The following is a 252,996-nucleotide window of genomic DNA, read 5'->3' on the forward strand; positions in this document are numbered from 1 at the left end:
GGTGCCGAGTGCAGAGCCGGGTGCCGAGTGCAGAGCCCGGTGCCGAGTGCAGAGCCCGGTGCCGGGCGCAGAGTTGTGACGCAGGTTTCGGGCGCGGAGATGCGTGGGTGTGTCCGAGCCCCTAGCGAGGCAACCGGCCTTACAATGAGCACCTATTTGTACATTCATCATGATAATTAACAAAAGCTCCGCATTGATACATAAAGGTAGGTGAAATGCTTGTAGTAACAGTCCCTGAATTGTGACTTTCAATATACTAACTCGCCATCCCTAGAGTATTTTTTGAGATTGGGCGGCCATCCAGCCTAGTAATGTGCATTAAAGCCGTCATACACACACACATATATATCAAATGCGTGTGCTATACTATGTAAGGATAAGTTATAGACTACAATTCAATAACTGAGGTCCTGTGTGGGTAACTCGCATTTCAGTTTTCCAGAGCACTCAGAAGCCCTTCACCTTAGAGGGTGGAACACTGGATACCTAGAAGGTTAATAGTGATGATATTTAGGTGAAATCCTCCCAGTTCCTCAACCTTCACAGTTGAACGTGGTTGGAACTGAAGGCAATCAGATGAAAATCGCTTCCAAAACCAAGAAAGAAGTATATCATCTTCCATTCTTCCTGGTCAGGGGACAGACCCTGCATTTGGGACAGAGCTTGATTTGTTGGAATGCTTTTTCACTATAGCTCCCTTAGGGATTACACTGAGTCATGCTTTCTCAAGACATGCCTCTGTTGTTGGCACAGTGGTACAGGAAAAAGCAGTTAATATGGCCATACCTTGTGGTTTTGTTTTATGAGACAGGTTTTGTGTTCATATACAGCTATTGTGTTAGGAAATTAAATCATTCACATACCAGCATTGTAGTAGGAAATTAAATTACTTATGTTATATATTTTCACTAATTGATATTAAATGTGGTTTCCTAAAATGCTAATACTAAGTTACAACTTAAATATTGAGCATTCAAAATGTTATAAGGCAACAATATAGAAGTGATTAAGTAAATTACAGTTGGGGCTAATCATAGTGACAGGTCATTTAGACTACGTACGATGCATGATATAATGTTACAATGAAAAGAATCATGAAAAAACTACAATTTTTACTTTGTTTTAAAAAGATTTTAAGTCTCGTGTATGTATATCTTGGGGCTTAGAAAATGATACCCTCAAAAGTAAGATATCAGAAGCAGTCTCAGAAACAAAGTTTCTCTCTGACCTTCTGCCTTCCTATCTCTCAGCCTCATTCTCTTCCAAGGCAAATCATAGAAACCAGAATCTCGTTTCCCCGAAGTCAGTTCTGAAGCTTAAAATGTTACTCTAACTCTCCCCACCCACTTCCTTCCATGTAGGAAATAGCTGTAAAGAAGGTATCTCATCTACCTTGTTTGATTGTAAGTCATAGCACTCCCCTTCCAGAATCCTGCCCTATGCCAGGAAGAAATGAATTTATTCCAATCAGTCTATTACTATTAGATCATATGTTTTTTGCCCAATAACATTTCTACTCAGCTGCCCCTGTTTTATTGGACCTACGTATAAAATAAGATAGTTTTCTCTGTATATTAGTAAGGATTCTTCAGAGGAACAGAACTAATAGCATTTATGTATGTATGAAAGGGAGTTTATTAACGAGAATTGACTCACACCATCACAAGGTGAAATCCCACGATAGGTCATCTGCAAGCTGAGGAGCAAGAAAGCCAGTAGTGGCTTAGTCCAAGACCCAAAGCCTAAACATAGGGAGCTTGACAAGACAGTGCAAACCTTCAGTCTGCAGCCGAAGATCCAAGAGCCCCTGGCAAACCACTGGTGTAAGTCTAAAGGCCAAAGAACCTGGAGACTGATGTTCAAGGATAGGAAGCATCCAGCACAGGACAAAGATGAAAGCTAGAAGACTCAGCAAGCCAGCTCATTCCACTTTCTTCTACTGCTTTTTCTAGCCACACTGGTGGCCAGTTGGATGGTGCCCACCTACATCAAGGACGGATCTTCCTCTCCTTGTCCATTGACTCCAATGTCAGTCTCCTCTGGCCATACCCTTACAGACACACCCAGAAACAATACTTTGCATCCTTCATCCAGTCAAGTTGACACTTAATATTAACCATCATACCCTATATCATTGGGTCGTTTAATCTGAAGTCTCCTGTGTCATATAAAACTTTGATTAAATAAATGTGTAATGCTTTTCTCTTGTTAACCTGTCTTTTGTAATAGGAGTGTTGGCCATCACTTTTATCATCCTCAGGAAATGCATCACACCTCTCTGTTCCTACACATCTGTGCCTCTTATTTTATTTCTGTATTTCTGTGTGCTAGATTGCTTCCATTTCTCATTTTCCACCATCATGAATAATGCTACGATTAATATTTCCATATAAGTTTGCTATGTTTTGTTATTTCCTTAAGATATGGTATAAGAGGTTATGAGTATTTTTATGGTTCTTATGGCCTCTGGCCAAATTATTTCTCAAAAGCACTGTATCCGTTTTGATTCCCACCAATACGTAAGACATGTATTTCACAGAACATTCACTAGCTTTACATATTAGCATTTTTAAATTTTAACATTCAACAATTATGCCTCACTAATGTTATTACTTGCATCTCTTTTATTCATAGAAGCTTGAGTTTTTTCACATATTTGTTTAGAAGTTATATTTTTGTGCTGGGAATTATCTGTAATGTCCTGTAGGAGAGAACAGATAGTATCTTATTGTCACACATTGCAAGATTGTTGGCTAAGAGTCCTATAAAAACAACAACAAAAAAAAACGATTAACAAGAGAAAAGCATAACATTTTTATTTAATGTAAGTTTTACATGATGCACGAGCCTTCACAAATGAAGACCTAAAGGCCCAAAGAAATCTATGTTGTTTTGTGGAAAGCTGTGCAGAAGTGTGACTGGAGGAAAAGGGGCGTGATCGAATGGTAATAAGCTGGGGTGAAGTCAGCAAGATCTGTTTGTTTAGAGTCTTACTGGCCTTCGGGTATAGGGCAGGGCCCCTCTGGAATAAAGGTCTCATGTCCTACTTTCAAGGGAGGTAGGGCAGGGAATCCTTTTATGGCCTCCTTCAGAGGAGATGGGCTAAAGAAGACCAGCGAGGACCTTCCTGTTTCTGTGAAGTTTTTTGTCAGTTTACTTCAGCTTAAAATACTCATTATGCCAAGGTGACATATTTTGAGGTATTGTGTTCTGAGCCCTGACAGTCCTTTACATATTTGTCTATAACACCTAAGTGATTTTATGAATTATAATATTTGCCAGAAGCCATTTTCCAGTGTATAGGGGATTTATTTTACCCATCACTAGCTTCACTGCTAACATTTCTGTAACAAAAGATAGATTGAAAAGAAAAGAGAAGGCAAATGTATTCACTTGTAAATTTTTTGTGACATGGGAGTCTTCAGAAAGGAGGACCGGAGGAAACAGGGAAAGCATGTATTTTCATGCTTGGGTTTAATGAAGAGTGGGCAGTTGTGCAAAAGTATGACTGCACACAGAAGACATATTGTTATGGTAATAAACTAGGGGGAACTTAGCAAGCCCTATTTGTTCAGATTCTTTTCTCTCCCTGTGTCTTCACAGATAAGGATGTTCCTTCCTCTGGGCATAGGAAGGTTACCTCTCTGATGGTCTTCTGTCCCACTTCAGGGGAGAAAGGTGAGCAAAACATGAGAACGGCCTTCCTGGTTCTGCTGTTTTCTCAAATGTCAAGGTGACGTATTTTGAGAGTAGTGTGTATTAAACCCCACCACCAGACTTTCATTTGCCTTTTAATTTTCTTAATGTGTACTGAAAAATATTCATGAAGTGTATTCGCTCACTCTATTTCCTTATGAATTCTTCTGTTACATTCATATTTAGAAGTGTCTGTCCAAAGATCCAGTAAATGTTCACCTCTATTTTCTTTAAGATTTTCTATGGCATGATTTTAAAGCAATTAACTACTTACTCCCTCCAGAATGTATTCAGGTGTATAGTGTGGGGTTAATGGAAGCTTATTTATGTTTTCTAACTGCTAAACAGATGCCCCCAACATCATTTAATGTGGAATAAGAATGAGAAATTTTCATTTATTGTCGATTTGTGTTTCCTCCTGAAGGATGCAGTACATTTGCCCTTGCAATGCAAACATCTTTGGACCATTTTGCTCCATAATTCAGATTTCAGTACAAGGCTGCCATAGATAACATTATTTCTAATTAATGTTTGTGTATTTTAATTCCAGAACAACAACAAAAGAATATTATGGCTGTTAATGGTTTTGTGTTTGTTTTCTTATGCTTTTTTTATCTCATCATATTTTATTAGAATAAAAATTAAAAAGTCAGCACATACTCAGGCCTATAAGATGTATTCAGAGTTAATAAAGGTATTTTGTCATGTTTGTTTCAGAAGGTAGCCTTTCATTTGAAAAGCAACATAACATTACAAACACATCAACATCTGAGTAACTGTTTTTACTTCCTAGTCTGTCTCTATTAATCCTCCAAGTGCCCAGTTCTCTTACGGCTTAAATGTGGATCTTTCCTATTCATAGATGTATCTAAAATCTAAAGTATTATTTTCTATACATGTTCTGTTTAATTTATGTAAATGGTTTTCTGTAGATATTGCTCTACAACTTTTTTAAAATTTAAGATCACACTTTTGAGAGCCATCTATGTTGATGAATATAATCTAATTTATTCATTTTAATTGCCATATAGTGTCATCACATGAATATAACAAAATTCTTTATTTGCCTTACTCAGAGACATTGGGTTATTTCCAATGCTTTTTATAATTACAAAGTACTGAATAGACAGCCTTGATCTATTTTATTAGAAGAGAAAATATCAAGGTTAATTAACAAAAACAAAATAATTTAGATTATAAAATTCACTGAAAAGATTGAACATACTTAGTGAAGAAACAGATGAAACAGTATAAAGAGTAGAAGACAGTGTATTTGTAACCTCAAAATGGAGGATAAATCTGTCAGTTTAAGCTCTAAAAAATATATCTAGAATCTGTATGCTGAAACCTGTAATAAATTAATGAAAAAAGATAAACATGAATGAAATGCTAAACTCCAATCATGAATTGGAAGACTCAATATTAAGAAACCAATTCTCCCCAGATATATCTATAGATTTAATGTCATGCAATCAAAATACTAGCAAGAATATTCTAAAATTTATGTAGAGATGCAAAGGAAATAGACTAGCCCAAACAATTCTGAAAAAGGACTAAGTTGGAGGGCTCATACTATCTGATTTTTTAAAAATACCCATAAAGTTACAGTCGTCAGAATAAGGAGCCCAGAATAGTAACTGATTTCTAATAACTTTCAGAAAAATCTAAATAATAGAAAAAGAATCTCTTCTGAATACATAAAATCTCTCCCTTCACAAAGGTAGAAGAGAGGCTGGATGTGGCGGTTCGTGCCTGTAATTCCTGCACTTTGGGAGCCCAAGGCGGGCAGATCACTTGAGGCCAGGAGTTTGAGACCAGCTTGGCCAACATAGCAAAATCCCATCTCTACTAAAAATACAAAAATTAACTGGGCTTGGTGGTGCATGCCTGTAATCCCAGCTACTCGGGAAGCTAAGGTACGATAATCACTTGAACCCAGAAGGCGAAGGTTGCAGTAAGCCAAGACTGTGACACTGCACTCCAGCCTGGGCAACAGAGTGAATGAGACTCCATGTCAAACAATACAAAACAAAAAACAAAGGTAGGAAAAAAAGAAAGCAACTTTATTATTCCATAAACATTCAACTACAATGTAAGGAGCATCACAGGTGATTGCCTAAGGGGATTGTGAAAAAGGAAAGAAATCACTGCATTTTGTATAGCAAAGCAGATGCAATCCATTACATATATGTGAATTGTCTTTATCAAAAAGAATAATAAATCTTCTTATATTTTTGTGAAAAGCAGGAAGTTACAATAGGAGCCAAGCACCTAGGCTAAAACTCCCACAGAAACAGGAAGACAGAGCTCATCTTCCTTGATGTTGGCATTTCAAAAAGATGGCCCAAACATTCCCCGCGAACAAAAAAAAAATCTCTGAAATCGAAAACTAGCAAGAGACTCATTTAGTTTTTAAAGAGATTTAAATACATCTCAACATGACAGATAAAACATTTGCAATCTGTTTACTAAAGGAAGTGCTAAGCAGAAAGAAAGGGGGATAATGTTTTCTCTCTCTTTTGACATGAGGAAAAATTACATTTTCAGTGTTTATGTTTATACTGTATACAATATACAGAGAGAGCTTAATGGATAAAGAATAGTCCTTTCAATAAATATTAGAAAAATTGGGTGTCATATACAAAGTAAATGAATCTCAACACATGCCTCATATCTTATACAAAAATGAATTCAAATGGGTTATAAACATAAAATGTGTGAAATTAGAAAACTTATAGAAGAAAATACAGGAGGAAATCCATGTGATTTTGGGTTTGGAAATGTTTTTTTTTTTTTTAAGATATGACACTAAAATTAAAAAATTAATACATTTTAGTTGATTAAATTTAAACTTTTGTTTTATGAAAGACACTAATAAGAAAACCAAAAGGTAAACCACAGGTTGGGAGAAAATATTTCTAAATCATGTATCAATAGAAGACTTTTATCCAGAATATATAAAGAACAATTTAAAGCTTAATACAAAGAAAACAAATAAATCACATTAAAAAAAAATGGGCAAAAAACTGAACAAGAACTTTATCAAATAAAAATACAATGGCAAACAAGTATGTTAAAAGTGTCTCAACATTATCAGTCATTACAGAAATGCAAATTAAAACTACAAGAAAGTAAAGGATTCTGCAAAGATGGTGGAGTATGAAGCGTCAAAATCTGATTCCTCAAAGACAGCAATTGTACTGGCAGAATTTGCCTGATATAACTATTTTGGAACTCTGAAGTCTATTGAAGGCTTGCAACTTCTGGGGGAAAGCTTGGATAGCAAATTGCAGTTATTTTAGTCCATTTCAGCTCTTAAAATAGTAGTAGCTACTACTACTAGTGGCTCTACACCAGGGGTCCCCAACTCCTAGGCCACAGACCTGTACCAGTCTAGGGCCTGTTAGGAACTGGGCAGCACAGCAGGAGGTGAGTGGCAGGTGAGCAAACATTACCACCTCAGCTCCGCTCCTGACCTCTGCCTCCTCTCAGATCAGTGGTGGCATCAGGTTCTCATAAAAGCATGAATCCTATTGTGAACTGTGCATGTGAGTGATCTTGATATCATGCTCCTTATGAGAATCAAACTCATGCCTGGTGATCTGAGGTGGAAGACTTTCATCCTGAAACTATCCCCCATACCAGGTCCGTGGAAAAACTGTCTTTCACAAAACTGGTCCCTAGTGTCAAAATGGTTGGTGACTGCTGCTCTACACCTCAGCCACTTGGCACGCTATTGTGCACATGTTCCTGGAGCAACTTGCACCCAGCTTGTAGGAGCCACCGTGGACAAAATTAATTCTACTCTAAATAGTGGAGATCCACACTTTATTGCTGATTGCTGCTTCTGATCACGGGTGCAGACACAGGTGATGGCATTGTTGTTGTACCTTCCCTAATTGTGCAAGACTCTTTTCCAGCTGAAGTGACGTCCAGGAGACGTATAAAGCTGGTGCTCCCTCTTCTTCATTTTTCTCTTTTTCCTTTTTTGGGAGCCAGAAATTAAAGGTTGTGGCATTCAAAAGCAAACACATGTATGAAAGAAATTAGAAAATCACTATGTGTGTCCAAGGAAAGACAGAGGCTTAGAAAAGATCTGAGAAGACTTGAAGTTCATATCTGAGGTTGATTCATGGCAAAGATATAGTCTACAGCAACAATAATAATCAAAAACAAAAAACCATAATAACAATAACAAAAAGTACTTAAATCCCAGGGAAGGCAGAAAATCTGATTTCCAGAGTTAGCATGTTATTATTTACAAATGTCTAGTTTTCAACAATAACAAAAATTACAAGACAAATAAAGAAACAGGAAAGAATGGCTCAAAGAAAAAAAAAAAAGATAAAAACCATGCCTGAAAACGGATCTACCAGACAAAGCCTTTAAGACAATTGTCTTAAAGATATTCAAAGAACTAAAGGAAGATGTGGAGAAAATCAACAAAATGATGTATGAACAAATTGGAAATAACAATAAAGACATGTAAAACCTAAAAAAAAAAAAAAAACCCAAAGCAACAAAAACCAAAATTTTGGAGCCAAAAGTTTCAATAACTGAAATGAGAAATTCACTACAGATACGCAAAGATTCAAATAGGCAGAAGAAAGAGTCAGTGAACATGAAGGTAAGACAATGAAAATTGTTAAGAAGTAGAAAGAAAAAAGATTAAAGAAAGGTGAACACAGCTTTTGGGACACCATCAAGTGAATCAACATACACATTGTGAAAGTCCCAGAAGGAGATAAAAATGGAGAGACCATTTGAAGAAATATGACTGAAAACTTTCTAAATTTGATCAATGATATAAACATTCAAGAAGCTCAATAAACTCCAGATATGGTGAATTCAATGACACTCAAACCAAGATATGTTATAATAAATCCTTTAAAAGCCAAACGCAGAGAGAATCTGGAAAGTAGGGAGAATTGACTCATTACATATAAAAGATCATAAATGAGATTATTAGGAAATTTCTCATCAGAAACTTTGGAGACCAGAAGACAATGGGCTGATATATCCAAAAGGCTAAAAGAGGGGAAAAAAAAGCTGCCAACCAAGAATCTTACATCCATCAAAACTGTCTTTCAAAAGTGTGGGAGAAATGAAAACAGTCCCTGATAAACAAAGCTGCATTAGTTATTACCATTAGGCCTGCCCTGCAGCCAATACTAACAGGAGTTCTGCAGGTTGAAATGAAACGGCAGTAGACAGTAACTTAAATTTGTATGAGAAAACAAAGATTTCAATAAACACATGAGAAATTAAAAAATTAGTATTATTGTAACTTTGGTTGGTTACTCCACTTTTCGTTTTCTAAATGCTTAGGAGAATCACACATTTTTTTCAAATTATGAATTTAAAAGCTAATATTATAATATTTATTTGTAATTTTACATTTTGTTTTCTACGTATTTTGAGAGACTAATTCATTAAAAGGAATTTTTAGTTTATGTTTTTGGACATGCAATGTAAAAAAATGTAATTTTGTTATGTTAAAAATTGGAAGAGATGGCTACGGAGTAGAAAGGAGCAGAATTTTTGTATGTTATTGAAGTTAAGCTAATATAAATTCAAATTAGAGTGTTATAAAATTAGGATGGTAAATGAAATTTTCATGGGAACTACACAGAGAAAATAGCTATGGAATATACACAAAAGGAAATGAGAAAAGAATTTAAATATTTCACTACAAGAAAATCAAATAAACACAAAACAATAATGAAGGAAATAGAGGACAAAAGGCTATAAGGCATGTGCAAATAAGTCTCTTATTTTCAGGAATTACTTTACATCTAAGTAGGTCAAACTCTCCAGTCAAAAAACAGAGATTGACAGAGTAGTTATAAAAATATGATCCAATTATATGGTGTTTATAAGATACTCAAATTAACCCCAAAGATACAAATAGCTTGAAAGTGAAAGAATACAAAGAGATATTCTATGCAATATTAACCAAAGAACACAGGTGGCTCTACTAATATAAGGCAAAATTGACTTGAAATAAAATAATAGTTACAAGAGACAAAGAAGAATGTTACGCAAAGTAAAATAAACCAGTCATAAAAAGACAAATATTATATGACTACACTTATATAAAGTACTTAGAGTCATCAGTCATAGAGACAGAAAGAATAGTAGTTTCCAGGGACTGGGGTGAAGAAAGAATGAAGACCTATTGTTTTTTGGGGGGATCTGGAGTTTGTTTTCCAAGAATAAAAGAGCTCTGGAGAAAGATGGTAATGATGGTTGTACAACAATATGAATGTACTTAATACCACTGAAGTTTACACTAAAAAATGGTTTAGATGATAAATGTTATGTTATGTGTATTTTACCACAATAGAAATGGGGAAAAAAAACAAGGGAAGATACCGGTACAGTATTAGAGTGGCTAATACGCATGGCATTACTATGTGCTAGTGAGAATATGGAGCAAGAGAAATAGAATATATTGCTGGTAGAGATGCAAAATGGTACAGCCTCTTTTGAAAAGAATTTGGCAGTTTCTAATAAATACGTACTTATCATATGACCCAGGAACCCCCTCCTGAGTTTATTGAAAACATATTTACATGAAAACCTATAAACAAATATTATATTATTCATGATTACACAAAACTAGAAAGAACTCTTTCAACAGATAAGTGGATAAAAAACTGTGGTATATGCATACAATGGAATATTACTCTGTGATAAGGGGAGTGAAATATTGGTTAAAACAACAACATGAGTAAATTTAAATATATTTTGCTAAATGAAAGCTGCCAGACCCCAAAGGCTATCTTTATATGATTCCATTTATATGACATAAAAAAGGCAATTACATGAGGATAGAAAGCAAATCATTAGTTGCGAGGGGTTGAAGGTGAGAAGAGAGTTGACCACAACGAGGTCACAAAAGAAAATTGTTAGAGTAATGGAACTTTTCTCTGTTGCAGTAGTGGATACCTGACTGTAATATTTTTCAAAATCCATGGAAGTATACACGTCAATGAATGAATGAATACTATATCCAAATGTTAAAACATCAACTGGGATATCAGGGTAATATTAAAGAAAAAAATTATTCCGGCATTTGGTAAAATGGTAAGGAAGACTTTATTCAGGACTATTAAATAAATCAAGGTCCACCTGATCTCTCACCTCTATTGCAATAGGAATATTTAGAGATAACAGGCTCGGCTCCAAATACAACAAAGACAGTTGGGGATTTGCATCCAACAAACATATTGAGTGGGGTCAGTGTATAGGAAACTATTAACAGGAGGCCAGGTGTGGTGGCTCACACCTGCAATCTCACCACTTTGGGGGGCCAAGGCAGTCAGATCACTTGAGGTCAGGAGTTTGAGATCATCCTGGTCAACATGGTGAAACCTCACCTCTACTAAAAATCAAAAAAAAAAAAAAAAAAAATTAGCCAGGTGTGATTGCACATACCTCCGGTCCCTGCTACTTGAGAGGCTGAGGCAGGGCAGGAGCCTTGTTTGAACCTGGGACGCAGAGGTTGCAGTGAGCTGAGATAGCGCCACCACACTCCAGCCTGGGCAAGAGAGTGAGTCTCTGTCTCAAACAACGACACAAAATTATTCAGAGGAGACTTCAAGGGTAGGGGGATTTTTGCCTAGCTAACATGACAGGGTTCTTGCTATAATAAACAGGCCAAGGTCTTGGACATCAACGGTAGGGGATGAAGCGCTTGATCAGCTATCAAGAAAGGAAGATTCTCCCTAAACTGATTTAGCAGAATTCTGGCTAAACCTGGACTGCACAGGATGTATGAAAGCCCAAGATGAAAGCCTAGTTGAGAAAAGTGCTCAGAGGAGCCTTTAAAGTTTGGTGAAGGAGAGAGTCTATCCGTAACTAGAATGAAATGTAGATTGCAACAAATAAATCTAGCAGTAAAAAAATGCATGAAGGGGATAGGGAGAAAAACTTCACTGAAGGGGATAGAGACAAGAAGCTGACCTAAGTAACTTTGGAAAACAATATTTTTGTGTGGGTACTGTAAAGCCAGAGAGCAAAAGAACTGTTCATAGATACCATGCTCTAACTGGTAAGTTTTTTCACCCAAAAGCACAGGTTAGCAATTCTAGAACTAATCTATATGTGTAATACTCTATGTGTATAATACATTTGAACCAATAAGTAAATATATTGTAGATAAGACAGCCAGATTTCTTATTGCCAGAGAAAGGAGTTACAAATAATCAAAGGATGGAGGAGAGGGGGAATGTGAATATGAACCCTGTGATGCTGCTTTAAAATCAGATAGATCAGTATAAACTCGTGTGTGTGTATACATACACACACACACACACGAGTTTATACTGATCTATTTTGTGTGTGTGTGTATATATGTGTATATATACACATATGTATATATACACATATATACACATGTATATATACACATATATACACATATGTATATATACACATATATACACACATACATAAACATGCAGATGTGTGTATATATATATATATATATATGTTTGTAATATATATAAATTATGTGTTTGTGAATATGTATGTACTTGGATTAGGAGATACACATGTATTTCCTAGCTTTGTCTTAGATGAACTAAATGCAGTGACATGCAGGGATAATGTGCATACTTAGGGTCCAGATAGTTGTTTCTACCATTCTCCAATAAAAGAAACCAGGACTTCTTGGAGAAATGGCTGAATTTAGAGTTAGGACAATGAAAAAATGAGCCTGGAGCATCCTATAGTACCAAAAGGTATGAAAGTGCTTTTTTTTTTTAAAGAAAAGATAAGGGCATGTCAAAAGGACACAGAAGTCAATCTGTGAAAGCTCCCACTGATGAAACCTGGAATGACCTGAGCATAAAATGAATATCCTTGAGTCCATGCTGATATAAGTACAAAATTAAATACATAAATAACTGTGGGGAAATGCGTGTTTTACAAAATAATTCCAATTAATAAATGTAAAAGGCATGACAGAAGTAGAAAGTAAGCATTAGAACACCACAGGAATAATCGCAGCTGGCAGCATCCACTGACGACTGCAAAAATTAGTGGGCAAAACTTTAAGGAGAAATAGGATACTTGCGTAGCCTTAAAAATCTCCCCTAAAATATGCACTAATTACTGTTAGTGGTTTTACTGTATGTCTACAGATTGTTTCATACTCCTCACTCAAAAATGGAGCTTAATTCTCCTCCATAAGTACTCACCTGTAAATATAGTGCATGAAAAGGGGAAAACGGTAACTTCACAATGGAGAAACCTGTCAGATACTACCTTAACCAAGTGATCAAGGTTAACATCATCAATAATAACACTAGACACAACCCAGACATCTTAATCTAAGGCTAATTTTGTCCTACTACTGAGGCAAGGCCTTTTTAAGTATTCTACCCAATGTTTTTCTAACTATTCTACCCAATGTCTTATAAATCATGAGATTGATCAGCCTGGCTAGTAGAAGGAGGCAATATTACAGGCCCTGCATGAGCACTGGACATGGTTTCCTTAAGCCTTCTAAGGGGAATTCTTTCTTCAGCCTCAGGTATTTTTCTCACATGCCTGTTCTGATCAATACTCTGTTGAAAACTCAAGAGAAACTCTCTGCAGATTGGAATTTTCTCTCAATGTAGCTCTTTTCTCTTCAGTAATCTGTCCCATATCCTCTAGCTACCTGGTCTCCCCACTTTTTCAAATCTGTCTCTTTAACTCAAAGAGTCTGCTGAGATGCACCTGGGTTTCTCTTACTGTGCCACACTTAAAAAAAAAAAGAAACCAACCAACAAACAAAATAACTCATTCATTAAGCTGGAGCAATCATTGGGCTCTTTAACTTCTTATTTCTCAGGGATCACTGTCCTTCATTACTTGATGTCCACTGTCTTAAAAGTTGTTTAATGTATTTCGTCTGTTTTGCTGTTTCATGGGAAAGAATCTGGTTCCTGCTATGCCATCCTGTAGAAGTGAAAGACTTTCTTTAAATTCTTTACTTCTAGCTTTTACATTATTTTATCAGCCAATCTTTTTAGTTGTATGTTCATTTATTTTACTTATGACAGTTTTCTCAAGCTAATCCTGTGCTTAATTCATCTAGGACATGAAAGTCTTTTATATTTATTCATTTTTATCTAAAAATCCAATGATCATTGCTAATATCTGCTGTTTCTAGTGCAGAGGTGAATTATGGAAGCACAAAAAGTATAGGCAGAATACATCAGTTATTGAATTAATAGAATAATACTTCCTTTTCAGGATTATTTAAAAAATTAAATATGAGTAAACATCAACCACTATAATATGTTTAAAAAATAACTATATCTTCTACCCACAGTTAAATCTTACCCCCCCTTAATCTCCCTCTCCTTTTCTGATTCTGTGAAGTCAATTTATTACTCCTTTTTCTCCCAGTATGCTATGATGTTTTCCATTTCTTTCCCAGCGATTTAGTTCTGTCCTTTAAGCTTGTGAGAAACCCATAGCTGCTTAAACTGGCTGAGCTTGATGCTCTGCCTCACCACTGTAGCTCACTCAGGCCAACTCTCTACCAGGAAGGAAACTGGCATCTAATCTTCGTGAGACCTAAAATATGCTTGACTCTTGTAATCCAGAATAACTGTTGCTGAATATCTTTTTCCACGTTTTCAGGATTTAATGGCTATTTTGGTGAAAAAGAGAGAAAAGGGATTTCATGGGCAATTACTCTTCAAATTAAGAAAAATCATCTGTAAGCAATCAAACTCACAATGGGGTCCAGTGTCACCCAAACATGCAGTTACTGCTCTTAATTCAGCAAACTTTTTGATGAATATTCATTGGATTTTTTATTTTTTATTTTGAAGATAAGAACCAAAGGCAATCCATTTAGATAGTATCAGGCCTAAGACTTTAAGACGTTTAGTTATCATTACAGCAGGCAGCATCACACAACATTCAGCAAGCACGGGATTTGAGAGCAGCAGCAGCATAAATGCCAATCATTGACTTCTAGTTACCAAGCACTGCTTAGAAGACAGCAGTTGGCACAGTGGCTGGTGATCCAGTTCTTCAGTTTTCAAATGCAGTAGTAAGTTATGATTGTTGATGTGTTTCAGTTTTCTGAATTGTATTACATCTGTTTTTGGAAGTTATTTGCTCACCCAAATTCATTCACCCACTTGCCTACTTAACTAGCTTACTTCCAAATTTCCAAAAAATGACAATCATTTTTTCCAATTACTCATAATCAGAGACCCACATCAATCTTCTACAAATGCCTTTACTCATAATAGTGCGCCCTTACTATCGGTCCTTTAGAATAGTGTGATCCACATACATCTCATATATTAAACTGCTGAGACTTGTGAAGGTGAAGCTTAAACATTAGCTAGCGTTTGGGTCAATGGCCTTCGTACTGATTTGATCTCTTTTAGAAATTAAGTAACTCTGCCTTACTTGCCATCTTTGGAAACTGGATTTTATTGTTTAGGCTTGGCCTATGCAGCATTCAACCTACTCTTTTCCCAAGGTGTAAAGTACAGTGGTATTCACTGTATTTCAGTTAAAAATCTTGTACTTCCTTTTTATCTTCAGAGAACCCAGACCTGCTGCCAACACTTGGCCAACATCCTAGCCAAGTCAGCCCCAGCCCTCAAACTACCATACCTTCAACCTAGAATCCAGTCCCCAGCCTGTAACTACATATATATACCACAGGCCAGGAGTAGAGCTGTTGTGTTGAATCTGTATCTATTAAGATATTTCCATGATCTTAAAACTCAGACCAACAGAGATTGGAGACACTATGCTAGAGCATAAATATCCAGGATCCGTCACATGAGTGTTACTTTACTGGTTTAGCTAGCTATAGCAGGGGTGCAACAGGCCTAGGTGCCATACAATTACTTTATTCATAATCTCTAGGAAGGATCTGTTCTTCGCCATTGTTTGGTCACATTAAAAGAAGAGATGCGGAAATTCTCACCTAGACCTTATTATGCAGCTACAACTCCATATGGACATCCTGAGCTTGCAGAGAGTAAAGGTTTTTAAAAACACAATTTTCAAGCCAGATTAGGAAGATACGTGTGCTCTTAACTTGCAAAGCAGCAAGTCACTATAACATGAATGTGAAAGCTCCCTAGCAGCCATTCAGGTTGGATTGTATAGCTCTGCCCTCAAAGATGTGAGAAATACCAAAATTTATTCACAGGTTCCAGACGGCAGACAATAAAACACTGGGTTGGGGATATTTGTGCCAGAATGAGAAAATTTTCTCCTATAGATCCAAATTAGAGGCCTTAGAGGGGTTTTTGAACACTTGACCTAGTCATTCAACTAAAAATTCAACCCACATGTTGACTTAGATATGAGATAAAAGACATATTTTTATATGTAGCACTCATTCTTAAATGTGTCCCAAGAGACGGGGGTTGAGGAGGTAATGACATTTGCTCAAGCATCCATTGCTCATGCCCTTTTGTACCCAGCCCATCAGCAGAAAGGGACCACGCCTGCAGAGAGAACAGCTGTGTTTCCATTACGTTTTAACAATTTTCTCATCCCTTGATTTCCGGCAGATCATGACTTACCTGGAGAAACCTCAAAGCTTTCAAATAATGGAATAAAAATTGCTTAGGACTCACCATCCACATGAACCATGGTTTGAACTATTTGTATACTACATTGTTACCGGCTTTCAGTTAGAATTTCAAATTCAAGAATATTTCCAATGTGAGTCTGGTGTCCACGAAGTGTTAACTGACCCATTCATTACTTGTAAAGTCTTAAGATGGATGCGCTCTTCCCATACTCTATTGTGAGGAAATATTTAAAAATCAAAATCATGCTTAAGAAGAAAATCGTTCCGAGATAAGTCAATTCTAATTTTATTTTTAAGAAGAAAATTTTCTGTTTCACTGTAGGCGCACATTTACGAACCAGAACATATTATATCTCAATTTGTAGCATGTGTTTTAAAATTAGAGGTGACTTAAGAGCTTTCTCTAAGGCAATCAGTTAGTTGTTTTGCATTTATGATATGTCCCTCAATTAAAAAGTCATCTCTAAATACAAAAGCTCCCATCTGCCAATCTTCCTTATTTCCATAATTATATATTGAGCAATTAATTACTATGTGTCAAGCCCTCTATAAATATTATAGTCTAATTTTTTTAAATGCGCAGAGATATGTAATTACACATACTCGAACGTATATTTTAGAGAAAGTACTGCAGCTTATATTGGTGCAGATGCCATTTGGGTGGGTAGAGGGTAGGTAGAGAAGCCATCCTTGAGGAACTGAGAATCAAGCTGAGATCTGAACTGTAAGGACATATTTAGTTAGGTATAGAGAAAGAAGAAGGAAATCACATTTGAGGAAAAGGGAGTACGTGCAACGTCTAAAGGTTTTGACATTAAGAGAAAGGAGGGGATAGCTGAAAGAAGACTGAATTTTCTGGACCCCAGCATGAGAAAGGCAGCAAAACATAAAGCTGAAACTTCATGGAACCTGGAGGCGTGCAGAGCTTTGGAAGCCACTTGCAGAATTTGATCCTTATCATGAGAATTCAAATGACTGGCTTCCATATAGCTTAACTATTAGGACTGAGAATGAAGACCACTTACACCATCAAGATTTAACTGTTTATTCTTATTGCTCAGAAAGTTAAGGTTGTAAATCAATGAATCACTTTATTGTCTACTTAGGAAATTCCTGCCAACCAATTTATCCAAACAAATACTTGACTCATCTCTCCCATCAAGACAAAGGGATGCTCACCTACAGAAAGAACTTGCTTATCAAACAGCGGTTTATTTATCAAGACTTTCACTTTGCTGTGTTCATCAGTCCTAAACAATTACACGGTAAATTGTATTCCAGTCAGTTTGTTTTCTAAGCCACTTGTGACCAGACCCAAAGCCTATAAATATCCTCTTCCTTCCCCTTTCTGGGACACCACTAAAACCCATTCAAGGCCGTAGGATAAATGGACTTGGCTTTTCTTCACTAACAGGTTTTCTGGTAGTCTTTGGCAGACTTGGCAGTTGCCAATCCTGGGAGCAAAAAGTTATTGAAGATTTTTAAGAAAGTGAAAGATATGACCAGTGTTTTAATTTGGTTGCAGTTTGGTGAGTAGATTGGACAAAGCACAGAATCAATGTGTGGAGGAGGTGGTAAGGCCATTGCTGTAATCCAGGGGAAAGGTACAGAAGCTTGGAATTTGAACATGACAATCGAGGTAGGATAAATGGATGGATTGGAGATGTGTTTTGAAGGTAGATCCAATAAGGTGTACTAACAGTGGAGGAGAGGGGAAGTTAGTGGTGTTAAGCATTAATTTATGAAGTTTTGGTTTGCCAAACTAGATAGAAAGCATTGTCCTTCACTGAGATGGAAAACACAGAAGAGGAATCGGTTTGGAGAGGAAGGTGAGGTTGGGGTTAGGAAATCATGAGTCAGTTTTGGACATGCTGAGTTTGAGGTGTCTTTGAGACCCTCAAGTGGCATTGTCAAATAAGCCTTTGGACATATGCTCATGGAGCTTGGGAAAGGTCTGAGAAACAAAGCAATGGCAAAATACTCAGAAAATAATTATTCTCATTTCCACTGTGGCTCCTGTTTAAATTCCTTGGTATAAGCACTCAAAGAGCCCTTTCTACTGCTATCCTCCAACGTTAGTGGCAAAAAGCAGAAAGGAAAATTCTTGTATTCTGGCTTAAGAAAGATGTCAGGGCAATGTGATATAATTATTGCCTTCTAAGACCAAATGGGTTCTTAAAGGCCTTGACTTTCCATATAGCTATACCAACGTGACGAAGTTAAGAGCCTCGGCTCTGGGGTGAGGTGGATTTAGATTTGACTCTTGAATCTATAACTTTTGAGCTTGATAAATTTAAGAAATTTTCCTAAACTGAGCCTCAGCTTCCTCATTTATAAGTTGAGTGTAATAATAACTGCTAATAACTATCACCTCATAGGGTATTATGAAAAGGAAGTAAGCCCATGTAGTGTAGCTGGCCTGGTACTTGATGTGTTGTATGGACTCGATAAATATTAGCTGTTGCTATAATCATCCTTGGATTCCTGCAGTAGAGGATTCTCAAGCTTGTAGAATTTTGGCCATAAGAAATGCCATGCCTGCAAAATTAGAGAGTTAAGAAAACAGGAAACCTATATTATTTTTCTACTGTACTTCACCCCCACACCCAAACTCACCCCCAACCCCACGGAACTATACTTGAAGAATCTGAGTATCCAACGCTTCATTTGACTAATCTAATGCCCATAGAGAAGTGGGAAACAGAATGAAGACTGAGAGCTCACACTTTTTCTCCCCTTGTGACTTAAATTTAACCTGGGTTTGTTTTTGCATCATTAGGTGAGTTTTCCCTTAAAAGCTAGTCAAGAGTGCCTTTATTGAACTGTTGCTACTGAACTGTGGTCCCTAAAGCTAAGAGATTCATGAAAAGGGAACTTCTTTCTGAATCCAGTTGGATTAAGCAATTTAATCCATTGTTTCTTGAGTTAAATTATATAAAATAAATCCTATAAACAGTTGAACAAATCAAACAAGTTCAACTTGGTTAAAATAAATTTCCACATGATCAAAGTAGCTCACAAAGAATGTGCTCAAAACAGAGAGACATAAAAATTACTTCAAACTGCAATTAGGCCAGTTAAACTTAGATTAGGCTACTTCAGACTAGTTTAAATTAAAAGGAATCAAACTGGTCCTGAAGAGCTTAATTTGAGTCTATTTTTTTTCCTGTTCAAAACTGGCTCTAATTGAGTCAAGGAGATTGAGACATTTCAAGTTCTATCAATCCATTTCCAGTTGTATTAGGTAAGCATGAACCAGGCAAGCTGGCTCTGATCAGCTAGGATGAGACAAATTCTAAACAGTTTAATTGGAATCAAGCTTTATCAGTCTAGGTTAATTTCTGTACTGTCTGGAAAAACAAAACATTGCTTTAAGAACTGGTGTCCCTCCATGCTTGTGTCATGGTGGCAAAGACAGTGAGCTGACTGCCAGTGTCCATTCTCATAGTTTTCTTGATTACTAACGGAACTACTTATGTGGTTGTGGACATCAATGTATCTAGCTAAAACAAAGCAAAAAACAAACAAAAAACTACATTTTCTAGTCTCCCCTGAAAAGAAATGTGGCAAATGGAGCAGGCACTGAAAAATAAGTTTCTTTCTATTTCTTGTGCCTGAATGGTGGAAGAAATGGCTGGAACCACGGAGTTGCAACCATGAGTAAAACATGGTGACTTAATTCATCTCCAAGGATAGCAGAATAAAAATATATAAGGATCCTGGGTCCCTGATAACATAGTGAAGGTACCATCCACTGTTTCCAAACCTGTCAGTTCTCCTTCCAAATCTCCCAGGCACTCACCAGTCCTACTGAAGACTTCAGCTTCAAGCATCTGTACTCTCTGTTCAAAGGATTCCTGCCACGGGACCATGGTGGGGACTGTCAGAGAGCTACTGCCCCTGGGATCAGTTATCAGCCAATTTATCAACCAATGGATTAACACCTGTTCTTCCCAGCCCTCAGATGGGACATTCCAAGGTATATTCTATACCCTTTCCCAGATGTAGTGGGTAGGATTAAGCTTCAGTTGCTCAGAGCACGAATCTGCTCACTAAAAATCACTTCTGATTCTCTTCCCTTTCTTGTCTCACCTTACCACTCTCAAAACAGTGTTTCCTGTCACCACCAAACGAATAGGCTACTTGCTCTCAAATCTTTGTCTTATGCCTGCCTATGAGGTTACCAAATGTAAGACCATCTCTGAGTCGTCTATCTTGGAACTTCTTCTGAATTAAGAAACATAAACCCCTTTAATTAAATCAGAATTATTTGAGCATTCCCTTATTTACTGCTAACCTCATCATATCTGATTCAATTAGCAGTGTAATAATTTCTTAAGCTTAAATCTCTTTGTTATTACTAGATTTTTTTCCAGTGAAGAGCAACTACTAAAAACCAAAAACCAGAAGAGGAATTTTAAAGCCTTTGGATTTAATAAGGACTGATGAGTACTAAAATAAATACTGAAAATTGTATTCTAAATGTTTACTTTTAGCAAATACAATTTCAACAAGTAAATGGCTTCTACATTGCTGACTAGTAAGTTTCAGTTCTTACTTGACTCATCCACAGCTTTTGATAGAGTCGGTCACTTCCTCCTTTCTGAAAAATGTTTCTTTAATTGGCCCATGGGCAACCACTTTCTCTTGGCTTTCCTTCTGCCTCATTGGCTGCTCCCTTCCAGTCTCCTTTGCTGGTTTCCCGTCATCTCGAGTTGGTAGTCCCAGACTCAATCCTTGGCCTGTCTCTCCTTTTTATCAAAGCATGATCTACATGGTATCATTCGATCTCATAATTTGAAATAGCACCCCTAGGTTGATGGATCTCAAATTTACATCTTCAACCCCAACTTCTCCCCTGAAGTTGAGACTCATATAATTATGTATATACCATCTGTGGTTGGCTGGCATTTAGACAGCTCAAATTTCACATGGCTGAAACCAGGCAAAACCACTCTTCTTGAAAACTTCAACTCAGTAAATGGCAACTCCTTTATAATGGTTGCCCAGGCCAAAAGCATATGAAACTAGCCACAATTCCTCATTTCTCTTTCAATGATCCACTCCAGTAGCCAACCCTATCAACTCTACCTTTAAATGCTTCCAGAATCTGACCCCTTTTCACCGTAAGTTCACTAAAATGTTAGCATGAACTAACATAATTTCTTGCTTGAACTCCTTTAACTGCTTCCTATTTTAGTTCTCTGAGTCTTCTCTTTCCCCATGAACACCCAATTCTCTAGGCAGTAATCAGTGTGATCTTGATTCAGATATAAGTTGAATTACATCAATACCTTGTTCAAATTTTCCACTGTATATCCATCTAACTCTAACCCTTTACCTATAGAAAAGTCTTCACCTACAGACCCCAGAGTAACCAACTCCCAAACACTGTTTATATCCATCTAACTCTAATCCTTTACCTATAGAAACCTGACTCCTAGACACTTTTTTACTTCATCATTTACCACTCACTCTGTCATTCACTTGGCTTCAGCCAGACTCACCTCCATGTTGATCCTTGGACACATATCATGAATGCAACTCCTCCGGCCTCTGACTTCCACACCCTCTATCTGGAAGATCTTACCAGCCACCCATCATGCCTCCCTCCCTTCCTGGAAGTCTCAACTCAAATGTTACCTAAACAGAGTCCACAACTAACCAACTTTTCTACCATAGCACAGCCCACCACACTCTCCCTTCCACACTCTATCCCTTTACTCTGTTTTTCTTTGGAATATTTATCACCGCCTGACTTGTTATAGATTTATGTGTCGTCTGTCTCCATTAGGATGAAAACGTTAGAAGAGACAGGACTTTGTCTATTGTATTCACTAGACAATTACCTAGAATATAACAGGCACTCTATAAATGTTTTAATGAAAGAACAAATGCATTATAGTCATAAATTTATCAAAAAATTATTTTTGACTTTGTCAAATACCTGATTGAATGTGGTATATTTGAATATTTCAAAAAAAATTATGGAATTTTCAAATTTTCTGGTAGCAGTTTTATTTTCATTGATACGGAGCTGCCCTCTCTCAAAAAAAGGCACAGCAGGAGTTAAGCTGTGGCTGAGATCCCCATGGCTTACCTAGTCATTAAGAAAGACTAAACAAGAGAGTCTACTCTTTGCTATAATTGCTTTTTCCATTTTATTCAAGATGTTAACTAAAATACAGACAGCTCTCAGCCTACTTTTTCCGTCAGTAAGCTAAAATGGTAACCAAGTCCAGTTCACTTCTAAAATGTATTGGTACAATCCAGTAAAAAGGAGATGACAAGAAAAGAAAAGGCAACAGCACTAAATATAATAATGTTCCTTTTTGTTTCATGAAATCCAAATTGTTACCAACATTAATTGTAGATATATTTTATGGAGACATTAAAACAAAAAGGCAACAAGAAATGTAAAATAAACACACACACACAAATAGGTTGCACCTGCGAATTTGAAATAATCCAGAGAAAGATGTAATATTCTTTGACCAGTAGAGATACCGAGAAACCATGCACACTAAAATGAAAATGAGCAATAAAAGAAAATAGTACTCAAAATGTAAATGACATGAGTTAACAATGGAGTATGAAAAGGTTATTGAACATGCTAAGTCTAATACTTTAACACTCTTCAGTCATTCATCTTTTAATGCACAGCTTTAATTATATTCATAACCTTATCTTGTGAACTCTACACCCACACCTATGAATTCTGTCAATTTCTCAGTGAAATAAAACTGTCCTAGAAATCGAGGACCAGGGTCAGAGATAGAATTAGAATCACCCACTCACAGGAGAAATGGAGGAAGTGTTTCCACTGAAAGGCTGCTGATTCCCAGATTCTCTAATCTAAACCACTTAATAAGCTATATTGACATTTTGAAGCCTAGGAAAGGGAATGCTGTACAACCCTGGACTTCATTCTGTTTATTCCCTATGAGGCACGGAGCAAGATAAGAAACAAGCCTCTCAAGTTAAAAGGAACACAGAAACAAATATATATATATATATATACACACACACACACACACACACACTATACACACACATATGTGTGTATATATACATATATATGTATATATATCACAGAAACATATATATATTTCCCAAATTTGTTCCCAATTTTTTTTTAACTGAAAAGCACCCCAGTTCAGGTATCTTGAATAAAGAAAATTTGTCACAGATGAAAACAAAAAAGAAAACTTTCCAGTGTCTACCAAGAAAAAACTAATATGGATATTATGTGCAGTTTTACTTTGAAGACTAACAGTTTATTAATTTATTAGTAGAACCTGTATTTTTCTTTCAATTGTTGTGCCTTGAATTACATATAGATATATAAAATGTCCATCCTTGGCTAATGACACAAATGACTTCGGGAAGTGAATTAGGACTATTGCTCATTGAAAGGGCCATACTATGAATTGTTTGCCTTTTATTCTAATCTCTAACTGAGAAAAAAATAGAATAATTTTAACTTTTGAGATAAACTTTCAGCCTGCATAAAACATACATCTTTATGAAGTAAACATCTTATACAGTTTCTCTCTTTAAAAATAGCTTTGACATGCTTCTGATGTCCTTAAATATTTGTGCTACAGATGCCATAGTTATATTTTTCAAAGAGTGGCTCAGGGGCTTCTGAAATATTAGATATCCCTTTGCTGCCAAAACATCAGTGAGTATTAGATCATTACAAGGTTTTTCTTTTTTTTTTTTTTTTTTGGCTCTTTTCAGTTTATTGCATAAGATTTTTCTTAAACCACTGTTTCTCAGATTTTACTGTGCATCAGAATTCCCTGAAGGGCTTGTTAAAACACAAAATACTAGGCTTCTCCCCCAGAGCTTCTGATCCAGTTGGTCTGCAGAAAGCCTGAGAATCTGCATTTTTAACAAGTTCCCAGGTGGTGCTTTGATGCTGATATTCCAGGGACCACACTTTGAGAACCAGTGCTTTAAACTGTTAGTTTATAAGTTCTTTAAAGAGCAATGTAAGCTTAGAATCCAGAACCCACATGGCATGGCGCTTCTTAAACTCTCTTCAGAGCTGTGTTCCGGGGACATTCCTTGAGAAAATCATTTTTTTAAAAAATGTTCCTTTAGCAACAGTAATGCCAAGGCAGCTAGAGAGTCTTTAATATTCTTTGCTTAGCTGTTTGGTTTTGCTGGGCCTGGACTGGTAAAATTCCTATTTCTCATCAGAAGAGCTGCAATCTACTATATATCTCCAAGATGTTTTGGATCTAAACTCTCCCAGGACAGGATCTATGCCTCTGGGGGACCAAAGCCACAGCTACATGTCTCTACCCAATAAGTCTATCTCATCCAGGAGGAAGTCCATGTCCTCCCGGCTCACTTGCGGGCTGATCACCACCTGGCGGAAGAAGTTGACCTTTCCCCTGTGCGGCTGGTAGCCCAGCATCAAGCTTCCCTTCTTCATCATCCTCTCTTTAATGGCTGGGGCCACCTGTGTGGGGAGAAAAGGGGAGGGGGGTGAAAGACCAGAACACCAAGGCATTTCAACAGCATCTTCACTAGCCATTTGACATTTACTGGGAATCCACTGGTGTGGATCCCATTCTCATCCCGTACACTAAGTTGACACTAATAATAATTATGGAGGACTTATGACATATGAGGACTGATTCAAGTGCTTTAGACATATTAATTAATCTTCAGAATAACCTTGAAGAAGATACTACTACTATGTCCATTTATGGTCGAGAAAACAGGCACATGAAGATTAAATAAATATCTCAAGGTCCCAGACATTTTCTCCCTAAGCCCATACTCTTAATCATAAATCATTATTCAATGCTGCCTCGTTAAAAACAAATCAGGTGTCCACAAGGATTACAGTCTCATTCCAAAATTTGTCTTAACTAAAAAACACACCAGTTCAGGTATCTTGAATAAAGAAAGTTAGTCATAGATAGGAAAAAAAACAAACAAAAAAAACCTTCCTGTTGTCTACCAAGAAAAAATGTGGATATTATGTGCATTTCTATTTTTGAAGACTAATAGTTTACTACTTAATTAATAGAACTTGTATTTTTCATCAATTATTGTGCTTTGAAAATGTATGGCTAAAGTTCGTAGAAAAAAATGAAAGTTAGATATTATTCTCACATATGAAATATAAACACTGTCTCTAATTAAGAGATGTAAATGTGGTAATAAACAAGTAGAAAGCCCATATTTTTAAAGATCTGTAGCTGACATGAGACAACAGGCCCTGATAATCCAGATGCACAGATTTTTCTAAAAGTCTAATGTTTGAAGAAACTAGTCTAATTTAAGAACCACATGGGAAAATCAGTCCATTTTCCAATCAGTAGTATGACCCCTCAAGAGCTAAGTTATAAACTTTCAAAATAATGAAGTTCATTTTTTATATACTAAGTTAAAATATTAAGAATGCACGTTTACTATCTTGGAAATACAAGCAAAGTTTTTCCACCTGAAATTTATTTTAACTCTGAAAACTTTTTGAGTGTGTCCTATGCAAATATGTGGAGAGAGAACATAATGAGTTTCGATGCTTGCCTTCTAAGGAAGATGAGACTTATTTCTCCAGGCAGGAGGAATGCATATAGAAAGAACACCAGGCAGAGTGTGCTTTTAAACTCCTTGGGTGAGGGTCATGAATCTTGGTTCTCATGAGCTCTCATGAGCTCTCTCTCTCACAGTGTGACAATCCCAACCCGCTCCAGTTTTTGAACATATCCACATTTTGTCAGCAAGTCAAACTACTTCATCTGCCACTCACCACAGTCTTAATCTGCTCCAAAACTGATGGAATAATTGAGTGTGTTAGACCTCTGAAGATATTATGTGTTGGGCTTAACCACAGACCCTTCTCAAGGGATGTTCAAGGGTGATTTTAACTCAATACATTTTTTTTTTCCATATGTGCTCATTTTAGAACATAAGCCTCGCAAAACATGGACTACACAGTGCCTATGATAACAAAACAAACACCCTATTCAGCAAAACCACATTACCATTGTAGCAAAGGATTGGAAGTTTCTTACGGTATAACAATATACGGAAAGAAAATATATGGGTGTAAAGAAAAAGTGTAGAAAAAGATGATGTTGGAGGTCAAGCTAGTGAAAAAAGCATGGGCCGTCAGGTTCTATACATTTCTGGATGTGTGACACATTTTATTCTGAGCTTTCTAGAGTTTAGAAAAAGGTAATTAAACAACAGCCTCCCTTCACTTAAAACGAGTGACAAATGTCCAGTTGATACTGAAAGCTGGAAGCTAGGCGGTTAACTCTCTACTATATTTATGCATAGTTGCTTGAAATCCATGAAATTGTATGCATTGGTTGAGTTTTCTTCCAAATCCATTTATGCAAGTAGTATTTGTCATTAGAATTGTAAAATAACATGTAAGACAAAGATAGATGAATGCCAAAAAAGTGATTTGTACAAAAACTAAGTTGAGTTTTTTGGAAAGACCAGATGAAGGGGGATGGCAAAGCATCATTGTGGTCACATTAGGTGGGGTAAGAGAACTGTAAAAGCTTTTGAGAATCCAGACTGATGCTGTGCTGAGATCACTACACAGGTGTTTGAGTACTGACTCCACTTGAAGAAAGCTGAGCTGCCGAAGATGGGTGATTCTCAAAGAACGGAGTTTATGCAAGAACAGTGGAGGGTCCTCTAGTCATCAGACCTCTCCTTAAGAAAAGCTTCACTTGCTTTTGAAAAGTATTTGGAAATCCTCGCTAGATGGAAAAAACCTTTCCATCAAAAGATGGTAACATAAATGTACACTGATATACAAATAAAACGCTAAAAATTTAAATACAGATATACAAATATTAAATGGGAAAATATTCCACATCATGTATGTATTACATTATTTTCTAAGAGTATTTGCTTTAACTGACTAATCCTCCTCACCTTAGGTAGGAGGGCTTCTCATGCGTATGTAGATATAAATGGGGCTTCATGCATAAGCATGGGGGTGTGTGGGCATGTGTGTATACACATGTTAATGTGCAAACTCACATATAATTTAAACCTCTAACCCCCCATACTGTACTGCCCTTAAAATCTCTCTGGCCACAGAGCAAGGGAAAACCATGCTTTGACTTAGGTTCTTGATGAAAGTACATTTGTTTTTAATTCAAAGAACAAGTAGCCTTCGGAATGTAAACTGTGAGAAAAAGACAATAATACTACCCGTGCTAAATCAAGATTAGGAAGATCTGGTCTACATGGACCAAATGTCTGGCCAGAAGGGCCGCAAACGATCATCTTTGGAGCTTACAGCTTGCGGTTCTGTGGTTCTTGTTTTTGAAATCAAAATTCTCTTCATATTCATCTCCATCATCCTCCAGGTACCCAGGGTGTAACTGGCTCTGGCTTATAGCCAATTTTAAATTCAAAACAGGCAAGTTCTTGGCTCAGGCCTAATTTGCATAGTCTATTCCTGTTTTTAATACTTCTATTTTTTCTTCTAAAATGGTATTTTATTCCTTATCTTTGGAGAGCATTAGAATTTTGATTCTAGCACATAATGTATCTGAGGCTCACATGAGGCAGTTATTAAAATGAATCTGTCGCGTTTGTATTTCTTCTGAGGAAGCCAGAAATATTTTCTAATGTGAACAAGAAAGGTAAAGGAAGAGGGCACCTCGGATGTTTTAATATAAAGATACTTTGGATGTTTAAATTCTTGCTCTTGTGTAAAGCACATGCATGAATTTCCCTGGGCAAAACACAGGGAATGAAAACTAAAAAACTAGAAAACTTCTAGGACAAATTTTGTTACTGACTTTCTGAGATTATAAAGACATAACTAAATATATGACTCAGAGAACTAGCTAAGCAAAGGTTTGACAGCACAACGCACTTTTATTTATGAGTCTATAAGATTAATTCCTAGAGGTATTTGCCACCAGGCAAAAAAGGAAGGTCTCCCTTGTCTATGAATACTTCATGGGAAAGAAAGTAATAAGCAACACTAAAGCTGATATTCATCAAATCTCCATCACGAACTATTCTGCTGGTAATCGTTCTTGTTTTTAACGAATATTTTACCAGTTCTTTGCAATTTACAATGTTCTTTCACATGTCTGAGTCCCATAAACTCAAATTAAGGCTTATTTGGAAGGAATCCACATTTTGGCAATTTAGGGACCCAGCACATTCTCACTAAGCGTCAGCTTATCACCTTTGCACTTAAAAAAAAAAAAATCAACCATTTTCTATTTATGAAGCTTCGGGCATCACCCAGTGCTAGGTAATTTGGATATTCCTTTTCGCCGATCACAGCAGAGAAACAGTCCCAATCTGACGGGATGGCATGGTCACAGGAGGAAAATATGCATGAACTAAATGTAGGTATCTAAATATCACTCCTAAATAGGGCACACGTAGAGGAAAGCAATTTGGCCGGAGTGAGATTGCTTTCCGGCTCTCAATTATTTTACCGCTGTGTTTCCTTCAAATTGTAAATCAAATTCTTTCCTTGTGCCTCAGTGCACTGGTGTCTGCATCTTAAATGGAGGAAGATCCTGACATTTCTATTTGGATAAACAGTGACTTAATCTACACATTTCTGTAGAATTTCTGTCTCCCCACCCCCCACGTTGTGTTCCATCAACGATTTAGTCATTTAAATAGAGTTTTGTTGTCACATCGCTGTAGCACAAAATAGGATTTGATATGTAAAAGTTGCTTAAACCCAAGGAAAAAATAAAATAAAATGACTTTCTTTCTGACCGAGTACAGCAATTTGATAAAAAGCTTCTGACCATGCATCATTGTTGCCTTTGATTAAAATAAAATTATAATTTCTATAAAATGACATTTCTTCTTAAGAGCATATTCAGTGTTTAACAAGAACAGTTTTTAAAAAAATACGAAGTGTTTTTCAGGGCCGGGCTCGGTGGCTTACACCTGTAATCCCAGCCATTTGGGAGGCCAACGCAGGCGGATCAGTTGAGGCCAGGAGTTTGAGACCAGCATGAGCAACATGGTGAAACCCCATCTCTACTAAAAATACAAAAATGAGCTAGGCGTGGTGCTGCATGTTTGTAATCCCGGCTTTTCAGGAGGCTGAGGCATGGGAATTGTCTGAATCTGGGAGGCAGAGATTGCAGTGAGCCAGTATCACGCCACTGCACTCCAGCCTGTGTGATGCAGTGAGACTCTGTCTCAAAAAAATATAATAAAATGCAAAGAGTTTTTCAAATTCTCTCTTGGGAAGGATCAGTTTTGTTTTTTTTTTTCCCAATGCATTATAAACTAATACTTTTGTAAAATACAATAAAAATCAATTACTAGCAAAATGAAATAAAAATACAAGCCCAATTTTGTTTATTCTTAAGTTTAGTAGTAAAGTTAATCTGTTAAGCTTGCTATAAAAGTTTCTAGATGGAAACTGAGGATTTCCATAAATTTCTTATCGCAGACTGGTAACACAGATGGGTTGGGATTGCTGCTGGGGCTTTCTTCCAGTATAGTTTTTCTGGAACAATCACAAAAACTAATTTGCTTTCTACTTTCCTCCCACATAATCCGGGTTCCCAATATGTCCCACTTTCTGTGTCAACTTGAGGAGGGTTTTGCTGAGCGGGATATTGAAATCTCGTTCATGGAAAAAGCTGGCATGCAATGTTCATGCTTGTACCTGGCACCCAAAACTATCACTGTGGACTTATTTACCTCCTTCCCTCATAAAATCATTTTTCTCTTTCTTTTCTTTCTTTTTCTCTTGCTTGCTTGCTTTTTCTTTTCCTACCTCCCTTCTGCCCTTCCCCCTCACCCTTTCCCTCCTTCCCTCCTTCCGTCCTTCCCTCCTTCCTTCCCTTTCTCTTTCTCTCTCTTTCTCTTTCTTTTCTTTCTTTCCCTTTTTTTTTTCTTTCTTTTCTTTCTTTCCCTTCCTTCCTTCCTTCCCTCCTTTCTTTCTCTCTTTCTTTCTCTCCCTTTCTCTCTCTTTCTTTTTTTGTAGTTTAGGGTCATCTTAGATTTTCTGAGGCCAAGTAGAGATACACCATGTATCAAGGCAGGGGCCAGAATTCAAGGCATGAACAACATCAAGGGGAGAACTGAAGTGGGAGGATTTCAGTCCAGAAGAATTATTAGCATATCAAGACAATTCAGACTTTGATGGGCTTTCCATGTGCCTCCCCCTTCTGAGAGGGTGCACCAATGCAGTAGCAATCTAGAAGGCAGAGTTTTCCCTGCCTCAGTCTACTCAGGAGAAAGTAGCCGCAGTCCTCAAAGGCTGAAGCTGATTAACTACTGTATCTGAGAAAAGCCAACCTAGAGAGCCTTGAATGCCAACTTCTGCAGATGTGAAAAATTAGACATGTGAGAAGGCATGAAATTCCTTTATTTGCTTATTAATTTTTCTGGTATTTATCTTCATAACTAAAGCATTATGGTTGGCAGGGAATTTAAGTTCATCAAAACCATGTTAGATCAGAAAGTCTCATATAGATTTACATCTCTGTTTTCCTTTTAGTTTCAATTTTTGTTTAAGTATATTCTTCAGTGGAAAAGTGGATTTCATGTGTTTCTGTTGATAAAAGAGCTCAACAATATGTCTCATACAAGTACTTCTTAAAATCTAATGAACATTCTTATCTCTGAACTTCCTATCTGATCATAAATATGAACTGAATTATTCTACCTGTAAGTATGAACTGAATTTTCCTTTACATGTGCAGCTCACAACATGTAGAGATGGATTTTTGATTTGGCTAAATATATATCCTCCAGTGTGTAACCTCCATGTTAGCCGGGAAGGTTGTTATTAAATGAACAGCTGTTGACAGAAAGCATTTCCTTATGGTCTAAACATATGATAGTGTGAAAAAGAAAGGGATTGTTTTAGTCTTATAGAAAAAAGGTTTTTGTGGTAATGGTTAGCTTTACATCTTTAACACGTACTAAGTGGAATGTCTCACCAAATTTAAAAAAAAAAAAAAAATGCTAGCCCACAATATAGAAGCTTTCTTATTTGTATTTCCAAATATGTCTGCGTAATTTGTCCCTTGTCCCAAATGAGACATCCTACGTACCAGACATTTGCCCTTCCAACACAGCTTGCTTTTGTCCATAGCCATAAACTGCAGAAATTTTGATTATCCTTTGTCATGTAGTCAATTTCCATCCCCATTAAGGAAGAAACTACTACTTGCCAAAACAAGTACTTTAGCACCTTCATATTTCTTAGAACGCCTGACAATTTAAAGAGGGGAAAATAATCACTTTCTTAGTTTATGTTTGGGTACCATCTAAATCTCTCCATTTTTTTTCTTCCTGATTTAGTCTTAGGTAAAATGATCTTATTTCTCGGTTTTTTCATCAAGTTACACATTTTCCTTTTGGAATAGAAAAACAGCAAGAGCACTGCCCTTTACTGAAAACTGGTTGATCCATGAAGCAAAGAAAACAAAATCTCCCATTGCATTGTGTAGAAAGAGTCACACTCCACAGTTTAACCTTCTGGGCAATTGTTTGGTAATGAAGAATTTAGAACATTTTTCTTAAAATTCCAAATCAAATGAAATTATTGAATATATTTTTTTCTCCTTTAAATTGGTGTTTTGGCTGTATAGTCTTAATGAAAAAAGAAAATGCGAACGTTGACAGCAACTTTATTCAAAGCAATACAGATGTGCTTCAAGTACAGAATGGATAAACAAACTGTGGTATACAATGGAATACTACTCAGCAATCAAGGGGTATAAACAACCAACACAACATGGATGAATCTCCAACAGATTATGCTAAATGAAAGAAGCCAGACTCAAAGGCTACCTTCTAAATATTTCCATTTATGAAGTATTCTGGAAAAGGCAGAATCAAATAGCTAGAGAAGAGATGAATAGTTGCCGGACTTGGGCTGCGGGGAAATGTGACTGCAGGTCCTAGGGAATTGTGTGCCTCAGTGCACTGGTGTCTGCATCTTAAATGGTGGAAGATCCTGACATTTCTATTTGGATAAACAGTGACTTAATCTACACATTTCTGTAGAATTTGTCTCCCCCCGCACCTTAAGTTATGTTCCATCAATGATTTAGTCATTTAAATAGAGTTTTGTTGACACATCGCTGTAGCACAAAATAGGATTTGATATGTAAAAGTTGCTTAAACCCAAGGAAAAATAAAATGACTTTCTTTCTGACCAAGTACAGCAATTTGATAAAAAGCTTCTGACCATGCATCATTGTTGCCTTTGATTAAAATAAAATTATAATTTCTATAAAATGACATTTCTTCTTAAGGGCATATTCAGTGTTTAACAAGAACACTTTTTAAAACAATACAAAGTGTTTTTCAGGGCTGGGCACGGTGGCTCACACCTGTAATCCCAGCCATTTGGGAGGCCAACGTGAGCAGATCACTTGAGGCCAGGAGTCTGAGACCAGCATGAGCAACATGGTGGAACCCCGTCTCTACTAAAAGTGCAAAAATGAGCTAGGCGTGGTGCTGCATGTTTGTAATCCCAGCTTTTCAGGAGGCTGAGTGGAATAATGGGAACTGCGTGGCTCAAGGATTTTGGGGGACTCTACCACACGTCAGATAGAACATATTTAAATGTACCCAACATACTTATTAAATATAATTCTTATGTAATTCTAGAAGATTTCAATTGAGTTGTGATTGACTAACTTAACATAATCTTTTGTCATGTTTCATTTTTTAGTTTTCCTTTTCCATTTTGGATCCATTTTTAAAACTAGCAAATATTTTTATGTGGCCCTACTGAATTCTATGCCCTCCATGCTTATTTTGCCTGATGATTAAATAAATGAGCTCTGTTCACACTAGTGTGATCAAATATCTACTTTGCTCAGGAGAGATCCATTTTATACCTCTTTTCCTGTAATTATCAATAATACCTCTTTTCACGGCCATAAGAGTCCCAGTTCAGATGATAAACTTTATGGATTAGATCGACCATACATAGACCAACAGGCTAGCTTAGACTGACTTGTGACCCAATTCCTAAAATTCTCTGTGACTTTGGGCCAATATTTAGTCCCTCTGGGAATAATGTTTCTCTTCCATTCAGAGCTGATAATCCTTTGCAGGGTCCTTATGTGGAATAAGTTAAATAATAAGAACTTAGTGTGTATAGCGCTTGGCATGTTAGGCACTCAGTAATAGGAACTAATATTATTCATTTCTTAAAATAAATTTGTTTTTAATCAATTTACACTCACCTGTGGACTTTAATTACATTATTTCATTATCTCTTGAGACATGAACATTTGCAAGTGCTACAGAAAAACCTGTCATAATTTATTTTCACCCCAAAGTGTCTCAACTCTATTTAAATATTTGTGAGCGAGGCTACAAGTTTGACGTTTCAGAAATTAAATATTGCACCTCATGTATGCCATTAATCTTCCATTTAAGTTCCAAGATTTTTTCAAACATTGATAAAGTAAACTTACATTTTTCCTTTAAAAAGTAACACAGTCATTGATCATCTTCCAGATTTTTTGCAGGGAAGTTTTTCATTAAAACGTATGGGCAGGGATGAGTTTTTGTTGTACTCTAGAAATTTCTATCTGTTGCATAAGTTGTTAGAATACAAAAACATTTTATAAGTAAAAAAAAAGTTACTTCTTCTTTGACCCATGAAAAGGCCATAGACTTAAAATTCATGAGCTTGTTTTAAGCATGGTGCATTCTCCTTGTGCTTTCTTGTCATTTATGTCTTTATCAAAGAAAGGTTGAAGAATACTATTTTGTATTTCCCAAACGTACATGAAAATACAAGTCGCCTAGATCCAGGCCCCAAATCAGAGCAGCTAAATTTGAATTTCAGTCAGATAAGCCTTGTGGTCTGTATATTTACCAGGCAACCCAAATGCTTTATTTCATAATGTAAGTTTGGGAAATACTCGTGAATGATGGCCTCTTACTTAGGACTTTGGGAGAGGCAGTGGTGAGGTTGGAGGTGAGAGATGGTGAGAGGAGTTTAGAAAAGGAAAAGCAATTTTGCCAGAAGAGGAGAGAGGAAATTGAGAATTTCCTTTTCTTGCATTGCTTCTGTCGATTTTGTAATAAAACAAACCAGGAACCTTCAAAGAAGTTGTTAGCCAACATTTTGTTAATCATAAAACCCAATAAAGTGTTTAAAACACTTAACCATGGCCCAGGAAACAATGAGCTTCTTAGTTTTGATTGCTCGAAGAATCACTTTTTCTCTCTTAATATATTTTCCGCCATTTTTTTTTTACCTAATTCTTCTCTTACTCCTTTATACAGCCCTTACTCATTTCCCCTGATACCTTCCCTAATCCATAATTTAGAGGTAAAACGCATTAGTATAAGTCTCTCAAGCTTAAATTATGTAAAATTGGTGGTCTATAGCCCATGAAATCATATGCATCTAAGATCATTTTAGCTTGGCAGAACATGAAGAAGTAAGCCATACTTTAATTGGACATACCATTTTCAAATATGAACTTTTACCCTTATTTTCCTCCTGGGTATATCTGAAAATCAGACATGCACAAAGTAAAAAAAAAAAATTGCCTCATTCATGTTCTTTCCAATACAGATGAGCAAAGCCACAGATACAAAGGGTTTAGAAACCCCAAAAGCCAGAAGAACACAGTGAGCTTCACATTTGGTGTTTACAACGTAGCGACGACGATGACAGCAATTCAGATAAACCTAATGTCAGTCGTATATTCAAGGCAGCTGAAATGAACAGTCATAAAAACAAACCAAACTGAACTGAAAGCTTTAGCTGACGAATGGACACGATAAACATTTTATACATTCTATAAAGCAAAAGCTTAATACTCAATTGTGTCTCAGCAGCCATCTGGGCTAATAGCTCCTGAGTAACTGTTGTGGGCCAACTCCCAAATTTCCTCCTATGTTGAGAGGTCCCTGTACTGCTCCCTAAATGCAGTTATTCAGTAGCTCTCTACCAGAGGTGGTACCAACTCCCCTGGAGCATTCAGAATCACGGCAAAGCATTTTGGATGGTTGCAGTGACTGTGGAGTGCTACTTGCAGTTAGTGTCCCATGGTTAAGGGTCCCAGACACCTCACTATGCTAAAAATAAATCTGCCCAAGGAAGAATCATGTTATCCAAAACGCCAGTAGTGCCTCTGTTGAGAAACCCTTTTAAACCCCCATAATCCCCCTCGACACCTCTACACTTTTCCTTGACGCCTTCCGAGACCTTTCAGCTTCTCTGAGGAGTCATGAACCTTGCTTTGGCCCAGAGCAAAGTAAATGGGATCTTGAGTGGCTTAAAGGTATGTTCATGTTGTTTTCCAAGGATTAGTAACATATTCAGTGAGGATCACTCCACCTGAGAGGAGAGAATGAGTACAATTCCAGGTTCCTCTTAGGTTTGATGGGCAGTGGTCCAATATTTCTGAATATTGTGTCTGGCCATTTTAGCAGAAACACAGTGCTTTAGTTCCAGCACTTCTGCCTATTACAATAAGTGGGTCATATTCATGAATTTTTAGCCACACAGATGCCATATTCACACGTTACCCACACACTTAGTGAGATGAGCACCTGAAATACACTCTATAGCACATGAAAATTATGATTCATTTTCTCATGGGTTTTCTCAGGGCAACTTTCTTTGAGAATCCTATTACTTTTCCATCTTTGGCATTGGGAAATTAGCAGCTAAAATTTTATCTTTTGATTTATTCCACTCTAACTAGCTGCTGACAGCCAACGAGGCTCTTCTGGGCATAAATGCAAAACCCCTACGTAGCGGCGCAAGCACAGATGTGGAAAGCAGCCCCCGTGTTGGCACGGCAATCATTTGACTTTGTAGAACCTGCACATTAGGCTTGGGAGGCTTAGCTTCCTGAATTACACAATTACTGGTTTTATAGTAGATTCAGAGGCCTGGTAAGGCAGGGGGTAAAAAAAGAAGTGAGCCCATGGTGTTATGCTGCTCTGACCGTAGAGACATCTTGTTCTGCACAGACTGCCCAGACATTCCAATTATGCCTTGGTGAGATTCCTGTATCCACCAGCCTGCACCCTCCTTCCTGTGCCTGTCCTCCTGGGTGACTTTTTACCTGCCCCCACCAGCCTGTGCCCACCCGCCTGCACCCATGCACCTGCATCCTTATCTTGTGTATAGGTTTTTTTCCACTGATTATTTGCTTCAGGAGTAAACTGAAGTCTAAATTATCTTTTTGACTTTTTTATTTGGTTGAATACAGGTGTTCATTACCCACACAAAGTTAGTTGCACGCACACACACAGGATGTGTTCTCAGCTCTCCCTATACCTTCTCTTTGCATCTCTATTTATAAGTCATTTTCATATGTTTTACTGCACTTCTTTACTGAGCTGCAGTGCCTCCTAAAACACCTTGGTATTCCGACCTCAGAGGCAAAACCTGAACTTTGAGTCATATGTTTCATGTACCTTACTTTACTTCTGTCTCTGTATCAAAAAAAAGCCACCATGAGGACATTTTAAAATAATTATTATTCCTGTATTACTCATAAAAATATTGAGAAAATCTTAAGTGTGTTTGTTCCTCCTTGAAATCTTTACAAATACTATTAAAAAGTCCTTAGCATTAATGTTGTAAATATTAAGCAACAGTTTTTAAAAGCGATTTAGACCATTTACTTAAGTAATGAAATGTTTTTGATTTGCACATTTTGGGAAAGTTAATGAAAGCAAGTTGCACATTGTTTTTTGTGGAGCTCGCTCAATACTCTGACCTGATGTTTAAAGTCGGAAATTCCTCTTCCCTCTAAGTCATGATGTTTCTATTGCGTCCAGGGGGCTACAGGCGACAAAGGGATAGAGGGGCTCCCACAAGAGGAAAGAAGAAAGCAAAGCAGGCAGGACCCACCTCTGCCTAAACTAAGCTCTGCTTTACCTGCTTCATATGTCAGAGTTCTACATAAGAGTTTGTTTGACAAAAAGGGCTCTGGCATTTAAAAGACAGAATTTGAATTCAATTGGTAATGTATTTTTGTTATCATTTAAGATCTTTATTTGGGAATACCTGCAAAATAGCCCTTAAGATGTCAGCTAAGGGAATTCCTACATGCCCCGTCTAAGGGGAGAAAGTTGCTCTTGGAGTCTGGCATTCTTTCCCAATTTGAGGAAGTTGTGAGAAAGGTCCTGGAGGGACATGTTGCTTTGCTAAAACCAAGCTTCTTTTGCTTAGGAGTTTAGGGTAAGTGACATGGTGTCAAGTTATGTTCAAGTCAAGTAATGATAATAATAAATTACTGTTCACATAATTGAACCTCTAAGTAGGTCCTAAAGGAGTTACATAACAAAGCACTATCATCTTCCCACCAAAGCGCTCTTTTTCTTCTTCCAGGTAATCACTATTAAACTTCGACTTTCTTACTCTCCCACATGTACCCCTAGGGTTTCAAATTATCTACTAGCCATTTGAATGTCTTCTTTTTGTGAAATTCCTATTCATGTTCTTTGCATATTTTTGTTTTGGGTGATTGTCTTTTTCTTACAAATTTAGAAAAACCCAGTTATTATTAAGAACATTAATTGAACTGATTTTACGTGTTGCGAGTTATCTGCTTTTAACTTTGTTTTTAGTTATTTCCTGAACAATTTTTATATTTATACAAACAAACATATATGAGATTTTCATATTTATACAAACGTATATATATCTCACATATGTTTGTATAAATATAAAAATTATACAAACATATATGTTTGTTATATTTATACAAACATCACATATATGTTTATATATGTGAGATATAATGTATATATGTGAGATATGTTTGTATAAATATAACAAACATATATATCTCACATATACATAAATCTCACATATATATGTGAGATAGGTTGTTTCTATAAATATATATAGGTGTTTGTATTTTATATATATTCTTATATATCTGAGATAGGTGGTTTGTATAAATATTATATTTGCATAAATATTATATATATGGTTATATATGTTTGTGTGTATTCCAACATTGGTGTTATACTTAAGTGCTCTCTGCCATACCAAGATTACAAGAATGTGTGTTATTTTCTGATTTGATTATGACACTTAAACTTTAATCTGTTTAAATATTCAATTTTTTTACCTTGCATAAATTAGAGATACACTCCTATATTCCCACATTGAACCAGTAGTCTCAACACTGCTGATGGAACAAGCCTGCCTTTCCCGAGGATGTACTACTGGAAACATGTTCGATTCCTATAAATACTTGGGCCTAAGCCTTCTATTATGTAAGACTGATCTGTCTAGTCTCAGAATAATGCAAGTTGTTTTATTTATATAATGTTATAATATGTTCAATTCCTAGAGAACTCCCCTCTCAAAATGTTCTTGCCTGTTATTACCAATCTAGTCTGAAGTGTTTTTGATGAGTTTAAGAAATCATTTAATTATTATGATTAGAATTCTATGAAGTGCATGTATAAATTAGAAAAAAATTAATCTTCTCACCTAAAATCATGGTGTTTTTCAGTTTCAAAATGAGGTAGATTTAAAAAATATGACTGCAAGTGTTTTGACACTTTTCTCAAAGAGATTTCTTGAATGAGAGAGGACTTGTGCACATGAATCACCAGCAGGCTGCAGTGGAAGCCATCCTGTGTGACCTCCAAGGCAAGGTCAGGAGAGCTGGACTATCATCCAACTTGTTCTCAGGTAAATTGCCTCTTCCAAGCTCAGCTCTCCTGAGCCACCATGAGGAATCTCAGCCACATGGAGAGGCTTCCTTGTAGGTGCTCTGATTGACAGTTCCAAATAAGACCTCAGCTAAGGGCCAGCATTAACCACCAAACTTGTGTGTGAAGACGCTTCCAGAATATTTCAGCCCAGACAGTAAATCACCCTCAGCTATTTTAGTCTTTCCAGATGAGACTCCAGACATCATATTCCCTCTGTGCTTTGTCAGAATTCCTGACCCACAAAATCCACGAGCATAATAAAATATAGCCCAATGCTGCTACATTTGGAGTGATTTGTAAAACAGAAATTGTTACTGGAACATTAAGAGTTTTTTTTTCTTTTTTGGCCTTAAACTCTTATAGTTTTCTTCCATAGATACTATATATTTAAGTCAACGCTTAATTATTTAATATACTTTTGTTATTATGGTGATAAAATTATGCTGACTAAAAAGCTACCTTCTGATGTAATTTTTCATTTTCTAGCTCCTAGTTTCTTACCTTTTAAGTAGTTATTCAACTTTGTACATCTACTAAAGTTCTAAAAGTATTTTATTCGATGTCCTTAGGTTTTATAGATACACAATCACACAATTTAAAATGAACCTATTTGGGTCTTCTCCATTCAAATATTTTAAAATCCATGTCTTTTCTGGTCATTATATTGGCTACTACTCCCAGAACCTCATCAACTCACGGTGGTGAAGCCAGACGTTGCTAATTTGTTACTGAGTTTAATGGGAAGGCATTTCATGTTTAATATATATTGGTCTAAACGTAATACAAGAAAACAAAATAATATGACCATGAGATAACCTCTAAGCCTTACTATTAATCTAGAAGGTCATTCAACGTGTATATTTTAACACATTTCAAGTTATTTTTTTTTTTTTTGCACCATTTAGGCGGGGGAAGTCATTTTGGATTATGTTTTTGATTTACTTGTTCAGAGATAGAAAGAAAATGATGAAATTGCTTTTTAAAGCCTGCTTTTGCTTAGCTTTAGAAATAATAGAGTTCTGCTGAATGGAGCAATAAGAATGGACCCTGTGCGGGATCCTGTGTGCTACACTGGCTGACTAATCCATCTCCTCAGACGGTTTTTCTGAGTCCAAAAATGCGACATAAATTTTTTTTTGACCTGCGTGAGTAGATTATTGTGTGGCTTCCCGAAATAATCCTCTCATCTTTTAACACAGCTCTGACCCAGTTTGAGAGAGTATCTTTAATATCTTGTTCTACTTCACTGACCTCGAGGCAGAATAGTCAGAAATATATGCATTTAACAGGCAACTTTCATCTTCAGGCTCACAAAAGGGTCGGCTTTCTTTAAAAAGGAAATTGAAACTTGTATCACCAGGCAGCTTTTTAGACGATTTGACTTTCTGTTTTATAACTCCAGCAAATAGGAAGCAGAGACGTGGTGTGACCGAAGTGCCTCAGAATAGTGCATTCCAACTGATGGCAGCAAATCAGCAGCTGTCACAGGGTCTGCTTCTGCCTCACCATTGATTATTCATCGGGTCAAGGGCTCTCATCCCACAGAGAAAAACAGAAACCCATGTACAGTAGACAGGGAAAGTGGGTTGCTAGAACAAAACACAGAACAATAGCCCATCCAGCAGAGTGGGCTCGGGAGGCACTTCCAGAACACAATAACTCTGAGAATTTGTAACACACCCGGATTACACAAGTGGGTGCTTAGGAGCATGGGTGTTTTCTAGTTGGTAAATGGGAAACTGCTTTTTATGGGTATGGCCTGTGGTACTTTTTTTTTTTTTTTTTTTTTTTTTAGACAGAGTCTTGCTCTGTTGCCAGGCACCTGGCTGGAGTGCAGTGGCACGATCTCGGTTCACTGCAACCTCTGCCTCCTGGGTTCAAGCAATTCTCCTGCCTCAGCCTCCCAAGTAGCTGGGACTACAGGTGTGCGCCACTACGCCCAGCTAATGTTTGTATTTTTTAGTGGAGACCGGGTTTCACCATGTTGGCCAGAATGGTCTTGATCTCCTGACCTCATGATCTACCCGCTTCGGCCTCCCAAAGTGCTGGGATTACAGGCATGAGCCACCATGCCTGTCCGGCCTGTGGTAAATGTTATTATTATTCTTCATTATTGAAATGTCCTTCTTGGCTTTGCCTCATAATCCACACACAGGGCCTGGCGCAGGAGGAGTACATATCTCTGTTCCATTGCTAAGTGACCACTTCTGAGCTGAAAGTCATTGTGTGTTTCTGGCAGGCTTTCTTTCTCCTTTCCCTTTGCCACAAGATTAGCATTTCCGAAACAGGGGGTCTTTCTTCAGTCTGGATGCTGGGGAAAGACCAGGTAGCATAGCAGAGCTGTGACTGACCCCCAGGGCATGAAGCTTGATCAAGAAATACACCTTTGTATTATAAACAATTGAGTTTGGGCTGGGAAAGGTGGGTGGGGGGAGGGAGGCTTATGAAACCTCAATCATATGACTCAAACTGAGGCATATTTGGTTAGATCTAGGTGAGTTCTACTTTAGAGGAAATCCTGGTAACTCTTGTTTGTTTGGAAGTTATAGCTCTAATTAATTTTCTCTGCATTCAAAGCCCCCAAACCCTGCATTTAGATACCATGCATTTAGACTTCCTTAGGCAAAGTCCAGGCAACAAACTGATGATTCTAAGCTATTATTCAAGGAGTATCTGCCATCATAAAGGTAGTTTAGTCATATAGATAATCTCAATCTATAATACAAGGGTTGGCAAAAATAGCCAGATAGTAGCTGGGTATGGTGGCCCCTAATCTCAGCACTTTGGAGGCCAAGGGGAGAGGACGGCTGGAGGCCAGGAGTTTGAGACCAGACTTGGACAATATAATAAAACTCCATCTCTACAAAAAACTTTAGAAAAAGTAGCTGGGTGTGGTGGCTCATGCCTGTGGTCCCAGCTACTCAGGAGACTGAGGTGTGAGGATTTCCTGAGCCCTGGAGTTTGAGGCTGCAGTGAGCCATGATCACGCCACTGCACTCCAGCCTGGGCAACAGAGTGGGGCACTGTCTCCAAAAAGAAAGGAAAAAAGCTGGTAGTAAGTATTTTAGGCTTTGCAGACCATACAGTTTCTGTCGCAGCCACTCAGGTCATAGGTTAAAGTAGCCCTAAATAATAGAAAACAAATGATAGTGGCCGTTTATTTACTAAAAATCGGCAATGGGACGTGTTTTGCCCGTGGGCTGACCCTTGCTGTAGAATAAGAAACACCAACAGCAGTGAAAAAATTCTAAATAACAAGCCTAATGAAGAATGTTCTACAACTGTGTTTGTATGGTTTTAAAATTAAAAGCTACCCAGGAGCCACTGAAGTACATGGTTAAGTTCTTGGTTTTCCTATATGTAAAATAGAGATAGTAAAATCTATTTCATAAGATTTTTGTAGGAATTAATTAGGATGAAATATAAAGTGTGCATGAGTGAGTAAGTGCTCACTGAATTTCAGCTTCTTTCATCTTTGTGCTACTATTCAAGACTCAAAGTAGATTCTCAGTGAAGGCCTATTTAATTCATGCCAAGTTAATGAATGAGGTCAAACAGTAATAAGGTGAAGCAGAGAATCCTTTTAAGTCAACATTTGCTGAGCAATTTAAATTTACGGTAATGGAGAATAAATATTAATATATGTCATGATTTACATGTCTATTAATTAGATCCCTAATTATATTGATCTGACATGGAAATGCCTTATTTTTATTGCAGGGGTACATTTGGAATGGTAGAAGATAATTATCTGTGTTCCACACCCAAATCATGAAATTCTGTCCTGCATGGACAAGGGATAGAAAATAAAACCGTATTGCTATCTGCTATATTAAGAAGCTGCTCAATTAAACAGAAGTCAATTTTGTTATTCATTAAGCTCAGATTGGGACATCAAATTTTGTCTCAAAAAGCAATGAATCTCAATATGTTGCTCCATGTTCTATTAAATAGCTTTTATCATGAATAATTAGTGTCAAATGTGCTCAGGAGCTCATGGCCCATATTCATCATCTTTGGTGCCTGGGCCATAGTGAAAATTGTTGAGATACCCGAACGACCTCTTTCTTTTTGTAAATCTAAATGCCACTAGAGAAAAGTATATTTATTTTTCCAATATATTTTCTGTCTAATTTAACATTTAAAATCTATCTTCCTAGGCCTTCACTTGGAGTTCATCCTGTTCCAAAATATTAAAATTCTCTCCCCTTATTCTTTCCATTTCTTCTTCTTTTCATTTTTTGCATTCCCGCTCTACTGCCCAGGCTGGAGTGCAGTGGTGGGATGCTGGTTGACTGCAGTCTCCACTTCCAGGGTTCAAGTGATTCTCCTGCCTCAGCCTCCTAAGCAGCTTGGATTGCAGGTGTGTGGCACCATGCCCAGATAACTTTTGTAGTTTTAGTAGAGACAGGTTTTCACCATGTTTGCCAGGCTGGTCTCGAACTCCTGGCCTCAAGCTATCTGCTGGCCACGCCCTCCCAAAGTACTGGAATGACAGGCATGAGCCATTGCACCTGGCCTCCATTTCTTCTATTGCCTATATAATGACTAACATTTTTAACAATCTCAGGATGTCTGGTCTGTCCACATGATGGATAATATGACATACATCAAGACACACAATTACCTTTGAAGACATCAGGTAATGTGTGAATACCTCCCCTCCTGAACTGGTTGTAAAAAAATAAAGATAGAAATATTTTTTGTAAAACCTGGGCATATGCTTCAGGAGAGTTCCACCTTATTCACAGAGTAGAAGAGATGTTTAGGGTGAGTGAAATTTCTCTGAGGTGACAGCATTGTTGTGTACTTGAATCAACATGTGGGGAAAGGAGTACAGAACTGGGAAATGACTTAATAAGCCTTGATTCCAGATGGTAACGTAATTGACACATAGTGGCGGGGGAGATAGCAGCAGCTGTGCCAGGCCCCCATTCATCTTGCATAGTGTTTCCAGAATATGGAAAAGTTGCCTTGGCATCACCTGGACATGTTTCTTAAAATTACACGGGTACTACTCACTTCAGGCCTACTGAGCCTTCAGTGTCTAAGAAGTTGTTTCTAGAAATACAATCTTTACCAAATTTTCCCATAATTCTAATGTGAAGCCAAGTATGGGACCCTCCTTATTAAAGGAGCATGAAGAACGTGAGAGATGCCAATAGTCATCGCCACCAATATTTTCACAGGGGCATGAGAAAACAGCACCAGGGCACATCTCACGGGGTGATAAGGCGACAGGCGGATCAACATTTGTTACAAGGAATTTTCTTCTCTTTTTACTTTGTACCTTTCCTTCAGCTGGGAGCAGTACCTAATCCTGGGCCATCAGATTTCTTACACACAGAAATGCCAACACATAAAAAAGACATATGCTGGAGAGGCAAGAAAAAAATTGGTATTAAGATAATTGACAATAAAAATTTCCATTAAAATAATTGAAAAAAAGTGAACCGGATCTATCCTATGTACAAAACCACTGTCTATAAATTCAACATTGCATTTCGGTGTTCCTGAGGGCCAGCAATGCTGGGGAGTGAAAATGAGATATGTGAGTTTAAGCATTAAAAGGCAGAAGGATACTGAGAAATCCCTCAGTGAAAGAACACAATTTAGGCCAGGAATTTTCCACTCTTCATCCTCACAGGCCCTTTTCGGTGCCTTGTATAATTATAGCAGACATATAGGAATGTCTCTGGGACAACATGCCCGTCAGGTTCCTGCATTTTTCTTTTTACCCCTCGGATGATTTTTACTATCACAGGCCTGGAGTACGTGATTTGCATATGAAGCATATGAGCAGATCACTCAATTAGAATCAGGCTTTGTTCTGTTTATGTTGACAACCAGATGATTACAAGAATAACCAGGTCATTGTTCCCTCCCAGCGATTTAGCGTCCAGCACCTTGGGTTGTCTGAAAGTTCTTTCCAGGGAGCTGCCTCTAGACCTTAAACATACCATGAAAAATATGTCTCCTTGGCTACTGACAATAATGAATCAAGTGTATATATGTATCTATAAAAATCATGGTGTATTTGTTTATCTAAATACTAGAGAAGGAAGGGTAGGAGAGACTGAAAGAAAGGTGGAATTGAGTCTGACATTTCATAAACTTCTATTAAAGGGTAAATTCACATCTATCCATGCATTTCTTTGGACAAATGTGCAAAATCCTCAAATCCAATTCCTTTTCTTTCTTTTAAAAAAAGTTAATTTATAATTTCCTTTGACATGAAGACCCTAGACATGGCCATATCTAAGAGAACATGAACCAAAGATGTAAATAGAAACATGCTTGATCAATCTGCTTTCTTGGTTTATCCTAGTCTGTAAATATTTTCAATCTATTATCCATCTGTCCACCCTACTCTACTAAACTGATCCCAGTTCTCGTCAGGATTGTGGCCTGTGGTTTAACTGACTTCCTCTGTCAGGGAGTTAAAGTGAATCTGTTCCTGATTGACAGCACCAGCTAGATCATTAGGGCCACCAATGATGAGTTCAGCAAACCTCCCTGCCAAAAACACAAACCCATTCAATGGCTTAAAAATGCTTCCCGTCCAAACTATCCCTCAAGTATTTACAAGTATATCCTACAAAAAAATTCAACAGCATGCAAACCTAATTACTCCAGATAGTGATGAAAAGTCCAGTCCTTCTTGAAGCCAGAGAAGGGAAGTTAGGTGAGTTAGAAAGGGATGGCTTTGTGTTTTTCTCACCTTCCTCCTGGACCAAATCCATGGCACAGACATTATGGATTGATTTGGAACACCATCTAGTGAAGGATGTGAGGAAGTGCACGAACACAGAAAGAAAAATCCCACAGTCACTCCTGATTCAATTCGTTTAACATTTCCTTTCAGACTATTTTAAATGGTTCTGAAATGAATAATGATGTAACTTTTTTTAAAGTTATGAAAAAAGCAAAACAAAATGACCAGTGTGTACTCCAGTACCAACCAGATTCAGCTGAGTCCACCGGCCTTTCTTAGCACTTTCCCACTGAATACAGTAAGGCTGTCAGAAGCACTCCCATACAGTTGGTACAATCAATAGTCTCCTTCTGCCAGAATGGCAGTGTCTGGAATGGCACCAAGCGTTTTGAGAAGAATGATACCAGGGCACCAGATTTTCAAACAAGCATCTATCAGTCAAGGTGTTTTTCAGTTAAATGAATGTGTAAGAGGCTTTAGCTATCAAAAAATTTAAAAATTTTCTGGAACTCAATAGCTTTTATCACCAGAAAATCGGTACCAACAGCACCTATTTCGCCGTGTGCTGCACAGTAAAAGCATTCAATAAATATAATATTGTTCAATAGCTAGAGGTGGCAGCTACAACTTTTAACCTGGGAAGAAAGCTGAATATAATTCAACCATTACATTCTGAATTCTTCTATATAAAAGTGTGTCCTCAACTTACTTATTTATTTTTGAACTTCTCAACTCCACATTTCAATGTCAGACCCCTTGGAACGTTGATCCGTGTGCTGTTAGCATTGAATAAATATGATATGCCTTCCTCTAAACTTCCCACAGAGGTTAAAAAAAAGACAAAGCAAAACAAAATCACAACTCCCCACATTCAATATTGTGGATCTTTTACCATAATTAACTATCAATTCCCTAATCAATCTTGCCTTCATGTATCTTATTCTGACTTTCAGGAAACGGCAGTGCACCATTCATGATTGGAAGCTTGCTTTGTGTTTTCTAGCTGTTGCTCTGAAGTCACATGGTCAGCCTGCCATTTGAGGTATTATAGTCTCTGTGAGTAATTGATTCTAGCCAGTCTTAAATGGAAATAAATGCTGTGTTTATGTTGCTCAAGATGCTAAATTTTCCTTTCTAGGTGAAGCTAAAAAGGTTTCATAAGGTCTGAAAGCCTCAATGAGAGGCCACTAGGAAGATGATGACCTCCCATTACACCTTGGTCTTCTCTCTCTAATCGGAAGAAGACTGGCCAGAATGCTGGAGTGTCTCTCACTGTCTCCTTTCAATGCTTCTGTTGTCTGAAACAATGACTAATTAGCTGTCACCGTGTTTAATCCAGCGATGAACGAACTCATGCCTATTTTTAGAAATAGGTGACTCTTGGGGCATTTCTTCAAGAAGCCAACACTTTGGACCGGTGGGACCTACTTTGATCTTAGAGAACAGAACAGGTTTCAGACATTTCAACTGTGCTTCCCTGATTGTGTGTGTGTTCCTTGAAATAATAGGGAAGGAAGGTTTTGACCTGGCAACACATTTTCAATCTTTGCTAGGCAACACCTGAGAAGCACCTGAAGGCAGGCAGAAGGCCTCTACTGAGCGGCTTAGAACACCACAGTTCATTCGCCCCAGCTGCACCAGACACGAGCTCCCAAGGCCCTCTACTGAGGATGATTAGATGATTAGCATGTCTCTGCCCGGGGAGCGGCAATAAAACATGAAAACAACTATGATGTAAAATGAAAGGGTTAGCTGTCATAACTGAAAAACTGTGATGGAGATTTAAGACAGGGTATTCTACAGCCAATGATCAGGGCCAATGGAGAAGAATGCTTTGGGCAGGAGGTTTTGTACTTTAGACAAAGGTCAGGAGATCGTGCTGCCACTCAGCTGTGTGTTGTGTAGGCAACTTATGATCATTCAGGTTAAAGTACGTGAATTTGCAAGTAACTCCTCCTCCACGTGCTGCCTCTTCATCAAAGTAAATTAGGAAATACTGCAGATTATCCCCACATAATATTCCTCTCTTGCTCTGAAATGTTTTAATAAAAATGGGAGAGAAGGCATTAAAATTATAATCAGAAGAGCACCTAACTGGGGAAGCTGGTTTCCTAGAAAAGGACTTATTTCTCTACGTTGTTGTTCTGGTGTGAGTATTAAAAGAATCCTTTTTGCTTTCAAAAATGTCCTGAATTGGGCAGTTCATCCTCTGGTCACCAGACATGCTCTGACAGTCTATCTTATGAACTTTGTAGCACCACATGGAGTGGCACAACAGGGCATGATGCATCGTCCACATCCACTGACACCACTGTCACTGTTGGCTTCCCTCTGCTTAGGCTCCCAAAGCACCAGGCTACCGAGACACCCAAACATCACAAAGGCAAGGTTATGTGAAATGTCACGCTGCTTGTGGAAAGAGTACTGACTGATGTTTTCAGTGGGAACAAAGGACGGAGAAGCCCACTGGATAAAAATTTCCATCTATCCCTTCTCTCCCCTCATAGCCATTTTTTAAAACACATTTGCTACAACTAATTGTCAATATTAGCAGCATATACAATATACACATACATATGTATAAATTGTCCTGTGACTTCCTATGGATTTAAATTTTTATCTTCTCCCAACTAACTTATTTTCAGCTTGACTAAAATGTTGCTAATTCATCCACGTTAGAGGGCTCATTTTTTTTTTTTTCCCCCGAGGAACATTAGGCCCTGGGAGATCCTATAATAAATACAGCATTGTACATTTAAATATTTTTTGGAAGATATAGGACATTATCTGAGCCACACGGTCAATCTTTGTAATAAATATAAAAGAAGCGTGCTTTGAGAGAAAAAAGTAAAGAATTATTGAGACAGGAGAATAGGAATGAGAGTAACTGGGGTTAAGACAGAAACAAAAGAACAGCAGGTGCAGCCAGTTTTAGCAAGATTGGGCAGCCCACGGGCCATATCGTTACTCCCGTGGTAACGAGAGGAATTTCCAGTTCAGCCTCTGATTGACTGCGGGTCCAGCCTTCACTTCAGCCTCTGATTGGTCGCAGACCAATCCTTCATGGGGTATAGCCAATTGGAGCCCTCCAAAGGGCACGTAGGGGTGGTGCCAAGTTCTTTGGGCTTTATAAATCCCCGAGAAGAGCACAGTAATGAGCTTCTTGAGCCGCTTACCAGAGAAGCTCCTTCTGTTCTGTGAAGTGTTTTCAATCTGTGCTTTTTCTTACCTTGCTCCATTTTCTGTTGTCTTCGTTTTTTTCGTTATTTCGTGCCTTCAACTTCCAAGAGTCTGTGGACAACTGGATCTTTTTGACGTTTTATAGGCAAACTGACTATATCTGGCAGAATAGTGAAAAAGCTTTCTACAGTGGAGGTTTCTGTAGAAAAGCAGCTAATATGAAGCCTGAAAGAGAAACACTAAGATCTATGTACTGAAAAACAATTAGATTTCTGCTGCGCTGGTGCCCCCCGATGGTCTTACCATTTCACGGCTCATAACTTTTAGAGAAAAGCCCCCTGGAAAGTTTCGTGTTTAGCCAGGCACAGAAGTAGGATTAAGTGGTAGGGCTAAATCTATAGCTTTTTCTCCCTAACCCATTTTGTTCTTCTCTTCCTAATATCCCTTTGCATGGTGGAGGGTAACGAGGCCAAAGACGAAAAGAAAAGGCTGGCTTATGGCTGTCCGAATAAGATAGGACGAGATTCTGGAATTAAACCCAGCAGGCGGAATGCTTCCGAAGGCCGCCTAGGCCCATGTGCTGAAAACCTATTTCTTTAAAGCACTGTCGTGGTTTCTCATTTCACATACAAAGTGGCACCTGACTGTACTTCACGGAGAAGCTTGAGCAGAAGACACGGCACTGATGTAGTGCTGTTCATCAGATTGAGTTAATTTCAGGGTTATTATCAATAGGCTTTTCTTAAGGGAGGCCAGATTCACAACCCGAGCAATAGCACAGGCTGGCATGACACAAAGCTCAGTTTTCATTTCGGGCACTGGAGGGCCTCGCCGACAGTTACTGGTGTAGTTGAAGCACAAAATCCATTAAGTGGTGCACTTTGTATGGACGCGTAGAAATGTAAAAGGATAGGAGTCTGTGCCATAGCTAATCTCCACTTTTAAATGCCTTGCATCTAATACTTTAGTTACTATAAACCTGCGATAGCCCTGGGAACGAGGATGCTGTGGGACACTGCGTCTTTAAATCACAATAACCACTCATAAGCCCAGTTCCGAGGAGTTAGCGTCTTTCTGTTCTTTACCTGTTTCCCTTAACTGTTACAAGAAAACATCCACTGGGGCTTCATAGCATCGTCACAGTAGCGGAAGGGACAAAGTGACTGTTCTAAAGGAACTTCCCCCTAGCTCTTACAGTATACAGAAAGCGTTGAGGTCCAAGGATTTTTTTGTTGGCGTTTGAGCGACGTTAACCACAGGTTAAAACAATCTAGGACGTTGGAAGACAAGTGTTCTATTAGAACTAAGTTCTCAAACTGGATGGTAGTCAAACCAGTATAAAATGGCAAACTGGTACAGCTGAGTACATTTAGATCCCTAAAGGAGAACCGTAACGGGCATCTTAAATCGGCTTCTTTAAAAACAAAATGCTGTTACTGGCAACAAACAAATGCAATGGTTTTTCTTATCAGAAAAACTTCCTCTTTGTTCTAATCTCGCTGTGACTTCAATCTAACCTTGTGAAATACCACATTCCACAAGCCTCCACCCCTGACTGCAGGCAAGCTGAAATTCCCTTTAGATTGTGTGGAGACAGTTCTAGTTTACATACTCTACAAGTTTTGTCTGGCATTCCTTTGATTCAGAAATCCTTCCTCAAAACCATGTTCTAAATCCTAGTTTCAAATACATCTTTAAAAATATCCATGGCAGGTTTATGCACAAGATGTATTTTTCTTATCTTGGTTGAGGCTTTTTATTTTTAAACTTAATAGGAAAACATCTTCGGGTGTCTTTTTTTCCATCTTAAACCCAAATTGAGAATAGTTTCTTGTAGAAAAATGACTAATGAAATCCCTGCTTTGCCATTCACTATTGAAAGTTCTTCCAAGTAAGCATCCAAAGACCAACAGGCTCGGAATAACTTGTTCTGAGCAATACTGAAATCCACTTTTACTGTAGAATGTGGCTTAGAGAATCTCAACTGATTTTGATAATAGGAAACCAATGTGAATCCAGTGGCACAAGCATAACCATAAAAGGAAAACTTTTTAACGATTAAATCTACAAATACATGTGTTCCTTTGCAACACCCATAACTTGCAAGAAAACAGGCTAGCCTTGTATGCTTAAATCTAAGGCTCCTCAATAACTCTTGGTTCAGTGGACCCCCTGCAAACAAGGTAAACTAGATCATTGGTGAATCAGAAGAAGCAGTTGCCTAAAATGACGTCACTTTTTAGGAGCACCCTAAAAGCCACGGTCACCTACCGATTTTTCCCCAGGAGGACTGAGGCGAGGGCTACTTGCATTACCAAATATATTGGGTATTTTCCACCTTCAAATGATACTCAATTAGTAACAGGATTGTCTGAAAAGGAACTGATTGCTAACGAGGCCTCCAGATGAGTTAACACTTCTAAGAAAAATAGACGAGGTTGTGTCGGCTGGCTTTTGAAGTATTCCTTCATCTTTTGTTTTCCCCATGGGTTTACTACAAGTTCAAGGTAATGTGAGGGCCAGAAAGCCTGCCATTTGTGTAAAGTGCCATATGTAAGTCTTCTGGGAATCAAACTATAATTCAAACTGACGAAATAAAAGTTAATACTTCAGCCTCCAGGAAAGAATATGTTGGGACTACATTTTGAGAGGATATCCAACCATGATAAGCTTTAAAAGCATAAATTCTAAAGGGATATGGGGGGAAAAAACTCACGGGAATGCCAATGACAGACTCTTGAATTATCCTCGAGTTCTAGGAGCATCAAGAATAGTCCAAATTCTAACCTTGACAGATGACAAAAGTGTATTACCTCAATAGCTAAATATTTAAGCTTCATGGAGTGGAAGATATTTGACTGTAAATGAGCCAAGAATACAAAATTAAAAACTGCCTGTGAAATTATACTACAGACATAAAATCTCAACTGCCTAAGAGCTGCAGTTTTTAAAAGCCGTGGCTGACAGAGCAGATTAAAGCAGAGATGTTTAACAGATACTGGTAAATGTAGAAGATGTAATTACCCAGCATGTTTTTCTAAAAACAAATTTTAAATGTTCTATGAGGTGGCAAGAACTGCAGGGCACTGGCTTACTTAGGTCTCATGTGCTTGGAGAAATCATTTATTTTTCAGTAACTGATAAATGGTCAAATACTGAAACAGACTTGCATGGAGAAAGCAGGCCCAAAGGGAAGCACTTGAGCATTTCAGCATCTCTGAAAAGGATTTTGGTTGAATACTGTCTGACCTAGCAAGATACCCAGAGGATTATCCTACCCAGGGACAAAGCAGTGCTTCACACAAATTAGCCATTGAAAGCTGACTTTGGGACTCTGAATGTTGGCATACAGACGACCTCCCACGAGCTAACCTGTACCTTACTGTAAACTATATCCCAACTATATCTTGCATACGACAGGAGAGAATTAGTGACTCCAAAATACAAACGAAGATGTTTACATGGTGAAACCATCAGCTTGATTAAAGAACCTGGGCACTCTTAATAAATAGCAACAATGAGAGTTGCAAGCCAGCTCTTGGAAGAAGAAACTTTAGAATATCTGCATAGAAACTTTCAATAAGCTTAAAACTTCTGTAAGCCCACAATGGAATAAACGTGATGAGTATTCACACATCTAAAAATTTTAGTAACCTGAATAGGCGAAGATTTTTTCCGCACTCTGGGAATTTCTTGGGCCTGTCCTAGCAGGGACATCTCCTTTGCAATATGAAGATGGGTTACTGTCCATTTGACAGTTGTAGAGAATATATTAGCCTGATAGTGTCACTTAAATGTTTGAATCACCCGTCAGACTAAAAGCTTATGCAGATCTTGGAGTCCTAGAACACTTGACACACTGGAAATGCTCAAATCTCGTTAAATGAGTGAATGAAAAAAGGCAATGAGCGGTTGCGGCCACGTTGCCGACCTCGAGCAGCAGTTGGCTTGTCCACGTAGAACCTGGGAAGAGGAGACCTGGAATCAAATCTTCTCCCCCTTCTGCCCCCTCCTCTCCGTTTCCGGCTTTACGAGAAACCTTATCAAACACAATGGCCGGCAATCTTAAAGCCTAATCCTCCTCCATGAACTCATGTGTTCATCGAGAATCTAACACTTGTGGTCAAGAAATCTGACGTAGAGGCAATCTTGAAGTACGGCAAAACTGGGCAGCTCTGTTAAGGGCCTTGCTCTCGTTCACTGTTAATGAGAGACGCCTGGGCTCCTGTAGCAGGGAGGGGATGGCCAAATGATTGCTGGCCAGGTTTTGGATATTAACCCGGCTGCAAAGCCAAAAGTGAACTGAGCAAAAAGGCGTGAAACGATCTGTAGCAGAGAAACGCACGGGTAACGACGCCCTTCTCGGTCCCCTCTACTCGGCTTCTGACTTGGACTGTGACTTAGGATGTACAAAAATGCTTTGCATTTCTTAAACAAGTAAGTGTGCTAATTCTGAGCCAAAGCCGCAAGAGAATTGTTCTTGCAAATGTTTGCTCTTGGAACCTTACCACTGGCAGGAGAAGCCTGGATTAGACTGATTGTGAAGCAGAGATCATGTGGAGACAAGTTTAGTTGTCCTAGCTGTGAGGCCTGCCTTGTCCAGCCTGCAGAAACGGCCAAGCTTCCTACCTGACCCATAGCTGGTGGCAAGTGAGACGAGCCAAGACAGTAGATCCATCCAGATCTGTAGACTCATGAGGAATGATAAAGGCTGATTATGTTAAACCACTGAGTTTAGGGGTAGTTTGTATGTAGCAATAACTGATGCAGCATTGTAGCCGCCAATCGGAGCCCCTGGGGACGTGTTGGAAAGGAGTGGTAACGGATAGAAAACGTGTGGGTCTTGAATTAATGACGGCTGTTCCAGCATTACCTCTCAGCTGGCTTCAGCGTTTCCAGGGTGGTGGTAGTCACACGCTTACTTTGAGACTAAGATTGAACTTCTGATCTCAGCAGAACGACTACACTTAATTCAGAGTGCTATGCGAACAGCTATACTTCCTTCCAAAATGTTTTAAGAATAAGATATGGTCTCCTGGACCCTATCAAATCTCTATGCTGTCTCAAATACCCAGACAGGTCTTTTAAATATAGCCTCTGAAATCAACTTACCCAGGCTGACATTTAAAAATCGACTGATACAGAATGGCAGGAAGCAATTAGTTAGCGAAAGTAACTAGATCAGAGGCTAGGTCATCAGAAGCCTATAAGCATAAATGTTTGGGACAATTTGCATAGAAAGTGAAAAGGGAATGAATTAACATGAAAGAGTAAAGTCTTTTTTTTTAAGTATATCCTTGTTCACAGAACTCTGGTTGTATACAGCCAAAGCTAATGTAATGCTATCAGTAAATATTCTAATTACAGGCCTGTGGAGTTCTGTAAGGTTGCCTCTTCCCAGGGCATAACCCCTCCCACAGAATAAACAGACCTAAAATTTCCAATCCAGGCAGTTTTTTTTGTGATTACTAGATCAGATTCACAGTAAGAATTCAAAGGAGTTCAACTCCTACAAATACAGCCCCACCTGTTCAGTTTTTTGGTGTATCTTCTGGATCTCAAGTCTTCCTTTTCTCCTACCAGAATACACCAGTAGCAAAGCAGCCCAGATTATCAGCAGTTCAACAACTGAATATGTGAGCTTACGATGGAAGGGTCAGGTACCCAGTATTAATAAATGCAGGTAACAGCACGTTACTATGCTGAGTACCATGGTGTTCACTATCTAATTTTTCTCCATGAGTTAAGTATTAAACCAATTTTATGGATGAAACTTCAAGATGGAGAAACTCGCCCCAAAGGTTTCATAGCTTTCATAGTTACTTGCACAGCCAAGAGCAAAATCAAGTCTGGATGATGCCAAAGAACTACTCTCCAACCATCTGAATGTCTTGCCTTGGCTTTGCCCAACATTCTTAGTACTTGGCAGATAATGTGTTGTACAAAGGCAGTCACATAGTTGCATGAACCGGGTATTTACTCCTAGTGAACGGATTGCTTGGAGCTTGGTGGAGCACTCCACTTCCTGAAGGAGCCCCTCCTTAGCTAACGAGTTTTCTCTGGCCTGCTATTTGCAGCCTCCCTCCAGCTCTTTCAATTCCATTTCCTACATTTTGCTTTGTGTCGCCCTTGATGTGTGTTCCCCCTCTCCTCTGCAAGAACCCCAGTGATCGCGCTTGAGAACTTTAGGATCAGATTGGCTCTGCCAGTAACTAACATAATCTACTTCAAAGAGGGTGGGTGAGAGGACTGAGATTATGTAATGGGCTTAGCACAGTTAGCTCAAACATAAATGCAGCCTTCCATGAATATATCGACTTGGTGGAAGAGTAAACTTGTTGGCTTAATACTGAGATTGTAAAGGTTTTCATGGTGACCCCATTCAAAAGGACTCCATTGTATTTCCATAAGGCAAGTCTTTGTATTTATTGCTTCATAACTTTCATAAATGGAATCCTGAAATTTTCCGATCCAGGAAAATTTAGGCAGCACTTTGTAAAAGCCGGTACAAGTGTCATCCTTTTCATAGTCTTCCCTAAACTTCCAGTGAAAGATACAGGGGATTGATGCAAAATTTAATCTCCTGAAGTCCCTATGTTGCAGAGGCTTACACATTCCCAAAGTTCCCTTGCAGTAAGAGTCTGATGTAATTTAAAGTTAGCCAGAGGTACCGACACGTAAGCCATAATTTCAAACGAGTTAAGTGGGGAGGAGTCATGATAAAAATGCTTTTTCCCCTGCTCCCCCCCTCCCCGTGCAGATCATGATAGAGGCGGTTGGATTTAGTGGTGGCTGAGGCAAATTCACAATTCAAGCCTTTGCAGATTGGAGGAGAAGCAGCAGCTCCCTGGGCAGCCCCGTTCTAGTGTAGGACTTGGACATCTCTAGCTCTCACAATGATTATGTAAACCTTAAATTCTCTATAGATCTTCCAAAATTAGTAATATTCTCCCTGCACTTGATTTCTAAACAATAGCTAAGAGGAGCTCTTGTCCTTTCTGTACCTCCAGCACTTGTTCCTGCTCATAGAACGTCCAGTGTAACAATTACAGTAACTCTTAAACACGTATCCAAGTTGAAAGCTTGGAAGATACTATGTCATTTTCACCGTTATTTCCCATAGTGGTTGGCACAGTGTTTGCTGAATTGAACTGAAACCGGTTCCCACAGTAACACTCGTAGGCTCGAGCCTAATTTTGAATTGTCACTAGGTTTTATTCCACATTCTGTACACGGCTAAATTATGTCTAAACTGCTAGTATTAAGTGATCATCTTTGTGGTAGATCAGGTTCTTCGGAAATACTAGTATGTACTCTTCACTTCCTTGGAAGTAATAATTCCCTGCTCCACTGACATTGGATTTGTGCATATGGCTGGTTGTGGCTAACCCTGCAGTGGAGTAGAGTCTGCGATATTTTTCGACATTGGGCTCAGTGACGCGATTCACTTTGGCCAAGCCAATGTCGGCAGATACAATGTAACAGACTCGAAATGCTCTTAAGCAGCTGGGTTCTGGTACTCTGCCTCTGTTACTGTAAGAACATGCCTCAGTCCAGTTCAAGGAAGAGGATGAGAGATTCATGGAGCAGAGCCACCCCCCAGCCAAGTGCAACCTAAATTAGCTACCTAATATCTCCTCTTACCTGCAGATGCATGAGGGATAAATGCTTACTGTTTATCGCTAGTTTTGATTGCTTCACAGCATTGTGCCAATAAGTCATGTTTCTGGAGAAACAATTTTCTCAAAACGAGAAAAGGCACACCCTGGCATGGTTTCCTAGTTTCTCTAGGACACCTTCCTGCTCAACCGTCTTCCTCGAGGCTCATCTCCATTTCCACAGCAAAACACATTACTCCTGCCCCAGTTACTTGCTGACTTTACATCTTTGTGCCTTATCAAAAGATGGTACTCAAATTTCACTTCATTAAGCTTTCTTCTAAGTATCACTTTCGGGCACCTGTATCGCACTCTAGAAAACTCCTAAATTCTGTCCAGCCCTGAACTTAATTCATAGCTGCTGAGTTCTAGCTACCAACAGACTCTCTAGCTGGCATTCCTCCTAGCATCTTATATAAAACTCCAAGCCACATCCAGCAAGGTTTCCTTAAAACTTATTTCTTCATCTTCCGGGCCATCTATACATAATCTGTTATCTGCCCCTTGCCATACCAGACTACTTAATAATTAACACATATCGTTAAGTGCTCTAGCATTCCAAAGGAGTTATTAGTGGAGCTTGTAAGTTAAAGGAATACCATTCGAAATTTTCATGAAGCGAAGTGATTTTTTGGTTGTGATGTGGTCCTCAATTGGTTCTGATTTCAGGACTTTTACTCCATATGTTCAGGTGGGGGCAGGCAGGGTGGTGATGGGCAGAATGTGCATCCTCATACTGAAAGATTTCAGGTGGTCATTTGGTAGATGGGAGAGGACATAAGCCGGCTATTCCTGCTTCAGTTATTAAAGGCTGATGTCCTGTGCTGGTCAACTCAATAAACATTGACCCAGACTGGCAAAACAGATTAAAAGTTACCATGCAGAACACAACCCACATTTTTGCAACTAGATTGTTTTCATTCAAAAAGGATATAACTAGCAGGTTTCATATAGGCGTTTAATGAAGGATCTCTGGAGAGACCCTGGATGTAAATCTTTCATGCTTTATTAAAAATTCCAGCTTTCCCCTAAATTAGGCTATATGTCTATCCCATTATAAATAATTGAGCAATGTTCTATCGTGGATAGCAATGAGAATTGAGCCTCCATGAAGACGGAGCCTGTCGGAGCTCCTCACCAAGCTGTCAAAATTGACTCAATATTTGGTGAATTCTCTAGGCATGAGTGACAACTAAGTTAACCAAATACATGAGGTTTATTGACGAAAGTAGCCAAGTCTTCCAGGCAGTGTCAGTGGTACACACATTTTCACATTCAATTAACTGCAGAACCTGGGGGGGAGACGTTTTTCACTGCATGGCCTAGTTTAGCTCCTACAGTAGCCAAGTCTAGTGCAAATAGTTATTGGCTAAGCTTGTTCCCCGACTCTGAAGCTGACCTTTGTTCTTTGCCCAGAAAGTCTGAGTCTAAACAAAACTCTATCCAATTGAAACTCTCAATCCTCAACTGCCCATAGTGATTACAAATCTGGAATAAGATTTTTAGAAGTACCCATTTGTGAGGGAAGTGGACAGAAAGTAATGTTAGACCAGTAAGTAAATCCGGATCACTCTTTCTACACTGTAATCACTGAAATAGAGCGTCCTCTCCACCTTGTACCTCTACCAATTAGATTCAAACCTATGGTCAATATTTTTAACTGCAATCTTGAAACAAATGTATCCTGTGAAAGGTAGCATTTTTATAAGTTCATACGCATGTGTATTTGTATTATATGTATGTAATATCTGGGGCTGTGGGAGGTGTAAGTCCAATAAAGAGCGTCTGGAACTAAGGCACAAAAGAGCTGAGATCTTGAGCACAGATCTTTGCAATGTGACTTGGGTAGGTGAGAGGTTTGAATATGGGAGGAAAAGTCCACACTACTAAATGCTTAGACTGCCCTGCTTAAACTCGTGTTTTACAGAGAAGGCAGCAGGGAAAGTCTTCAGTGGAACCTACCAAGACCAGCTTGTCCGTAAAGACCCCCATGCAGGCATCGCTTGAAGGCATTAAACAGAACCCCAGATAGTCCCACTTTGTTGTTCTATCAAGGGGGGCCAGCAGCCTTCTGAGCTGAGAGCCTCGGGCTGATGGCATTCCAGGCTAAGGGCCTTGAACAGACTCTGACCCACGTATTCTCTGAACAGGTGATTATTAAACAGGTGTTCAGCGTTTTCTCATTGAACCAAGATAAACTAGGCAGCTGGTGCCCGCTTACCACTGATTCTGGAAAGTATTCTCCAAGAGAGCCATGGGGGCAGGGTCATACATCTACATGCTTAAATTTTTTTTTTAACCAGTGTGATCATAAACTGTTCTTCTACACTAGAATGCCCCAAGTATTCTTCCACTTGGGTTGGGGGTGGGGGGCTAGGTTTTCCTTGCCACTGCTCTTAGCAAACAATACATTTTATACACAGAATTTCTCAGCAATAATATACTTAGCATTTCTCAACAGGAATCAAAGGAGTCAAAGGCTGTTTAAAGGCCTCTAAAGAGAAGCCTGGGGTTATAGGCAATGCTAGGAGTAAGTGAATTATGTTGAGAAGGCTTGTGGCAGTAATCTAGATAAGAAGTGAGGACATTGGCTTTAAAAAGCTTCCTTTTCTACCTGGTAATTCAACATAAAGGCCTTTGGAAGGCTAAAGTTTTCATGTGATCATCTGAATTGTCACAGCAGGAAAAACAAAGTATTTCTGAACTCATACTTGAACCTGACCTTAAGTCAAATTATGAAACTTAACATTCTTACCTCTTAAAGTTTAACTTATGGGCACATAGGTGTATATAATGGGGTACATGAGATGTTTTGATTCAGGCATGCAATGTGAAATAAGTCTTTAGGACCATATCTTTAATCCATGTCTATATCCATATATATATATATATACACATATATGTGTGTGTGTGTGTGTGTGTGTATATATATATATATATACATATATATAGCTATACACAATCTTTAGTCAACTTTTGACCAGAAAACTCGAAACATGAAGTTTGAGAAAATCTTTAATTTGATTATATTTGGAAAATGACTTCACAAAATACTCCTGCTAATACAAAAATCGTTCTGTTGATTTGCTTTTTCTTAAGGAGGCTGAGGTGGCTGGATCATGGGGTTAGGAGTTCGAGACCAGCCTGGACAAGATGGTGAAACCCCATCTCTACTTTTTTTTTAAAAGCTGGCTGTGGTGGTGGGCACCTGTATTCCCAGCTACTCGGGAGGCTGAGGCAGAGAATTGCTATAACCTGGGAGGTGGACGTTGGAGTAAGCCACTGCACTCCAGCCTGGGCGACAGACTCCATCTCAAATTTACAGGATATTCCTAGTAAACGTCAAATCTCTAAATGAGGATACAGGATTTAAAATTTCATAACTTGGTCAGAATATAGAAAATTTGAACATGAGAATGCAATGTGTGTCAGATCTGTTATAAACATTTATCTTTACTGAAGTGATCTTATGTTTAAACTTCATACAAAACAGATTGCCTAAGATTTTCAAAATTTTCAAAATTTAGATTTAAGTGATGCAAAGAATCTTACGACTTTTAGATGCAAGGCATTTTCCCTACTCAAACTGTAAAAAAATACAGTAGAAACTAATTGCTAAGACATCTGAGATTCTGGTGCGTAGAATATAACTCTGCGAAGTTTTAGATTACACTTAGAACTTACAACTCAAAACTGCAGGACCCCAGTGCATTATAAATCGAAAATCAAATTGAGCTTTAATTACACTGAATGGCTCCACTTCCATTATTCAGTATCTATCATACTACCCAGTCCCTTGTTAATTTTTCTAAGCCCCTTGATGAGCATTTTATTAAGAGGGATATGTCCCAAGCATCAAGAGTGGCACACAATACTCAAATATTAGTGAACAGGCAAGTTCCCATGAGAATTGTTTGATCTTACACTGAATTCAGATACACACGATTTGTACCTAATAAACTGCCACAGTATTCAAGTCTACCTCAGTACATTTCAGTGTCGGCTCACCCCAGGTTGTACTGACAATCTCCATTCGGAATTGGACAGGTGGTATTACAGTTGACTAAAGCTCTGCTGTGGCATTGGCCAGCATTTGAATTGTCTATCCCTAAAGCAGTGAGGTACTACCATTTCTAGAACATCCTGCAAAAGATACTCATAAGAAATGGCATCCAAGGACAGATTGCAGGAAGTCTGACCATGGAGGTTTAGCCATCTGTAGTCACACCTGTAAACTTTATCCTGAACTGATTTGGTCAGCAGAACAAACCTAGATAGCAACTTACAACACTAACTCTTCTAGATTTACACAAGATGGAGGTCGTCGTTCAAAGGCAACACTAGGAGAGCCATCAAAATGTTCATCTCCCCTAAAATGCCTTCCTTATTAAGCTGTCATCCTGAGACTTCCTACACAGATCACCACTGACAAGTGGTAGCTCTCGGCTCTTCCTGCACATTAAAAGCCAGATACAAAGATGATCCTATGTTTTCACTGCAGACCAACTTGATCACATGATCAGGATGAGTAGATACTCGAACTACAGGTGAGATAATGGACAAAGAACCACCATGTCTCCAGGAAACCACGATAAGCATGTCACCCAAATTTCATGCTTTAATTTACTGATTTAGCAAAATAGTTATTACGCATCTACTATGTGGTAGCAGCACTGTGAAAACGTATCGGAACAGTCAACCCCCTCATTAAATACTCGGTACCAGGGCTTGTTTCGTGGGTGTGCAACCTGTGCAGCTGAACAAGGCCCTGCCCTCAGAAAGGCATGCTTGGTTTAATGCTCTGTTCGCATCTCGAAATTCTGGGTAATTGTGGCACAAGGAGCCCCATGTTTTGCATGAGTGTTTGCACTAGCCAGGCTTGGAAGGTTGATACCCAAATATGACTGAGCCTAGTATGACACATCGCCCTACCTTAATCTCTGCAACCTACTCTATCACAGGGGAATGGCAATGCATTACCCTGGGCTAAAATTCAGCTATTTTCTCCTGTGCATTGAATTTGTTTCTTGTCACCTCAATCTTTTCCAATCCCCTCTAATGTTACTTTACTATTGCAACTTGCTGAGACGGAGAAGTAAATGTCGGAGCATATGAAAAGGGTACTCAGCTCAGGTGCTGGGAAATAAGTCCTGGGAAAGCTGAGGGGCGAATCTAATTTTATGTTGGAGTCAGACATAAAAATTGCTTGGCTAAACAATATTGGTTAAAAGCTAATGGCTTACAAAAGATTGCATCATGCCCCATTTAGAGGAGAAAACACAAGGATATATCTAGGGCTTCCAGGAGGAAATTAAACATGAGGTTTTAAGAATGAAGAGGTGGTAGGGATATAGGAGCGAGACACCAGGGACGAAGAAAGCAAAGTTGAAGATACAAGGAGATAGGAATGCTAACTTCACTCTAACCCCGAGCTCCAGGGCTGGCCTCCAGATGGGCAACCTGCAGTGTCGCAAGGTCCGGAGCTGACAAGGGCGCCCCATGCTTGAGCTTGGTAATGCTCTACTGTTGCCATCTTAAAATTTTTGGTAATTCCTGGAAAAGGTACCCCACATTTTTGTTTGCATCGGGCTCTGCAAATCATGTAGCCTGTCCTACTTAGCACTACGTAAAGTGGGGGCTCTGCAAATCATGTAGCCTGTCCTACTTAGCACTACGTAAAGTGGTTTACATGTACTATCCTACAGTCTCTGAAAATCAATAACATCGTGATTTTTCTTTTTTGGATGAGGAAACGGGCATGAAGTGGTAATGGCCTTTGCCAAAAGGCACACTACAAAGAAGTGATGAAGCCGGAACTCGTATTCGGGTTCTGGGTTTTTCTGACTGCCAAGCCAGTATGTCTAATGACAGTGGTAGGCTGGCTTTCCAAGTAAAGACGGGACCAGGAAGCTCAGTTGGCTACACTGCAGGGGACATAAACAGGATTAGCAAAGGACAAGGAAAGGTTGAGTAGATCAGATCCCTGTAACTCCTGGATGGACTCGTTTCCCCTCATCCCATAGGAAAATGAATGACATGAGTTGGATTTGGGGGAGTCTTGTGATAGTGAAGGTATCTTGAGGGGCAAACCACGGCAAGACATCTGGGGTTCATATGGTCCTTCAAAGATGAAGTAACAGGTTTAATAATGAAAACTTTCATCGAGCATTTACTCTGCCGGGCACTATTCTAAGTACTTCACAGTATATAAGCATTATGCCATTCCATCCCCATCAAAATTCTGCAAGGTGTAGGTAGTTTCCAATATCCTCGTGTTATGGATGGCAAAATGAAAGCGAAGCAAGTTTTTTCAGTAACTTGCTCATGGTTATGGAGCCAGTGAACGCAGAGGCACTATTTACTTCAGAATCTGATTTACTCTTCAATAAGAATCTTCAAAAATTGTAATTTTTAACTTATTTTTTGTTTAGAACCTTTTATCAAAGAATGTTGTGTTACAAAGGAATCCAGAAGGATAGTTTTAGCAGATTTGGGAATCTTAAAGCAGTCATTTAAATCCTTTGGTTATTGGCACAAAAAACAGATCAATAGAGCAGACTGAAATTTTTAAAAATAAGTGCCTCAAGTGTTGAAGAATTTAAGAATTAAAGTAATTGGATAATACTGAGGAAATCGGGGTTAGATTCATACCTGGTGTGTACACTAAACTACGTGGATTTAGGAGTAACACAAAAAATTGACGGCAAAACCAGCAGGAGATGGAATAGAATATCAGATTTGTGAGAAAACCATAACTTCAGCTTTGAAGCAGGGGAATAAATCATGAAGGAAAAGGATTGATTTGAATACATAAACTTAAAACTTCAATGGCAAGACTAAAGGACATTATACTGAGGGCAATATTTGCATTCCATGTTACAAAGACAGCTTTAAAACCCAAAGCATGTTACCCTTATTCAAACGCATAAGGGAAACATCAGATCTCAAAATACACTTAACATATGAATAAATACGCTGCAACAATCGGTAAAGAGGAATTGTTCACCCTACCAACAGTTAACAAATACATGTGTAAAACCGATTTTTACCTTTCTAAACTGTACCCCCTACCCCTAGAACACCCAATGTTCACCCAATATCGTCAGATTGAACCTTGTGTACTCATTCCTTACTGCTGGCATTGTAAATGTATACAGACTTCTTAAAAATTAGTAATACAAAGCTAATCGGGCTCAAAGTCGCATGAATTTTTTCATAGTTGGCAATTACGTTTTGAGCACTTTATCTTCTGGAAAAATAGCAAAAGTAGATGTGAGCAAAAATGTTCAACTGTTTACAATGGCACAATCCTGGAAATCTGAATGCCCCACATCGGAATTTTATAAATGAGAAGCACTACTTACACAGGGCAAGACATTTGAAGATTATTTTCAGGAGTTCAAAGGGATGAGGAAAGACCGTGAAGCAGCTTGAGGGAGAAACTATTAAGGAAAAATGTCACTTTCATTGAAGCTTGGACAAGTTTATCAATTGAGGGGAACAAGGTAATAGAGGAAATAAATTTTGAGGGGGGGGGGAGAAAGTGTTGGGACTGCTGGTGGAATGACCTCCCAGGCAGAAGCCTCGAGGGGGGACATGGGAAAGTTTGCTTTGGAGACAGGACGTGACTTCCTCTGAGGTAAAGATGAAGAAACATTCGAAGTGAAGAGAAGGAATAAATTGATCCTGAAAATTTGACTCGGGTGAGTCTTCCTTGGTCTGGCAGAATCGGAGGCCCCTGCCACCTGTGATGCTGTAATTCTCTAACATTTTCACGGCATTTGTTCAGTCTGCATTTAATGTGTCATTTTCCAACTATGAAGGAAACGAGCAAAAGTGCCACCAGGGGGCAGGCTGGGCACTGGCAAAAGAACTTCAAAGACCCCATGGAAAGTCTTTCTTCCTTTTGGCCCAGGGTCCGTTCTTTGTTTCTGCAGCAATAAAGACTGCATCAAGCTCAGGGCAATTTCCTTAATGGTTGTGGTGTTGGTATGGATTTTGCTCCATAAACCCAAGTGTGCAAGAAATGTCACAATACTGGATTTTTTTTCTAACATTAAATGCAACTGCAAGCCACCATCCTACTAGGCCAGGTTGAAAGTCATTACAGCTCCCACAGCCCCAAAGGATTCTGAACAGCTGATGAGGATCTTATTTCAGTGCTTATGTTCAGGTTATTGGTTCATCCTTATTACTGGTGAAATATGACCTGAACCAACATGTCTTGGTATACTGACAGTGCTATATCCTTACCTGTTAGGATATGGGCAAAAGTCCCAATGTCTGGAACACACACACCTAGATACCTCCTTAGGTTATGCAAAGCAGGGAAGCTGAGGATGATTTCTATCTGCAGAAATTCCATCTCTGGCACCCTCCAGCTTGAGGGAAATTTCTCCTTCCCCCTGTGCCTGCCTCTTTGCCTCCTTTATGGTCTTATGGGCCAGCTTAGGCTTTCGGAACATCTAGAAAGATGGACATCTTAACACACAAACCTCAGAGGCATCATGCCTAAAGGCCCCGTCTAGTTCTTCGAATTGGGAAAGGGGAAAACATAAGAACAATACACCCACATCCGTGTGTCTAAATTATGTTGCCATATTTGCCACAAGGTTATAGACCTAAAAATAGCCACTGGACAGGTCTGACTGAGTTTTCTGGTAGATGACGGAGCTCAAGTATCCTTCAGTTGACAGTGGGCCAACCCCGGAATCGTTGCCATGGAGGAGCAAAGATGAAGGGACAAACTCAAAGAGCTAGTGGCACGCGCACACGTGGGTGCGTAATCAAGGACTGATGAATTTAAGAATTGCAAGCTAAAAGCCTGAAAGCCAGATCCACGTCACACATTTTTAAATCACTTGCCAATATTGAAAACGTTAAAAACAAAATTTAAGCATCTGTATATTTAACTTAAAGACCTGGCAACCTCGGCCTGCATGGCAGTCATTAGAAGCGGAGTAGAGATTGTCCCCTTTAGCCGGGGCCGATATCCTTGATCAGTCCCCAACAGTCCTTACTGTGCTGTACCCAGGCTCCTCTCACTAATGCTACCTGTCTAGCTTCAATACATATTTTTGGGTTTGCAACTCAGCCAAATAAAATCATACAGACATGGTGGTAAGTGGCCCATAAGCATTAAGCTTCTGCCTTTTCTCGATGTTCACCCTGATATATTTGGAAATGCAGAATGATTTCAGTTAGACCTTACATGAACAAGCCACTAAAGCAACAGACTTCAGTGATAGACTCGGCTCATGTGTGTTTTGGTTTTGGGGTTGTTTTTGGGGTGTTTTTTTTTTTTTCCTTCTTCGCTAAACTTTATTTCCTAGCTGCCATTCTGATAGCTCACAAAAATGTGGAAACCCACCCTGGCCCATATGGCAGCGAAAACCTGGAATCCCACCTTTAGTCTATGTGCTTAGCCCTGCTGGCCTCACATGTAGCTAGTGCCCGGACACAGGGAGGACCAGGCCACCAACATCCACTGCTTCCTTCTCGGTGACTCGGGAAGATGGTCCTGCTGGTGTGCTGGCTGACTTACGTGATTTCTTTTTTTCTCTCGGCATCTGGGCGTGCGCGGTTCAGCACCTTGAAGTCGGATGTTTTTGCCCGCATACGTGTGAATATAGGCCTTACAGCCCTTGATGTGGTGCAGGTAGTCCCCGCACTGGCCTTTACACAGAAGGCCAGGGGCACTCCGGTAGAGTTGACTATACTCATGCCTCGTGCATGTGTGCAGAATAGACTCAAGGTACAAAAACGTTCAGGAGATGCAGCTTTAACTGGGTTCCTTAGCCTCATTTGCAGTGACTGTCATCAAGGGTTCCCAATGGATCAGTTGGTCACAAGTGAACGAGCGTTTTACTGTTAGTTGTGGGTGTCCACTCCCATGGAAATTCCTCAGAACCAGTCTCATCCTGACCTCGGGTCCATGAGCTCAGCCTTAGCTTGCAGAAATGCCAGCTGCTTTTAATTTCCAGCAGATAGGCCAAACTGGGAACTTGAGCCCCAATAAACTTAAGCAGGCCAACAGAAGCGAGAGGGGAGACTGTTAAACTCGGGGAAAATTGAGGACATCTGTACTTGTCTGGTTTTTTGGAGAGTCAAGTTATCCATAAAACATCTATGAAGGTTTAAAGACTACAAAATAATTTAAATACGTGTTGAAAGATACTACTAAATGCAAAGGAACTCCCCATGAACTTCCCCTTGAATATGTGCATCCAACAAGAATTTTATTGGAACCTTTTGAAATTTTATAAATCCGGTGGAGTATAGTTAGACAACAATTAACTGGGAAAGATGAGCTTAAAAGCAAGAAAAGCACTGAGTATCCCCTGCCCTTCAGCTGAAGGAACATTCAGCTTCTTTAGCTGATGGCTGAAGCTGGCCATACTTACATCAGAAGTACCTAAGTGGCTTCTTGACCCTGAGTTGCAGAATGGCCTAAGAACAAAACTGGTTACCACTCGAATGCACGACAAACTGTCCATAATGTCTACCTGACAGAATACTCAAAATTTTAGGTTTTAATAGTTTGGGGAAGAGCATGTGATATCTACAAAATGTAGGAAATTTATTAGCTAAGCATTCTTGAAATCTATATCCCACTCACTATCCAAATAAGGGGAGCCTCTTAGTCACATTCAGAACTACCTTCTTTAAAAGGCACTTATATTAGACTCTCCTTATAAATTTTGAAGTACAGCTTGAAAGTGAGCGATACCTACTAGGAAATAGGATTCTTGAAGGATATACTAATCCTATAGCACAAGGTTTAAAAACCTCATCCTTGAACATTTTTTAAAACTGCTGGACCTTTAAAGACATAAGTGCTTTTCATTTACAACCGAAAAATGAGTGAATATACTGTTACAGATAATGACTAAAAACCAGAATGCTGAAATACACTGAAGCTTTCACTTGTTATGAACGTGCACATGTGTGCATGTGTGTATGCATATCCCTAGTCCTGAGATCAGACATACACAGAATTGCTGTTAGGGCATCTGGAAATGAGTCCAGATATTAGACATGCAAAAAGACATTCAGGAGATAAATGCAGCGAGGAGAGACACAAACCCTCCCTAAAATCCAAAGCAGCAGCCTGTGCGGATGTCTTTCCCGTGAGGCTTCCACGGAAGCACGTCACCCTACCCAGTTGATGCAGTCTCACTTTCAAGTGCCGTTAATCAGAAACCTACCAGGGAGAATACTAAATTCTTGCTAAAGATACTTGGAATACTAAGTTTTATCACCAAACAAAACAACCCATCAAGTAGATTTTAAAAGATTTCCCCTCTACCCTTAAAAGGAGCTTGTTACAAATGACTAACATTAGTCACAAATCTGCAGGTCAGCAAACGAAAAAGTCGAAATAACCATGCATGAATACAAAGACAGCTTGTTAATTTTGTAAATTTTGGCATAATGTAGAATTTATGAAATAGACAAAAGGGAATCTACATGAGAATACTGAGTATGGAGCAAAAGTGGAATTTTCAATTACATTCTTTAGGTCTAACATCTCCCATCTTTGCATTCTATCCTCAACATCGATATCTGGTCACTGAGGTAGCTTCACAAGGAACACACACACACTTAGGAAGTTGCTTTAGAAAGCAAGGTACAACTCGACCACAGTGCCGGAAGCTTTTGGAGAAATCTAGGAAGCCCGCTGAAGATCGCTATGAACCACCACTAGTGATGCCTCTCAACTTAACCAGTGCAGATACTGTGAGTATTTCAGCAAGCCGGGAGAGATGGGAAGGGATGGCATTAGACACGGTCCCTGGGAACGAACACATCGTGAGAGAAAATAGTTCACAAATTAATCGAACATTTGTAATCATGATCCTTAAAATGCTACAAGAAAATATTAAATTGGAAACTCATCCTGAAACTTCGTGTTAAATGTACATGCCATATTTCTAAGGTAATGCATGCAGATAGTTTTAAAATGGTGAAAATATACCACATTGGGATGGATGCTTGTCTCAGAACACAGGTTAAATCCCTTGGGTACACATGGTTGAAACCTGGACAATTTTGTCTAGATAAAGCACTCAAAACCTATAGCTTCATTAGATCAATTCTTCACTAAGGTATTTTAATACTTTATTTTCACAAGCAATACACTGAGTATAGAAAATATTCAAATTGCAGAGACATGTAAGAATCACCTACAACTTTATCTCTAGAAATATTTTGGCACCTCTTATGTACCCTTTAAGCACACACAGTATTTAATATGTACTTAAGTGTATATATATGTACTTAAGTGTGTATATATATATATATATGCACAAAATTTCAATATTATACTACAGTGGCTGTTAAACCCCTTCTTAATATAAATTACTTTGGAACACAATTTTGTGCACTAATTTGTTATGCACTAAAATTTAACCAGTTCTCTATAGTTGAACATTTCTAAAATATTTGCCATTTTAAAATGCCTATGAATGTCTTGGTAGCTTTTTCCTCATTTTTGTAACTTTTAGAAAAATTGGGAAAAAAAGTTGGTCTTCAGAAAAATGGTACAAAACTTATGTACCCATGAGCGGCTGATTGGCGTCTTCTGACACTCGCCACCAGTGGGCATAAATGTTAAACACTACAGTGATTTGTCAATTTGATCAGTGGAAGGTATCCCTTACCCGGTTTGTAATTTTTCCTAACTCAGGCCCAACTTGCTCAGTACCAGGGGTTTCGGTACAGAAAGTCACGATGGATTGAGTTAAAGTGCCTCAGGATCGGACAAGGGCTTTGGATGCCCAAGAGATAAGATTGGATTGGTGTAAGATATGGTAGGATTGGATTTTATGCTGTGGGACAGTGGTTCTTAAGGAAATGGTACTACATTCCTGGAGAATATCCTGGAAATGTGGGCAAATGCTTCTGATTTTCATGAGTTTGAGGGGGTTGCTACTGGTGTCTAGTAGCAGATGGAGACCAGAGGTGTCAGCTGTCCTGCACTGTGTAGAGCAATCTGACATTGAACTGACCCATGTTTTATGCAACTCTGAAATGTCCTAGCGGAAATGAAGTAAAGCCTGATTATAATCATCCAAGCCCAGAATCGGTCTTACATACCAGTGCCAAATACTGTGACCATTCTTAATAGTTTTCTATGTAAAGCAAGGGAAAAATGGTTTCCTCAGTTTATGAAGTGCATTTGACAAATGTATCATTAATACCACACTTGCTATTTTCATCATCACTTAAAATAGTCTGCGTTCGGAAATGGCTTACATTCACTGTTTCCAAGAGTATATGCAAGAGTCTCACTTCCTCATGTCTTCCAATACTGTCATGCTCAGGCATTTATATAATGAAATTTTAAACTAATTTCTTTGTATAGGTCTTACGTTGCCTGTTAAACTGTAGGGAGGTCATTTGTTCCATTGGTTTCATTTTAAAGAGTACATTATTCTCTTAAATCTGCTGTAAATAGTGGTCATTGACTCTGACAGGGTTGAGTACTGCTACTATATGGGACCAGGGAACAGGAAGCAAGTCAGACTTCCAGCAGAAGAGTGACATGATGAAGCAGAGACGGAGGTAAAGAAGGGCTGACAGTAAAGAGAAACTGGAAAAGGAGATGGCAGGAGGGAAAGAAATACAATATAGGTAGGGAAGTAACGAAGACCTGAGCCTAAGATATAATAGAAGCAAGCATTTTATGGAGGGCATCTTAAGTCATTAGAACTAGGATACAGTATCAGAGTTGTGATTGTATTGTTGGGCCATAGTGATTGTGTTCTCAAATAGTCCCTCATATGTGCACATACTTGTAAGCACACAATACACTTACACCCTCCAACTCCAGTTTCATTACCAAATAATCCCTCTCCCCTTCTGCCAAAGGGAAGATTTATCACACCAACGATTCTGAAATCTGACAGCTCAACCTGACAGTCGGAATCAGAGGGGCAAAGCCTTATTTGTGATTCTCGATCCAAGATAAAGCCCGAAATTTCAAGTGTGCTTTAAGTATGCTACAGGTTATAAATCATATACTTGCATTTTCATTCTTCGGTAAAGCAAAACCACATAACAGACGTTTCCCTTCCCCCTTGCCAAATTCGTGCACACACCCCAACTTGCACAAAGAGAAGCAAAGAAAATTAAACTCGGGATCAATGATTTGTCTGCAACATTTTTTCTATTCAGTAGCAACTATAACAAGTTGTGTGTTAGATTAGGCAAGGAGAAACCTTGGTGGTAAAGGGGGGGGGGAGCATTTCTAAAACTAAGGGATGGAGAGTCATGGATATTTGCTGTAAGATAATCCATGTTGGCAAATATTGCGAATAAGAGAATGTCCCAACTCATGTTTAATTCCCAATTAAGTGCATTATGGACAGGCATGGTGGCTCACACCTAAAATCCCAGCACTTTGGGAGGCCGAGGTGGGCTGATACCTGAGGTCAGGAGTTCAAGACCAGCCTGGCCAACATGTAAAACCCAAAAACCCTGTCTCTACAAAAATACAAGAAATTAGCCAGGCATGATGGTGGGTGCCTGTAATCTAGCTACTCAGGAGGCTGAGGTGGGAGAATGGCTTAAACCCGGGAGGCGGGGGTTGCAGTGAGCTGAGATCTTGCCATTGCACTCCAGCCTGGATGACGGAGCAAAACAGTATTCTGCGTTATCTGAGACTAGCTTATACATCCATTTTCTAAAGATAGAAAGTAAACGAGAGTAAAAAGTCCCCAAACAGTCTTTCTAATCCCTGTCAGTGCAACAGTACTGAGTAAAACACAAATACCACATTTTGTTTTTCTTAAAAACCAATTTCTAGCTTAGTGAGGAAAAATGGTGACCATATCTTGTGATTTCTCTCTACCCCATCAAGAAAGTGAGCCACATTCCATCAAATTGAAAAATGTTCCTCTAAACCTCGCCACTAACTTCTCATTGTCCAGTTCATTTCTTTTTATGGGTTACTTTAACATCTGGAATGCTTTAAGCACTTTTCTATTTTGGTCACATGCAATATAGTAGACGAATCCCAAGGTCTATGCTAACTGCCCGAAATGGATAAGGGTACAGATGATACCATCCCTCTCCCCCACCATCTTTGCTACCTGATAAGGTTTGATAAGAGGTAGTAGATGACCTACATAGAAGTATTCTATGTTACAGGTTAGGAGGTTTGAGCCATGAATAAACAGAAAATAGCCTGAAGCTAAAAGGACATGCTGCCAAGTGAGGCAATCGGTGACCATGACTTAAAGGCTATGCTGTGTCCTCTTCTAATGAGGCTCGGGCAAAAATCCCGAGCTCTTTGCTATGGAAGACAAGGCTCCCTTGGTCTCCCTCTGCCTATGCTCTTATCTTACCTCCCATCACTGCTTCTTTGCACCCCTCTGGTCTTTATATCACTTAACTCTTGAGCCTCTGAGTCTATGCTGTGATCGTTCCTGGAATCCACTTCTTTACAATTGTCCCTGACATCTACTTGCTGAAAGCTCAGCTCTAGTATCACACATTTGGGGTGGATAACCCTTTGTTTTCACCAGTTAATCTTTCAGGCACTTACTGGTTACCTTGTGATTCTCTTTACTCATTGTTTCTGGGAACACTGAGCCTTCTCAAGGGCAAAGATATGTCCTTGATGTTTGTTTTTCCAGGGCAACATAGTACAGTGGACCCTCAGCAAATGTTTGTGGCTTGCCCTGAATGGGGAGGTGTTTTTCTTTTAAACTGCATGTAGAAAGGCTATGGAACACAAATCGCTTAGTTTTCCCCCTGAGGGAAGGGGGAGGAGGAGGGGTTTGCAAGTCAGCTTTTACTAACCAGTCATAACCACTCAAGGGGTAGAGAATTAGCTGACTTTGATGGTGCCAACCCATGAGAACTTGCACTCCACATGGCACGGCCACAATCCCCAGCAGAACTCCCATGGATTCATTGTCGATATGCATTAGGTTCGTACAGCCGGAAAGTGGGATCAAGTACTGTTACTCATGAGACTCCATAGTTCTTGGATATCTCGGTTAGAGGCAAGATTATAACTGGCAGGGCCATGCTAGGTGAGGTGTAGATGAGACACAAGCAGTCCCTGGAGCCTGGGGACTCTCCTCACCCTGTATCAGTCCCAATAGCTGTGTGTGAAGACACTTTCAAGCACATCTTGTTGATCAGCTGCAAAACCCATTGCTAGTATTTTTCTTGTAATCTCCCTAGGTGTAAGACAATAGCCCTTTTGTAGTGAAGACAGAAGGTCTCACGCTCACAAACGGTATCGGATCTAGACTTCTAACATTTTCAAGTAAAGTGATATAACGGTCACAGATGCAGTAGCAGTTGAAATTAGTCGTTACACAACTTTAACTTTGATCAGATGGCAATTCCTGAAGTGCACTGTGAGCCAGAATTTGTAACAAATTACATAATCTTACAATTGTTCTGAGTGTATGTGTTAACCATGTTGATTCGTTAAACGTAAACAGTCTACAACTGTTTGGCCTGTCATTTTTAAAGAACTAGAAGATATTTCACCAGATAAGGCCTAGCAAGCCCAGAGTTATTACAGGATCAACAGCTGATGTGCACTGAATCAAATGCATCAAAAAGAAAACTGCATTTACTTACCAAATTAAGTTTTGCCCAGAACTCGGGTCCTTCTTTCATCTCTCTGAGGCTCGGTGGAATGTACCAAAAGCAAATGTTGGCATATTCAGGCTAGAATTAGACAAATTTTAATACTTGTGTTATCCTACGATTTATCTTGGAATGCAATTAAATACTTCTAAAACCCTTAGCTTGTTTCTTTGAGTTACCATGTGTAAAACTGACAAACCAGAATCTGGGAGTAACAATCCCTTCTGCCTTACTTCTGATAACATCCTATTAAACTTTTCTCCATAGTGCGCACCTAGAGGGTTCTTACATCTTGACAAAGTGCAAAGATCAGGAAAACAGTAAAGTCTGAAGCGGACTCAACCCAGCTCTGATCATCAGTGAGTGCCTGCTTATACATAGGCTCAGAGGCCCGGATCCTCTGTCCAGCACTGATCCTTAAGTTATTTGCTATGGCAATACAGGCTTCCAATAACTTGAGGCAGCCAAAATTGGTCCCTATACCTGATGATCGGAAAAGCCCTGATTACCTGTGACTTGATGGTAGGGTGACATGCTGGGTTTCACTACCCAGCACTACGACCCTAGCCAACACTGCTTCTGGAAGAGCATCACCTTGACTCTTGGCTCTCAAATATCAGTAAATTAGCTAGGAGACCTATTCAAAATGTAGATTGAGTTTGTGTTCAGAACATCCCGTGTCTAAGTCCATCCTAGAGAAAGTTAAAGAATTGGCATTTTATGAAGTATGTCAAGTGATTCTGAAGTGGGAAGTGTTGTATGAGAGAGACTCATCTACACTGAGACCATAACCCAGTCATCTTGCCTGCCAATCTGTTTTTCTATCGGACATCATTTGCTTAAACATGGGAAACATGGGATTGCATTCTAACAGGCTTTAGCCCAGCCTTTGTCACACAGACAAGTCTTTGTCCTCACTCGACAAAAACAGTGCTATGACCAAAAGGCTTGTACTGTGACTAGGAGATTTGAGACATTATGTTGGAAGTTCACAAATTAGACATAGAATTGTATTCAGGATAAACAGTCATACCCACCTTCCTCATTTGACACCTCACACTGACGGTATTTGAACCGATACTCATTTTCTGCTGTAAACAGTTTGTAATAACCCGATGTTATAACAGTTCTCAACTGTCAGAATTAGGCTCCAGTATATAGCTTCCAAGTATTTCATAGAGGAAAGACCTTCCTTCTCTTAAAATCAAAACTGGTGATAGTTGTGATTTTAGTGCTTTTTAAATCATAAGCGAATGCCCAGAAACATTTCCAGTTCAATAAGGTAAGTTCTTGATCTTATCCTTTCATCTCTGAAATTAACATTCTTATCGGAATTGACAAAAGAGCTACCAATCTTCGAGTAGTTAAAAATACTGTAATTCAACTCAATTTTTGCAAACATTTATCATAAGATGACGATCCTTCTTACAAATCTGCACAATTTATACTTGGGTTTGATTTATTGAAAGTAATGGCAAAAATGCAATTACTTTTGCACCAACCTAATTGATTTTCTCTAGGATAGACTGTACTGAACTTGCAAATTCTTCAGCCACTTAATGTGAACACTTTTTTCAAATGAAGTAACCTGACAAAGTAGAAGAAAAACACAGTAATTATCTGTCACTAGAATGTGGTATGTCGGTTATCAATTTATTGCCTCTCAGCTACAAATCTACCCTTCTTGGGTGTCCTAAAATAATGTAGGTGGACTCTGCCAATCGTTCTTTTGACATCTAGTCTGGTCTTAGACTTGGTCAGCAGAGGGTGTGGGAGGGATAGTGAAGGAGGGAATGTCTTTCTGGTGTGGTATGCCTACCTCATGGGTTTCCTACTATCTTGAGCACTGGTGAAACATAAGCAGACCCCCACCTGCCAACCCCAGCAGCTTCCCCCAGCGCACCCCTTTCAGGTGACATCACAGTTGATGGGCAGCAAGTGGAGGTCCCATAAATGGCTTTTCCTGGCATATTCCCCTCCGATAGTTTCATAGAAATGTTAGGCACCTTGCACTGGATGACTTCTGGCACTCCTGGCTAGCTTGCAGCGATTTCCAAGTTGCATGACCCTGCGGTTGGCTTCCCTCAGCTCAGCACTCCAGACTAGATTTCTAGTGAGTATCGCCAATGCAACACCTCGCTATACTTCTCTGCTATTCTTTGAGCCAAGGGTTATACCCTGAAGGGGTCTAGACCTCAGCCCTGGGAAGGCATGGCTTCTTGGGCGTTCTATTTCAATTCCAGGAGTGGTGGCTGCTCTATCTGCTGCTGCTGTGTATTAGGCTTTTCATTCTGAGGCAATCCTGCATTATTTCAATCCCTTGTTAATAATACTTGATATTACACTTCCCCACTTCAAATTACCATGCAGTCCTTGTCTTCTGAATGGACTCCTAACATCAAGTTTATTCCCTTTCATTTGCATAGGAACATTATAAGAGTAGACGCTGTTTTATCTGCTGTTTTAGGCTCTATTTTACAAGTTAGGACTTAGACCTACTTTTGCCCAAACACTTCAGAAAGGAATGGCTTCAGTGCTACAACATTTGAAAGCTTATGAAGCCCTTCTGACACTTCATTTCATTGGAAGAAATTTGATGCTTCATTTAGAATATCTTCACTTTGGTCACTGCCAAAATTAAGAGTTGAAAAAAGCATGTTTTTGAATTTTCACACACGTTTCCTGTCTCTTTGCCTCTATAGCTCCAATTTTACATATCAAGAGAATTCAAAGTACTAATGAGTATTTTCAGAGGAAACTTTATACATTAATTTTAATTGCCTACATATATGAAAGTCTGACTTGGATATCCTGAGAACATATTTAGTCTGTTGTCTAAAGTCCATAAAACAAGGAAGGCATTACAGGAGTCCAAGTGTCTAGTGAAGGGTAGAAAAACCCTGTAGCAGCAAGTGCATTGTCATAATCTTTAAAAATTCATGACAAAGGAGTAACGTGCCATTAAAGAGTTGAATAGATTCTATACTGGTTTTCAAACAGATAAAATTCTAAAGCTCTATTTCAGGAAGAATTAGAAAATTCTTAGGGACCACTAATTTCTTTCCCAAATAGTCTAAGAGGTAGCAGCTCACACTGTCTAAAACCTGAGTTACATCAAAAATTTCTTTTGCTTATGTCATTAGATCAGAGTAATAGTAACAAAACTAAGCTAGCGCTATGCATTTTAATAAAGTCCAACACAGTTAATCATGCAAATATAGACTGAAGGAAAAGCTGGCATGGAGAATTTTAATTGACTTCAAGCTTATAGGTGTTAAACATTAGATTATTGAAAAATTTCAAAGGCAACACTGGGTAGCAGAAAAAGCCCAAGTTTGGGAGTCACAAGGATGTGGCTTTGAATTTCAACTTCATCAGATCTTTGGGACGAGTATCAAACTGTTTGTTCCTAAACGCTAAGATGTAGAAGACATTGCCCCACAGGGTTGGTTTGACGATGAAAGATAAAATGTATTTTCAAAACTTAATGTGTTTAGCACACAGCAAGCACTGTAGTGGGTTAGTGACTATTTGGAGCTGTATGGGTAGCCAGAGATGTCTTTTAAAGTGGATGAGTAGCCCCATTAAAATGTATACTAGTGAGGTATATCACTTAATTTTTTGGTACTATATATGAAGGGAAACATTAAATGTCCAAAGGGGGGCGGTGGGCAACCAAACTGTTCAACTTAGTTTTCTGTGTTTATTGATATTGGACTAGGTATTGGGAGAAGAAAATGACTAACACTTCTGAACTTGGAACGAATAGAGGACAGGGTGTACTGAAGAGGTAAAGCTAGCAATGAAGATGGGAGTCATCTCATGAACTTGTCACATGCCAGGCTTGGAAATGTAGGCTTGATTCTAGAGGAACATGGAGTCACCGGAGTTTCACCATTCTAGATTTCATTTTCAAAAAGCTACTCTAGCAGCACTGCAGAGGATAGGCTGGAGGGACCTCAGACTTAGAAGTGTGACACAAGTTAGACTGTACCAATACAGTACCAACCTGAAGATGAGATCTTGAATTAAGGTAGCAGATTGGGAAGTAGAGAAGACTAAGCATTCAAGATATATTTAAGGGAGAGAAAAGGAAGAGATAGTAAAACAACATCAAGATATCTGCTTGGGTGGACCATAGCTCTAATGACCAAAAGAAGAATGCAGAAATTTGGTAAGGAAAAATGCTACACTACAGTTTTAGAAATGTTGAATTTGAGGTGTCTGGAGTCCAGGTTGGAAATCTTGGGATATATCTATATACAAAGGCCTAGAGATAAAAGTCAAGGATGAAGACACATAGAGGCGATTGATAACTCTCTGGATGATGTGAAGACTTTTCAGGGAGACTAAGTGGAAAAAATGTCAAAGACAAAGTATACAATAGTTAAAGGGGTGCCCTGGTGAAAAGACCCTTACATGGAAACTGAAAAGAACAAGTCACATGGAGAAACCCGGAAAGGAAATCAGACTGTCGAGGAATGGAGTGTGTGGATAACATACAGTGCTACAGAAATTCAGCAAGATGAAGATGAATGTTCATTGGATTTAGCAATTAGGAGGTAGTTGTGATCTAATAAAACAAGAATGTAAGAAAAATCACAATGTGCTTAATGAGTTTCACTATTAGAACAAGATTAGAGCCATCTGGAAAACTAGTGAATTCTCTGCAAATAGGAAGTAGTCAAGCAGAGGTTGACCACCTGTTAAGATGCTGTTAGGTTTCCTGCATTGGGCAGGAATTCATCTTATGTCCTTGAAGATTTCTATAACTTGGTTTATGAAATATTCCTAGTGTAGACCTTGAGGAAAAAAATGATTAGGACTCGCTTATCCACGTGTTTTCCTAGAGGTATATTCATTCTTAGAGAAAAACAATATTTAGATTCAACACAAAGATGATTTTTCAGGGGCATATGAATAATACAGAATTCATTTGAAATAACTTTCAATCTTCAAGAAACGTATTTTTGCTCTTCGGGAAAAAATGTTCAAGTACTGTGTATTATGTTCATTTACGATTTCCAGTGTTCTTTCTCCTTACTGTTAGACAACAGTGACACATATACTTTCTCAAATATACACATGTACATAGACATGCAGGTGTATATATTAGCAAAGAGACTATCGACTTAATACTTGTGAAATTCAAGGTCTAATTCAGCTTTATTTTTTGGCATAATGAGACAAATGCAGATCATACAAAAATCCTTATAGCAGGAATTCTGAAAGACCATTTAGGAAGCCACCTTCACCGCTTTTGGGTCAACTGGCTCCTACAGGAAGAATCCAGGGGCAGAAGGCTGACTAATTAAATCCCACCTTAGCTTTCACTGCAAGGATGTGAGTGTAATTTCCTAATAAGTGGTTTCTTTTCTAAGCCTTTAGGAAGAATGGTGTGTTTTTTTTTTTTTTTGTTTTGTTTTTGGTTTTTGGTTTTTTTTTTTTTACAACAAAACTTAATCGGCTCATCTTACCACTTTCTCAGCTCTATCAAAAGAAAAAGTGCAGTTCCAAGGCATACAGGACTTCTCATAAGCACTATAGCTCCCATCACCAGAGAGAAAACAACGCAAATTTGAGAAGAGGAAATTCAAACCCAAGAAAATGATCAAACTCGATTCAAGTCAAATATATAACTTGCTTAGGTATGCACCTCTAAGAACTTTAGAAATTTTCTTACTTAGTTATAATGCCATTATGCCTCAAATGACAATTCCTTGACACATCTAATAGCCAGTTCATATTCAAAATTCAACTGTTAGAAGAATTACTTTTTACAGTTGGCTTCTTCAAACTGGGATTCCAACAAGGTCTATGTTTTATTTGGTGGTCACGACTCTTCAGTCTCTTTGAACCTAAAGAGATCGCTTCTCCCTCTTTCTCATTCAGGCACTAGTCTGGAAGAAACAAAGTGGTTCTGTAGAACTGCTCAAGCTCTAAATTTGTCCTTTTTAGTACTACGAGAAAGTTGTTTAATTATGAATTATCTTGGTATGCATGCAAGATCTTCCGTATCTTTAGCGTTCTGGAACTTTCTGATCTGATGCCTCCTTTGTAGACAGTAGTGGGATCCATGCTCTAGATCCTCTAGAAAGTATTTCCCAGTCTTCCCTAAGGACTGTCATACTTCACCTTGGCTACTAAAATGTTTCCCAGTTAGTCTTGTTTTCATCTTTACCACCACTTTTGCCACATTCCTCTTACGACACCAAGAATAGCCTTTTCAAATGTCAGACCCCTGTCTTAAAACGCCTCCATCGACAACATTTGGAATAAAGGCTAAAGTCTTACCTTGACCTACCTGGCCACCACCTGATCTGGTCTCTGCCCAACTCTCCAATCCCATCCACTGCTGCTCATTCTCCTTTAATACAACCTTTTTCGGCTACTCAAACACACAGAACTCTTTTCAGATTTAAGCCTTGCAGTTGACTAATTCTCAAACATCTGCATGGCTTGCTGTTTATCTTTATTCAGGTCTCGGCTCAAAGATAACTTTAAAATCCCCTACCCAGATTACCCAAACCAAATAAGCAATCATCCCCATGTCAGCATTTTACCCTTTCTCCCCCAATAGGGTTATAGACATGGCAAGTACTCTATCTAGTTATTTGTATACTAGACTCTCATGAACATGTCTTAAGACTTCTCACGACCTGAGATGTTTTTTTTTAATTTGCTTATTTAGTGCCTTTCACTTTCCACTCCAATGTAAGCATCATGAAATAATCGGGGACCTTTCCTGTTTTCTATCTCCTGTGCCTAGAACCATGCCTGGCACATAGTAACTGTTTAATGCATCTTATAAATAGGAAAAATTAGATTTTTTTTACTCTTTTGAGACAGTGTTTCACTCTTGTTGCCCAGGCTGGAGTGCGATGGCACGATCTTGGCTCACTGCAACCTCTGCCTCCCAGGTTCAAGCAATTCTCCCGCCTTGCAATCCCAGATACTCAGGAGGCCAAGCATGTGCCACTATGCCTGGCTACTTCTTGTGTTTTTAGTAGAGACAGGGTTTCGCCATGTTGGTCAGGCTAGTCTTGAACTTTTGACCTCATGATTGCCCTTGGTGTATTCCTAAGTGCTAGGCGTGAACCACCATGCCCGGCCAGCTAGATTTCTTTTCTTTCCCTTTTTGTAAATGGAGTCTCGCCCTGTCCCTCAGGCTGGAGTGCAATGATGTGCTCTTGGCTCACTGTAACCTCTGCCTCCCGTCTCCTGAGTAGCTGGGATTACAAGCATGTGCCACCACACCCAGCTAATGTTTATATTTTTAGTAGAGAGGGTGTTTCACCATGTTGGTCAGGCTGGTTAGATTTCTTACATATAGTAAAAGGCTCCTAGATGTAATCTCTAGTTTATGTTCAGTTAAAAATTGCTATAATACATAAACCATAGCAAAATCTAAGATAACGTTGCAGTTCATTTCTTAAAAACCAGAATTGCACATCTTTATATTCTAAACATTTTAGAAAAAATATCTTCGTGACAACCTCATTTCTTACACATAATCCAACATCAATGAAACTTATTTTCTGTTGCTACAAAGCTAATATGCTCATTTTATAAAGAACTATATGCAGTACTGTACATTCACTTAATTGATTTTTTTTTTACATGCAGGCAGCCACTACATCACAGATGAATATTTGTAGTATAATCACTATGCAATTTATATCAAGATAGAGGTCATAATTTATTCAATATTATCCTTAGTAATTATTGAGCATTTTAATTTTCAATACTTAAAGGCAAGTATATTCTCTGAATCCAACAAAGGAAAAGTACTCAATAGAGTAACATAATGGACTCTATGAATTAAGCTAATGACTTATATTTCATTGGTTTTTGTATTGTAAACATAAATTAACACCATCACCGTTAACCGACAAAATCAAGCAGTTACGCAATCACTTACTTCCATCAGTAACTTGAATCCTTCTCTCTTCTTGATTTCATCTACTAGGTACCTAAAATTAAAAGTCACAATATTGGTAATCTACAGTGTAAAAATGTCATGAACATGACTGATGTATGACAAAACTGATTCAGACAGGGCTTGGATATAAGAAAGATACAGGTAATAGTCAAGGTATAGGCAGAGCTATGGATAAATATTCCAAACCTAATGTAATTTCCTTGGCCCGAGTAAAAAGATGCATCTTTTTGATGCAATATCTGTCACACGTTAGCACGTGACAGACTTTAACCCGATGTGAAAAGCCAAACAAAGCAGGCTGGATAGATCTGTGAACATGTAGGTCTTAGACTCATTTTCTAAATGGGGGATCTAACATAGATACTTCAAATAGCTGGTTCAGAGGAAAGTGTATTAAGATCAAGGAAGATCAATGTAATCTTAGGCCAGCATAGAGGAAGGGGGTGCTGATAGAGTACCATGGTAAAAAAAATAAGTGGGCTGATGATCCTCAGCAGACCCAGGACCAGAAAACCAAATGCTGCATGTTCTCACTTAAAAGTGGAAGCTGAACAATGACAACACGTAGACATGTACTTGAGCCTTTCGGGAGGATGAGGGAAGAGCATTGGAGAAAAGAGCTAATGCATGCAGGGCTTAATTACCTAGCTGATGGGTTGAGAGGTTCAGCAAACCACCATGGCCCATCTTTACCTGGATAAACTGCACATCCTGCATATGTACCCCAAAACTTACGATGAAAAATAGCTTGAATGAGGGGGAAAATAGTGAGCTGTAGCCACTGATAAAATATAAAGTCAATGTGAATGTTGGTAAGGAGAATTCACACCTAAGAATATAGATGTGGAATATGAGACAGAAGATTAAAATAACATTGAGAACATGGTGTTCTACACAATAACACTGAATCGTCTCTTCTAGGCTTGGCTTTTGTCTGTACGAAAGTCTGAATGGTTGGCCTTAAACTAGTGATTACAAGTCTTTATTGACAAGTTTACCCAGTATTTCAAATCTAGGAATCTAAGGAAATGAGACGCTGACAGAAATGTATTTGTCAGAGCATTTATTGTGATTCTTGTACGTAAAAACCAAAAACACACCGAACATAAGGACTGCCTTTGAAAACTATATTCTAGTAGTGGAATTATGATTGTCACTAAATCGTAGTCAACAAATATTTAAAGATGAAACCATGTTCCTTTTGGACCTCAAATCTCTTACCTGTAAAACTAATCTCTTCCCATTTGAAATGGTGTTTGTAAAAATTTACAAAATACCGACTATAAAAACTAAAAAATCATTACAGCATTTCAGGATGGCCATTCTATAATGTGAATATGGAATACACTAGTTTGTAAGATGTTTTTTCCACATTTAATATCGCTTTTAGGTTAAATATTGACATTTGTATATAATCTTTGAAATATTGACAATTTTATTATAAACTAGTAATAGGGGAATCTCTGAGCAATGTGAGCATACACTGGCACACATGCTCACAAAGTATTGAATGTTCTATATACGCCATTCTCTGAACACCTTTTCAGAAGATGTTATGCAGCTATACAATTCTTAAACCTTTTATCACACTGCCTAGTTTTCATAAACCATTCCATTGCTCAATACACACTAGAAAAGGTGTTCAAAATCGGTGACAATCGAAGTGCAAATTAAAACAATACGGGCATGCCTTGTATTATAGGTTCGGTTCCAGAACACTATAGTAAAGTGAATGTTGCAGGAAAGGGAGTCACACAACTTGGTTTCCTCAGTGTATATAAAGGTGGTACTTAGAGTATACTGCAGTCTATTGAGTGGGCAATGGCATATCTAAAACACGATGCCCATGCTGTGATTAAAACTCATTGCTAAAAAGTGCTAAGGATTATCTGAGATGTCGGTGAGTTGTAACGTTTTTGCTGCTGGAAGGTCTTGATGTTGATGGTTGCTGATTGATCAAAGTGCTGAAGGTTGAGGTGGCTGTGACAGTTGAAAAATACAACAGTGGACTTTGCCACACTGCTTGACTTTTCTTTCACAAGATTTCTCTGTAGCAGGCAATGCTATGTGAGAGCATCTTACCCACAACAGAACAACTTTCAGCATTGGAGTCGATCCTTTCAAACCCTGCTGCTGCTTTGCCAATGAAGTTTATGTAATACTCTATCATTTCTTTTCAACATTCACAATATCCTCAGATTTCTTGCGAAACCACTTTGCTCACCCATAGGAAGCAGCTCCTCATCCATTCGTTTGATCATGAGACTGCAGCAATTCACTCACATCTTGAAGCTTCACTTCTAATTCTAGTTCTCTTGCTGTTTTCACCATCTTCAGTGACATCCTTCCCTGAAGTCTTGTACCCCTCCAAGTCAACCATGAGTTGGAATTAACCTCTTCCATATTCCATTAATGTTGGTATTGTGACCACCTGCAAATCATCAGTTCTTCAATGGTGTGTTAAAGGGTAAACCCTTTCCAGAAAGTTTTCCATTTACTTTTCTCAGATCCATCACAGGAATCGCTTGTCACAGCTGTAGCCTTACAGAATGTATTTAAGATCTGAAAGTCAAAATGACTCCTTGATCCATGGGCTGTAAAACGCTGTATTGGCAAGCATGGAAACATTAATCTCCTTGTGCATCTCCATCAGAGCTCTTGGGTGACTATATGCATTGTCAATGAGCAGTAATATTTTGAAAAGAATCTTTCTGAGCACTCTTAAATCTCAACAGTGGGCTTCAAATATTCAGTGAACCATGCTATAAAGAGATGTGCCATCACAGGCTTTGTGCTTCCACTTAGAGCAAAGGCAGAGTAAGTTTTTAGCATAAATCTGAAGCATCTTAGAATTTTCAGAATGGTAGATAAGAATTGACTTCCACCTAAAGCACCAGAAGCATTAGTTGCTAACAACAGATTCAGCCTGTCTTTGAAGCTTTGAAGACAGGCATTGACTTCCCTCTGGCCGTTGAAAAACTCCTAGATGGCATGTCCTTCCAATATGACTGATTTGCCAATATTAAAAACCCATTGGATGTACCCATTCTTCAATGATCTTGGATCTTTTGGATAATTGGCTGCAGTTTCTCCAGCATTTGCTGAGTCACCTTGTACTTTGATGTTATGGAGACAACTTCTCAAAACTCATGAACCAACCTCTGCTAGCTTCCAACTTTATGCATCTTCCTCGCCTCTCAGCCTTCGTAGAATTGGAGAGAGTTAGGGCCTTGCTCTAGATTAGGCTTTGGCTTAAGGCAATGTCATGGCTAGTTGGATCTTCTAACCAGAACTCTAAAACCTTCATGTCAGCAATAAGGTTGGTTGGCTTTCTTCATGTGTTCACTGAAGTGGAACCTCTAATTTCCTTCGAGAACTTTTCCTTTGCATTTATAATTTGGCTGTTTGGCACAAGTGGCCTAACTTTGTTTATCTTGGTTTTTGGCATGCCATCCTCACTAAGCTTGACCATTTCTACTTTATTTGAAGCGACAGACATGACTCTTCCTTTCATTTGAACACTTAGAGGCCATTGTAGAGTTATTCATTGGGATAATTTTGATATTATGGTGTCTCTGAAAACTGAAAAGCCTGAAGAGATGAAGGGAACGGCCAGTTGGACAGCAGTAAGAACACACATTTAAGTTTGCTAGCTTGTGTGGGCGCATTTTGAGCCCCAGAGCAATTACAATGGTAACATCAAAGAACTGCTGACTCATTTTTATTAGAATTACCAAAATGTGACAGACATGAAGTGAGCACATGCTGTTGGGAAAGTGGCACTGATAGGCTTGCTCTAGGAAGGATTACCATAAGCTCTGAATTTGTAAGAACCCCCAAAACACAGTATCTGGAAAATATTAAGCACGTAAAATGAAGTATGCATGTATTAACCATGTTTCCCAATGATACCAGAAACAAATTTTAGAGTGACAACATCCAGTGCTGGTGAGAATATGGTAGAAAGCTGCTACAAACCTTTCAAAATGAATACTCATCTTCTTAAAACCAGTTTTGAAATACTGGTCTACCCAGAAAAATTGATACCAAGGATATAGTGTGTATATATAAACATACATACGCACATAGATGTTATATCTAAAGCTCTGTACTGTGAGTACGTAAGTGTATTCATACAAAATCACTAGATTATTCAGAAATTTATGGCAAAATGTACTATAGTAACACAATGTAATATGATGTAGCTGTTAAAACGAATCAATTATATCTACTTTAAAGCACAAGATGAGAGAAAAGTGAGGTGCTGAGAAATAGGGATAATCATTCAATTTTTAAACAATCTCCACATGTGTGTATATAAACACAAAGTGTGGAAGGATACTTGGGGTGGGGGGGTATCCATTCTTTTTATATCCCTTTTCAAAGTTTCAGGTGTGGTTACTTGTGCAATTTTTGAAAAAATTTAAATGTAAAACAAAACAGACGTACTTTCTACCTATTGGGAGAAAAGCTTTGTGAACCATCCTTTTTCTCACCTTTTCAGGCCCAAATGTACTGGCAATCTGGTAACTCAAAAGCTTGCGTTATTTTGGCCTGAACTGAGGCTATGAAGAAAGCTTTCTCCAGAAATTTTGGGAATGACTTTACAAGATTCTAACTGTACAGCTAAATAACTTTGTGAATCTAGGCCAATTCCTAAGTCTCCCCGAGCCTGCCTCCATTTCCTCATGCACGTAAAGATGTACAACAAAATTGGCATAAACCCTTCCCTAACAGATTATGTCTATACAAAACTTGCTTGTATTACCCATAGTATAATTTTAAAATGCTGCTGTCAAACTGGCTAAAGCTGCTCCTAGGGGAAAAGCATTCTAAAACAAAGCTGAGTTATTTACGTCTGCTCTTAGCTAACCACGTCGATCTGGGTTTTGTGTTGGGCTAATGTTCCTGCTACAGTAACTCTGTAAAGCTCACTGATACCATTTGGCTGTGTCCTCACTCAGATGGCATCTTGAATTGTAGCTCCCTTAATCCCTGTGGGTCATGGCAGGGACCCAGTAGGAGGTAATTGAATCATAGGGTTGGCTTTCTCATCCTGTTTGCCTGATAGTGAATAAGTCTCACAGGATCGGATGGTTTTACAGAGGGCAGTTCCCCTGCACATAGTCTCTTGCCTGCTGCCATGTAAGACATGCCTTTGCTCCTCCTTCACCTTCTGCCATGATTCCATGACATACGGAACTAAGTCCATTAAACCTCTTTTAGATTGTGGGGTATGTGTGCAGATCATGAAGGATTGTTGCATAGAGTACACACATGGCACTGTTTCCTGCCTCCAATCCCCCATCACCTACATAGCATTTCTCCCCATGTTATCCCTCCCTTGCCCCCACCAACAGATCCCATTTCGTGATACACTCCTCCCTGTCTCCCTGTGTTCTCATTGTTCAACATCCACCTACGAGTGAGAACATGCAGTTTGATTTTTCTGTTCTTGTCAGTTTGAGAATGGTTTCCAGATTCATGTCCCTACAAAGGAAGTGAACTCATTTTTTATGGCTGCATAGTATTCCATGGTGTATATGTGCCACATTTTCCTTGTCCAGTTTATCAATGGGCATTTGGGTTGGTTCCAGGTCTTTGCTATTGTAAACAGTGCTGCTATGAGCATACCGTGCATGTGTCTTTATAATAGATTTATAATCCTTTGGGTATATACCCAATAATGGGGTTGCTGAGTCAAATGGAATTTCTATTTCTAGGTCTTTGAGGAAGCACCACACTCTTTCACAATGGTTGAACTAGTTTACACTCCAACTGTGTAAAAGTGTTCCTATTTCTCCACATCCTCCAGCATCTGTTGTCTCCAGATTTGATGATCGCCATTCTAACAGGCGTGAGGTGGTATCTCAATGTGGTTTTGATTTGCATTTCTCTAATAATCAATGATGAGCATTTTTTAATGTTTGGCCTCCTATGTCTTAAAGTGTCTTCATATCCTTTGCCCACTTTTGGATGTTTTCTTTTTCCTTGTAAATTTGTTTTAGTTCTTTGTAGATTCTGGATATTAGCCCTTTGTCAGATGGGTAGATCGCAAAAATTTTTTCCCTGTTTGTTGCCGGTTCACTCTAATGATTTTCTTCTGCTGTACAGAAACTCTGGAGTTTAATTGGGTCCCATTTGTCTATTTTGGCTTCTGTTGCCAATGCTTTTGGTGTGAGTCATGAAGTCCTTGCATATGCCTATGTCCCGAATGGTTTTGCCTAGGTTTTCTTCTAGGGTTTTTATGGTGTTGGGTCTTATGAAGAAGTCTTTAATCCATTTGGAGTTAATTTTAGTGTAAAGTGTCAGGAAGGGGTCCAGTTTCTGCTTTCTGCACATGGCTAGCCAGTTTTTCCAATACCATTTATTAAACAGGGAATCCTTTCCCCATTGCTTGTTTTTTCTCAGGTTTGTCAAAGATCAGATGGTTGTTGATGTGTGGCGTTGCCTCCGAGGCCTCTGTTCTGTTCCATTGGTCTATATCTGTTTTGGTACCAGCACCATGCTGTTTTGATTACTGTAGTCTTTTTTACAAATTACCCAGCCTCGGGTATATCTTCATTAACAGAATAAGAACAGACTGCCACACCCAGTATAACACTCCAGCTGAGTTGAAAGTAGAGGTGATTGGAGGCAAGAGGGGATGCAGCTATCACTATAACAGGTCTTGCACCAGTGTGCGCACACTGTGCTCCATGACATACCGTCTTATTAGGTTTTCCACATAAAAGGTTCCACTATCAAATAAGTTTGAACACTGCTGGGCATGTCAAATTATTGTCTACACTTGGACGCTTGGCCAGGCATGGTGGCTCATGCCTATAATTCTAGCACTTTGGGAGGCCAAGGTGGGCAGATCACTGAAGTCCATGAGTTTGAAGACCAGCCTGGGCAACATGGTGAAACTCCATCTCTACAAAGAAAAAAATAGCTGGACGCATGGTGGTTTGTATCTGTGGTCCCAGCTACTCAGGAGACTGAGGTGGGAGGATCACTTGAGCCAGGGAGGTGGAGGTTGACACGAGCCATAATTTTACCACTGCACTCTAGTCTAGGTGACAGAACAAGACCTCAACTATACTTGGCTTAACTCAGAAGGCCAGTTGTCAAGCTGGTTGGATTGAGTAATATCAGGAACCAGTTACTTTAATTTCAGCTAGCCATGCTCAGTGTTAGGGGGGTTTCCTCTCCCGTTCACAAGACAGCTGCTACAGCATCATATGTCCCATTTTCACTAAGCACTGTCCCAAGAGTGGAGGGGGGCTATAGAAAAGCACTTTTAGTCCTCTAGGTAAGAGTATTTTCCCCAGAAGACTTCACAGTATCTTATGGACACAGTGAAGTCTTCACCAGATCTTGACTGAGCCACATACCATCCCCTAAACTAATTGTTGGGATAGGTGATTGGTTAAACCAAAATTCCCAGCTCGAACATTGCTATGTGAACAAAATCAAGGTTCTACAGGGAAGAGAATTGTCCTTGGTGAGCGATCAACAGTGTCTGCATATTGATTAAAGTTAAAAATGCTTCTATATTACAGGCCCTCTCAAAGTTTCAAATGTCCTAATGAGTACTTTGAATTTCTGAGAGGAATAAATAGTAGTCAGCATATCCTAAACATATTTAACTGTGGAACCATTTTTTGAGGGATCTTCTATTAAGATCTCTTAAGTCTACTGGCCCACATCATACTTTCATAAATGCTAGCATAGAAGCGTTTCTACTGTAAAGTACCCTATCCTCTCAAATTCAATGAGTTGTTGGGAGGAAATCCAAAAAGTTTTAAGTCATCTCTGCCTATGTTTCTAGGGATGATTTGTTTCTCAACTCTTTTTCCATATATGAAAAGAGTCTAAAGACAAAGATAGTAGAAGTCAAAAAAATGTATTTTCAGTTTGGGGACGTAATGCAGAAACCGTAAGCTACTTCTATCAAAAAGCATTCAAGTAAGTGAACTGAAAAAGCAATAACTTCATAAAACTCATTGTCCCTTCCATTAACCTTGGCATAAAAGAGAAAAAACATAAGAGTTTACGCCAATTGCACTGGGGTAATATTAATATTCTGGCTTCACCTTGGCATAAATTAATGATAAACTTGCTGCAAAACAATTTTTCTTAGATATGCTTCTAACATTAGAGAATCTGTTCTCAGGCTGGTTTTATAAGTCCCCTCCTTTTTAAATTTCTCTTGTCTTTTGCAAGACATCCTTTGCTTTCTGAAAATAGCCTTTCAAATCCCTTTTTCTTCAGCCTCCACTTAAAGCCTCTGTGGACCACTTTGGACCAAGTTTCTCTCCTAGTCTTACCTTCTCATTTGAAATTTCTTCTGATGCACTGAGCCTCCCAGAACTCAGATTTTTTTCCATCTGCTTTCCGTATGCTGTGCGTCTATCGGCACATATCACATGGCTTGTGTAATTCATCAGACACCCATGTGCTCTATCCTACTGTAATTATCTTCTAAAAGATCACCAACATAAAGATAAAAAGGACTCTTCCCTGGTCTTCTGGACTCGGTGCCTCCCATCACCTAGAGAAACACAATGGTGCTTTTGTGCCAGTGTCTAACTGCTCACCTTTTCCATACCGATAACAATAAACCCTTCGGTATCCATGCAAGTCATGAAATAATTTCCATATGAGAGATTGTGGGTCAAGGGAATAGATAAAATGATACTCTGGAGACCAAAGTAGCAGAGTTGGGAGTTCCTGAGCTGTTTGTTGAAAAAGCTTACAAACATGACTCTTCTAGGCCTGCTTGAATTCTTAGTGGATATCCATTTAACCTGAATGCCATAACAAAGGCCTGGAAGGTGCCCTCAGCAGCAGGTAGCCTTGGGTATAGTAAAACATTTTTTATTTTCCTAGGAGGATACTGCAAATGTATAATCATTAGCTTTGTGCCCTAGTGGTGGTTTTGAACCTGAGCCTTCTGGGTTTCAATTACGCTCAATCACATGTCACTCTAGGCTCTCAATGTCACTGATTTTCAAACAACCAAAGGAAAACGTTTTGGTCATTAATATTTTGTGGGAGAAATGTTCTCTCTTCGATTGGGTTGACAGGGTCAAATGGAAATTAGGAAAAGCCTTAGAGGTCTCCGAGGCACTAATTTTTTCCTTCTTGCTAAATTTGACAACCTATACAATTGGAATCATTGTCCTCTTGAAAGTGTCCTCTTGAAAGCTCTTTCCCAGGGGAAGAGGAAGAGGGCTATCTAATCAGTGTAGTGCTCATCATTAGTCTATCAAAATCTTGACCTTAGATCTTAGTCGCAAGAATTTCAAAATTGAGTTCCATTTAGATTTGGGAATATGGAAACCTTATTTCTATGGAATCAGTGTTATTCCTGTATTATCAAAGGAAGAATCTCATAGCTTTTCCAGTATTTTAGAGACCCTGACCTAGGGCCTAGGGAAGTGGATATTTTGGCTATAAGAGCATGCCAGTAATGTGCTCCCCAAATATTAACACGATCATCATGTGCAGCTTTACTTTTCTAGAGTTACCTACTGAAGGAAGTTACACTTCTTGGAAGTGAAACAATGTTGCTGTGACTTAGAAATTATTCCAGGTGGAGCCTTCCATCCATGGGTGACACGCTTTTGATTTGGTAAACTCAAGCAAGTTGCCAGGCATCAGGGGGCTTCATGGGAAATATCTTCATCCCTGTCAGCGTTTTGAGCTGATGTGAAGTAGCATGATCGGTTAAAAACATCTGGAAGAGTTTAGATGACAGCTCACAAAACCAGTGGTGGACGAGAGCTAGTTTGCAGCAGTTGAGAGTCCACTGTGAAATATTCAGGGATTTCATAAACTACGACCATTGGTGGCTTACAATTTACCATGCCGGAAATACACCGTGAAAACTGGCAGACACTACAAACTGGGGCTTTATTTTCCTTCTGAGAGCCAATGTGTACATCGTACCACTGCATCTAGGCTTAAACAGAAGAGACCCCCAGAATTAAGCGAATATTCTGCCATTGCTAAAAAGCAGAACTACAAATCATTAACTTGAAAAATCAAAAATGTAGCTCTTCTGTTGCTAAGCTTATTTCTAGAGAAACTGTTCCCCAGGTTTGTAATTTCACATTCATAGCAAATTGCATGCCTCAAAATGCTTTGCCCTTTTTCTTGGCATTGGAGGCAGACTTTTGCCCACCCCAGGAAGAAACTGTTGGATATCAAGAGTGGAAAGTTAAGGCGAAAAAAAAAGTATAACAGCAGGAAAGAGGAGGGATTATTTTTCAAATATTTAAATATAGGTCGCAGCCTACACCAGTGCTCACTAAAATGTTAATTCAACTTGACAAACATTTACAAACAATAAGTGCTTGTTGAATTGAATTTGAAATGTTAACATTTATCCTCCTGTGATTTCTCCGCAAAAATTAGAAAGCATTCTTAGATTGTAAACTAAATTCTACCCTGAGATGAATGTTAACTTTATTATAAATACAATCATAAAATATTTATAAGCTTATTTCAAGACACCCCCCATTGAATTATTTCAAAGCTTAGACAAAATAATGCAGACTCTACCCCATGTAAATAGTGCAAGAAAATCCACAAAAACGTAACTTCTTGGACTTCTAATTCAGTGGGCAGCTATAAATTTTATGGTAGACCATAGACTGTCTTTTCACGGCTGGGTTATCTCCCCACTTCTAATAGAAGTACTTTAACCCTACCTCTAACAAAGGTACCTTCCTCATCTAGGCTCAGAACACATTCTATAAAAGGAATTGGCACTGTGTTAGCCAACATTTAGACCTCCGTGGGAAAACAATTGTTTTAAGACATTAGTTTGCAGACAGCTTGTTGCTCAGAATACACATACCACTTCCAGCATAGAAAGAAGAAATTGCTATAAATCTCTAAGAAGGTCCCTCATGATTTTCCACAGAAACGTTAGCAGGAAGTAAGGAAAGACGATCCACGCCAGAGTTCAAAGTCTAAACTGGCCAAGCTTTACATAAAAACTAAGACTTAAATAGTGTATAGGACATGCCAAGCATCGATCCAAGGGTCTTACATGTTATCAGTTACTTGACTCTTTAACTGCTCCAGATATGTGCTATTTTCCTGGGATGAAACTGAGGTGCAGAGACACTAAAACTTGGCAGAGTCAGACAGGACTTAGGTCTTGAATCCAGATTATCTGTACCTCTATGCTATTAGGCTAGATTGGGTTTTTTAACTGTAAGAAGTGATAGCGACTGTTTCTCCACACAGTCGGGCACCACGTTCAGCTAATTGTTACTGTGAGATTGAGAGCATTCTAAGCTTTTGAGATAAGCAAAAAATCTAGGTTTTCAAGAAATTGATTTTCTTGAAAAAGCATTTGAGTATTTAAATGTTGGAATGTTTAACACCATGAAGCTTAACCCGAAGCGGTATAAGCCCAACAAAACACACTTAGAACTAAATTTGGCTATGGCCTGTCTACCACCAAGCTAAGTTTAGTAGTTCAGTCCTATTCAAGCAGCAAGGTTTGGCACCGACATCTCAAGCTTTCTCATGTCCTTGAACGTGTGACCAGTTTCGTTTCTGATGTTACTACAAGACAGGTAAACATGGTGCTTCCACACTGCCTTTTCCTTTAAGACTTGTTACTACAACTCAGATCTGCTTTTCATGTCCTTAATGTCACATCCAGGCTTTTGTCACCTCACATCAGAGATTTGGGCCTGCTGCTCCTTTTACCTGGGTCGTCATTCTCCCCTTCTGTGGTCTATTATGCTGCTTACACATACCCGAGACTAGGAAGAGAAAGAGGCTTAATTGAAATTACAGTTCCACATGGCTGGGGTAGGCCTTAGAATCATGGTGGAAGGAAAAGCACTTCTTACATGGCAGCAGCAAGAGAAATGAGATGTAGAAGCAGAAACCTCTGATAAAACCATCAAAGCTCAAACTTACACTCCACCATGATTGAAATTGTCTCCCACCAGGTCCCTCCCACAACGCATGGGAATTATGGGAGTATAATGCAAGGTGAGATTTGGGAGAGGACACAGCCAAACCCTATCATTTAGAGGGGCTCCCTCTAAACCTCTTTACTGGGTAAATACAGCCATTCAAAACGGGAGAAATCAGCCAAAACAAAGGGGTTACCAGGCCCACACAAGTCTGAATTCCAGTAGGGCAGTCAAGTTCTAAGGCTCCAAAATGATCCTTTGACTCCATGTGTCACATCCAGGTCATGCTGATGGGAACCTACCTCTTCATAGTCTTGGGCAGCTCCACCCTGTGGCTTTGCAGGGTACAGCCCCTCCCTCCCAGCTGCTTTCATTGGCTGCTGCTGAGTGTCTGCAGCTTTTCCAGGAGCACAGTGTAAGCTGTGTGTGGATTTCCCATTCTGGGGTCTGGAAGACATTGACTCTTTTCACAGCTCCACTAGGCAGTACCCAAGTTAGGTACTTTGTGTGGGGGATCCGACCCCATAGTTTCTTTCTGCACTGCCCTAGCAGAGGTTCTCCATGAAGGCCCTGCCCCTGCAGTAAAATTTTGCCTGGGCATCTGGGCGTTTCCATACATCTTCTAAAACCTAGGTGGAGGTTCCCAAACCTCAATTCTTGACTTCTGTGCTCCCACAGGCTCAACACCACATGGAAGCTGCCAAGGTTTTGGGTTTGTACCCACTAAAACCATGGGCTGAGCTGTACCGTGGGCCCCTTTCAGCAATGGCTGGAGCAGCTGAGACTCGGCACCAAGTCGGTAGGGTGCACACCGCATGGGACCCTGGGCCTCAGCACATGAAATCATTTTTCCTCCGAAGCTTCTGGTCTGTGTTGGGAGGGGCTGCCATGAAGACCCGTGACATGCGCTGGAGACATTTTCCCCCATGGTCTCGAGGATTACTCAGCTCCTTGTTACTTGTGCAAATTTCTGCAGCCTGCTTGAATTTCTTAAAAACTGGGTTTTCCTTTGAACTGCATCAGGCTGCAAATTTTCTGAACTTTGATGCTGTTTCCCTTTTAAAATAATGCTTCTAATAGCACCCAAATCACCTTTTGACTGCTTTGCCACTTAATTTCTTAAAATACCCTAAATCTCTCAAGTTCAAAGTTCCACAAATCTCTAGGATAGGGGCAGAATGCCAGCAGGCGCTTTACTAAAACGTAACAAGAGGCTCCTTTGTTCTAGTTTCCAACAAGTTTCTCATCTCCATCGGAGACCACCTCAGCCTGGACCTGATTGTTCATACCACTATTGGCTTTTTTGTCAGTCATTCAAGTCTCTAGGTGGTTCCAAACTTTGCCACATTTTGCTGTCTTCTGAGCCCTCTAAACTGTTCCAACCTCTGCCTGTTAGGCTTTTTTCAGCAGCACCCCATCTTACTGGTACTAATTGACTATTAGTCCATTTTCATGCTGCTGATATATTTCGTGCTAACACATACATCCGAGACTGGGAAGAGGTTTTAATTGGACTTACAGTTCTCCATGGCTGGGGAGGCCTCAGGGTCATGGTGAGAGGTGAAAGACGCTCGTATGGTAGTGGCAAGAGAAAATGAGGAAAATGGCAAAGGCAGAAACCCCTGACAAAACCATCAGATCTTGTGAGACTTACTATCACAGAGCAGCATGGCAGAAACTGCCCCCAGAATTCAAACTACCTCTCACCAGGTCCCTCCGACAACACATAGGAATTATGGAAGAACAATTCAAGATGAGATTTGGGTGGGGACACAGAGCTGAATATGATACCACCACCTCTTCATTAGGTCTCAGTTGAAAGTCACGTCCTCCTTGGAACCTCTGCCAGTGCCCCTCAAGAACACACTAGAGAGCCCTCCGAGTGGTCATGGAGACTATACCTCACCTTGCCAAAAAGGAGGGTCATTTTTATCTCTCAGTAGACTGGGATCTTGGAGGGAGGTGGTAGGACTACTCTGATTCCTAACACACAGTACTGAGAAAATGTGCATTCTTTATTTCGCCTAATACACAAAAGATGCACTTGCAACACATCGCAAGTGTTACTTTCCTTATTCTATTACAGACACAAACATGTGCACACAGAGAGGCCAGTACCTAGATAAAGCCAGAGCACGATTAACTCTTTCTTCAAGGCCTAATGTACCCAGGGCCTTCCAGGTCATCCAGAACTTGAATGCATCTGGTCTTCTGCTGCATTGGATAGACTTGTCTCCTGTGTCATAGCTTACATCGTAGAATTTATCCTGCTGGAAGAGGTAAGATGCCTTGGCAGAGTAGCACTTTTTAAGAAGATCCTTTTGAAAAAGAAGAAAAAGATTACAAGACTGTTCAACTCCAGAAAACACTTGATTTTCAAAAGCAAAACACATGCACACCATGTATATATTCTACCTGTGCTAAATGTACATGTCACTTTGACTGTCTTACATAAGATACAGTGTACATTGACTTTGAGATACACAGTACCCATAGTGTTATCAAAGGAAACCTCAGAGTTGACAATGCCAAAATCCATCTTCGCAGTTTTACTGAGTATTGAGGAGCTGAGAAGACCATGTTATCACTGATATCTCGGTGGGCCAGCTTTTCAGTATGAATAAAACTGTATAACTCAAATCTTTCCATTGGCCAAAAAACAGACATTTACATGTTACACAATTTCATAAGCAAAATAATTAGGTTTTAAGACCCTCTTTTTCATATCCATTTGAAAAGCCTAGATCTGACATAACCCGGGGATAAAACCCCAGGGAAAAAGAGCTATGGAAGAAGTAAACAATTCCCAACAAGTTTTCACTACCTCAAAGCATCAGCTGTAATCCCACAAGGTCTTTTGTGTTTGTCTCCTGTTGGTTTCATTTGCAACAAAATTCCGTTTGCGTTTGCGTTTACTGACTTGTTACCCTTAAGAAGTAGGTGATAATTTACTGTTTATCACAATTACAGGACCTTTGCTTTGACCTCAAATCGTCAAAGTTGAAGCCGTGTTGTCCTCAGTGTCATCTAGTGTCTACAAAAGCCAAGATTGCCCAATCGATCATTCACAGCCCTGACAACTCCCAAAGCATCTTCGTATCCAGAAAATATTTATTAGATCCTGTGCTCCTCAGTGGGCCTGATGTACTCAATTTCCCTGAACCACAACATCGTGTCTCATCTATGTCTTGTCTTAGACCGTTTGCTTGAATCTATTTTAGGACACTTGACACTTTCCAAAGAATATATGCAGTCTATAACCTGTCAAGTTTACTGCCACTAAACATAATCTGCCTTCTTTCCTAGGTCTGCCCTCCCATCAGGTCCCATCCTTTTTCTTCCCTTTCACCTTCCTCTGCCCATCTCATTGGGCTCAAAAGAATAACTTCGGTATTTGGCTGCTTTCTTGACTTTGCTCGTGTGCTTTCCCCGTGCAATGAGCAGTCACTACATATATTCTCCTTGTGTGGTTAAACAGGTTCTTGGGAGCAGGAATCATTCCCTATCCATCGCCATATCCATGCAGCTTAACACTGCTGGGAACAGAGCGCTCTCATTAAGTATCAAGACAATGACTCCACTCCCAATGCCCTGACATGTGGAATGAATCGAATAAACACAAATAGACAAGCTTCTCATTTGGTGCATTTTCCAAACTTTAACAATGCAAAACTAGTGCTGTACAGGAAGCTACGAGAAAGCTTCCCAGTAGACGGGGGTTCTAGAAAATGTTCCCTTCTGATCAGAGAATGTATTAAATGTGCTTCATTTGACTCAACAGCTTGTGCTAGCTAGTTGAATGAAAATCTCAAGGTATCACATTTCAAATGAAAGCATAAGTTTGCTGTCTTAGTTTAAGCAACATTGTCTTGTGTAGATATTAGTCTGGATCTAAATATGTTCCATTGTGAAAAAGCATGATTTCATACTACATAAAAAATACCAAATGTAACCAAGAATTACTATATCCCCTCATCCAGTATCCATAATAAACTGAGTATGAAGCAATGATCAGGCTGGGCACTGTGGCGCATACCTGTAATCCCAACACTTTGTGGGGCCGAGGCGAGAGGATCACTTGAGGCCAGCAGTTTGATACAAGCCTGGGAGATAGAGTGAGACCCCATCTCTGCAAACATAAAAAGTAGCTTGGGCATGGGTGGTACATGGCTGGGGGTTCCAGATATTTGGGAAGCTGAAGTGGGAGGGTCAGTTGAGCCTATGAGGTTGAGGCTGCAGTGAGCTGTGAGCACACCACCGCTTGCCAGCCTGCACAACAAAGCGAGAACCCTGTCTCTAGAATAATCGCAAAAGGAATACTAGTATGCCTTCAGCCTGGTTACGATGGGTATTCTTTTTCTTTTTTGGGTGGAGGGAGATGGAGTCTTGTTCCATCACCAGGTTGGAGTGCAGTGACGCAATCTCGGCTCACTGCAGCCTCTGCCTTCCAGGTTCAAGTGATTTCCCTGCCTCAGCCTCCTGAGTAGCCGGGACTATAGGTGCATACCACCACACTGGGCTAATTTTTTGTATTTTAGTAGAGATGGTGAACTCCTGACCTCATGATCCACCCGCGTCAGCTTCCCAAAGTGCTGGGATTACAGACATGAGCCACTGTACCCAGCCCCGATGGATATTCTTGATACGGGGAAAGAGCAGATTGCTCTGACCTGAACATAAAGTAGAAAATCCCTTACTTTTAAGTCTCAGATTTTTATTATCAATATCTGGTCACAGTTGCCACTGCTGCATCTTCCTGCCCTCAAAAGTCAGGAAATTTGGTTGTTTCCATAGCAACTAGTGTGACCATCTATTATAACACTAAAAGGCAACTGCATGTACTTGAACAAATCATGCGCACATATTCACAACACAGCCGCGCACACACACACACTTGCATTAGGATTATAAATTTACTGTCACCAACCATGAAAGATTAAACATCTCCAAAGCACATGAACTTTGGACATTTCTTGAGCAAGTTTTAGGGGCCTGTGGTAGTGATTGAAAGGGAGAGGAGGCTCATCCATTGTTAAATTGTATCATAAGCAAGTAGAGAACCAGAGAACCCAGAAAGCAAAGAGCAGAATGAACAATTGTCCTGAAGTAGTGGCACAGTTAAATTTATTGCACTGAAGAATTCTGCCTCAGGAAGATTTCCTAAAGAACAGCTGGAAGCTTTGGATTTACTTTATCGAAAATTTTCCTCCCAAAGTTTTCACTTTGCATTTTAGTTTATGTCCTTGTATTGAAGGGCATCTGATCCATTTTAATTTTAGGACAACGAAGATGCTCAGATCTCCAGAGAACACATTTTAGAATATGGTAAAACTTTGTGGGGGGGGGGGGGGGGGGGGGAAATTTAGTTATTATGCAATCAAAGAGAAGCACCATATTAATCTTGCTCATCTTCACAATCAATCCTAGCAGGACAATAAATATTTGTATGGCTTTCGGAGACAAGGATCTAGTGAAAATAGAAATTGCTTTATATTAAATTGTTCTCGAGGACTAGCAGACATTGTATTGGGACTTTCATACAGTGGCAAGTGAAAGAAACTTAAGCAAAAGGGAGTATTTTTATGGGCTTGTGTATTTTAAAACTAGTTATATGTAATCTCCAGGCACAGCTGAATCTAGTACTAAATGTCCATTATCGGGAATATGTCCTTGCATCTTGTTCTATTGCATTCTGTATTGGCCTAACTCTACACAAAGCTGGTAGGAAGCCTGAAAACTGAAGTTCCCAAATGAAATCTGAGCATGGAGAGAGGCTCTGTTTGGATATAGGAAATGAACAGACAACTTCTGCTGGTGGTGCTAGTAACAAAGATTCTTTTTGACTAATATTTGCTTAGTGTCCTGAGCCCTCTAGGTCTCCACCTTGAAATTTATCTTGCTATAAATGCATCACCCCATTGTAGCAAGAATCTTGATAGTTGGGAAAGAATCCCCCACCCCAATATCTCATCCTTGATCTGACCAAATTCATTCTTCATACTTGTTACCTGATTATTCTAGCCTGCCTTCGAGAATCTTGAGATGTCTAACCTGTATCCTCCTTTTATTCCTAATGTTTTCTTAGTCATTTTCCACCCACTGACTCCCAACCTGCCCCTTGGCTAGGAATCCCTACTGGTCCATGCTGTGTTCAGAAGTGAGCCCAGTTATACTGAGGTCTATCTTCCTCATTGCAGTAGTTCCTGAATAAAGTGTTTCTACTTTACTGTCCGATTCTGGTTTTAATACCCACGTAGACAGACTGTGGGCCTCCCAACCTCAATATCTTAACCTTTTTGTGACCAAACCTAGCAGCCAATGGGATGGGCAAAGGAGCCTTAAAAACAGGGCTTTTAGGAGTCAGGCCCTTTGGCAGAGCAAAGCAGAAGAAAGGAATGAATGGATTGGATTATACAGTAAGGAGAAACGGGCAAATGGCAAGCATGCTTCATGAATATTTCCTTCTTTGCATTCACAACGCCTAACCTAGCACATAACGATAATGATCAGGACTAACGTTTATTAGCACTATCTTCTAGGCACTTTAATAACTCATTTAAATCTCTCAACCCAATGAGAGATTCTTTTGGTCAACTCCATTATATATTTTGCAGCACAGCAAGTTATGTAGCTACTAGGTGATAGGGCTAGGTTTCAAACCAAAACTGCTTAGATTCGGATCCAGAACTCTATTTTATCAACAGTGGGCACTTAAATACACATGAAAGAGGGTGCCCCATAAATATGCATTAAGGGTTTTGGAGAGGTTGGTGAAAAGGAAAATGGCAATAGAAAGCACTCTGAGCTAGAGGTCAAAATAAGATCCCGTTCCAAACTTTTTTTCCCTATAAATATGACTTGTGGTCTTACCACTGGTAATACCCTGTTTATAAAGCATTTTGAGATCTTTATGAATACTTGTGAATCTAGCAATATTATCCAAAAGACATAATGAATCCATAGGTTGCATATTCTCCTGACCAGGATGAGCCAAGCCGTCTTTGATTTCCACAGGCCAGATCAGATTCTGAAATCTGATCTGAAGAGACGTCCTTTCAGTCACTGACCACATGGGTCTACCAAGTCAGGATTCTGTACCTCAGCAGTCCCCAGCCTTTTTGGCACTAGGGACCAGTGCTCATGGGAGACAATTTTTCCACAGATGTGTGGGGTATGCTGTCGGGGAGATGGTTTCAGAATGAAACTCTTCCACTTCAAATCGGGCGTTAGAGTATCATAAGGAGCCCGTGACCTAGGTCCCTCTTATGCACAGTTGACAATACGGTTTGTACTCCTATGAGAATCTAATGTCACGGCTGATCTTACAGGGGGCGGAGCTCGGGCAGTAACGCCCGCTTACCTACCACTCGCATCCTGCTGTGTGACCCAGTTACAGGCCATGAACCAGTATAGGTCTGTGGTCTGGTGGGTGGGGATCCTTGCTGTACACCACAAAAACCTCTATTTCCTCCTTGCAATCACATTTTTCAGCCACCAAAGAAAAGCTACCAAAACCCCTTCCTTTATGGCCCTTCCTATGATCTGTCCTATGTCATATTTACATGCAAAAAATTGTCTAAATGACTTATATTAATCACTTCAAAATTATATTGACCTATTATACAACAAGGACTCATACCAGGAGCCTGGGTATACAAGCTCATGAAGGTGTTAAGTATCTGGGCTAATATTTGTGGGCATAATGTGCAAAATCAAATTTTGGTTGCAAATGACTTGGTTGTAATCTAGAATGTAAAAGTGAAATTTTAAAATGATACCATCTGATACTGGCATTCTTTATTGAACAAGCATTTGGGTACCTTAATATGAAATCTGCTAAGCACTGGAGATGTCATGGTGAATACCAAAGTCACCATCCCTGAGACACTTCAGATGGGAATAGGAGCAGGAAAAAATAGGCCACTACTGTCCAGTGCTAAAGTAGAAAGAACAAGGCGTGACAGCACAAAGGATCATCTTCACCACCTTAGAGATGAGAGGTGGCTTTTCAGAAGCTGAGCTGAAGAGGAGCAGCTGGACAGACAAGAGGGCAGAACTAAGTACACTGGAGCTGACTAAGGGTGGGGTATAGCTGGAGAGTTCGGGCTAGAAACCAGAGTGAGCCAAGTCACCAAAGCATCTTAAATGCCACAGTGATTAGTGATGGAATCTTCCCAGGCTCCTACAGATATTATAACTTAAACTTCACTAATGATCTGGCAGAATAAAGTGAGAATCAGCAGATGTGAATTCTGCTTTTGATTTAGTCACTTGATGTCAGAGCTCAAAGCCTGTCACTTCATATCTTGGGCTTCATTTTTCTCATTGGCCTAATGAAAATGCTGTTACTTGTTCTCACCATACATATTATGAAAATCTAAGGAACTAATGTTAACTGGGAATACTCTTTAGTCTTAAGCCAAAAATCTTACCCACCATTCCTCCTTCTGCATACTGCAGTACCCTGACCCCTTCTGGCTGTCACTGCCTAGTCTTCCTTTGGTTTATTTCCCCAGGCAAGCTGCAGAACAGAATATCAGCCCTAGACGTCCTCACTGTCTATGAAATGAACATATTACAACCCTCACCCGCCTTCCTTTTTAATGGGATGTGTTTGTCAGTTATACAGTATAGAAGTAGGCCGAGCTGACAGAACATATTACAAGAAGTTTTAAAGCAATAGGAAGAGTTATCCATGGTCTACATCCTTCAAATGAAGCTGATCCTGATTTAATTAAGCTCCCATATTTGATGGCCCTTGTCAAGGGCCACAACATCTACAAGTCTCAGTGTAGTTTAAATGGAAGACCCCAAAGCCATCACATAAAATTAGAATGACCCAGGGCATACGCTAGGTGGACTGAGAGCTAAGAAGCCATCAAGTGGCCAGGTGTAACTTGTTCCGTTTTCTCCAGATTCCCTAAAGGGGGAAAAATTAACTCCCGAGTAGGTAGTGTGGGATGGAAGGAAGAGTAAGCAGAGGACAATGGATGTGTTGGCTGGACGTGGTGGCTCACACATGTAATCCCAGCACTCTGGGAGGCTGAGACGGGTGGATCACTTGAGGTCCGGAGTTCGAGACCAGCCTGACGAACATGGCAAAACCCCATCTCTATTAAAAATACAAAAATCAGTTGGGTAAGGTGGCATGTACATGGAGTCCCAGCTACTCAGGCTAAGGCAGAAGAATCATTTGAACCCAGGATGTGGAGGTTACAGTGAGCCGAGATCATACCACTGTACTCCAGCCTGGGCAACAAAGACATCATCCTTAACACCCCCCCCCCCCCCCCCCCCTCCCCTGGCCCAAAAAAAAAAAAAGTGTTTTTCCCAAAAGGAAGCAAATCGGACTGAACCATGTAGAAGGTCAGTGTGTTAGGTTGGGCCATGAATGGTCTGAGACGGAAGAAAGGGGAGGAGGACAGGGAAGAGGATGGGAAGGAGCAAGAGGAGGACAGGGCAAAGAGGTGGGAAAGGAGAGAAAGGATGAACGGGTCTAGTGTGATGGCCCCTGCCTGTAATCCCAGCACTTGAGGCCAGAGCAGGTAGATCACTTGAGGTCTGGAGTTCGAGACCAACCTGACCAACATGGTGAAAACCCTGCCTCTACTAAAAATACAAAAATTAGCCAGGTGTGGTGATGCGTGCCTGTAATCCCATCTACTCGGGAGACTGAGGTAGGAGAATAGCTTGAACCCAGGATGCAGAGGTTGCAGTGAGCTGAGGTAGCATTACTGCACTCTGGCCTGGGTGACAGAGCGGGACTCCAACCCCCAAAAAAAGCATTCAAAGGTGAGATTTCAAGTGCTAATGTACAGGTCAGTACAAGGCATTTGTTTAAATGGGTTCTGCCATTTTGACGTCTCCTGTCCTCAAGTTTATTTTGATCCAGCTTCTCAAACTGCTGTGCTATCGGCCCTCTTGACAAACTGGCTCGATGGTTTGCCCGATTCAAACTGTTTCCAGAAAGTTTCTGGGTGCTGTGTGCTAGGTTTCCAACAAAATGTGATTTCCTCATGTTTCAGTTAATTGACATAATGCTTTTGACATGAGCTTTTGACATAATTGACATGAGCTTGTGGAAGTGAGCAGACTATTTGGATGTCATCTAACATACAGACTCTTAAATTAGCACACCACTTTTGAGTTTTGCCTTTTTTGTCTAAATATATGCTGCTGTATGAAGTTGGAAAGTAGGAAAAGAACTCTTCCTTTCTGTAAATGCAAGTCCACCTACTTTTGCCTTTGTTTTTTCCCTCAGTGTTACAAATGTTCCCTCTTTCTGGCTTTCAAATGTATATAACATGTTACAAGTCCTATGGTAAGAATCAAAGCAGGTCCTCAAAATCATTTGAAACCTCACTCTCCTGTCTCTGTTCTGTGTAACCTCTCCTAGTCTCATGCAGTTACTGAATGATGGAGTGTGCACTTCATATAGTCTACTGTAAGATAGTCACTTAGAATTGGAAATTTGCCTTCAACTTTAGCCAGGACTCCTTTCCTGGTCTCTACTCACAATATTTCTGCATTTTGCTCTCTATGTTCACCTATAATCCAAAGTAGATAATCTTTCATTTCTGATGTCTTTAAATAGACATTTCATTGTTTGCTATGGCATGTCGTTATCTCTTGGATTTATTAAGTTCATTCTGCTGCAGCCTTTTTCATTCTGTCAGTATAGAATACTTAAAATCATCTGGTTTGCATACAGCTTGGGGAAAAGTGAGTGGTGTGTGTTTTTTTTTTTTTTTTTTTTTTTTTTTGGGGGGGGTCAGTTTTTAATTTGCCACCAAATCTGAATTCCTATCTGCCTTTTCCTCTGCAATCTGAAAGCCTAATTGCAGACACATTGTTCTCCATTGGATGTTTCGATGTTGGTGGGAGGTTCAAATCATGATATAAAGGTTTGCTTCTGTTGCCAGTTCTGAATCATTTTTGATACTCAACTATCTTTCCAATTCCATTCACGCATTCTCCAATCACCTACAGGTCAGTCTCTGCTCAAATCTGCAATTAGTCCTCCAATTTTCACTTCCCTCCTTCCCCAGATTGCTTGTACTTCCTGAAAGATGATGTATATAGACGATTGCTGATATTTTTTGCTGGTTTGTTTTTTAATAGCTTATTTTCAGCGGTGGGATTGTAGAAAACTTTCATTTGAGTTTATATTTTTATATTACTTGGATCTATTACAAGTATAAAGAAAAATGAGTTTTTAAATACACTTAATTGCAGAAAACTGCAAGAATGCATATTGTGTGGGGCTATATACTTATTTTTTGTGCTAATCAAATTTGAGGAACATGAGACTACAAGGAGACAGCAACCTTGCTCTAACATTTTCTCATACTCTGAAGTTCGTAAGCTAAGTAACGAAGTTTGCTAATACATGAGGTGCTTGTGATTGAATTTGTTCTGGTGAACAGTGTGTTCTCTCCTGCCATAGTGATATATTTGAGCTTGTTCTGCCATTCTGGCGTCTCCTGTCCTCAAGTTTATTTTGATCCAGCTTCTCAAACTGCTGTGCTATCAACCCTCTTGACAAACTGGCTCGATGGTTTGCCTGATTCAAGCTGTTTCCAGAAAGTTTCTGGGTGCTGTGTGCTAGGTTTCCAACAAAATGTGATTTCCTCATGTTTCAGTTAATTGACATAACGCTTTTAACTTCAGTTACCTGTGAAAATACATTCTTTGAGAAAACAGCATTTCAAGTTCATGATGCTATGAAAGAAACGTTTTACATGATATATATAGACAGAGAAAGCGATTGGCCCTACCTTTGGCCCTTTGGTTGATAGCTTTGTAAGGCAACTTAATTTTCAAGAGCATGAGGTCAGTTGCTTCTTTCCTTAATGCATTTGAAGTTTTTTTGTGGTGGTTAAATCCTCACTTTCCCCCTGTGTATGTTACTTTATAAGTTATCAGAGATCCTACAGCCCTGTGCCCAGCTCAAGGCAGAAGAGCAGGAAAGGGTGCGCATGCGCAGTGGGCGGTACTCCCAGGTCCCTCCCGCAAGCCCCCTGTCCTCTTGGCGGCACCCTCCTCTGGCTCGCCTTCTCGTTTGTCACCCTAGCTGCTGCTACTCCCAGTCACCCACAGTAGTTTCACAGCAAAATGGGAGGAGAAAATAGCAGCCTTCCACGCAAAATGAAAGTGGGAGGGGGAGGGAAGTCCCGCCCCTGCATGCTGCAAGGGCGGGGCTGGAACACACCAGCCTTCTTGACAGTGACACGTTCCCAGCTGTGAACTGCAGAGACGTCACAGACACTGGAGCCGTTTGATATCATCTGTAAAAACCACTGGCTTCTGGAATACTCTGAGCACTTAATGTTGAGATCAAGACTCCCTTTTCCCTTCCAGAAAACCTCCTGGAAGATTCCAGAAAGCTTTAAGTTTAAGCGCTTGTAGACCCGTTAGGGATTTTCAGAGAACTGCTCGCCTACTTTAGTGCAAGATCTGAGATATTTTTTCCCAGAGTGTAAATCTTCCTTAAATACCCCTAAGGGTTAGAATGAGCTGCTTAAGAAAATGAGACTGAACGAAAAGATATTTTTAGAAATGGAACTTAATAATTTTAAATCATAACGCTGCCTACAAGAGAGGAAAGTTGGACTCGGTTTCTTAGAGAATGTGTAAGTGCCTCTATAAATAGATAAGAAACATTTGATAGTGCAGAGAGATCACTTGGCAATACCTCTGCATGCCCTACAAGCATTTAAAAATAGTACAATCGGGCTTCTCTCAGGACAGATGGAGATTTTTCGATTTTCCCTAGGCATCAATCAGCACAACTTCTCAAAGATAATCTAAAACAGTGTTTTTCAAACTGACTACAACTCGCAGTAAGAAATGTTTAGTGACATAGTATCCACCCTACTACACATGAAACTGAGTTTCATGGAACAGTATACATCATTAACATATGGAGTGCATACTGATTTTTCTATTTCAGTCTGTACATTAAAGCTGCTGTGACTTACAATTGACTGTGTAACTCAAGACCAATTAGTACAGTGGTTCTTAACCCTGGATAACATTAGAATCATCTCTCCCCCCTTCCCCGCCCCCGCCAAAAAAAATACCATTTCAGGGTTCCTACTCCAAGCCAAAAAAACAATTTTCAGTGTGAAGTAAGGGCAATGTTACTGTTTAAAATGTTTCCCAGGTGATGCAGGGTGCAGCCAGGATTAAAAACCACTGCATTGATAGGTCTTGATCTCACACTGATAAATCCTGATCTTCTAGACATTTCAATCAACGTTACATTCAGGTTAGGACTAGAGAAGTCTGAAGTTTTGAGTTTTTCTGATAACACAAACCAGGGTGACTATCTGACTTATTTTTGGCTATTAGTGCCCATTACAAGAGTTTTATTTGTGTGTAAATACAAGTGAAAAAGGGTTTTTTTCCATGTAACCCAAAGAGAATGTTACATGTCATCCATGCTGAAGTCTTAGTAGGAGAAAAAAGCTCCAAACTACAAAACCTGTGTCCATGAGTTATAGCATGGATGAAATGTGCAAACAAAACCAAGAACCTTGATCTATTCAACCTTTGCTTTGTTATGTGTATTAGTCTGTTTTCATGCTGCTGATATACACCAGAGACTGGGCAATTTATGAAAGATTTTAATAGACTCACAGTTCCACATGGCTGGGGAAAAGTTCCACAGCATTGAGGCTGGGAGGCCTCAAAATCATGGTGGGAGGTGAAAGGCACATCTCACATTGGCAGACAAGAGAACTTGTGCAGAGAAACTCCCAAACTCCCCTTCCAAAAACCATCAGACCTTGAGACTTATTCACTACCAAGCAAATAGCATGGGAAAGACGTGCCCCCATGATTCAACTGCTTCCCACTGGGTCCCTCCTACAATGCAGAGGAATTGTGGGAGCTACAATTCAAGATGAGATTACCAAATCGTATCACTATGTTGTTGTGATATGGAAGAAAAACGATTTGTTTTCAAAAGCTTAATATCAACACAGAATTTTGCTCACTTGGCTCCCATAGGAAGAACTGTGATCCTTCGTCTTCCCATATTACTGCTGAGTTTCTGGGATTCCATTTGAGACCCTACTTGGGGATTTACCTACACCCTACTTTGTTGCAAAAGGAATTTAAGATAGCCTAAAATATGGTAAGGTTAGGAGAGGACAGGAGGAAGGAGAGAAGAGATAGGAGAGGTTGAGGGAGGTAGGGTAGATGGAGGAGGAGGGGGGAAGAGGAGAAAGGTGGAGCAGGAAAAGAAATGAGGTTCAAAGCAAGAGAAAACGCAATGAGGAAGCCTGACATGGTGTCTACACACAAAATGCACATGGGGAGATGGAAGAGATTACAGAATTTGACAATTTTTTTGCATACCTAGTAACCGATGCATAGTGTAGCAAAGGCATTCAATAGTCATTTGCGGCTTCTGAACTTTGGGTACTTATTGTGTAACTGTCAACTACACCTTGCTTCATCACGTAACATTTCCATTCATCTGTAAATTGAGGACAGTGATATTGCATTGCAGTCTACCTCCTGGGGATCTTTGGATTATTTGTAACATGTTTAATGCCTGGAAAAATACATTAACACAGGACTTTGGTCTAGATGGATTAATTGCTTCTCTCCAAAATAGGTAGACAGAAATCTTTCAAACTGGACAAAACAGTGAGTGCTGCTTCGGGCTGAGGCTAGAAGAGCAATTCTTCACCAAGAACGCAATACTTAACAAAATCAATTGTGTCCCCAGCTTGTTGTGATGCTGTTAACAAAGGCATGGTTCCTTTTCAAATGAAATTTTCCCTTTAGCTATAAAGCCTGTGGCCTACATTTCTTGGAGTTTGAGCATTCTTGAAGTCTGGCTTCTGAGACCTGGAGTATAGGTAGGAGATTAATTTCACAGAAAGGAAAATGTCATGCAGGAAGGCAAGTTCTGAAACACGAGTTCCCCTGCTCCTCTTTGTGTAAATCCCATTGAAGATTTGTGGGACATTCCTGACATTATCACCATGAGCAGTCCTATTTAAAACTATCCTTAAATAACAGTTAAAAATTTAGGAAGTAAATGAACCTTTGAATAGAATAAAAGATGTAGTGGACAGTAGCATTTTTTCCCGAGAACTTATGATAAAATACAGAAATGTGCTAAAGTTGACAATGTTTTCACTATACTAATGGATATTCAGCCAGAAAAGTCTGCCCATGGCTTACTCCTCAACATTGACATAACAAGGAAAAAATTACATTTATCGCGTGCTTACTACCTGGTTAACAATGCAGTGCACACATTTGAACATTAGCTCATTTAATGTTATAGTCCTTTTTCAAAACAGAAGATATCTTCATTATACAGATAAAAGCATCAAGGTTCAGAAAAGTTAAATGACTTGTCAAAGTCACACAAGGCAATCCCAAGCAGAGAAATCAGTCCATAGCTTAATTTACACACTGAGAAATCATTCAATCCCAGAATTTCCCAGTTCAAACTACAGCCTTAGAGACTGGATAAAGTAAAGCCTCTTCTCTAGATGTTCTAAAATAAGGATGAAGCAAGTGATTTCATCCTACATACGACAGATAGAATCTTATATTTTTAGGACCAGGAGGTAAATATTTGGAGGTTTGCAAGCCATGTGATCTTCACAACCACTCAACTATATGGTTGTAGCATGAAAGCAGCCATAGAGGATACTTAAATGAGCATGACTGTTCTAATAAAGTTTTATAAGAACAGGTACCAGGCCAGGTTTAACCCAAGGGCCATAATTTGTAGACCTCTGCTTTAAGACATTCCAGTGAAGACACACTGCATAAGATGGTCACTTCCAAATTTGTAGAGGTAGAAAGTTAGATTTACCTGAAGGCTCCAAAACCAGAGACATTTTTCTTGATCAAAAGAGTTCAAGACCAGTCTGGCCAAAATGGTGAGACCCTGTCTCTACTAAAAATACAAAAATTAGCTGGGCATGGTGATGGGCACCTGGAATCCCAGCTACTCGGGAGGCTGAGGCAGGAGAATTGCTTGATCCTGGAAGATGGAGACTGCAGTGAGAAACTGCCACTGTACTCTAGGCTGGGCAACAGAGCCAGATTCTGTCTCAAAGAAAAACTGTCTTTCATTAAGACAAATTTTTAATCCCTTTTACACAGTAAATACTTAGTTTCAAAAGATACTTAAACTGGTAGATAAAATTGCCATGGTTTTTCCTTTCTGGATTTCAGAAACGTTTTACACAATTCCTCTAAAGAATGGCATTTGAAAATCAAGACCCATACTGGCTTATTTCTAACTTTCATTGTTCCCCCCCACCCATATCCCAAGAAAAAATATTCTGTAATAAAAGCTGGTTAATTTCAGGTTCATTTTCTGTTTTACTGAAAACAGCAAGTAGAAGCTACTACTGGTAAAGGAGCAAAAAAGGAAGCGGAGAGGAAAAGTAGAGAGGTCTCTGGTCAGTTAGGAGGAGGGATGTGTGATGTTTACGATTCTCTGGTGCAATCCTAGGTCTCTGGTATGATAATTAGTTTCCAAACCAAACAGAAAACTGTTGTCTGACAAATTGCAAGTGTCCCGAAGGGAACAAGAGAACCAGATGTATTTAGAACAACCATGACTGCAAATCCTGGGGGAGAGTGACTATATCTACAAAATTTCTGTACAACCTGGGCTGAAAGAAGAAAAGTGTAATGAGAGAACCCTACAGGCAAGAGTCTAGGGACCAAATTGAGTTAGGCAGAGATTTATAGGTCAGTTTAACCAGACGGCTGTGGAAATGAGTTAGAATTAGCAAAATCATCAGCATTACGACTTCATTTTATATAGATTCCAAAGGGGATTAAACAATCGGGTTGTATTTCTGTACATTATTGTAGCTTTAAAATTCAGTTTTAGGCAGGAAGCCAGGTTGATCCATTACCTGCCATCTTGTTTGAGGCACATATGAGCTGTGTGGTTAAAAGCATGGATTATGGACTGAGCATGACTGACTGAATCCCAGTTCCATCCTTTACGAGTTTCGTGGTCTTTAGCGTATTATTTACGCTTTCGGTATTCAGGCTCCCCATCTGTACAGTGGGAAGGGGAATAATCGCTACCTCATGGGACCGAAACATGGATTTAATGGATTACTATATTTATACACTTGTTTTATGTTTATTGAACTTGCCAGGACAATGAGGATCCTCCACGAGGTTAGGAGCCTCTAGTTGAGTATAGATGAGAGGTTAATGGCTTCACCATTAAGAGGAATTTGTGGATAGGCACTGAACAAATGTTTGGCTACAGAGGAGGCCCTAAAGCACCCTGGAAAAGCAGAAAGGCCCCCTGGAAGGAGTTGATGCTTGAGCTTTGTTTCAAGAGAGAAACAGTAGGACTCAAGCAGGCAAAGAGTATCTGGTTTTCCCCACAGAGGGAATAACTTGCCTATGGGAAAACAAATGCACTCTTAACATGTTTAAAGCCCTCCACATGTGATCTGAAATTGCTTCCAAGCCTCATCTCCCAGCACATTGTTCCCCAGTCCCAGATACCTGGCACATTACTTTGAGACAATCTTTACTCTGTTACCCAGGCTGGAGTGTGCAGTGGCACTAACTCAGCTCACTGCAACCTCCACTTCCCAGATTCAAGTGATTCTCCTGTCTCGGCCTCCTGAGTAGCTGGGATTACAGGTGCACACCACCATGCCTGGCTATATTTTGTATTGAGTAGAGACAGGTTTTCACCATGTTGACCAGGCTGACCTCAGATGATGTGCCCGCCTTGGCCTCCCAAAGTGTTGGCTAACAGGCATGAGTCACTGCTTCTGGCCCACATATTAATTTCTGACAGTTCAGTGCTTGTCAGAAATTGGGGGATAACTGTATTTTACAGCATCATAGGGTAAAGGATACCACACCCTATTCCTGTCCCATGTCCAATCACTGATACAGTCCCCAAGCCTATCACTGCCTAGCATAACCTCTTAAGTCGCCATGAGCTCACATAGTGCCCACATCCCAACAACCTAAAATGAACCCTGGACATTTTCCTTCTCCCCTGCCTTACAAAACCCATGAACCTGTTACAATGAGAGGCAATATGGCTTCTCTATAAGCTCGTCTAGCCTGGCATGCATGTCTGTTTTTGGTTCTAAATAATTATAGATATCTTAAATGTGACAACCTTTCTCAAAATTGTCTAAAGCTATAGAGGCATTGAGGAAAATAAATCCCCATATGGGGATTGTTAAACTCCATGAATTCATACTAACTTACTGTTATATTCTAGAATTTGATATTGGATTTACAATATACTTAAGATTCCAGTTCCGTGAAATTAACCTTGCCACCAATCATGGGTGAGTCATTTCTTCAATAACAAGCTTTTTAAACGAAGACATTTGAAGAACCCTACTTCCCTAGAGATTTTCCTTTCAGATTTCAATTGAATCTTTTAAGTGAAGGGGCCCTATATCTTTCAATTTTGGGAAATGAAATCTATTAGAGTGGTTAACCCTCTAACGCTCGATGTTGCCAGCTCACAGGCAGAAAAGTCTTTTACGTAAAAACTTCTGGTTCCCAGCAGCTCTGAAAACAGCTATATGTATTTCATTGCATTTCACTACCTCTCTGGCAAGTTAGATATTGAAATGGCACAAAGATTCTGACAGTACTCTAAATGCATCAGTATTTCTATAACTGGATGTAGAGGGTTTCATCTGCACTATGGTGCTGTCTAAGACTGGTAATACAAAAGAATACAATGTCAAGGTAAAATCAAAAGGACATAATAACCACATGTGCTATTCCATGACAAGGGCATAATGAAATGTCCTGGGAAGAAGGGAGCCTTATAAAAGTGCCAAACTTCTGATAAACTGCTATGGAACTGGAGAGAGGGGGAAGATATAATTTATCTAGTCCTTTTTCAGTTTCTGGGTTACATTTAAAAATCGGCAAGACATTGTCACAGCAAGAAACGAAAAATGTTCATTGTGGACACACTTTAGTCTCCTTGCCCAGTTCACAATGACCCCTTATTTCCGTCTTATACATAGAGCTGGGCATAATGAACCTTCGCTCTATCTCTTTGCCCCACCAATTGGACCAGAGGCTAAGACGACTTAAAAATTTGCAGTTAACACTGAGATTCTAATTTAGCTTTGTTGGTCTCTTGGGCAGAGACGGAAACATCCATACTGTGGAGGTGCCATATTTTACCTATCACGAGAACGTAAAAGCAAATACCATTGTTAGATGTTTTAAAATGATCACTTTGGATGTATTAAAAAAGGAAACTATTTTTCTTTAAAACATTTCTGATTTGGGCTGGGCGTGGTAGCTCACACCTGTAATCCCACACTTTGGGAGGCTGAGGTTGGCAGCCTCCTGATCACGAGGTCAGGAGTTTGAGACCAGCCTGACCAACATAGTGAAACCCCATCTCTACTAAATACAAAAATTAGCTGGGCATGGTGGCGCACACCTGTAATCCCAGGTACTCAGGAGGCCAAGGCAGGAGAATCACTTGAATCCGAGAGGTGGAGGTTGCAGTGAGCCAAGATTGTGCCACTGCACTCCAGCCTGCGTGATAGTGAGACTCCATGGAAGAAAGAAGAAAAAACTTGTGATTTGGAGCCACCATGACTTCTAATGCATAATATTTAGTCTGGTCATTTCCAGAAAAACTCAAATTGACCATTCAGAAATAAAACATGATCAAGATTGATTTTTTTTTTTTTGGGGGGGGTAATTTCTTCCCTTGTTCTTTTCATGTTACTGTGAATTTCTCAAATGCTGCTGAGAAGAGTTGCCAGTTAAAATACAAAATACCTCACTAAATTTGAATTTCAAACACAAATTCATAAACCATTAATACAAGAATGTCCCCTGTAATATTTGGGATATACTTACACTATAATACTATTTTTACTTAAAGCAGGGTCAGTTAAATTTGATTTTCATCTACTGAAACTGGAAACCTATACTGAGGGGTGAAATGGGCTTTTCCTGTTTGGTCGCTGCTGTCATGTGTTGAGCCTCCAGCCCTAGCTCAACCCGGAGTGGTCTTTCCACTTTCTCGCTTATGCCTGAAGACCTGCCATGGCCTCTGAATATCGGGTCACTTGAGACCTACTTCTTGCTTCAGGCCCCTATTTCCAGGCTGCTTGGTGTATTGCCTTGTTCATGTTCAGTCACTTTTGGATGATCCCCCATACAAGCCACTCTAAATCCTTCAGGAACACAGGGTGCTATCCCAGGTGCACTCATGCCTAGAGAAAGGGGCCATCTCTAGTTTCTGCTTGACCATATTGACATGGGAGATGGAGGAGGAGGCTTCCCACATTGAGACTCCCCTAGAATTTGAGCTGAGAGGAAAGAACCTATTTTCCTTGGACTTACAAGAAGGTTCTATTCCTTCTTGATGCTCTGGGTTTACACTTAACATTTTTCTCTTCAGATAGCCCTCTTCCCTCCCCAACTCTGAGGCCTGTTTATCTACTTGGGAAACAGGGTGTGAACTGAAAATGGTTTTTTGGATAAGATACCCTTCAAAGAGTAGCTATGGAGTGTAAAAGATAAAAATTTGTCATTCTCTCTCCGGTTTCATTCTGATCATTATCTGAGTACAATAAAACCAGAATTTCACAACGCATCTTAAGCACTTGGGAGATTAAAATCACTTTTATAAATCAGTCTTTGCTCAGAGTAAACTAACATGGTTATTATAGATTTGTTAGAAAATTATTTAGATGAGAACACTCCAAAATGGAACTTAAGGAGCTGAGCCAAAAATGCCCTCAAATGTTAAAATAGTATTCTTATAGAACAAAAATATAAAGCAGAAAAAAATGAAAATTATATAAATTTAATAAGGACTTGAAAAATGCAAAATGATTCCTTATGGAGAGAAAATCAGGGAAAATTTTAAAGATTTCAGGCAGGAATACAAGATAAAAATAAGGAAATGGCATATATTACGCTAAGATCTTTGAAAATCTCAGCAAAATATGAGAACTGGCTCAACTACAGCAAAAAATTAATAGTTCAACGAAAATGTATACTGAACACAAATATTTTCTCCAACATTTCTGAGCAAGTTTTATTAAATTTCCTGAACATTTCTGAAAACTGATACCTATGTTAAGATTATTTTAAAACAAAAGCCATATTAAAACTGCACTCAAAATACTATCCAACCAAGATAAAACATAATAGATTGATCATCTGTACATAGAGGCAAAAATCCATTAATACATTAAAATACTGCAATAAAATGAAGTTAACCAGTAATACACAAAATTTATTAAACTTAGTTTTGTTCAAGGATTACCTTATTTGATAATAGATGGTAAAACTGAATTTCTCGAGGATTTATAAAGAATATGTAACAGGGTAACTTGAATAAAATCAGTCTTTTACTGAACACATTTTTGAATTCAGTGCATTATAATTGTAACCAATATGAAGCTTAGATATTAGAATGAAAATGACAATTAAAAATGCAAGAGAATAACTTAAAATATCTCAGAACCAATTCTGGTGAAATAGTTAAATATTTCAAGTTTCTTAATATTTATCAGTCTTAGCAGTTAGAAGGTTTTGCAAAGATAATATATAATAGGTGTAAATAATCCTAGCAAAACATATACAGGGTCCTTTATTAGAAAAACCATTAACTGAAACAGTAGGTCGGAAGGCTAAAATCATACAAAGATGTTAAGTGTTCTCAAATTATAGGTTTAATATAAACCTTAAAAAAAATTCCAGTGAAAGTTAAACTTGATTGATTTTTTTTGAAAACTATTTGGAAGAATAAGTAGACAATAAGTCATTTTGTAAAAGTTAATATAGACTTACCCTACTAGTTGAAATATATTCTGAAGCTATAATTACAGCAATGTGGACTTGGCAAAACAATCAACAGCCATTTGATCCAATGAATGGGATTATTTTAGAATTCCAATATCAAGTTTTATTCACTCCTTATCTAATCTTCTGACCCTTAATTAAAATTTCTCTAGTTTTCTCCTCCAGTTTATGCACTCTCAGATTTCTGAAATGCTGCTTTTTTTTATAGAATTTTTACTTTAGATGATTCCACGTTTGTTCTAGTTGATAAGCAGGTTTGGTACAATGTTCTCATTTGGTGCATCTGACGGGAAAATTTGCTCATATGAAAGTCTGGTTTCACTAGGAAACTTTATAGATGAATAGTTAACATGTGTCACAAAGATGACTAAATTCCATAAGAATAGATGGCTGGATGATATTTTCAAATGCCAGTATCTCTTAATTGAAGACAGGTTTAGCTTCCTGTGTTTCAGTCACTGATAACCTCAGTAATTACAGTTGTAAGAGGTGGCTGGATGGGGATTGAGGCGAGGAAAGAGGTCTTGCAAATTCTGTAATAGAAGGAAAGCGTCTGAAAACATACATGGACTTTCATGTAATGCACACAGCTGAGCTAGGCTCAAGGTGCTGAATTAGCTGCTTTCATGGTAATGGTGGCGATGATTAAAGAAATATTCTCAAGCTTCCCTAAACCCAAGTAACTTGTGTTTTTTAGATCATAAGAGGTAGACATGGATAAAGCAAGATGCTGGTTAAATAAGCAAAATATAATAACCTATAACCTATACTTATCAGCATAGAGATACATTAATATGCATCTCAAGAAAATTTTAGATTTAATATTGGCTGATGTTTTACAAGTAATTTTTATGTTCTTAATTATGCTTGACTGTTGGATACTATGATCATATAACTTTTAAAATAAGGAAATACCAGTAACTGATTTTAAAAGTCACCTCTGTTGCAAGTTTTCTTGACCAGGCTCTTCAGCAGTGTTCTCTTACCTACATTCCCCAACTCCTGCTTTCTAATCATAACATAACTAAAGAAAAGTATATGTTAATTGTTTGCTTAAAATGCTTTCCTTATTAGATTTTGAGTTAACTTAGGGAGCTTGTCTTATTCCCTGAACATATAGTAGTCTCTACATATTTGCAGGTCGAATGAAAGGATAAACAAATGGTTTTTCCCACTGGCAGTACTGAACAGCAGCTGATTAGTAAAAATCCAAGTGGCACATATCAATTCTAATAAAGGAAGAGGGGAATTGAAGATCCTCCCACTGAAGACTGCCAAGAATCCTGGAACAAAATGTAAAAACTGCATCTAATGAAAAGCCTAGCAGACCTCCACAAGACACAGGGATAAAGTACTGGAGGTACAAAGAAGGAAAGGGAACTCGAGGTAAGCCAGAGACATGCCTACTCCAGGATATTTTCAGACTCGGAGAGGACAGCCAAGACAACTAGAATGGTGAGAAGGGAGGGAACAAGGAATAAGGTCCTGTGTCTACTAAGTGTGAGACCCTGGAGTATTATCACTTCTCACCAGCAGATATCCTAAAAGCTTCAGGAAACAAAATTCAAAAGTGTTCATTTTCCTCAAAGCCAAGAAAGCAATCCCTTTTCTTATTTGGGACCCAAACGTCTCCACGAAGCAGAGGTACAGGCTATACCCTGAAGATGCAGAAAAATGTCAAGCATTGGTCCTGAAATGCTAATTCCCTCAGATGCAAATAAAAATGAAAGTAGAGATTCCATTTTTATAAAGAAAGATAACTTCACTTGGTGTCTCATTATTCCTAAGGGTAAATTTTCAAATAAGTAAACCAAGGATTATAAGGTACAGCTCTAGTCAATAGAACCAGCAATCGGACACAAATAATCGTAATAGCACCAAAGGGAAACTAGATGTTGAAGTTAACAGAAGAGATGGTAAATCTATGCTTACAGTGTTCAGGCAAATAAAGGCTAATCTTGAAAACTTCAAGAACCTAGAGACACTACATAGGTAAATGGAATCTATTAAAAATTATAAAGCTGGAAAGACAATAACAAAATAACTCATGAGATGGCTTTAGCAGCAGATTAGATACAGATGAAGAAAAAATTTTAAGATCCAAAGAAATTGTACACAATGAAACATGGAAAGACAGCATTATGGAACATACAAAATAGAGGGAAAGAAAGGAAGGCTTAATATATACTTAATTGATATGCCAGAAAAGGAGAGAGAGATGGAAGTGGGAATAATTATAAAACATGTAAATCCACAGATTCAAGAATCCCAGTAAAGCCAACACAAGAAAAACAAAATTCATATTTAGAACTTCCTTGTTAAATTTTTTTTTAAAGCTTGAAATTTTTAAAAGCCAGAGGAAAGTCATTTTATCACCAAAGGAATGACAAATAGCAAACGTGTTAACAAAAGGCAAAAACAATTTTAACTAGAAAAATATCAAAGTATTGAAAGAGACAATTACTGACAGAATTTTATCGCCAGCAAAAATGAAATGTTTTTAAAGAAGCAAAACATAACAATATGCTAACAGTTGACCCACGTGGAAACTCCTAAATATGTGGTCTTCAAGTGGAAGGAATATTATTGTACAAGGAACCTTAGAGATAAAACAATGTGCTCAAAAATGTTCATAGCAAATTTTTGTAAAAGCCTTGAAATAAATGCCCGTCAATAGTAGAATGAATAAACATTGTGATATATTCACATGGAATAGCATAAGAATGAAAGTCATCAGATTGTACCACAAAACAGATAAATCTTAAAGACATAAGGTTGAGCAACAAAAATCCAAACAAAAGAAAATGCATACTCTATAGTTTAGATAAAATTCAAAAACTAAATTATATTATTTGGGGATGCATAACTACAGAGCAAAACTAATAAAAGCAAACAAAGTCAGTAAACACTTGGGAGATTTTGGGTTTCTGGTTATGTTCTTTATTTTAATCTTCGTGCAAATGACCTGTTCATATTATAACAAATTAAGCTGTTCATTTGTTTTATGCGTGTTTTTATATCTCGTTCATAATCTTTAAAGCAAACTTTTAAAACTCCCAACTAGCCAATCAGAATGAACTACCAGAGAATACGTTGAGTTCCTTTGCAATTAACAAAACCTGGAAGGGCATTAAAGATTTCTGCACCCTTGGGGTTCTGCAGAAATACACAGGCAGAAAACATAAAATCCAATAATAGGCAAAACCCCAACTCATCTAAGCCAAACTGACAAAATAAATGTAGCTTAATCAGTAGGACCAGGTGGCAGTCACCCAAGAGTTTTGAAGGAACTCAAGGATGAAATTGGGAGACCGTTGGCCAAGATGCTGGATCCAACATTACAAACAGCCATTTCCAGCAAACTGGCAGATTGTGAATGTCATCCTGTTCATTAGAAGGGGTCAAGAGAGGACGCAGGGAGCCTTAGAAAAGCAAGTACCTCTTCAACTTGTCCAGTCTCCAATAAAAGATGGCATCATCAGACACTAAAACAAAAATAACTTCCTAGGGGAAAGACAATATGGTTTCTGAAAAAGGAAAGCAGGACTCACTGATTTATTATCGGTCTCTGAGGCGTGTGGATAAAAGGCTAAATGCACAACCCAGAGTCAAGATTTTTTTTTTTTTTTTTTTTTGAGCCCGAGTCTCACTGTCCCTCAGGCTGGAGTGCAGCGTCCCGATCTCGGCTCACTGCGACCTCTGCCTCCTGGGTTCATGCGATTCTTCTGCCTCAGCCCCTCAAGTACCTGGGATTACAGGTGCACGCCAAGACGCCCGGCTAATTTTTGCAATTTCAATAGAGACAGGATTTCACCAGTTGGGCCAGGCTGCTCTCAAACGCCTGACCTTGTGATCCACCCACCTCAGCCTCCTAAAGTGTTGGGATTACAGGCATGAGCCACCGCTCCTGGCTCCAGAGTCAAGATACATTAAGTGACAACATGAGATGGGATGAGAGGAGGTAATGGCTATATCAAGCCACATGGATAAAACCATTTCCATACCCCTCCAAAATTTCCTATGTATTGGCAAGATAGGGACATACATGCTTTGAGACTTGAAAGATCAGGATACATGATAAAGGACATATTCACATTGTGGGTAAAAAACTTAACACATTGCCATTTGTTGGCATTGGAAATAGATGCAGATTTGGTCACTTCAGGAAAGATTTTTATTGAAAACCGAGGTCTGGGTTTATACTGAGAAGTGGAATGACAGTGGCAAGTGAGACCCATTCGGTCCTCAGGTAGTTCCCAGTGTACTACATAAAGAACTGTGGTGCCCAGTTCAAGCCCTGCATTAGGACCAGTGCACATTTATAACTAGGTGGTAACTGCTGATGGTCAGATAGTACAATCAGTTACATAATAACACGTCTCTTGGGGCCAAATGGAAGCTATATACTGAGCTATATGGGGCATGGGTCTAAAGCAAAGTGCAAATTCCCTTGTTAAAGCTAATGGCAATGGTAAGACCAACACATTCTAAAACTCAATCATATTGATTTGTTTGGAGAAAGAGAATGGAATTTGGACACATGAGGATCTAACATTATTCCTTTACCTTCTAGAAAAAGAAAAAATGACAGGTGTTTGATTACTGAAAATCGTGTTTTAATGTGATGCAACTTACATACATGGCATATGCACAAAATTTCCAAAAGCTTCATGGAAAATTACCTGTTATAATTTTAAAAACAATTAAGACTTTACCAATCATGAATCTAATTATTTCTCTCTCAATTTGATGTAATGCTCACCTTGCTGAAAAGTCTGGGAAAGATTTTCTGAGCTCAAGCAAGAACAGCCAAGACAGAATGATTTCGGCAGCGTGAACAGAAGAGATTGATCTCTCTCCTACAAGTCAAATGCTTCTCTTTTCTAATCAGTTTTAAACACCTACCTTCCCCTTTTTCTGCTACAGTAGCTGGTAGGCTGTCATTCTAAAGAAATTTATAGTGCATCTGTACAGAAAGTGAGTGTTATCTGGCAGGAGAGAGATTCTTCAATGATCAGATTGCTCAGTATTTTCAAACCATCTAATGGCATTTCCATAGGAACTCGATGAAGGAAAGCAAGACCTACGAAAAAATTCCCAGAAAAGCAGATAGTTTGTTCTAGTTTCTCCGATTTAGAGAAAAATGTATTTTCTTTTTTCTTGCACGTTTTTTAACTGGCATGTAATAATTATTTGTAATGTCAATTATTCAGAACAAATGAAAATGGGGCTAAGTAACGTGCCTCTCAGGTATTTTTTCCAGCAAAAATTCTGTCTTTTCCTGGTGGCCACACTGGGAAATGGCATGAGGTGGTTTTTTTCCCTCACATTGCAGTATGTGGCTCCAAGCACGTTCTCAATAACTGTTGAATGACTATCCTACTCTTTTCTGCTATTGCTTCTCCAAAATTAAAAGTAGCGGGGAAGGTTTACATTCTGACCCTCCTCTAGAATGAAGATAAAGTATTGCAAGCTTATCTCCAAGGCCTCACATTTGAAACCTACAATTGCATGTCAATACACTGAGCCAAAGAAGATCCCCGAGAAGGAGGTATAAAATGTCAATAGATAAAATTAGAAGGAAAATGTTTGCATCTGTGTAACTGTACAAATGTCTTGACTATCAAATTGAGAACTAAATGCCTGTGATGTCAAAGGTTAGAACACACATGCATGTACACACACACGCACATATATACTCATTCTGCTCATGATAATGTAAATGTTTTTGAAGAAAGATTGGGAAACTTGTATTAAAGCATTATGAAAGCTAGCTAGCTATTTCACTTCTAGGGATTTATGCTAAAGGAAGACGAAAGGAATGCTCAACGATTTAACCTCAAAGATGGCAACAAAATTTGTAATAGGCAAAAACTAAAATCATCTGACTGGTCAGCAGTAAGAGGTGGCCAAGCTAATTATATAAATGACAGGATTTTCTGTAGACATTAAAATTGTAATAGCATCCATATTAACATGAAACAACTTTCATAATTTTGTTACACAGAAAATGCATGCTAAAAGCAAAACATTGCAAATTTTATAGATGATGCATGATGCATGCATACACATTTAGAGGTATGTATACATTGGGAAATCCATAAAGGGCATCTTCAGGTACTAGTATTGTTTCTTTTACTTCACCTTTCTTTTTATCTGAATTTCCATACTCGTTTATGATAAAAATGAATTACTTTTGAAATAAAATACTAAAAATGGACACAATTTTTAAAAATCCATACTGTCAAAATAGTCTTCCAGGAAAAAAAAGTAGAAAAAATTCACTTGAGTTTTCTGTAGCAGCTAGACTGAGTCAACAAAAAGGCATTGAGTTAAAATTGAATGATAGCGGTAGGTAGAAATAGGAATCATTTATACTTAAAAAGCCATCTGATGAGTATGTTTTGTTTTCATACCTGTTGGGTTTTATAAACTAAAAAATGTGTCTCGTAAACCCAAAATTAAAGTGGATAGTGAGGTTTTTCTCCATCTATTGAACTGATTCTTAGAATATATTGCCTTTTATTTTAGATGAGAGCATCAAAACTGTCTTTGATCCAAAACAGCCATGCAAATCCCGCATTTACATCTGAAGTCAACCTATTTATAATCAGATGTTTTAAAAAATCCCCAATTTTCTTTTTATCCCTGTGATTCAAAGAGGGTTAGTGACAGTACAACTTTGAGAGCAACAGCTATGTTTTATTTCTGAAGCAGTCCTATTTGCTAACACAGGAAATCAAAAATGCAAAAACTACCAGCCAATCAGGAAAACAGCACTGTGAATGTCGGAGCTTTGTACGTACAAATTGGAGAATGTTTTTCCCTGAACAGCAGTATATTTTTCTTTTAAACTAGAGTTATCCTCTTACGTCAACAGAAGTACCAATTAAAATCACTATTCATCAATGCTGAGATCCTAACACAGAGCTTGTGTTAGGGAGATCAATAGAGCTCATCAACTATAATTTTAATCATTTTATCTTAGTTTTCAAATGGAATAATTTGGAGTGAGGGAAAAATTCAAAATCTTAGTTACTGCTGATATGAAGGCAGATATTTCTGAGGATGATTAATGTATTTAATCAACCACTCAGTTTTTAAATACTAAGTTCCCCCCTACTTTTCCGTGAATATTTGCTAGGCACTGATGACCTGGTGGTGAATATAATGAAATAGTCTTTCTCCTCATGCAGCTTAGATTCTAGTGGGAGAGAATATTACATGAGAAATCATAATTACAAATAGTAATTATACACACTTAGGCAAATTATGCCAATAGTAACTATAAGCACTTTAAAGGGGAGGAACAGAGTCTGAGAAGCAATACTGGGGAGGTGCCTGTTTATCTTGGTAAGTCTGGGGACTCTTCAAAGAAGAGGTGACAATAAGCTGTCACATGAAGGATGAAAGTCATTCACTTGCCTCACATTTCGTGTGGCTCATACCAGTTACCCCAAATATGGCACCTTGGAGGTCAGTCTGACCTTCTCTCACCTTTCTTCCATGAAACATGGTCATAAATATTTGACCTACCTCCCCTAAAAGGAGGCTGTTAAGACCCTCACTCCAGAGGGAGGGGTCCTGCCTTATGCCAGGCAGGCCAAGAAGACTGGACAAACGGGTCCTCCAAGGTCCCCCTGCCAGTTTCTGACCATACTTTTGCAAGATTGTTCAGGAAAACAGTTTTCCCTGGGCCTTTGGATCTTCATCTCTGAAGGTTCTTGGTTCGCATAACATTTTGGTCAAATAAGTTTGTTAGGCTTTTCTTTTGTCAGTCTTTTGTTATAGGGAATTTGGCCATGAACCTTGCAATGGGTAAGAAAAAGGTGACTTTTCTCTCCTACATGTTCTACTTGGTTAGCATCACTTTCTGGTCTTCCCACCATCTCCCTGGCCATTCTGACTCAGCCTTCGTGGGGTATCCTTCCTCTTCTATCCACTCTCTAAATGCTAAAGTTTTTCAGTGCTAAGTTCTAGGCCGCCTTTTCTTCTCCTTCCAAGGGCTAACCCATTCCTATGACCTCAGATGACATCTTGGTGTCAAAGATTTCTGTAATAGATTTTACCAGTCCAAACTTCTTTTCTTAGGAGGTTGACATATAGACCCAAATCTATGTGACCTCCTCACTCGAATTCCTCATAACCTCAAATTTACTTTGAGCAACACTAAAAGATACTTCACTCTCAACTCTTATCCAGTGATCTTCATGTAATTTTTACATGCTGTTCCTTCCACCTGGAACATCATAGGTCTCCCTGCTGTGTATTACCGGAATACTGTATTCTTTTCTGTATCAGACGGGTGCATTTGGCTGCAACTAACAGATTACCCAATGGAGACGGTTTCAGTAGTAAGAACATCTAATTTTTAACCACTTGATATCATAGGAGGTCTGAAAGGAGTCATGTTTTGGGTTGATGGCATATTTCAAAAATTATCCAAAACCAAGACTTTCCCTTGTCATTCTGTGCATGTTAATTTTTTTAAATTTAGGGTAATTGCCTTATGGTAACCCATATACCATGTCTGACATAACTGCATTTAAGGTAGAAAAATGCGAGAAGAATGCTCTCCTGTAAAATTCTCTCGGCCCTCATCCCATTTCCTTACATCACATGAGCCATATCTGTCATACGATAATTGCAGGGGAGGCTACTTAGCTGAGTATAAGGAGATGGTTAGGAAGAGAAGGTTGAAATGCCTGTTGATTTTTTTTTTTTTTTTTTTTTTAATAATAGGATCCAATATTCATTAGTGCACGTACCAAAATGGCAGTTAAAAAAATTTAATATGTGCATTTTGTTCATTGTCTTCCCTGTGAGATTATAAACTCTTTGAATCTGGGAGATAATGTCTGTCTTGATTCGATGCTATAAGCCTAGAATCAGCAGTGTCTGGCCTACATAGATCAGTTATGCTGACTGATGGAATGAATTAACGATAGGGAAGAGAATAATGGGCAGAAATCCAAGTGCAAAAGAGCTAGAAAACTGCCGACACAAAACTTAAACTGATTGCCATATTTCATATCTCATGGTTCAGTTTTCTATTCCATTTAAATTGAAAAGTCTTTTTTTAAGGCAATTTTTTCAAAGTCCTCGGTACTTTGCACAGTGAATAGAATTCTTAACCTCTTAATTCGTGCCATGAAAATAGGCATGGGTATTACTGTCACTAAGATCCAGGAATAAATTCTTAAAAAAAAAACCGTTAAGGGGTTATATGATCCAGAAAAATTTAAATTACCTCAAGTACATAAATTCAATTGTTGGCTAAATCGCTCAAATGTCATTTAACAAAAGCGTAAAAGCTAGAAAGTTTTATTTAAAAGAGTACTCATGAAATTGTTGGTCTGTTTTTCACTCAGAGTATCACACCAACAGATAAGTTTGTCATTCAGATTGGCTGATTTAGGTACAAAGCAAATGTAAAATATCTCAAAGGATGCTTGATACATTTTTGTTCTTATACCTAGACCAAAAGAAAACTTGGGTTTATTCCTATCTGTTTCATCCTAAATATGTACCTATGGGCATGTTGATTATGTTCTTTGGTTCACAATCAATACAGTAATCTTTACCTTTCAGTTACAAATACAGTCACACCATAATTTTAAAACTTAAAAAGTTAAATGGTATTGAATGCATTCAACTATATCCAACCTAATGAAACATTAAGGAACTGATTCATATTCCTGGTAGTGTCTATTTCAATAGAAGCAAAATCTGTTCCTAGTTTCTGATGGACATTCTGTTTGATCATGTCAAAACATGCAGGGCCCTCACATATAAATATCACAATTTAAAAAGTGGTAAATAGCTACACATTCAAGACTAGCTTTTGAGATTAAAAATAGTTTTCATTTGAAATAAAATTCCTTAAAATGAGAAAATGACTTTAGCATTGGCAAAGGGAGTCCCCTAAGAAAAAAAATGTAAACAGATGGCTGAGAAAGATCACCCACATGCTGAACACAGATCTTGAAGAGGCATTTCTAAGAATGAAGTAGCACTTCCCAGCCTGGGCCACTTCCCACAAGGATCCTTATTTAACCCATGGAAAACAGTTTATACCTCCGGCCAAGAGGAGCCTCAACTTTTTTCCCACTTGCCTCGCAGTGATCCAGACAACTTTCCAACTTTCCCAAGCATTCCAAAAGAAGCTTTTAAGTACCAGCCACTTGGGACGAGCAATCCCCTAATAAATCAGTGTTCGATGATCAGCCCTGAACAAACGTCTTCCCATATAAATGGGCTGTTAAGCCCTTGCTAAGCGTATTAAGTATTCAATTTAATGTATGACACACATCTGTTCCACTTTCTCAGCAGAAGTTTCAAGATAACTTAAATCCCAGACTTAATCAAGGAGAAAAAAAAATTGGCAATGTTTTTAAAACTCGGTTTTAAAATATAATCCAAATGATGGTGAGAGACCATTTTGCTGTAACTAATGAGATTATATCATACCTAAATCAAATCCACAAAATTACCTGAGCAGAAACACAATCTTTTATCTAAGCTAATTTGTCTTTCCTTCAGAGACCATCAACATTTCCCAGAGACCTTTAATTTACACCTAGCCCAAGTCACCCAGAGATAAGCAAAAATGAAGCCCTTGGCAAACGCAGTGACTGAACCCCCAGATGCCCAGAGACCATAAGAGGGAAACTTACAGAATTGTCTTTCACAAGGAGAGCACAGCACTGGATCCCAGCCATCAACATCTTGTGTGGGTTCCAGGCCACAGAATCGGCCCTATTGTTTAAACAAAGGGACAGAGTAGGGAGAGGATTCAATTAGTTTCTACAGGGACTAGAATACTATCATCAGCATCTACATTCAGTACTCATACACAGTTTACTGTTCTACAGAATTCCTTGTCTGAGTGGTTTAAGGAATTTGAAGGGGTTTTACTGGTTTATTTAATCAAAACAATTACTTTGTTCCTATTTTCAAAATATCACTTAGTCCAAAGAGACCCCTTTGCTTGATAAAAGTTGGCTGTACAATGGGAAACTACATTTACCTGTGGATGCCATGCAGAAGCTTGCGGTGCTTCCTCGACATCAAAGCTGAGCCACCCCAAGAAGCCTGTTGAGATATTTACAGAACCAAACCAATGTTATTTCAATGTTGTTTCCCATTGGGTTGTTGTAGAAAACCTTTCAGTGATGACCTTGATCTGCATTATTTCATATTTTATGTCATGTTAACAAATTTGTACCCCAGGAAATTTTGATCACTGATTCGGGCAATCAGAACCTCATCACAATAGATGGGCCCCCACTGACCCTTAGAATTATAAATTTGCATGTCATAAATTGGCATATTAACCAACTGAGCTATGTGTGGATGAGGAGGTTCAAAGTCCATGTCCTCTTGAAGCTTAGACTCTAACATAGCATCTTCACAATGCTAACATTTTGCTATCAGCGTATGATGAGACATGGGCTAAGGACTAGCATTCTGCATAATAATGAACAAGGCATGTTGTTGACAAGATGGATAGATAGAAGGCCAACTAGGATGGGCTAGGTGGAAATATGTTAAAGAAAAATTAGATGAATTTAGCCAAATGGCTTTTAGAAATATCTGCAAATGAAACTGGGACAAATGAGAGATGGGGGCAAGCTTGGGACACAAGTTATTCACTGGAAAAGTAAATTTTGTGAGCAAAGGAAAAGGGAGTTCAGATGAAATCCCATAGTCAACAGGTCTGGAGCAAAGGGAGAAGAACTGATGTAAGAAATACAAAAGTCAGCATGCTTCTGGAAAATGGAGCAGACATAAATTTTAATTTGTAGGATAATAAAGGATGACTGTAGTGAGGATTTGAGGGGACTAGCTAGAGCTGTACTGAATACTTTCCAAGCTTATTTTTAAATCTTAAAGCATTCCATTAGGAATGGAGTTAGGATCACTTCCACTTTTTATAAATCTCAGAGGTGTTCAGCTATTACTATGTGAGGCACCACAGTATACCATTTTACATATTGTCTTTAGTTAATAAATTAGTAGTATGACCAATGCTGGAAGGGAAGTGAAGGCAGGAATGGAATTGAGATTTGGCAGCCTCTAAAGCCCAGGATTTTAAATGTTTGCTGCTGCTTATGGGACTTGGAATGAAGAATGGGTAAGAGGAAGCCTTGTTGGGAATGAGAGGCTTTCCAGGAGTTACAATCTGATTTAAAGACGAGCTAGACCAGTCCGACATTCTGCTCTCAGACGGAAGCTAGCATAACAATTGCCCTCACAAAGGAGAAACAGTACTGGAGGTGAAAGAGTCTAATAAGATTAGTTTTTCTTAGATTATAATGCATTATAATTAACTAAATTGAAGACATTATCGAATGGAAGCGTCTCTATTTGTGTATGTACTAACAAAAATCTGACATCAAAATACGAGTTTCACAGATGTTAAAATTTTTAAGTGCATCTTAGAATTGATAAAATATGGTATGAATGCAGGGCAGCATGGTTTTATTGAAAACCCAGAACAAGTAAATGTCATTTCATTTTTAAAAATAGCTTTTAATATAAGTCAAAGCAATGATTGCAATTTAATATTTTCTTTTTAAAATTAATAAAGTACCTATGACGTATGAATTTTCTTCAAGATAAGCAACATGTTCCTGTAATAACATTTTATTGATGTGACACCCACAATAGCAAAGGATGGGTAAATGCTGTCTTTAATAAACCAGGTAGGCTGGTGTCAAATTTACTCCTACAGGCATTTGCCAGAGGCATGCTATGCACAAATAGGATAATTTGCCGTGGTTTACATATTCCCTTATAAAGATGTTTTCTTCAGACTCAACCTTGAATTTTTAGAAAACCAAAAGATCTTTTCATTCATACTTAGAAATCACAACTTTCTCTAAGCCCCATAAATCTCTAAATGTCATTCCCAATTTAGCAGCTGCTGTAGTTACTGTTTTACATAAACTATTTACTACATTTTATACAAACTACATAAACTATATAATCCATATTTGATGTTTTTTTGAGAGTAAAATATTTAACTGCTGATGTGTTTGGTTTTCCCTTATTTCCAGTTACAAAAAGGCTCATTTCATATTATCTTTTAGGATATAATGTATCATTATGCTCCTAAGTCTATAAAAAATCAATGATATAAGTTGAAATATGAACAGATACAAACGTTAAAATCGCATTAAGAAGTCACAAATAATCTACCTGAAGGATTGCTATTGGCATATTAATAGAGGCAATAACTCCAGTGAGCTTTATACTACTGTTGCTTTTAGCAAACGTTAGTATATAATTAATGTAAACTTTGAATCATATCACACTGTACTATGATACGATTTAACTGAAATACACTTTGAAAGCATAAAATCGTCTAAACTACAAAATTATGTGTGGGTATATCCTCCAAATACTATTTCCTTTTCTTCAAAAAGTCAAATATTTCTTCTGTTAAGGAGTATCTGAAACTGTCACTTACCAGAGGAAGGCTCCCAAAACACCATGTGCCCAACTGTCTCTTCTTTCGTTTGAATCAAACTACTGACTTCACAAAATTTAATTTTAAAATTAAGCTCAAGTTTATAGTTGGCTGAATTCAGTATTCTAACCCTGGATAAGTAGAATTTTTAAAGTTACCTTTGATTTAAGGATAGGTGTATTTTGAATAACCGCAGGACTCACAAGAGTTAAGACAAAAGCCAATCCTTTGTTAGAAAATGAGTATATTATCCCAAACCCCCTCAAATAATTACCTGATGGATTCAGAGAGAACTTGCATTCCTTATAGCATCCAATTATGTAACATAGCTTTTTGCATTTTCCAGCTATTTGAAACAATTTGAGCTAGAAGATACTTTGTAGCCCACATCCACCATCCCCCCCCCCCCCCCCCCCCCCCCCCCCCCACCCTTCTAAATGAAGAAATTGAAATCCAAAAGGCTAAGAGCACAATGAAGAGGCAGATGAGACTCTCAAACCAAAGTCTCTGGGCTCCTTAATCCAGTGTGTCCCTTACACCAGCCTGCTTCAATGACAGTAGATTCGAGGACCAAAGATGGTTCACAGGAGTGCAGAAAGTAAAATCGAATCCAAAAAACTAAAAATGTACATGAAGTCTTGGAATCTTCTCCTTTATAATTTACAGAAAATGGCGTACTTATTTCCCCCAGTTTGAAATACATACAAATAAAAGTGTTGGGGACCCCACATCTAGTTTAAGAATATAAAAAATTTCATACCAAGGCTACAGACTAAAGGTTAAACAGGTCTGTACACATAGATGAACTTACATCCACATGAAGCCAAAGGCTGTGCCTCTCACAGATGTCTGCTATTTCATCCAGAGGGTCAAAAGCTCCCAACACAGTTGTACCAGAAGTGGCACAGACAAGAAACGGTGCTGCCCCCTGTAAGAAGGATCCACACACAAAGAATTGTCACCGTCACCACTTAAGTTTGTCCTGTAATAGCTGGGAAAATAGAGTTGTGCAATCAGTTACTTCGTTTCTTTGGAGATAGTCATTAATTCAATGAGTGTTTTTAAATGTTGTCAATATGTGGCCTCTTGGCATTATAAACACATTAAGGGAACTTAGAAACTGTAACAGCTAAGTGACATTGTGTATGACTCCTAATTTCTTCCTGAAAAAATACATTGAGCCTCTATTGTGTCATTGTCATCTTCCCCAAAAAAATTGGAAGGCAAACACTGAGCTCCAGGAGTTAAACCATGCATGCCTGTTTGCTTGTCTCCTTGTAAAGTAAGTGCAGTTACAAAACAAAGAATGTAGGATGTACTCGGTGGCAAATTCAGCATCAGGAGAAAAGGCACCTCACTGGGATACATTCTCCAAAATCGGTGCTGCAACAGAGGAATCCATTGGCATGTGTTGCAAAAAATCTGTCACTCCTACCATAGTTATTCCTCCTCACAGAGCTGATGACTGCATCCTGTGGAGTGAACAGGTGCTGGTGGGAAACAGGAAAGAAAAGGGAGAATGTGGGTGCGCACACACAGATGAATGGTTATCTCCGTCAAGATAGCCACACCCTTTGTTCCATTAAAGAACTCTATGCCAACCAGATAAAAGAATATAAGGTGTTTCCAAATGGGTTGCTCCCCAAATGGTGGCAGACATTTGTGGCTCGCTGTGTAGGTACCCTGCAGGAAAACTTGTAGACAAATGTGGGGGTGAGGGGAGCAAGTAGAATACTAAGATTGTAGAGCACCTGAGAAATAAGTGACAAGAATGTTCAAAGTTTTTTCTCCATTTAGCAAGAAGCCATTTTTTCCCCTTAGTTTTATGATAAAAGTACATTCTCATTGCAACACATTTATGTCCTTTAATGCCAGGATTGTTTGAGCCAAACTCATTCCAACTTAACTGACTTGACAGAAAGATGTTATTTCTCAATGGAAAGTGGGGCAGAGCAAGAATATGTGGTTCACATCTCTAAATTGAGATACATAGAGCTCAAACATAGAGCAAATCCATTTACCATCTTGGGAGACGCCTGTGGCAAATAGAATCAATCCATCTACCCAAAACTTTTAGAGCCAGGTCAGTAGGTGACAGAGTCCTGGAGAAATCAAAGGCTTTGAAAATCCTTCCCTGTATTCAACTACTGACAACTATGGCTTTATACCAGTGACCAAAAGGAAGTAAGACCAGCTTTACATCAATCATTAAAAGCAATAGAAAAAGTAATTCACTAAAACCATTTAAGGTGTCTTTAATGGCTGGGCTTTTCCTCATAAACTATATGACATCTTGACAGTCATGAGAAAATACCTTTGCAAGCTATTATAATCTATTAATGAGTTTTCTTCACCTTTTAGAAAAGATCTCACTATAAATACTAGGCTTAGAAATTAAACTTTTGCAATCTGGATTTAACCTTCCAGATTCTCTTCCCCATATCTCATGCTGTTAATGAGAAAATTCAGTAGGAACATTATTGATTGCATGCTGCCAGTGAGCTGTATTATCTAAGAAAGTTTGTCATTTCTAACTCATAACTCTAACAAAAAATGTCTCTAAATATTCAGTGTTCATCCTCATTGGAGTGTGTCCGTAAGCACTTTAGAACATCTGATGCTTTGTGGTTTCACCATCTATGTAATGACCTTGAGAACAGGTCACTGTAACAGTTTTTCAATGGCTTGTCATAGGCCAGGGAGTTTAATCCCAGCAGGAAAAAAAAAGTTGATGTATTCTGTACATCCGAAACAATATAAGTTAAAAGCTTGAAACAAAACAACTAGGTCTGAAGCTACTGAGAAAAATGAAGCAGTCATGTATTTTTATCACAGAATGGATGCAAGGTTTGTCCTTGGTGAATCCAGTCTCAAGTATTAGCTGACTTGAAAGAAAACTGAGGAGACATACCAACTCTAACCCCATTGTCCTTCTTTTACATGTGCCTAAAGCAATTTTTACTTTTCAAAAACTTATTTTGAGTTCTCAACTTTAGTCTTATGTCTGTTTCATGTACTTTCACTGTCAAAACAAATTTGAGCAACAAAAATGATAATGACTGGTGGAATAAAACCCTCTGCTAGAAACATGAATTCTTAATGTCACTAAAAAAAATTGGGATTATCTTTAGGGGATGCTAGGCAACAAACTCACTATTTAAAAAATAAAGAAGGGGAAGAAAGAATAAGATGTTTATCCTGTCTTGCCTGTGCAGTGTTTCCTTAGGGAAAGAAAATAGGAGGCATATTTTTCTTTATAGTAGAATTCCTGACAATAAAGGAAGGAGAGAAGGAATTAGAACATCACTTAATGAAATAATGGGTCTAGACAATGATCATCAATGGTAGCAAAATCCATGAAGTGAGAGGCTGATGGAGGATATTATGATGGATGGACTGACAATGCCAGACTCTACCAATCAATATTATTACAAAGAGACACGAGATGTCCCCTGATGGCAGGACCCATGAAGACTCCCTAGTTTAAAAAGAAAACTCTAACATAAATCTCATTGAGTCACAAGATCTAACTGCCAAATTACAGAAAAAAAGAACAAACTGGATGGTGTAGAGAAGGGGAGCAATTAAGGTCTCAAATTCATGATGTAATCCACAAAAATCTATAATGTGGAAAATTTGAAAAGATCAGGTCTTTTGTCCTGTCAACAGATCAATGGCAGGGTGGAGGGGTGGGGGGCAAGGAGGAGGAGGAAGCTATAGATCAGAAGATCAGAAAACATTAACAATCGACATATCAACCAAAGGCAATTTGTGAACTTTATTTGAATCCTTAATCCAGAGAGGTCAACTATTTTTTAAAGGCAGTGGGGGAAATTTGAATAAAGATTTGATATTAAAATTATATCTTAAACAAAACTAAGGTATTATGTTTTTTTTTTTTTTTAAGCAAGTACATATCCTTCAAAAATACATTGATTTATAGATCAAATGATATCTGGGGTTCACTTCAAACCCATCTAGTAGTGGTAGGGGAGGCTATGTGCTACAGATGAAATAGAAAGGAGCATGAGCTAATGACTGATTATAGAATGGGCATATGAACACTCATGAGTCTCTTGGTTTTTGTGTTTCAGTTTTTTAGGATGCACTTAAATTTTTTTGTAATGAAGCTTAAAATTTAAGAAAAAGTGGGGAATAGAGAACAGAAAGGAAAGGAGAAATAGGGGAAAAAACAAAGAATCATGACACAATATTCCCCACTAATAAGCATTAATGACATACAAATTATTTTTGAGTTTGTATAGAAAGAAATTAAACTAGAAAACAGTATCTGTTGTTCTCAGCAGAACGAACTTACAAGTTGTCCCTCAGAATGAAACCCAAGTCAAATCTGATAGTGTAAACCACCAGATAACAATCAAGTTCACTTGTTATTGGAATATTTAAAAAACCGAAAGGGACACACCTGAAGTCAATACATTTATAATAACGGAAGAAATTTTAAGCCAAATATTGTGATCTAGCATTCCCCAGGACTAGGTGATTTTTTAATGAAAATTTGAAACAAAGTAAAACAGAACTATAATATTCATACTTAAAAACAATTAAAAACCCATCCTTGTTAGAGTGTAAACTCCTATGAGGGTAGATGCACTTACATCCCAGCACAAAAGCCACGCTTTTCATTTTTCAGTGATTAATGCCTGACTTTGTTGCTACCTATTGGAAAGTTATCAGAATGCCCTGAAGCTCCATTGGCAGGCAGTGGTGGAATGGGATGGAAGCAGTGAAGCAGGTGTGCCAAAGCTAAGAGGCTTTTGGTCCAAAAAGCAAAATGGTTGACACCCAAATAATGACACTTCTTAAAAAAGCATTAGGGCCAACCTTGGCTGGATCACAGAAGGTGCCCAGAGCCATGCCTTGCCTTCTCCAACATTTCAGTTTTAATGTATGTTAGCAGCTAAGGAAGAAGGGACAGTCTGCCATTGAACTACTAGACACACCCCCAATGGGGGGTGATAGTAATAGATGGGCTTGGGGTTGGAAGCACCCTAGAAGAATAGGTTGGTCAAGAAATCGGGAATCATCCTGATGGCAGCCCAGAGAAAACCGGTTTGTCCTGCAGATTTCTCAAAGGGAGGAGTTGAGAGGAGGAGGTGCTGGGGTTGTACTGGAGAGGGTGGGTTCATCCTTAGAGCTTATTCCAGCCTAGAACCCTGAATACGGGTGATTTCAGTGTTTTAATAGTCCCCAGCCACCTAGGAACAAGACATCCGGAAAACTCCACAGAATGAGGAGAGCCAAGCTCTTGGAAATAGAACATCTGTAAATGAGTTTTTCCTATTTTAATTTCAACATGTTGTCTTCTCTCTCCCACATGTAGAAATGGCTTTGGCTGTTTGCATTCTCTCCTCGCTATTCTGAGTGCTCGCGTGCTGTGCGCAGGCACATACACATGTATGTCCATTGTTTCCCTCCTCCTCCCCTCTCACCTCTTTTCTGGCTTGCCAGACTTTCTTCTCCAGTTCCTCAGGTATCATTTTACCTCTAAGGGACACAGATTTGAGACTTTCGGTTATGTTTAGTAGTTAACAGACAACGATACTGCTTTATAAACTGCATGAATTTTTCCGTCCACCCACCAGGCTTCCGGATCCCATCCCCATTACCTTCCATCTGTTTCCACAAAGCAAACATTCTCGGTGCCAATCCCAAGAAAAGAGGCTGCCTTCTTCATCGAGTAATGACACTGAATTAAAAGGGACGGAAGAAGGGAGAGACGTGAATACATGGCACAGAACAAGCATTGCTTATTAAAAGTAGATGAAAGTATAGCCCGAGCACAATCTTTGGGATATTAGCATAAAAAAGTAATTTGAGTTCCTTAGCGTCGTAATTGAGAACATTCACTTTGGGGTCAGAGAAACCAGGATTTAATGACAAGTATTCCAGTTACAGCTATGGAGTCTTGAACAAATATATACTGTCCAAGCCTCAGTTTCCTAATCTTTAAAGGGGTCATGCCAATAATGCCTACTCGATCTGCTTGTGCTAAAATAAAATGGGTTAATAACCCAAGCCTGGCATGTGGAACCAACCAGGACACTCAAGGCTGCTGTTTTCCGTGCCATTGAGAAAGTTTCTTCTGATGCTACTCATAAGACATAGTATTAATGGGAACTTGGAATCTAGTCCACTGCTGACTCGAAACCCTCTGAGACGGCAAGACACTCTCGAAGATTGCAATCACAGGCTAGAGAGGAATTTAATTATTTCCTAGAGCAAACAATGAGTTATCAGTGCTGATCAGACACTTGACCAATCCTGTTTAATACTGAACAGAAGACTGAAATTAGACACACAAGAATGTGGCTAAAATCAGAACAAAAGTAATAATAGACAAGCTACTCAGCTATAGCATGAGTGAAGATAATGGATGATCATGGAATGAAGTCTGGTCTATTTATTGCTAAATAGTAGTATGTGCTTTACCTTATTGGGCCTTCTCTATACTACATAAAGCTCCTAAAATAGCATTCAAACATTGGATATGTCACTCTTCATACATTAGTGGGGACAGGTGGTCAATTTTTTCATGCCAGAAAAATGACGGTGCTAAAGGACATTATCGTACCAAAAAAAAAAAACTTAGTAATTTGTAGCTATGAATACATTAAAAGAATAGTCATGCCTTCACACTTCACTTGATATATTCCCTCAAATGTGGTAAATTTTTCCTCTTAAGAGTTTTATTGGGAGCTCTTTCACTCTGTAAAAATAAATGCAGCAGTAACATCAGGAAAAATGAAAGCATTCTAAATTTGCAAATATCAAATAGGACACATCCAAAATGCCTATAGGATGCTTTCAAGTTCTGACAAGACCATATGCATATTGAAGAGTAACAATGTACACGGAAGTGTAATTCTCTACTTGCTCCACCAGCGTGTGCTGGTTGGGGGTAACCTGCCTTTCATAGCTAAGGTGACATAGCTTGGGTGAATTGTTTCTCCCCAGAGTTGGGCTCTGGCAACCAAACAGCTATTGATTTCATAATGATAAATGCCAGCCTACTCCACTGACATCTAACTACAAGGAAAATCACAATGCTCTCCCCCGGAGAAAATAACAAAATACCTCCAACCGATGGATCTGCTGAATAAAAAACTTTTAATCAGAATAAGAATAGTGGAGCTATCTTAAGTACCTCAAGGCAAAGTACAACCCAATGTCAATCTGAGATAGAGACGGATCAAAAAAAGTCTGAAAAACTGAAATTTAAACATCTGAAAGCTTCAGAAAAGGAAGAGTCCTTGAAGGGGGGGGAACAAAAGAAGGGGATGCTTCAGACATGCTGAGTAGTTTCAAGGAAAAGAAGAACCTAGAAGGCTGGAATTCAGGAGTAACAACTGCATTTAGAAACAGTGGCTGTTTCTATCACTGGCAAAAGGCAAGTCAGTTGTTCTTAGACCCAACCTCCCTGTAGGTTTCATAAATCTACAGAAGACGAAAAAACTCTCAGCAGGTGTTCATTTCTATAAAGATAAAATAGCAAGTGCCTACATGAAAGACAACATTGAGCTGGAGTTTTACTTTCCTGACTCCCACAGGATTTTTTTTTTTCCTCTCTCTCTGTGACCTTGAGCATCTCGATGAAGTGCTGCTTTCTCATCAATGTACCCTGTGCCCTGGATACCTGGACTCCAGTGCTGACTAATTTGATTCTCAAGTTAGCTGGTAGAAAGGGGCATATAAATGATAAAGAATGAAGAGTGTCCAAGGGATGTCTAAGGACACACAGCTGGTTTAATTCCCAAGGAGCCCAAAATCAGAAGCTAGATAGAATGAACCCAGCCTCGTGCTCTGCAGGATATCCTGTGAAGCACCTGCTTGCCTGTGGATAAGACATGCAATCCCATCCCATTGCAGCTCAGCCTCACTCATCACCCAGTGACCAGAAGAAAGTGAATGAGGCACCTGGGGTGCAAAAGTTAAAGACATGACCCTGAGACACACCCTAGATGCCTCACTTGGCACTCCTAGCCCCAACTCTGCTAAAGAGGAGCTAGGCCATTGATCACTGGCCTGGGAGGTAAGGGTTACTTTTTCACCTTCACTTTTTAGTGGCAAATCATGGTCACTACTTTATGCTAATTCCAGAAGCGATCTGAATTACACGGGAACACTTCTATACACCTAAGGAATTTATATCAAAGTGCAAACCAAGCCATATATTACTTCTATTTCTCCAAAAGTCCCTTCTCTTTGATTCCTATTTAGCAGTAGAGAGGCCACCTTGGATATATTGACAGTGCAGAAGTCTTTGTCATGGTCTTGTAGGTCTCTATAAATAGAATTACAATAAAAATCGAAAGTATGCAAGAACACCTTCAGTGGTGGGTACATATATTCTGCATTTGATGGTGTAAGATAGAGATGGAGTAATTTGGGTTAGCACAAAAACAGGAAAAGACCCCCTAACAGAACAGGACTAGGCCATGAACCAAACACCTAAAAATATATGGGAGATGGCTGGGTGCAGTGGCTCATGCCTGTAGGGCACTTTGGGAGGCTGAGGCGGGTGGATCACGAGGTCAGGAGATTGAGACCATCGTGGCCAACATGGTAAAACCCTGTCTCTACTAAAAATATAAAAATTAGCTGGGCATGGTGGTGCATGCCTGTAATCCCAGCTAGTCAGGAGGCTGAGGCAAGAGAATCCCTTGAAATCAGGGAGGCGGAGGTTGCAGTGAGCCAAGATCACAACACTGTACTCCAACGTGGAGACAGAGTGAGGCTCCATCTCAAAAAATGGGGGGAGGGGGAGCGGGGGTAGCAAAAAGACTAACGGAGTTTAAGATTGTTTAGTAAACACAACCTTCTTTGTTTTTTAATGAAATAAATTGATTTGTTGTAATAAGTAGTAAAGGCAGTCAATAAAATATGAATTAAAAAAGCAAAATGGTATGACCTGACTCTGAGGGAGCAGGGAAAGGAATGGGCTGCAAAGCAGTGTCTCAGCCAATGGAGTGGAAATATAAATTCAAAGCTGCAGTGTGCTCAAAGTGATGTAATTTTTCCATGGAATTCACACCTGGTTCTTGGTTTTTCTGGCTCCAACTTCTGCTGGCATGTTAGCCAAGGCATCTATTTTGCCTCTATTTGGAAAATTTTTAAAAACCTCTAAGGTCTGGTTTCACAACTACATAAGGTTTCAATTTCCCTTCACTCCCAATTCACCAGCCCCACCTGTTACTGATCTTTCCCAGGCATAATCTTTATTGTAAGCTTCCATATAATATCGTTTTCCTTTCCATGGCAATTATTCCAGAAAAGAACTCCCGCAAGTTATAAACCAAATGAAGAATGAAAAAGGCAAAAGTAAAAAAACCTGAGCTGACAACGAACTTTCCCAAGCTTGGAAAATAGCAGTTTGAATGCAGAAGAGACTCCTCATTTGTAATCTGCGGGATCCCTTACATTGAAATATCCAGGGCTGAAGCATGAAGAAGGAAACTCTATTCCATAATACTCCCAAATAATAAAGCATTTTTCTCAGCTGTCCGCATTACCAAACATTCTTCTCTTGGTACCGAAAGAACATCTTGTGCAGAAGGGCCTCGACTGGCTGAGTTAAGAATCTTGGGCTACATGATTCTTCCCAGTTGCCTCCCTTCACTCACTCACTTTGTTCTTGGTGCTGAATGAACCAGAGCCAAAGGTCAGACGAGGCGAGAGGAAAACAGGAAAGTGATCAGATTCTCTCCTACGGAGGAGAAATTCGTGCACCATTTGTCCTTTTGCAATAATAAACTAACTTTTGCACTTAGAAATGACACGGAAAAGCCCAGCTGGAAATAACAAACTCTCAGATTTTGTCCACTTCATGGTTGTGACAGGATACCTGGTATTATTTCAGAAGTTAAGAAGCTAAACTCGTCCTGCCAGGAACCTGGGTGATAAAGCAGTCACAGACATCCACTGGAATCACAAGAATAGGAAAGGAAAGATCTCTCCCATATAAAGGCTGCAGTTAAGCTGTGCCATCTACTTCTGCCCACTTTGTTATAGCTAGATCATTCTTCTCCTCCTAATATTTAAAAAAATCTATTATGTCCCAGATGCTACTTTACATGCAATTACTCACTTAACAGTTGTCAAAACTCACTAATCAGTGACAACTGTGTGGCTGCTGGATTTTTCTAATCGTTCCAGCTGTTCACTGTCCCATGTATGCAAACCCTTTGGTGACTTTGCAGCAAGTCCCCCCATGAGGTGGAGTCTTTCTTCTGACATCTGGGATCTGGGCTTATGGATGGGACTTCACCAAGAACATGTGCCCTTTCATACCTGCACCATTGCCATGAAGACACACCTAGACTGACCTGCTGGGAATATGAGAGACCAAGGAGCAGAGAGGCGTCACTGGAACCATCCCAGCTGAGCCACTCAGATGGGCCATAAGCCCCCCAAACTCTAGACGTGGAAGGGGCCCAGCCAAGAGCAGCAAATCTGCTCACCTATCTTGATGAGGCTTATAAGTGATAATATACAGTTAAAGAATGTCAACTGTATATTTGGGGTGATTTGCAGAGCTGATAAACTTATTTTTACAAATTAGGAGACTGAGGCACAGAGAAATTAAAGTTACTCAATAAGTGGAGGCAGAAATGGAATCCAGGCAGCCTAACTCAAAGCCAATGCACTTATGAACAATCTGACCTCCTACTTGAGTGGAAAGTAAAATAAGAGATGGAGAACTGTGGCCATATCTCTCTCTCTCTCTCTGTGTGTGTGTGTGTGCGTTTTCATTGTTACTGAATATCTTTTCTCTTGAAAGGTAAGGTACACATCCCTTATCTTAGCCAATCAAAGCAATCATTTTACAAGGAATGTGAGAAGAATAGCTAAGATCCATGCTGTCCATCTAAGTACTAACAAATAAGACACTCAAAAAAAAATTCAGAGATGGCACTTTCAGATTAAATATTCTTTGCTTAAAATGTTGTTAGACTATATTTTAAATAAAGGTAATTATACAAAAACCAGGATTTCAGCATATTAGTCACACGGGGAATAGGACAAACTCGAATCGGGAGTCCTCAAACAAGCGCTCTTAAACATGCATTCTCAGAAAATCTATATTCAATACCAGGAATTTTTACCTCCGCAGATGTGAAAAGGATTAGTCTTGGCAACCCAAACAGCCCCTTCTCCTTAATATCAGGACGATATTTGTATCTAGCTAAATTCATTGCATACATATTGGACACTGAACCACCTGCAAAAACAAAAAATGGCATATTTACAGCATGAAGTTCTAGCTCACGAAAGCTGAATACAGTGAGAGGCGTGAATGGCCATGGGTGCTTCAGTCTGCTGAAAAATCACTGGGACAGGCTCGTGAGAACGCTGTCCTGCTCCCATTACTCTGAGTATTTCATTATATACCCTAATCTCTAATTCCAGAACTTTTATTCTCAAAACAAGATGAATTTTGGTTTATTCTCGTTCCAGGGTTTTTTCAAACCAAAAGTCTCGATCTGTGAGCTCTGGACTTAGGGCCAGTGCCTACATCTCCATAATTTTTTTTTGTCTGTCACCTAATCAGTAAAATTGAAATGATATTTGTTGGTTTCTTGCTCCAAAAAGGACTCCGGGATAAACGAATGTAATTCAGAAATCTTAAGTAAAATTGATTTTAAAATTTAGAGGACTTATAGCCCTTCCAAACTCCCAGCAGCAAATCAACTCATTTGTGTTAGAATAAATCCAAAATTGTAGGCATCTCATTAGTTAAGTATATATGTCATTTAGCTTTAATACAAAATATCACTCTGGAGAAAGGCACAAGCTAGATTCTCACCAAATAGAATTATTATCCAACTTTTTGTCATGTAAATCTGCAAGGAGTTGTTCCTCATACGGATACATTTTTACATGCTTGTAAGGTTGATCTCAATAACTAATTGTACTCACCTGGGTTAAATATTCCATCCCCTTCTTTCCAGCCAATAAATTCAATCATTTTCTTCAGAACCGCTTCTTCCACTAACAGAAACACTGGGGACACCTCATACGTATAACTAGATGGATATAAAAAACACTTCACTTCTACGACTAGAGTCAAAACATCCCTTTGGTGTTCCAAGAAATGCACACAGAGTTCTATTAAACCAAGTGGCTGCCACTTCGGCAGTCTTTGGAAATTTATCCATTGAAAAGAGAATTACCCCATTAGTGACGGCACTAGTCATGGTTAGATAAAAACCAACAGCCAGTGGCCTTAGGGATCTGCAAGCTGCTGCGGCACTCTTACTTTCAAGAGAAACCTCAATTCCGTGAGGAGAGAGAAAGGCAATGCATTTGCATTCTATGTATTAGCTATGAGCAGTGGCCATTTCACTCTTTGGATGCTTGGAATACTGCCTTGAGTGCTGTTGATGGTCAAAGAAAATCCATTGTCATGGTAATCGGGTTTTACCAGATTACTACCTTGAGTATGCTAACATCCCTTCGAGCTATTCTAAGTGGAGATGACTCCACCTGCACCAGGGTTTCCTCTGCTACACTGTCTGTATTAATGAGGAGTGCTCTGTGAGACATCTCTTATGTGATGATTTTACTACAAAGCACCACCCAAATCCCCTGTCGATGCAGGATGTGTTGCTCTGGGCTGGAAGGCTGTTGTCAGAGCATTGCTGTTTTAGTTCCTTTAGAGATAACCTCAACTGCAGGGATCCAACTCCTCCGAGGTCACACTCCTTGTGGTCTACAGCTGAAGACTGCTGGAGAGGTCTGGCTGTCTGGGCTCAACTTCAGACCACTCTGAGGGACCACTGTAGTTTGAGTTCTCCAAGTATTAGCCAAGATTGTCATGGAACCTGCGGGGCAAGTTGACACCTATCTCTGCCCGTTCCTGCATCCTCCTCCTCCTTCCCCAGTCACCCATGTAGGTGCCAAGGGTACTCCTAATCAATGTCCCACTCGCTAAACACCATCTAGAGCAGCCTTCCTGGGAATCTGTTGCAACAGTCACCGTGCCTTGTTTGGTAATGTTTATCTTCTCTCTCCGGACAACTTGAGGTTGACTACATATCTATGATCTCCATCTCAATTAAGTGATTACATCAAATTGTATCTGAATAAATGTATACTCTAAATATGTAAGTTAAGCAGACACATTTAGATGTAGAGTAACAGAATGTAATGCAATTATATTAACATCTGGTAGGGAAAATTTGGGATTAAGGCATAAGTTGATCACCTATGTATCACCTACCTATGTGTCAACTCTACACATATGCCATCTTAAAAATAAGATTGTTTTTTAACCATGCTATGAAACCAGTGTACATACCCAAAAGTATGAAAACATGTTTATGTGAACCTACAAATGTATATATATAATAGTTACTTGTTCATAATAAAAATATGTTAAGCTTGTCTTTGAAAACTGGCTCAATTGTAAACCTAGGAATCAGCCTGGAGGTGGAGGGGAAGACAAGATAGAACACACTCGTGGGTTGGCATATTTTGAGTGGATGGTTTAGCTTAGCACAATTTAACACTTCTTCAATCTGAAATATTTAGAGATTTTTGAACTTACATGAAGAGTTAGAAAACCTGGGGTATACAAGAAAAGACTGGAAAAATACATAATTTTACTGTCTCTTCTGACTTACCCTCACTGTAACTCATTGTAACCTGGTATCTGCTCTCATCACTCCATCAAAACGTCCCTAAAGTTGCCAGTGACATCCATGTAGCGAATCCAGTGGACTCTGTTTAGGCTCTTAGTTGAACATTCAATAACATGTGACACCAGGCGCACTCCTTGTGGCTGCCACAGTTATCCTTTTGGTTTTTTTCCGTCTAGCCACTGTAAGCTAACCCAGCTCCTCCTAACCATTAAGTGGTAGATGTCCTCAAGGCCCTGTCTTGAGCCCCCTCTCTCCCCTCTCTATACTCTGTCACCTAGGCCATGGTTTTTTATCTTGCCTTCCCATTAAAATCACTGGTTGCACCTTTTAAATATATCAATGCATGGGACACACCTACAGAAATTCAGATTTAATTGGCTTGGGTTGGCACCCAGGTATCAATACATGTTTCTAAAATTCTCAAGTGATTCTCATGAGTAGTCAGGGAGGTGAATCACTGACATAGGGAATATCCTCCACGTCCACCATTTCAATTACCATCATGTTACCGGTAACTCTTAAATTTATACCTTATAGACATCAGAATTCCAGGCCCATGTATTTCTCAGCTTAGTTCATATGTATTCTTGATATTTTAAAGTCACCGCAAACTCAAATGCCCACAACTGAAAATGGAATGCTTGCTCTCTTGCCTCCTTCACCATATACTTGAAAACCAGTTCCATCTACCAGTGCTGATTTCTATGAATGAAATGACTGTGAACCCAGCTGTGAAAGCTAGAAACCCAGACGTTGCCTCAGAAACCACCTCCCTCTTACCTTTTTCAAGATGTGTATCCAGTCCCTTGTTTTATTTTCTGAACGCATTCTTTGCTGCTCTATTCCTACCTCTTCCCTCCAAGTCCAAGCTACGTTCCTCTCACCTGACTAAAGAAATGCCTTCCTAATGGGTGCCCTCCAGCCTGCCCTTCATATTTTCAGACTTTTTTCAATAAGCAAATGGCATCTAGTGATTTAGAAACCTTCAATGGCTTTTTGTTACATTTAGAATGACTCATAAACATGGTCAACTGGGCCCTATATGTCTGGCTCTTATTTCTCTCCTCTTATTTTCCACTATAGTCCCTGTATAACTCTCGGCTGTACCCACCCTGACCCTTCAGTTCATAGAGAATGTCATGCTGTGTCCTGCCACAAGGCCTTTAGACATGTCATTCCGTCTATTTACAACTCACCCCTCACCTTTTTACCTAATAACGCTTATTCTCCAACTGTCACCTTTACATTGTGCACTTTCCTGAGCTCTCAACTAGGAAAAATTGCGCCATTCATATTAATACGTAGAACACTGAGTACTTTTCCTTCAGATGAGAGTTTGGATTTTACGTTAATTTTTGTGGATCACTTCGATCAGCATTTTTTTCACCAGATATGCCCCATGAGGACAGTCAAGGTTTATTTATATTCAATATGTCTATCACTTAGCACAGAAAAGGGCTTTTCATGCAGGTACAAATAAAAAATTGCCTAATCAAATTTCTTATCTGTTAAATGGAGGTGATAATCGCCTTTTCCATCTGATGGTACCACTATTTAAATCAAACAGCTATTTGAATATTGATAAGCATTATAAAACTATTCCATTATTTACAATGACACTATGAGAAAGAAACCATTAAATAGAAATTTTTGAAACAAAATTTCATCTACTTAGTCTCTAATCCACGTTTGGTGTAAAATTTCTGTAGCATGGCACTTACACACTTGGATTCAATGCTTCTGTCATAAATCGGGCCACCAAGGAGGAATAATCAAGTCCAGCATACAGCTGGTTGAAAAATCTTGGGTGGCCTGTAAGTTTAAAACAGAGTATTCATCTATGCAGCAATTAAAAAAAAAAAAAAAAAGAAAAAGAAAAACCTCATACAGCATTAACATAAAGTGAGTCTTGCAGAAAACAAAAGCAGACAGACACAAGACTACATATGATGTAATTCCATTTATGACATTCAAAATCAAAGCTATCTAAGGAGATTAGAGGTTAGAATTCTAGGTACTTTGTGGAAAGAATTATGGATTGGGAAGGAGCTTCTCAGAGAGCCTCTGGAGGGCTAGAATTGGTCTATATCTAGATCTAGGCAATGGCTCCCTTGCATAGCTATGTACAAATTCATACTGAACACTTAAGATTTGTGCACTTTATTTTTCAGAATGAGGTAATTTATAATCAATATTCAAAACAGCATTATATACAAGAAAAATCATGTTGAAGACCCACCTCAGAGCCCTTGCTACTAATCAATGTTTCTAAGTAAATTCTGAGTTATCTCTTAAGAGTTTTGATTTACCTGCTCCTCTTTTTCACAACCTAGACCCAAACCAAAACCCTTAAGTATTATTTGAACACTGTTTTCCCAAGGATCACAGGGTACTGCCTTTTTACTGAAAATATCAATATTAACTTCTCTCACTTCATATACATTTTGCTCACAACTGAGTTCACCCCAGGCTATGGCAATGAGCAGCATTCTCATTTTTCAGATTAGACCCATGAGACTGGCAGTATGTAGATGGGGTAAGATGTGACTCATCATGCGCTTACGTACACTTATGATTCAATTTGCTTCCAAGGCAATCGCCTTTAAGACACAACGTCTCATTCCAATTTAAAACTTTTTCCCCTCATATAAAAGGTCTCATAAAGGTTATTGGCTTTACACCATGTGAATAATCACACCATACACCCAGCTAACTGGCTTGATAGTCTCCATCACAGGAAGCTCAGCATGACAGAACAAAGAGGCAGGAGTCTATTTCTACATCTGAGTATTTGGAAATCATTTTATCTGGTGACCTCTCATTACAACTTACAGCATCTGGTTTTAGTTTATTTTAGGATTTTTTTGGTCTTTAAGGGTTCAAGAAAAAACAAATCTCAAAATCTTTTCATCTAAAACAAAAACTTCCTCTGATCTGGCCAAAATAAAAGGCATGGCTACAAGTAATTTTAATAAGATTTTTTTTAGTTCTGTGTTAATTTATGATTGATTTCCATGGTAACGTTATGGAAAATATCCAGTAAACTGAAAAATCTGCATTAAATGTCATTCTACACTTCTGACATGCACTGTAGTAATAAGATACATATCTCTGCTTTTGAAATGCTAACGGTTTTTGATACACCAGACTTTCCCAAGGGAATATAATCCAATTATTAGCCAGAATTTTATTATGTTCTTTCCACTAAATTTAGTCCAGTGCCAGAATTTACAAAGTAATGCCCATATGGTCTTAAGCACTAGATTACCTTTACATTATACTGAAAAATATTTTGGAAGGTTATTCTCCCATTTTTGAAACTTGTTCACTGGGTGAACAGGATATTAGCAGGTAAGCTGGAAGGGGGCCTCAGCGTAACATTGACATCCCATCACTGCAGGTACAAAGATTGCAGTAGTTAGGACATCACTGAAATAATTTCCACAAAAACTTAGAATGTATTCATTTGCCTTATCCATCTAAAGGTTTTTATTTTTTGATTCTGCCAGATTTGATCAAATAGTTCGGCAATTACCAATATCCAAGAGTTAATCAGTGTGTTCCAAATCTATTTCTGTTCCTATTAAAGGTATCTTTTGAATTACTTTTTGCATACTCTGGGCCATCAAGATTTAAAATCCCTTACCAAATTTAGGTAATCAAAATTCCATTTGCCAGTTTGGTCTAACATAAGAAATAAGTAGCAGTGATAACATATGCTATTGATTACAAGTAGTATGAGGGTTGGCAAGGAGAAGAGGATATTTACATACAAACACTAACACCAACAGTTTTCCTATCAACTTCTCTTTGGCCTTGGCAATGAATCTGGATTTAGGGATTAAAGGGACCATTACAAAAACATCAGAACCACTAATTTTTTTTTATCCAGATTTCTTATTCCTTAAACATAGCTATGCTTAGCTTTAAGAAGTAAATAAATGCTTTACAAACATAACTTGTCAGAGGTACAGATCAAGGAAACAAAGTTCTTACTAGTTTTGACGCTATAGCGTATGACATCCCGGCAGAGTTCCAATAGTCTGTGTGGTGGCTCTCCCGAGTCCCTCATCTCCAAATCAAGAAGCTGTTTCAGTTGTTCAGGAGGCTTCCATTCACACACCTGGAGATTCAACCGTGACACAGAGTGAGTAGCCACCACAGACAGGTGTTGAGAGGGTGTTAGGGACAGGGACTGTACAAAGCTTCCGGGCTGTGGGAGATGTAAACGTCCAACGATAGTTCAAACTAAAAGAACTGTGACAGTAATGTGGATGTTGATGGGACGGATCAGGGGCACCATCCTAGATTCGCAAGGTTAAGGCAGATTTCCTAGAGATACTGATATCTAAGTTGTTATACAGAATAAGAGTAGAGTGAATGAAGCAAAGCTTAGCGGTGTGGTAATACAAGGGAGGTTCTAGATGAAAGTGACAGAAGTAACAAAGACCAAAACTAAAATCAAGAATAAAATAAAAAATTCAGATCCTATGGCATATCTGAAAAGGAAGCTTGGTATGGCTAGAAGATGGATTTTTGAGAAACGGAGAGGGAATAAATCTGAATAGTGAAGTCGTTTTATCTCTGCATGTACCCTGCCCAAAGCGGTCTATCAACCTAGCAGCCAGAATGAGGCTCCTAAACAAGCCACGCCCATTCCTCCATTCAAATACATCCCGTGGCTCCCTATTTCAAAGTAAAAGTTGAAGTCCTTACAAAGACATAAAATGATGCTTTATGATCTGCTCGTTTCATTTTTTTCTCTAGTCTCATCTGGGACGACTTCCCTTCTGGCTGACTCTGCTCCCACCACCCTGGCCTCCTTGCCATTCTTAGCTACAGGAGCGATGTTTCCAAACGGTGTCTCTGCACTGTCTGTGCCCTCTGCCTAGAATGCTTTTTAAAATATCCTTACAACTAGATCCCTCACTTACTTCAGAGCTTTGCTAAAAAGTTACCTTCTCAGTGATGGCAATCCTGACTCCCTTACCTAAAATTAAAATCTACCCATTACCTCTATAAATCCCACTTAACCTTTCCTAGTATTCCTTTTTCCAAAGCACTTTCTACCCTCAAATATACTGTTGTTTATTATATTCTACATAATCTCCATACAAGCAGATGTCAGTCTTTTTGCTCATTGATCCCAAGTGAGTACTACAGAGTCTACACATAATAGTGCTTAATAAAGATGGGTTGAATAAATAAACAAGGCTCAGGTCATAACGGGCTTTATGTGACATGTTAGTTTGAACTTGGCTCTAAGGAAGCCATTTAAATGTTTAGAACAGGAATAAAAAGATCACAGTTGTGTTTGGGGCAATTGCTTTAGTTGCTATGTGGAGATTCCAAATACAATTGGATATAAAGGTAACTTAAACCAGGCAAGAGAAGGTAAGGATCTGGATGAGGGTCAATGCTGTATGAATTATGTATTTTGGAGATATTTAAAATACAGAATCACTAGAAGTTGAGAATCAGATTGTGAGGGTGAGAGGAATGAGCCAGGGATCATCCCTAGGATTTCAGCGGGGACACAGATCGGATGGCAGCAATGGGGATAGCAGGAGAAGGATCTGGCTGGGGGTGGTGTGGGGATGATGCATTTAGGAGCACGTTTAGAACAAGGCACCTTTGGAACATTCAAAAGTTGTATAGCAGTTGATCTGAGGCTCTTGGAGAAGATGGGGGGTATAGAGCTCCAGGGATATACTATGATGATACAACAGTAGATGATGTGGCTCAGAAACTACAGCAAAGAAGAGGTGCAGAATCTTTTTGGGCATCACCAACACTTAGGAATGGGAAAAGGAAGACTACGGTAGAGGACTTTGCAGAGAGGTAGGGAGAATCCTAAGAGTTTAGTGCTACCATCACCAAGAAAAAGGAATGCTTTAGGAAGGAGATAGATGCTCACCACTGTCAAATACTGCTAAGAAGCCAAATTAGATAAAGACTGAAGTTCTCATGGGATTTATCAACAAGGAGGTGTTCTTGGCAAGAGCAGCTTGACTTAGAGAGGTGGGGGCGGAGGCCAGATTGCTTTGAAGTGAGGATGTAGGAGGTGAAGAAATAGGAGGAGGGAGGGAGTATAGATAATCTCTAAAAATTTTGGCTATGGAGGGGAGGAGAGAGAGGGAAGTAGCCAGGGAGTGAAAAGACTAGGAGGAAATATCAAATTGTGCAAGGAGCATGAAATTAAACTCTGCTCTAACCATGACTGGCAGAGGTAAATTGGAAATACTTGAGACAGTCAAAAGGAATGACTACTGGTGCATTCAACAACATGGATGAATCTCAAATGCATTTTGTTGAGGGTAAACGGCAAGACTCAGACTACTGTGTGATTCCATCAACATGACATTCTAGAAAAGGCAAAAATCATAGGGAAAGGTCAGTGATTTCCAGGGGCTTAGAGGAAAGGGGGGGATTGATTAAAGAGGGGCACAGAATAGTCATGTAACCATTTTAATGAAGATATAGAACAGTTCATATTATAGTAATAGTTATATGACTTCTCAAAACTGACAGAATTTACCCAAAAGGGGTAAATTTTACTGAATGTTTAAGAACTGGCTGAAGAATTTTCTACTAAAGAAACTATCAATGATCATCACACCAAGCTTGGATATATATTTGCAGGCTACCTTTTAATGGTGCTTTGTTGAATCTCAGACAAGGCAGGCTAAGTTAGTAGTATCAAAACTTCACCCTCTTCCCCCAACTCCAGCATAGCTTTCAATCCACCTTACCATGGGTAGCGTGTACATCTACAACAATGTGATTGACTCTGTGGTTCCTTAATTGACAACTTAGGATCTTAAGATATTCCCCTTCTCATTTTTTTACTAGTCCTCTATGTGAGCCCTTCTTTCCAGGCTAAAACGGTCCCATTGCTGTGTTAAATACATCTTGTCCTTGTGTAATGCTCTTTCCATTATTGACCTTCCTGCTTTCTTCCTGCAGAAATGAGTACCCTAACCCCAACCTTTCTCTTCCCCTGCCACCACCCCTCACTTGCCTTTTACCTTCCACATCTGAGCTCAAAGTATCTGCTCCTGTGTGAAATCCCAAAAGTCTGCTCCAGTCTCAAAGCATTTATAACATCCTCACTGGGAACCCTGCTGTCATTTCTAATGAAAACATATCCTGCCAATTAGATTATAAATTCTGTTCAGAGCTGGGCCTTTACCTTATTTTTCTTTGCATTCTCTAGGGCTGAATATAAAGCCTCACTCATAGCTAATACTCAGTTAATATTTAATGACTGAATAAAGGCCAACAAAAAAAATACCTGCCAGAGGAGCAGTGTACTGCAAAGTAAAGCAGGTCCAAAGTATCTCACAAGTGCAGAGAAGACCAGAAATTACGTAATTATACTCTCTGGATGAATAAGAAACACCATCAGGATTTTGCCTTGAACATAACTATTCCAAGTTCATGCATCAATCTCTTTTCCTATTCAGTTTCCCACAGGCATGTGGTCAAAAATGCAGAATAAATCACCTCATATTTTAAAGGTATTTATTTCTAACTAATATAACTGGAATAAAAATCTCTTGCTTACATCCATTTGTTGATAATCGAACTCCAACATGAAAACCAATGTGATAAAGGATAATTCAGTAATTTTTAAGAGGCATATGGAGTATTTAAGAGCACAGATTGTGAAGTGAGACTGGCTGGATTTTAGTCCCAGCTCTGATGCTTGCTTGTGTATAACCTTGGGCGGGATATTTGACCTCTTTGTGCCTGACTTTCTTTCCCAGCTCTTAAATGGGGGTAATAAATAGTAACTGTCTTTTAGTGTTTTTGAAAGGATTAAATACATAAGAAGTTAGTCCCTAAGAGTACTTAGTATTTTCTAAGAGTAGATGCCATAGGCAGCAGTTCTTATATCAATTTGAATTGAATTTGAGCCTGAATTTGAAATCTACAACCAGTAGCTGGTACCAGAAAAGGAGTTGGACTTAACCGTCTAATATTTCTAGGCTAAATTCAGACAAGCTCCTGATTGAACCTCAAGATAAATTTAAAATGTTGCCACATCCTTTTCTATCTTTTGCTTGATTTTCATGAGCAACATAGAGTGTGCACTAGAAAATTGGGAGCAAAGGGCATTAGAGAGTGCACAAGTCAGATTAGCAGGTTACTTAGCTACGTTATTTCCTAGGGCAGGGAGTTTCATCCCTGTGCTTCATAGCCTCATGTGATTAAACTCCAGAGTCTCAGCCAATCTTCCCATGAATGATGACTAGAAGAGGAAGGAATCAACCCTTCAAGGAAAGCAGGCATTGTCTGGAAGGCCGACGCTTTGTATTTGGATGTCCTTTTGAGACAAAGGTATAGAGGAAATTAAAACTTGACCTTCCCATTCCCCTTATATTCAGCCATACTGATTTGGGGAAAATCTACCTTTCCCATTTCTGCAGTTTCTTACAGGTTTTAATTTTTACCTTCTCATTGACATCTGCAGCCTTCAAAACCACCTCTTCCATTATTAGCCTACAGGCCTCTTCAACAAATTTTTCTCCTGCTTTCGCGTCTGTCATAGGGCCATTCAGCACAACCCCATCCACAAGAACAGCACTCTTCTTACTTGGAATCATCTCTTGTTGATCAGTATCTCCTGGAAACATACAAACTGTGTTTGACATATAACCTAATTACGTCACATAACAAAGCACAGGGGACAAATGCATCACTATCCCAGCTTCAAATGGCACATCTTTTAATACATGAAGGCATCATTTGAGGTGTTGAGCTGACAATTTCTTATGGCACACAATAGTATGATAGAGTTAAGGAAAATTTTAGAAAGCTTGTAATTTATGGATTAAGTAAATCTACCTTATTATATAAGTTCCTCTGTACTGGGCTGAGTTAGTCATGGAGTATATGACCCCTCAATCAGTACAATTGCAGATCTGATGAGGAAAGGTACCATTCACATATACCAATTTCCATGATAGATGGTGTTTGAAGTTGAAAAATGTTTTCCATAACTAAAGAAAGCAACTACCCCTAAGAGCAAATATTCATTGGCATTCCTACACATGCACGAATAATTAAATGATTTCCATTAATCCTTTCCTCAGAGACAGTCATCACTCTACCACAGAAGAGTTTGAGATAGAGGAAGAGGAGTTAGGCATTTGGAGAAAAGGGTGAGGAAAAAGACCTTCAGATTTATTCTAGAACTAACACCACCTCTATGCTGTACGTATCCCCTTAAAATATAAATACTATAGTTTTAACTTTCAGAATCTGGTACATTGAGTAGACAAATCCCATAATTAAGGTAGCAAGCTTTTAGCTTTATTTCCTCGTACAAATTCCTTAGCATTTCCAAGCCCTAGGATGAAGCTTTGGGCAGACAGAAAATAGCACCTCTCCTTACCCAAATTATTTTCTCAAGGAAGAGATAATGCATATCCAGATTGAAATAACAAACTGAATTTTATAAAGATCCATTACGTATTTGATGTATCTGAATTATGGAAGCATCTAAGACGGATCACCTGGTCACCTTCAACAAAGTGAACATTGAAATCTTCAAAGGCAGAGAGCTAGCTGCCGCCTTCTTGGATTGGTACACACGAATGTTTCTCCAAATGTATGTTCCCTCTTCCTTTAGGTGTATGTAGCTGTTGGCCAATTCCTCCATGAACTAGATTACAAAGTTTACACAAAGTTCTATTTTCCATTCTTGCAGCATCTTGTTTAGCATCAGGGAGTGTGGAGGAGCACAAGAAATGTAAATGCAACCCATTTTACTCATTCTTGCAGTCACCTTTCAAATGCATGTACAAAAATCTTCGTAAACAGAAGCCCACGTCTGTTTCACGAACGCAGACACGTACATACACTTTCTCCCTCTCTCACACATTTGTTAGGGATATCATATTTTCCCTTTTAACCATTCCTTAAAAAGCAGCAGCAATATAAACAAGTCACTAATCTTAATTTCATGATTTAAGTCTGTTTAAATGTTCCTCTATATTACAGATACTGCTTTGTCCCTGAGAGCCGCTAACTAATTTTTCAGCCATTTTCTGAAGAGAGCGATAGAGGACAGAAAGCGGAACAATAGTTTGTGTAAACCCATATTAAATGCTTTTAAACGTTTCTACCTTGTAGTTTAAGCACAGGCAAAAGGATGGGACTAAGCCCGTTGAAGACTGTACATGCCGACCATTGCTTAAATGTTACAAGTCAACATGAAAATCTATATCTGAGAAGAAAGGTTACTGCCTACCCAAAATAGCCCTCCTCAAAAATAATTCTGGCAACTCAATCCCAGGTATTCAACCAATTTCTAGCACAAGCTTTGAATCAATCCCATTTTCTTTCTAATCAGTATGTTTCTCCTCCTCATGTGTGTTCACCAAATTGTTGAAAGTTACAGAAACACTGCACCTCACACAGTGCCTTCTATTTTGAATCCATCTTAAATATTCTGATGGTCTACAAAAACCCTTCTAAATATGTATTTCAAACATTTCTACTCTGAGGGCTCTAAAATACTAACATTTATCATACCTTAGACTTCATCTCCACCTCAAAGTTAAATGGTCTGCTAAAATTCTATGGCTTCACAAACTCTTCTGTTACAGGCAAACACAAATGGTGTCCAGGAAAGCACCAGATAAAAATGTCACAGGAAGATCCCCCAATTTGGGAAAGAGGGAATCTGCAGCAAAGGATCAGTCTCTTGTCCTCTCACTGAAAGAGAAGCCATTCAGAGCTCCCGTGATGAATGCTAGTTCCATCCTTCACTTTCACATGAAAGGAAACATTTAACATGGTTTAGGGCCAAATGCTGCAGCCCTAGAATTGAGCTTTTAGATGGAAATGCTCTGCACCTGAAGGCATTTTCCTCTCCTCCCAAATTTTTCAGGTCCTAAAAATAGAGTAAGAAAGAGGGCAATTATTCCAGGAACTCTAGTTATGTGAGTAGGCAGTGCTATTATTAAGCACACAGAAAAAGTTAAGGTTTTTTTTTAACCTCATTAGTAGGATTTCAAGCTTTTATTGCCCAGGGAATAGCAGCTCTATACCCTGCTCAGTCTTTTTCTCTTACTCACTTCTGTGAGTGTGTGTCACACACTCACACACACACGATAAAATAAAAAATGTCAACACCCACTCGTAACCAGAATAGCAGTGAAATTATCACTGTCTTCACACCAACGAATTAAAAAAATCCCCATAATTCACACAATTATCTAGGAGAAAATACCATAAAAATCCATACGGAATTGGGTCTAGATTATGCATCGTCTTTGATAGGTATAGTTTATTTCTATGGACAGATGTGATAATATGCCTATTTCTCCCCCAGCATTTTCCCAGGTCAGAAAAGGCTCTCTGGAGATACTATAATAGGTCAAGGTGTGGTCTCCCAAGGATGCATATTCAGAATTTTCAGAACTGTTAGAGTTTATAGTGGCTCTTAATGAAGTCCTTCAGTTAGAAGAGCTTCCATGAAGAATATATCTAGAATGACTGCTTTTCATCAACCCACTTTTACCACCTTAGTTCAAACCACCATCAAATGCTAGTTACTGTACTAGTAACTAACCACTTTCCTCCACCCTTGCCCCTCATTCTCTGAGGACTGTTTCCACACAGTAGCTCGTATGCTTCCTTGAAAAACAAGTCGATTACATGACTCCTCATGAGACTAAAAGCTAATGTCCTTCTAATAACCTCTAAGGCCCATTTCCCCATTATCTCATGGACCTCAGACCTCATCTCGTTACTGTCTGCTAAGCTCACGCAGCTCTATCATCTGTGGTCTTTTCACCATTCTGATTCTTAAACATCAATTTCTTAGGGAGGCTTTCCTTGACCACCACATATAAAGCTGCAGCCACCACTCTGCACTACTTCCTCTGCTTTGACTCCAGAGCAGTGACTACCACGGGACATCCAATACCCATGTAAATTAATATATATATTTTTAAATATCTGTCTCTCCAATAAAGGTTAAGCTCTGAGAGCATGAGTTTGTGTCTGTTGGTTTCACTGTTATTTCCATAGCACCCAGAAACTGCCTGGCCGTTCGTAGGAGTTAGATGAACATTTTTTGATTATTAAATGAAGTTCTTCTCGGTTCCTTCAGCCAGTGATAACGTCCTCCTTCTCTGAGATGTAATTGCAGGTTGTCTGTATGCCTTTCTGAATTGATAGCACAGCAAGGAGACAGGAACTGACTAAGGAAAAACCTTTGGCGGGGAAAGCAATCGACATAGAACACAGTTAATGGGGTAGAGAAGAGACAGTGGAGGCTGAGAGAACCCCGTGAACAGTCAGCAAGGCAAACCTGGGTTTCTGTTCTCTGCATTAGTAAAGGAAATGGTGGCTGAAAGATCCTTTCCTCTCCTCTCCATTCTTACTAGAGCCACTCTGTGCTCTTATTTTCTTTATGGTAGTCATTTGACTCCTAAAAGTTGGTCCATGGACCACAGTCTCACTCCAAAAACCACACTTTCAAATTAGAAAGCCAGTCAATTCCTAAAGACTCTAACTTCTGCATTTTTACCAAGTCCTCCCCTCCATAGCTTCCAAAATTCTGTATAGGATCAACTTCTGCTTTGTTCAGAGAGATCTATGCCTGTCCCTTGATTAACAAACAATTCGGCTTCAAATAGTATTTTAGATTCTGAGAGACAGCTCTTCCTTTGGCACAGAATTAAATGAATTAATAGAGATAAAGCCTTAAAGTGCCTGGTACCTGATGTGAAGTAAATAAAAGTTAGCTGATAGTACTAGGTAACAATAGTATATATTAAATGCTTGTGAGCCAGTGTACCCAGTGGCATTTAACATCAATCTCAGCACTTTGGGAGGCCGAGGAAGGCAGATCACTTGTGGCCAGGAGTTTCAGACCAGCCTGACCAACATGAAGAAACCCTGTCTCTACCAAAAAAAATAAAAATTAGCTGGGCATGGTGGCATGTGCCTGTAGTCCCAGCTACTTGGGAGACTAAGGCACAAGAATCACTTGAATGTGGGAGGTGGAGGTTGCAGTGTGCCAAGATCATACCACTGCACTTCAGCCTAGGCAAAACAGTGAGACTGTGTCTCAAATAATAATACATAAACGCACAAAGGATACTTGCATGGAATGGTAAGCTGTGACAATAGAAGTCTTCTCAGGTTGATTGAATGACCAGGGTAATAAACTCTAGACCAAGTGGCTAGTGAGTTATCCCCTCTGGAGGGGCAGGAAGAGAGGACCAGTGGTGGAGGGTTCCCTCTGAGAAGAGCAGAACTTCGTCCACAACGTTCAGACCACAAGATGGTAGCTGAGTAGTTCAGCCCATACTGGGCGGTAGGCAGCTGCCCAGACCTTCTGCCTTATTTCTTTCCACCTTGCACTGTGCTTACCTGTGTAGGGGTTTTATTTCTTATACCAGGTTATAAACATACAGAAAAAAAGAGCCATGTCTCATTTTACTGACCATCCCAGAAACAGTTCAGCAACTGGCGCTTGATACCTCTGAGGACTGACTGGCTTGACTGTATCTTTACTTTGGAAGTCATCTCCTCTAACCTATTCACACAATCCAATAATTCCCTCCACAACCCGTGGCCTAGACATGAGGAGAGCTGACTTCTAGTCCCACTTGATCACTCCCAAGTTCTCTGATCCTGAAATGATGCAACCTCTCTGTGCCTCAGTTTCCTCATCTATAAAATTGGAGCCCATCTGAGGAAAGTACTCTGCTGGCTTCTGAAAAATGCCTGGGAAAATTAATGAAGATTCAGAATCCTGGAATTCTGCCCAAAAGGATTCTACATGGAGCCTAGGATCTAAAATATCAGCAAGTACTTCAATTTATACTAATACTGAAATACACTATAACAGGCAGTGGATGTGGGAATCACTATTCTGGGTGACCTCTAAAGTCCTTCCAAAACTTCAGATCTTTAGTTGTCTAGCCCCTCTTTCATCCTTCAATAAGTATGTATTTATCTGAACAAATATGCATCAATCACTGAAGTTCAGAGCTGAAAAATTACAAGATATATCTACGGTACTTACTATGTCCCAGGCCTTGGTCTGAAAGTTTTACAGGTTTCACAAATGTAATTGTAACCCACTCTAGTTACTGAGTTTTTCAGAAGAGAGAAATTGAGGCATAGAGAGGGTTTAATTGGGTTGAATTGTCTTGCCCAAGGTCACAGAACCAGTGAGTAGTGAAACTGAGGTAAATTTTTACTGAGTATTAAATATTTACTGAGGTTCTATGAAGGATCAATGAGATTCTGCTTTATGGGTGTCTACCATTGATAAGGCATCATTAGGGAGTTAATGACAGCAAGACGAAATACTGTCCTCGGATCATGGATAGCCTCAAAGTGCTGAATAATGGCAATAGATAACGGGTGTCAAGTAGTGCCACATGGAAGACACCAATAGAATGTGAATGTAAACAATGTAGACATTTGAAATTAAGGGTTATGGTTATAGACGTTGAGGTGTCGGGAAGATTTCAGAATTAAAGACCTGCCTTCTCTTTGAACATCTGCAGTAATAAATAATAATTTTAAAATTTCATCACTTCTCAAGTAACAACTCCATTGGCACTTGCCCAGGACTCCCACCTTGTCACTTTCTCAATGGTCACAAAACTTATCTTGAAAGTGACTCCAAATATGCATTTGTGTCATGTCTATGGGCTTTTATAGAAAGTGAGTAAAGTACGTGTAATTGTTCTTCCACAGGACTATAATCCAAATATGTGAAGACTTACCAACTTTATTTTGTCAGTTAAAACTGCTCTCATTTTTCCAGTGGTTTCTGATAGTCTGTGGTCCATAGTCTGGACCAAGTTGCTTTTATCTTATAAAATGAGGCGTCACACACAATTCCAGGTGTGATCTCGCCGACTCTCAACATAGTAAATTCATTTTTCCCATCCTCTGGTCACCATGATTTCATTAATAAAGGTTATATTGACACCAGAGTGGATTCCAAAGCCTACGCTTTAAATCCTGGCCCAAATTCTAACTGCTGCTGTGACCTTACTCATGTTATTTCACTTCTGTGTGATCCCTATTTATCTGGCAAATGGGGAAAACAGCTATGAGTCATTGAAAGGGTGAAATGTGGATTGGGTACGGGGTACTGAACAAAGTACCAGAGACAGTGTAAAGAACTCAATAAACGATGACTGTTAATGAGGCTCAGTCAATATGAACTCTTTTGGCACTACGTTACACTGTTGGCTCAGGTAGAAGTTATAATTAGCAGTCTTAGGGTTTTGTAGGAAAGTTTGCCAGTAAAAGCCAAGTTTCCCATCCAAGACTCTTTAATTGTTAAGAGTAAATTAGCAATAGAAAAAACGTTTGCTTTCAAAGGACAGAAAATGAGAAATGGTGAATCAAAGGTGAATCTACCCATCTAGTTCAGGCCAAGGAGCTCTTCAGAAAGTTAGTGCCGACACTGGGACCAAGGGAGGTAGGAGGGTCAGGACTTGGGGAATCCGGTAGGCCAGTCCAAGACAGGCTGAGGAGCAAAGTTTGGGAAAAGAGCTGGGGTAGTTTTAATAAAAGCCGGCTATGTGTCAAGCACCCAGCCTAGTACCTGTGGATACAGAAGTAAACCACAAAGTCTGTTCTCGAGTTAAGTCTAGAGAGAATATTTAGGAAGCCAGGGAAAAGGAAAATTGAGATTTAAAACACTGAAGATATTTTCTGTCCTGGAGTTTTCTAAGTCAGGTATTTCTTCTAAGCTCAAAAGAATGGATGCCTAATTGAGTTGATGTATCTGGCACATCAGCTTCACAGGTCGTTTGCCTCACTTTTGAATTTCACACTGGTTTTAAAGGAACTTTAGTTGCCTTAAAAATGACATGCCAATGAGAGGGTAACTATGAACAAGCTACAAGGAAGAAGACTATGGGAAATAAGTATTAAGAAATAATACAAAGCAGTGGGGACAGAAGCACTGAAGCTCTGGGTAATGGCAACAAATGTGGCAACTTAGTCTCTGGATCTAGCCCTGTGATTTGATAGAATCATAAAGCTTAGAGATTGAACCATTTCCACAGTGCAATCTGCAAACGTGAATTCAAAGGAGTAAACGGGAAACTATGCTTACAATTTTGTCAGCTAGAGATGAGTATCCAATTTTTTTTTTTTAAAGGAAGAGCAAGACAGAATTTTAATCATTTTAGTCTCATTTGGGGTCAAATACTCCTTAGCTGAAATCCACAGTGAGTAGATGCTTCTCTTATTCATACTTTCATGAAAATATTCATAAAATATTTATTGAATTGCTACTACATGTAAGACGTTAGGGCAGGCACTATAGAAAACTTCAAGCCTAAATAGACACAGATGGTAACCCCAAAATACAATAAGGGAAATTAGACTTGTTTATGAATACTTGAAATCCTAACCAAAAGGCATAAAGTATGTGAGGTCAGACAAAACACACACTGAAATTCCAGAGAAGAGGATTGCTTCTGAATGTGAGAAGCAAAAAGTCCTTCTGGAAGAGGTGGCATTTGAGGCAGACCTCCATCCAGCCATTCCGCTTACATTTAGTGCCTGTTATATATAGAACTCTGTGAGACATTCAAGGTTGAGCAATGAACCTGAAAAATTTACATTTATTTGGGGTGCATAACGTGTAATTAGACAAATTATAATCAGACTCTGATAAATGTTCCAAAGGAAATACCTGAATGCCTTGACAGAATAAGGACAAGGAGCTATTGTAGATATGATTAGGGAAAGCTGTTTTTGAACAGGAGAATCTGAATCGAGTTGTAAAAGAGGAGCCAGACACAAAATGATACGGAAAGAGAATGGTCCAGGGAGAAGGAACAGAAAATGCAAACAATCAATACGATGGCCTCTTTAAGATGCGGAAACAGACAAGTGTGGCCCAAGTTTGAGGGCAAGGGATAGGAAGGGGGAAACGATTCGGAAACGGGGACCGGGAGCAGATCAGGCAAGGTCATATTTTACTCTAAAACCAACAGGAAGCCACTTAAAGTTTTAAACAGAGGAGTAACATGAACTGGCTTTCATTTATGGAATATTACTCTGGATACCATATAGAGAAGGAACTGTCAAAAGATAGAAGTGGAAACTGGGAGACTGCTTAGGTCACTACTGTGGAAGTCTGGGCAGTAGGTAATGGGAACTTTGGTCTGGGAGGTAGCAGAGAAAATGCAGATGCTGCAACTTGGGAGACATTTAAATGCTAAAGCCTAAAGGGCTTGCTTATAAATTGGATGTAGGAGTCAAGAAAGAAAAAATTTAAAGTAATTCTCAGGTTTGAGGCCCGAACAATGAGCTTGGATGGTGGCTGATGGACCCCCTACACTGATCTGGGGAATGCTGGGGCATAAGAAGATCAAAATTTTGACCACTTCATAGGAATTGGTCATGACATAGAAGCAAGTGTCATGATGTGGACATTCATGACAGAAAAAGCAACGTGAACTAAGGCAGAAAAGTGTGTGTGTGTGTCCAGGAACCAGTCTGTAAATGAGGGAAGGAGCTTTTGAGAAGGAGGCAGAGAGACCAACCTTGCAGGGACTTCAGTAGGAACTGAGGAGTTCAGATGTTACTGAGTGAGCAGTAGGTCACTGAAAGCTGTTGATGGGATAAGAAAACTGTCTTAGATAAAGTGGGGACTGGTGTAGGGTTTAGGTGGGAAACCAAGAATTGAGAGATGATGGCAATAATCCAGGCCAGGGAGAGAGGGAGGACATGAACTAAATAGTAGACAGAATGGTAGGTTTACATTTGATACGTTCCCCTACAATACTGTTACTGAATTTGAGCCAGGTCTCCTGTATCTTTGTAAAGAGCTCTACAATTGTTCATGGATAGACAGCTTTTCTATCCTCCAGTTAAGTCTAGCTTCTAAAAATGATCATTGGGTATAAGGCAACAGAAAATAAGATGGGAGAAAATCACTTTGTGCATCAGCTCCCTTCTCGCAGAGCACAGATGAACAGTAATATTTCTGGGACATAACATGTTCCCATTACCCAGAGTTTTATGATACGAGATTACATTGTTAGAATCTCAGATACCAGTCAGATAATTCTGATGCTACTGAAACACCAAGGCACCCCCGTGAACCAAAGAGCCAGATTCATAAAACACCATCCAGCTTCCGAGAGAACGTGCTCCTCAGAAGGGAGTCTCTTAGCCAGGAAAATAGCTGAAAGTGCTCTACCAAGAGCCAATAAATACATAGTATACCATAAACCCTACTCACTCTAATTTCAGTAATTTTTCTTTCACTGGGCACAAGGCCAGGATTAGATAACCTAATCTTGTCAGGAGAGTAGATTTTTCAGACATTTATTCCTACTGCGCAAACATTACTTGATATGGGGCATGATGTCTTGCTGTTACACATCTCAGCTTGCCGTATTGATAAGGCAGCTCTCTAAACCACCTCCACCCACCAACCTATTTCTACATCTTTTGAACTTCTATGATGGGTACAAATTAAGCTTGAAAAAACTTAGGAAATTGGGCTCCACGAAAGAAACTGGACCTGGCATACCCATTCAGTAAGTTTTATCCCTGTCCTCAGTGCCAGGCTGGGGAACTTGATCCTATGCTTTAATGTGGCTCAGCAGTAGCTACTGCGCCACAGAGCAGTGTTTTCTTTGGGAGTTGTGCTCACTGTCTCTTCCTCCTCCTCCTCTTTACCCACTGTCACCAAAGTTTGTTGGCATTTGCCGTTTGTCATTTCTTACCCTTCATCCTTTTCTTATCAATATACATTGTTAAAATACCAGGTATCATTGCTTTAATGGTAACTTCCGTGTTTTCTGCCATTTAAGGCTGAGTAAAGAGAAGGACTGTTTTGAGTTTGCATGTTTACCAAAGGGCATTTTTGGCCTAACTAGCATATCAAGTAGAACCACCCTTCCCATAGAATATGGTCTTGGTAATACCGTCAGTTAAGACCCTTTTGTGGGTATCTCCAAGTTCTAAGTTTTCCAGATCTGCAGAGTCAACCTTGGTTCCTGTCTTATTCGAGACCTAATTACTTCTCTCTAATTCTGTGAGATTTGTAAGATACTATCAATAAACTCCCCCTCTTGGTGAGCAAGAGTCATTCTGTGCTCTGTGAAACTAGAGAGCCATAATGAATACTCTGAGTAGCTTGGATTCTGGAGCCATTTCCAGCTGATGAAAACTAAAACCAACTAGACACACCTTGCTACGTATCCTCTCTCGATCTTCAGAGTCTCTCATTTATCTACACTGTTTTCCAAAACTTGAAGGTCAACCAGTTACTGTCAGAAAATAAGTATGCTTTTTTTTCTCCTCTTTAACACCCTTCCCATGTAACTTCTGGATGCTCGAATTCAGTTTATAGAGTGCAGTCAGCAAAAAGAGTCCAGGGCAGTGCTGTGAAAAAAATATGCGAGCCATTGACACAAGCCACCTGAGTAATTCTATCTTCTCCAGTAGCTTTTCTAGTTGTAGTGGGGCATAACAGAAGCAAATATATAACTGCACTTATAATAATGTTAACTTTTTTTTTTTTTTTTTTTTTTTGAAATGAAGTTTTGCCTTATCACCAGACTGGAGTGCAGTGGTGTGATCTCTGCTCACTGCAACCTCCACCTCCCCAGGTTCAAGCAATCCTCCTGCCTCAGCATCCCGAGTAGCTGGGACTACAGGCATGCGTCACCATGCCCCACTAATTTTTTTGTATTTTTAGTAGAGACAGGGTTTTACCATGTTGGCCAGGATGATCTCTTTGTGATCCACCCACCTCGACCTCCCAAAGTGCTGGGATTATAGGCGTGAGCCACTGCAACCGGCCAGTTAATATTTAATGGATACTTACAATGGACCAGGTACTGAGCTATATGCTTTATATAGGTTATTTGATTTAATCCTTATAAGAACCTTATGATGACAGTATCTTTATTAACTCTTTTATAGATAAGAAAACTGAAGTCGGAGAAAGAGAATTGTCCAAGTCATATAGCTAGTAAGTGGTGGAGCCAGAATTCAAAACCAGGCAGCCTGATTCCAGATGCCATGTTAATAATTACCATATTCTACTTTTTTCCACAAAAGGCAAGCAAGAAGATATTGCTTTCTGTGTCTTATAAACCACACTAAACTATTTGGATATATTTTTGTACTCCTAAAGCAATAAGCAATTATCTTAGAAGTATATATTAAATTGCAATGTGTTACAATTTAATATATAGTTTTGAAACCAATTTGCTCAAGTGTTGACTTCAAGATTTTAAATGCATTCCATTTAACCAGCAATTTAAATGAAAATTTAAATAAATGCTATAAATGGATGCCTCATTTGCATCATCTGTTGATTAACTCTGATATGGGGCTTATCTTTGCCCAGGGTTCTGCCTCCTTAGGGCTTTGGTGAATCATTTTCTAGGTGAGCAGAGGGCAATTACTCAGCTTTCTTGCTTCTCAATACGTTGTGACATTCATATGTGGCCACCTTCAGATACAGAAAACTGTACTTATCAAAATTCCTTTACAGAATTTCTAAATGTGATTGGAAAACACATATTGAGAAGCTCATTGGAATGGCAGTAAAACCTTTCCAGGGGATATATTTAAATTTAAAAAGATGATCTAAACTGCTTTCTAGGGAGAGAAGACCCTGTTACCTGCTGAATAGGGTTTGCAAATCTGGGGCCAGAGCAGAATTGCTTAGTGAAGGAGTAAAGAGGGTGTGGCTGAAACTTATATCCCTTTATGCCACACAGATTCAGCTTCACCTCTATGTAAAATTGGAGCAAATATTCTAAAAATTGTAGCTTCCTGGGAGTCACCACAGTAACATGAACTACATTATAGATGATACTGCTGGAATGGCAAATTCAGGTGTCCTGGGGGATGCCCACACATCTCACTGCTACTGTCATGTCGAGAAATGAAGTATTTGCAGAACACTGCCTAGAGATCATAGAGACACTGGCCTGGGTTATTCCTCAGCTGAAACTCACTGAGATACGGGTTTGGAACTATCTAGGATATGTGCCAAGGATGATTTTGGCCAATTATGTGTGAGATTTCGGGATCTTGGAGCTTTACAAGCACTTACATACAGATCAGTTAGCAAATGTTCTCATTTTGAATTCTAGAGAACCGAGGTTTGATGGCACAGAGATTGCTTGAAGCCTGTGTAAGCCTTTCTAAAGATTCCTCAGATCCCCTAAGTGTTACATTCTGGCTCTCATAAGCATCTAGAACCTATTTCATATAATCATAGCTAGCACTTATTTAGTGCTTACTCTATGCCATATTTTGTAGGACCTTTGTAAACACTAGCACATTTATACAAAACAACTCTTTGAAGATACAATTACATTCACTCTGGCTAAGTTAAGCAGAAAAATTTACTTGAAGGTTATATCAGCTATCTGTAGTTGTACCAAAAATGAACCAAAAATTTAGTAGCTTAAAGCAGCATCAATGTAATGTCTTGGAGGGGTAATTCTGGTCTTGCCTAGGCCCACTCACACAACTGCATCCAACTTTTGTCCACTGGCTTAGAGCTGAGCTCAGCCAGGAAGATGAAGATGGCTGGGTCTTTCTGTGTAGGCCTTTATTATCAAAGAGATTAGACTGGTGGTCTTCGCAAAGTAATAGCAGCTTCGAAGACAGTAAAGGCAAAAACTACAGCACCTTTTGAGATCTCAAATTATTTGTCACAAATACCACTTCTGCTGTCTAGTGGTCAAAGCAAGTCACAAAAGCAGCCAGACTCGAGGATAGAAGAAGAAGAAAACTCACCTCTTGATGACAGAAGGCCAGTCACATTGAAAAACGGTATGCATACTAGGAAGGATTTTGAAACCAATTTTGCAATCTATTGTAGTCAGCCTCTGACCAAAATTATTTATATTCCTGTTATCCACATAATATGCTCGTTCCCATACGAGGACCTCCCAAAATCTTATCTCGTTATAGAATTAGGCTTGAAGTCTAGAATATCATGATCTGTGTCTTGTCTACAGGAAAACAAGACAGGTCAGTTATGTTCTTGGTCCCGAGACCCCTAAACTAAAAACAGAAGCTATGAGATGCCACATACATCATTACAATAGTGATACAGGCCAGGACAATTTCTGCAGACACTCTCAGGAAAGAGGAGGCGGCAGAGGGCAACCACTGGCTTACAGCAGTTCTGAAATCCCGCTGGGCAAATACTTCATATATTAAATAGGGTGTGATTCTGCCCTCTGGTATGGTTTCCTAATCTAGTGTTCTCTGTGGCCCTTGGCTCCACTTTCTGGTAGACGTGAAGCAGTGACCCAGCCGCTTTGAGGTCAAATGCTGTAATGGATGGATGCAGACCTGCCAGAATATTGCAGTTTATCCTCACTCTTTTCTCATCTAGATGTTTCGTTATTGATCCCAGAGATGTCATTCACGCAAAAGAGTTTCTCCAGCCCATTTCACTTTTATCCTTTGGCAACTGGACATGCCTGGATTCCCAGATTTTGCTACAAGCTCCACCTTGGCCATTCTTGCCAGTTCTTCAGAAAGGCTAATTTGTGACTTATCTCTGATTTCCATTTCTCCCGTATGTTTTCCTCTTCAGTTCCTATCACAATTGTGTAAGGTCTAACTCCGATAATATATTCCATACTCCATAATGTTCTGTACATCTATTACTGTATTTAATCTTCACAAAAGCTGCACAAGTTACATACTAATATCCCATTTTATAGATTAGGATATTAAAACTCAGAAACTTGCCCAAGGCTACACAGCTAAAAGGTATCGGATCAAATTGGAATAGGTCTATCTGATTCTCAAGCCTATGATTGTAACCCCCTCATTCTCCATCTATGGAAAGAGATGGGATAAGGGCAGTAATGTGTACTGATAAATTGATTTCTGAAGAAAAGACTCCAAGAGCACTTGCCTATTTCTATGGTGTAAAGACCCCAATCATGGCTAATTTCATGGCCAATTTTAAGACTGGCTAGTAACATTTCTGAATATTTAACACTTGCAATGAACAAGTATGAGGTGGTTTCAGCATACCTCTGCATGGGGAGCCAAGAAAACAAAAGTTCATCAATTAAAAAAAAAATTAACAAAAACAGTGTTTCTTCAGGTGTCTCTTCCATGTACAGGCTATTTAATTTCCAAATGCTAGCATCTTTATATCTCCGCCTATAGCCTGTTTTGGTTAGAACCTACTCTGTCCACTCATGGCAAGTGTGAAGCTCTGAATAATGAATACCGATAGCTCAGCATCCTTCAACCGATAAGTGACAGAAATTGATGTATTAATACCCAGCTTTCTTGTTCTTCATATGCGGTAACACTAATGTCGTTTTCATTAACACCCAGGGTTACCCAGCAGGAGTAAGCTTTAGTTACCCACGGTGACAGATGCCTTACTTTAGAAGGCATCCTCTATTTGGCTGTCTCCCTGGAATCACCTTATGTCAATGGACCAGAAAGAGACTGTACTAGGCACTTATACTGCGTGTTTTGGGGTAAATATTCATAGTACCCTATAAGACAAGTATCATACCCAGTTCTACAAATATGGAAATGGAGATCAGAGAGGTTAACTCTATGGAGATCACATAGCTGATATAGTAAATGGCAGAGCTGATATTCAAACTATGATCGATTGTAACATCTCTTTCCACGAAACTATGTAGCCCCTTACCAGGAAGATTGGACTAACACACATGAAACAATAAAAGAACAATCAAATGCAAAGTTGACATAATGAACAATTTTGGGTAAAACTGTCATCAAACTCTGTCATCAAACTTATGTTCTGCAATTACTTTCTAAAATTCTCTTTTGTTGTGCCATCAACTTGAAAAATAAGGCCACTGACTAATATTAGGAAATCCAATTTTTTATAGATTTTCTTTCTCCTCTATCACTGCATCATACAAATTAGGTACTGAAATAAACTGAGTGTCATGACAGAAAATACCATGATGAAAATGCATATGAAGGAAACATGTTGCTTGGGTATATTTTTTGGCCCACACAGCATCTGGAAAATCAGATATGTCATAAAATATTGACTAAGGCTCTATTGATTTGTAAGTCAATACAAAGTATGGGAAGATCAAACAACACAGCATAGAGTGTTGAATTGGGAATAGTCTTATTAGCTTACAACGTCAGCAAAGGGAGGATTCTGATTTGACTTTTGTCTGTTTAATAGGCAAAAACTGAAGTGTGGAAATTTAAGATGTGTGAATGCTGTAGCATTAACCATATAGATTTTAATATTTAACCGTAATAGATTTTAATATTTAGCAGTGGCTTGCTATCATCAAGTAATTTAGATAGTTGCGCTATAATATTTAACATAAAGAAGGTCCTGAGTGCTGTAATTATTAGCACTATACCAAAAAATCTCAGATGCTGGTAGAAACACATAAATTCCAACTATGATTTGATCAGTATCTTATAGGTCTGGTTTCTTGCTTTGAATTACCTGCCCCGCTGATATGCACAAAAGGAACTCTCTGGAGTTGGGGGTGTGAATTTTAGTCCTGACTCTGGCTCTAAGTAGCTCTGTGGCTGCATGTACTTTAACCTTTCTGGCTAAATGATACTCAGTTAAATAATACTCTACAAAATACCTTGTCACTCTAACAATGATTCTATGGCGAAAGCCCATATTTAAACATTAAGTTATTCATGTAATTAACAAAGATCACATTCTGCCACTTCTAAAAGTCATCCTTAGGAGTGCTCTTCAGAACCATAAATTTCTAAAATTGTCCAGGACCTTCATGGAGGTAGCTCAGGGAAGGAGGTGATGGGGAGAACATGAGCAGGCAGTCTTTAGGCCCATGAAACCTACTTTAGGGGTAGAAATGCAATTTTATGTCAAGTATCTCTGTAAATTGTTGTGCTTAAAGACCGGAATGAATGCACGAATACTGTGGCTTAAAATTATGACCAATAGACATTTGACACCCATCTCTTTTCCTTTATAAAATGCAGAACTTATCTTCTGAGCCTCACTTATCACAGGACACTCCACTCAGAGGCCAGAGACACAGCTTTGCACATATTTACCTTTGACAACTGCTTTTCTCCAAAGACCGTGCCAGCGGCAATGGCACTAGCTGGGGCAGTGAATTCCATTTGTTTTAAGGCTATTGTGTTGCTGTTATTTTTATGATGTTTGGGTAAGCAGAGAGAATACAGTGTCTTTATTTTGCTCTTTAATCTTGTCTTCCACATGAGCCCACATTGCTGAAAAAAGGTAACTAGTCCAATCTGATTAAAACATGAACAGATAAAATAATTCGTTTAGCCAATGTTCTGTTTAACTGTGTAAATGTGTTTGATATATCCGATTTCTACTAATACTTTCTTGATTTCTCAGTACGTGGGGAGAAAAGAGTGTCTCATTCAACCTCAGGGTGGAGGAAGAGTGATGGAGTCCTTGGATCAGTGCAGTGTGCACTGACGGGCACCTTTGTCCCTGGGCAACCTCCCTTGTCTATGTCTTTACTGCATTTGCACCTAACAGTCATGTGGGACACATACTCCTTGCCGCTTATCTCTCATGTTAGAGACTGGAGTTCTCTCTGGATGCAGTGGTCTCACTTTGGCTTTCAGTGATGGTATAGACATTTCTTGGCTTATGCCACATCCTTCCTTGGCTCTCAAGAGCAAATTCATCCCATAGCTTTTGCCTTCATCCTCATCAGAGAAAGCCCATTGGGAGGACCAAGGGTGCTCAATCAATCTACCCTCCTCTGAGGACAAAAAGGCTTTTCTGAATCACCTCCACCCCTTAGAGATCAATACAGGCTCTCCCTCTCCATCCTACTTCAGTGAGCCACCACTTCGGCTTTAAGTCTGCAAGGTGACCTCCTTCAAGAGAAGCTGATAAAGGCCCTCTACTGTTACTTTGTTTCAATAAAACGACCATATAACCATCCACTGTCCCTCCACCCCTGCATCCATCCCAAGTAGTAATAAGAAATCAAGAAATGTGCATTTCTGCACTGACCTCTCTTGACTTTATCCTTTTTTCTCTTCTCATTGTCACCTCATGCCAGAAATGGAGATCTTTCAGTGACTTTGCCTGCATTAAATATTACTTTTTCATGACGGTAGCCTCATAGATAACCATTGAAGGTGTCAAAAGTATCTCTTCTGCACCAGGAGCAAAACTCCATAATTTGTTTCTCTAGGCCAAATTGGTTAAGTTAAAGGGAAAATAAAAGAATTTAGAAAGCCCATAGCAATAGCCGGAATGCTAAAACTTGTTTTTCTTTAAAACTCCTGTTCTGACTGCCTGAATCTAAACAGTAACTGCCTTTCTCCTTGCATTCTACTTACAAAGATCAGAATCTTTCCCAGGCAGACATTGCTGGCATAAAGGAAGAGGTATGTATTGAGGCAGCAGAAGAAAAGCACAGTAATTTTTTAAATGCATGCATGAAAACAGTCAGTCCTCTGCAACTGTGGGTTCTACATCTATGGATTCAATAAGTATTTTAAAATATTAAATATTTTTAAAAGCAATGATAGTACAATAAAAATACAATTTTTAAAAATATAATGTAACTATTTACATATAAATCACATTGTAATAAGTATTATAAGTAATCGAGAGATGGTTTAAGTATACAGGGAGATGTGCACAGGATATGTGCTGATACTGTTTGGCTTGCATCCCCACCCAAATCTCATCTCGAACTGTAGTTCTCATAATCCTTACGTGTCATGGGAGGGACCTGGTGGGAATTAATTGAATCATGGGGGCGGGTTTTTCCTGTGCTGTTCTTGTGATAGTGAATAAGTCTCCTGAGAGCTGATGGTTTTATAAAGGCAGTTCCCCTGCCCATACGCTCTTAATTTCTGCCATGTAAGATGTGCCCTTGCTCCTCCTTTGCCTCTGCCATGCTTGTGAGGCCTCCCCAGCCATGAGGAACTGTGGGTCCATTATACCTCTTGCCTTTATAAGTTACCCAGTCTCAGGTATGTCCTTAGAGCAGTGTGAGAATGGACTAATACACATGCAAATACTATGCCGTTTTATATAAAGGAATTGAGCATCTTGTGGATTTTGGTATCTACGGGAGGTCCTGGAACCAGTTCTCTGTGGATACAGAGAGATGACTGTACTCTAAAATTGTATGGAGGTGAGGATTAAATGACTGCAAATTTGTTAAAAATGGAACTGTACTCTCAAGTTGGTCAATTTTGTGGAATATAAATTAGATCTCAAGAAAGCTCTTAAATTACATGTAAAAAAAGAGTGAAACATAATTGGCCACTCTGTTGTAAGCTGTACTATGAACTCTTATGAGAGCAGTGAAAATGGAAAAAGGAAAAAGCATAGGCATTGCCCTTTTCCCTAAGGGTTAAACATCAATCACATTCCCAGTGCAGTTAAGTGAGTAGAAAGCTGTAATATTCCTTTCAACTGGGACTTACCTGCCAATTCTGTTTATACGTCTATCTCTTGAGCAATAAAACAAGTTTTTCAAATCATGGGCATAAATTGTAATTATGCACATATACATTTACATAAAAATAGCTTCATATACATATATTTTGTATGCAAGCTTATCTGATAAAATCATATAACTAGAATATATACAAGGACACAGGAAAATGCCAAAAATTAGAACAATGTGAAAATAACAGATACTTAAACTCTTATAGTAGATCCCCTTAACATTTTTTTCAGAGGCAACCTAAATTACGCTGTATGTAATTCCAACCTTTTGTGGGCTAAAAAAAAACTAGAAGATAAAACCATGACCAAGCTTGTTAAATGTAATACACAAAAGCAGCAAGTGGTGGTAAAGCTGTGGCTGGAATTCATGAGAAGGAAAATATCACTGACCTTCATAGGAGGCCCTGATGAGAAAGACGGCAACAGTATGAAGTTACAAAAACTCAAGAACAGCAATCTCAGATTGTTCAATGAAAGGACAAACAACTGGACACATCTCTACTCTTTAGAAATATTACAACATGACCAGTACTATCCATAGCAATGTCCAATACAAGAAAAGGATAAACTTGTTCAGGGACTATTGTGGTTTGAATGCTTGTCTCCAAAAACTCAGGTTGAAATTTAATGGCCATTTTAACAACATTAAAAGGTGGGACCTTTAAATACTATAAAAAGTGATTAGGTCATGGGGGCTCCATGAGGTATGAGTCCTTCAAATGTGTTTCTTTTCAAGGAATTTGAAAGCCAAAATAATTTTTAAATGTCATGTAAATTTAAGGATAAATTATATGTCTGCATAACTAATGCCATTTGGATTTTGATATTGTGTTAAATCTGCATTGCTCTGGGTAGTATGGACATCTTAATAGTTTCCTAATCCATGAACACAGTATGTCTCTTCACTAAAGACCTAATATTCCATTGTATGTATATACTACATTTTGTTTATTCATTCATCCACTGATGGATGCTTGGGTAGCTCCCACCTCTTTATTTTAGCAATATTTTATAGCTTTTACTGTACAGGTCTTTAATCTCCTTGAGTTTGTTACTATTTTCATGCTCTTGTGAATATTTAAAGTTTTTAAAAATTTTGTCTTTTAACGAGATTAGCAGTGAGACAGCTGTGGAAAGACAACTGGTATCCCACTTGTCTCAGTCCTCCAACTCTAAACATCCTAGTTGCTCCTCCAACTCCAAATGCTTTCATGTCTTAGTCTATAAAATTCTGCTATTCCACTGCCGGTAAGGAACAGTAGGGATGCATTCTATATTATCTTGGTGGGTCTGAGGACAACATTTTCTACAGTCTGTCTCCAACTTGAAGGGCCAAAGCCACAGTAGTCACAGAAGAGACAACATTGAGTATTTGAACCACATCTGGGGACTTGAGATGAAGCCCAGCTGTGGAAGGAAAATGCCTTCCCTGAGACAATCCCATTGCATGAAGACTTTGATCTACTGTTCAAAAATGAGCATCAGGCAAAAACTCAAATTGGAGGTCCCTGATTCCCTTCTTGTGCAAGTCTGCAGCACCTGTTGAAGGAACAGTCCTTAAGGAGGTGGTGGCAACAGAAGCAGAATCAGATTTAGTTCCCTAAGTCCATGAGTTAGAATCTGAGCACAGGTTCAAGAGGATACCAAATTGAACCACCATAATTTCATTAGCCCAAAAAACTATCTCCTACACTTATCTTTCTACAATATTATCTGTACAATTTCCATTCTGACCAGAAAATCTTTGAAACCACTCATTTTCAGTTACCCTATTAAGAGTGAAAGTCAAAGGTGTCTCTTCCTCATTATACAGTGCATTTGTTATTTGGTTTGGAGGATATATTTAAACCTTATTAAAAATCATACTTCCCAGAGATTTTCATGCGTATATATACATACAATTCAATGTGATATTTATTGAGGGGGGAAGGTAGGAAATACCATTAATGTGCCAAGTACTTAACATATATTCTGTCAACTCTCACAAAACCCTAGGAGTAAGTAGTGGTGTTTCTTACCCCCTTTATTGGGGGGTGGGGGAACAGTGAATTTGGTGGCTCATTGCTGTTAGTCAGAACCTGAGCCTCAGTCCATATCAGAATAACACACTTTGTTCTTCCTCTTTGCAGTCCTGACAACCAGCTCCTGTTTGTCCAATACCAATTCAACCAAATACAATTGGTCAAGATGATCATTTGTACAAGTATTTCCAGTCACTGGATTTCCAGGGATTAGTATTTCTGGCACGTTCCTAAGCAAATTTCTAACTCCTCATTATACCTTAAAACATGATTAATCTTCTCCCAGAATTGCAGTGTTCCCCCATTTTTGCTTCTATATTTTTAATGAATTTCCAGCCAATTATTTTCTATCTTATCTGTGATTTAAAGATGTTAAAACAACTTAAGTAGACATCAGTAGAGGATTAATCGGGAAGCATTTTAGATTCCAATGTAAGAATTTTTTAAACAATAGAATGACATTCATGCCTTTATAAGTTGATAACCAAACCAGAGGGATGATGAAGCTAAAAAGCCTGGGCTAAAGTAAGTGAGAAGAGCATTTAAGCAAAACAAAACTCCATCCCCATCAAGTTACTTTTTTTTCTTGACAGAAACGATAGAAACTCATTACAAAAAATACAAGTGGCTGAATCTAAGAAAAATTCCATTATCCACCCAATCATAGACAATTAGTTTTAATTCCTAGGTGTAAATATTTTCAATTCCAGTTTCATATGTATAAATGGATGATTTTTTCAACAAAACAGGCTTTTACTATATAAACAATTTTGCAATCTATACTTGAAATAATTTGGAAAATGTAAATGCTGAATTTTTATATATTTTTATATAAATTTTATATATTTAGACTTTATAGAGCTGTGGTCTCACTGTGTTACCCAGGCTGGGTTTTGAACTCCTGATCTCAAGTGAAACTTCTGCTTTGTTTTTCATAAGCACCGGGATTATAGGCGTGAGCTGCCGTGCCCAGCCTACATTTTTAAACTAATATTTATTTCTAAACATTTAATGAATGTGAGTATTAATATTATCAGCAGAAAAAAATAATTGCCAGAAAATTAAGAGATCAAAAACGGACTAGAAATACGAAAAATTCTAAATATATATCAACAAAAGGCTTAAAATGTAAGTTTCCAAAACTGCCCCATAATGCATCACAATGAAAATTACTAATATTTGAACTAATTGGTAAATGAGAACATCAATTTTTACCAATCATTACAATGGTTAACGAAGCTAATACAAGAGCTGAAGAGTTGAATGTGAAAAGCTCAGTAAAACACTTGATTGTCTAATAAGCCCCGTAGATAAAATGGCGTAATCCTTTTTGATTTTAAGCATTAGATTAAGGAGGGCAATTTAGTCAAGAGGACTAGATATGTCCAAAAGGAGCAATATGGAGACATTTCTGCACACCGAAAGACAAAGTGCTGACTTCTCACCACTAATTTACGGTATCCAGGGTTTCTGCAGAAGTAAGCAAGGCTCTCCCCCAGGAGTAACTGTGCAGTTCTGCATTATGAAGAACAAACTGGGGATACAAGAAAAACAAATCTGGGCTGGTAAGAAGAGGACAGAGCAAGAGCAAGTGATGGGGAGTGGGGTGGGATAGTGATATCTGAGAAAGGGGCTTCATTGAAGGAGGGGACTCTGAGCTAAGCAGCGTGGTTGGAGCCTGTTGAAGCAAAATGCAAATTTCTCTGTGGGGGGGTTAGCGTCATGCTGATATTCATGTTGTAACTCTTTGCTTACCACAACTGTTATACAGAGAGGACTAGACAATTCTGATCACTTTAGAGCATCCAGCCTGAATGGAGCTTCTGTGTCCCAATCTATATTGCTGTGTTCAAATTCACAGCCTAGAGCTCCTGGAAGTCAGCATAAGAGAGACAGTGGACAAAACCAGGGACAATGGAGTTGATGTAGTCCATTGGAGCTTTAGTCTCGAATGTAGCCTGCCACTTCTATTTAATGATGATCATAATAGCTAATCTAGAGAGCATGCACAGAATGAGCTAGTGCTAAGTGTTTACAGGCACCGCCTCATGTCACCCTCACCATTATTCTGCAAGGCAAGTTCTGTTACTAGTTACAGATAAGGAATCTGGACCTCAGAATTTGGGCAGCATGCCCACGGACATAATTCAGTGCCCACAGTGTCTAGACTTCAGTAACTGGTAGAGCCTGTACTCCAACTTGGTGTCACCTCACCTCGTTATACCTGTTAATGTGAATAGAGTACTTGGTGTATATAGTCAAGGACTGAGGAGGACATGCTAGGGTGGTATGAACTGGAGTTAAAAAGAAGGGGGTTATGGTATGAATGTCCCCTCCAAAACATGTTGAGACTGAATTCCCGATGTGGCAGTACTGAGAGGTGCGGTCTTTAAGAGGTCATTGGATTGTGAAGTTTCTGGATCTTTGAGAAAGCATTTATAGATTATTGAGTTAATGAATTAATAGTTTACTCATTCATACCTCTATTCCCAAATGTTAATTTTAAAAAAAACTATCAGTTCACTTTCATACTGTTATAAAGAAATACCCAAGACTGGGTAATCTATAAAGAAAATTTTAATGGACTCAGAGTTCCACATGGCTGGGGAGGCCTCGCAATCATGGCAGAAGGCAAAGGAAGAGCAAAGGCATGTTTTACATGGTGGCAGGCAAGAGAGTGTGTGCAGTGGGACTGCCCTTTGTAAAGCCACCAGTTCCCTCCCATGACGTGTGGATTATGGGAACTATAATTCAAGATGAGATTTGGGTGAGGGCACAGCCAAACCATATCAAAAACCATCTTTACAAAGTTTCTTGTTCCTGGAGCTGCCTTTGCAAAGAAATACTCAACAGTGGCTACCTTGCAAACACCTCAAGCACAAATGCAAAACAGGGAACACTTACAAAGAAGAGGTATTCATGAACTGTCAAAAGTATAAGTAACAAAGAAAAAGCCAAGCACAGAAATGAGACCAAAAGTTAACTATGATTGAGAGCAAAGCTATGTATTTAACATGGCAACATGCTGAGAAATTAATATTCTTAGTCACTGAATTCCAGTTAACTTTTTCTACTTCGAGTTTTTTTAAATCACGCATCTCTTTTAACTCAATTATGCTATTTTCGAATGCTGAGAAGTTGGAAACCTCTTAAATGTTCAAAAAGGAGGGCAAATTTAGAAAATTAGCTGAGAAGATAACCTTAAGTGTCTAGTGACAGGTGGTACAATATAAATGATCTATAATATACATAGTTTATATTTCTTGTAGTGTTTCTTCCTTGTAAAAGCAACGCACATTCCTTACCTAAGAATCAGAAAATATGATCAATAGAACTTAAGGAATATCCACAATCCCATCTGCCTAGAGACAACCCCTGTTAACCCTTTGCTATCTAGCCACCTAGATCCTCTTGCAGTATGTAGAATACAAGGAATGCATTCCCATAGTATTCTGTACTCTACCATAATTTAGCCATCCAGCTATCAGATACTTAGATGTTTCAAATAATGCCCCTTTGTTTGACGTGTAAACAGTTACTAATTTTTACTATTATAACTTCAAGGAGGCAAAAATAAGAATTTAAGTGCAAAGATGAAAAGGACTCTAAATCATTCATGCATGAGCTTATTGAACGAACATATGTTAAATATATGTACCTACTATGTGCCAGGCACTTTGCTAGATGCTGGGGATGCAGTAAATAGATGTGTTTCATACCCTCATAGACATCAGGGAAGAAACAAACACATTGAATTACAAACATTTAAATAGTGATGATATGAGCAATACAGACTTTACCAAATACGTTAGAAAAACCAGCGAACAGAGATAAAAATTCTTGAAACATCTGTGGTAGTAACTCCATTATGGCAGTGACCAAACTGCTCTCTGAAAATCACCTCCCTACAAATCACCTGAACTCTTCATTCTTGTGTTCTATTATGTAAATTACTCATTATTTCCCTAAAACTGAAATCCCAAATTACAAAGACTCAGCAGCAAACCAAATGTAGAGTGGGGTCATCATGCAGCTGGTGGACATTCTTCATCAATAGGTGTATATGAGACTGTGCTTGCTAGAATTACGGAGTTGAGTGACCATTGCTCTGGGCTCTTCCTGAAAATCACATGGCGCTAACACATTCCAATAACCTCATTAACTTTCACATACAATTTTCTGAACAGGTCTATTTATAACCTACCTGCCATGCCTTATCCCCACCTTACTCATGAACAAAACTGAGGCTCACAGAGATAGGTCATGTATCGAGAGACACAGTCTGAACAGGCTGTCAGGTAGAGTATTTACTTTGCATTCTTCTTCCTTCCTTCCTGCCGTTACCAACAAGAGAATAGCTACGGCTCAGGGTGAGTCTGCCTGCTCCCAGGGTACCGCCTTATAAAATGGATTCATGTGTCATGATCTGAAAGGAACAGAATCAGTAAACCTACCCCAAGAGAAAGGCTGTTAGAGAGTTCATCCCATGGGATGCTGCCCCTTTCCCTCAGAGCCAAGCTGCTTTGATTCTTAGCAACCACAGAGCAGAGCACATACACGTGCTCCTGAGAGGCAGAAAACCTGCCTCCTCGGGACTGCCACATCCAGCCCTACCATGAGTGTGAATCTCCCAACACTGACAGCTTGTCTTCCCATCCTTCCCACCCCAAAGAGGAAAGAAGCTACTGTCATTTCAAGGAACTTAAAGCCACACACATCTCAGGATCTTCTCCAGCATTATTCCTGTGGTCTCCACAGAGGCAGGCGAAGGACTCTGCTCCAGGTCACCTGCCCATATTCTGTAACAAAGGCCAGGGCCAGGGATTAGGTGTTAAGAGTGTAAGGTTCTGTGTGTTCAGGAGTTAGAGCCTGGGCTGAATGCCGAGAGCTGATATTTACCCTCTCGAAGCCTCAGTTTCCTTAAAAATTAATAATAAAAAGCAGACCATAATAGTACCCCCACTGACTTGTTAATGAGGGTTAAATAAGATAGTATTTGTAGCTCAGCATAGCAATGGTGGCGACCATGCACCCAGTGATGATTTTTGCCTGTTACAAGTTTCATTTAAATGATAATTAAAAAGCGAAAGTCGCAGAGAAAAAGAGGAAAGATCTAGAGAGGGGGAAAAAGCACAGGAATTTTGGTCCCAAAGGTCATGATTTCAATTTTATTACAACATGCCAGTCTTACGGCATATAAAAGTGAGCATTTCAACAAAAATTTCTGACCTCGCATAAAAACTAGAATTAAGCATGTTTTAACAAGAGTTAAAGCTATTCAGGAAGAATGGAAGGTTGTGATATTTCAAATGATAGAGAAAAAACATTATTTGAGTCTGAAGAATCATCCATTTTTAATGAAAATTTGAATCTGATGTAACTAATTGCTCAAACCTCTCTTGCATGTACTATGGCAAGATGATAAACGATATCAAAGCCTAAAGAGAGGAATAAGAATTATTTATCTGCAACAGGAATCCCTGGGATATTCTTCCATAATGTATAGGTCTGTAACAGATATGCAACAAGAGAATTTAAGACGATATCATTTGACATACTAATCCAATGTTACCTCACACGATGTCATCACACATACTTGGAGGTTTACTAAGTGACAGATAGTTAATCTTGCACTTTTTAAAAATGCCATAGGAAGCATTTGGCATAATTAGTTGTGTTCCTGCCTTATCACCTGCTCAAGGATACCAGACAAAGAGCAACCCGAGAATTCCGGTGTTTGCAAAAATTCAGATTTAAGGCCAACTTTGAACTTTACTATTTATAAATCATATAGTTAGCTACTGAAGTCACCACAAGCTACAAATGTGCTTTGTTACAAGGCACATGCTTAATTTAGGAAAAGTAGATACCTTGCTTTTTTTGTTAAAAAAAAAAAAAAAAAAAGTTTATCATATTTCTGAAGACTATGCTATATGGCTTTTAAACAGGAATTAAGATTAAAAACAAAACAGCAGGGTTAAGAAGGTCAGATACAATTATTCTGACCATTCTCCCTTCACATAAGTCTCCCATATTAGGATTCTCAAATAACCTAATTTACAATTCTCAATCCATTCCCAAATAGCCAAATGATATATTTATTTGAGATGGAGTCTCACTCTGTTGCCCAGGCTGGAGTACAGTGGTGCAAATCTCAACGCACTGCAACCTCTGCCTCTCAGGTTCAAGCAATTCTCCTGCCTCAGCCTCCCGAGTAGCTGGGATTACAGGTGCCTGTGCCCACCACCACTCCTGGCTAATTTTTTTTTTTGTATTTTTAGTAGAGACGGGGTTTCACCATGTTGCCCAGGCTGGCCTCCAACTCCTGATCTTAAATGATCTGCCCATCTCAGCCTCCAAAATTGCTAGGATTATTGGCATGAGCTACCATGCCGGGCCTAGCCAAATATTCAAATAAGTATGTGCTGACCCTCGAAACATAAAAGTAAGAATCTGATAAAAAGCCTCAGCAGTTTTAAGTGTCAGTTCTTTTAAGTTTTATTTTGTTCTTAAGATACAATAATTGTTACCTATTTATGGGATACAATGTGATGTTTCAATACACATAAGTTGTTTAATGACCAAATCAGGGTAATTAGCATATACCTGTCATTTCTTTGTGGCAAGAACATTGAAATCCCCTCCTAGTTTTTTTTAAAAATACAGAAAACATTAACTACATTTAGCCTCCTGTGCAATACAACTAACTCTGCAGTTGATTCTTCCTGTCTAACTGTAGCTTTGTATCAATTGACCTACCCACCCTCCTCCCCAGCCTCTGGTAACCAATATTCCAACTTTCTACTTCTACGTGCCAACTTTTATGCCATATATAAAAATAAGAATGCTAATAACACAACTTTAAAGTAATTTTTAAAAGAGCATCAGGACAGTTATGCTGGAAACTCTCACTGGGACGATAAAAGGTGAAATGTTTCTTTCAGCAAAATGGTTCTTGCTTCACCAACGACTGTGCAAAACTCCCAGCCTTGAAAATGATCTGCAGGGAATCCTAGCTGAGTTACCTCACCTACCTGTTGAGCAGAAGCCCTAGAGAGCTTCGTCTCTGAGACTTCATTAAGCTGCGTTCAGCACAATTCAAAAAGGTTATAGACACAAAGAGGAGTTACTCCTGGAGGATCACTCCTAAAAGGTCAGCAACTAGTTAGTGAGAATGCCTGAATAACAATAATAACCTTTCAAAGAAGGAGTAACCATTATTTTACAGAAATAGACCGAAGTGACACCGGAGTTACAAAGTCAGTTTGGGGAATTCTGCTGCACAAGATCCTTAAACAAGTAAGGGCCCCGTTCTCAACCTGCAGCTCTGATCCAAAGAGCACTAAGGGCATCACCCACTCTGAGATCAGGGCAGCCTCTTTTAACCCCTGTTTATAGAGTAGCTGGTTGCAGGTGAGAGAGCTGGGATGATGCTGTCCTTGTCCCCCCCACCCCCCGCCCACGCGAAAAGAAGCAAAATGATCTTTTTTTTTTTCTTGTATATGGCAGGTACTTCCAGTTTAGGGAAACCTGCAGCAGTTCACCAAGCAGTAAAATCTCAATACGCATTTATTTCACAAACCTCCATTATGTCTTAGGCACGGTTCTTCGCGCTTTATAAAGGTTGACTCATTTGATTCTTAAAATAATAAATAACCTTTTAGGTACGGAAAATGGTGCAAACAAAATCCATGAAGATGGTGACTTTCTACCCATCCCAGCCGCTTTGCAAGGAAATAACCAAACTTCTAGTCCCCAGGTCAAAAAGCAAGGAGATTAAAACCCAGCCGGGAAAGGTCAAGGACAAACACCGCAGGCGCGCGGAAGCCAGTCGTTACCGTCCACAGGGCCCTGGTGGTCCGAGTCGCGGCTCATCTCTGCTCCCCAACTCCGCGCTGCCCCGGACGCGGCTTCCGCAGTCTGGGCGGCGACTGTGGTTGCTGAGGCAGCGCCCCCCGGGGACCGGCAGGTGCACCAGGCAGCAGCCGGGCGCACACCAGTGCCAAGGGAGGGACGAGGACACGCGTGCTCCTTTCCCTTTGCGATCCGAGGCTCCGGTGCTGCTGCTCTCTGCTAATATTTAGAGCGCTGCTGGCTGCGTTGCCACAGGCTTGACCCAGGGCCAGGGTGTCTCCTCCTTTGCGGGGAAGGGGTGGGAAAGTGTGTCGGAGCCTGGGTAATCAGGGTAGCATAAGGCTGGGTACGCCCCTACGAGCCCTCCCAGGATACAGGCTGGGCTGAGCAGATGAGTGGCTCTCGGCCAGGTGACCTTTCCAGCGTCCAGTTCTTTGGAGTAACCACTTCGCAGAGCCTCAGCCACCCGGAGGAGCCCCAGGCTAAATATGATGCCTGCATCATAAAATAGTTTCCCCCAGGTCATCAGCTGAGGGAACCTATTTTAGGGCAGCTGTGGTGACCAGGATCCCCTACCCATTCATTCAGCTCTGCCCTGACATTTAAGAGTTCTACAAGCGAATCCTTCTTCTCCACTTTCAGCTTTGTGTGTGTGTGTGTGTGTGTGTGTGTGTGTCTCTGCAAAATTTTAAGTGTGGAAAAGGGAAATGGTAGGGGGTGGTGGGCATGTTGTTGCCTTATAGTAATGAGCAAAAGGAGGTGGTAAAAGGTAAAATATTGTAAAAGGCTCGATATTTGTCTGGTCTTCAGATTAAAATTTTCTCACGCTGTATTTGTTCCAGCAAGCCTTTGGAATTTTAGTTTGTCATGTTCCTATTGTACATTTAAATTTAATTAGTGAGTCTAGCTTTTTTGTCATTCCTCCAACAGGCTTTGTGTTTAAAGTTAAATTCCTTTAGGAGCTTTTAACTGAGGCTGTCGATGTGGTATAAACACTTAATGCCATTTCAAGCACATTTATGACAACCTCGTTTATGGAGCTGCATTTGTAATCCAGATCTCTCAATGGGCTAGAAAAAAAAAAAATCCTGCTTTACATTTGCAAATGCTTAGTGTCACTTCTTAGCAGGTGAATTTTTTCCTCTAGTAAGCATAATTGTTGTTCATATTAGTGAAGACAGTGCAGACCTTTCTTCCAAATAAGAATAGATTAGTAACTCCGATTGTTGGTATATTAGAAATAAAGGCAAGACCCTGAAGATAAATTTCATAAAGACTGTGTAAGTTCCTGAGAACCCCACAGTCTTTTGTATCCAGTCTCACCAGAAAAATCACTGAGATCTATAAATAACTTTAGGAGTTAACCTTCTGTAACTGTATTAAATATACTGAAGTGCAGTCATGTGTTGATTAATGATGGGAATACATTCTGAGTATGCGGATCCATTGTGCAAACAACCCAGAGTGTATTTACACAAACCTAGATGGTAAATTGTACAACACACTTAGGCTACATGATATAGCCTATTGCTCCCAGACTGCAAACCTTTACAGCATGTCACTGTACTGAATAGTGTAGGCAACTGTAAGACAATAGTGAGTAACTATGTATCTAAACATAGAGAAGGTACAGCAGAAGCAGGATACAAAAGATAAAATAACACGTTACATCTGCATAGGGCATTTACCATGACGGGAGCTTGTAGGATTGGAAGTTGCCCTGAGTAAAGCAGTCAGTGAATATTAAGTGAGAATGAAAGCCCTAGGATATTACTGTACACTACTGTAGACTTTAGAAACACTATACCTTTAGGCCATACTAAGTTTATTAAAAATAATTTCCTTTAAATTCTAGCTTATTGTAACAAATGTAAAAATGTAAAAACGTTTCTATAAGTGTTTTAAGTTGGTAAACTTTTTGACTTGACAACACAGCTTAAAACACATTGTACAGATAAAAAATTTTTACATCCTTATTCTATAAGCTTTTGGGTTTAATTTTTTACCTTTTTAGTTAAAAACTAAGATACAAATATTCACGTAGGCTTATACAGGGTCCAGATCATCAATATCATTGTCTTCTACCTCCACATCCTGTCTCCCGGGAAGGTCTCCAGGGGCAATAACACACATAGAGCTGTCATCTCCTATGATAACGATGCTGCTTTCTGGAACACCTCCTGAAGGACCTGCCTGAGGCTGTTTTAACTTTTAAAAATATATATGTATGAGGATTGCATTATAAAATAACTTAGTATATAGTTAATATAGTATGATAAACGTATAAACCAGTAACATAGTTGTTAGGGATTATGCATTACACATAATTGTGTGTGCTGTACTTTCAGATGACTGACACTTTAGGTTTGCTTCCACCAGCATCACTACAAACACATGAGTTAATACATTGCACTACAACATCACAACGGCTACAACGTCACTATGTTTCGGCTACCTTAATTATACTCTTAAGGAACCACCATGTATGTGGTCCGTAGTTGACCAAAACATTAGGCAGCAGATGACTGTATACACCCCAGCAACTTTTTCACTTTTGTTTTTCTTAGCATTTTAATAAGAAAATCCTCTCCACTCCAGTTCAGGATAGTGACCGGTAGCAGCTGCTGCTAAATTTCGCATTTCTCTTTATGACAAAGCAGGGCCTGCAGGGGCCACAGTCAATTTATAGACCTGGACAAAGATCCCCCCAAGCAGGGAATATACCTTTCAAAATTTTAGATTGAAAACCAGAAACTGCTCTATAGTGCACCTCTTACTGACTTATTTCAACTATCACATTTATCCCTGTAACAAAGGCATTGTCGAGTAATTGAAAAATATAATACACTTTCCCTGTGCCAGACACTAAGGATTTTTAGACAAATCCTGCCCTCAGAGCTCAGTATAATTGAGAGAGAGAGATGCTTAAAACCAGCTAACTTTTCTTAGATGTTTTATTTTCTGTGAAAGATAAGGGGTATTGAGGAGCCGCAGCTGACGGGATGGCTAATTCTAACGGGGATTAAAAAATGTCTCCAACCACAAGTGACCATTTTGAAATACTTGGAAAAATTCACTGATAGTTTGCCATGTACTATGAACTAGGTAGTCTGCCAGATGCTTTCCATACATTCCCTTTTCTAAACCTTGTATGAATAGGAATTATTATTGTCCCATTTTGCAAATGGATAAACTGAGGTTCAGACTAAGTAACTTCCTAAGAATCCAGAAATGAAGAGTTTCAGAATCAGAATGGGAATACAGCTGTCTGTTATTTAAAAGGCTGTTTCCCATCTCTACAGTGGACTGCATTGATTATCAAAGATACTTTCTACAATCCTTGTAGTATAAAACTTTTCATGTAAACCTTTCACAAAGTCTTTTGCAGGTAAAAAGATAAGCCACGTGGTGTTGCAGGAAGCTGGACTGCACCCAGGCAGTCAGAATTCCCTCACAGAGGAAGCTCCACTTGTCGTGACAAGATAGAACACACAAAAGGCTCTTTAAAAAGAACTCGGAAATCAGTATCCCAGGCAGGACTGCTGCGGAAATAGCATTCATTAATTTATAAATTTATTCATCATTTGCTGGGCATCTATATTAAACACACTTTTTACGGAAGCTAACGTCATCCCAGCAACAGATTTGCCAACAATTTGTTGTTGTTTCAACAACAAATTTCATTCTAATTGCCAAGGAGTTAGAAATGTACATGAAGAGAAAGAAAAAAGTTACATCATGCAGAGTTGGCCAGTAGGCCAATTTATTTAAAGTTGAGAAATATGCCTTTTGCTGAATAGGAAGTGAAAGAAGATCCCAAGCTTCTATTCCAATGAGAAAGTCTCTGCCAGTCACATCTACCCAAGGGCCCCCAATTTGTGTGGGTCTGGAAATCTGGAGGCATACTCAACAGAGAGGCAGCAAAATGCAATGATTTAAGAATCCAGCCTTTGGTGTCAAACACTATGTTCAAATGCTGACCAGTCCCATCAATGGTGACTCAACACCATTGATGTCATTGGTGTCATTGATGTCATTGATGGTCAGTCCAATACTATCCAATGAGTGAGTAACTTGAGCAAGTAATAGAACTAACCTAAGACTTCACATCTGTAAAGTGGGATTAATAGTATAACCTCTAAGGAACTTTTGTGTGAGATCTCTATATTAGTAAAGAAGTGCTCTCCATTGCTGATGGCAGACATCTAAATTAGCAGTGATTTAAGCAAACTTGGTTTTTTTTTTTTTCCATTTTACATAGAAAATGTGGAGGTAGACATAGCCTAAAGTTATTACAGTTCTATATTTTAATTTTCTTCTCTAGCATCTTTAATGCAGGCTTCCAGCCTCAGAACTTTCTCATGGCCTTGTAATTCCTGCCAGAACTCTGGAGGGCTCCTGCCAGTCTTCCAAACTAAGAAGAAAAGGAAAGTGGTAAAAGTGTACCTGGCAGTTGATTCAGACCCCTTTAAATAACTTTCCCAGTAGATTTGTTCAACAACTATTTAAAATTCAATAGACACTTCCTCTCAAGCGTGGCTGGGAAATGTGGGTCTGTGAATGGTGGACACTTTCGGGCTTGTGCTATAGAGGAAAAAAAGAACGGAGATTGGGTAGACAGGCAGCAACATCCACTCTAGTTATAAACAGATTTGACCCAGTGCCACAAAATAAGTCCTCAAAAAAAATATATCAGTATGCTAGAAAATAAGATTCCTGACAAATGATAATAGCATTGGTCTAAGTGTGTGTGTGTGTATGTCTGTGTGTCTCTGTGTTGGGGCTGAGTGTTAGTTTGGATCAGATACTTATGAAAGACGCAGAACAGTTATGGTTTTTTTTGTTGTTGTTGTTACTGTATGTTTTAAGCTGAGCTCAAAACTTCCAGGAAACATTTAGGTTACAATCTTTTGCACACTTTGATGCTAAACACCTGAATAGGGACAGAGTCACTTCACAGAAGAACTCTAGGCCAAGAGAAAGAAAGAAAGCTCAACAATTCACAGAAGCAAAAGTGGGAAGCTGGGAGAGAAAAAATGAGAAAGGGATCTAACCTGTACTGCTTGCAGACCACCTACATCACATCTGCCTATCCTAAGACTGGTTTTACAGCAATCAGTTGGGAGCATATCAAGGCCACACAGGCTTGACTGGAGGTTGTAAAGATGGAAAATCAGACTTTGCAGTGAAGCAAGAACCAAGCTCTGGAAGTTCAAAAAATAGGAAGCACCACAAGTAATTTTGTATAGGGATGAGTCTGGTGAAGAACCCCCTTTGTCCCGCTGCTGCAAGAAAGCCCCATGGCTACCATCGGATCTTATCTCAAGTACTCAGAGAATCCAGTTTATTTAAATTTTACTTTAAGTTCTAGGATACATGTGCAGAATCTGCAGGTTTGTTACATAGGTATGTGTTTCTTACATGGGTTTGTTGCATGTGCTATGGTGGTTTGCCTAAAGGAGGGGTCAATAGGTGAATCCAGTTTCTTTGTATCACTTGATCAAATCAATAAGGTGTGTGTGCCTGATTACCCATGTCATGCCTGGATCCAAGGATAGACGTAGGATGAATCTCCTCCCTTTGGGTTCCCTGGGTGGTAAAGTAGCTCCACTATTATCATCCTCCAAGAGGGACTCTCACACATGTAGGAAGGAGGGTTAGATGCAGGACATCAAAAAAAGAGACATACAACCACAGTATCTTAATGAGCCAAGTGGTGTTGAGCACTTGGCATGTAATATTCACCATGACCTTGAGAATCAATAATTATAACCATCATTCTATAAATTAAAAATTAGGCATGTATCTAAGGACCCATAGCTAGTAAGCAAGCAACAGATCTGGGATTCAAACTTAGGTTCATGGATTTGAAAAGCTCTTCCTTTTTACAATTTGTGACACTACTTCCATGGTTTAGTTTATCTGGATTTGAAAATTTTTTTCCTTTTTAAATCTGCCTCGCTGGGTCTAAGGTCAAGGGATTTGGGGGGTTGACAATGCTATATTCAAGGCCATTTGGCATGGAACATTATTCTCGTAGCTAGTAGGCAAAGCGGACACCTGATGGCTGTTTTTCCAATGATGAGGCACTCATTCAAATAATTCTTACTGAGCTTTGATGTGAAAGGCACTGAGCTAAACGTGGCACATGAATAAGTCATGGTTCCTTAGAGAACTGACAAGGGAGATTGATGTGTGGACAGTTAAGTCACAATATGTTGTGTTACGTGCAACAATAGAGGCATGCACAGAAAAACATACAGAAGCAGGGCTGACCAGGCAGCTACTTGGACCCCTTTAAGTAACTTTTCTAGAAGTTTCGTCAGAAAGGCTGGGGTTGTGCTCAGTAACAAGTCAGTCCCCAAATTAACTAAGATTTACTTCCCACTCCTGCTAAATGTCTGCTATGCATCTTCTGTACCTCATTGCCCAGCCGGGCCCCAGGATGCTGAAGTCACCTCTCTGGGCAGACTCACTTGAGAAGGAAGATGAAGCAAACCATGCCCTGACTCGCACACTGTCTATCCAGAAAGAATACTCATTATTTCTGCCTATAGTTCATGGGATAAAGCAAGTCACATGGCCAAAACTGACACCAATAGGACAGAAAATAATAATGTTAATCTTCTCCTAGGGAGGAGCAGCAAGTGTTTATAAACAAAAATATAGTCCACCGCATGAGCCATCTGGGAGAAGGGAGCAACAAGAAAGGCTTTCCCAGTGAGAAGAAAGGTGAAGTGGTCCTGTGGAAGGTGGGATCTGGGTTCATCCTGGATTCAAATCCAGTTTCTACCACTTACTGTTGTACAACCATTGGAAAGTTACCTGAATTAACTAAACTGCCATTTTCATTTCCTCAGTAGTAAACATAGAATAAATAGTACCTATCTCATGGGGTTCTTGGAGACAGAATAAGAATAAGAGAATAAACATTTAGCACAGTGCCTATTGTACATAGTACATTCTTAAATGTTAATTAGCATGAAAAGCTAATATTTTAGCTGAATTTTGAAAAACGAATACAAGTTTCCATGCGGACAGGGTTAAGAAAATAAGGTAGAATACTGGTTTTCCAAGCAGAGGAGCCGGTATCGGCCAAGTATTGACCTCTGATCCAGCACCAATAATTGAGTCAGTGTTTCTTGGAAGGGTTCAAGTGGGGAGAAAAGGCTGTTCAGAGATGAGGGGTGAGGAAGAGAACAGGGCCCAGGACCTGAAGGACTTTTAGGCCATAGTTAGAAGCTTAGACTTTCTCCTTTGGCAGTGGAGACCCAGGGAAGAGTTTTAATCTGGGGCAGATGGAGAGAGAGAGAATCATCATGGAACATGCCACGAGGCAGGGGTGAGGACAAGGTGAAGCCAGGAGAAGGGGACTCTGCTGTGTAATCCAGGTGAAAGGTGGAAGGCAGGGACAGTAAAAACTGAGAAGATGGGTCTGACAGGAGGTAGCGTCCAGGGAGTGTGCCAGAGCTGTGGGTGTACCGGGTTTCTTGCCTTTGCCGCTGCTGAAGCCCAAACCCAGAGTGGCATGAGGCGCAATGCATAAGAAGTCGTTGAGTAAATGCATCAGCAGGACTTGGAGTGGATTCAGAATGGTGGGAGAACCTGATGGGGTATCTTTTCTCTCAGTATGTTCCAGACTTCTCTAATTATTGGACTCACCCAGGGTAGTTACTAAATATGCAGATTCCCAGCAATTCCTCAACCTAGTACCTCCATCTGTTGATGAACCTTAAAATCTCTTTTAAAAAGAACTACTGATTACTGGTGAGAAACTAATGATTAATTTGGTAAATTCTGCTAAACTGATTAGAATATCAGTGGTCAAAAGGGACAAGGGTGCTGGGTATGTCAGTGAGGTGCCATGATGCAGTCTGGGATTGGGCATTCATTCTTCAGTGCTATTTAGAGATGTTTCTAGGCATCCTATTCATATTCCAGAGCACTTAGGTTAGTGATGTCGTTTTAAGAAAATGTCTATATTATAAATCACACAATTTCCACCTGTTATTATTACCCTGGGGTAACATACAAACCCTTCTGAAATCCCCCCACATTGGGATCTCATGTTTGGGCTAATGAGAAAGGCAGTGGCAAAACCTCTTCTAGAATGTAATGTTACTTCTCAGAGTGCTCTGCAGACCAGTGCTGATCTGGGAAGTGCTCATAACTGGCCCATGAAAGATAAGAACAAAAATTGAGGTGAGTCATTTAAGACACAAGAGAAACCACCTCTACTGCCAACGTCTAAAACCTGATGACTGCGGTGGGAGCTGTCCTGTGCATTGAAGGATGTTTAGCAGCATCTCTGGTGTCTTCCCGCTAGATGTTGGTGGCACTCCCCTCCCAGTTTTGACAACCAAAAACGTCTCTAGACAGTGGCAAATGTTGCCACAAGACAAAATGTCCCAGGTGAGAACCACTGCTTTATAACAATTTAATAGGATAATTTTATGCCTATGAATCTAATAATAGGAAAAGAAAATTGCATCGTTTGAGTCCTTTAATTTCATTTTCTAGTAATTCATTATCATATTTTGCTATTCATAGAATTTTTAAAATAGCCCTTCCCTATATACAGCTTAAAACACACTGAGAGAAAGTCACTGTAAAATACGGAAGTGGTCCTTAGTCCACGGCTGTACCCCTTCTTCTGTGTCATCCCCTGCCACAGTCAACATTACGAGATGACTTATGAGGAAATTAGCCTTTACTTTTAGTTTATTTCTGTAACCCATCAAGGGAAAGTCTCTAACATTCCCACTATCACTACAAAGAAAGAAGCAGTCAGCACTAGGTTCTCCATTCTCCACTGAGAGTAAGTAGTCATTTTTTCTTTTCCAGGAGAGAGGAAAATTTGCTGGAGGGAAAGGTGGGGAATACTGTAGAGGTAAACCCTCAAAAGCTTTGTATGAGAGAAAGCCCTAGGCAAGAGGTCACGTACTGCCTAACCACAGGTTAAATTTACAGACAGCTTTTATTTGCCTCCCATATTGACTTTTAAAAATTAATTACAAAACTACTTCTCATAAAAATCGATTGCCAACTTCTCTTGAAAGATCAGAGTCTTTTGGCAACACTGGGCCTGCCTTATGTCACAATGTCAATCCCCGAAGCTGAAAAGCAGCCCGCCATCCTGAGCCCTCTTCCGTCCACTGACAGCTTACTTCCTCGTCCATGTAGGCTTGTGAGTTGGCAATTTCTTGGCAAGGCCAACAGATGATTTCATCTAGACATTTGGAGAAATGGAGGTGACCGAGGATTTGGCCTTTGAGGATAGAACATGGTAGAACCAGGGACTGTCCAAATCTGGGACAGGGCATGTCAAAGGCTCAACTGCTTGCAGTTGCTAGACAATTTGGTTCCTGGATCTTGGAGGTGGGTCAGCTTCAGATGGGACTAGCAATATGCACACCTCTACAGGTGGATAAAGATTGCCTGAGCCTGATCTTACTGACTGTATTAATTGGAAATTCAGCCATGAGACTTGTCTGTCTTGGCAGCAATGTCCCTCATTAGCTGGTGTGCAGGATCTTCTCCCATCACTAATTATTTGGTCTTGTAAGATTCAAGGAATCTCCAGAATTTGATTGCTAGACAACGTCTAACCAGTCTGTCATGTGAGCACTCAAACAACGGACCTTAGGAAAATAATAGTGACCTTGTCTGTCCCCTGAGTGCCAAGGAGAAATTGTCATCTGTTAGGAAAACACTTACTTGGTATCTACTATGTGCAGGCTTTGAGGTTCCAAAGACAGATGAGACAAATCAGCGTTCCTCACCCTATCATGCTCTCACTGAGGGATGAAGTTAGCTGTGTAAAAAGATGATCAGGACACATTGGGTGAATGCTATTTCAGAGGACAAATCAAACCCGGGAGCAGCCAAAGCATGAGTAACATCTTCTCTTCTTGGAGAAATTGGGGCCTTCTGGAGGAGATGGCATCCCAGCTAGGCTTTGCAGATTTGGTGGGTTTATTAGGTAAAGAAAAAAAATAAAGCATTGCATTGAAGGAATCAGCTTGGATAAGTAAAGAAGGCTGGAGGCTGACTTAAATGACTAGCAATTTAGTGGGGCAAGAAGAGAGTGTGAGTAAACATTGGTAGGGACCCAAGAAAACAGTGAGATCAGGTCATGTCCTCACATCAAGGTGACTTGAGCTGGTTGGTTGCATGAAACTTCCACAATTATGTGATCTTATCAGCTTTGTTTCTTTAGAGATGAAATCTGATGGCATATTAAACATAGACTGGGCAAGAGAAACTGGAGGCAGACAGTCGCGCTCTGAAGCTTGTTTGCAAGCCTGAACTAAGTTAGTGACAGTAATGAGACATTCTCTGGAAAGTTCAAGACTTACATTAAATGATGAGGTGTGAGAGAGGAAGGTGCTTTCTGTCTTGGGAAGATTAGGTTGTTGATGAAACTCTTATCAGAAATAGCAGCAAAGAGCATGTTTGAGGAGATATGGTAGAGAGTGAGTTGATTGGGACAAGTTTGAAACAACTGTGGAATCTTCAAAACAGATTTATCCAAAAGATGCTAAAAATAGAATACTAGAGTTTCAAAGAGCAAGAGAGGAAGAAAGATACCAGGACAGATTTCACCAATGATTGATGAAGCCACATGAGGGGCTGAAAGTGCCTGAAAGAAAAACGGAATATCCAGAACAGAATCTTAGGGAACCTTCAATTTAAGAGAGAAACACAAGAGAGGATAGGACAATAAGGAAAAGAAAGGACAAAGAGAATTGGGAACATGAAGACTAACTAGAGTGATAGAAACCAGGGAAGGGGGGTTTCAAGAAGCTGTCAACCCTGCGTGTCTCCTGCAGGACATGCTGAAAAATGTCCATAGGATTTTACAATTAGGACATTAGAGACCTTGGCTAGAGCCACTTCAAAGGAAGAGGAGGGGTGCCGAGAAGCCAGAATGTAGAGGGCTGAGGCATGCGCTCAGGTTTTGTGGAAGTGTGAAGATGGTTGTGCTACCAGAAAGGGGTCCTGATACACCAAGAAAGGGTTCTTGAACCTCGTCTAAGAAATTCAGGGTGAATCCACAGAGTAAAATAGAACAAGTTCATTAAGAAAGCAAAGGGATAAAGTATGGCTACTCCATAGGCAAAGCAGCCTTGAAAGCTGCTGATTGGCTATTTTTATGGTTATTTCTTGATTATATGCTAAACTAGGGATGGATGAATCATGAGTTTTCTGGGAAAGGGGTGGACAATTCCCAGAACTGAGGGTTCCTCTCCTTTTTAGACCATATAGGGTAACGTCCCGATATTGCCGTGGCATCTATAAACTGTTACGGCAGTGGGAGAATCTTTTAGCATGCTAATGTATTGTGATTAGTGTATAATGAGCACTGAGGATGGCCAGAGGTCACTTTCATTGCCATCTTGGTTTCCATGGGTTTGGGGATGCTGGGCTCTTTACTACATCCTGTTTTATAAGCAGGTTCTTTGTGACCTGTATCTTGTGCTGACCTATCTCATCCTGTGACAGACTGCTTGACCTGCTGGGAATACAGCCCAGTAGGTCTCAGCCTCATTTTACCCAGTCCCTATTCAAGATGGAGTCGCTCTGGTTCAAATGCCTCTGACAGTAAGGTGGACTAATTCATAAATTTGATGTTAACGCTAACACAATAGGCTAGAGGCTGGAAGCAGTCTACAATTGTGGTATTTCATCTCCGTTTGTCAGCCTTACTTGCTGGGGATGTCTTGAGCTTATTTGTAGAGAGGGAAAGGCCCAGTGAAAAGAGAAAGGCTAAAAACTCCTAGAGACAGAGGATTCCAGGGCATGTTCCAAGTGAGGACTTTGGGAACGTCTTGGAATGAGGCGAAGACCACAAACCCTGCTTTTGGGTGTAATGGGAGGGAAATTGACTTGAGAGAATGTCTCATGAAAGCCTAGTAATTCTTAAGGCCTGGCCATGGGAAGCAGGAAAGCCCCTCCCCCAGAACTTGAGAACTCCACCAGTAGACTTGTGGGACCCCTCCCAGGAGCCACCAAATCAGAATCACTGGGAGGAGAGCCCTAGGACCTGCATTTTAAACCAACACCCCAGAAGACCACCACGTGAGAAATGATAGAAAGTAAGTACACACCCTCTGAAGCCAAGTTGCCTGGGTTCAACTTTCATCTCTGCCATTAACCAAATAGATATTGGGAAATTTACTAAATCCTTCTGTGCCCCAGTTTTCTTCCTCTTTTGAAAAATGGGTCTGGTGGGACCTACCTCAAAGGGGTATTGGTGAGGAGTCAATGAATTAGTGTATGGGAAGTACAACAGTGCCTGGCACATAGTAAATGCACAAGAAATGTGGACGCCTTGCTTTTATTTCACATTTTCTGTCATCATGGTTCTCAGTTTATAGTATGAGCACAGATCACTTGGGGAAGTACATTAAAACTCCAAATTTCGCTGCTGAAATTCCAGAGAACCCAATGGAATTGGTCTGAGATGGGGGCTCTAAAATCTACATTTTAAACAAGCCCAATTCCCCACCCGCTCCTTGCCTCCCATAATTCTAGTGTAAGTGGGCACAGGACTACACTTCCAGAATCACTGTTCTGTAGGATCATGCCCACTAAGCTAGCTGTGCCCTTGCTCTCAGCTTTGCCTACTTGCAGGAAGGTTAAGATGGCCCTCACGCCTCTCCAGGCCCTCAGGAGACTGGATGTTGAGCAGAGAAAGGACTGCCAATTGGAACTAATGAAGATTTTTAAAACAACTTTTGGTTTTAAAAACCTTTGACTCTGAAAGTGTTTTCACTTAAGTTAGTCATTTGTCGGCTTTAATTGGTACTGGTGTTTTCTTTGAGGGAAAAGCAATTTGAAAAGAGATACATGTGTACATGTAGGAACTAACTTTCAGAGACAGGCAGCAATTTTTCTGGCGTATTTATAGCAGAGCCATTACTATGTGTGCTGGCTTCGAAGGTAACATCACAAAAAACAAGAACAGTAAAACCTAAAATGTAAATGAGCTCAGCAAACCAAGTGTTTTCTTCCAACTGGGTAGTGGTTCTAAAATTTTAACTTGAGTATTCAGCGCAAGGGATGGTTATTTACATAAATAAAAATAATGGAAAGAGTGACTGGAGGTGAAATTAGATTCCTCCTGGCAACTCCATGTAAAGAAGGGTGATTGAAAAGGAAACAGGTGTCTGGCCTCCTGTGTGCAATGCAAATAAGCCTCACTGGCTTGATGTGTTTTTTTCCACGTTTAGATAAAGTACTGTGAGTGCTGGCTTTAAGTTGGGTGAGGCTGTTTGCAGGCGATGTCAAGGTGTCCTGGGTCCTCTTGCTGATGAAAAGCAGTGTCCAATGCGGTCACCTTCTCCTCTCTAACCCAGAGCAGATTCATAGTTAGCGGGGTTATCTGTATTTTTGATTTAAAAAAAAAAAAAGTGAGCTTTGCTGCTTACAAGGCTTTTAGATCCATTGACCCGAGGTTGCAAATGGGCTGTCTGAAGCCAAAGCTGGCCTACGCAGGTTTTTTCTTGGCCTGCATAGTGTTCTTAAAATGTCTAAATAGTTGCCAGGGTTTTTCTCTTAATTGGGAGGATTCACATTAAATTCCGATTTCGAGCTCTTAAAAAAATATCGTGTCATGACCTATATTCCAGCATGATTAGAATTCGCTGGAGCCAAGGAACAGCCGCTCCCCTTACATAGGAAATGTATTTTCTGCGTTATCCTCTCTGATCAGTTTCTTCTGATCTATTCCTATCTGAAAAATGGGAAGAGCAGTTATGCCTCTTTCATAGTTACTGTGATAAGGAAGTTGAGGTAGGTAGAACACTTAATGCCCAGCATTTAGCAAGTGCCACCGTCTCTACCCAGCCCAATTGATTTACATTCCTGGCAGGCACGGAATTTCCATGCATTTGCATTTGTGACCCTTGCTAAGCCTTGCAAATTTTTTAAAGTAGATACCAAAATAAGATACAAAAAGTTTCTAAAAAGCAAAGGAGTTTGAGGGTCTGTAGCACCTTTCTGCCCAAAAAAAAAAGGCTGGCCCCAAGGAATTTGAAATCCGAGGAGAACCAGATGACTTTGCTGAGGGGAAAAAATGGGGACAGGGCTGTAATGCTTTAGACTCAAAACACGGTCTTTGTTAAACTTTGTAGGGGTAAGCTTGCAGCTTTAGGATTTCCCCTTTTTTATTCTCTCTTCTCCTGTGGTTGTGAGTAGTAAAAATCCTTAGAAACCCTCAAATAATTTGGCATGGGTTTAAGAGTTAGTATTAATAGATAAACTGTTCAAGGCAAGATTGTGCTCCGAAAGAAATACTGAGTAGAAACCATCATGTGACGGCAGTCTGTCACCAGGATTGCTGCATCTTACTACACTGGGTGTTTTCCACCAGTCTTCCCAGAGCACCCCCTCCACCCTTCTCTACCTGCTTGGGGTCCCCAGAGGCTAGCTTGTATGGGCTCTCACTGGCTTCCCAGCCCTTGGGTGTCCAGCTAGATTCAGCCAACGAGAGGCTTGGTGAGAGAAGAGAAGCGAAAAAATGAGGTTGTGTGTTTATTGCTGGCTGCCCCTACCCCTCCCACCAACCTGCTGTCCTGAGGCAGCCTGGCTGTGGCTCCCTACCCATGACCCAGGGCTCCTGCCAGGCAGCCCTCTCAAATCGGCTGCTTTCTCCGAGTTCCGGTAATTCCTCTCCAACGCTTTCTCCTTCAGGCAGGTCCAGGGATGGCAAAGGGTGCCCACTGTCGCCAGACCAAGGAGACCACACCAACTTCAGTGGCTTTCCTAAAGCCCACTGGCTCCTTTGAGAACCATCCTTTCATTAAATTCTCAATGCTTTCCACCCAGGCATGGGTTTCCTGCCAGGACTCTGATAAAGTTATCTACCATATATCCATCACCGCTTACACCCTGCTTGTGTTTAAGAACAGGGCTTTCAAAACCACCTGTGCCATGTCCTTGTTAGTAAATTCTTGGATTTGGTCCTGTTTATGATATGCTAAACAAAATAATACAAAACACACTTCCCGTGGCATCCTCTGCAGTAGTTTCCTATGACTGCTGTAAAAATTTGCCACAAACTTGGCAACTTAACGCACATTTATTCTCTCTCAGCTCTGGAGGTCAGAAATTTAAAATCGGTTTCACTGGGCCAAAATCAAGTGATCCGCGCGGCTGTGCTTCCTCCAGAGGAGTTAGAGGAGAATCTCTTTCCAGCTTCTAAAGCGACATCCCTGCATTCCTTGGCTCATAGCCCCTCCCTCCATCTTCAAAGCCGGCAGATTAGCAACTGCTTCAGCCCTCAGACTCCTTCCTTCCGTCTCTGCAGTCACATCTCCCACTGCCGCCTCCTTATAAGGTCATTGTGGTTACACTGAGGGCACATCTAGATGATCTAGGATAATTTCCCCATCTTAAGAATTCAGCATGATCACATCTGCAAAGTCTCATTTGCCATATAAAGAAACATTTGCAAGGATGTTTCATGTCCAGGGATTCTGACATGAACATCTGGGGGGGTCATTATTCAGCCTACCACACCTGACAATTTACCTAGGTGGGAGTGAGGAAATTGACCAGGATGATTTTTTTTCTTGAAGGACAGGAGGAAGTGCTAACACATATGAGCAGCTCTAACATTCTTCACATAGCCTCACAGAGCAAGAGTATACCCTTAATTCCGGCTCTAGCAATACCACTGTAAGTGCCAACTTTCAAAATCCATTCATGTATTCATTCTTCCATCTATTCATTTATTTATTCATTTATCAGTCACACAGTTGTCAAGTCTGTACTAGGTCCCAGGCACTGTGGTAGGAATTAAGTAAAATACATTCCCTCCTCTCAAGGGGATTACGATTCATGGTGGTGATGGGTGATGGCAGGAAATGACCAGATAAGTAAGCTAGAGAAATACTGTGTTTTGAACTCTGCTACAATGGAGGTATGACAAGTAGTGGGAGGTGCTGTGTGTCCTTGAAGAAGGGTGTTAGAAAGTTAGTGGTTTCTTGTAGGAAGTAATACCCTGTGTTTTTGAAAGATGAGCTGAAATTTGCTCAACAAATGCAAAAGACAGTAATATTAAATAGCCTGGTGTTTTTGATAAAATGTGAATTTTTCTTGATGACTAGAGCACTAGTCATTCCATTTAGCTACACATTTGATTCCCCTGGGACTAGGGAGAATGATTAAATACAGATGACTCAGTTTTACCTCAGCTATTCTGGTTTCATTATAATCTGGGGTAAGTTTTTAAAAATCAGGATTTAAAAAAAACTTGCAGGTGATTCGTTTTTGTTTTTTCTTTTTTGAGAAAGGGTCTCTATTGCTGAGGCTGGAGTGCAGTGATGTGAGCACGGCTCACTGCAGCCTTGACTTCCTGGGCTCTCAAACAGTCCTCCTGCCTCAGCCTCCTGATAGCTGGAACCACAGGCATATGCTACCATGCCAAGCTAATTTTTCTGATTTTTTTTTTTTTTAATAAAGACAAGGTCTCATTTTTGTTGCCCAGGCTGGTCTCGAACTACTGGCCTCGAGATCCTCTGACCTTGGCCTCCCACAGTACTGAGATTACAGGCGTGAACCACCATGTCCAGCCCTGGGTGATTTGAATGTGCAGTCGGGTCTGGGAATTGCTAGCCTAAAGTAGGATGAACAGTAAATGTGGAGACAAGAGACCAGCCAAGAGAGAGAGACAAGCATGGCTCCTCGCAGAGCTCTGTGCCTTCCTAAGGGATGGCCAAGGAGAATCATTTGTTTTGTCTTTTTTGTTTTCAGTAGCAACTTCCAACAACCTCCTTTCTTGCTCCAACGGCAGTTTGTTTTATGGCATTTGCCTCCAGGCTGCTTTGGCTTCTCATACGTTTATGCAAAAGCATTAGAGCTGGCTAGAATTGAACATGTTTATCTAGGTGCTCTGAATTAAGCAGCTGGAAAGTGATTATGCTGTCCACTACACATAGGCCCACCACAGACTAGCCACATGCCCTTAGGCAAGGCCTTCTGAGGCTGATTCCTCATCTGAAAAATGGGCATAAATATGTAGAAACTCACATTTATTGGTTATTGTGATGTATAAAATACTTGAGAGAGAAAATCCTTAAAGCAGTGCCTGGCATACTGGAAGTCCTCAGGAAAGCTTCACCTTGTTATGATCTGAACTTGCTACTTCAGGGGAACCTGGGGGGACTGCTGGAAACAAGAATGATTATACAGAACAGTGACACTCTGATGTTTGCAACTAATCTTCAAACACAGCCCCCAGTGAAGCGGGCCTCCTGTACCGATGCCTGGGTGTCATCACCTTGCAGTGACTCTGGGCTGGCTCTGTGATTCACTTTTGACTGTAGAATGTGGCAGAAAAATGTTAAGCAAATGAAGACAGAAACAGACAAATTTTGCATGTTCTCACGTGGGAGCTAAAAATTCAGCAAATGGAACTCATGAAGGTAGAATAGAATGATGGTTAGCAGAGGCTGGGGAGAGTAGGAGGAATCAGGATAAAGTGAGTTCATTACTGGGAGCAAAAATAGAATGAATAAGATCTAGTACTTGGTAGCACAATAGGGTGACTATAATTAACAATAATCTACTGTATGTTTTAAAATAACTAAAAGGGTGGAATCAGAATGTTCCTAACACAAAGAAATGATAGATGCTGAGGTGATGGAGACCCCAATTACCCTGATTTGATCCATTATACCTTGTCTGTATCAAATCATCACAACCATCCCATAAATATATATACCTGGTATGTATCTATCATAGTTTAAAATAATTTTTTTTAAATGGAGCAAAATGAACACTACATAACTTCTGAGACTAGGCCAAAAGGAGTCCTTCAGCTTCCGCAGGGACTCTCGGAATACTCAGCCTTGCTTCCACTCCCTTGAAAGGGCCATACTGTGAAGAGGTCCAAACTAGCTACTTGAAGGTTGAACGAGGGGAGAAGAGAGATGTCTGATCAGCCTTTAGTCCTTCCAGGCTGAGGCCGGGCGTGCGTGTGAGGAGGCCCTCTTGGATATCTTGTGCAGTGAAACTTTCAGATGACTCTAGCCTTAGCTTTCATTTGATCATGATCACATACGAGTCTCTAAGCAAGATCTGTCTAGCTAAAGCTAGTCAACAAATAAACCCATCAAAGAAAAACATGTTCTTTTAAACCACGGAGTTTAGAAGTGGTTCATCATCCGTCAATAGATAACCGTAATGTAACAGGAGTTCTCTTCATCCAACATTTTGTAAACACATTTACACCCGTGGGCATCTATAAGGTGCACTTGAGACAGGTCTTCGATGGTGGCTGGCTTCCCTCAGTGAGCGTTTCAAGAGTTCCAGGTGGAAGCTGTAAGAGTTTTGACCTTGTACCGCGTCTACAGCCAAAAGTGAATCCTAGGGTCAGCCCCGATTCACTGGGAGGTGATGTCACTAAGACACGGATATGGGAGGCTTGCTTGACTGTAGAGACGACCTTTGGAGACGAGCTGTCACAAGGGCAGATAACCTAGGCTGCCACTGCCCCCATGGTGTAAGGCCGCCTTCTTAACTGGCTGTTGAATTGTTATAGCTTGCAGTCAAATTTTTCCATCCTTTTAGTTAGATACACAGAAAGACATTGAGAACTGCGAAGTGAACTAAAGAACAAACTGAATCAGAGACTTTCCAGGGCTGAAGGACCCTGACTCACAGACAGGCTTTTGTTTGCCTGCTCTGTAGCTAATTAGATCCTGCTGAGGCTCTGATTAATGCTCAGGAAAACCAGGTATTCAACTGTGTAGTCCATTGAAACTGCTTCCTCTGCTATTGTCTGTAAAGCAAATTTAAGGTCTTAAAGGCGGAAAAAAAAAATGGCCTCTTTATATTTTGTCTTATGTAATCAGGAGGTTGTGTATTTTGTAACTGCATTAATGAAATTATCCAAATGTCATGAAATCCATGCATATCGGAGCAGTATGTTCTGGTTAAATGCTATTTGGCTGGGTTAGAATTATTCCCATCACACCTACCACATCCTGGTGGAGTGAAAAACATTTTAAGATTAGTGTAATGACTGTTTCCTTTAGCCTAAGGCTTTTTCCCCCCAGTTGACTTTTTTTTTTAAGGGCAGTTTCAGGTTTATAGAAAAGCAGAAAGTATTTTGAAAAGCGTTTCCATATGTCTTGTCTCCATACCCCTCCCCTCAATTTCCCCTATCATAAATATCTTGAGGACTCGATGTGGTGGCGTTAATACTGTAATTCTAGCATTTTGGGAGTCTAAGGCAGGAGGATCACTCGAGGCCAGAAGTTCAAGACAAGCCGAGGCAGCGTGGCAAGTCTCTACAAACACGGCCTGTCTCTACGAAAAAGAAAAAAATTAGCAGAATTTAATGGCCCATGCCTGCAGTCCCAGCTACTTGGAAATGGTTCAAACCTGCCATGATTCTCTCATCTCAGAAAGCTGAGATAGAAGATCCCAGGAGTTTGAGGTTGCAGTGAGCTATGATCATGCCACTGTACTCCAGCCTGGAGGACAGAACGAGACTCTGTCTTAAACATACCAAATGCAAGATTTTTTTTTAATTACATAGAGGTATGTTTATTACAACTGATAAGCCAAGACTGACACAGTAACAAGTTCATAGTTTACATTAGGATCTACTCTTTTTGTTGTACATTCTATAAATTTAAAAAAATGTATGTTATGTATTCATCATAAATGTATGTTATACATTCGTCCCTGGCTCCAAAATCTCTTGTGTTCTACGTTTTTCACATTTTAATGTCCCAAAAATGGAGATATTCAAATACCATAGATGGCTACAAGTAATGTAATGTGCTGTCTCCTTTCCCTCCCCTGCCCCTCTCCTCCCTCCCCTGCCCCTCTCCTACCTCTTCCTTTCCCTTCCAACTTTCCTTCACCTGAGAGGCTCCTGTTAAACTGCCAGTGTATTTTATAATCCATGGCGTCTTAGCATTGAGGAAACATGGCGGTGAAAGAGGCCTTGATATGTAGCCTTGTGTATACGCTCTTATCCTTTGTTGCATATCACAGAGTATCGGGACCTGCTCCCTTCTGCTTCTGACTGGAGTTGTGGGGGAGTTTGCCTAACGTGGCAGCCTTTTTCTGTCATGTGCACATGTCACTTTCCTCTTGCTGTCAGAATCTGATCATGTTCAGGTGGTGTGCCCTGTTTTCCCTGCTTTCTCCTTGAGGTCCCCTCGCCTCCATCTTCCTCCACCCTGCTCTGCCCCTGGAGTCTGTTTGGATTACATCAGTAGGTCCCAAGACCTTTGGCTTTCAGTTGTTTTATTAGCGAGGAGTCAGGACGGGAGAATGGAAGGACTGAGGGCAGGTATTTATCCTCCACATTCTCTGATAAAGGTCACCTTCACCTGGCTCTGTTCCTCAATAGAAGGTCACTGCTCCTCTCAAAATGGCTGACTCTGTGGGAATCGTTCTTTTTCAATCTCATAAGCTCTCTTTCACCTCATTACACTGGCCTAGGGACGGTAGCCACCTGTGTTTTTAAACTACCCCTTGTAGTTTCCCCAAACCCTGGCTACATCTTTATAATGGGCCCCCTTGTAAATTCACCCTTCTAGAATTGTCCTCATGTGAATGGGCCATCTGGTTGCTGTTGGGTTCTCATCTGATACAGGCTGTAAATGGAGATGACTTTCATCTCAGGGACAGGAGGCCTCAGTCCCAGGAGATGAATCATAATTAGTCTAAACAATTCTTGGTGGTTTAAATCGTTTTTTACAAATGATTGATCTTGGCCCTAAATTTTAGAGGCTCCAATAAAAGTAAAGGGAAATCCGCTGGGGGACTTCTCTTTTTGAAGATAAAGACAGAGTTTCATGATAGAAATAGACATTTGTTCTCCCCTGGATATTGGTGTGAGTTCATGATGTCCAGAGATGCAGCTGCCACTTTGTGACCATGAGGTGACCAAAAGAAAAATTTCAAAAACCCTACCATGTACAGAGTGAGGATATATATATATATATGCACACCCTCAGTGGTATTTCAGAGCCTTGCATGAAATCTGAAACCACCTATTTTGGATTCTTCTTTGAGTAATATGATTACATGCCCTTATGTTTTATGCCACTAAGAATCAGCAAAACCTATTCCTACTTGATAGAGTGAGGGTGGGGGTTGATAATTAAGTTAACACACACAACATTCTCCAGTTGAGGGTGCGATGGAGTAAGGATAGGAAAACAGTCTAAGATGAAAAGGGGTACATATTAACTTGCCCTCATTGTTCTCTTTAGAAGAGGCAGTGTGAAGCTTTTACTGCCCGCTGGACTTGTGCCATACCCAGTGCAGTATCAGAATCCACTGAATGAGAAGCTTCTCGGTGTTTAGAATCTGACTTTCTTAGCCAGATGACACTGAGTTCTTACTCAATGTTTCTATAGCTCCTACTCTGGGTTTTTCCACTAACTGCCTTTGCTGACATTAGACTCTTATCCTTAGCCTGTCCATTTAGAAGAATAGTTTTTCTGTATCCAAGGGCAAGATAACTAATAATTCCTTAGTACCTGCTCAAACCAAGCAAATATAGTATTTCAAACCCTAACAATCCTGCAAGGTAGAAACTTCAATTATCCCCATTTTACAGAGAAGAAAACTGAGGTTTTTAGATAAAAAATTGCCCAAGTCATTCCTAAACCTAAGCACTTGTTTCTAGTATGCTTAAAGTCTGCAACTATTCTGAGCCCACCTGTCTTATTCATAATCTGGACACTGTAACCCCTTCCTGCATTTTCCCTACCCCTGATCTGTCCCTTGGTCTCCTGCTATTCACCAGCTTGGTCAATGCACAGCACTGATCAGGCATATTCCTCCTTGGGCCCAATTTTGCTCTCACTTTCAGACCCCATCCTGAAGCTTTGGGGCTGTCAACACCCACAGGGTGACCTCAGAGTCTTACAAAATAAATAGACTTCACACACTTGAGTGAGCCTGACATTTTCTCTGGATAAAAAGCAATGCCTAATTTACATCTTATATATTCAGAGTTTATTTTAAAATTTGGCTTCTATCTTCTTTGCAGACGGTTCTCAATTTACGCTAGATTGACATACAATTTTTCAACTTTACAATGGTGTGAAAGTGATACGATACTCTCACACGTTGCTGGGCGTGGCTCCCGGTCACCCATGTGATCACCAAAGTAAACAACTGATACTCTACAGTTTACTGTGTTGCCAGATGATTCTGCCCAACTGTAGGATAACACAAGTGTTCTGGACACTTTTAGGCTGGACTAAGCTGTCATGTTCAGTAGTTGAGGTGTATTAAATGCATTTTTGACTCACAATATTTTCAACTTATAATGTGTTTATTGGGATGTAACCCCATTGTAAGTCAAGGAGCATCTGTATAGAAGAATCAAAGAACATGTCAGCAAGAGTTTGAGACCAGCTTGGGCAACAAAGTGAGACCTACTATCTACAAAAACTTCTTTAAAAAATTCACCCGGTATAGTGGCATGCAACTGTATTCCCAGCTACTGGAAAAGCTGAGGTGGGAGGAATCTTTGGGCTGGGGAGTTTGAGATTGCATCGAGCTAGAACCCACCCCTGCACTTCAGCCTGGGTGAAAGAGCAAGATCTTGTCTCAAAAAATAAAATAGTTTTTATCTTCTAGCAATACACAAATATTTATAGGTAAATTATATGACTATGGGATTCGCTTTAAAACAGCACAGGAACAAAAATCATGGGAGGTAGATGGATGAAATATGTATACCAAAAAAAATGTTGAATCTGAGTGAAGGGGATGTGGGGGAGATTAAGTATCTTCATGAATGGGATTAGTGTCCTTCCCAAAGAGGTTTGAGGGAGCTCTTTTACCCTTCCCCTTTTTGCCTTTTGGCAAAGAAACACTCACTGTGGATGGTATCCATCCAGAAAATTGGCTAGGCTACTTGCTTTTCAACCTCTTCTCTAGCGGTGCAGCCAAGCTTCTGTTTAGCCTGCCCTGTAACAGCCAGAGGTCTCCAGTGTTAACGATGTGTGTGTGCCCACACATGTGTTGAGGGAGAGGAGGCTCACGGATCAGAGCAGAGAAAGAGACGAATTTCTCATGCAGACTATCGATGACTTCAGTCCAGCCATGTAGGACACCTCCTTGTAAGGCATGATCTGCTGTCCTGTTGAGAAAATTATAAAACAAGCTCCTCCCATTCAATATTCTCATCATGGGGGTATTCCATGTGGGTGTTTGCAAGTCTTCTGGAACTCCATCTTAGAGGTACTTAAGTTTAATCCAGGTAGCCAACTGTCAAGGAGCGTACCTATCTGGCTGAATGTCTCTTCATTTTGTCATTTGTGACGATATTTCTCAGGAGTCTTTAGGTAAAAGGAGCTACATGCTTATATTAATGCTTTCAAATAATGAGGTGTCTAATTGTATAAATGAGTGGCTCTGCTTCAGAAAAGTCAGCTGCAGCTTACATCCTATAAAATAATCACAAAAGGACAAGAACAGTCACAGTAATAAATGAAGAGGCATAAATGTGGGGGAGGTAAGTGTAAATAATGTGCTAAGGTAAGAAAGAAAATATGTCGAGGGTAGGGAAACCTAAAGGGAGAGGGAGAATTTTTCTGAAAATTATGCCTGAGAAACAAGCTTGGTAATTAAATCACCACTTAGTCAACCTTTTTTCAATTACTGTGACATATAGCCAGACTCAGAGGTGTTTTAAAAAAATCAAGTTGTACATTTTGTAAATTCTTCCACAAATCAGTAGGTAGGATCACACAGCAGAAAGGCCATTTATAATCCAATGAAGGTGAAACTGGGGAATAGGGAGGTGAAGTGACAAAGTCACGCAGTTAATTAAAGACACAAATTAGGATCCAGATCTTTGAACTAATTGATTACATTTTTCTTCAAACAGATTAATACAAATAGCCATCTACAGAACCTCAAAGTTCTAGAAAACCAGTAAGGCTTATTTCTTAGCGAATGGAATTTAGATGTTCCATTTCACTTAGTTTCAGCCTACGGAAGACCGTGGCAGGAGATTGCAATGTGGTTGAAAGAAGAAGTACAATTCCATTTTCTTTCTTTCCCTTGAGTTGTGTCTCCAGTAGAAGCTGAGTAGTTTCAACTCTGGTCAGACAGACTCCATGGTGCTTACAGCTCCTACCAGGTGATAAAGTCCAGCGGCACTGCCCCCTGCCTTTGTCTTACCTCCGCAGACAACGGAAGCATCTTTCTGCAGCTGCTATTCTGAGTTGTCTTACCGTCTTCCTTCGTGTTTTCAGTTCCTATAGCACTCTCGTTGTCAGGTGTTCAGAGCGAATTTCTTTCATTAAACTGCTCAGGATAGATTCTATTTTCTGGCTGAACCCTGCTACTCAAAGCCTTGGCAAATCCCAAAATTTTAAGACATGGATCTACCTCATGGTCAATTTTATTAGAGTTACGCACAAAGAAAATTTCAATTCCAAAACCTGAAAACAGTTGTCTTGACTAAGGTCTCGAAGAGGATGCAAAGAGATGAGAACACATTGCCTAATATGCAACAATTTTTTTCTATAGTTTGTCATTCAGTTGCTCCCTCAAAACCTGTGTTGATGATGCTACCATCTTAAACTAGAATGAAAAGTTTGCAAATAAATGACAAAACAAAAAATATATGTATTTTACTGAGATTAATGTTAAAGATTACATTTATATTTTTAACTGCAAAATAACCATACTTTGTAGAATAAAACCCTCAATGAATCAATTTCAAATATTTGGTGTCAAAATAAGCAATGATACAATAAAATTATTTTTATTAAAAACTGTCAAGAAGGAAAAGAAAAATGCTGGGCTAAAACAAAAAAGATGGCAAATTTAAATCCCAACATACCAGTAACTACATTAAGTATAAAGAGGCTAAATATTCTAAATGATTTCTATTGTTGGACTGTATGAATTAAAACTTACTATATGCTGCTTTTAAAAGACCTAATCATCAGAATCAAATCTAGTAAAATACGTAAATGCTCTACACTAAAATCTAGAAAACTTGAGATAATTACATAATACCTACATTAAATATATAGACCATATTCAATAATGGAAAATAATCTCTATGGTAGAGGTGTCAATGCTCCCTAATCTGGAGAGTGCTACGTGTTCCAATGCTGACAAATAACTAGTGAGGTCGTTCTCAGGTCACCTCTGACTTGGTGGCACAGAACTCTAGCTATGGAAGAAGCTAAAGTGTTGAAATGCACAATACTAGAAGTCTTGCTAAAGTATCTTTCTGGGGAAAAAGTAGGCAACTGAGAATAGAAAAGTCTTACAAGGAAAAAAAACTGGTAGAAATTGAGACTTATAGGACAAATGAGCACAACAGAATCCAAATGTACTTCGGTCCTTCTACTCCCCACAAAATGCCACATGTTAAAGAAAATGCACCTCACTGACCTGACAGAAGAGGGCACTCATTTTTTTCTTTATTTTTTAGACCGAGTCTCCCTTACCCAGACTGGAATGCAGTGGCACCACCTTGGTTCACTGCAACCTCCACCTCCTGAAGTTCAAGGGAATTTTCCTGCCTCAGCCTCCCATGTAGCTGAGACTACAGGCACATGCCACCATGCCTTGCTAATTTTTGTATTTTTAAGTAGAGATGAGTTTTTGCCATGTTGGTCAGGCTGATCCTGAACTCCCAACCTCAAGTGATACACCCACCTCAGCCTCCCAAAGTGCTGGGATTACAGACGTGAGCCACCATGCCCGGCTAAGAGGACTCTTCAACTGAGAAACCTGTGACTCATCCAAACCCTTTGCTAATTTTTTTGTTGATGATCCAGTTAAATCCAGACATTTAAAGACAAGATAGGCAAGATCCATATAAAGCAATTATAACACAAACGAAGGAAATGGGAATTATTTGTTATCCGATGACAGTTTTGACAATCTGATGATGAAAGGCAGAATAAAACTGTAAAACAACATTGCAACATGAATGATATGCTATGAATAAGTATTTAAAAATAGGAAAATGCCTCCCATAAGAAATGTAGAATAGGATGAGCAGAAAATGGGAATGTGAAATCATCAAACTCAGAAAATAACTTGAATGTAGGTCGAGTGTGATGGCACATGCCTGTAATCCCAGCACCTTTAGGAGGCTGAGGTTGGCAGATCACCTGAGGTCAGGAGTTCAGAACCAGCATGTCAAACACGGTGAAACCCAGTCTCTAGTAAAAATACAAAAAAAAAAAAAAAAACAAAAAACAAAAACAAAAAAACAACAACAAGCCAGGCAGAGTGGTGCACACCTGTAATCCCAGCTACTTGGGAGGGAGGCTGAGATACGAGAATTGCTTGAGCCTGGGAGGCTAAGGTTGCAGTGAGCCAAGATCACACCACTGCACTCCAGCCTGGGTGACAGAGTGAGACTGTCCCAAAACAAAAAAACTTGAATTAGAAAAACAAAAATTGGACTAAATTTTAAACTCCAAGGGAAAATGAAATTGATTAAAAATAAATGAAGGAACCCTGAGGAGATGAATGAAAATATTTGTTTTACTTTCTCATAAAGGATCCAAGATCCAGTACAAATATTCTTGAAATAAATATAATTGGAATCCATGGAGAAAAACAAAACAATGGGATATAACAAATATTTTAGAACATCACCAAAGGGAACACTCCAGAGGAAAAAACTTTTAGAATATGTATTGAAAAGGACCACTGTGTGCTAAGAATTGTCAATTCCAAGCTATAACCTAGAAAACCATTAGATCGTAAAGATAAAGAAGAAACACCATGGATCTTTCAGTAAAATAGCAGTCATTTGCCAAGGACAGAAAAAAATCGGGTGTGCATCACACTTCTCAATAGCAGCATGCACAATTTTAAAAACTGGAGCAACATTTTCTCAAAACTCAAAGAATCAGCCAGTATTTTTTTTAATCAGATAAACTTCTGGAATCAAAGCTATTGAACAAATTTAAACATTTACGAACTAAGAAATATTGTATACATTCTTGAAAAGCTGGTTAGAGTATGACCAAGAGATGGTTGGGAAAATGCTGTCAAAATTATGTGTACGTATGTATACTCAATAGACCCCATTTTTCCATATTCATATATTGAAGATGTATCTGAGACAAAAACAAAAGGTAGTGGTAATGGAGGGAAATAGTTTGTAAATGTTCTATGTTTCAAAAGAGTTGAAACAGTACAACTAAGAAGTGAAAGAAAGGACCATTCAGGACATAGGCATGGGCAAAGACTTCCTGACTAAAACACCAAAAGCAATGGCAACAAAAGCCGAAGTTGACAAATGGGATCTGATCAAACTGAAGAGCTTCTGCACAGCAAAAGAAACTGTCATCAGAGTGAAGAGACAACCTCCAAAACGGGAGAAAAGTTTTGCAAGCTACCCATCTGACAAAGGTCTAGTATCCAGGAACTACAAGGAACTTAAACAGGTTTACAAGAAGAAAACAACTCCATCAAAAAGTGGGTGAAGGATATGAGCAGAAACTTCTCAAAAGAAGACATTTATGCAGCCAACAAACATATGGGAAAAAAAAAACTCATCATCACTGGTCATTAGAGAAATGCAAATCAAAACCATAATAAGATACCATCTGATCCCAGTTAGAATGGTGATTATGAAAAAGTCAGGAAGCAGAGACTCAAGGATGTGGAGAAACAGGAACGCTTTTACACTGTTGGTGGGAGTGTAAAGTAGTTCAGCCATCGTGGAAGACAGTATGGTAATTCCTCAAGGATCTAGAACCAGAAATACCATTTGACTCAGCAATTCCATTACTGGGTATATACCCAAAGGATTATAAATCATTCTACTATAAAGACACATGCACATGTATGTTTGCAGCACTATTTTCAGTAACAAAGACTTGGAACCAAGCCAAATGCCTATCAGCGATAGACTGGATAAGGAAAATGTGACAGATCTACAGCATGGATTACTATGCAACCGTAGAAAAGAATGAGTTCATGTTCTTTGCAGGAACATGGATGAAACTGGAAGCCATCATTTTCAGCACAGTAACACAGGAACAGAAAACCAGACACTGCATGTTCTCACTAAAAAGTGGGAGTGGAACAATGAGAACACATGAACACAGGGGAACATCACACACCGGGGCCTGTTCGGGGGTGGGGGGCAAGGGGAAGGGAGAGCATTAGGATACTTAATGCACACAGGGCTTAAAATCTAAATAACAGGTTGATAGGTGCAGCAAGCCACCATGGCATATGTATACTGTGTAAAAAACCTGCATGTTCTGCACATGTATCCCAGAACTTTAAAAAAAGAAACAGAGCAACTTTCTATTATAACAAGAGTATAGGACAGTGAATTGGCAGCTGAAGCAGGTGAATGCTGGAACAAGGCAGAAATGAACATACTCACATGTAGGTGACCCACCCTATGGCAGAGTTTGGAAAATTATCACTTATTCCTTTCAAAGAAGAGCCCCCATTCCAATGTCTCAGTGACCCAGTGATTTTATATATTCTTACATATTGAAAATATGTCTTCCTTCCCCAGCCCACTAAACACCTGAACTTATCTTGAGGTACCAGAGAAAAAGTCTCCTCATGACTACTATGTTCAATCCAGGAATGGAGAGCTACTGTGTTCAAAGAACTGGGCCAGTACTTAGGCTAATTATGTGATACGCTTCTCAGATGCTCTTTAAGAATTTGTACAACATATATTTTCAGGTGGATGTGCCTGGTGGACGAAAAAAAAGTAGAATAAGTTTTTCATTGTCATATAGGTAATAAATGGGATTCATTTAAAGATGGCAAATCAAATAGTAGAAGCCTAAGTAAGGAAAAGGGAAAATGAAAACATTATAAAATGCATTAACATACAGGAAAATACTGGAACAAAAATATAAACATTTTCCTAAATACCAAAACAGAAAAATTTTAAAGCAAAGACAGACTACCTAGGGTCAACATCAGGGGAGTGACGTGAGCCCATCTTCCGCAATTTGGTCACAAAACAGATATTTTCACATATTTGAGTTATGTGCCTTACCCACACATAAGTGTATGTAAATGTGTAGGTGTGATCACGTATCAGTTTGCTAGGACTGCCGTATGAAGTAGCACAGACTGGTTTAAGTAACAAATTTATTTCCTCACAGTTCCGGAGGCTGGAAACCCAAGTTCAAGAGGTCGGCAGCGTTGATTTCTTCTGAATTCTCTCTCCGTGGCTTGCAGATGGCTCTCTTCTGCCAGTGGTGTCTTCATGTGGTTTTCCTTCTGGGTATATCTGTATACTAATTTTCTCTTTTTACAAAGACCCTAGTCATACTGGATTAGGGCCCACATCAACAGCCTCATTTAACCTTATTACCTCTTTAAAGTCTCTATCCCCAAATAGAGCAACATTCTGAAGCCCTTGTGGGTTCAGACTTCAACATTTAGACTTTGGGAAGATAAAATTCAGCCCTCAGCAGATTATAAACACTTTCAGGGTGGCCTTTTCTTTCTTTCTGCTTTCTTCTTAATTCCCTAATCCGTTTTTCACACCACGTAGTTCTCTCCTCCTTCAGGGTAATCCGTGGCATGCATATTTCCATGTTGTCTTTCATAGTCATAGATCATAAACATACGTACACATAAATCTGCATGTATACATACATATTTATATACAGTATAGAAGGGCTTCTTAAAATGCACAAAAGTGACATGCATTATTCACCCCTTTCTGCATTTTATTTTTTGTATTAAACCATAACTCATACAATATCTGAATTCTCATTTGTCCTGAGAACTAAACGATATTCACAATATCCATGGCATAGATGTGCCAATCCACACATCTGTTTCTCTGATAGTTTTGTGGACACTAGAACTCATGCTACATGAAGACCCATGTACACACACCCCTGTGCATTAATGCTTTTATTACCACGGGATAGATCGCAGAAGTGGGATTTCTAGTTTGAAAGGATACTCATATTTCTAATTTCACTAGATGCTGCCAGCTTGGCTTCCAAAGTGGCTGGAACACTCCATACTCCCATGAGGTTGGAATTTTACCGCTCTTTTAAATCTCAAACTGGAAAGCAGAGAAGATAATGTGTTCATGATTATTGGCAGCAGAGGGTGAGGTACAAACTACACCTGTCTTGCTTGCAAACCAGTGCTTTTTCCACCCTGATACTCAGCCTCCCAAAGCAAAAGGTACCTGTCCTGCAGAAGCCAGCTGTGTGCGTGTCAGGGTGAAGAACTTGTTTTCCCGATTCTTTTGTCCACTAGGCTGGCTGTACCCTCTCTGTGGCCTGCTGAGCCATAGGTGCTGGGCTTACACTGTTTACAACATAAAATTGGCTCCTCATAAAAGTGTAATGATGCATAATTTGTAAGAATAAGGATCCTGCAGGACAGAAGTGGCTACTAGAGCTTGATGCCACTAAATGTTATCTGGGAGGTCATAAGAGATAGCTGGGGCAGTGAGAAGTTGGGGCCTCTTCTACCTGATTGAAGATGTTATCCAAATAATACATTTCAAAGTAGAAAGGGAACCAGAAGCAAGTGCTGTGGTCAGTTTTCTTATCTCTCTACTTTTTAGTTAGCATTTTTGGTAAATTACAAATGTGCCATTCAACTAAGTCTTGCTTGCTTAGCACATTTTTGAGAGAGGGAGAGAGATGGAAAGCAGCATTAATTTTAAGGATAAACAAGCTGAAGCATCTTTAGCTGTTTTTGATGGCGTTTGTTTTGAGAATAACACCTCTGGACATGTACACTGGAAAAGGTTAGCTATAATAATTCAAACAGCATTGCTGTAACAATATTCTTTCCAAATACATTGGAGGGAAAACAAGTTTCTGTTTTGACCACAGCATTCAAATGCCATGCTGATGTTTTCCCCTTTCACAGCTTACAGAAGAGACATTCCACCTATTTGTGAGTTATGGCAGGAGCAACATGAATAACAACATTTTATTTTCTCCTTGGAAAAATATAATAGAACCGAGGGCAGGTTGACATGGGAATGGCAAAACCATAAAATTCAACAGGTCTAATTCACGCTTGATCATGAGCACACGAAGAGTGGGATGGGACTTTCTGGGTCTTTGGCAGAGAGGAAACTTGTGGGGAAAATAAGCGAGAAACCCCAGAGTGATGCAGTTCTGCGCGATGGGGCAATATTGTATAATCCCTCTAAACTTAAACCTTCTTTTAAACAGTTCTATAAACAACTGAGCTTTGCTTTTTTATTCCTTGAATAGCTGTTACTGTCACTTGAAATGGATGCTCTAGTTTAAAAAATTCCCAGGAAGTGACCATTTAAAATCCAAAAACAAATCTAACCCTACATTTGTAGTCTATTTAACTTTCTTCAATTAGTTTCATATTTTCTCAATTTTATGCCACGACTTGTAGCTTTCTACACAGCGAATGATGTTAATAATAAACTTTGTATAGCATCTTCAACTTTTTCTAAAAGCAGGCTTTTTTTTTTTTTTCTTTTAATTTTTCGGACACAAGATCTCACTCTGTCACTCAGGCTGGAATGCCGTGGCCGGATCTTACTGCACCTCTAACTACTGGATCAAGCAATCCTCCTGTCTCAACCTACCAAGTAGTGAGGACAATAGCTGTCTGCCACCCACCTAGCCTGTCAGAGCAGCCTGTTACAACTTCCCAGTGAGGCTGGAAACTAGGTATAATTACCTTCAATTTACAAGTGTGCACATCAATTAAGTCACCTGCTCAAAGTCTCATAAATGAGAATAGACTCAGAAAGAACCTAAACCTTCAGATGCCTAGTCGAGGTACTTTCCATTATATTACACTTAATACAAACAGCAATGTAGATTAATAGTGTTTATTACCTTTTGCATGAAATAACCAAGCTCTGGGATCACTAGACACCAGTCGGTAGTGGCTAAATGAAATGCTGTTTGAGAATTATGAAGCTATATTGTAAAGCCATCAGAGCCATGATGGATGGGATGATGATATCTGCCACGTGTGAGGAGGGGGTTATGTTAGCATGTAAGCCACGTATTTCCCAATCCTGAAAATTCCAAGATCCTTATTCTGCATTTTGACCGTCATTTTCATTTGCTGTCAACCAAACTGTCACGGTCACTTCCTGGACCATTTTTCAGATTGAACCGTGTCTAAACTCTTTCTCCTATCTCGGGCTATAATCTCTCCATTGATCTTCTTCAGTTCTTGCTCTCACACCCCGTTATTGAACTTAAACACTCCCAAAATTCCTCTACCACTTTCTTATTACTATTTGTTGTTATTTCAATCGTTTTAGAGGAACAGGTGGTGTTTGGTTACATGGACAAGTTCTTCAGCGGTGATATCTGAGATACTGGTGCACCCATCACCCAAGCAGTGTACACTGCACTTAATGTGTAGTTTTTATCCCTCAGCCCCTCCCACCTTTCTCCCCAAGTCCATTGTATCATACTTATGCCTTTGTGTCTTCATAGTTTAGCTCCCACTCGTAAGTGAGAACATAAGATGTTTGGTTCTTCATTCCTAGTTACTTCACTTAGAATAATGGTCCCCAACTCCATGCAGATTGCTATGAATGCCATTATTTCATTCTTTTTATGGCTGAGTAGCATTCCATGGTACATATACACAACATTTAAAAATCCACTTGTTGGTTGATGGGCATTTATGTTGGTTTCATGTTTTTGCAATTGTGAATTGTATTGCTATAAACATGCATGTACAAGTGTCTTTTTCATATAATGACTTTTCCTCTGGGTAGATACCCAGTAGTGGGATTGCTGGATCAAAAGGTAGACCTACTTTTAGTTCTTTAAGGAATCTCTATACTGTTTTCCATAGTGGTTGTACTAGTTACATTCCTACCATCAGTGTCAAAGTATTCGTTTCACCACATCCCTGCAAACATCTATTTTTTAAAAAATTTTTAAATTATGGCCATCCTTGCAGAAGAAAGGTGATATCGCATTATGGTTTTGACTTTTCATATCCCTGATAGTGATGTTGAGCACTTTCCTTTCTTTTTCTTTTTTTTTTTTTTTTTTTTTTTACATGTTTCCTGGTCATCTGTGTATCTTATTTTGAAAAATTGTCTATTAATGGCTTTAGCCCACTTGATGGGATTATTTTTTTCTTGCTGATTTGAGTTCGTTGTAGATTCTGGATATTAGTCTTTTGTCAGACACATAGTTTGTGAATATTTTCTCCCACTCTGTGAATGTCTGTTTACTCTTCTCACAGAAGCTTTTTAGTTTAATTAAATCCCATCTATTTATCTTTATTTTTGTTGCATTTGCTTTTTGGTTCTTTGTCATGAAGTCTTTGCCTAAGCCAATGTCTAGAAGAGTATTTTCTGGTGTTATATCCTAGAAGTTTTACAGTTTCAGGTGTTAGACGTAAGTCTTTAATTCATACTGAGTTGATTTTTGTATATGGCGAAAGATGACAATTCAGTTTCATTTTTTCTGCATGTAGCTTGTCAATTACCTAGCACCATTTTTTGAATAAGGTGTCCTTTCCCCACTTGATGTTTTTGTTAGCTTCATTGAAGATCAGCTGGCTGTAAGTGTTTGGCTTTATTTCTGGGTTTTCTATTCTGTTCAATTGGTCTGTATGCCTATTTTTGTAGCAGTACCATGCTGTTTTGGTAATTATATTCTTGTAGTATAGTTTGAAGTGAGACAATGTGATGCCTCCAGATTTGTTCTTTTTGCCTAGTCTTCCTTTGAGTATGTGGGCTTTTTGTTGTTCCATATGAATTTTAGGATTGTTTTTTTCTAGTTCTGTGAAGTATGATGATACTTTGATGGGAATTACATTGAATTTATAGATTGCTTTCAGCAGTATTGGTCATTTTTACAATACTGGTTCTACCCATCCATGAGCATGGCAGGTGCTTCTATTTGTTTGTGTTGTCCACGACTTCTTTCAGCATTGTTTTGTAGTTTTCTTTGTACAGATCTTTCACATCTTTGGTTAGCAGCAGTTTGATTTCCTCTTGACCAATTTGTATGCTCTTTATTTCTTTTTCTTGTCTGATTTCTCTGGCTAGAACATCCTGTACTGTGTTAAATAGAAGTGGGGAAAGTGGGCATCCTCTCTTGTTCCAGTTCTCAGGGGGAATGCTTTTAACTTTTTCAGAATGATGTTGGCTGTGGGTTTATAATAGATGACTTTTATTCCCTTAATATATGTCCCTTCTATTGCCATCTTTCTTTTTTTTTTTTTTTTTTTGACGGAGTTTCGCTCTTGTTACCCAGGCCTGGAGTGCAATGGCGTGATCTAGGCTCACCACAACATCTGACCCCTGGGTTCATGCAATTCTCCTGCTTCAGCCTCCTGAGTAGCTGGGATTACAGGCACGTGCCACCATGCCCAGCTAATTTTTTTGTAGTTTTAGTAGAGACGGTGTTTTGCCATGTTGACCAGGATGGTCTTGATCTCTTGACCTCGTGATCCACCCACCTCGGCCTCCCAAAGTGCTGGGATTACAGGCGTGAGCCACCGCACCCGGCCTCCATTGCCATCTTGCTGAGAGTTCTCATCACAAAAAGATGCTGGATTATGTCAAATGCTTTTTCTGCATCTATTGAGATAACCATAGGATTTTTGTTTTTAATTGTTTGTGGCGTATCATATTTGACTTACCCATGTTAAAGGAAGCTGCATCCCTGGTTTGAAACCCACTTGATCATGGTGTATTATCTTTCTGATATGCTGTTGCATTCAGTTAGCTAGCATTTTGTTGAAGATTTTTGCATCTATATTCATCAGAAATATTGGTCTGTAGTTTTCTTTATGTCCTCTTCTGGTTTTGGTATTAGGGTGATTTTGGCTTCATAAAATGATTTAGGGAGGGTTCCCTCTTTCTCTAACTTTTGGAATAGTTTTATTATTGATACCAATTCTTTCGTGAATGTCTGATAGAATTCAGCTGTGAATCTCTGGTCCTGGAAATATTTTGTTGGCTTTTTTTTTTTTTTATTTTTTTACTATTTCAATCTCGCTGCATGTTATTGGTCTTTTCAGAGTTTCTATTTCTTTTTTTCATCTAGGAAGATTATTTCCAGCAATTTATCCATCTCCTCTAGGTTTTCTAGTTTTGTACATAAGGATTTTCATAGAAGCCTGAATGATCATTTGTATTTCTGTGGTATTGTAATATCTCCCATTTCATTTCTAATTGAACTTATTTGTATCTTCTCTCCTTTAATTGGTTAATCTTGCTAATTAATGGTCCATCTATTTTGTTTATCTTTTCAAAGAAACAGCTTTTTATTATCTTTATCTTTTGTATTGCCTTTGTTTCAATTTCATTAATAGTTCTGCTCTGATCTTTGTTATTTCTTTTCTTCTGCTGGCTTTGAGTTTGGTTTATTCTTGTTTCTCTAGGTCCTGAGGTGTGACCTTAGATTGTCTATTGGTGCTCTTTCAGACTTTTTGATGTAGGCATTTAATGCTATGAACTTTCCTCTTAACACCACTTTTGCTGTATCCCAGAGGTTTTGATAGGTTGTGTCACTGTTATCATTCAGTTCAAATAATTTTTAAATTTCCATCTTGATTTCATTGTTGACTCAAATATCATTAGGAGCAGATTATTTAACTTCCATATGTTTTTGTATAGTTTTGAGGATTCCTTTTGGAGTTAATTTCCAATTTTATTCCACTGTGGTCTGAGAGAGTATTTGATATAATTTCAATTCTCTTAAATTTATTGAGACTTGTTTTGTGGTCTATCATATGGTCTGTCTTGCAGAATGTTTCATGTGCTGATGAAAATAATGAATACTCTGCAGTTGTTAGGTAGAATGTTTTGTAAATATCTAAGTTCATTTCTTCTAGGGTATAGTTTAAGTTGATTGTTTCTTTGTTGACTTTCTGTCTTGATGACCTGTCTAATGCTGTCAGTGGAGTATTGAAATCCCCCACTATGATTGTGTTGCCATCTATCTAATTTCTTAGGTCTAATAGTAATTGATACGCTTTCACCTCCAACAGTTTTGTTTCTGAGGACTCCTTTCAACCCACTGGAGTCCACTTGGCCTGATTAAAGGGCTGGAAATTCTAAAAAACTTTTTTAAAAAGCTACCTCCAATGGCTACAGGAGTATAAAAGCCCCAGACCCCTTGCCTCGGGAAGCATCAACTCTGAGGTGTGGCTTGTAAATCCCAGCTCCCTGTGGGATTAGGCTACAGCTCCCCTCTGTGGGACTTTGCCTTAGATGACCCACTTCTGCTTGGCTTCCTCCCCTCCCTGGCTGCTGCTTCACTCCATTATTGGTCTTCACTGAGAGCAGTTTCTTAATAAATCACTTGCACACTTCTGGGGATCAATCTTAAGACAATTAGGTAATAAATATTTGTGGGACTGAAGAAACTGAACTAAACAAAGAAGTTTTTCAAGGTGTGTTGCTGCATTAAAATAGCTTTTGAGGATTTTATATCAACTTTCTAAAAATTTGAATGTTGGGCCTGGAGAGTAATTTTTGGTTGCAATTCATAAAGTCTAGGAAATTCAATTGCAATCATTTTCTGAAATGCACAGTTTTTCTAACATTTATAAATCATAGATAAAATTGTATAAATAACTTTAACACAGTATTGTCCAAGCAATTTGTGGTTGTGCTCCATACTAGTATTTTTAATTTTATCATTTTAAAAGAATTATTCAGTAAGTTTATAGAAATTGTATAAACAGTTTCTGAGGTATCTCTTTGGAGATGTGGAAAGATATACATACTATCTTTTTGTAAACCCATCCTTTCTTTTCCAAAGAAGAAAAATAAAATGATGAATTCTCTTTCCCCTTTCATCCTCCCATGTGACTGTACCAGTCATGGATATATTACCTCTCAGCTCCAAATTCACCCCTTTGCCTGCTCTGTGATAAGGGAGGTGGGCCTTATAAATGTTTCTCCTTTGACAGCAAGCTCAATAAGCTTTTCGGTAGAGGACACTGGAGGGACATGGGAAAAGGAAGGGGATTTCTCCTCCTGGTTCTGCTGTGCTCCACTCGTGGTCCTACTTGTGTTCCTGCAGAGTGGCTGACATTCTGTGACAGTGGTCCCACAGCTAGCAGCAAGAGTCACCTGCTCATGCTGGAGCTGAGCGTACTCCCAAGGGCAGCTAGTGTGTTTCGCAGGCACTGGCTCATTTCCTGGTGATTTTCTGATGACTCAGGAGTATCCCACCACACACATAGGCAGCTTCCAGGAAACTTTTTAGAAAACCTACCTGTTGGCTTTCCAGGAAGTTAATGATCTCCACCTCCTATCCTCCTCAGCAGCTTCCTGGTGAATGTCTTTGGCATTCTAGTGGATGGTTCTCTGCCTACCGGCCTCAGTCCCATCCACTGTGTTTTGACAGCCACAACACAGTGAATTCTGTACAACTGAGTGGACTTAAACCACACCTTGGCCAATGAGGTCTGAATCCAGCTGTGGGAAGAACATCCCCCTCTCAAGTTTGTTCCTTCCTTGGGTACCCATTCTCAGCCCTAGGGAGCCTTTGAGTTCTTTTTTCCCTCCTCTTAGACAATTCCCTGTTACTCCATTCCTGTGTTAATAATTTTGTATTATACTGGTCTTTCCTTGTTCTGTCTCCTGATGGGGCCCTAACTTATATAATGACTAAGTAATGCACAATACTGAAACCTCCAAAAATTGCTAGTCCTCTAAATGAGTTTTTTAAATGGTACTTTTTTTTTTTTTCGAAAAATAATTTAAATAGACCATGCCTGTTAAGTCTCTTTTTTAAAAGTTGTTCTTCCACTCTTTAAATGGTTTTCAATTTGAGACAGAAGTTGCCAACTCTAAGAGTGACAGCTCTGACTTTTTACATGGTTAATATAAAAACCCAGAGCTGTCACTCTTGTAGTAACTGCCTAGTGCTTGGCACTTTACAGACAACACATTCGATTCTCAGAAAGCTCAGCAAGACCCACACCAGCATCCCTATGATAGAGAAAAGGAAACGGAGGCTCAAAGATGTGAAATGATTTGCCTGATATTGCATTACTGGTATTTGCTGGTAGGTGGATCAATAAAAGCCTCTTCACTGCCTTTGATGGTGTCTCATGTAGACACACAATAAAACCTTTCAAATCTTTAGTAATTTGATTAATTCGTGCCTTCCTTTATTCCCTAATATCAATTAGATACGTCCTATGTTTCATATAGGTTAAAAAACAAAGGCTGAATGAATTTTCATGTCAGAAGCACGTTTTTCTTAACCACTTGGCCTTGACCATGCATTGCACTTTGTCCTGTGAAAAAGGCCCTAAATTCCCAAGCAAGCCTGTGCAGGAAGTGACATTTTCCCCCAAAGTTGCTATGGGCCACTTCCTGCTTGCATGCTTTGTAACACTTTGTATTGGTTTGCCCAGTTTTTCTGCCCCCTTTTAGGTCCCTGTGCCTTGGGACTCTGTATCAGCCTCTCCCCTCGGATACTGCTCCTTTTGAGGGCTGCTTGTTCCTCTTCTGACCTTTAGCTCTTCCCCTTCACCATTTTGGCTTCTTCATTCTCTAGATCTGCTTCTGCTCTTCCATGTTTCATGATCCATCACCACCACTGCTGAGCCTGCCTCCCTAGCCACACAGGGGTGTGGGAATGGGCAGGAGCTTTTTCTAAGTGGAGAATGTCTGTTTCACGAAGGCACAGATTTGGGGGAAGCTCTGATCTACACTGAGGCACAAGCAAGACAATATCTTTATGGAAGCAGCTCTTCTGGCCTCTCCTATTGCCTCCAGCAACATGTGTTGTTCTGTCTTCCCGGAATACTCTTCTCCCTTGCCCATGTCTTCTCCTCTTCCTCATAAGGCTGATCCTTCACCCCAGCTATCTGTCTAAATTCTATTCATCTTTTATGTTCAACTGTAACATTAACTTACAGAGATGGACCCCCACGGAACCCCTGCTACAGTGCTAAACTGTATTGGCTGATTCTTTGCATCAGGAATTAGGAGCATCTGGAGTCCATGAACTGTGTTGGATTAGTCTGTATACACCAAGGCTTAGCATTGTGCGGCATGGAAGTCCCTTAATACAGATTAAAGGAGAGAAAATGGGAGTGAGGAAGAAGAAAGAAGGCAGAAAGAAAAAACAATTAGGGAAAGGGAGGCAATGTGTCTCTCTCTCTCTTTGGGCATTTTATAACATTTTACCAACTGAAGTAAATTTATCATTTGACATATAGGATAGCTCCAAAAAGTTTTAGGTGGCTCTTGGCTTAAGCCTCTGTTCTAGCCAGTGACTTCACTCAGAAGGAATAACTCCACCACCACTGCTTACCATCACAGTAGAAATAACATCAAACAACAAACACTTAGCCCCTGTTATGTACCAGGCTCCATACTAAGCATCTTCTATGCATGACCTCATTAATCACCACAATTGCCCAATGAGTGGATACTGCTCCTCTTTTCACATAAACTGTAGTGTAGAGATGTGAAGTGACTTGCCAAGGTCACACTGCTTATTGATAGCAATATTAGGCTATTAAATCAGGCTGTTACCTACCCAAGCCAAACTTATTACACTATGGTGTTCTCTAAGGAAGTGATGTATGTTTTCATGCCCAGAAAGGCCCACAAGATAGCAGGGTGGATCCTAAAGAGACATAAAACTTTGGTCAATAAAAGGTATTTAATGAAAATTAAGACTATAGTGAGATATCATCTTACAGCAGTCAGAATGGCTATGAAAAGTAAAAAAAATAACCCATATTGGTAAGGATGCAGAGAAAAGGGAAAGCTTATACACTGTTGGGGGGAATGTAAATTAGCACAACCACCCTGGAAAGGGTATGGAGATTTCTGCAATAGAACTAAATATAGAACTACCATTCAGTCTAGCAATCCCATGATAGTATCTTCCCAAAATAATTACATTAAAAAGATACTTCTAATTGTAGGTTTATTGCAGCACTATTCACGACAGCAAAGACTTGAAATAAAACTAAGTGATCATCAATGGTTGGATAGATAAAGAAAATGTGTATATGTAAAATGGAATACTATTCAGCTATAAAAAATGAAATCACATCTTTTGAAGCAATGTGGATGTAGCTGCAGGGCATTCTCTTAAGTGAAACAATTCAGAAAGTCAAATACCACAGGTCCCCACTTACAAGTAGAAGCTAATATGTGCACATGAACATAGAGTGTGGAATAACAGACGCTGGAGACTCAGAAGGGTGGGAGAGGTGGAAGGGGGTTGAGGGCTGAGAAATTACTTAATGGGTACAATGTAAATTATTTGAGTGATTACACTAAAAGCCTGGACTTCACCACTGTGCAATATACCCATGTAACAAAACTGCACTTATACCCTTAAATTTATAGAGATGAAAAAATGTTTAAACATCCACAAAACCCAAATGCATTAACATGTGCCGACATTTCTTCATAGAAGCAAAATGAAAGTCTCTCAGAATGAAATCTGACTGCTCATTTGAGTGGGCTGCGGATGGAAAAGTGGGGAGCAAGAAAAGCAGAAGCAGCTGATGGAGGAGTTTGCACAATTTCCTGCTAAATTGAAACAACAAATAAAATGGCTATTGCACTCAATTGGGAGGCATCAAATAGGGTATCGTAAGGTAAATATAATGTGAGGCTCTTGAGCAGAATCAATTTCCCAACAACCAGGAGAGATTTTGTCTCGGGTCACAATGCATGTCCTCCACAAAACAAGGCCCCCATATACTAAGTGAGGGGAAAAAAACATTAGGTAGAGAAGGCACTTTCGAAGAGAGGGCAATTGATTTTGAACAGTAATGTAACAAGTTTCACAAGAGCTGGTTTCAAAATTAAATGGTTTGTATGATGATCGCTTTGACTCTCAGTGCATCAAAACATAAAATACTGTTTTACATGCATTTCCACTGCCCATTTCTCTCTAATACCTCACTGCTTTGACAAGCATCTTATGTGAGAAGGAAATCACATACAAAGGGATGTGGGTTGCCTAGGGACCAGTCATATAGGAGTCCTTATGACATTCTTAAGATTATTCAAAGATCAATGCAAAGAAATGTGTCTTGCCTCTCTCCCCTAAATCTTGTCTGGAATCTCTTGGAGAGAATTTGCAGTTTTGAGTCCTCAGCTTGGGAAACTCTTTACCTTGGTTCTGCACATATGAAATTTCAGAATGGTCTACTCAAATTAGTCTCCTTAATGGTCACTTGTTGGCTGACAGGCCATTTATTTAGATCTAAGTAGAAGGCAGTAGGACACCAAAAGCATCTACTTCTAACTCCCTGTCCTCTGATAAGACTACACATGAAGTATTCATGGTATATCGTTTGCAAAAATGACCACAATCCTCTGTCCTTCCCTGTATGCATACTCTTTGTGCTGTGGCTTTGTCTCTCCCATCAAGAAACAGTTTAGTTCATCTGCCTTTGAGTCTTAGTCTTGCTTCAACCAATAGAATGTGGTAGAATTGACAATTCTGATTCTGAGCATGAGCCACAAGAAGACAGGCACCCTTCCGTCCGTTTTCTTGGTCCCTGCCTTTGCCATATGAATAAGCTTCACCCTGACTAAAGGGTGAAGGGCCATCTGCACTAGACCAAGTAAGCCCAGTTGTCTCACTAAAAGCCTCAGCGATATGAAAAGCCCAATCTGCATCAATAAACCTGTCAACTTCACCTTCAGCTCATCACAGGTACATAAAGGAGTCCAGCCAAGATGAGAACTTTTCAGCTAAGTCCCACCTAAATTGTTGACTCCAATCATGAGATAAACAAATGATTGGTGTGCTAAGCCCCTAAGTTTTATGGTTTTAAAATGCACAATAGCTAACTGTTAAATCATATCAATATCAATTCTGTTTTTGGGAGGAAATTCTGATAACCACCCCTCTTCAACACCAATAGTTGAGAGAGGCCAGGTTATGTGCTAGTCAAGTCATCATCAATGGGCTCAATTTCAATGGCTCTGGAGCTAAAATTAGATGACAAGAGAAAGAGAGCTCAGAATACTCTAAGCCACATCATATCCAGATGTAAAATATGAGGCATAAACATGATATGTAAACACCAAATACCAATGAATGTTCCAGAGGGCAAGTTAGGGTCACATATATGAAAAACAGACAAAAAGTGGAAGACAAAGGTAGATTCCGTCTCAAAGTCCTACTTTGTTGCCCAGGCGGGAGTGCAGTGGCATGATCTCCACTCACTGCAACCTCCACCTCCCAGGTTCAAGCGATTCTTCTGCCTCAGCCTCCTGAGTAGCTGGGATTACAGGCATGTGCCACCATACCCGGCTAATTTTTGTATTTTTAGTAGAGATGGGGTTTCGCCATGTTGATCAGGATGGTCTTGAATTCCTGACTTTGCGATCTACTCTCCTCAGCCTCCTAAAGTGCTGGGATTACAGGTGTGAGCCACCATGCCCAGCCAGCAGTTTCTTCAGTAGCTACCCCTTATGCTGGCTGTGTTGGTTGTGTGCACCATGAGAACAGCCACTGGGCATGCCTGCTCGCCAGGATCTAGCACACAGCAGGAGCTCAGGGAATATTTGTTGAGTTAAATACATGGCGTGACAATTCATGAATACTTGTGACTTATCTTTCTGCATCTGCTGCTAAGTATGTAGGAAACATGGGCCTTTCTTCCTAGGAAGGTCACTAGTCATAGAAACCCTTAATTTAAAAAAGTTAAACATATATAATATATAAATAATGCATGTACCATATATGTTAATTTTTAAAAGCATATGTTACATTTTAGGGTGTACTTTATAGATTTTATAGTACATAAAGTATATATTATGGATATATATAAATTATATGTATTATATATATTTGTTACATAGCTCTTTGTGTTGGTGTCATTCTGATCATTTAGCAAATAATCCATTTCACACTCTTAGTAGCCTTAAGAGGTAGGCAAGAACTTTATATTTTCCCCATGACGCACTGAGGCATGGAACATTACAGTTTACCCAAGGCACGAAGTTGGTGAGTGGCAGAGCCAGCAGTCCTGCCCTTGAACCTGTATTCTAAGAGCTCCTTACACTGCTGCCTTTCTTAAAATCACCTCTGATAACACAGAGATGCTTTAGAGGTTACCTAGGTCGAGTTCTTTCTACAGAGAACATTTCAGCCTAGGAACCTTACATGACTTTCTCAATGTCGTGCAAGTAATGAAAAGTCTGGACCAGAATCCACATATCCACATCTCCTGACACAGGTTCTTTTTCCTCTATATCACATGGATAATATAAAAAGCTTTTTTTATGGGCATCTTTATCTCCATAAGGATTTGAAATTTTGAGACATCTTGGACTCTAAATTTTTTTTTTTTCTTTTTTTGAGATGGAGCCTTGCTCTGTCACCAGGCTGGAGTGCAGTGGCATGATCTTGGCTCACTGCCTCCTGGTTTCAAGTGATTCTCCTGCCTCAGCCTCCCGGGTAGCTGGGATTACAGGCATGTACCACCACACCTAGCTAATTTTTGTCTTTATAGTAGAAATGGGGTTTCACTATGTTGGCCAGGATGGTCTCAATCTCCTGACCTTGTGATCAGCCCGCCTTAGCCTTCCAAAGTGCTGGGATTACAGGCATAAGCCACAGCACCTGGCCCTGGACTCTGAATTTCAAACCCAAGACAGAGATATAATATAAACCAAACAGGAAGAGTGGTAGGGAGGAGAAGAGAAAATTAAAAGACAAGTGTTAGACTTTCCAGTCCACAGATGATCAGGTTATGCTGCAATAGAACATGGGTCTCACTCAGTAATAAAAAATCTATTAGAAATTTTTGATGTCGCAAAACTCAAGTTTCTTGTTTAGCTTGTATAGGGAGGGGGCTGGTGTTTTCATACACAGCTTCTCAAACTTCAGTGTGTCTATGAATTATGTAGGGATCTTATTACACAGCAGATTCTGATTAAGAAGTTCTATATGAGGCTGTAGATTCTGCAGTTCTATCAAACTTCTAAGAGATGCCAATGTTGCTGGTCCCTAAACCACATTTTGAGTAGCAAGGCTGTGGAGAGCACTTGGCTGGATTCTTCAAATAAGATCTAAAGTCCTGATACAAATTCCACTTAAGGACCTGAGACGACCTTGAAAGTAAAGCCCTAAAATATAATTAGAAGTCATTTAGAAACCTAGGTGCATGAGATACATAAATATAAATGGAAAATAAATATTTATATACATAAAAAGTATAGTTTGTTTCAAAAAGGACAAAATACTCCCAAAGATCAAAACTATAAAAAAAAAATTTGAGATAACCCAGAAAATTTTGACTCCTAGCTAGATATTTGATGATATTAAGAAATGATCATGTTTTCATTGTAAAATGACGTTGTGATTATGTTTCTAAAAACAGCTCTGTTTTGAGGAATGCCTACTGAGCTATACACGATTAAATGTTCTAACACTATTCAAAACAATCCAGTGGTGTTTGGGAAGACGTGGATGATAAACAGATTAGCCACAGAATTAAGTCCTGAAGCTGGGAGATGGGAAATGGGGGGTTATCATGCTAGCTTTTCTGCTTTTTTATGTATTTGAAATTTTCCAAATTTAAGGTTGTAAATAGTTACACAGAAAAGGGAAAGGAGGGAGGAAGGGAGAGAGAGAGAGGAAGAGAGGGGGAGAATAAGGGAAAGAAGGAAAAAAAGAGAAAGAGGGTAGTCTCTCATCCAAGTACCCTGTAAAAAAAAGTAGGTTCAGCAAAATAACTGGGGATTCCAACCTCAATGCCAGGTAATATTCTAAGACATATTATTTGAGATAGTGGAAGTTAAATTTTTTAAAAACAAGATCACCAGGTCCTCCTCAGGACAGATTGCTAAGGACTCTGCCTTTTTTATTATGGCTTCTCGACAAGCATGCTAGAGAGATCCTATAGATTTAAGGCCTCTGAATTCAGCAGAGTATTTGTCAAAGTCTTCTGTGATCTTTATAAAGAAGGCAAAAAATTGTGCCTCAGATGATAGCATGGCAAGGTGGATTTATGACTGGTTGAATGTTCACCCCCATGAGGAATAGATTAGAAGCCAACCTCAGGCTGGAGGCAGCTCTTTAGTGGAAGACTGAAGGAGTCTTGTTCATGTTGTAGGTTCTTTTTTTTTTTTTTTTTTTTTTAATCAATGACAGGTGAAGATACACAAGATGTTTTGGCCAAATTGACAGGGGACATAAGGTCTAAAGGACTATCTTATAATATCTTTGCCAACAGAATTATAATGTAAAGACATATCAACATGCTACAAAATAGATTTGCCTACAGAATTATAATCTAAAGACATATCAACATGCTACAACTAAGAACCAGTGTTAGCAGGCTGAAATTTAATAGTGTTTTTGATCAATCATCCAGGAATATTGAAAATGAGAAAAAGGCTTCTCAGTGGATGAGGAGCACGTAGGGGTATTTGTTACCTACAGATGGCCAGGACTCCTCCCTCTGAATTTTGCCATCATCCTGTACTGCTTTGGGAAGCACTGACTTAAAGATTTTCTTTCATTGTAAATTTCATAAGAATTAAGAATGTAAGCATCTGAAGCCAATTTGATCTGCTAATTTCATTTTAGGGTACATTAAAACAATTACTTTTCCGGAAGAGACAGGGAAATAAAAGCAATAATAGTATCTACGATTAAGCATTTACTATGGTGAGGCATTGCACCAAATATTTTACATACATTATCTCATTTGATACCCACAGAATCCTTTCCATGTGAGGGTTAATAACCTCCGCAAACACATCATGTGTGGTCCAATTAGAAGACAGAAGAGGCAACTTAGAATATCACAGCAGGTGCTTAGTAAATATTTGCTAACAGACTAACTTTAGCTTGCAAAAGGAATTTTATGGTGTCTGCTGTTCTGGTTTATGTATCATTACATAAAAAACTCAAAAATATGGCTTAAAACAGTCATTTATTTTCTCATGGTTCTGGGAGCTAACTGGGCTTAGCTGGGCAATTCTCACTCCATCTCAAGTTTTTGCAGTCAGATGGTGATGAGAGCTAGTATGAGGGGGAAGAAATATCTTCTCATCCGTCACCGGGTTCATAGCTGAGACCCCTATAACAAAAGACAGATTAACGAGAAAACAATACAGGAAGTCTAACAGGACATGGGAGACTTCATGAGGAAATGAAGACCCAAATAGGTGCACTTGTACCTTTTTATGCTACATTTGATAAATAGTTGCAGAGAAGTATAATTGGACAAAGGGTACATCATCTAGTGGTAATAAACTACGGGGAATTTAGCAAGGCCTGTTTGTTCAGATTCTTCTGTGTCCCTGTGTCTGCAGCGATAGGGTGTTTCTTTCCTTCATGCAATAGGATGGCAACTCTGGAATGAGGGCCTTATGACCTGCGTCAGGGAGGAAGGGCAAGAAGAAAGTGACAATGACCTTCCTGCTTCTGCTATTTTCTCAAATGCCAAAATACCATATTTGGGGAAGAGCATGTCCAGAACCACAACACTGGAATAATCTCAGAAGCTGTTGAACTCTACTACAGTACTTGGAAGTTGCATCATCACTCAGGGTTCAAACGTATGTGTCACAGCAGTGGAGTCCAGCAGTAGCTGTACCACCTTCTCCAATCTACCCTAGAAACCACAGTGTGCCTTCTGTATTCTTTTAGTCAAGTCAGTCACCAAAGTCTTCCCAGTTACAAGGGGAGGGGCTAGAGGCACCACCTCTTGACAGGGGAGGGAAAGGTTTTGAGAAAGTTTATGAGGCCAGAAATGTGATTGAAGCCATTTTTGGAAAATACAATTTGCCACATCTGCCTAGGAATATTTGGGGTGGAGGTGGGGGACTAGAAGTATTCTATGTGGACAGAGAAGGTGGAACTAGGCCAGGTCATGCAAAGTAAAATAGAGACAGATTTGGGTTCAGGAAAGGAAAATGTTTTTAAGGTGCTGGATTATTTTAAATGGGACTGAATTTTCTGCCACTGAAACGGGCTCTCAACACATGTCTAGGGTCTGGTATAGTGAGGTATCTGATCCCTCCAACTCTGTGTGCCAGGACTAATCTGCTAGAGGTACCAACCTAGGGGTCAATGGCTGGAGCAGAAAGTCTTCATGCGAATGAGAACAACCAGAGGACCGAGCAAAGCTGACAGTTAAAATGTTTTTAATTTTTAAAACTTTAAGAGCATGACACCCAGGCTGCAGGAGTGGGGTTAGAAGGTTTACTGACTATGGCAGGAGCTGGACGTGGACTTTTATGTTGGGAATTTGAACAAGAGTTTGAAACCAGAGATGATCAAACAGAACTAAAGTAGATCTAGAACTAAAACTTGGGAAGAGCAGAGCAGGGAAGGACGGCACAGGGTCCCTGAGCAGTGAAAGCGCAGCCTCTGGTGGTTAGAGCGCACTCCCTGGGCTTGCTGGGGAACTGGGCTTGATGGAGAGAGGAGACACTGCTGGAAGAAAGTCAGCTTGGCCTAGTGCAGGCAGAGACAGGAAGACAAGCTCCACATGGAGCACTTGGATTATAATGGACAGCAAGGCGCCTTCTGAAGCTAAGATGCTCATAGGACTAGGGGTCATGTAGTAAACGATTGTCCATCTCTAGGCATTTGTGCTTCTCTGGGTGTTAGGAGTCTTAACAGTGGATGTTTTCTGCCCTTTGATAACTAGTCAATAACAGCCCTGGCATGCCACCCTCAGGGTGTAATTGAAGCCCTTACAGTTCCATGGCCTTGCACATCAGCCTACTGCATGGTTTTGAGGTTTATTTCTTAGTTAAAATCCAGGTCTGATGAACAAGCACCACGAAGCCAGATGGTGTCTTCTGCTGCCCTGGTAAAGGTCATTATTCCCATTAGCCTTGGGACATAGTTGAGAAACCACAATTGTATTCTATTCATTAATTTGTCTATGTAGGCATCAGGGAAAGTTTCATATATCTTGAAAGGCAACACACAGATTCAAGAAGATAAAACTGGTGGTGAGAAAACACAGATCTGTTTCAATAAAGAAAACCTTATCTTGGATCACCAAAGGACAAAAGAACACTAGCTGGCTTTTGTGGCAGGACTATGAGCCAAATGAGCAATTGGTCTCAAATGGGAGTGAATGAATGGGTGGAACAGATGGCACGATAGTGATCTTGCAGCAACCCAGACTGACACACTTTGGCTAATAAGCCAGCAGCCCCATATTGTGCTCAGAGACATGCCATGCTAAATCCTCAGGCCTGGGGCGTCTACTGTCAGCAGGTACACTCTGGTCCCTTCCCATATTACATAGAGTGGCCATGATGCCAGACCTCTCAGTTATAGAATACATCAATCCAATTACAAAATAATTTATATTTAGATACAATTCAGTAGATATGGAGTGTAATTCTTGGCTTCAGCTTAAAGCCTCTTGGGAACAACACAGCAGCTGGACTGAAATGTGTTATTCTTTATACCTTTATGTTTACTGGAGAGAGTATGGTGGTGGCATGCTGGAGGGTATAGCAAGATGAATTAAGTCCCAGCTTGAAACAGTGGCTCAAAGGTTCACAGAGAAAATGTAGGTTGAGACCAAAATGCCTACCTCTATTTTGAATTGTAGAATGTTGTAAGTTGAAAGTGCACTTAGAAATTACCTAAACCAATCTTTAATCTTACACATGAGAAAACTGATGCTGTAGAGGAAAATTATGTGCCTTCTGTCCATTTATTTTGTGATAGAGTACTTCTCTGATAGACGCATTGAGAATGAATGGAAAGAACCGAACTCGGGCTTGCAGAATTTGAATTTCCAAACCATGCTATGTAGAGTGATTGTCATACCACTTTGCCAGCATGGCCTGGTGGAAGGAAAGAAACTCTGTGGTTGGGGAATTCTGTAACCTGGTCTCCACTCCATTCTAACTAGCTCTGGGACCTTCTCTTAGGTCCTTTCCTGCCTTTCTTTTATCAGACAACCTAGCAGCGTGCAGAGCACGTGGTTGATAATAAAGAAATGTTTGATAAATGAATAAATGCACTTAAGCTCTAAAATATTATGCTTTTTAGCATAGTAATAAGAGAAACAGAAAACCCTTTTGAAAAAAGTTTCTTCATCTATCAGAATATGGAAATATCCATATTCCTGGATTTGTGTTAAGATAAATGAACAGTAATTTTGCTAAAATATACTCTCAAAAGAGTAATTAAGGGCATCATGATACCCCAGAGATATTCATTTATGTCATTAATTTTAAGAAGATGAGCATTTCATTTTTATTCACTGGAGAGTCAAGACCCCTGAGAACAGCTTTATAAATTAATCTGCCTTGAAGCTTCCTAGATCCTTCTTAAAATGGGGGTCCATGGACCAGCAACATCAGCTTCAGCATCACCTGGGCACTTCATAGAATTACAGAGGTTTGGTCCCCACCCAGATTTGCTGAATTTGAACCTACATTTTAACAAAGGCATTACGTAATTTGTGTGCACGCTAAAGTCTGCAAAATGCTGCCATAGATCAGTCCAGCAGCCTGAAATCTTCAGCAAGAAGCATCATTCTTCTTTACAGTTTATGGTTTCCTTCACTTCTATCAAAGAACTTGTCCTGCACATAATATATTTGAATACTCAAATACCCCATGAAACAAACTTCAAGAAGCCTTCTGAATATTTCCTTAATTATTAGGTTGAACTATGTGAAATCACAGTAACTCAGTATTTTCAATGATAAAAATGGCAATTTTGTGTATTTCAACATAATTCCATCATTTAGTGAATGCTTATAATACAGCAGGCTTGATGTTATGTACTTTGCAAATGTTTATTCTAATCCCCAAAATACTCTATGAAGTGGACATTATTAGGATAATTTTATGGTTGAGAAAGGTAGACATAAGGGAGGTTAAGTTCCCCAGGTTACCCAGACAGTTATGAAAAAGCTCAGATCCACACCTAGCTCTAAACCCAAGGCCCACTGCTTCTCAAAATGTGAACTTCAGGCCATCACATTAGGTCCATGTGGGAAGTGTTAAAATGCACATTTCTAGGTGCCATCCCAGATATGTTGAGTCTGAATTTCTGGTACTTGGTCCTTGCAATCTGCATTTTAGTAGCTCCTCTGTGAATTGGGCATGCTTTCTTTGAGGAAAAAATTGAATCCTCTATTTTCATGCACTGACTCTTCCAAGTAGGTGATGGGAAGTCACTGACATAAAAATTCTACCTTACACAAGTTTGTTCAAGTTTTGTTCAAGTTTGATCTCTCCTACTGAGAGCACTGTTAGCCATTTCTCACTCTCCATGCGTTTGATGGAGCCTTGCCTGAGACCCCCTCTCCATTCCTGCAGTGTTTGTGTCCCTATCAGACAGAGGCTCCCAGGGCTGGTAAGGTGACTCCTCTCTGGACCCCAGCATGTGATATGAAACGAGGCACTAGTAAAATGCCAGTAAGTGCTTGTAGTTGGCCTAAATAAGGAAATTAATGCACTTACCAGATTATTGTGCCAGAAGTAGGCTTTCCCAAATCAGGGAAAAAGAAAAGAACAAGGAAATTGGTGGGCAGAGAATGTACATACATCAAGACCTTAAGAAAGCTCAGAAAAGAAAAAAGCCTAAATGATGCTACAACTTTAGGAAACAAAAATTAAACTTCTCCTTAAAGAACACATTAGCCACATATTCAAATGATATGCCCATTATATTTTCCTTTAGTCTCTAGGTACCTTTTCAGGTAAAGTGCCCCTGAATTTAAACAATGGGTCTAATTTTGAATATACTGTACATCATCCAAAAAGCCTGGAAATAAGAAAATACTGCATTCATGAGACCTCTTTCAGATTGACATTTGTCCGCTTGCCAGCTTACAACCATTTTTATCTCAAAAGACTTGCAAGTATTTTGTTTGAAAATATTTATTAAAAATAAATTTATTCTATGTTTGATTAATTTTATGTGTCAACTCAATTGGTTCATGGAGATACTTGGTGAAATACTCTGTGAAGGTGTCTTTGGATGAGATTATCATTTGAATGGGTAGACTGCCCTCCTTAATGTAGTTAGGTCTAGGAAGAAAACTTACCTGCCTGAATGATTGATCTGGGACATTGGTCTCCTGCTGTTGAACTGGAACTTAACACCATTGGCTTTTCTGATACTCAAGCTTTTGTTCTCAGGCTGGAACTTACACCACCACTTCTACATTTTCCTAGAGTGCAAATATTGCTGAGTACAGATATTCAGACTTCTGTCTCTGTAATCACAAGAGCCAATTTCTTATAATCTTTCTGTCTCCCCTTCCTCTACATACATACACACACACACACACACACCCTATTGTTTCTACTCTGGGGAACCCAGCCTATTACTATGTTTTTTCTGTCTTTCATACTTTCATATATCTTGTACTTGAAAACTTAAGAAAAAGTTCTTAACCTTTTATTAAATAACATTATTTTTTCTTTGAATATGTTCCTGTTTCAAATGTTGTAGATTGAATCATCCAGTGCTACTGTAATCTGTTTCTTGTGTTTCATTATTTATAGAGGCTGGAAAGCTAAGAACTACATTTCCCAGACTCCCTTCAACTAGAGTATCCTGTTGCAATCTAGCTTTTGCCAAGCAGGTGTATCAGCTCCAAGCTGAGTGAGCAAAAGTGAACATGGTAGATTGATGGCTGTCTGGAAGCATGGTGGCAGAAATGCTTGGGTTCTCTTCATGGCAGCAGTTGTGAAGCTTCTGGTACCTGAGCAGTCCTGAGATGCTGTATAGATAGCAGCCAAGATGAAAGCTTTCTGAATAGCAGAGGCAGAATGGCTCTTGAGTCTGCAGTGGAAGCATCAGTTCCCATGCAGGATAGTTTTGTAGTGTGCCTCTGGGATTTTTTGCTGAAAGTTCAGCCTACATTTGTTTCTCCAGCCCTTAAAACAATCCACACATCCTAAAAAACACATAATAAAGTCTTTCCACTTCATCTGACTAGAGTAATATTCTGTTGCTTGCAACTGAACTCTGACCAGTTCGGCGGCCTGAGGAAGGAAGTATTAACGCCCAATGGACTAGGAGTTTGATTCTTGGCACATTAGTTGGTCACAATGCTTTGATTCTAGAGGCATCTCCTACATATCTGTCTACTCTGAATTTAGAGTTACTATAATTAAGCTTTCTCAATGTATGTATTTTCATTCAATCAATATATTACCTATTGTATTAGTCTGTTCTCATGCTGCTAATAAAGACACATCTGAGGCTGGGTGATTTATAAAGGACAGAGATTTAATTGACTCACAGTTCTGTAGGGCTGGGATGGCTCAATAAACTTAGAATCATGGCAAAAAAAAAAAAAAGCAAACATGTTCTCCTTCACATGGCAGCAGCAAGTAGAATGAGTGTCCAGCAAAGGGGGATGCCCCTTAAAAAACCATCAGATCTTGAACTAATTCACTATCATGAGAACAGAATGAGAGAACCCCCCTCAACCCATAATTCAATTACCTCCTCCTGGTCCCTCCCGTGACAAGTAGGGATTATGGGAACTACAATTCAAGATGAGATCTGGGTGGGGACACAGCCAAGCCACATCAACCTCCATGGTTTTTTCATTCAAATTCCATGAATCTTGTGCATATCTCTTGGCATTTTATGTTTCATCATAAAACAAGATTCTGTCTTTCCCCTTAGAATCTGCTTCCTTAGGGACTAAAGATCAGTTTGTAGCATAATGGCTGTGATTGTCTGGGTTTGATTTCTGGCTCTGTGTATTAGTCTATTCTCACATTGCTATAAAACCATACCTGAGACTGGGTAATTTACAAAGAATAGACGTTTCACTGGCTCACAGTTCCACAGGCTGTATAGGAAGCACGATGCTGGCATCTGCTCAGCTTTTGAGAAGGCCCCTGGAAGCTCACAGTCATGATGGAAGCTGAAGGTGGAACAGGCATGTCACATGGCTGGGGAAAAAGCAATCGAGCCAGGGGCAAGGGGCTACACACTTTTAAATGACCAGATCTCACACAAACTTACTCATTATCATGAGGACAGTACCAAGGAGAGGGTGCTAAACCATTCAAGAGAGATCTGCCCCCACGATTCAATCGCCTTCTGCCAGGCCCCAACTCCAACACTGGGGATTACCTTTCAACATAATTTGTGCAAAGACACACATCCAAACTATATCACTCTGATACTTGCCAGCTATGTGAGCTTAGGCAAATTGCTAATGTCACTGCACCTCACCTCTCCATCTGCAAAATGTAGATGACAAAATGTAGCTGTTGCATTCAAGGAGTTAATACACATAAAGTCTTAGTATAGAACTGTGCTGTACAAACGTGTAGCCACTAGCCATATGCTGCTATTTCCACCAAAGTTAAATTAACATTTACTTCCTTAGTGGCACTAGCCACATTTCAAGTGCTTGATAACCAAGTGCGACTAGTGACAACCTTTGGATAAAACACATGCAGACATTTCTATTGCCACAAAAAGTTCTAGAGCCTGAGCACTTAACAAGTTCTGAATAAAACCTAGTTTTTATGCCCTAAGACCCTAAGTTCAATTGCCCTCAGAAAATTCTTGATCTTCAGTCAGATCTCCCTCTAGCACACAAATAAAAATTGTAAAATCTGTCACCCTCTGTCCTGTCTTCTTTTTCCTTTCTTCTTTCCTTCCCTCCTTCTTCGTTTTGTTGCCTATTTTCTTAATTCCCTTCTTACTTTCCTTCCTTTCCTCCTTCCTTTTGCCTTCGTTCCTCGTTTTACTACTTCATTCTTTTGTTTCTTTCATCCTTCCTTCTCATTTCTTCCCTTCTTTCCCTTTTCTTTCTACCTCTGTGGAGGAAACCAGAGAGCTTCTGGTTGGGATTTCCTATTAAACTACCCTAACCCCCTCCAAGTTTACTATTACAAGGTAACTATTACATTGAGCCCAGGAGCCCGTATTACTCACACCAACATCTAGAAAGTTCAGTTTTGTCAGAAAGCTGATCCTGTCTTTGCACCAACTTCATCCCTTCTCTCTATCAAAGCATAAGATTTTGACAAGATAGATGTGCTCCTATTAAATTATTTGTAGTCTCACTGCAATGAGTTCAACCTAGCATGATTGCCATGGGCTGCTGTTTAGGCCTCAAAGAGGCTAGAGGAAGCTTTCTGTTGATAATACTCATTGAAAAAGATGTGACCACTAGTCCTTCCTAAAAGGATCATAACGGATATTGATTCTTAGTTTGGGAGTTTGCCTCATTAAAATACCAAAGAGAATTCTATGGGGAATGAGCCATATTGATTGGTTCATTTTGTTTTATAGGTTTGTTTCCTATGTAACATGTAATTGTATTTTATAGTTGCTATAATATGCAAGAATTAAAGACCTAATTTGGCTAAACAAGAATTGGCTTATAAAATATGAAACATTTTCTCCCATCAAACTCCTGGATAATTAAACAAAAATTTAAGAAATGTTATCTTTACTGATTGTTTCGCATTGTGGTAAGAGATGGAAGAGGATTAATAAACTTTTTTTTCTTCTTGTTACTGTTTAATTTTCTTAGCAATTAAGCCACCAGTAATGAGTTTAGGGATTTCAGAGAGGGCTTTCTATTTTTTTTTCCTGAGCTCTATTAAACTATTTTTTAAACATGATTTCGCCTCTAAAATTTGAAAATGAGTTGCAATGAATGGCATGATGAAGGCTGCACAGGTTCTGAAAGTATTCAGACTTAAATTTCAACTTTGTCTTTTCCCTTCTGTTTGAACTAAGGCAAGTTGCTAAATGGGATACTTTGAGATATTAGAAATTTGTTCTTCTGTATGCGAGTAATTTAAAATAATCACGTCTTCCTCCCTCCTCTTTTCAGTAGATAGATTGTACTACATATGCTCTTGAGTCTGCACTTGGCCACCTGACATAGTGCACACGGCATCTTGAAAAATGCTTGCATGGCTGGGTTTGCTCTCTTGCTCTTCTGTCACAGCTGTAAAAACACATATTAGCAACCTGATTCCAAGAAAAGGAATAGAAACAACTAGAGCAGAGCCACTCACAGCCAACCACAACCTAGATTAGCTGACTCATAGCCAACCCATATATTTGTAAATGAAATAATTATTGCTGTATGGTGCTGGAATTTGCATCACAGTTAACTGATACAGCCTCTCAAGCTTCCTTTACCCATTATCTTCTCCTGTTGTTCATGAAGGTGGTTCTCTATAAGCATTGCCCTGATGGGTGAGAAAACACGTAGCCAAGAAAAAAGATCAGTTGATGTGGTGAATGCCTATGTATATCTCCATTACAAAAACAATTATTTTGATCTGCAGAGTCAGGCTTGTTGAGACAGGAAAGAACTTATGGTTTTCAAGAAGTAGCAGCCTGGAAGACTAAGAACATAGCTTTTATGCTATAAAACATATAGTAGGGAATAGCACTACTAGAATAGAATAGAATAGACCACAAGAAAATAAGATAACAGGGGCAAGAATCTGTTAGGAGGTGGCTACGATTCAGATACAAGAGACCCTAAGAAGGGCTAGCTAGATGAGTCTAACAAAAGAAAGATGAAGAAAAAGCCTAAAATTTGTCAGTTCTTTTTCCTTTGTTTAAGCCCAATACTACAACTTTCTTTTGGAACTCAGACATCAAATGTGGCACTGTAAATTGTAGATTCACAGTGGCCAAGGGAGTTATCAAGGTAGATGAGCTTAGAGAAGCCTCATAAAACCTACCTACTTCAGCGATAGGCGGTAAAAATAGACAATGGGTTTGCCCCTCATCCTAGGGAATCCTTGTACATGAGCACAAGGAAGTAGTGACTGAGCTGGAAAAGAAGAGACCAGGGTCTCAGTACAGATGCTAGGCCTGAAAAATGGGAATGTGGCTTAAGGAAAGAAAATGGGATCTTGCCCGGATTGAAGGGTGTCAGCCATTAAGTCCTCAAGTCCCTGTCTTATTTGACACTATCCAAGAAAGAAGCAGAACACAGGACAATTTTTTGCATCTGAGGATAATGCTAAGGTTTTCTGAGTAATAACAAGTGGAAGGAAGCTATAGAAACATCCTATGAAATCAAGGGCTAAAAAGTGGCAGGTGATATTCGCTATTGACAAGGGTCTGATAACATGTTTCAGGAAAATGGTGTTTTTCATGAAACAACATCAAAAGTGTCTCTAGAGCCAGTTGATTATAAATGATTAACAAGTAAGCCCATGAAAACAAAAAATGGGGAAGACAGTATTAGAGGAAAATGGAAAATGATAAACAAGTGTTAAGTAACTTAGCAAAAAAATAAAGTGCTGGTGTAATGTGAAAGGAGATTCAGATTGTGGAGCCCCGAAACACTCAGAAAGCAGAGCTGCCAGATGGAGAGCGCAGGCAGCAGAAGAACTGGTGTAGAGCTTATATCAGGAGATCCTCTCTACTGCACCCTCAACTACCAAATGGCATTCCTCTACCAGGCCCAGAGACCGAATATTTTCCTATAGAGAAATTCAATGAGGGTAGGTCTAGTTCCCATATGGTTAGGCTCGATATTGAAAACAGAGCTGAGGAAATACTTACATAATTAACAGGCATAACCCCATCCTTTTCTACTTGTTTACAGCATGCTAGCCTACAAGTCTGTAAGTATTAGGCAGGTGATTGGAAATCTTCTGTAGAAAGAGATTAACCCAACAGAAAGACCCACAGATTTCCCTATTGCAAAGGTTATCCCCGATTCAGCTTCAGTGAAACACAATGGTTTGAAACTCATATATGTATAGCTTCTAATCAGCTTTTTAGTACTTTATAAAATGTGATGAGATCTTTAAGGATCACCTGATATTTGTGAAAAGTTTTTAACATCAAAGACTTAGACTGGATTGGCTGCATGTAATCATTGACCGGAAATAACAATGCCTTACATATAAGAGGAATTAACATTATTTTAATGTAAAAAAAAAAAAAAAAGTTCAAAAGTAGGCATTCCAAGATGGGTATGGTGGTTAACAGTCATCAGTGGCACAAGTTCCTTCCATGAAGATGACAGAAAAACTGTTGTATCAACCTAACGCTTAACTTACAACTTCAAATAACCTCATGGCCCAATAAGGCTACTAGAGCTCCAGCTGTCATGTCCAATTCCAAGCAGTAGGGAAGGAAAAAGGACAGAAGTGTAAAAGAAATAGCCTTTGTGTCAACTCCCTTTAGGGAGGCTCCTCAGAAGCCCTACAAAACACTTCTGCATACCTTTCATTGGCCAGAACGTGCTCCGATGAATATATCTAGCTACGAGGAAGTTTGGAAAATATAGGCCTTCAGCAGGATAAATATCTTTCCTGAATATAATTGTTTTATAGATGGAGGGACTGAGTTTTTTTGTAAACAACCAGTAAACAACAACACACACACTATCTCTGTCTCTCTCTTTCTCTCTCTCTTTCTCTCTCTTTCTCTCTCTCTCTCTCTCAATTCTCTCTCTCAATAAAGTAACTTGAAAAAAACAAGATTTATGTACTAGAAGCATAAAACTCCAAAATATTATATTTTCAGAAAAGATACTCAGGAATAAAGAACAGATTTCTATTTAAAAGAATGACAAAAAAAATCAAAGAGCTACTTGAAATAAAAAAATTATAGTAGCCACAAAAAAAGGTGGGGAGTGTGGATTAAAATATTTATATGGTTGAAGAAATCTTACAGGAAAGTTGAAAGCAAGAAGATTAAGAAGAAAAGAACAGAAAATTAGAAAACCAATCCAGAAAGCCAAATATTTTAATAAGTCCTTAAGAAAAAGATATCAGGAAAAAAAATGAGAGGAGTGAAAGAAATAAGTTTTCTGTTTTCTGAAGTGTATGTGTTTCCATTTGAAAGTGCATATTGAATGTTCAATAAAATAAGGGGGAGAAATTCACACAAGATTTAGTATCATGAAATATCAGAATAACAGAGATACAAAATAAAATTTCCAGAATGAAAAAAAAAGTATTCTCAAAGCAATGCTGAAAGATATAATGCAAAAATGTCTTACAAAATGTGAAGAAAAACAATATTCAGCCTAGAATTCCCTACTCAGCCATACTAGCAATTGAATAGGGTGGAATAATCATTTTCAGACATAAAGTGACCCAAAATATTTACCTCCCATGTACTGTTTCCCGGAAAACTATTGAAAGATGCTGACCATTGAAATGATGGAATAAACCAAGAAAGATGATGATGTGAGGCCTGGGAAACACAAGATCCAACCCTGGAAGAGTAAGGGAAATTTTCAGGATAAGGACAGAAGGACGTTTCTGGACGCCAACCTTGTAGCAGACCTAGAGCAACCAGTCAAGATAGTCGGAGGATGATAGTGTTCCAGCATAGATGGAATTAAGCCAAGACTTTAGAATTGATGAATAAAACTATGCTGAGAGAGCCTTTAAGTTTCTAGCAAAGACAGTTTAGATCCATATAATACTTTGAGATTAACAAAATTATACTAGCTACTTTCTTTAATGAAAAACCTAAAAGTCTGTATGAGAAAGGCTACATAATGCAGGATAATTTATGACTACTCTATGAACAGTGTTTTCAAAGCTAAAACAATATGTAAAATTTAACCAGAAATTGTGATATAATCATGTTAGGGAGATGGGAGAGGGGAGTTTAGGAAATATGTAGGAAATACATAATAACTTTAACAATAATCACAACTTAGAAAAATGGTGGTAAATATGATGAAAAAGAGCTAAAAAAAAAAAATTCAGAACGGATTCCCCTAGGTAGGGAGTGAGACTCCTGAAAGGAGACAGGTGCTGCAGATTCCCATTGTTTTTCATGATAAACATTGTAGCACCATTTGACTTTTAGCACTGTGACACCTATTATTATGATAAAAAAATTATGCAAAAGGAAATAGTTTTATTTGCCCCTTTATTGAAGTTAACTTCTAGGCAGAATTTTAAAAGATTGGGGGCGGGGGGAGAAGGAAAAAAGAAAGTGTCAACGCACTGTTTTAAGTACAGCTTCTACATTCTTGTACTCAGACTCCAAAATTCAGAAAAGCTTTATTGGAGCAGAAAAATACCCAAGAAGAGGTTCATGTTAATCCAGAATTGAAGCTGCTGCTCAGTAAGGGACCACTTTTGCCAACAAGCTGCTCTTCCCATTATCTTAAAGCAGGGCTAGTTATAAGACTTTCTGTCTCGGATCAGGCACAGTGGCTGTCTCCTGTAATCCCAACATTTTGGGAGGTTGAGGTGGGTGGATTACCTGAGGTCAGAGGTTCAAGACAAGTCTGGCCAACTTGGCATAACCTCCTCTCTACTAAAAAATTAGTCAGATGTGGGTGGCACACGCCTGTAGTTCCAGCTACTCAGGAGGCAGAGGTGGGAGGATTGCTTGAACCCATGAGGCAGAGGTTACACTGAGCTAAGGTCACGCCACTGCACTCCAGCCTGGGCAACAGAGGGAGACTCCATCGCAAAGACTTGGTCTGGGGAAATGAAGACTGAGAAAAACATTGTCAAAGTTTGCTGTTATGAAAGATTCACAGAACAGTTGACCATAATGAATAAACGTTACATAGAAAGAGTAGAGAAAGGAATCGGTAATGAGGGCATCCCTTAAACGCTTCCGTCATCTTTTCAAATAGAAAAAGTATTTTGTAACAGGGAGAAATGTGATAAGGCAGTAGGAACACTGATTAACAGTAAGACAGTTAATCAGCTTCATTTATGAAGCTAGCTCAGTGTAAACATCTGAAATGTGTCAAGAAGCACTCCATTCGTGAGCAATTGATAAAAGCAATATGGATCAATCTCAAATGTGATGTTGAGTGAAAGAAGCCAGTACATAATGTATTCATTCATTTTGCCACTCTTCTTTAAACTATACATATGATTCATATACTCTTATAGTATGATATATTTCCCAACTTAAACAATTCTGGAGGTTCACTCCGGCAATATTTTCTAGAATAGTGTTTCTACCTAAAATTACTAGTATCTGTGGAGTAAATCATTCATGTTTGCTGAAAACCTAGTATGCTGTAGCTACTTTATACATACACATAATATTGAAAGTAACACTGAATTACTTGTCATTGACATAAGTTAAAGATTAGAATATTAAGGCTCAGAAAGATGAAATAACCTTACCCAGGACAGACATGCACACAGATCTATTTGGCTCCAGGGTTTCTTCTCTTTTGATACTGCCTGATTGTGAGTACTTCTCTTCTTTTAAGGGCATATCTAAGAGGAAACCAAGGATTATTTGGAGTTGTGTGCAGAAAAAATTCAGGTAAGGCAGTTCGGGTTCTTACCACTCAGGGAACAATGGTGGTTTCTTTTTTGCCACACAACGGTTGTCCCTGCAGAGGGCACCTGAGAGCCTACTTCAGCATAGCTCTTCTGCCATCTTTCACCTTTCTGAATAATTATGTGCCCTGATGTTCTGAGAAAGTTCCATCCTGGAAATTAACTTCGTCTATGATACGGAAATATTTTTCTTTTCTGGTGGGAAATTAAATGAGAAAACAACTGATTGATGACTGGGAAAAGCCAAAAATTAACAAAACCTGAAAGTGATGGCTGAAACTGCTGGATGCGTTAGATCAATTACGTAGAATATCCCTAATGAGATTCACTAGGATTTGACTCTCGCCAAAGAAAGTAAACAGAGCCTTGGTGATTTATTTAAGAAATTGTTTAAATTCACTTGATCAATGGCTGAGGCCCCAGAAGTGATACGACCTACCCAACATTGCTCTTCTTTCTGGAATAAAAAGAAACTAATAGAAAAGAGAACTAAAGTTCCATTTTGATCACAAAAAGAATGCCTCACTGTGATTCTTCAGGAAATCTCTTTAGGTTGAATAAATGGCAGAATACAGAATCTGCCCTCTTCCCAGCCAGCTTCATTTTTAAAAGTATCAAAATGAAGCCTCCAGAAGGGAGATAAGTGCTGCTGCAGACAGCTGCAAACAACTAATTCTTGAAACTGAAAACAGACTAATTAATTTACAGAGTGCAGGGTGTGCCAAGGGTGCAATAAAAATCCATCCCACTTAGTGTCCACCCGTGTTTTGGTAAAACAGCATTTGCAAAGTGCTATTATTAAATTATAAGGCAAAACTATGGTGTATAATTCTCAGATGCCCAAATATGTCTCTAATAAGAACAGTTAAGCTAAAACCATTTATACTGTAATGAATTTCTTAATATTGAATTCATAAACATCTGCATAGCCTATTCTACCAGGACTGTATCTATGAAATTCTTAGTGGCTGGTTGACTCAAACCAGGCTGGCAGCAAAAGATGCTCTGAGGAGGATAAAGTCTGGATCTGTTCTGAAGATGGAACCAAGAGAATTTTCGGACAGATCGAGGTAGGTCATGAGAAAGAACTGACTCAAGGATTTTTGACTTTTGAGCAAATACATTACGAAGCTTCAATAAAGTGAGATGAAGATTATGGGTGCAGCAAATTCATGGGGTCAGGGAAGGTCAGTGTGGACATGTTGATTTTGAAATATCCACCGCAGCTCTAAGCTAGAGTAGGCAGATGAATGTATCAAGAAAGAACTGGGGAGAAAGACAATAATTATTGTGTGCACACTTGGTTGTGGGAATTTTATATTCATTACCCCATTTAATTCCACAGAAGACTGTGTTAGCTATTCTACCTGTTTTGTTTTATATTGTTTAATAAATTATTGAATATCAAAGAATTTGAATAGCTTGGTAAAGGTCCTACAGCTGATGGAGAATCCAAATTCAGGTCATCTGATGCCAAACCAAAGTCCATGCTTTTGTTTTTGCTAACCCAGGCATCCCCAGGAAAATGCCCTTTGCACTTTTTTACACTTGGGAGATGTGAATATTTCACTTACTTTTATTAATTAGAATGTAGGTTCCATGTTCTAGAGACCCCGAACTATAGTGGCTTAAATAAAACTATTGAAGCGATTGCTTTTTTATGATGGGCTGTCGGGGAAGCTCTGCCACAGGGCTCATCTTGGGACCCGGGCTCCTGCTATCTTCCTGCACCATATCCATGATGGTTCTCTTCTCTGAACAGATCAGAATAGTTGACTGTCAGGGTCACGATCCAGGCAATCGGATAGAGGAAGGGAGAAAGAAGAACTCAAACTGGGCTGGGCATGGTGGCTCATGCCTGTAATCCAAGCACTTTGAAGGCCAAGGTGGGTGGATCACCTAAGGTTGGGAGTTCAAGACCAGCCCGACCAACATGGTGAAACCCCATCTTTTTTAAAAAAAAAAAAAAAAAAAAAAAAAAACCCAAACTGAAAATTTCACACATCATTTCCACTCAGATCCTGTTGGCCAAAACTTAATTATATGGCCACCCCTAGCTTCAAATCCATCTGGGAAATGTTATCTTTGAACATCTAAATGTCAAGCTAAAAATCAGGATTTCTAATACTTTGAAAGTAAAGAAGAAAATAGACGTCAGAGAACAGCAAGCATTGTTTACTACTTCAGCACGAGTTGGGCCGAATCTCTTAGTGTCTTCAGAGGAATGCTTACGAAACAGGTTCGCTTGATACAGATTTTAAATCGGAAAAAAATGATTAAAATTTCAATTATTGTGTGAACCTGAAAAATTGCCAATTATTTCACATAAGACAGAAGGAAACACAGTATTTCAAAGGATGGAGACAAAGTGAGTTTGTTAACTGTGTTTATACTATTGCTACGGAGCTACCTCCTCAGCTGGTAACAAACACTCGTCATTCTTGGCCAGGATGAGTCTTGAATGACAGGAGTTTTGAATTATCAGATGTTTCCAGTAGTGTGTCTGTCACATAAACTGAGCACCCAATAGTTCTAATTTTCCTTTCCATGATCTAATATCCAGGCAGTTTTTTTTTTTTTTCCTTAAAGCAGATCTTGTCAAAATAGCTGCTGCTCAGAACAGGCTGCCAGTTTTAGGAAGACAGGGTCAAAGAAAGCAAGATCTCCTCTCCTGTCTGCTTCTATTAAGTAGAATAACAATGAGAGTCACAATCATAAGCAATGAGACAAAATGCTTAAATGTAAGTCCCAAATTTGCATTTCTGGCTCAGACTTCTAGCCCAACTGAACTCCAAATTCATATATAAAATTCTCTCTACTTTGAAGTCTAGTAGATACAATTTCAAAATGTCTAAAGCTGAATTCTTAATATATTTATACCATGCACAAGCTACCCATCTTATTTGATGGCAATGGCTTCAGATAGTTACCTTCTGTCTCCCTAGATCAACAGTTTAGGTTGATTCTTCACATTTTCTCATAGCCACTCCCAATTTGCTAGAAAATCCTTTTGGTTCCACCTACGTATACGTAGTGATGGCTCCCTCACTGCCTTCACTGCTGCTATCACTGTACCAACCGTGATCTCTCTTGCCTGGATTATTGCAGTATCTCTTGTGCTATCTCTACTCCCTGTAGTCTACCTTCAGCAAAGCAGCCAGGGTGAAGCCTATAAAATATGACTCGTTATGCTCTTCTTCCATTCAAAGTCTCCAGTGGTTTCCTATATGCTTTGTACCCGTGCCCAGAGTCTTCACAATGGTCTTAAGGCCTGTGGGATCTGCTCTGCCACCACTAGCTGAATCTGGCTAACTCGGCTGAATCCACAGGGACCTCCCTGCAGTTGCCGGAAGAGGGAAGCATTTCTGCTTCAGGGCACCTGCTCTCACAGCCCTGCCTGAAATGCCCTTTCCTCCATCGTCCCCTCTGCTCGCTTTCTCACCTCCTTTTTGCTCGTATCTCACCCTCTAAGTGAGGTTTCCCTCCATCACCTATTTAATACCTTAACTACGCTTAGTATCTAGATTCCATTTTTCATATTTTTTTCATAGGGCTCATTATCTTACTTTGCCATGCATATTCTTTCTCCATGTGCATTTAGAATACCAGCCAGACATGGACAGAGATCTCTGCCTTGTTCATCACCACATGACAAGGCCTAGAACAGCTTACTGGTGGCATTCACTCATCTCCCAACTCACATTTGTTGGCTAAAGATTTTTTTTTTTAATTTGTAAAGGAAAGAGATTTAATTGGTTCACGTTTCTGCAGCCTATTCAGTCAGCATGGCTGGGAGGCCCCAACTTCCAATCACAGCGGAAGGCCAACCGGAAGGAGGCACGTGTAAAATTAGCTTATTTAGCCAGATACATTTCACCCTATGGCCCTCTCAGTTTTGGGAAGAGCAGTGCTACACTATCAAGAATTTCTGCTAAAACAAATCATAAACCTGACCTATGTCTCTAGTCTGCTGACTTCTCACAAAATCTAAGCTCTTGCCTTAGACTTGAAATCCAAATCTTATCATCATGGATTTTAGAAGAAAACATACATTTCCTTTGATTTTTATTTTTAAGGTAATAGTAATAAAGACCAGGCAGAATGAAGAACATTGAATGCAGTGAACTTTGCTTGTATCTGGTGGAATACCCCAAACCAGCCTGTTGGTTTTGCTATGTAGCTTCTATAATTGTAGAGCAGTTGGAATAGGGTTTCGGCAAGTTACCAGCTTCACCTATGCCTCAAGACATCACTGAGCCTTAGTTTCCTCATTTGTAGAACAGGGGACGCTCACAGCCTTGTAGGAGGGCTGAATGAGTATATAAACAACAATTACTTAGCACAGTGCCAGGCACATTGTAAATGTGCTATTTATTACCAGCTTGGGTTTTACATCCAGATCACTAAACTAGCATTAAAATAGAAATTAAAGTCTGAATATCTCGTTTAAGAGAAAAAAATCATGATGAAAGTGAGGGTAGGAAAATCAAACAGGTTGGAATAAGCCAAGTCAACTTTTAATGTGTAACTATGAGACACTTCAAATATAGGAAAGTCATACTTACACTAGCAGTATTACAGTCAGGTATCTTATTTTGAGGAAAACAGAAGTCCCTTACATCCTTCTCATTCTCCTTTCTCTGGTGAATTTCATGTGCAACCTACCTGTCTATGGTTTATACTTTTACTACATAGATGCATTACATCCTTAGTACACATACTACATGCCTATATAAACAATACAGTGCTGTGTTATTACATTTGTATGTTTTTGCTGCTATGTTCTCAAACTCCATAGGAAAAGCTATTATAATGTAAATATTAATCTTTTCTCTCAACATCCAGTGTTGGTGATATATTCATCCTGTTTGTGACATAGCTTTAGTTCTGTATGGCAGGAATCGGCATACCTTTTCTGAAGAGGACTGAACAGTGAAGGACCAAATGCTGTAGACTTTGCAGGCCACGCGGGCTTTACCACAGCTACTTAACTCTGTATGGTGTAGAACAGCAGCCACAGGTAATACATAAATGAGTGGACGTGGCTGCATTCCAGTAAAAATTTACTTACAAAAACTAGGGGGTGGTCCTGATTTGGCCCACAGGACATGGGGCAACCAAACACTGCTATATAGTATTTCAATGAAGAAATATACAATTTTCTATTTTCAGGATGTGATTATTAATTTTAGCTGTCAACTCGAGTGGGTTAAGGGGTATGCAGATAGCAGGTAAAGCAGTATTTGTGGATATATCTGTGAATGTTTAGAAGAGGGTGGCATTTCAATTAGTGGATAGAGTAAAGCAGATCTGCCCTCAGTGAGTGGGGGCTCCGTCTCATCTGCCGAGAACCTGGGTAGGATAAGGAGGTCAATGTGCACTCTTTTTTCTGCAGTTAGAATGCCCTTCTCCTGCCTTGGACATCAGTACTCCAGGTTCCCTCGCTTTTGGATGCTGAGACTTACACCAGCAGCCCCCCTGGGTGTCCAGGTCATCAGCTTCAGACTGAGAATTATACCATCATCTCAGGTTCTGGGACCGTCAGTCTTGGACTGAGGCAAGCTGTGGACTTCCCTGGTTCTCTTGCTTACACTTGGCCTATCCCCGGACTTCTCAGCCTCCATAATTCTATAAGCCAATTCCCTCTTATACACCTGTGTCTATATCCTATTAGTTCTCTCTCTCTCTCTCTGGAGAACCCTCACTAATACATGTGATAATGGTCACTTAAGTTTTCGACCATTTTTTTCTAAATCACCCAGTGCTTCAGCGAAGAATCGTATACATGTTCCCTGCATCCTTGTATGAAAAATCTTCTAGATCAGCGCTTCTTAACCTTTAATGTGCCTGTCACCCACCTAGGGATCTTGTTAAAATATAAAATCGGTAGGATGGGAGGAAGGCCTGAGATTCTTTTGTTCTAACAAGCTCCCAGGTGATGCAGATGCTGCCAGTCCATGGACCACATTTTGAAAAGTACGACTAGACGAGAAAACTAGAGTAAAATGGCTCAAAATTATTAGATGTTACCAAATTGCTCTTCAAGGTAGACAAACCTGCTTCCATGCCCAGCAGCAGCATATGCCAGTTTTATATCTATATATTCTCACCAACAGTCTGAATGCTCACACTTTTTATGTCAGCAATTTAAAGGGTATGAAAATTAGACCTTATGTTTGTTTTTATCTGATACCTTGAGATAGAAGATCGCTTCATATGTTTATGTATCTGCTCTTGTTCTTCTGTGCATATCTTCTTGTGTTTTTCCCTGTTGCTTTGTATGAATACTTTAAACATTCTACATACTCACGTTTTGCCTATTAGATCCTTTGCAAGTATTTTCTCCCAGTCCGTATTTCTCTTTCAGCATTGTTTTTACTGGCAGATGATCTTAATTTTAATATGCTATAATTCAGCCATTTTCCCCCTTAATGTTTGCGTTTTAGAACTTTGCTTAAGAATTTTTCCAAAGTTCCAAAGCCATAAAGATGTTCTATTTTCTAACTACTAGACAGTTTTTCTATTTAGTTTTTAACTCATCCGAAATGGATTTTTATAAGTGATATGAGGCAAAGAACTAAGTTTTTTCCTAACAGAAAACCAGTTCTCTCATCGTTTGTTAAAAAGCCCATCCCTTTTCCTTCTGCTGACGGTGATGTTTTGGTAAGTGTCTCTGTCACTGGTGACGTCTGTGTGTATGTACTGGTCTGTTTGAGGACTCTATTCTGATCTGTTATCTGCATATCACTCCCACACTGTCTTATTGACTTATAGCTTTAAAAGTATTGATGTCTGATAAGGTACCTTTTATTTTCTTTAAAACTATCTTAATTATTTTAGATGTTCACTTTTTAAGCTATTTTATTAACTGTAAGTACATATAAATAAGTGCACATAAATACATACAAAATTAGCTCAATAAATTTTTAAAGACTAAATATACCTATAAAACCAGAATACAGATCAAGGAAAAGTTAGCTGCCATCCCCAAAGCCCTGCCATGCTCTCCTCCTGTCACTAACACCTCTCCCCAAAGGGAACCAGTACTGTAACTCCAATATCATTGCATTAATGAGTTTTGTTTCAGTGTTTTACATAAACGGACATATAAAGTATGTATACTTTTGTATATTCAACTTTAGTAGATACTCTCCAATTGTTTCCAAAGTGTGTACCAATTTACTATCAATATGAGAGCTCTAGGTGATTCGAATCTTCACTACATTTAGATGTTTCAGACAAATGCGATATGTCCGAATTCCATTTTGGCCAGTTTGGTTGGCATGTAATTCTATCCTATTATAGCTTTAATATGCATTTTCTTAATAACTAATAAAATTGAATGCCTCATACATTGATTGGCCATCTAGGTATCCTGGGTCCTGAAGTGTCTAAGTTTTTAATTCATTTCTCACTGTTCCCCTAAGCATACTCTTTCTATTCCTGTTTCACAGTTTTGCCTGTTGTGAGATTTTGTTTTTTTTGGTTTTGTTTGTTTTTTTGTTTGCTCTGTCACCCAGGCTAGAGTGCAGTGGCATGATCTCAGTTCACTGCAACTGCCTCCCAGGCTCAAGCAATCCTCCCACCTCAGCCTCCCAAGTAGCTAGGATCACCATGTCCAGCTAATTTTTTGTATTTTTAGCAGAGATGGGGCTTCGCCATGTTGCCCAGGCTGGTCTTGAACTCCTGAGCTGACAGGATCTGTCTGTCTCGGCCTGGGATTGCAGGCATGAGCCACTGTGTCTGGCCACACTTTTGCCTTTTTCTTTTCCCCTTTGTAAACAATACTCCATCCTACCCTGCTATATACACCACATAACTCTTTCTTGAAACTTTCCTTTTCCTTCAAGGCCCATTGTGACTTTCTTGATCTCTCATACTTCTGCTAATTCCCCAATCAAATGATGCATTTATGCCCTTTGATATTTTTTAGTTTTCTTTTTTTTAACTTACTGTTGATAACACATTCTTCCTTGAACTAGAAGTATTCTTTGTACTTGTCATTTGCCCTTTATTTCAGAGTTTTCAAACAGTGGGTAGCAACACATTAACGGGTCATGAAATCAGTGTTTCACTTTGGATCTGTGTCCCCACCCAAATCTCATGTTGAATTGTAATTCCCAACATTGGAGGTGGGGCCTGGTGGGAGGTGACTGAACCATGGGAATGGTTTCTGATGGTTTAGTACCATTCCTTTCCTGTTGTCTCATGATACAGTTCTCAGGAGATCTGGTTTTTTGAAGTGTGCAGCACCTCCCCCTTGGCTCTCTCTCTTCAACCTACTCCAGCCATGTAGGATGTGCCGGCTTCCCCTTTGCCTTCTACCATGATTGTGAGTTTCCTGAGGCCTCCCCACCCATGCACCCTGCACAGCCTGTGGAACCATGAGCCAACTAAACCTCTTTTCTTTATAAATTACCCAGTCTCAGGAATGTCTTTATACCAGTGTGAGAACAGACCTATACAACAACCATAATTTTTAAAATATGAAAGAGAATAGATTAGAAATGGAATGTAAATAAAATATAAATACAAATAGAATAAATAGAAAATATCAAAATTACATATAATAAAGGTAAATCTTTAATATTTTTATTTCATATGTACATATACCCACATGGTGGATTATAAAATGTATTTTTAACATTGAATTCTGTCAAAAAGCTTAAAAAACACTGTCTTATTTGACTTTAAGCTCCATGAGGGCAGAGAAAGTCCTCTATCTTTTATTCTTTATAGGGCTGTCATATTGCCTTGCACATAGGCCAAGAGAGGTGATTTTAATTGAATTGGTCCTTGGAACTTAGAAATTTTGCTTTCATTTACAAATCATTTTTTAATTGTCATTTTGCTATAACCACTCATTTAAATAAAACATCCACCCCAAAACTGATGGCTTTAGGAGCAATTTCAGATCCCTGCCTTTTACTGGAAGCCCTTGGGTCCTCTATACCAGCACTATCAGTATGGTGTGAACCAATCCTGATAGACAAACGTTTTTGCTACTGGTTCACAAAGAGATAGATGAGAGTAAATATGTTGAAACTGCTATAGCAATTTGACACAGTAGTTATATGTTTGTTAAACCTAGTAATTAAAAATAGTAAATGTTTTTGTCATTTCATTTTTTAAGTAATTTTTATTGTATTTACAAAAATATAAGTTCAAAATGGTTTAAAAATCAACCAAAAAAGGTCCTACAAAAGGACAATTTGAGAAGCACTGTTCCAAAATATAAATGGAAGACGTGCATTTTAAAATTATCGAAAGCACAAGCTAGGTGTGGTGGCTTATGCCTGTAATTTTAGCACTTTTTGAAGCTGAGGCAGGAGGATCCCTTAAGCTTAGGAGTTCAAGACCAGCCTGAACAATATAGGGAGACCTTGCCTCTGCAATATTAAAAAATAAAAATGTAGCCAAGCGTGGTGTCATGTGCCTGTAATCCCTGCTAGTTGAGGGGCTGAGGTAGGACGATCACTTGAGCCCTGGAGGTAGAAGTTGGAGTGAGCTATGATTGTGCCACCACATTCTAGCCAGGGTGACAGAATGATACTCTGTCTCAAATAAGTACGGATTTCTTCCATAAGTTTCCTGATTTTTATTGCTAAAACAGAATTCTGTGTAGCCTGGCCTTTGTTGAAGTCACAGTGTATATTTGCTATCATTTTAGGGATCATATTCCCGTATTTCACCTGGAATACCTGCATCTTCTGACCAACGGCCTCCAAATCTTTCTGACTATGCCCCTTGCACTAGTAAAATACTTTGAGAATATGCTCCCCTATATTTATTAGCACAAATTACATATTTACTATACTCAGTTATTAGGTACATTGTAAAACACATATCAAAAATATAAAAGTTGGGGCAAAAAAATAAATCTTCATGGAAGTTCAAGTTAAACATTTTTCTCCTAAAGGTGCACATCCTCTGACTTTGGAGATTCTTACCCTAGATTTGGAGCACCAGACTTTTTTGGGGAAGATCCAAAGAGAATATTTTTAGCTTTCAGACTCTGTTGCAAGTACTCAACTCTGACTTTATAGTATGAATGCAGGCATAAGCAACAGGTTTAAAAATAAGCATGGTTGCATTTCAGGAAACTTTATAAAAATAAGACTTGGACCAAGAGCCATTGTTTGCTGATCTGTGCTCTAGATTCTAGGGACAATTGCAAATCCTGTATTCACTCTCCTAGGGAATGTGAGTTGTAGCAAAAGAAGCCAGAAAAATACAAAAGTCCCAATTTCCATTTTTTTTCCATTGATTTATTTTATTGCATTTTAGGTTTTGGGGTACATGTGAAGAACATGCAAGACTGTTGCATAGGTACACACGTGGCAGTGTGATTTGCTGCCTTCCTCCCCATCACCTACATCTGGCATCTCTCCCCTTGCTATCTCTCCTCAACTTCCCACCCCCCACCGTGCCTCCCCTATTTCCCCCCAACTGACCCCAGTGTGTAGTGCTCCCCTCCCTGTGTCTATGTTGAACAATTTCCATGTTTTTTTAATTTGAGATGGAGTCCCACTCTGTCATTCAGGCCGGAATGCAATGGCCCGATTTCGGCTCACTGCAACCTCCGCCTCCCAGTTCAAGTGATTCTCTTCTCTGTCACTGAGTATCTGGGATTACAGGTGCACGCCACCACACCCAGCTAACTTTTGTATATTTAGTAGATACAGGGTTTCACCATGTTGGCCAGGGTGGTCTTGAACTCCTGAATTCAAGCGATCTACCCGCCTCGGCCTCCCAAAGTGCTGGGATTATAGGCGTGAGCCATTGCACCTAACCTCCCAACTTTTTTTTTTTTTTTTTTTAAATGAAGTACAAACAAACTTACTTTATGGATGAGGAAACTAAGCCCCAAAGAGATGACCTTCCCAATCATCCCAGCAAAGAAATATTGCTCAATATAATTGCAGTTCATGCTTACTAACTAGATCTTGCACATGTCATAAAACTAGCACGTTTAGTAACAATCAATTATTTTATCAATAAAGGAAGTCCTGCTTCAGCAAATTGTGATTTCCGATAGTTGTTTTTTTTCCTCAGGTTTTTCATTATATTACTCAAAAAATTATTGCATTTGGGTTAAAAAAGTTTGGCAGAATCCCTTCTAACTAATTCAGTAAATAGAAAAACATAAAAAGATGGATTTTTTAAAAACCCAGTCATTTGCTTTCAGGAAGTCTCGAAAATTGGCAAGAATTCAGATTACAGATGGAAAATATTCTCAAGGGCTTCATTTCAGTAACGGTACCTGGTATTAATGATCAACATAGGTGTTGCTTAAAAATGCACAATCAATATAGTATGCAAACAACATGCTGGCCAACAGAATGCAGGGGGCTTTCACACACACTGCTCTTAAGAAACAAAGTCGTGGTTAATTCACAGCCAAGGACACAACTAATGTGAGCAGTAAATTACGTCTTGCCATGCAGGTCAGCAGATCAAGAAGAATGTTGTTATCCTGAAAGGGCTCAAGGACATCAGCTAATACCTCTTTATTTGTTCTGCTTCTGCACCTAGGGCATATGGGCTAGCACGCTATGGACAGCTGACATTTGCGGAATGAATGAATTATAGGGCTGCTAAAGAGGACTGAATTCTCTACAGAGACATCTTAAAGTTGTTCTCATTGCTTTTACCTCTTACATTTCTTCTATTTCATTGAGACTATGGAAGACAAGGCTGAGAATCTTGGGAAATGAATCTTTTGATCAGTGATGAGGACTAAAAGATGGAGATAAAATATTATTAGGCCAACGCTCTGTATCTTCTGGAAAAGAGTGTATAAATAAATTTTATATTTTATAGTATCCCTTTCAAAACCCAAACTCATTGTTGTAGGAATCTGTCCAGACAACAGAAGATTTCCAAATTTACTCTATCTTTACAATGAAAAACAATGAGGCTTGGCTTTGCAACTTTATACAGCAAATTCCAAAGAGATGGGAAAATAGAATTCATGAGTAATCATCTCTAAACAGCTTATAGACATTCCTGCTAAGATGCCACCTTCCCAATATTTATCCCCCCCCAAGAAATTCCTCAGTGAGAACTGATTTTGAGTGGTTGGGAAGAGGAAGGAATTCCTCTTTCCTAACCCCAATCCCTCTACCTACTGGTAATTTGGTAAAATTTCTTTTAACAAAGGACCACAATTTTTATTCCATAAAAACATGTAAAATGCAAATATCTTTAAGTTAAGAAAAAGAAAAAAACCAAAGCTGTTGACTTAAATTCACACTAAGGGGTAAATAGCTTCTCAGATCTTTTCCTGAGAGTAGGTTCTGAGGGCTACAGCCTCCATGAAGAGAAAAAGGCACTGGGGAAAAGTAGAATAAATGTTGCCTAACTTACATTTTTGCTTGAGGCTGCCCTGTTTCTGAATTTAGTGCAAATAGCTACCCGGTCAGTACCCAGAGATTTGTTTCTATCACTTACAATTCCAGCCACCAGTCACCTTCCTTCATTACCGGTACCTCCCCTCCTTCTCTACCTGACTGTTTTTCAGGCCCCCAGAAGTCATCCAATCAAATGCAATTCCAGTTTTGTCCCTGTCTGTCTCAACAACGCCACTCTCTATGGGATCAAATGGTAGACAAGAGTCTTTTGCGATAGCCGTGGTCCAGCTGGTTAGTAAAGGACTCAGGTTTTCCCTAAGATGCTGTGTCTCTGGTCAGCTCCTGAGATAGCAGCAGGAGGCTTATTGGACAGTATACTCAGAATCAGCATCCCTGAGAGGAAAGTCATTACAGGTAGGGAGAGAAGTGGAGCTACAATATAGTTACAGCAAAGGTCTCAGCCAATCCAACCTACAGATGTGGAGCTGAGAGGGCCCCTCAGAGTTGTCCTGAATTGAGGCAGGAGAGCTGCACCTTTATAGCCCTGCACTGACCAGCCACTGAATGTAGTCTGTGCCTGAAAATGGGTATGATCTTGGCAAGGCACCCTTTTCAGCCAAGCACAAATCCCAAAGAGGACAGTCGGCTAAGGGCCATCAGCCATTAGCACTTCCAGCAGCTGCAGAAATAAGTGCTTCTTTCCTAGAGGGGGATCTTAGTGAGGTGTCCTGGTATCCACTAAAATAAAGTCACTGTTCCTTTTAAGTACAGACTTTGGGGCTCAGAAAAAGAAAAAAACACTCATTATTTTGTTAGAAACTTTACTGAGATTTCTTCTTCCTTTTAGAAAAACATGTCACCCACATCAACACACCGGTGGTTTCCAAGTTGCCAATTCAACTCACATGGATCAATCTGCATTTGCAGCTGTCACATTCATGATAATTCATGCAGGCTTCCGTCGCTTCACTGTAAGTGTAGTCAGACCCGTGAATTAAAATCTTTGAAATTTATATTATAAAATTTCTGTTCTTTTATATAACAGTTAAGAATACATGTATGAGTAATATTTATAGAAATTTTATTTCAGGATAGTAAGGGAAATGTGGCAAAATATTTTGTATGAAAAGAGATCATGCCGGGCACAGTGGCTC

At 39.3% G+C, this 252,996-nt stretch overlaps 1 protein-coding gene across 1 annotated transcript; it reads right to left on the reverse strand.

The window, feature by feature from the left end:
* Nucleotides 1-24,355: 24,355 nt before the first annotated feature.
* On the reverse strand, nt 24,356-179,788 carry GADL1 (glutamate decarboxylase like 1). Its single transcript, XM_032268398.1, has 15 exons — nt 179,296-179,788; nt 150,421-150,593; nt 145,961-146,087; nt 143,686-143,776; nt 140,241-140,347; nt 139,427-139,542; nt 133,931-134,010; nt 133,754-133,808; nt 129,112-129,228; nt 125,856-125,920; nt 125,503-125,584; nt 95,102-95,301; nt 81,033-81,084; nt 73,103-73,192; nt 24,356-24,743 (listed from the first exon to the last, which is right to left on the reverse strand). The coding sequence occupies exons 1-15, from the start codon at nt 179,330-179,332 to the stop codon at nt 24,570-24,572; spliced, it is 1,566 nt and encodes a 521-aa protein (XP_032124289.1). The 5' UTR covers nt 179,333-179,788; the 3' UTR covers nt 24,356-24,569.
* Nucleotides 179,789-252,996: the final 73,208 nt, after the last annotated feature.

The sequence above is a fragment of the Sapajus apella genome, unplaced genomic scaffold (assembly GCF_009761245.1).
Source record: "Sapajus apella isolate SASKATOON/1434 unplaced genomic scaffold, GSC_monkey_1.0 scaffold4, whole genome shotgun sequence".
Classification (NCBI taxonomy): Eukaryota; Metazoa; Chordata; class Mammalia; order Primates; family Cebidae; genus Sapajus; species Sapajus apella.

Coding starts and splice junctions, on each gene's coding strand:
- GADL1 (XM_032268398.1), bottom strand. CDS start 179,332: ATGAGCCGCGACTCGGACCACCAGGGCCCTGTGGACG. Junction 133,809..133,930: donor TTTGTGGAAACAGATGGAAG/GTAATGGGGATG, acceptor TGTGTCCCTTAG/AGGTAAAATGATACCTGAGG. Junction 73,193..81,032: donor GATTCAAGTTACTGATGGAA/GTAAGTGATTGC, acceptor GTCTAATTCTAG/CCTGAATATGCCAACATTTG.